The following is a 272,857-nucleotide window of genomic DNA, read 5'->3' as shown; positions in this document are numbered from 1 at the left end:
CAGGAGGAGGAGAAGGAGACGCAGCAAGATAAGCAGCGGCAGGAGGATGATGAGGAGAAGCTGCATTAGCAGGAGGATGAGTAAGAGGAGGAGAGGCTGCAGGTGGAGGAGAAACAGTGGCAGCAGCAGAATAAGAAGGAGGGGGAGGATAAAGAGAAGCAGCAGCAGGTATAGGCTGAAGAGCAGGAGCACAGGCTGGGAAGGAGCATGGAGGTGGAGGTCGCTTGGTTCCAGCGATCGCAACATACCAGGCGGTGCGAGCTGCGAGGGCCGCACAATGCCACTTGTGGCTTTAATTTTCATTGAATTTTTTTGGATCAAATGATTTTTAAAATATTTTTATACTTTTTTTATTTTTACTTCTGTAACAGTGGAACCACAGCATCTAGAGCTCCTTTTATTTCATTTTACTTTAATTGTGCTATTGCAGCTCTCAGTGTCGTCTTCAATGCCATTCGTATGAACACACAGGCAAGGCAAGGCAAGGTAAATTTATTTGTATAGCACAATTCAGTACAAAGACAATGCAAAGTGCTTTACATGATTAAAATACAGGAAGATAAAACAGAATCAGGTGGAATGCATCAAATTTAGGAGGATAATTTACAATCATTTATTGATTGATTTACTGAAAAAGTAAGAATAATTCACGCGAAGAATACGAAAATGTTGTTGCATGTGGCCCAAAGACACCAAGTTATGGTCAGATTTCTATAGAAAACTTTTCACAATTTTTTTATTTCAATTAAAATTTTTATTGGCTGTAATGACATTTTATATTTGTCTTTTTAACCCGAGGTGAATTTCTGATAAATTTAAAAGTATTTGCATATTATGACATGTTTTACGTCGGGTTCCTATTCTTGATTTATATTTCCATATATTATGGTCTTGTATTTTTTAAGCATTTTTCTAGAATTGTATGAACCTATTTACTTTCATATCTCTTTGCTTTGCTACAGGCACACCTGAATTTCCGCACTGTGGGAAAAGAGGATATTTTTATTCTTGGTAAGCATGCAACTTGCTAAGCTAAAGCAGAAACAAAACTAGCAGCTTCATGTTTGTTTCTTCTTCTCAGAGCATCTGGCATGGCTCGGGTTTTTTGTTTGTGGAAGTGTTCAGACACAATAATCTGACATTGAAAACAAGTGATGGATCAGAACAAAACAGAAACAAACAAATAGAAAAATATTACAGTACTTTATAATACATTGTTCAGAGTAGCTGTAATAAAGTAAAACACTGCTCTAAATTCCACTTTTCTCTTGCAGGAAAGAGAGAACTGCCAAATATGGTGAGTGATAAACTTGCTATAAAACATCTACATTGATTCATACAATGATAGAGAATATAAAAAAAATGTATTTGATATGTTTAGTTTAGATCTGGGGCTTCCAAACAAACATGTGATGTAAAGGTGATTTGGTGTCCCCGAAAAAATAAACGTTTCTTGTTAATATCGATCATTATTACCTGTTTAGCAATAATGTAAAAACACACATATTTCAATGAAGCAAGCTAATTAGTCCCTTCTTTGCAGAAAAGTGATCTGTAAGTCACTGCAGACATAAACCTATTTCACATGTTTAAAATTACATTTAAAAAAAAGCAGCATACAATGTCTTTGCATGTTGACTTTCTTTGTCTGAATTTTTTCTGGGGGTACTTTATTTAGCAAAAAAAGGATGTGGTTTGCTTATGCTTCATTTAGTCTAATTTCAAACTCGAGAGACTCAAACCAGGAAAAGATGCAATTAGAAAGGTTTTATTGACCTGAATGAAATAAGTTCTTTGGTACACAGACCCAGGCAGAAGAATTTGTTATGTAAACTTAATGTAAATCTCTCCAGAGGGGCACTAGGCAGGGACGCCCGCTCTCTTTTTCCATTTTTATTGAGCCTCTAGCAGCAACAATTAGAAAATCTAATGTGGTTAAATGAATAAAATGCATGAAAATAGAGCATAAAATTAGTCTTTATGCAGATGATGCATTACTTTATCTCCAGCACTCAAACACTTGCCTCTCTTAAGTAATTAGATTACTAGAATCTTTCTCAAAAGTTTCAGATCACTCTATAAATTGGCCCAAATCTATAGTACTACCAATGAATTGCTCTCTACAGAATCCCCTAGCTTTACAACTGCAAACAAGAAATATCAAATGTTTGGGAATTACTGTGTCGTCTAAATTAGCTGATTTACTAAAACTTAACCACATCCTGCTTTTAAAAAAGATAGAATAGGACCTACAGTAGAAAGATGGAAATCGCTTGCAATCTCCCTCATGGGTGCCTCGATTAAAATAATGGTCTTACCTAGAATTAACTACTTATTTGAATGATCCCCAATAAACCATTGCTTTCCACATAGCATTTTAATTTAAATCTTTTTGTGAGAAGTCTCGCAACACAAAAAATGACACCATCATTTTCTTTCAGACAAAGTTGAAAAACCAGTTATAATACCATTCTTGATTTATAGTTGAGAGCGACACAAAATGATTCTTGGGGCCAAAAATGACCCTTGGTCCTGTTGAGATGCTCTATGATTTATAATCCCAAACTTTTTCCCTTTTGACCCATAAGAATCGTCTGATGACCCAACTATTAGTATAGTATGTAAACACTTCTACAAAATCAATTCACTCCACGTTACATATTACAACAACAAGCAAATACAGTAGTTGGTTTTGTCCATTTTAATCTAAATGTGTATAATTTTGTTTCATTTCTGTTGTGGATCTGAATAATACATAATACATACTATCTGATCACGGACTCTATGTGGGAATCATTCTGATGAAAACCTAAGAAGACTCATTCACAAATAGAAGACAAATGACACCTTATTTATGCTCTTTTCTTATAGAGTCATCGTTCTCGAGCCTCCAGGACCCGGCAGCATCTCCACTGTGACTCCTGCTACAGTCGGCGCTGCAGAGCTCGAGTGGAGGTTGGTGTGAGCTGTGCTCTCGCTCCCTGCCGTCTCCTCTGTGGAGCAGTATACCACCTGTGCAAAGAAGAGGATCACCTGCTGCTTTGCCCCAATGTCAGGGTGCCCTGCCTCAACGCAGAGTACGGCTGTACGGTCCAGCTTCCCCGCTCCTCACGGGCGGCTCACCTCCAGGTGTGTCCGGCCAGTGTGGTGAGCTGCTCCATGGAGTGGCTGCGCTGGCCAATAGATGAGACTAACCCACATGGCTTTAGTGCCTTGCAGCACAATATAATGAAGGGAGATGACACCCAGGGAAATGCTCTGGATGTTGCCATGGCTTTAGTTGATCAGTCAGACCTATACACACGCCTTCAAATGAAGCCACTTTACCCAGAGCTCACAGAGCCGGAGCAAGAGGAAATAAAGGAAGAGATTAAAGAGGATGCAGCAGTTGGAGGGTTTAGTTTTCTAGACCAAAAGGACAGTGAAGGTTGGTTAAATTAATAAAAATGCTTGAAATCTAAACAAAACATGGGAAACTTATTATATAAATATGCTATGCCTTTTTTCCTTTGCAGACATTCCTGGAAGCAGCATGTGTGAAAGTAATTCTGTGGATGAAACTGCTCAGAGCAATGTCACACAAACCCCAACTATCAACACAGAGAAATACAACCTGTTTGAGATGATGTTCAGCATGGAGAAACGGGCCTGCGCTGTCGCTCAGGAAAATTTAGAAAATCCAAAACAAGACCAAAACCCTGCAGATGAGGGAAGAGGGCAAAGAGGTGCAGATCAGGAGAGGCAGAAAAAAGCAGAGGCGGATAGCTCTGCTGCAGCCAGAAGCTTGCCTCCACCGGACACCAGTAAGACCGGCCTAGCTCCCTGGCAGGAGGGAGTTCTGGAGCGCCTGGGCCAGGAACTCACTCCACAGGAGTACAACATGTACATGGTGCATCAGGGACGCATGCTAATTACATTTCAACAGATAGAGGCGTGCACGCCGAGGGAGAAAGACTTCGTTTATGGCAGCTTGGAGCCAATTCCTGTGCAGACTCTACGATCTTTCAAGGTGATACGCAAAAATACACATAAAGCAATCCTTTTTATTAATGAGATCTTTAATACGTGTAATAACATGATTTAACCATACTACTACTGCTAACTACTGAGCCGTTCAAACTTTTCATGTAGGAATGAGCCTAAAATCCCTGACACCCATTAAGATTTATGCATAGATAAATCTACCATGTTTTTTTTTATTATTTTTTATTTTGTTTAAAATGGATGAAGACATGTCAGACAAGATTTCAGAAAAAATTCTGTTTCTATTCAAAACTGTATGCCATTCCAGATAGCCCAATGCTGTTCTATAGCATTGCTGTGCAATTTTACCATTAGATTAGAAATATATTATTAACTAGATCTGGAAGTTTTAGTTCATTGATATGTCAATTAAATCAATAGTAAAATGATTATAACTGACAATTTGCTCAATTAGCTGGTGTTATCAACTGCTTAGCTTTGTGGCTGGATATATTGGACCAGTTGTTAACGTCCAAGATGTCTTCACTATCAGTAAATGTCAATAACTTGGTTTATAATAGTAGTTATTAATCATTAAACAAAAGGGAAATATTTGTCTCTGTCTATTGAAGTTGTTAAGTCAAAGGAAGTAGGCTCTGATCCCTTTAGGCAACCGGTCACTGCTGTATAAATACTCACAGACTATCATGATTAAAACAAAAGAAGCACTTTATTGAACCTGATAATCCCTATCACAGTATTAATATGTTCAATAAACTATGCAAACACTACAAGCTACTGGAATTAACAGAGCAAACATAAAAGAGTCCAAATGAGTTCATGAGGTAGAGTCTGATAATGTTCAGTCCATTAGCTCAGCTGTTGATGCACTGAGGGGATGTCCATCAGATTATCAGTAGAAATTATATATAACACACAGATGGGTAACAGCAGTCTTTGGTAACATTCAAAAGCAATTAGGGATCAGTTTATCCAATAATGAACAATTACCAACAAAAACAATGCATTTGATGTGACAGCAGTGAGGTTTATATGAAAACGATTTGTGATGTGGAGAACGTAACTTAAGCTTTCTACTCAAATAAAAGTGTAAATGTTCAATTTTTAAAACTGCTTAAAGTATAAAACAAAAAATTATAGATGAAAAAATGTTAAGGACATATGCTTTAAACTTTATACTGGTTACTGTACTATCTACTTATAGGAACATTTTTCTACAATTCAGGATAATTACTTCCTTATACTTTTTTTCTTGGTGTTATAACTAATGGTAACTGTAGATTCCTAAGTAATGAAGCCATAAGCTTCACGCTCTTTTCCCCTCTCTAATCTACTTCAAGGTGAAAAAAACAAACAAAGGGGATCCTTTCCGTTAGGTTCAACCATTTACTTCAAAAATAAAAAAAAACAATATAGATATTACATTTCGATAAGAAATAAAATATTAAACGAAAATTAGGAGAATTGTAAAAGAGGTCAAAAAACTTTCTTCACTCCAATGACCTGACTAACACTGAAGCAGAAGCAACTCCCCTAAACATCCAGAAACAAACCGTGCACATTTGCAAAAGAACCTCTATTAGAAATATTGAATATACTTAAATATGAGAACCTTTAACTTTCTGATATTTACTGTAACTTATTAATGATTTATTTTATCTTAACTTAAACTGAATTTAGGCTCCTACAGTAAAGGTGTCAAATGTAACTTTGCATAATCTTAAAAAAACATTTATTTTGTCATGTGGTTATGATGGAGTCCAACCAAAGCACCAAGACATTTATTTTCTGGATGAAACAATTTATTTAGATGGTTTTAATTTTTTTAATACCAAAAGGCCATAAGGACAATGGGGTTAAATTAAACAAAACTAACAAGTCTTTTTTTATATGTAAGGAGCAGAAAGTTGCAAAAAAAAATATCAGAAGTAGAAGTGAAGTTGTCTAAAAAGGAATTACTCCAGTAAAGTATAGATAGGCAAAATTTCTACTTGAGTAAGGTCAAGTATATGTACTTTGTTACTTGACACTTTTGCTGGTGAGTTAGCAGCAATGCTAAGATGATAACCACAAGGCAGAAGCACTTACAGTGCAGAAGGCAACACCAGATACATGTCTGCCCAGGACAGGAACCGGGTGCTATCTTGGTCGATTGATCGGTGGAGATTTGACAAAAATCATCAATTGTATTGAAACAGGCGTATCACCAAAGCTGCCTTTATCAGCTCAGTGGTATCTCTGAAGAGGGATGCAGTCCTTTTCACCATCAAAAATGGACCATGGTTCCAGAGATTGCACCAAATTTAACATTGTCAAGGTTTTGGTTGAGGTTTGAAAACCCAAATGCAGAGGCAGAGAGGCTGGGGAGATTTCTTGCAGTTTAATGGAGAGAAACAGTAAACAAAGGCAGGTATCCAAAAATCCAACTAATGTAAAGCAAACCAGAACCAAGGGTACATCTGGGGAAACCAAACACGAGGAGCCAGGGAGAGACGAGGAACGCGGACAACAGCATGGCAAGACAGCAAAGACAAGGAACCAACAAAGAGTGACAGCAGAGGGAGAGTATATGTAGCTGACTGAGACATAGGCAGGGTTAACGAGCAGATAAGGAGCAGGTGTGAGAGGAGACAACGAGGAAGCCAAGGGGAAAGGAACACACACAAGAGGGCAAAAGAGGACAACAACAGAAAAACCTGAGAACTAACAAATCTAGAAACTACAACAAAATAGGAATTAAACCAGTAAAACTATAAAACAAGGAGCAAAGTAAAGCACAACAGAACCAAGACCATGGCAAACATGATGTCCAGCTTGAATGCTGCGTCTCTTCTTGCATTGGGCCTCTTCAAAACACAGCCGTAATCATACACCCTCGGTGAAGTTGGTTCTGATTTGTATCAGCATGGACCATCTGGTTATTATAATATACTGGCCCTAAGCAGCTGGCTAACGAGCTATGGTGCATCCTTTGGCCATAGGAAACATAAACAACACCAATAGGACATACCACTGGTGTGGAAGAAGAAGCAGAATAACAGAAGTAGTCAGTGATGAGAGTAGAAAACCAGAGAGCTTATGAGTGAAGAGAAAAGGCATTGCAACCAGGTGGAAATGACAGAAACAGCTGAGAATAATGAAGGCAGCGAGCTGAGAAGGGAAAGCCAAGAGTTAAAGCAGAAAAAAGAAGAAATGCAATCAGAAACAAATATTTTGTTTGGATGTACAGTACAGGGACAAAAATGTTGTTTCTTCACTGGTGTTTCCCAATGGATGACATTTCCACTAGTGTTGCATCGATACCGATACCAGTATTGGACGGGGCCCCGATACTGCCCTAAAATGGTGGTATGGGTATCGGCGAGTACCAACAAATAGGGCACCAATACCATTTTGAGAGCCATAAGTTTATTCAACTATTGTCACCCATTCCTGGTAGGCAATAAGAAGTTCTACTGGATTCACTTTGTATTAGATTTTTTCCTGCTTCACAAAGGTAGGCAGCAGCTTGATAAAAAAGCCATAATGGCAATTATTTTACATTATTATGGTATCGGTATCGGCCGATAATGCACAGCCAGGTATCGGGTATCGGGGCCAAACAATGGCATCGGTGCAACACTAATTTCCCCCAATCTCATCTACAGTATCTATGAAAATATTATGGATTTTTCTTTTCTTACAGGCCCCTGTAAGTTATCGATACAAGCGGAGGGTTCATTATTACGAGACCACTGGACGGGCAAAGACTGAACATCAAAGTGTGGACACATCAGACCTTGGAGCCAATGAAGAAGACTGGTTTTCCGATGAAGCTGCAGCAACCCTCCTTGGCTATGCTGAATTAGCAATTATGGGTCACAAGGTATGAAAACTATTCTCTGGAATTTGAAATCATTGCAACGGGTAAATGATCTTTTTCTTTGTCAGATCAGTGAGACAAATGGAGGAGACGGGTTCTATGTAGATATTGGAACACAGACACATACTTTCCGCAAAGCTCCCTTCAAACAGAAGACGACCCTGGCAGAGGTGATGGTGGACCGGCGGCTAAAGCTTCTCCTGCAGCTTCAGGCGGAGAGCGTAAACAGCAGAAACAACAGAGCGAGCTGTGCGTTCACCTTCCTCTGCGGCCACACCTTCCACCGTAGAGAGTTTGCCACACACTTCAGGTATGCGTTAGACTCACATGCAACTATCTAAATCTTGATTTTATTGAGTGCCTTTTATCTTTCAGGAACGCACACAGTGATATCCAGATGTGTCTGAGTGAATGGTTTGAGCAGCGGTGCCCCCTGGCGTATCTGGGATGCACCTACAGAAAGAGGAGGTTTCATCCGTCCACTCAGAAGGCCACTGTCACCTACAAGTGAGAACAGTTTTTTGTCTGTATTTTTCCATTGAGTTTAATGTCTAGCTTCATTTTGCTAATAAGAAATCAGCTGACCTCTGTAAGGTATCAGAGTTAAAGGTTTGCGTCTCAGATTTGTACTTTTACCCATTCTTCTTGTTTTCTAATGCAAAACTAGACCATTTCTGGTTGTGGTTTAAAGGAAAAGTCCGGTCAGCAAGGAATAATCAGTGGATCATTATCTATACCTAAAGCTAATACGTTTCCTCTGATTTAATACATTTAGCGTTAATCAGTAAAAAAAATTAAAACAATAATTTTCATTGCGATCACTGAGTCCCTGACTGGCCATTTTGCACAAATATAGTAACACGTCACTCCAGTGACGTCACGGTGCGGTAAGCTTAGCGCCATTCTCAATAAAGCAAAATCAATGGGAACTACTAGACACATCTGCAATCAACAACAATTACTTAAGACTTCGACAGGACTTAACCATTGAAATTAGCAAGAGCTATAGTTAAACTGACAATGCCCACATCGGGTAAAGGTGAAATTTTTTGTTGTTATTTCACCTTTCCGATTCATGATCCACCACGGACTGGAGAAGAGGAAGGATTTGCCATCGAACTTCTGGCCAGAGAAAAAAACACGTCATATATAGCAAATATTTAGAAGAAGAATGTTTTCAACATGACTTAGATAATAGCGCATTGTGACAAATACCAGATACAGCACTGGGACTTGATCAACAGCCGATACCGCACCGTGACGTCACAAACCAGTAGGTGGCAGTAGTGTTCATTGACAAACATGGATGTCTCCAGTAAAGCACATTCAAATGAAAATCCCTCGCAATTAAAACACTTATCATTTATTGAACAGTACGTAATAATTTTATATATAAAGTCCTTTCAGAAGTTTGAATTCTGAATATGACCGGACTTTTCTTTGAGGGGTATGAATACTTTCAATATATATTTTGTTTTATATTATTCCATAGGGAATGGCTGGTTAATGATACTAACCAATCTATTATAACGTCTATTGTTTCTCCCAGCCAGCAGCTGCGGTGTTTTAGCTTACGTCCAGATGTGAATAGCTCCTCCAACGGCAAGGCAGACCCCTCCCCTGCTGCAAGAAGAAGTAAAAGTCAAGAAGGAGAAAGGGAGGACTGGCTGAGCCTGTTGCCCTATGAAGTGCTATGCCATGTGGCCAGCTTCCTGGACAGCCTATCCCTGTCCCAGCTGGCCCTGGTGTCCCATCTCATGAGGCAGGTGTGCTCCTCTCTGCTGCAGGACAGAGGGATGGTGACCCTCCGCTGGGAGAGAACAAACCTCTCACACGGACAAGACAAGTGGATTTCCAAACCTGTGAGAAATACAATCCATCAAGAAATCGCCAATCCTGACTTTCCTGTCTTCATGACTCTCCTTCTGTTCCTCTGCAGGTGTGGGAGTTCAGCCATTTGTTCTCTGCAGTGGATAAATGGGAAATGGCAGATTTATCTTCTCTTTCTGCTCACCTGAAAGTCTGTCCTTATTACCAGAAAACTGAACAGAGGGAACGAGTCCCCCTTCCGTTCATTACTGAGATACAGCAAAGGAGTCCAAAGGATCAGAGTCTCCTCAATCATTTTACAGGAAGAAGATGATTAAAGAAAATAAGAGAAAAATATTTTTCTGCTTGGGTTTTACTGAATTGACTATATCTAGTTATAGAGATAAATTAAAGATTTAGTATCAGTGCCTAAAAATCTCAAAACACAGTTAATATCTAAAAAACCCAAAGAACCATTTACCATAAAAACATATAAAACCTCAAAGTCCCGCACACAGAGTAGCCACCATTACACTGCACACAAGTTATGAATATGAACTTTAGGCTCTATAACATTTAAGTTTAATTTACTCATTTAAACTTCAGATTGTGTGAAATTGGCATATACCCATCAGAAATCTGTGGCAAAAATGACTTTGCCAAAGAAATTGTTTTACTTCCTATAGGGGCTTTATTAGAACCAAAGAGATGAACAAGTCTGTCAATAACCCATCTGTTTGTCCCCAAGGTGTCATCGCGTTGAAATAAAACAGACTAAGAAGTGTCTTCTTGCATTTTTTGCTTTCACTGCTCCAAGCCTCAAAACCTTTTGAAGTTCCAGCTTTGTCCAAAGATGTCCTCTTCCAGGAAACCCTTTATTTTTTAATTCAAAACTGGAAGAACCTCAAATTCTATGCAAACTTTTCCATAAGTACTGGTTTGGTCTAGTTATATTGTAAAATAGGAAAATGATCCTTAACAGTTCTCTGTGCCCTTATTGTCTGTTAGTAGTTTCAGCTCAAGCCAGTTTCTTGTAGAAATCATCACATGATCAGCTGAAATACCTTGGATTGTAATGTCTGGTACCAAAACAGAATGGACCCAAGGAAACACAACCCAAGGAAGCAGGTTTTATTACAAAATAATATGTGAATGGCTACGAAAACCGATGGCCTGAACGCCGACTCAGGACTGTAGACGATCTGGCAGGACACTGGCGAAAAGCTGAGAGCTAAATAGGTAACAGAACTGGCTCAAGAACTTGTGGCAGTCAGACAGTGGATAGATGGTGCATTCAAGGTGGGCTGGGTAAAACCAATAACAGATCAAACAGATAGACGATAGAAAATGATATAGAAAACAGATAGAAAACTATAAACTGCACTTTGGCTGATCTAAACATCGGTTAGTTACTTTTCCCCTCTTACAGTGACTGTAAAATTCAGCCTTCAAAAAAAGAAAAATAGAATCAAGCTTTTGTCAACATGACATGTCTTATATTCTTCATTTTTGCTTTAAATAATTAGAATTTCTGGGCTTTTTTCCCATTTAACTTTTGTATGCATTTGTCTCAGTCTCTGCCATACATCTTAACAGCTTTACTTATTTTATCTTTTTACTCTAACCATTGCACATAATAAACTATGCCATTTATACTATAAAGTATAAATGGCATTTATTAAAAATACTGTAATGACACATTTTTAGTATTGAGAAGATTGGAAATGCTCACAATTTAGGGCAGGTTAGATACAGCATTTAACTTGATAGTAATGCAGTTTGCAAGAATATGCATATTTTTCAGGCAAATTTAAGCATGACTTTTGTCTTGGGCTGCACGGTGCAACCGTATGTAGCCCTGTTGTCTTGCACCAAGAAGGTTCTGCGTATGATTCCCTGCTCGGGGTCTATCTGCATGGAGTTTGCATGTACAAAAACACATGACTGATAGGTTAATTGGTATCTCTAAATTGTCCTTATAGGTGTGTGTTACGGTACAACCTGGAAAGGTAGGCACCAGCCCCACTGCGAGCCTGATGGTATAAGCAGAAAAAGATAAATGGATGGACTCCTGCCCCTATAACGGATGGGTAAAGAGAGAAGTGACGTATGCATTTAAGAAGTCTGTATAAAACCGACAGAACAAAACAGAACTGCTTTCGGCACAAGATGCTTTGGGCAAATAAATGCAATGAGGGAAGTTTTGGGAATGTTTAGGGTTTGACCCTTACTGTTCAACATGATTTTACACCAGTGCATGAAGAAAAACATGGAAAATTGGGTTTGATTTGGAAACACTTGACAGGCCTGCAAAAAAAGAAGCCATTGATTGTTGCATCTGTGTCTGACCTCATAAATGCACTGGAAGAACAATCATATATACTTAGACAGTTTATATACAGTATGAGACACACCCCATACATATGTCATGATCTGGCCTGTTTGCTCTCCCTTAATTAGTAATTCCTTTCACCTGCCCTCTTCCCTCCCTGCCTCATTATAATTAATTCCTCTCACCTGTTTCCTCTGGTTTATATTCAGTTCAGCCTGAGCATTCAGTGCCAGATCATTGCTTGTCTTTCTGTCAGTCTTTCTGTTCAGTTTTTATTTGGTTCATGTCCTGGATCCTAGCTGCCAGTGGAAAGAGGGTTTTAGTGTTTGTCTCGTCTCCTGATCGTCCACTGTTCCTCCCCTGCGGAGTCCTCTGGGTTTTTGGCTCATTATGGGGGGAGGTTCAGTTTTTATCTAAGTAAGCCTGACTCCGGGGTGGAGACCAGTTTAAAGTCTGCTTCAAGTTCAGGTTCCACGTCCTGTCTCGGCTACCCTCTTCCACTGAGCCTGCCTGTCTGCACCTGATCCTGTCTGATCCTGTGCGTGACCAACTGGTCATGCTTCTGGTCCCAGTAAGACTCTGAACCCTCCTGGAAGCCTGTGGATGCCTGGAAGTCTGGATCCTGCCACCTGTCTCTGTTCCTGCCTGATCTGGATCCTGCCTGTTTCTGTCTGTTCCTGTCTGTTCTGGATCCCTGACCAGGATCAGCTTCCACCATCACCTCTGGGACTGCAGCACTGGGACACTTGTGGTCTGGACTGTTAAACCAGGTAAGTGACCAACACAGTTAATCTTCTATTGGTTGATCGTGGTCACTTACCTGTGTTTCCTCCCTAGAGTGTCTGAGATTGGGCGGTGCCCCGCCCCCCCTGCCTGCAGTGTCCGCGAGCCACAGCTCCGCTTTTGTTTTGTTTTTATATATATTTTATTTTAATAAACCTTTTGAACTTTCTTACTGACTGTCTCTCCTGAATACTGGGTCCATCTGTCCTCGGTTCATGACAACATGTTGAGGAAAACCCTTGCCTGAAGAGAAAAAGCTGTAACAGCTGCAAAATATTGGGCTAAGATTCATACTGCAGTGTCCTGTGATGCTGCAAGGGCTGTTGGGTAATGTTAGCATGGGGGTGGGAGGGGGGGTATCAGCATGTAATCCTAGCTTTGAAGTAAAAATGGTTGTTGATGTTGGAAGTCTGTTTATACTAGGCTAACATGGTGTTTGTAAGTGCTAAACAATGGACCATAAGGAGAATATTCCACCAGTTGGATGTTGTCAAAAAGGAATCCTTTGTTTTTTGAGACGACAGAATCAATGCATTGCATTTAAATATTTGTTCCAGCAGTTATTGTCTACATGCTGTTAAATTTGGTCAAATATCAAATTCTTTGCAATAAAAATTTAAGTTGTACCACATGCATATAACTGAAAAAATTTACTGAATCGCATTAAGTTTCTTTAATACAATCGTTTTATGTCCTACCCTTCTAACATGAAACAATTGTGTTAAAGCGTAACTAAATATGATTAAGTAAATGCCAAAAATGGGTGCATTATTTTTTTCAGTGTAGGTGTTAAATCTTTTAGTAAGACAGTTTGGCTCCAGTAAAATAATCAGTTTTAAGATGTAATGCTTTGTGTGAAACCTTAAAGAAAAACGCGTGCCCTTCAGATGTGCATACAGTATAATTTCTGAAATTAAAAAGAGGTGCATTGTCCCATTGGCAGCTCCTACAATCAAGCCTCTTCCCCTGATCTGCTTCTCGGGGGCACTAATAACCCCTCATAGCTCGGTGCTTTGTTGTGAGCGCAGCGCAGCGCCGCACTGCACGTACAGCAGAAGGTGAAGAGTAGGTTATATCCACTCAGCCTGATGCTGCAGGATTCATTCATGCTTTGCAGGAGGCGCACCGAGAAACAGCTGCCAAAGCAAACATAACAGCTGGAGAGCGTCATTTAGCGCATTCGGGTTTTTATTTTATTTTGTCCGCATTTTGGCTGCATCGAGGACAGAGACACCGGTCCGGGATCCATGAGACATCCTTTAGACTGGATACCGCTTCAGTATCACGGTAGGCCACAGACACAGATTATTACGCTCCAAACACCGGAAAACGCGCGCATATATTTGACCGAATGCAACTAAAATAAAAGAGAAGATGGATGAGTGATTTACCTGCTATTTCCTTTGATCAATCGGGAAATCATTTCTTATGAATATACTCAATGTTATCAGGTGATGTCACTGATGTCCAGCTGCTGACATCTGTTCAGGTTGCGTGAAGGTGGAGCCATGGACGCCGGGAGGCTGGAGCAGCAGGTGGCCAGCGTGGAAAGGGGGATCTGCTTCCTGAAGCAGGAGCACCTGGCCATGCTGACCGGCCTGCAGCTGGAGATCACACACCTGAAGAGGCGCTGCCAGGGTCAGTCCCAGCTCTGCAGCTTCCAGCACAGGGAATCCTGCCTGCTTTGTCTCCTCCATCTGTACCCTCTCTCCTAATCTGCCTCTTTCTTTGTACAGAGCTGAGCTGTGAGCTGGACTCCAAGTTTCCAGACAGAAACACTTCAGGTAAGAAATTAGATTTAGGGATTAATTAGCCTAATTGATTAATTATAACTGAAACTAGAATAAAAATAGGCATTGGGTTCCCTGAGCAAGTGCTGATGCAGCTGTTTTATAGATAAACAAACAAACAAGCAAATAATTACATTGATATATATATATATATATATATATATATATATATATATATATATATATATATACAGAGAGATAGGGAGATTGAAGAGGAGGGAACAGGAGAAATGGTTAATGGTTTACAGATAATATACATTTATATTTAGCCCCTTTGCTCTCAATACTATGAACTGCCAAATGTAAAAATTTACTTTTACTATGTTTCTTCATATTTGTTGGTTTTATCTAATATTTAGCAGCAAATAAATCTACTTTAACATCCTATCTTAATGTTATATTTGTATCGTATGCCAAAACAGTAAAAAAAAACAATCCACTGGACTTTGTTTCCAATGTTCAAGACGTTTCGCCTCCTATCCAGGACCAGTATTGGGCATTGCAGGCTAACAAAGAACCCAAATGACTCCCCATTCCTAAGGGGAGGACCTGTTCTTCTGCTACAATTTACATGTTTTTTTTTAAAGCCAAAACAAGGCTTTGTTTTGGTCCACTCTATAAAGCCTCGAACTCATGGCTAATTCTGACATTTTTAATTGAAAAAGCATCCTGGATGGGAAGCGAAACGTCTTCAAACTTGGAAACAAAGTCCAGTAGATTGTTTTTTAACATGTATTTGTATCCTAAATTTATATATATCTTTTGCAAATCTTAATCTTAAATCATAAATCTCTATCTTACGTCTAAATCTTAAATGCAAATATACATCTTAAATCTTACATTTAAATATGCACCTTAAATCTAAATCTTAAATCTAAATATGTATCTTCAATCTTAATTTTTTTATCTAAGTATTATAACTATTATATATATGTTTAGGCAAAATGTAAGACTTTATCTTAAATGTATATTTTTATATCTAAATCTTCAGAAGATATGCTAATTAACCAGGCTGTTTAACAGCTGAACATCTGGTCAAACCTGCAGCACATGGGAGCACCAACAGGAAGAGGCATCGTCACTACCTGATCCGCACTGGTAGCGTAGTCTATAGCACCAGCATTACATGAAAATAGACCAATATTACTTATTTCTGTCACCTATTATTGAAAGCACACTAAAGTACATTCTCTAAAAGGTTAATAACCACTTACATCCTTTTTCGCTTAGTCACTGATCTTTACCAGATCTGTCTCAGAAATGTTACCCCTGTCCTACTTCCTGCAGCATATTACTCTTCTTTATATTTGTAAATAATTCCAGTCATTTTTGATTTTATTTCATTGTACCTGTGTGGTAAATAGTGCAAAATCTAAAAAACAACATTGTTGTTCTTTAGATTATGCACATTGTTCCATTGTAATTCACTGGACTGCTCTGAACATGTCTAATAAGGATGATAGAGAAAGAAGCAATTTAATGTAAATAATGATGAAACAACTTCCCAAATAACTTATTCATTTTCTGAGCAACATTGCTTTAATGATTTAAAGATAGAAATAAGAACTTATGTTCCCTTAATTAAATTATTTAATGGTGACCTGGTTGAATATCTGGTTGATGGTCCGGATCAGTTAGTGACAGGCATCTTTTAAAGGTCCGAACATACTAGTGAAAATGGTGACCAGGCTGGGGGCGTGGCCACACGTTGATCTGTTAAAGGGGACTTGGTAAATAGCACATTTTCTAAATATTATAGTCAGAGATTAAGATGTTACATAAGGATTTAGATTTGACATTTACGTCAAAAATATATATTTAGATTTAACATTTTGATCTAAGATACACTTTTATTTAAGATATTTATTTAGGTTTAGATTTAATATATATTTTAAAAATGAAGATTTAAGATTATATTTAGATTTAGGATTTAGATATAAGAAATAGCTTTAGATAGAGATTCATGATTTACGGAGAAAATGTTCAATGTTGATGTTTCTGCTTGCCGTAAATGTAACTTTGAAGGCGAAAACAAACAAAACAAAATAGAGCCCAGGTCTGATAATCTCCATCCTGGGGGACCAAGGCTAAGTTCACACTGCAGGTCTAAATGCTCATTTACATGTCACCATCTTAATTTGTGTCCCTGAAGCCGCATGCACAAAAAAAAAAAAGAGGTGTCAGAACTCAGTGTCTGTAGCCCCATTTACGCAACCTTTTTGAAGCCTAGAGTGGTCTGAGCACGGTAAATCAGATAACTATTGAGTGTAAATGGAACCCAAAACTGATCCGGACCGTCCCAGACACAACCAAACCGTGCTAACATGGTACTAGTGCATCAGTAGGGCTCAGGTTGAGGTTGAGGTTCAGTTGAGGCTCAGTTTTCAGATAACAAAGAGCAAAGACTGTGTCATCTCCTTATACTCAGCCTCCGTAATCATGTAATTTCAGACATTCATAAAAATACTAGCTTGATTGATGATTCTGCTTAGCAGTGTAATGAGCCTCATTGTCTGTCGTTGTTTCCTGTGTCTGTAAGCCCTGATCAGACTATTGTTTGTCGTATCCACTTCCTAAAAGCCGACTCTGTCAAGTAAATTCACCAAAGGCTGCCTTCTTCGCCCAACTCTTTACAAACAATGAAATAGCACAATCAAAACAAAACATAACTTCCTGAATGTTACGGGTGCCGCCATGTTGATTTGCTTGTTTGCCTCTAGAGAGCAGTAGTGACGTAGACCGTCACTAGGAGGCGAGGAATCGTGATATTGTGATGTGTAAACAGTCGTAAGGAACCAAGCTCAGCACGGTTAACTGATCCAAGCTCGGTCTGAACTCGGCACGGATCGGTTTTCAGAGGGTGATGTAAATGGGGCTTATGGGTGGACTTAAAGCTGTTAAGCAGTGAAAGTAGCCGGATGATGCAGCAGACGATGCAGACAAGGAGACAGAGGAAGAAGAGTTCTGAAGTATTAATTACGGCTTTTGGAGGAGTAATGGCAGCCACATCTCAGAGGAGAAGTATGGATGCAGCCTCGTAGTCAACTCACTTATTACTGTATGACCCTTCAAGTTTCTTTTGGGTTAATTTTGTTGTCCCTCCACTCTACACCTCCAGCTATGCTGTCCTCCATGTTTGCTGTAATTATTTTTGTTCCCCTCTGTAACTTAAGAGTGACATAATCGTCATACTAATTCCAATATGGCTTATTTGTTTGTTCAAACGGCCACATTACAAAAAATATGACCTGTATTGGATTTAAAACCACATACTAATGTGGCTCAGATGGGATTTGAAACATTCTGCATCCACATGATCTGGGCTGTTCACACAGTCGTCAACTAATGTTTCCTGAGTTTAAAAAAAATCTGATTTGGGCCACGTTTGTCTGCAGTGTGAACGTAGCCTGAGGAATGACTTACATCAAAGCACATTCCTGTGCAAAAAAAAAAATAAATGTAAGTTGAGGTAAATCAAACAATAATCTGTGGCACTAAATTAGCTTTTAGATTTTTTTTTACCATGCAATCAGATAAATTGGATGGAATCTGGTTTGTAGGGACATATTTCAATATAACATCACTAAGTGGAGCACATTAAAAGAGAAAGCTGCAATTTTTTTCTATTAGGATTTGTAAAAAGAAATGTCAAAACTTTCTTCTCCTTCTGCTTCATATCAAAGCTACATTCTGTGTTGGCCTTCCATATAGAATCTCAGTAAAATACATTGTAATGTGACAATAGCTACGTTTCCATTAACCATAACATTGCGCTCATTGTAATAATGAAAATAGATTTGCTAAATGGAAGCACTGCAATGAAAAAAAACCTCACATTTATTGATAAAAAGTTTTTACGCTTTGATGAGGTCGTTTTTCAGTCGTATCAAAACTCTTATATTTTGTAAAACTCCAATGGAAACTCTTTTTTCACATCACACCAGTCACATGATCTGCAGCTGCACCTTACTGACTTGTAAAAAGATGAAACTAAAGACCAGAAATAGTTGGAGGATGATGGCGCCCTCTAGAGCCATGGCTGAAATCTGGATCTTGTGCGTTTTCATGCCATATTGTTTTCAGAGTTATCCTATGAACAAATGTATTCAATTTTAATTATATTAGTTATTTAATGGAAATGCAGCAATTATAAAACTTTGCATTTTCAAAATTACTAGTGTATGGTTGCATTTTTGAACACTTTTGTAATGGAAACGCAGCTATAGGCATACTTTGAGCTGTATTTATGGTGGGCCATGTATTAATACTGTTGTTCCTCAGAGGAAGAAGCAGAGCTCGCAGCTCGCTGTGAGGCTGCAGAGCGCCTTCTGGAGCGCCAGCAGTGCATGATGGTGACTGCGCGTGGAGAGCTGCGAGCAGGCCGGGCACGAGCAGTGGCACTCGGAAGAAGCCTGAGGGAGGAGGAGCGGCGTTTCCTGGAGGAACTGAAGCGTCGCAGTCACAAGATCACGCTGCTGAACCGAGAACTTCAACGACAAAATGTAATGACCTCAACTCTACACCATGAGCTTCACAGTGATCGGTTAAAACTTTTCCAGCAGCGGCAGAGGGCGGAATCTGCTGCAAACAGAGAGCAGGGAGATGTCAGACAGGAGGAGGAAGATCAGGAAGAGCAGGAGGAAGGAGGCTCAGAATGGCCCCTGTCTCCACATACAGGTGCCTCCTCCATCCAACCAGAGGGGAGATTCAGGAGGAACATCAGTGTGAGGGAGGAGAGGGTCAGAGCCTGTATCCCACGGGAGAGGGTGACATCACCACAGAGTCCACAACCAATGCCAGACCCCGCCCTTTTCTTGGTGCCACTCAGATACCGCCTCCTCCCTTGGAGCCAGCCAATGAGACTTCAGCATGGCGAGGAGGGGGAGGACGAATGGGAAGACATAGAGGACAGCAGGGTGCACAGAAGGGTGGACATGGGTGCAGGCGAAGGAGAAACGGCTCTGTGACTAAGATGTTTGCCTGCGTCTGCATCTGATAAACCTTTGAGAGGCTTCAGACGAGGCTGGGATCTTCTGTAAAAATCTTTAAAAAAAAGATTTTTGAATTAAGCTTCTCACAAAAAGGTTTCATCTAAACTAGACGTTGGTATATTATTAATAGATTTACTAAATTAAGAATGCAAATGTTTATTTGTAAAGTTAAGTGGGAGGTTTTTCAATTTCAGACACATATTTAGCAGCATTGCCTAAGTCAACACTTTCATATGTTGTTGCAGTTAAGTTTGTCTCTTGAAAAGGATTTTTTTTATTACCTGCACTTTATTAAACTCATACAACTTGCCTAGTTATGAAAAACCATAACCCCTGGTTTCCTGTTGTCTGTTTTTAAAACATATTGGAAGATATGAGAGAGACTTCCTCGCCCTTGAGGTAGCTTATTAAGTTCAAAAAATGAGACAGGATAGTAAAAACATCTCCTCTCAAAAGATCCTCCAAAGAAAATGTAAAATTAAATTGAGCACTGGGTAATATGGCTTGAAATTTTTCATGTTTTACCTTTTTTCTACCAAATCCAATTATTTAATGTATTCTCTTCCTTAAAGATATAGAGGATAATCTTTTATTTCTGGGTGGATCATCTAAATAAGTGGTCCACCTAATTGTCAATCATTCTGGTGATATGTTTACGTAAGCTCGTCTAGTTAGCTATCTTTTTCTGCACATGCGCACTTTCAGGCAAATATCTGGTGAGCTATGGTTTCAGATAGTCATTAAGGCTCACCTTTCTCACTGCAGTTCTTTAAAAATGGTCAAGGTTTGTAAGAGAAAAAGTGTATGAGAAGAAAAGAAGGGCCTTAGATATATCACAGAGCTCTCCTCAGAAAGCATTATTGGATTTGCTGTCACAGTAGCCCACTGTCGCTATAAGCTGGTGCTACCTGACAGTGGAGACTAATAACAAAGATGGCGCAGGCACCACGCAGGAGACCAACGGGGAAGTGATCATCTGTCAAAACGGTAAGTTGATTGAGTTCACTATAAAGTCCACTATATAGTCCCCTCTCTATATAGTGATTGAGGGATTTAAGGGTTAGGGCAGACATTCGGACATAGTAAGCTTTATGAGTTATGAGAACAGCAACTTTTAGGCAGAGAGTGCACAATGAGAAATGGGCTCATGCATGCTCTCGCATGTGCTTTTTTTTTAAAGTGGAGAGGGCGGGTCTTCTAAAAAATTCGAGAAAATCCTCCACAATACCTTTAAGGGTTAGAATAAAATTGACAATTGACATGCATTACTTAAAAAAAAAAAAAAGCTTTTATTCAAATTATTCCCTCAGTAAGGTGTCTTTAAATTGAAGTTAAACAAAATTTAAGCAGTTTAACATTTTTATAAAATAAGCATAAGTCAAATTATTACTATTTTTTTCAGCTTGTGGTATCACACTATGCTAGTTTATCAATTATGAGTATACATCTAAAAAAAAAGTGACGAACTAATGTCTTACGGGAGCCCAAGGAGTGGATTGTTTTAAAAAAAAAAAAAAAAACAACTACAGCTGCTAGGCTTCAGGTACTTAGAGATTCACTTCCAAACAGAAACCCCACATTCATATCTTCAGGTAACACAGAGTACATGTCAGACTTAATAATAATACTTTAGCGATAGTTTCAAGGTGTTTGCTTTATTGTATATCTCGTACCGTGTCTTTTGGTTGTGCTGTTCTTTTTTTTCATCTCGTTACAGGTGATGAAGCAGACTGAAGATGTTTTGTCGTTGTCTCCTTCCTATCTCCTCTTTCTTTCATCTTTTGTCCTTTTTTTTTCTTTTTCCTTTTTCTTCTTCTGTTCTTCTGCTCTGCTTGCATTGCGGTGTCCGTATGAACTGTAAAACTCCCTGCATAATTATAATAAAGCAATTTATATGCATGAAACAAGTGGAGCAGTATGGCAATTGCCATACCGCTACACTTGTGAAAGTAAAATCTGTTGGGCTCCTTTTGGCATCAAGACAATTATTCTTATTGCCACCTTGCCAGAACAACAAACATTTCCATTATTTAATCAGATCCTTTTGGGGGTTCAGTGCAGGCTCGGAGAAATGAACTCGAACTGAATTCTCTGGGAGACCATTCCCCCACACAGTGATCTTCACACCTTCTGATTACTTTTCAGATGTCGGCCCCGAACCCCCATCTACGCTTCCATTCCTTCCTCCCTCATCCCCTCATCCCTTGATCCCTCATTGCTTCATACTATCATCCTCAATTCAGTCAATAAACCTTTAAACTCATATAAAGTTTTTGTGTGGTCCTTGCCAGTGAATGTTCAAATGTATTTTGTTATATTTAATGGCCTCCAACCCAAAAAAGGTAAGTAGGCCTAATTTTTTACAGTATAAACTGCATTTTAAAACATGGTTAGAAGATGATGCTGTACTCATCTTCAAACCCCAGTCTTTAAATTTCTTGTTATGCTCAGATTCCCATAAGAAATCTTATGGTTGTAACTACTATTCCCAAACCAGAATATTGTAAGTTTTCAAAGTAAAAGATGAAACCATCTTTTTTTTAATTATCCATCATCTTTCCCAGCTGTCAGTGAATGCACCATGCACACACTGTAGATGGCTAAATAATCCATCAAATATGTTTATAGATGTCTCACTAGCTCTGTGAGTAGACTGCAATGAATGGAGGTTCTAAAAAGGAATATAATAAATACCTAATAGCAAACTAATGAAACGGCAAGTAATAGCAGCTAGAGTTTCCCTAACTGTTGTCTTACTGTTGGTGTGATCCGAATACTAATACCCAGGCCTCCTGTGGTAAGAAGACCTTCTTTTCAGCTGATGCCAAATAAATCTTTGTAGAAGCAGGAGGGGAATCCTGAGCGGTTTGATTTTTGGTGTTTTGTGGAGGTGGGGTCTTATTTCCAGAAGTCTCTAATAAAGTTCCTTTTTCTAACAAGTCAGACAAACTTTTCTCAATGTTCTGGTTCCCTTTTGATTTATACATTTTCATTCTGTAAATGGTAAAATATATTAGGGCCAGCCTACTTTTCTGCTTGATTAAACATTCTGCACCTAAACTAGTTATTTTGCTTAGTTGGATATCATGTATATATATGAATATATATTCTTGAAAATATGCAGTATGCACAGTGAGAAAGTAATATTTAAAACTGTATTACACTGTTGTTTTATTATGACAATTTGTAGAAGTTTTATATCTGAACTAACATATAAGCATAGAACCTTTCCTGACGTAATGTCTGTGATGTCTACAAAATACCGCAGTAAAGTGCAACACAAATAAACAAAAAAAATTTCAGAGAAAATGTAGAAATAATTTCATTATCTCTTGAAATCCAAGCCAATACCCAATGATACTCATTAACCACAGATTGTGTATATTTCAAACCCATGCCTTACGTACAAAGTGTGTGTATGCACAAAAAAATTGCCGGCACAATATTTGAAGCACAACTCAGCATGTTTATTGCATAAGTAAAATAAAGCCTTCTTTCCACCCAAAAACACTGACATTCGACTTGGTTCAGTTTATTAAACTGAAAGAGCATCACACCATTTGTAAAAGTTTAATCTTACCCTGATATCTTAGCCTCAAACGATAATGTAAAGTCTCCAAAAATAATGGAAATAACTTCATTTGGATGTAAACTGTAAATATTCCTCTATTCTGGTCTGTAAATGTGCATCAGTCTGTAAAATTTACATATAATATATTCTCAAATGGGCACCACAAAATGGTGGGGGGGTCAGCAGTTAAATCGTTAGAAGTCAGAAGACATTGCTGAAGTGGAAAGCTGGAAAGGTTTGAGTAGTTGTGTAAGGATGGCAGCCTTGACACTGGTGGAGGACAGCTTTGGTGTCAGGATTAAAACAAAAGGGAGCCACATATGTAGCGTATATTATTCTCCACAGGAGCATTGGGTCATCTATTTTCATTCACTATTTAAATCTAAATGAGCGTATTTTACTCTGCACGTGCACATTGACTGTCCCACATGCACAATTCAGTGAGCACCGAAGCTGAAACTCCACCCATGTGAATAGTTAGTGCTTAGTTAGGGCAGGTTTTTGCAGTTGAAATGATAAGCTGTGCTTCTTTAGCTTTGCAGATATTAAATATTATCTTTTAGTTCATCTAAAGGTCACTATTTCTCCATTAAGCTCCTTATTGAACCAAAGCTACATTTCTAACGCTTCTCTAGTCCTGATTTGCAGAGTTGTGCTCCTTTTGTTTTCAAGATATAATCATTTTTATTTTCAGCCAATGACATCACCATCTGACCAGACATTCGTGCTGTGCTCATTTCCAAAAATAAAGTTTGGCCTTTATACAGACACTTGGAAACTTGGGAGTTATCTTTGACAAAGGTATGTCATTAGTGCAGGACCGTAAGCAGCTAACAAGAAACTGCTTATTTCAACTAAGGAAAATCTCTAAACTCAGGAATATTGTCTCAAAGAATGATCTGGTTATAATAATTCATGCTTTTGTGTCTCCGCGTTTAGACTCTTGTAATAGTTTCTTTTCATGTCTGAACAAGAAGGAGCTCTTTCAGCTGCAACCAGTGCAAAACTGACCCATACAAATAGAAGGACATATTCCCGATTCTAAAAGCACTTCATTGGCTGCCAGTGTCTTATAGAATCATGTTTAAAATTCTAGTTTATTCTTTCAGAGCTTTACATGGTCAGGCTCCTTCTTACACCAGTGATCTGATCCAGCCTTACATCCCTGCCTGAGCTCTGAGGTCTGTGGATCAGAATCTGCCGAAGGTTCCACTCACTCGTTATCACACCAGAGGGGACCATTCCTTTCAGGCTGTTGCTCCCAGGCTATTGCTACCAGAAATTGGAATGATCTTCTGCTCATATTGCATACTATTGACTCTGTTGTCACCTTCAAGAGCTTACTTAAGACCCATTAATTTGTACAAGCTTTTAATTAACTATCTTTTGGGCTGCTATGATCTCTTATTATATTGGCCTTTTATTTTGGCTTTTTTTCTGATGTTTTTAAATTGTGCTGTGAAGCACTTTGTGCCTTTGGTCTGTGAAAGATGCCATCTAATAAAGCCTACTTACTTACTTAAAACAAAAAATCTGAAAATATATTATTTATTAGTGAGACTGACGTTATTCAAGTCTTTAGTTGGATGCAACAAATATCCCTGATGGGTGTTGAGGTCTATGTGACTGTTTGATTGAACTAAAATATTGTAGGTATCTTACAAGAATAAATGTCCAAAAATGCATTTGTATTTTAAGGCCGGGAATAGGTCTGGAGAAAATTCCACCTGCAGTTACATCCATGTTGAGATTTATAAAGAATCTATAAAGAATTTATAAAGGATTGGACAGAGACACATGTATGCACAGGGTTTTACATCAGAATTCTTTTTGAAATGCAAAGTTTAGAGTCCCCCCACTGTTGTTTGGAATTTAAAGTTTTGAATATTTATTTAAAAAAAATTATGTCTTATTTGAAAAAGATAAAAAAAAAGTTCAATCAAGCTTCTCAAGGCTTTGCATATTTCAGTGGAAAGACAATTTAAAGTGGTGTAAATAAGAAAATAAAATAAATAGAAAGATGAATTGGAGTAGCATAAAGGCAACACTGTTAAGGAGAATAATAGAGCGCCTTTAAAACAAGATATATATATATATATATAAAAATAAAATAAAATGACTGATGAATGTTAGACAAGATAAAATGTTTAAGAAAATAGAAACAGTTAAAAGTTAAACTTGAAACATAATGAATAATGATAAGATAGCAAAGAATATAAATTCCTTAGACCACTCTGCAATCAGGTTCAGATGAGTGGAGAAAAGAACTGATGATTATTCTGACAACAGATTAAATTGTCTGTTTTGTTATAACTACTTGACTTTGTTAAAGTTCTTGGTCTCAAAATTATAGAGACAGATTTTGCATTTTATATATTCACTGGCATGAGATTAAATAGGGCAATATATAAATGCATGTCACACTTTGCCAGTTATTTTGGTCAGTCATAAAAAAAGAAACAATAAAATACTGTAAAACCAACTCTTGTTACATCACACCTTTGCAAGGCAGTGAAAAGATGACCAAATTTGTTTTTGTTTTTTACCAGTAGATGGCAGTAATAACAGTCATGCTACCACCTTCATGCCTCAATCTGAATCATACAGGAAGTTACATCATGTGTAGCAGAAAGGGGGCCCTCTGCTGGCCTTGTATAGGTACTGCCTATACAGGGTGAGGGCCCACAGACTCTGTGACAGCTCCCCTTCCTCTCCCCTCTCATGAAGGACACAGTTTGTGTAATGTGGTCACACAGCAAGGACAGGAGAGCCTCCTGCACACTGAGGGAAAGCCTGGGAGACGCTGCTTTGAGTTTTATTCAAGATGGAAATCAGAAGATATGAGACAAGATGACAGAGAGTGAATAAGTTCTTCTTTCTTCACTGGATGGTAGGTCTCACATATCTGTTGTTATATTTTTGTTGTGATCATGCAAATTTACCCCACAACAGTTTATGTTCTCATGAGTTTTAGTTAAAAGTTTAATTTAAGAAAAGATCTTATTAGGATTGTATCAGTGGCGGCTGGTGAAAAATATTTTTGGTGGGGCTGATATAGCCTAGTGTATGTCTCCAACTAATCCGGAATAAGAATTCAAATAAACAATTGGACAATACATACAATTTAACAGTAATGATTTAATTTACTATATAATAACAGTAACAGTGATGATTTGGGTCACTGTGACGGGGTTCTTTGGCCTCCAAGAATCCAGGCTCAGTCGGGTTACCGATGTTGCTGATTTATTGAGCTCAAAAACTCAAAACAGGGTGCAAAAGAAACTAAACATATACAAGATCCTCTGGGCCTCAGCCTCCCTCCAGTTACCAGCAATGTAACAAAGAAATAGAAAACAAAAATTGCTGCTTTTCTTCCCACAGCCCTCATTAAATAGTTTAAGCCCCTCACCTCTGGCTCTCTTATTTCTGATTTCTTCTCATTAATCAGTTTTGTCCATATATTACCTCCACAAACAATTGATGTACAAAAACAAATCATTTTTACAACTTCATTCTTTTACACAGATTCATTGACTTATTCAATTACACTAAACTGGGTTTGAACCCAGCAAAGACGCAGCCAGACTGAAGATGACAAGTCCCCATAGCATAAACACGTACACACACACACACACACCCACACCCCCCACACACCCACACACACACACACACACGGCTAACCCCACTGAAATATTAAGTGTGCACCCTCAATACGCCAGCAGGTAACCAGGAACAGCTTGTGTGTTTTAAGTTCATGGAGCTACTTGGCTCAGCGCGAGTGTATTGGTCCTCACAAACACAGTATAACAGGAATGTGTGTGTGGCGCGCAAAGTTAGAGGTTGTTTTAAGCGACGAGGTGGATTCGTCACAGTCACAATAACCATAACATGAAATGTTCATATCCTACAACAGGGATGTTCTTCTGGCAAACGGGTAGATAAATAAGGATCTCACCGAATTTGGTGGAAGCTGCATCTCGCTCGTTACATTCGCCATCTTCCCTCTAACTGTCTGCACCTGCGCTTGGGTTCAGAAGCCTGTTAAAGCGCAGTATTTTCAGCGCCCCAAGACCATAAAGTTCCGAGACGCTGATTGGCCATTAAATTCACCTAGCAATAGTACATGATTGACAGATTCTCTGCATATGTGGGGCTGTCTGATAGGCGCCCCCAGAACAGAGACGGTAGGAGTCTTTCTGTGGAAATCCACAAATTAATGACAGTAGATAGGGAAATTTAGTTTATATAATTTGTTTTGCTTATAGATACACAGTCTAGAGAGTAAAACTGACATTTATGAGTTAATTTCTAAAAATATATTTTACGTTTCTCTCTTCTTATCAGGGAGGGCGGTGCCCCAGCGCCCCCTATGGGCCGGCCGCCACTGGATTGTATATATATTTCTGAATGATTTTTAATCTCTTAATCTGTCCTCAGTTCACTTTTTAAACTTTTCTTCCAGGATTTCCTACATGCTTGGTGTCATTGGTATGGTTGGATTTACAATCTGAGGTTGTCCAGTTCATGTAGGGTGACACCATTGCAGGACATCTTTCTAATCACACTGTCATCAGCTGCTGTTTAAGGCTCTAAGCTGCTTGCATTTCCACTCAGACACTCATGGAGAGGGTGCACCCTTGTGGAGTCTTTGCTGTTCACTTTGATGTATTCTTTTATATGAGTTTTTAATCAATTTTATATTTATTTTTTGTTTTATTCATGTTTTGTCCCTTATAATCTGATCAGACTAAACTTTTTTTTCTGTTTTAGGTCCATTAGGATGTAGAAGTGTATTTTTTTTTGTGTCAGTGCCAAAATTTCTTCTAATATTGATCTTTATATAGTATGCCTTAGAATGTGTTAGAATTTAGTTGAAGTTGCAGAATTTAAGCCAGATGTTTTAGGCTTCCTTCCACAAGGTTTTTAAGTGATTTGCTTAGATCCATTCCTCCTGAATAAATTAATACAGAGAGATCCAGAGCAAATAAGTATAACTGAGTAAAGCTAAAAGAAATTATACAAATAAATACAAAAATAGAGAGAAGTGCAACAAAATTCCCCCAAAGAATATACAGCGGGTAAAATAATTAATGAATACGCCACCATTTTTCTCAGAAAAATATATTTCTAGAGGTGCTATTGACATGACATTTTTATCGGATGTCGGTAACGGTCCATGCAATCCACATATACAAAGAAATCCAACCAAAGATGTCCAGAAATTAAGTTATTTGTAATAATGACACTCGGTTAGTGCCATTAAAGTATTAAAATTATTAAACACGTGAAGAAAGTGAGGTGCAACAAGGCATGGAAAGCCAAAACACCAGCAGAGCAAATTGATATCGGATTGTTCAGTCTTAAATCATGGCCTATAAAAAGGTGTCTCTGGTATCACACAAGAAACATCTCATGCTGGGTAAAAGTAAATAAATTTCTCAAGACCTTTGCGACCTTATTGTTCCAAATAATAATGATGGTACTGGTTGTAGAAGGATTTCTAAACTTCTGAATGTTCCAGTGAGCACTGTTGGAGCCATAATCCGAAAGTGGAAATAACATAATTTCACCATAAACCGACCACGGCCAGGTGCTCCTCACAAGATTTCTGACAGAGGAGTGAAAAGACTGATCAGAAGAGTTGTCCAAGAGCCAAAGTCCACTAAAGGAGAGCTTCAGACAGACCTGGAATTAGCAGGTACATTTGTTTCAAAGAAAATAACAGGTAATGGACTCAACCGCCATGGCCTATAAGCATGCTCACCATGCAAGACTCCATTGCTGAAGAAAAACCACGTTGAAGCTTGTTTAAAGTTTGCTGCACAACATTTAGACAAGCCTGTGAAATAATGGGAGAATATAGTCTGGTCAGATGAGACCAAAATTTAACTCTTTGGATACATGATACAAATCATGTGTGGAGGTCAAATGGCACTGCATGTCAGCCCAAAAACACCATAGCAACAGTGAAGCTTGGAGATGGGAACATCATGGCGTGGGGCGGTTTTTCACCATATGGCACTGCCAAGCTTTAAATAATTGAAGGAAGAGTGAAGAGAAAAATGTAATGAGACATTCTTGATAATAAAAAAAAAAATCTGCTGCCATATACCAGGATGATGAAGATGAAATGTGGGGGGACATTTCAGCAAGACAATAACCCCAAACACACAGCCAATAAAACTCAATTGGTTTCAGAGAAAGGGGGGGGGGCTGCTTAAATGGCCCAGTCAATCACCTGACTTCATTCCAATAGAAAATGGAAAGAACTAAAGATCAGAGTTATTAGAAAAGGCCCATGAAACCTTCAAGATTTAAAGACTGTTTGGGTGGAAGAATGGGCCAAAATCACACCTGAACAATACATACGACTTATTTCTCCATACAGGAGGCATCTTGAAGCTGTCGTTGCCAACAAAGGCTTTGGTACAAAGTATTAAATATATTTCAATAAGTGCATTCAATACTTTTTCCTAGTGCCATTCAATATTATTACACATAACTTAATTACTGGACATCTATGGTTTCCTGGGCTTGGCATCTTTTTACTCAAGGGTCTATGATATTTTTGAGTAATGATGATTATTATGACAGCTGTTCTCCAAATATCAGTTGGCTATGGCAGCTTTAGAAATATGTCATTTAGTTGGAGCCCTTCAGCTGATACTTGTGCTCAATCAAGAGCTATAATTTGCTTTAGTCCAACTTTAATGCTTTTTTAGGAATAATTTTTAACAAGTTGTCATGTTTGGTTGATGAAAATCAAAGAAGTTGGTGGTATCCTATTATTTATTCATCTGCTATACAATTAATATTAAACAGTAATGTGGGTAAGTGTACACATTTGGTTGTAATTTTTGTCAAACACTGGAATTTTTCCTTCTTCAGTTGGAGAGATTTCTGCACAAAGCAACCATGGGAAACATCTTTCAGTGTTGCCACACCCTGCTTGCCTTCTTCAAGTGTCAGGATGCACCATCTCAGGGGGGGGCTGAGCAATCCCCTCTTCTATCAAGCGATGAAAGCGATTGTGACTCCTGGAGCTCTCAGCACAACTTAGAGGACAATATATTAAACCCGTCTACTGGTATAACAAACACAGCACTTGAGCCGGAACATTTTCTGTTTCCTGACATCATACTAAGCAGCAACCCTGGAGGCGAAGTGACACCGGTGGAGCCCATGGTATGTCTACTGGTTTCTGAGGAGGATGAGGAGCAGGGATTTATAGCAGGTCAACCTGAAGATGAACGAAAAATATGGGGCAACGGCAACGGAAGAGGCAGAGCTTTCTCTGAAGTTGAGACACAGACTGAGGAGGAGACTTCGATTGGTACAGAGGTGCAAGCTCAGATAAACTCAGAGGCAGAAATGCAGACAAATCCTGGGTACATTGATGAGACTCTGGAGACAGCGAAGATAGAAATCTGGGACGAAAAACCTCAGCAGGTAGATTTGATTTTAGACACACAAACATCACAAATAAATAATTTAAAACTCAACAATTTACAAATAGTAGAAGCACAAAGCATAAACACAGAAGATTCATGGTTAACAGAAAGGGAAGAAAGGAAAAATAAATCACAGAAGTCTAAACAACAAGCTGAAGAAGGACTGGAACAGAGGGTGGAATATTCCCCTGGTATTGTTTGGACTAAACAGAACCCTGCACTGATGCATCACAGTGAAAGCAGTAAAGATCAAAACGTTGACAAGACTCTGCAAAGAACAGGTAGATTTGATGACAGTATTGATGCAGACAAAAAAACTAACAACACAATCAATGATATCAGCTCTGCTGGAAGTCATGAGGATCTCCAAGTAAGATGTGAACACAGTGAAGCAGATCCAGTAGGTAAATCTGTGATGTTGGCTCATAAAGTACGAAAAGAAAATGATCCATTAAGTATTAACGCAGATGATTTAGCAGAGCGATTCATTTCTACAAAGGATCCAATGTATGATGATAAGAAAAACATAAAGCCAGCCAAGAGAGGACTGGAAGAGCATGATGAGCAGGAAGGAGCAGAGAGACAGGAGGAGAAAAGCCTGTTTTTAATGGACAGACTGTTTCTGGGAGCTCCGCTTATGAAAGGTTGGTGATTGGCATCCATCTTTGTTTATCTTTATGGATTCACTTTTTTTTGCTTAAGTCTTAAAATGGAGAGAAATCTTCTATATAGGAATTTTTCTTCACTCTGTTGTCTTCTCTGCCATTTCTGCATGGGTTTAGGAATCACTGAGGATCTCCAGCTCTCTCCTGAGAGAAGTACGTTGCCAGGCCTTGGAGATGTAACCGATCTTCATGAGGACGATTTTACCGTCAGAATTCAGCCGCCTGGAACAGACAGTTTTGAGCTTCAGGTAATACTCGCTTCTGTTGTCCTAGAAGAGCTTGACTGAACCTTTACCTCCCTCCAGTATTTTACTCTGTCTTTCCTTCCCTCTCAGGTGTCAGGACAGATGATGGTATCTGAGCTCCACCAGGTGCTTATGGATCATGAGATCACCTGCCACCGTACCTGCTTCTCCCTGCAGCTAGGACAAACGGTCCTCGACAGCCTGACCAAGCTCGGCTCCATCGAGGGCATTCGGGGGGGTGTATTGATCAGGGTGGTGGAGGGTAACTGACTCTTCCTTTCTCCCATCATCCTTTCAACTTCTGTATTTTCTCAACAATCAAGTGTAAAGTTGAGGCAGTGTGTTTGGACTACCAGAAGCAATTTATTTGTAATATTTTAGACATTTTCTAAACTTTTTTTTTGCTCTTTTTTAATCGTTTTTTTACAGATATATTAGCAAACATGTATTTGGAAAAAGCTATAGACTGGGTAGGGGGTAGTAACTAGTTACATTTACCCAGTTACATTTACTAGAGCAACACACACACAAAAACGTGTTTTTAGGAGTAGTTTTAATGTACATTACTTACTTTTACTTGAGTAATATTCTAGTGATGCATTATTAATCCTACTTGAATAAATTATCTGGCTACTCTGTTGGTTGTGAGTTAATTGAGCTATTCAGAGAGATCCGTGGAACGAACACTTAACAGTAGATATTTTCCAATCCAATTGAAACACCTATGGTAGAAGAAGAGACTGGAATCATCCATCACCCAGTTTGAAGTCACCGAGGTGGTCAGTATCAAGGCTTCGGGGATGGATGAGAGCCACCCTGAGTGCCTTTGAGCTCTGGATGTTGTTAGGTTATTGTGCCTGACACACCTCTTCAACATTGCATAAAGGTCGGGGACAGTGCTCCTGGATTGGCAGACAAGGATGGTATTTTCCCTGCATAAGAAAAGGGACCGGAGGGTGTCTTGCAACTATAGTGGGGTCACACTTCTCAGCCTCCCTGGAAGGCCTGTGCCGGGTTGCTGGAGCAGAGAGTCGGCTGATTGTCGAACCTCAGCTTCAGGAAGAGCAGTGTGGCTTTTGTCTCAGCTGTGGAAAAGGGGACCAGCTCTATGCAATCTGCAGTGTGGGCAAGGATGATTGGGAGTTTACCCAACTTTTGGACAGAATTTCTAGGCGCAGCAAAGGTCCAGAGTGGTGTTTTGTTTGGGCACCAGCAGATCACATCCCTGCTTTTTGGAGATGACAAGGTTCTGCTGGATCTCTCCTGCTAAGAACCACAGCATGCACTGGTGTGGATCGCAGCCGAGTGTGAAGCAGCCGGGATGAGAATCAGCTCCTCTGAGTCAGAGACTTCGGTTCTTGACTGGAGAAAGGTGCATGTCCCCTTCAGGTTGGAGGAGAGTTCCTGCCTCATGTGGAGTTCAAGTATCTGTATAGGAGTAAGGGGAGAAGGTAGCAGGACATGGATAGATGGATCAGTGCAGCTGCTGCTATAATGCAGATGCTGCACCTGTCTGTGGTGGTAAAGAGAGAGCTGAGTGAGCTCTCCTTTTACCTGTTGGTCTACGGTCCACTAGGAGCACATCAGGCTTCCCCCTGCAGAGCTGGAGGAAGTGTCTGCAGAGAGGGAACTCTAGGATTCTCTACTGACTGCTGCCTCTGTGATCTGGTCCCTAGATGTAGCTGGAGATGACAAGTATGGGTAACCCATAACCCTGCCGAGTTTCTCTTCATGTTTTTTACTGAATCGCATGATTTCAAAATTCTATCATTTGTTCCTATTTATGCTGTGGATTTGGAAATGCAAATACCGGTAGTTTGAACTAATTTTACTTTCTGGACCTGCATTACCCATCCTAAATAGTTTAGCAAAATATTTTGGAAGAAGATGGTCTCTGTGGCCCAGCAGAACTGAGAGTTTAGGGCGATGCATGCCCCCGCGACAGGAGAGGTAACTCTCGGCAGGCAGGTAATTCTCGGCATAACACAGGAAGAAAGTAAAAACAAAAGTAAGTAAAAACAAAAAATAGACACCAACATAATTAAATACAATTACCAAAGCCTTGGGTCTCAAGGGAAACTGCATTTCGTTTAAAAAGAAAAACATTTAAAGGTTTTAAGATCACACTTACCCCAGTCAGGGTCAAAGTTCATGACTCAACACCAAGAAAGACTAGCCAGTATGACCTATAAAAGGTTTCTAAGGCTAAAGCCACCGCTAGTCAAAAAACACACAGGCCTCTCTCATATTTACCCAAAACATCTTACAGTCTATTTATTGTCATTTATATCTGTATTACCAAACATATATATGGTTGAGATATCACTGCAATGACTCAGGAAAGGAGCAGAAACAAAACAGCAGCATCATTCTTATGTAAAATCAACAATTTTCTAACAACCTAGCCCTAAACATTTCGAAAAGATTTTCTAAAGGTCTACATTACCTGACATACAGTTAAATTTAACCTGCGCCAATGAGACAAAACTGTAACTTTTTGGAAGTGATATACTAGATATACACGGTTATATCTAGTATAAAGCCTAGCAGTGTTTGTGAAAGAAAAGATTACAAAACCCAACAGTTAAACAAGGTAGTGGCAGTGTGATGGTCTGGGCGGCTTTGCTGGATCTGGACCTGAACAACTTGTCTTTACTCATGGAAGCAGGATGATCACTAGCAGAACATCCTACAATGTCTGGGTCATTTCCAAACCTGAGTATACAGCTCTATAGCTGTGATTTTATTTAAATGCTTTTTTTTAATCAAAAACAGCAAATAACATCTGTTGTTTGTCTTTCAATAATTAAGTTTTTCGTTTGTTAAGAATTGTGTAATCGCTGAAATGATTTTAGACCAACATTTATGCTAAATTGCTGTTAGAACTCTCTCCTCAGGTATTTCTATGGTACATAAACATTAAATATTTAACATTTAAATTGTTTTTAAGGCTTTACTGCAGAAAAAATCAACTTGATGCACAGGTCCAATATTTTTCACTCTGTTATTACGGGTAGTTTCTGGACGTTACCAGAAATTTTCCAGATATTTGCAAAGTTATCAACAGGTGATAACTTTTAAAGGGTGGCTTCTCTTCTTTCAGATCCCTACTCAGTGCGTGATGCTCGTGTTCATCTCAGACACATTCGCAGTTTGCTGAGGAGCCTCGACCCTGCAGATGCATACAACGGTGTGAACGGCCGTTCTCTATCCTATCTGTCCTTATACACCAAGGCAGAGCAAAGTAATGCCTCTCCCTCATGCTACATTATGCCAATCTTTTTGAACATCTATGGGGGGAAAAAATTCATATTTTGATCATTTCTTCAGATGCTGAAAATGAGAAAAAGATGCATGTTTCTGAGAAGGGTTCCATAGACTGCAGCCCTCCAGCTTACATCATGCCTGGATGTAAGGAAAGACTTTTAACTCCATTGCAGCCCATCAGAGATGACTGGAAGGTGAGAGCTCTGTCTGGATTAGTAAAAACATAGCTCAGACATTGTGATAAACTAAATAAGGGCTTATGTGCAGCCTTTGCAGTGCCTGCGAGTCCTGACTACAAGCAGCTGGAACCCTCCGCCAGGAAACAGGAAAATGCACGGAGACCTGATGTATGTCAGCATCTTAACTTTGGAAGACCGAGAGCTCAGCATCACTTGCTCCACGCGGGGTTTCTATCTCAACCAGTGAGTCTCAACAATCTACAGGTTTAAGAAAGTATCTGAAATATAAACATTTTTATTTTGACATGGAAATTTGAACAGATTTTCCACGTTTTTGTTGTTCAAGTCACTATTTTTGGTCATTTGGATATAAACACCACTTTGCAGTAAACAGGGACAAACATGAGGTCAAATGTGGTCCGCAGGGTCTGCAAGATTCACCTCCATCTGTAGGCTGAGAGTAATTGCTTCATAGATTACAACCAGTAAGCTAATGTTGCCTGTGTGTGATATGTTACCTACTGTAAATTAGGCAAAAGAAAAGGGTTATAAATAAAATAAAAAACTTACTAAGCTAAGCAAAAAAGTTAAACAGAGAATGTAGGAAGTTAAAAAGCTCATTTAAAAAGCTAAGTTAAAAAGTTTCTGTTTCAGCATTAATGTTCTGAATGGTTATGTTGTAACACAAAGATATTTTTTCTTTCTGCAATTGTTGTTCACCAATTTCTTATAAAAGCACTCTTTTTTTTTTTGTTTTTTTTTTTACAATTTTAGAGCAAAGGACTTTTTTTTGGTTATTACAAGCTTGATTTTCTTCATGAAAATACCTGTAACACTCCTGACATTAAATTACGAATTTCAGAGTACTTCACTGAGTGCCATAATTTTTTGAGATTCAGAATGCCGTGACAGATGGTTTTTGGTCCCAATAAATATTTGGCTGTAAAAAAACAAAAACAAAACACACACACACAAAAAATCTTGTTGGTTCTTTATGATAATCCCACAATGGTGGGATTATCACCACCATATTAAGTTTTTGGTATTACAAATAAGTCTTCTAAATGGTATTTAAAGTTGTCCACTCCTTAGTGGATATTTATGAAGTTTATGTTTTAAACAATCTTAATTATATCATGATGATTTGGCATTTTACACACTTCACATTTTTGTGGGGTTTAAATTTCCGATTACTATTCTTACATGAAGTCTGGAAATTGGGTTGTAGAGCCTGCAAATTGAGACGCAGTTATTGCCTTCTTAAGCAGAAACCCTGATTAAAACATTAGACAGGCAGTGGCATTAGATACCAGTTTATTCAAGACTATTTGTCCAATGTATTGTCTGAGCTCAAAACTCTCAAACAGTAATATAAATGAAGCCTTGAAGCCACGCATCCTTGGTTATACCCGCTTATCCTTGCATCTGCTGGGGTTAGTTTATTCTCTGCTGATTGTTGGGTAAGGGGTGAGTTACAACCTGATAAAGGTGCTATCCATCATCAGAAAACACAGATACTCTCCTCTTTTGACGTTTTTTGTTTGCAGTCATGGTCTTTGTTTTGATGCTGAAAGAAAGGCAGAAAAGGTTTCTATAGGAATCAAACCTGGTATGTTAAAGCTATAGTGGAGGATGTTCTTTTTCTGGGTGGATCATCAAAATAAGTGGTCCTCCTAATTGTCAATCATTCTGGTGATATATTTATGTAAGGCCGTCCTACGTGCTCATCCCCATTTTCGCTTACCGGTCGTGAGTCTGACATAGTGGAAAAATTGCAAATCTTCTTTTGGAAAGTAAGTTTGTATGAACGATGCAAACAGCAACTTTAAAACAGAACGAGAACACAGAGGAGAAATGGGGGACTGCGTGCTCTTTTATGCGTTTAATAGGTGGTCCCTTTTGGGAGCGGGCACACGGTTGTGCATGTGCGTTTTTTTTTAAGTGGAGAGGGCGGGTCTTTTAAAAAATTTGCAAAGATCCTCCACTATATCTTTATGGTACTGAGGCCTGTTTTACCCTTGTACAAACAAAGACTCAGAGAACCAGTTTCACAAAGAACCAACTTCAGTTTTTACCATTCTAAACATTGTAGATTCAAAGCAAGAGTTGATCAATGTTTTAGAGATTGACCAAACAAACCTCAAACTTAGATCCATAATAACCGTCAAGCCCCCTTTCCCTCACCAAGTGTTTTTCTGTTCCAGGTCTACTGCTTTTAACTTCAATCCTAAACCTGCTGCTCCTAAAATCATCTGCCACTCTCTGATTGAGCTTCTGAACCAACTGAGTCCAGCATTCAAGAAAAACTTCACAGCCCTTCAGAAGAGGAGGTGAACACACTTGGTTTGCTGATAATAGAAATTGGTGTCACAGTAACTGACCATGGTAGAATAACAAAAACTTCAAGCAACCTAAGAATGTTTCTGTCGTGATCCAGAGTTTATCAGCACCCCTATGAGCTTATTCCAGCTCCGTTCCAGGTCTATACCTGGGCAGCACCTCTTGGAGATCACACCCTGGACTGCATCAGCTCAGAGGAGACATACACCAGTGTTATGGGGTTGGATGAGCAGACAGCTGGACAGGTTGTAAATAACAAAGCATATCGAGTGAAAACCTTCTAGTAGATGGCACTGATGCTTGGCTGTGTGTTGTGAGTTCAGACTCGAGACTGGAATGAGGAGCTGCAGAGATCCAGGGAGCTTCCTAGAGCTTCCCTACAGGAGCGACTGCACAGAGACAGGTGCATCTTCAAGGTGAGCAACAGCTTCACCAAAATCACATTTTAACCATCACTAGTATAAAGCAAAACACATGTTTTACCCTAGACCTGTTTCATCTTCTGCCTGCAATCATAAATTTTTTGTCCTCCTCTGAGAACGTTTTTTTTTTTTCTCTTCATGCAGATCAACAGTTATTTTGTTGCAGCTGCAGCTCAAGGTGCGGTGTCCATCATGGAGGGCAGCGTTATGCCGTTAAACCCGGGGGAGCAGTCTCATTTCCAGATATTCGTGTGGAATAACCTCTTCTTCAGCCAGGCATTTGACATATCAGAGCACTACAAGCCAATAGGCGGCGATGCTGCTGCTCATGCTGCTGCTATGCACGACCTGAGAGGAGTTCAGGTGAAATGTATTTAAACCATATTGATCGTCGTCTTGATCATTCTCTCATTTTGCCAATTCACAGCCTTAAATTTTACTCACTATATTTTATTTAGACCTCTAGATGAGAACTTGTATCTATTCTATCAGCTAAGAGTTTAAATAACTAACAAAGGGAGCAAGAATATTGACAAGTGTAAAGAAAATATTTTTTAAAGTAAATTATGGTATATTTCAGTCTTTCAAAACCTTTTTCTGGGCAGAAAAGTGCTTTAGTCGAGGTGCTTTAATGAACATCTACGATCTGATGAGCCTCCAAAATGTCTTGCTATTCTGAGGATCAACATAGAATTCTTCTATTTCTAGGCATATTCAACTGCTGACATTGAAGGTCTTCACACTCTTGGGACGGCTGTGATCGACTATCATGGTGTCCGTGTCGTTGCTCAAACCATCATTCCTGGATTATTGGAAAAAAACCATGAGCAGATAGTTTACGGCTCTAATGACAATGGGAAAACAGTCTATACCCACCCACGGTGACAAACACTCTCACGAGTTATTACATTCTAGATGCATCCATGTTAATGTAGTAAAACTTACATCAAGTTATTCATTTTTATTTTTCTGGGGGGGGATAGGTTTTTAGAGCTTCTGGACAAGAGCCTTACCTCGCTCAGAATCCAGCGTCACCAGGTCCTTGACCACAACAACAGCCCAGTGGAGCTCTGCTCAGCCGTCTCCACAGTTGGCATATTTGGAAATGATGGGCGGCCCTATATTTTGGACCTTCCGCGGACTTTCCCGCAAGATCTGAACTTCCAGTTCAGCTCAGCTGACAATGAGGAGGAGGTACCCAAAGAGTGTCAGAGCTTTGGTTACCCACAGCTGCATCCTCACGGCCTGGCCAGCCTCAGACCAGAGCTGATAGAGGCCTACGTCCAGCACAGGTGAGGAGATGGTGAATGCTGACATTATAGTGCCATGGTTCCAGAGATGGGAAGTAGCGAAGTACAAATACTTCATTACTGTACTCAAGTAGATTTTTCTGATGTTTTTACTTTACTTTACTACTTATTTTTATGGCGACTTTTTACTTCTACTCCTTACATTTTTACACAAATATCTGTACTTTCTACTCCTTACATTTAAAAAAAATGGCTCGTAACTTTAGTTTTGAATCATTTCAATGGAGTTACCGTTATTATTTTTCACGTCATCAATACCAAATTCAATCTAATTGGATGGGAATCTACGTTGCATTTGACGCACCACTACAAGATGAATCGACAGATTCGGCGGTATTCATTCGCTGCAAATCATTGCAGCTTGGTGGCGGTGGCGTTAGCATAGTAGTATGGATGACGAGATGATTGAAAATGAACACAACGAAGATCTAGTCCTATTGGCAGACATCCATTTAAAATGTAGGCAACGACATGAAAAAAGTGGTTTCTACTTTTACTTTTATACTTAAAGTAAATTTACAAGCCTGTACTTTGTTACTTTTACTTGAGTAAAGAAGTTTAATCAGTACTTCCACTTTTACCAGAGTATTTTTTAACACAAGTATCTGTACTTTTACTCAAGTACGGAAAGTGAGTACTTTTGCCATCTCTGCATGGTTCCTAATTAGGCTAGAACATCTACTAGGTCTAAATAACTACAAGCACAAAAAGTCTGAAAGGGTACTTTGTATTTCTAGGCTGTTCTATCTTCACTCTTTCAATGCTGTGAACTCATTTCCTTCCTTCCTTCCTTCCTTCCTTCCTTCCTTCCTTCCTTCCTTCCTTCCTTCCTTCCTTCCTTCCTTCCTTCCTTCCTTCCTTCCTTCCTTCCTTCCTTCCTTCCTTCAGTAACTCAAACTTTTCTCTCCTGTTGATCATACTTCTGTCTTTATATCCTACCTCTTATCTGTCTTCTTGTGTTTTCTTATATCTCACATAATAGACTGACTGTAGTTCATTTATTACCTTACATTCTTGTTGTGGAATACTTGTATATTCAATGCCCACCCTAGTATGATTGCCAAATATTGCCAAATAATATTCAGACTTTCATATATTGTTCTGTAAATAGACATCTAACTGGCTGCATATTAGTTCAAATTAAAGGGCGAATTGAGCTCAAATAATCGTCAACATCAAACTCTTCTAGTTATATGAATTAAATACATCACAACTTTCATTCAACATATAAAAGTAACAAAAATCTTTCAAACAGTAGTTCAGTAGGGATTTTATATTTGTAAACCAAACTTTTTTTTAAGAATTTGGAATGAGATTTAAGTAACTTTTAACTACTTTAGAGCAGTTTGAATGTGTACAAACCAGCTCACAATGAAACGCAGCAATAGTAATTACTGTTCAGAATATCATGTATTTCCCAGGTGTGAGCTATATGGGAAGATGGCATCTGAGGACCTAAGCCAACAGTCCTCTGCAGAGAAGATGGAGCCTCAGAGAACTGGGGATAGAACTGCAGGTAAAAATGAAATATTCACATATATAGTTAACATGTGATTAGGTCTAAATGATAAATAAGATTCTGACTGTTTTACTTACAAATAACTTATTTTTTAGATAGAACAAAACAGAGGAAATATCTTCTATGTATATTTCTTTACAGATGTTAGATCAGTGAGCAACTCTTGCTTCTACTTCAATCCTGATGCCTGCTCCCCAGGTACTGCACACTTTTGACCCAACAGATCCTTTTGCTTTCGATAAAAAAAGTTATTAAACCAGAAAAAGATTTGAAACGATAAAAAAAAAAAAAAAATGAGCCAGTTAATCCTTGTGTCTTTGCATTTTTTCAGGAGTACGTTTCCCCTCCGAGTGTCTCCCAGAGCTACAGAGGCATAGACAGCTTTTGTGGGATGCAGCTGCTTTTCTGCTCTCAAATCAGATCCCTGCAGTGGTAAGTCAGGTCTGGGAGTAATAACGTTCACTTCTACTGAAATCTCTGTGTGAAGCAGAAAAAACTAAAAGGTATTTTAGATAAAGCACCACAGATAACATGGCAAAGAGTGAAGACAAAAATAAACCGAGATGGGTTTATAATTAATTTTCACCTCAAAAACAAAGGGATTCACTAAACAGCTATCAGGTCTCAACGTAAAGCTTTGTTGCCTATGAAGCGAAAACACATAAGATATTTTTGTAGATCAAACAATAATCCTGATGGTACCGTAGAATATTGTTCCTTGGCCTATTTTGGGAGATAAAATGTTTTGAGTGTGCCTGTTTGAATGGGAGTAATGATAGAGAAATCCTGACCATTCACTATGCTGTACTGTTTAGTGGGACAGAAAGCAGATGCCTCCTTACTCTAGACAAGGATGAAGGGAAGGTAATGAGAATTCACACAGCCTCCTTTATGCCGTGGCTAAAATCTATGTCTTTGATTAACTGAAGTGTTTTTCTTGGTAATAACCAGATGTTCAACTGTGGGAGAGATCTTTGTGCAGGGGGTGGGTTTAGTTTCATGGGAGAGACAGAGTGTTGAATTGTTTTGGTATAAATGTATGTGTTAAGGATGATTAAGTCAGAGAGAGCTCTATCTCCCTCTCCGTCCAAAAGGACAATAAATAAAATTCATATACTGTATGTATCTTGCAAGAAAAATGCTTTCGACTCAGACTCCTAACTTCACAGTACCATGCCTCAAATTAATTGCAAGTGAACTGCAGTTCTGAAAATCAACCAAAATGAAAAATACTCACCTTTATTATATACATACAGTAACGCAGACTTAAGAATGAAACGGGGGCATACGGAAAAAGTGGGTTATTCTTAACAGAGAGCTCTTTCACTGTGCATTCGAGCAAATGTACACAAAGCAGCTGACCTTTTTATTCTAATTTCTTTGGATGCAGCTTAGACTTTATATGTTAGAATGTTGACACAAACCAGCATTTAGGGAGAACATCAATCAAAACCAGCTCAAGGTTTCACAGCAGTAAAACACCTCTAGAGTGTTGGAAATGACAGGTACATCGCAAATAAGCAAGACAGCCGTCTTTCCTATGACTCATATGGAAGTAAATATGTGCCATCAGAATTTGAATAAAAAATACCTCTGAAATTTGAATGTTGTATATTAGTGCTTACTTTTTCAGTATTAAAATAAATTCAGAGTATATTTTTAACCTAAAAAAAATTCAATGTCATTATTTGTACATAAAAAAAAAATTCAGTATAATTTTTTTTTACATGGTTGCAATTTTCAGTTATTAAAAAAATTCACATTCCTATTTCAAAGTGATAAAATTTTCAATATACATATTTTTCACAGTTTAAATTTTCAGTGTTAAAAAATTCAGCATATAAAAAATTCAACTTTTCAAAATTCAAATGCAATATTTTCGTTGTCCTCCAATTCAACTTGCTCAAATTCACTGTCTCAAATTCAGCGTCTAAAAATTCGCTGTAAAAATGGCCAAGGTTACTTCAGGTCACAGACATTAGCAATGGATGTCCGATTCCAACATCACCTAATCACGTGATACAACCGTTATATTGAAGAAGTACCAGTATCACCCAGGCTGGCGACCATGGAGGCGAACTCAAACCCAATGGTGAGTTTAATGCTTTCATATTTCTGTAGTATATTTTATTTTGCGCATGAAGTTTGATACATTATCTTAAAGCCTGATTTAAAACACTGGTTTGGGCCGTTGTTAATCTTACACCGTGTAGTGCCGGCATATTACTTCTCGCTACCTCCGAGCACCCCCCCCCCCCTACCCAATTTCCCCCGTTTTATTATAAATACCACTTGCGCCAAGTCTAGAATCTTTAAAGAGAACTGATGGGTGGTGACTTTCTGCGTTGTTTGTATGTTGTCTTAGGTGAGACTGAGACAGGCAGTCGATGCCTACTGTGCTCTTCTCCCATTAAAATTGTAGAAACTATATCAAGCACAAATAAATCTACAATTTGGTAGGTAACTGGTATTTTGAATGATGTTGTAATGACAATAAATTTCTTAATTAATTCATAAATGAAGTCACCTAACAATACAGTAGCTGATCAGAGTGGAGTCGGAACTGTTTACAGCCCCTCTTTGAAGCACACAAGGCAGCCATATTAGCTTACTACATTAGCGGTAGCATCTCCTGAAAAATTACAACTTTACTAAGACTGCCTGGAGAAGTGGTATTTCTTTTTGAAACAAAACGGGGGAAATTGGGTGGGGGGGGGGGGGGTGCTCGGAGGAAGCGAGAAGTAATATGCCGGCACTACACGGTGTAAGAATAACAACGGCCCAAACCAGTGTTTTAAATCAGGCTTTAAGATAATGTATCAAACTACATGCGCAAAATAAAATATACTACAGAAATATGAAAGCATTAAACTCACCATTGGGTTTGAGTTCGCCTCCATGGTCGCCAGCCTGGGTGATACTGGTACTTCTTCAATATCACGGTTGTGTCACGTGATTAGGTGGATGTTGGAATCGGACATCCATTGCTAATGTCTGTGACCTGAAGTAACCTTGGCCATTTTTACAGCGAATTTTTAGACGCTGAATTTGAGACAGTGAATTTGAGCAAGTTGAATTGGAGTACAACGAAAATATTGCATTTGAATTTTGAAAAGTTGAATTTTCTATATGCTGAATTTTTTAACACTGAAAATTTAAACTGTGAAAAATATGTATATTGAAAATTTTATCACTTTTAAATAGGAATGTGAATTTTTTTAATAACTGAAAATTGCAACCATGTAAAAAAAAATTACACTGAATTTTTTTTTTTAATGTACAAATATTGACATTGAATATTTTTTAGGTTAAAAATATATTCTGAATTTATTTTAATACTGAAAAAGTAAGCACTAATATACAACATTCAAATTTCAGAGGTATTTTTATTCAAATTCTGATGGCACATATTTACTTCCATACCAAATTGCTTTAATGATGTCAACAGTTCATGAATCTTCATGTGAACACGTCACCACCTACTGGTGGAGTTTAGAACTACAGTTAGTAATATACTCTGGGATTTTTTTTGCAATTGCCATTTATTAGTCATTCAGGTCATAGTAATTCCAAAAAAAAGTTAGAAACAATCCACTGGACTTTGTTTCCAAGTTTGAAGACGTTTTGCTTCCCATCCAGGAAGCTTCTTCAATTTTTTATTCAAAATTATTTTTTTATTATTGAAAAAGCTTCCCGGATGGGAGTGAATTGACTTTTTTGTAATAGTTTTTCTTGTTTTTTTTTTTTTTACCCATTTAAGTTCCTTTGAAATTGTTAATGAATGGTCTGTGTAATAAAATGTTTTTGTAAGTTTTTCACGTGTAAAATGTTAGAAGAAAAAAATTATGCACTTTTTTTTATCCATTTTAGTTAAATAAATTCAAGCAGACAGTGAAAGGTTTTTGTGCAACTTGGGCAATGATGAGCAAAATGAAAGGTGTTAGTCATTTTATTCAAACATAATAGTTTTTGCACAGTTTTTAGTGTTAATCGGGTTGGAAGTTTATGTGTTCAATCAATCTTTTGGTTAAAACAACCAATCTAATTTGGTTATGTTTTTACCCAATCTATATTTGTACTAGGGCAAACCTATACAAATTAGTCACATTAGCCTAAATACTTGTTCTGTTTTATGGTATCAACCTCAGGAGTCGAAGTGCATCTCTGACAGCTGACACCACTAGCAAGGTGAATATTCTCCAGAAAGCAATACTACTTAAAACCCATTACATCTAGTGGTTTCCTCAGTTTTTCATAATTACATTGTTTAATCTAACAAAACTAGTTTTAACCAACTAGATTGGTTTTTCCAGCCAATCTGTTCTTATAATATAACAAAAACTATCCAAATCTCCTACAAGCTCCCAAATCTTGATTGAACACAGAGGCTGTTTAAATGCCTGCTGAAGTTCCAGGCGAGCTAAACACTTCCCGAAGCGGTCACATGGTATGGCTCCCTCCAGTACTTGACACGCCTCGAAGCCTCGGCTCATCTCATAGCATCACTACTTTCTGTTGCTTTTTTTCCTGTTGCCTCTGTTCTTTGTTTCCACTTTCATGCATCCCTTCTTCTCCAGTTTGCTTCTGTTACCTTCTTTCTGTTGGTGCTCTTCCAGCTCCAGCTCTTCCTGCAGCCTCTCCTCTGTTCCTCTTCTTCCCTCCTTTGTTTGGCATCCTACTGTTTTTTTTGGTGCTCATGATCTCAGGTTTGCCACTCCCTTTTTCGCCAGCCACAGCTCAATCCTGATAGTTGGTTTAGTCTGCAGGTGTAGGTCCAACTGGTAGACCAAATGCATAAAATAATAATTCAAAGGACAATAAAAGCATGCTTAAAATAAAAGTAGGATTTATTTTCCATCCTTTGACGTGTGTTTTTTATATGTTAGGTGAGGGACTGTCTCAACCATTCAGCCGTCCCAATGGATGGAGTGACTCTGACCTCAGCGATCCATCGGCGAGGTGTGAATATGCGATATCTGGGCGCCATACTGATGGAGCTGGACAAGGTGGAGGAGAAGGAGAGACTCAACCATGTAAAGGTAACTAATGGAACAATAAAGCTGTCTAAAGGTCATAACACAACATCTCAAAGCTTAAAGGTTGTTTCTATTTTTATGTGATTTATGTGATTGGTGGATTGTGGATTTACTGACCACCTATAAACAATGCAATGAAAAAGCTTTTTTTTCTGTTCTGTGTTTCCAAACAGAGATGTAGCCAATCACAGTTAAAATCAAGTTCAGGTTAAACGCTTTCCTTTAGGTTTAACTGAGAAACTATGGTCAAAATCACCGTTTGCTTGTTTTCATGTAAAAAAAAAAAGGTGAAAATGTAACTAAGTGCTTGAATACTTTAATCTATTATTTAGGTTTTTATTAAAACAAAAATATATTCCTGAAGATATCAAAAAGAGTCATTGTGTGCGTTTCTTGAACATCCTCAGTGATTGCTGTGTGCAACTGCACTTGTTTTATTTGCAGTTTAAAAATGACAAATGCAAGAAAAAAAAATTATTTTAAGGCTAGAACAAGACAACATTTAGGTTTAAATTTAAGGATTACATTTACTGAAATGAAAAAGCCACAGTTGATTGGATGTACAAATAACCAGTCATATCTTCCAACAGAGAATTTCCATCAGTGAAGTCATCATCAGAAGTGCAAAGCACATCTTCAGGACCTACCTCAAGGTAAACAGTGAAACAATTCCAAAACAAAAGTAGAAATCTTTAGTCTATGGTTTATTCATTTATGTTATTCTGTCAGGGTGGGGAGCCTGCAGCTTTTTCTGTAGCTGTCAGTCACTTCCTAAACTGCCTCCTGAGTTCGTCCTCTTCTGCACCTGAGTCCTCCACAGAAGAGCTCCCATCCCGTCGCAGGAGTCGCCGGCGGAGAAGCCAGAGCAACAGAGCCAACTTTTCAGCAAAGACCATGTGGGCAAGACTGACCTCTGATGAGTTATGGAGCAGAATCAAGAACGAGGCGCAAGATTATTACCACTACACTTTTAAAAGGTGCATGTGAGTCTGTGCATGTGTGTCAGAGTGCATTTTTGGCAGGACTTTACACTCTCTCAATCTTCTCAATCAGTGAAAGTTTAGACGAAGTAATAGAAAAACACAACCTTCAGAGAATCTCACTTTTGAGAGAGATGGCCATCAAGACTGGCATTCAGGTAAGAATATTTTTCTTTTACCTTCTCCATATAGATTGTTTTAATTTTCAGGTATTTTAGACTGAATAACCTTTTTTAGATTCTAAGATCAATATAGAAATATATTCCATCATTACAGGGATCTCTGTATATGGTTCAAGGACTGCCTGGTAGTTTCTCCATTATTAGTATAAGTGAAAACTTATTTGGGCTGAACTATTCATTAAAAAAGTTAATTGGAATTGTTCTCATCGATATTGCAAGTTTAACTTCAGTTTCTGATTTTTTCAAATTAACTTTGAGTGGAATATTGTGCAGTTATATTTTAAAAACATGACAGAAATTGCCTTATCAAAACATTAAAAGTTAATACTTTTGATAAAATAGGAAAACTAAAGGTAAGATTGAGCCCACTTGTAAATACATTTAATAAATGGAACACTGCAAAAAATTTAAATCTCAATAAGTCATTTTTTTTTCTTAAAATAAGTGCATTTTTTATTCAATTAGGGAGGTAAGTGAGTGATTTTGCCAGTCGAACTAGACAATTTACATTTAAAATAAGAAAAAACAACTGCATCTTACTTTAAGATTAAAAATACTAATTCCATTGGCAAATCCTCTTATTTACCTGCTCTAATTAAGCGTAAATACACTTAAATTAAGACATTTTTACTAATTTTTAAATCATTTTTGCAGTGAATGCATGGTATTCATTAGAATTTCCTCTGTCCCTGTTAAACCCCTCTTGAGTCCTTTTTTATTCAGATAATATGCATGTTGTCCTACACACTTGAATTTCCCTCTGAATGAATAAAATTACCTGTATCAATCTACCTATCTTTTTACTTTTATTACCACAACTGCAATAACTGTAAAAATCCAGCATAAAGAGACTTTTCAGGGCCATTTACTATATTCCTTATCCCAAAGCACAGAATACCTAAACAAATTTCTTTAATAATTCCTAAATATAAAGATAGTAATCTGTAAAACATACAAACCAGGTAATTTATCATGTAATCATATGTGTTGACTGTATTGAAATGTAATTAAGTTGTGCTTATTAAATGTATATTTATCTCTCTGTCATAAGATGAAGAAAACGCTCACATATCATAAAGGATCAGATGGTTTTTCCACTGATCGTTGTACCAGGTCCGCAAGAAAAGCAGCAGCAATCACTTTCTTCTGGACCTATGATTTAACTGTGTGACCTTAGCTAATGTCTTGAATAACAAGTACAGAGTTTTTATGTGCTTCTCCTGTTCGTCCAGTTCAATTAGCCAGTTCAGCTTTTTATTTCTCTTTTCTCACTAAGATCCATGTAAATACAGATCTCATATTCGCAGCACAAAGCACAACTTTATAGGTTGAAAGAAGAATGTTTGGAACCCCCTGGAGGTTTTATTCCCCTGAAATGATGTTACAGGGCCAACAATAAACAGTTTGAATCTAGCGATTCATTGGAAATCCATCTAGAAATCCGATGACACAGGTAGAGTTCTGATTGCCATGCTTGGTTGGCTGGTAGATGGCATGTAGTGAGGGTAAAATATTGCAAAACCTTAAGCTTTGATGATCATGTGGTTATTTGGTATGAAATGGCAGTTTGCTTATGATTATGCAGGGAATATTACCGATTATATGGACAATGCAATGTAAATACAACAGGAAAGGAAAAACAGGAAAAAGGACAAAAGATGAAAGAAAGATGAGATAAAAGGGAGACAATGATAAAACATCTTCAGTCTGCTTAATCACCTGCAAAGAGATGTAAAAAGAACAGCACTACCAACGGATATATTATAAGAGATAAAATCAAGTAGCACCTTGATACTATCGCTGAAGTAAAAGTAGTATTATTTGATCTGACATGTATTTTGTGGTAGTTGAAGATAAGAATATGGGCTTCTGTATAGAAGTGGATCTCTAAGTACCTGGAAACAAGCACCTGTAGTTGTTTGTATGAGTGCACTTGTGCATGTAAAGTTTATCCAAAGGAAAAATGCTCAATAGTGGTTGTGAAGAGCCAAAGACGCGCCCCCTCAGAGCACCGAGGCAAGCGCCGGAGGACCCAAAACCCCAGACGCCCACAATGCCGAAGCCCCCATGAGCCACGGGGATGAACACGTGGGCTTCACCGGCAGCCTGCCACCCCGAAGTGGAACCGGCCATGGGCCTCGGAGACCCCAGGCCAAAAAAGGGCAGTTTTCATCAGAAAACAATAAGTCGTTCAACCCTTATATCCTTACTATCTATGTACATTCCAAAAGAGTTTCCAAGTTTGAAGACGTTTCACTTCCCATCCAGGAAGATTTTTCATTTCAAAATGTCAGAATTATTGTTGAGTTCCAAGCTTTATAGAGCTTAGAAAACATGCACATTGAACAGGAAGAACAGCTCCGCCTGTTAGGCTGCAATACCCAATACTGGTCTATGCCTCTGAAAGGGAAGTTGTTAAGGGCATGTTGGCCTGGCTGACCAGGCAAGATGTCCTGGTCCCATGCATGGCCATGAGGCTTATGATAGCAGGAAAGAGTTGACTCTATCACTGTTTTGTGGGTTTTTGAGAGCTGAAACCTGAGTCCATCCCCTCTGTTTAAGGTTGGTTTTTCTCTCTTAACATTAAACCCCTTTCAAACCACCAGGTGTCGACGGACAGCCGAGTCTTGTCTGGAGGAGGTAGCTCTCCTGTGTCTGTGGAGAGGTTGTTTGGTTTCTCCACTATAAATTTCAGAGCATTTCTCACTGCACTGAACTTGTTGCAGTCTTGGTTCTGTTATGTTTTACTTTGCTCCTCGTTTTCTAGTTTTATTGTTTTAATTCCTATTTTGTTATGTTTTCTGGTTGTATTTCAGTTCTTAGGTTTTTGTTTGTTGCCCTCTTGTGTTGGTCTTCCTTTCCCTAGCTTCTTCCCAGAATGCTCTGTTCACACCTTCTCCCAATCTGCTCGTTAGTCCTCTCTTTGTTAAGTCTCCAATAAATACACTCCTTGTGCAGTTCCTCAGTGCTGGTCTTATTTCGTCTTTCCTGGTCTTACCCTGGCTCCTCATGATTGGTTTCCCCTGATGTCTCCATGGTTCTGGTTTGTTTTACATTTTTGAAGTTGGATTTTTTTTGGATTCCTGCCTCTGTTACCTGTGTTAATTTATTAAAGACACTGCAAGCACTCGCCCCTGCCTTTCAGCCTCTGCATTTGGGTCCAAAACCACAACCAAACCCTGACAGGACTGCATACAACCACTCTGCTCATCTTAGGTCTCTGGGTTTTTTCTTTATGATGCAAAGATGCATATCAACGCACACATCTTTGAAGAAAGCCAGTGGTTACATGAGGACACCAAAACATCAATGTTAGTAATAAATGTAGTATAACAGCTTGAAAAAGCAAGGCTATGAAAAAAAGAAAACCAAGAAAGAATCCTTGAGGAACCCCTAAGGTGATCTTTGTTTTCTAGGATTTAGAAATACCAAATTGCTAAATAATTGGAAAACAAGTTGGATTTCCTGAAATACAGTGTTTTTTTTTTTTTTTTTTTTTTTTTTTTAGCATATCAAAGGTATATTATGTAGGTACTCTAAGTCTTCACAAAGTTGCAATGCATATGAAATATTTCTGTAGTTTATACACAGAAAGAAGGCGCGCACATTCAGTGATTTTTGATGCTTGAAATTAAAACATGGTTTCAACTTCACCAAACAGTTGATCTTTTTTATTCTTCTTTCTACAGATGCAGCTTAGAGATTATGTGTTTGAGTGTCGACACAAACCAGCATTTAGTGAGGAGGATATTGTGAACATGTTTCCTGTGATCAAACACCTCAAATCTTCTTCAGCTCATGCTGCAGAACTTCTACAGCGAGCACAGCTGGCAGTACAGCAGGGTAAGGGGCATGGTACCAATGCCATTGCAATGTTTGCTGTGTTTATATTGCACCTTGTTTGCTAAGGTAATCCTACAGACTGCTTAAATGAGCAGCTCTAATGTCGCAATTAGCTTGACATTCTGTAATTTGCAGGCTTGAAGGAAAACATCATCAGGACTAGACGAGGGTAAAACAAAGGCACAAGATGAAATTTTGCAGTTTTCATCTTGATTTTAATTGGAAAAAGTTTAACAAACACCTTTAACATGCAGCAGAATAATACTTGCCTAACAACAGATTTTATTTTATTTCTTTTTGCTGCAAATAAATGTTTCAGACCATCAAACAAATTTTAATTCTTGTAAAAGAAAATCTGAGTGAGTGCCCAAGGAAGTTTTAATGATTTGATTTAATAAGGTACAAAAAAGTTTTCCAAACCAACTTGAAGTGAAAATCTAACCTCCCCACATTTTTTAATTATGATTAAACTGTAATCACTAATATTTCTAAACAGCTGTATCCAACCTAATTAGCCATGTCCAGGCCAGATTACTCCCAGATGGGTACAATCAAGGTTTCACTTCAATACAACAGACCCAATCTAAAGAAATTCAGAAACACATGGAAAAACATGATCCATCTGTTAAAAAAAAATACATTTCTTAAGGTCGCCGCTGAACCCCGTGGACCTTAAGTGGGGGTAATAATTCAGAATGTATAAAATTCCGCTGGTAAAATGTTTACCAGTAGGTGGAGCCATTGCGCGCAGCTCCAAGCTGACATCAAAAACTCAAAACCCCACAGCTCTGGAGCTGTTATAGCTAGAGGTCTAAAATGTTCTGCACTTATGGTTGACATGATGTAGAACAAATATAATACAATGAAACCTGCTTTTTCTGAAGAATGTCTTTATTACTGCCGCTCAAAAAAGACCTATCATTTCCGAGAATAATGAAAAACAACTTTTAGTCATGTTTGAACTGATGCAGGTTGGTCTGTCTTCTAGTCACCCAACTTATATATTCAGAAACTAGAGGGTGTTAGCTCAAATAATGTATTCTACATGTAATTTGGGATTACAGTTCCTAAGTTATTTGCTGTTCCATTTGGGTATGCAAAATAGGCGAGAATTACCCAAAATGAGGTGGTTGTTAAGCGGTTAAGATTAAAAAATAAAATATAAATCAAGCAAAAAGAAAATTTATTTAAATAAACCTAACTACTGAACCAAAACCTAAAAGGCCAGTCTCATATTTGTCGATAAACATAGTAATTATCCTGAAGACTATTGGAAAAACATTCTGTAGACTAACCAGACAGAGATTCAAATCACATTTCACAACAAGTCTAAATTTTACACAGCATTTTAGAACACAAACCTGATTCAGGACTAGGGGTGTAAATCACATCCATCATGGCGATTCGATTCAGTATCGATTTCCTGACCCAACGATTCGATTATTTTCGATACTCAAGAATACACCACGATATGATTCGATTAATTGCTTCTTTTTTTTTTTTTTACACCTTACAGACTAGACAATGTTTCAAATTTGAAATAAATCAATTAAAGCTGTAATATCGTTATGCATTTTTTTTTTTGAGAAACAACAGCAAATAACAGAAGCAGAAAAGTTTTACTCCACCTATTCCTATTAAAACCTCATTTACTAAAAAAATAATAATGCCCCTGCGTTATAGATTCTGAAAGGCCTTGCATCAAAAAATACTGCACAAAATCAGTGCAATGAATGCAATTCCACAGACGCTCCGCTGCACCTCTCCCAAATTGTAGCTGACAGCAAACAGTGCCACAGACAGGAGGCCGGCTGCTTTTGTTTTTATGACAGAAATTGCAGAAAAACAACTCGTGAAGTTTGACCTGCTAGAAGAGCGTGGTGAGCGAGAACGCTGGGACCCTTTTTCCACTTGGATCTCTTTTTGGCCCTCATGTCCCTCCGTCGTCGGACTAAACTCGCCCCCACTTCCTCTCCGCCTAGGCCGTATCTAGACCCACAGGGTGTAGCACAGACCACGCTTTAATATTGAGCATAAATCAAAAATGTCTGCGTCAAGCTCACTGCAACACACTGCTGTAAGAGTATAACCAGGAAGCGAGGTAGGAGGGCCAAATAGGTCTAGCGCCACCGGAGCACGGGAGGGAGAATTATGTCCAGGAGCAAATGGATAAAAATAGACCGGAGGAAAAAAAAAACCATTAATCAATACTCTTGCGGACGTATGGATGAATCGGATCGTCGGCTGTTGGTTCGATGCATTGATACAAAACTATTTACAGTCCTATTCAGGACCCCAAAAATTTATAAAACCATCAATTTGTCACCTTAATAGAAAGCCTGGAAGGAGATGTCCAATAAACTGCTTCGTTTTAAACTGAAGGACACTTTGGCGGTGCAACTAGAAGTTAATTAAAGTAAATTAGGAAGTTTACCCTTGTGTGGCTAAAAAAAAAGACTAAATGGTTGTGGAGTGGTCAAAGTTTGGGTCTAATTGTGGGTGAGAAAAATGATTAGGACATTAAACAGGCCATTTATGATAGAAAGGTTGCTGTGGACCAAACAATTGTGATAAAAAATTTGGGTTGAGGACTTCAGATGGATCATGTCAAAGACATTTATTGTTATTACAAACCAGGTAGAAGCTTTTCTTTTTTTACGCAGGGCCATGATTTTTTTTTCTTTTATATATATATATATATTGTACTTAAATAAAGTAAATCCTTATTAAAAGCTGCATTTGGTAACTCGGGTCATCTTAAACTGATGATCAGTAATATTTTCCAAAAAAAAGTAAAAAAACAAGCAATTTGCAAGCAGGGCAGACATATTCTAATCATTAATGATGATTATATCGTTTCCAACCTCTCCTGCCTTACTTTTAACATTATGTTGAGGAAATACATAATATATAACTTTGACCTTATTCTTAGTGATGCAGAGCAAAATCCGCTGTTCTTTCTCTAATAAATGCTCCTTTAGTGGTAGGACTGAAATAACTGTCCCAGCAGCTTTTTAGGTGACATATTTGCATGGAATGTAAACGGAAAATGCTCTAATTTACTATAAGTTATCTCTTTTAGATTTAAAGCAATTTTATTTGTATCAGTTTAGGTTGATCTCAGAAGCTAGTTTTCCTATTTTAATGCCTTCTGCTTAATTCTCTTCTAAAAGTCTAGATTTGTGCATTCACCCAACCTAAGCTGGGGATCTCTCCAGCTCATCCAGAGTTTTAATATAACACTGCTGTGTTATATCACTTGTCTGATCTGTAGATGGACGCCCGTGATTTACGATTTATGTTTTTTATTACTTCCCAGGGCGTCTCAGAGCAGGTCTAGACTTGACCAGTGAGGCCCTGACTCTTTTCAGCAGTGTTTGTGGGGTCCTGCACGAGGACGTTTCCATTTGTCTGCGCCTCCTAGGACGGCTCAGCTACATCTTAGGAGAGAATGATGAAGTAAATATCGAATTCAGTTCCTTTCTTCCACAACGCGTTGCCTTATTATATCCAGCAATTCATGTTTTGTGTTTTGCCATGTATCGTTTCAGGCTCTCAACCTTCAGGAAAAAGCTGCTTTGAGTTCTGAGAGAATACACGGGATAGACCATCCACAGACCATACAAGACTATGTGTGTTCCTTTCTTTTCTCACTAATCTACTGTTTATGGTTCTATTGTTCAATAATAAAAAAAAAATCTAATTTCACAATCATTCGATTGTGCCACATATTAAATTTGCATCGTTCCTGTGGTTTAGACTCACCTGGCCCTGTACTACTTTGCCGGAGGACGCCTCTCAACATCCCTTCAGTTGCTCTATCGTTCTCGATACCTCACCCTGCTTGTAATTGGAGAAGATCATCCACAAAATGCGCTTTTGAATGTAAGGAAAATAAATCATCTGTTCAAGTGGGACAGGGAGCATATTTTTATTGATCCATTTAGTGGGGACTTTGTTTGCTTTTACCAATATTTGAGCATGTTTGATATTTTTATGACAAAATAAACACCCTAATGTTAAATATTCATATTCAAAATTAGATTTTAAACAACAATGAGTTTTTAAATTCACTAGAAATGTACCTTATTGTTCTGTTGTTTAACTCCATGCTGGTAATATGTTACTGGTGTAGCTTTTGTTTATTCATCTCTTTTTGCCAACAACTTTGGATGAGAAATAAGCCCCATTTACACTACCCTTTTAAAACCGTGCCGAGATTGGTCCGAGCACGCTAACCAAGATAACTGTTGAGTATAAATGGTACGCAGAACTGAACCGAACACGGCTAACATAGTACAAGCTCATCAGTAGGCTTCGGTGCGGTTCAGTTGTGGCTCGGTTCTCAGATAACAAAGAGCGCATGAGCAGAACGCATAATTTCTGTCATGATTTTACTTAAAGTTCAGACCCACATGCTGAAGACCAACAGGGGGACCAGGAGAAAAAGTTTAACAGGTTTTCATTGAAGAGATAATGCAGAGAGAAGTGTTGCTATGAACACTGCTCAAACGGAACAGAAAAGTGAGGGGAAGACACAGAGATTAGTTCAGGCTCAGTGGGAAATTTGATCTGGTTGCTGACTCACATTTCCAGAGAAGTTGTTGAATCTTTGACTCCAGTCGGTATGCTGTTGTTCCCGTGTTTGTCTGATTCTGTGGAGGGCGGAACAGGGTTTACCCAGAATGCGGTTGTTTGTACGTGAACGGAGAAGCTGACTGCCACTCAGATTTCCTGCGGTACTTGAACGGGTCGTAGTGGAGACAAATCCCTTTCTCAGTGTGAAGCTCAAACTATTTCTTAGGGAAAGTCGATCCAAACCTCCTGTTTGTAACCCCAGCTCAGCTTGAAGCTCTGTTGATCCTTCTAGGGAGAGAAGGTCAGAAAAATCCAGTTTGCAGGATGACTTCCTGCCGAGAAGCAAGGACAAAAACAATTTTGAAACTCAGGTTGACAAGAACCCAGTTTGACTCAGCGAAACTCAGCTTGGCTAGAGTACCCAAAAGTGGCAAACACTCTGGCGTCGAGGTAGTGGCAGTCAGCAGCTTAAGAACACTCCATTAACGAGGAAACCATCAGCAGGTGTGTGAGGAGGCGGACCAGAACCAGGCGCCTCCTGGTGGAGGAAGGGAGACAAACACAGAAACACAAACACACAGACAGGAGTCCTGACAATCTCTTTACATTCAACCTCCGTAATCATGAAATTTCAGACATTCATAAAAATACTAGCTTCCCTACTGTCCCACACGATTTCCAGTGATGATTCTGCATAGCAGTGTGATGGACCTCAACGTCTGTTTAGACTATTATTTGTTGTGTCCACTTTCTAAAAGCTGACTCTTTCAAGGAAATTCACCAAAGGCTGCCTTTTACGCCTGACTCTCTGCAAACAACGTCAAAATTATAACCAAACATCCTGAATGTTACAGGTAGTGTAAATGGGCCTAATGGTTTAGTTTGGGAAATATATACTAACTTCCTTCTTGGTTATCAATGCCTATTCATTCTTACGTTATATAATATTCTATATGACAGAGTATGCTGGGTTTAGTCCTCTATGGCCTGATGGAGTATGAGCTTTCGTTGAACTTCCTAAAAGCAGCCTTGACTTTAACCTCTAAATACTACGGTGCAACATCCCTGAACCACGCACACAGGTATTTATGCCCTATCTGTCAGTTTTCTTTCGGATCATCGTCAATGATTTGTCTTCCGTCACATTCTTTTGCAGTCGTCATGTTCTTGCTCTTGTCTATGAGAGCAAAGGGGAGTTCAGGCTGGCTCTGCAACATGAACAAGAGGCTTATTTAATATTTAAAAAACAGGTGAGCGTTTAAAAATAAGTTTCTTTTTATTTTTGCTGCTATGATTGTAGTCCGGAGTTTCTGTCAGCATTAATCTCTAATACACAGGTTGGTGAAGACAGTGAGAGAACTAAGGAAAGCTCAGAATACCTGAAGAGGCTCACTCAGCAGGCCGTAACCCTTCAGAAAGCCATCAATCATATCACTTCTGGAAAACAGAGTGCCTGTGTCTTAACTCCAAGGGTGTGTACATGTCTACAAATATGCAAAGAAGGAAAGCAAGGCTCACTTTGGTAAACCTGTGCTGTTTTACCTGCAGTTTCCAATGCCAAGTCATCCTGTGATCCTGCGGCAGCTCAACCTGATATGTGGAATTACATTTATGCCTCTCAGGTGAAAACACTAAGTCCATCTCACTGGATCTAGAAGTAAAAACTGTATGTTTTAAGTTATATTTCTGTTAGCCTTTTCAAAATTATCTTTAGATGTATTTTAATCTTCATCTGTCTGTATTTTCCTTCTTTCTAGTGAAAAAGAGCTCAAGGATCTAAGAGCAGAAATGCCTTAAAGGCTCGATGACCCCCAACGACAAACAACTGCTCTGAGCCATAGACCAAAAGGGACGCTACCTCGACCCACCTGCATTACATGAGAAAATCGTGCTATTGAAGGGAGAGAATAGAAAATATTTTACCTATTTTAAAATCACTAACAAAATGTACTTGTACCGCTTACAATTTCTGTAAATAAATTAAACTGAATACTGCTTTAAATCTACAATTTCTTTTTATAATTTGAGTGTGTATCAACGTTTAGTTGGTGGCATTGATTGTCTAGAAAGAATAAATTGACAGGCCATTTTCTTAGCCACTCAAACCATTGCCATTCAAACAAAGTAGATTTACATCTTATGTCAGGAAATGGTAGGTTATTTCCTTAACTTGATTCAATATACAGACAGATGAAATAAATGAATAGTTTAAAACAAGTGGATGTTTGACAAAGGCTGCTGAACAAAGACTAGTTTATAATAAGTCCACACAAAGAGAGATGGGCTGAAGTTATCAAGTTTCCATCAGGGTAAAGTTCTTTTTTGGGTTTTTGTGCACATTTTTACCAATGTGCAAACAACTGTGACAGTCTTTGAAATACTTGAAAATGTTAGATTTTCAGACCTCTGGTGCACTATTTCTGTAAAAACAAAAAAACAAAAATGGACGAATGACTAATATGGAGAGAGCCACACTCGATCCAAAAGTTGCTGATGGCTGATGTAATGGCTGAAGGCCTCCAGGATAACTGCTGCTTCCAAAGGTGAACTCTTGATCCAACAGAAAATGGACTGGAATACATCTGATGCCCGTTTTTATTCCCACTAAAATGTGTAAATAAGCTAAAAACAAGAGCAAAAGCTCTTATAAACAAAGTTCAGAGTAGCACACTAGAAAAAAGGAATACAATGTTACATCAAAAAGTAAAATCTTGAAAATGCAACGAAGAGTAAAGCTTACTTTTACAGTATATCAATAACCATGTAATGATATGGTAATAACATAGCAAGTTACACTATATTATTAGGTAGCAAGGAAAACTTTATTTGGTAATTACCCCAAAATTAATGTATATAATTTAAAATTAATTACCTGCATGTAATTATTACAATTGCAGGTCATTACGTAACATGGAGACTTTTGGTGGGTAATTACCATCAGGTTACCAGATAATAGTTTTTATTATTGGCCACCACCTACCAAAAGATTAAAAAGTAAATTGTAACTTCTAATCAGGTAAGTGCTGTGGTTCAAATTTTAGGCAGACAAGGTAAAGGTTACCCATATTTATTTCACACACAGCAATAATGTTTTAATTATCCAGTAAAATGCAGTTAATTGCTTGACATATAACAGAAAAACCAAACCTAGAAGACAGCAAGTGAATCTTCTTAACTAAACTTATTCATTGGTAAGTTGAGTTCAGTTTTATAATGATTTAGTTACCTGTTTCTAGATTACTAGTGTAAATTAGCACATTTTACCAGGTGAAATTGATTTGATTAGAATAGATTAGATAAGATTAGATTAGATTAAACTTTATCGTCATTACACAGGTACAGGTACAAGGCAACGAAATGCAGTTTAGGTCTAACCAGAAGTGCAATAGCGGCAAGTGCAGGATAAATAATGGTTCCATAAATACAGGACATGGGTTTCTACTGAATAAGTATAGAGATGAATACCATTATAAACAGACTCTTACTAATGGATTTGTCCTATGAATATAATATATTGATAACTAGTGTTATGAACTAAATTTACAGCTGGAACTAAATTTACAGCTGGCATAAACTGAGTAAATTGAAAACCATGGAGTAAATCAAGCCATTCTTTCTTTCTTTATTCAGTTATATTGGTTAGAATGATGTTGTTTGGACTGCTGAAATGTCTGTGTCGTGTTATATGTGCCTCTCTTGTGCTGAGGTTTTTTTGATATCTCAAACTGATCCTAATCCTGTCAAAGATAAAGTGTGAAATATGCTCCCCCCCCTCCTTCCCCCATGTGGATCCTATCTTTCCAAAGAGATAAAGGCAGCGCTATAGGGTATGGCCTCATGGTGGGGACCTGGGAAGAATAAATAACGTGCCAAAGGCAGCGTTCTGCAGCACGCATGGCCTCAGTAAAACCGTTCCCCCTCTCACCCCCACCCCAATGTATGTGACGTACGCGATGAAGGGTTTGTACTGAAACTGAAATCTCGATTGCAATGTAAATTGTAGTTGACAATAAAGTTGACTGATTGATTTATTGATTGACTAAAAAACTAATAGAACTAATAAGCAATATTACCAAGTAAAACACATTTAATTAATTGGTTAGTATTTCAAATCGGTACTGGAAAAGAAAGCCACCCATGTTTCTCAGAAATTGTGCAATTATTACCAAGTAAACTATTTGGTTTGTGCTATTTTAGTTATTGTAGTTACCACATAAATGTTACGTAAGCTTAGATTTTTAAAGATTAACCAGAAAAGCAGGGGGAACACAGGAGGAGACATTTGCACATAGTGGTTAAAGATTGTGCAGAAAACAGTTTCACAAGCTGCTGAACCCAGAGCTCACCTCAAGTAAATTTCTCCTTTTATGCAATGCTACAGGTAGGATAGGTCAGGTGTCATTTAAACCATCTTGAACTTATTTTAACATTATTTATATCCCCTGTTAGCATGCTAAAATGAATAAAATAATTGACTGTTGAAATGCAAATGTAAGTGGTCAGCAAGTGTTATCAGTGTCTCATAGAAGGACGTCAGGAATGTGTGTGTGTGGGTGGGCACACTGTTGAGACGTTTCTACTTTTGACTAAATTTGATGACATTTCCCATAAACTTGTGTGGTTTTAAACAGTATCTTCTACCAATGGTAGAAACGGTTATATATCAGAACTGGAACAACATTTGTTGCAGAAAAAACCCACCTAAGAAACACAATACAACAACATACATGGGAGGACATGTACCTGCAGCCATTTGAAGGCGCTGTGTTTCAGCTCAAAAGATAATTGGAAACATAGGGCATAGATGAAAACAAAAACATTAAATCTCCCACTTTGTTTTTGCAGGGCTTAATGTGCGATTGCAAAAAAAAAAAAAAAAAAATGGGAATGGGATAGGTTTGGAGGGAAGGGGTAATAAAAAGGAAAATACATTTTACCAAATTCATTACAGTAAATTTAGGGATGCATTTTGCTTCTGCTTTGTATGTTGTTAATTCAAATTTATTTATGAGATGCAATAGTGCTAGGCAATGGTGTCATTTAGCTGTATGTTTAAATCTATATAATGTATCATTTTTATCACTTTACCCAATGATTTGGTGCAGTTTTATTAACCCTCAATAGTAAATGTAAGGGAGGCATTTTTCTTCTGGTATCGAATATGTCTATCTCAAAAAAGGGATGTTTGTGGGTATTGTGTAACAAATAGGGGTGCTTGTGCAGACATCAGTTTAAACTCAGCTAAGGCTTTTGTAGCTTTAGGCCATGAAGAGATTAATCCCATTGATAGAAGTCACATCTTTTAGCTTTGACATATAAACTGTTTCTGGGGTGCTTGAGAGCTTTTTGGACCTATTTCTTGTTGTCACTGATGATCTTAGAAGAAATCTGAATTTCACCTAGTTATACCAACAAAAAGACGTGAATGAATCATGGAGGACATTGGTTACTGGGGCTTGAAAGAAGACTGGAGTGTGTTAATCAGTCTGAAATTCAGACACTAAATATTCAGTTTCCCAGGGGTCTGAAAGACAGTTTCTTTTAGCAGATCTAGACAAGGAGATAGGTGTTGCAGAGGCCCAGCTTAGTATAATGCTACATTCAGACCGCATGCGATAGAAGCAGCAAAAAAGCGCCTGCTGCTTCATTGTTGATGGTTGTACACATTAAGGTCCGACACACCTCAAGTGCATCTTTGGCACTCCTGAAGCGCATCCAGTAAAGGCTTTACAGATGCATCCGATGCTTCTGCTGCTCCTGTGTTCAATTGCAGAGAGCAACTTTGCTATATTTGTTGTTATAAGTGGGTAAAAAGTAGTTTTAATATGTTTTTAAGTGATAAATTCCACCTCAAAACATCATCTCTACAATCAGTTAATCAAGATTACGACCCCGGCGGTGCACTGTCACTGGAAATCCCCTTCAACAGCAGTCTCTGCCCCTGTCACATATTGGGGGTTTTCCGCTACTATTCGTGGCGGGCTAGAAGGAGATTTAATGGTTTTCATGTACGTAATCCAAACTGCAAGCACCAGAATAATAAAAGCTAACATATTTTGCTGGCAGGTTTTGACATTTTAAGTTAATTTAAATTAATAAACTATTTCAGGGAAGTGAAAATAGTGATCTGCATTGGTAGCGCTGTGTCTTTCTCCCTGCTAGCTCCCAGATCAGCTTCTCTGATTGGTTGATGTGGCGTGTCAAGAAGCAAAAAATGTAATTTACAAAAATGTAGGTTCACACTTTAATTTTGAAAGCTGGGAAAAATATCACAATATATAGTGATATTGCAATATGGTGATAATATTGTATTGTGAGCCAAGTATCGTGACGCGTATTGTACCGCAACACCCATACCATTACTCACCCCTACCTTAAGAGTAGCAAAAAAATGAAAAATTATGATAACAGAAGCGGCTGCTCATTGGCGCAGTGGGGAGCACTGCTGCCTTGCAGCAAGAAGGCTCCCGGGTTCTGTTCCTGGCCCATGTTGTTTATGCATGAAGTTTGCATGTTCTCCTTGTGCATGTGTGGGTTCTCTCCGTGTACTTCAGAGAGAGGTAGATGCTGGGAACCAAAGGTCTTCCTAGTGACAATCTACGGCACTACTGCTCTCTAGAGGTAAACAAGCAAACCAACATGGAGCCGCCTGTAACATTCAGGAAGTTTGCAAAGAGTCAGGCGAAGAAGGCAGACTTTGGTGAATTTACTTGACAGAGTCGGCTTTTTGTAAGTGTATACGACAAACGGTTGATTAACCTCTTACACCCTAAGGGGGTATAAATAAATTTCTGCCTGACAAAAACACACAAAAGTAAATAACTTATAGCCTCAAAGCTATTAGATTTAAGAAGAAACTTTTGGTACCTCTGTAAAGGTAAGATGTCATAGAATGGTTTTCTGGTGTCAGCACCATTGTAGCTTTGACCCTGCCTGAAATATTAGGGACAAAATACAAAATATTTAGCATTTTTTGAACCTCGCCAAAATTTTCTTTGAAATAAACATTGCAAAACACTACCAAAATATTATTTATAGCACAAAAAAGTAGTACAGACTTTCAAATCTAAATGTTGTGTAAAAATATACAAAATGTGGACTCAATCAGATGAATCATATTTATTTTAGAATGGTATTAGTGAGAAATTTCTTAGGCGGAGAGGCCATTTTGGCACATTTATCCATAAATGTCACCAAACTGTGCCAAATATGTTTTTTACATCAATACTGGGGGTTTGGTAAAACTACGAGGTCACGTAGCAGCTGGACCCACCGGTGGGTCCGTAGGGTTCAAGGGGCTAATTAGGGCTTACAGACGCAGGAAAAACGAAAGGAGTTGAGGGTGATCACAATACTAAGCAGAATCATCACTGGAAATTGTGTGGCACTGTAGGGAAGCTAGCATATTTATGAATGTCTGAAATTTCATGATTATGGAGGCTGAGTGTAAGGAGATGCCATGGTCTACTCATGCGCTCTTTGTTATCGAAGAACAGAGAACTGAACCGCACGAAGCCCTACCGATGAATTAGTACCAGTTTAGGTTCGGTTGTGTCTGGCGCAGTCTGGTTCAGTTGTGCTTGCCTTTTTCACTCAATAGTTATCTCGGTTACCAAGTTCAGACTAATCTCTGCAGTTTCAAAAGGGAAGTGTAAATGGGGCTTTGGACTTGGACTAAGGCTAAAGCCTAAGTCTAAAGCCCCATTTGCATCGTTAAATCGTTCCCAGTCCGAGCCTGTCACCACAGCATGGTTTTCAAGAGAAATACCCGTTAAATCAAAAGGAGGAAACAGGAGACATCCAAGCCCATGGTGGTTAAAGATCATGCAGCAGCCACAGTTTCACAACACACAGCACAGCTTATATTTCTCCTTTCATACAATAACAGGCTGGGTGCAACCTGGACAGGGCACCAGTCTGTTGCAGGGCAACACAGAGACCCATAGAGGCATACAACCATGCACAGAGTGCTACAGTAGTTGGTTCCACAGGAGAGGAGCCTGATAACTAAAAGATCTGCCTCCCTTTAAAAAATTCTAGGAACCACTAGTAAACCCGCAGATCGAGAGTCAAATGCTTCGTCAGGAACATAACGAACAATCATATCTCTGATATAAGATAGAGCTTCGCCATTTAAGGCTTTATATGTGAGAAGAAGGATTTTAAATTCTGTTCTGGATTTAACAGGAAGCCAATAAAGAGAAGCTAGGATAGGAGAGATATGATCTCTCTTTTTAATTTTCTTCAGAAATCTGGCTGCAGCATTTTGGAGCTACAGTTTATGGACTTCCTGATAGTAAAGAATTACAATAGTCCATCCTTGAAGTAACAAATGCATGGACTAGTTTCTCAGTATCACCCCTGGACAGGATATTTCTCATTTTTGGAATATCCCAGAAATTCTAGAAACCTCTTTTATATGGGATCTAAATGACAGGTCCTGATAAAAAAAAAAAATAACACCAAGATTTTTAACTGCATTACCTGAGATCAATTTAACTTTAAATTAACGACATTTCTGATAATCTGGTGTATTTTTGTGGTTGTTAAACAACTTCTTTTACCGTCATAAGTACACCCTTGATTTGATAACTATACAGATTCCTCTATTGATAAGACCACATATGTATCCTGTTTAAGTACTCATGTCTGTGGCAAGAAAATAAAAAATTTATGTGGCTAAATTCATAACAAGTACATTAGTGGAACAATTTACCTTTATTTTATTTGTGAGCTTAACATGTTCAGTTTAGGCAACTGGACATTAATTTTTTCTAGAACAGAGGAAGACACTGGGAGGAAAAGCGAAAAGTCCTCCAGAAAACTTGATGTCCAGTTGCCTAAAGAGAAATTTTCAAGCTCTATCTTTATTTTGTTGTTTTTTTAAGTTCTGTTTACAATAATAATTTGACAGTGTCAAGTTGTCATAACACTGAACTGCATGTTTAAATATAATAACTTTACCCAATTTACAGGTGCAGTTTTACATAAAATACTTTTTTTTGTTTTATTACTTGTTTGAACCTAGTGGCCATCTCATCAATTCTTTATTAAATATAAATAATATGAGGCATGAGCATCCTTAAAAGTCTAAAGTTTTTCTTAGAGAAGTAAGAGATCTAAAACACATATAGAGAAATTAAAAGGCACATTAGGAGGAACATTGAAGCACCTAAAGCTGCTAAAAAATATCCTTTAAAGGTACTGTGGAGGATTTTCACAAATTTTTTAAAAGACCCGCCCTCTGCACTTAAAAAAAAAATGCACATGCACAACCCTGTATCGGCTTCAGAGAGGGAACGCCTATTAAACACGTGTGAAAGCATTCACGAGCCCATTTCTCCTCGTGCAAGCTCGGTTTAAAAGTTGCTGTTTGCTCATACAAGCTTACTGTGCCTGAACGCCCGCCCTAACCCCTAAAACCATGTGGTGCATACGCTATCTGCCATAATCCTGGTGCTGATGGTTGGCTTTTTCCATCTGCTCCTGCCTAATTGGCCCTGCAGCTGATTACTGCCAAATCTGCCAAAACTGCAGGTATGTTTTCCACCGCCAGTTCAACCAGAGAAGCAGAAAGGAGATATGCAGAGAGCCTGGATCATTGAAACCAGTGAATTAAGCATGATCAGTAGGGCCATAGGTCTTATTGGATTGACCAGTACCTGGCTCTGGTTCCCTATCTTTTGGTAATCAGGTAAATATTGTCAGTAGAGAGTATCAGATTTAGTATTCCTGGATCCAGAGAGATAGAAGAAAAATGACCAGTGGGGCCGATAGAACTTTGATCTCTTGTCTGACTATAGGTATGACAGATTCTTTTGATCTTTTCCAGACCAGAATGGGGTGTTTGGAGCCCTCCAGCCTGTGATGTCACTCCTCCTGGGACAACTTAATGGCCAGGAGCTCCTGAGTGTCACTCAATGAGAGTGAGTCTATGGCAGAAGAGTGCGATGGCTATAGCTTTTCATCAGATTTTTGAGAGAGGATAGCCCCAACTCCAATGTCTCTTGTGTCGACCTCCACAACAAACTGCCAAAAAGGATCTCGGTCAATGAGAATTGGAGCGTGAGATAACCTCCCCTTAAGGGCATGGAAGGTAGTGTTGGCCTCATATGTGCATTTAAACATTTTGCTTGACATCAGAGCGGTGAGAGGAGCAGCTAGCAAAATGTGTCTTAATGAATTGGTTGTAGAGGTTTGTTAACCCTAGAAATCGCTGTAGTTGCTTTAGTTATTATTTTCTAGGAGTCTCTGGAGAACTCTGTTGGTCACTAGGTGTGGGCGACGGTCTGTGAGATTTGTTGAGTAGATTAAGTGTTCTGTCCGTTTTTTAGTGATTGCTCTAACCCACATAGGAACACATAGAACACTCATAGGAGGCAGATACGATTTTAAAGGTTTATTGGAGAAGCAATGAGTAAGTGAACTGGAAATTGATAACTGGGTTATGACATCTACTGTATCCAGGGAGAGAAACAGAACTGTTAGTGGTGGTGGCTTCAGAAGATGGATAAGAAATAATTGTGTGTTGTCTTACTGTTGGAGATGAGGTGAACAGCCAGAAGGGAAACAATGGGGTGCAGGAGCATTGAGGTTTAGTTAAGATGGAGCACAAAGTGTAGGAAAACCCCAGTGGTGTCATGATCTTGGTTCTGACAGCTGGCTTAATTATTCATTCCATTCACCTGTCTAACTCTTCCCAGTTGCTCTTCACAACTCATCTGATCCACCTTCTTCTGCCACTATTTAATGTCCTTGCATCCAGCTATCAGGGCCAGATTATCTTGGTGTTGCAGACCAGTGGAGAGAGTGGTTTTTAGCTTATCTTAGTGTTCTTTGATTTCGTTACCCTGGCCTGATCTGCCTCTAATCCACTGATCGTGCCTGTTCCTGTCTGATCTTAGTGGAGAGAGTGATTTTTAGTATCCCTTAGTGTTTAGAATTTCCTCATGCTAACCTTTTCTGCCTCTCAACCACTGGGCCTGCCTGTTCCCATCTGACTTGTCTGCCTGAACTGTCTGTGGACTCCTGGGATGCTGAACAAGCCTGTTCTTGTTCTGATCTGTTTCCTTGGCTAGGATTTGTAACCCTAGACCTCTGAGCCTTCCTTTTTTGATTAGTTTCCCTGACCTGGCTAGGACTCCTGCTTGTCCTCTGGGGCTGCAGCATCTAGGACACTCAGGGCAGTTCCAACCGCATTTTGTTGTCAGCTCACCACCTCATTCTCTAGAGATAGACTAAAGTGTTAAACCAGGTTAGTGACTCACATGGATAATCATCCCCCATCAGATTATCATGGTCACTAACCTGTGTTTTTCTCCAACAGAGTTTCCAGTGATAGACACTTTAGCCGCTGATACTGCAGGTCCACAGCCTGCTCTATTTAAATAAACACTTTGAATTATCCCACGGTCTGTCTTGCTTTGAATACTGGGTCCAATGGCGTAAATATCAGTAAGCAGAGACAACAATTGCCTCTTAAGGGCTCCCATCTCTGATACCTGGTGGGCCCTCTATGCAGTTGTAGACTACAACATATCTTTGTAGATGTAATGGTGTGAAAAATTCCTCTTAAACCCACGTGATGCTGAAGTGACTGACTGCACCAGACCATATTTATACCGCAACACATGCCAGATTTCAACATGATGGTGAGCTGTTTAAACACGACACCAATAGAAAAGCAGACAATGTTACTTTTAAATATTATGTTAATAACTTTGTATAGTTCATTAGACGGTTGGTAAAAAATGTGGTTTGATAAGCATCTCTCTGGAATGAGTTTTTGAAACTAGGGATGTCTGTAACATGCGGTGGTGTGGTGTCACCAACGGTTCCATTCACCACACACTATTTTTCAGTGTGTGATGTGTGATCATATACTACTGAGAATTGCATAATTGTTTCTTCTTTGGCCTATTTATGGAACTGTCACCCTATCCTGGGCCTATTGTTGTGTCATTACACCATTGACTAGGTCCTTCTTTCCTCTGTCTTGATGGAATAATCTGACCAAATGAGGGCCCATTGGCAGTTTTTCTCTTTTTTTTGTGTGTTTTTTTTTTATATTATCTGCATTTTCAGGCTACTTCTGTGTCTGCGTCACCGGCCATCAGGAACCACGTCTGTTTCCCATTGAATTTTGTTTTTTCTGCCCTCTGGATTATCCTGCCTTCCTTCGTTTGCTTGGCTCTGATCTCTGGCCTGTCCTCCAACCACCAATATATCACTCTCTGTGTCATGTTGGGTCTAAGGAGCTCAACCCAAATGCAGAACACCACGGAGACAGAATAAAAGTTAACAACTGTTTATTGAAAGTTAACACAATAAAGTTATTTGCACTGATACTGGAACGGGTCCAGGACTGGAATCACAGGGCTCTCTGCAGAGAGGGACAGTTTAATTAGCCAAGTAGCAGAGGAGTCTTGACAGAGCTTGTAATTGATCTGTACCTGATGGTAGTTCAGACTGAGAATTGGAGAGAGGGAACCAGAAGGGTCCAGAGATTGAGGGTTCAGCAGAGGGTTTAGCAGCGGCAGGGCTTGACTTCAGATTTGAGAGGTTCAGACCTTCAGTTGATCTCCTAGTTCTCTCCTGAGAACTAGCTTGCAGATTAAGACTGTTGATCTTCAGGTTTGGCTTCACAGAGCAGGCAGGCAGGTCTTTGAATGTGAGCTCCTCCAGAGCTCCTGTGTCAATAAGGTCTTCCTAGGAAGGCAGAGAGGACAAAGGCAGGTTAGAATCAGATTGGCTTTCAGAGCAGTCAGAGATTCAGGCAACAGGTTTGGCTCAGGCTTGCTAACCATAACTGTTTAACACTCTGGCACTGAAGGGAAGTTCAGCCGCTGCTTATAAAGCTCCTGATGAGATGATCAGCCGCAGGTGTGCTGGTGGCTTCTGCTCAGGAGACCCAGGGACGCCCTGTGCTGGAGAGAGGTGGCAGATCTCCAGATCCCAACACTCTGGGCGGTGCCTGCTGCATCGTGTTGGCATCAGACCGGCTGGAACCTTCCTCACCCTCTGGTCTTGGTCTAAACTATAAGGCCAGGTTACTAACTTACATGTTCATTATCATCCACTATCAGAAATATGTGGCCACTAACCTGTTGTCTCATCCTACAGAGGCTCCTGCCTTAGATGCTCACACTGCTCTCTTCTGTTCTGTTTCTAATAAATGTTATGAGAAATCTGTTTGTCTGCCTTGAATACTGGATCCTATTGTTCTGAGCTTGACAAGTGCATACCTATAGTTAGTTTTGATTGTGAGATGAAGCATCAATAGTCATTTAACCGTTTTGGCAAATTGCTTCAACGAACCACACTTTTAATGAAGCTTCACGTCAACATGTCACCATCTACTTGCGCAGTGCATAATTATAGGTAACAATATAATCTGTGATGTTTGCAATTGTTTTTCTTGTTTTTTATTTAAGTTAATTTAAAGTTCTTCATGATGGTGTGTATAATATATTTTGTACGTTTGTTTATGTGTAAAATTTCTTAGAAAATCACAATCTGTTAAGGTACCACTGTTTTTCTATAATTTTAGTGACATTATCTCAAGCACAGGGAAAATGCTTAGTCAGTGATGAGCAAACAGAACGGTGTTAGCCATTTTTATTCAAAAAATAATAGTTCTTCCACAGATTTTGGTTTTAATCTGGTTGGAAGTTATATTTCCAACCTATCTTTTGGTCAAAACAACCAGTCTAATTTGGTAGTGTTTTTACCTATTCTATTTTGGCAAAGGCCACGCCAATACAAATTGTCCACTTTGACCAAAATACTGGTTAAGTAGTATAGCAAGTTTCACAGCAAAGGGAGGGTCTCAAACCAACAACCCTTTGTTTGAAAGGCACACTCCTACTGCAAACGCTGCTGTGGCTTAGTCAGTTTGTAATCATTATGTTGTTTCATTTAACCAAAATTGTTTTGACCAACTAGATTGGTTGGAAAAACCAATTGGCGTTGGCGAGACTTTGGACCTCATTGATTTTGACTCCTCCCCTACATGAAGCAAGCCTAAATATATCCATCCATTTGGGCCAGCTCCTCTGGGGGAATGTCTGTTATGGGAGGAGAAAACTGATCTGATTCAGTTTTCACTTAAATTTTTTTTTAGTTGGGTTTTTTTAGTTGGGTTATGTAAGTCTGTTTTTACTGTGAAGAGTTTTATCTTTTTTGAATTACTTCTTAGTCTTACTGTTCCTGTTTGGTTTTACAGTTATCCCATATTCAGCATTCTTTAGTCTTTGCTCCAGTTTAATTTTACCATTCATTGTTTACAATTATTTTTAGGTGATATTACCCAGTTACTCTCCATTGCCCCCTACTGTCACCTTCCTTCTCATTGGTTTTCTTCTATTTTTTTCCCTGCACACCTGTTCCCACTCAGAACATCACTCCTACCTTTGTCATGTTAGTCTGTTCCCCATTATATATATATACCTCCTGAACATGACAGACTCAGTGTGGGAGCACTTTGGATTTCAACCGAATGACAAAGCTATCGTTTATCACAATAATTTCCGGGAACAATTTATCGTCAAGCAAAATCTGTTATTGCAACAGGCTATTTTTTTTATGATGCTGCTGTTATTATATATATATATATATATATATATATTTGGTACTACCAAGGTACGGGTGAGTATTGGCATGGATGTTGCTGTACAATACGTGCCACGATACTTAGGTCACAATACGATATCATCACGATGTTGCAATATCACTATATATTGTGATATTTTTCCCAGCTTTCAAAATTAAATGTATAAACAAAAAAAGCAAGTGCTGTATATGTTCATCAGAAGATATTGATCAGTTATTTTGGTATTCGTTTTGTTTGCAGTTTGAATCAGTGCATGTCTTCCACTGTGACGGCCTCAACTGCAGATATTGCGTCCTGCTGCACAGCGCTATCTGCCCAAGTGGTGATGTAGAGGCAGCCCAAGTTTCCCTCATTGTTTTAGGTAAAAAGGTTTTAGTTTTTTAAAATCGATATTAGGAACTGAAAGATCAATAATATACCAGGCAGCCGAAAATCACAATATATCGCCAAATTCATTTTTTTCCCTCAAACCTCTATACCAAGGTTTGTTACTCCTATTTTAATAAACTAGAAAAACTTTTGGTTTGGCATACACTTTATTTTTTATTTTTTCTCCCTCTGCAGAGGTATGCCCAAGGACTGCAACCAATTGGGGATCACTCTTCTGGTCTTGAAGCAATTGAATAGTTTTAAAAATGTCACGGAGCATTAAAAAGTGATTATCCTTAAAAACATAGGAGTTCCCACAAAAGGTAAAGTATTCCAAACATAGGATGCTTTAGGAGTACTAAGCTTTGACAAGTAGTCTGGGTTCAGTCTTCTCTGTCAGTCTGCAAAAAGCTTCATGATAAATGGTCAAAATGTGAAGCTTAAATGAGGTTGCAGTCCCTCAATGACAACTCAGATGACACATCTGCTATGTAATGAAAGCCACAAAGCACTCAGGAAGTGGATCAATGTTATTTCCTTTACATATACAGCAAGAAGAAATTAGTTTTACTAATGGTAAGTATAACTAACTTAGTATAAAAAAACAGAAATTGACTCAACCAACCAGATGATGAAAGAGGAGTGGTATTATGCCTTGGTCTTTTAAAAGAGGGGACAGAGGAGGAGGCTGAAGATTTGCTCGTTGACCACATTATATCTTAGTGAAAATCTTAGAAGAGTCTCATTCTCATGTAAGTTTTTGAGACTTTTATTCTCTACTCAGAAGGAACGTTATACTGACATAAGATCTCTGAAGCTGCAAAAAATTCAGGTCCTAAAGCTGTGAAAGATGGAACAAAATCAAACGTAAGTACCTCCAAAAAACATGTCTTATGTTTTCCTTTTTTTGTGAGTGGGTCCTTTTTTGCTAATACAGCTCTGGAAATAGATACCCCAGATCTATGACCCAACAGATTTGCTTTCACAAGCAGACTGTTATGACTGTGGCCATAAGGTTCCACTTGGTACTTGTATTTAAAACTTTATTGAAAATGATTCTAGGAGTTGACGGAAATGGAAACGGAGGTGAGAAAGAAATAGGGTATGAGAGCTAAGGCGAGTAAGAAAGATAGACGTGAAAGGGAGAAAATTACACAAAAACAGAAAATACACAAGATATACAGTAACAAGTCTGCTTCCACACTTGTATGAGATAAGTTGGACAGAGAAGCAATATAACAATAGCAAAAAGAAGACAACAGAAAACCATAGTAAATATCAAAAAAGAGCTTCCATATTAGAAATATTCCTTAGATATTGATGTGTGTGGAAGGCAAAACCTATAATGATTATACAATATTATTCAGGGAGGTTTTCCAGTGGTAGCCTGCAAGTTTGATCCGGAGCCGCTGTTCAGTCAGATGAGCATATTTGGTCAGACCAGAATACCCATAGTCAATACCCATTTATCCCTTTAGTTTAACCCTTTAGTTTTGTTGAAAAAATACTCTTTAAACTACCTCAACGGGCATGTATCCCTTTAGTCATGTACAAAAAAGCTATTTAATTACTTACTTTTTTGTGTTGTTGAGGGTTTTTATCCGGTAGCAGCAGATTTAATCTACGTGACAAAGATGAGCGGAGCGGAGTTTCACAATTTTCTTCTTTTATTAATATCACGGAGTTGAACTTAAACATGGCATCTCTCTATTATCGCCTGAGCCGAACTGCACGTCTTGCGTGCTTACATCACACGTCTTATCAAATACAAGTGATTGATTGGCTGAACCTACACAACATTCCCTTTCAAAATAAGAGCGTCACATATTAACATTTAACACCCCCACTCGCTCTTATTCCATTACATAACATAGAAAACAAAATTACATAGAAAACAACTCATTAGATCTGAAAATAGAACTCATTACATGCCATTACCAAACATGTGTGTTGCAAAGTTTCTCAACTTCAGCTTAGTAACTGGCTTGGTCATAACATCAGCAATCATTTGCTCTGTAGGACAATACTCCAAAATAAACCTTCCATTGTTTACATTTTCCCTGATGAAGTGGTACTTAATGTCAATATGCTTACTTCTCTGTCTATTCACTGGATTCTTGGCCAATGCTATGGCACCTTGGTTATCTTCGTACACCTTTGTCTGTGCATATTGATGATTGTCAACACCACTTAACAGTTGCTCTAAGTAAAGGCCTTCCTGTATGGCTGATGCTAAGGCCATATACTCTGCCTCACACGATGATAAAGCCACTGTTGGTTGTTTTCTTGTTTTCCATGAAATCAGAGCGCTTCCCTCATTTAAACTAGTACAATACCCTGATGTACTTCGCCAATCGACCGAATCTGATGCCCAGTCAGCATCGCTGTAGACTCTTAGGCCTAGTTTTTCTGCCTCACTTCTCCTGAAGTACAATTTCTTCTCTTTTGTACCTTTGAGGTATCTGAACACGTGTTTAACTGTGTTCCAGTGCTCCAGAGTGGGTTCAGTAAAGTGCTGGGAGAGTTTACTAACCACAAAGCTAATGTCAGGCCTAGTGCATGTGGATAGGTAAATCAAACTTCCTACGGCCTCCCTGTACTTTCTCGGTTCTTGCATTTTCTCTGCATCCTCTGTATATTCTAGTTTGGGTTCACATGGTGTTTCTCTGGGCTTGCAGTCCTGCATGCCAAATCTGTCTAAAACTTTATTCACAAACTTCTCCTGTGACATTGTTACTACGCCATCTGCCTGTTCAAAATCTATCCCCAGGAAATGTTTCAGTTCACCCATATCTTTCATTTTGAACCTTTCAGTGAGCATCCGTTTCACCTTTTTCACCACATTCTCATTGTTTGCAGCAATGATGAGATCATCAACCCAAGCTATAATGATCACCTTCTCGTTGTTTCTCTCTAATGTGTAAACACATGTATCTGCAGCATTTTGGACGAAACCATTTTCAACTAGGCATGTGTGTAGCATTGCATTCCAATTTCTTCCCGATTGTTTTAACCCGTAAATGGATTTCTGTAGCTTGCACACTAACTTCTCACCCCTGTCTGATTTCTTCTCAAACCCCTCAGGTTGCTCCATGTAGATCTCGCAATCAATTGGTGCATGTAAATAAGCTGTCTTGACATCCATCTGATGTAAGACTAAATTTTCCTGCACTGCTTTTTGCATCACAACCCTTACACTAGTCACGTCAGCAGTGGGTGAGAAGGTTTCGTCGTAATCTGTACCTGGTTTCTGATTATAGCCTTTTGCTACGTACCTTGCTTTGTACTTTTCAGACCCATCAATTTCGTTTTTCAACGCATAGACCCATCTACCCCCCACTGTCTGTTTGCCCGGTGGCAGCTGGGTCAGGGTGAACGCTTTGTTCTCCTCGAGAGATTGCATCTCTTCTTTCATTGCAGCTTTCCACTGCCTTGCTTTAGATGAGGTAATGGCGTCCTGGTAAGTATGAGGTATATCACACACTGCCCTGTAACAACAGTCCATGCAAGTGTTAAGATTGTCCTCTGTGTCACCTGTGTCATAGTCCTGCAGATGAGCCGGCCTCCTCTTAGCTCTTGGTGGGTTCTTTCTGTGAACAGTCTGTGGGACTTCACCTGGCTGGGTACATTCAGTCTTTTCAGGTGAACCACGAACACCACCACTTTCAACACGCTGACCTGCATTTTTAGGTTTCTCATCAACCCTCTCATCATCAGTGTTGTCAACCATGGTATGTATGTCCCCATAACCTGTATGTGACTGCTCTGTTTGTATACCTTTTTCGTTTGTCGTCCTAGTTGTGAATTTCACCAACCTATGTTTCTGCACCCTCTCTGTGTCTGGGTAGTATACTAGATATGCCGGGCTGTTTTTGTCATAGCCTAGGAAAACGCCTTCATCACAGCGTGATTCTATTTTGCCCTTCTCTTGCTTGTAAGCAAAACATGCAGATCCAAACTTTTGCAATTTGGACAGGTTAGGTACATTGCCTGTGAACAGCTCATATGCTGTCTTCTTTGTGCGCCTATTGTAACACCTGTTCCTTACATAAGCTGAGGTCTGAACAGCATAGTTCCATAGGTTATCAGGTAACCCGCTTTCGATCAGTAGGCATCTGCTCATCTCATAGAGTGTCCTCCAACCTCTTTCTGCAGTGCCGTTTTGGTGGGGCGAGTAAGGCGCAGACGTCTCGCGTCTAATCCTGTTTCTCCTTAACAGTGTCTGGAACTCATGACCTGTAAATTCAGTACCGTTATCTGAACGGATACACTTGACCTGCCCGTAGGGGGCTATGTCCGCCAAGAATTTTTCTGTGGCCGTAACTGTGTCACTCTTAGACTTGAGAAAATACACAAACATAATGCCTGAATAATCATCTGTAAATGACTGCACGTATCGATGTTCTTCTATGCTCGGAGTACGCATGGGGCCTGCCAAATCAGTGTGTACTAGCTCTAGGGGCCTTTTTGCTTTTCTATCTGGTTCCCTGTTTCTTGTCTGTGTAAATTTTCCCTGTGTGCACACCTCACATGACACATCCACCCCAGAAGAACCTCCCTTAATCTCCATGCCTTTCACCACACCTTGTAAATTTTTCACATCTTCATAATTACAGTGACCCAGTATCTGATGCCAGGTTTGCACATCATGACACACTTTTAGCTGGTCAGCATCATTTTCAACAGTAGGTAAGTAATACAGGTTACCGTTCTCACGTATGTCGAAACTTTTACCGTCACTGCCGATTATTCGACTGTCCCCCTTTTCGAAGACCACCGTCGCACCTCCGTTGACTGATCTCGACACCGAAAAGATGTCTTGTGGATATGTTGGCATGTAGAGCGCATCCCGTAGCTGCGCTCTGCTTTGCTGTCCTCTGCTGTCCAGCAGATGGATCACCGCGGTTCCTCTGCGTTGCGCCATCCCGTTGCACTTGCTTCCATCCGCCAATTCCACCGAATGGGTGCTCGGCTGGAATGAATGGTCGAAGCTCTCGAACTTGCTGATATCGTTGATGATGTGGGAAGTCGCCCCCGCGTCTACCATGATCCCCTTCCTGTTCACGTTACCCGGTGGTCTCTCTCGCTGAACGTTGTTGGCCATGAAGAGGGAATCGTCAGCTCCATCTTGCTTCTCCGTGAATTTTCTGGCGCCATCTCGTTCCTGCTTCTTCTTGCAGATGGACTCCGCGTGCGTAGCGTTTCTGCAATGGCCGCACCAGACTCGCTTGTAGCATTTTCGCGCTCTGTGTCCCTTTATTCCACACTTGTAGCACGTCATGTCTCCATCGTCACTTTTTCTGTTATTTTCTGCTCTGCTTTGCCCTTTGCCCGATCTCGCATGGGTCTTCATCACGTTGTCTGTATTTTGTTCTGTCATTTTCATTTTCTCAGACTCTACGTAAACGCGCAGCCTTCGCTTGAAGTCGGCGAACGTGACATTGTCCTCATTCTGTGTCACATGCACCGCTAACGGCTTGAACGTCTCTGGTAGCCCGCCTAGCACCATGGCCACGATCAGTCCATCACTGAGAGTTTCTCCTGCTTCTCTTAACGATGTGATAATGCTCTCTGCCCTTATCAGATAATCAGTAACAGTCTCTTTTTCATTCATTTGCAGTCTTGTCAACGACGTATACATGTTAATAATTCTAGGCTTGCTTTTACCGGCGTAATGTTCCCGCAGTATCTTCAGTGCCTTTCTGCCATCATCAGCCGCCTCATGCCTGATTAGCGACAGGCTCTTGTCGTCGATTAGCCTTACCAGCTCGGCGTAGCAGTCGACATTCTTCCGACGGTCGTCGTCGCTCGGTTGTTCCGGTTCATCTCCTAAAATTGTCCCTTTTAGCTTCAGGATGTGAAGGCAGCTCAAAAACCTTGTTTCCCACAGGTCGTATTTTTCTTCTGACCCGTCGAACAGCAACTGTGGTGCTGGAGCTCCAGTGGCTCGGCTGGCCATTGTCACCACGAGTCCGCCAAAACTTTTCCTCAGCTCCAAAAACTGAACGTTACCGCGTAATACGTCGCGTTTAACTAAGACTACTCACGCCCGCTGTCTTCGGCCCTGGGCCCATAACCTATTGAGGGTTTTTATCCGGTAGCAGCAGATTTAATCTACGTGACAAAGATGAGCGGAGCGGAGTTTCACAATTTTCTTCTTTTATTAATATCACGGAGTTGAACTTAAACATGGCATCTCTCTATTATCGCCTGAGCCGAACTGCACGTCTTGCGTGCTTACATCACACATCTTATCACATACAAGTGATTGATTGGCTGAACCTACACAACATTCCCTTTCAAAATAAGAGCGTCACATATTAACATTTAACAAGTGTTTTTTGAAGCGTATGGCGATCAGACCTTAAATTAAGGCAGCTTGGCTGGAAACAACCCAGTTTTGGTAATTTTAATGTGGACCCCAGAAAGACTAGCTGTTTGCCATGGAAACTTAATACAAATTACAAATTACAGGTGGTTTCGGGGGCAGTCTACTTTTACTTTTTAACTAATTTCAACGTAATACTTTTGACTTTATCAAAGAAGACGAGTAGGTCCCCTTGGCAGGTTCTTTGGGCAGGTTCTTTGTAGAACATGCTGTAAGAGCTGCTTAGTTTTGTTACTCATGCTCACATCATAACATCATTTTAAGATGGGGACAACTGGAGGACTCAACATGGTGTCCTTTACTACAATCTCAAACCAAAATTCTTCTCTATCTGGGCTTACATTATCTTCATCCCTGAAAGAGTGACCAGTGATCCACAGATGTGTTTAAGCTGCAAAATTTTCCTGTCCTTGTTGTTCTTTTGTGGTTAGCCAACCTCCTGGTCTGTGGCCACATTTTGTACACAAATGTAACATCCAGAGCCATTGCAACAGAAAATATAGAGTTTGCTTACAACAGTATTTCATTACAAACTTAGAAACTATAACATTTTTCTGGAGTGGGGCTCACACAAGCTACACTGAAATTTATCCAAGATCTAGGTGACATCTCAGACTTTCTCCTCAAGATCAGTCAGTTTAAAGATAAGAATCACAATACTTTCTTTTTTGTAGATTTGGATGACGCTGCTAAGTAGAGCAACCATTACTGTTATTTCATTAACACCCATATAGACACCAGAAGTAGGTAGAATACCGATCTCTGGTGACTATGTGGGTGACTTGAATCCCATATTGTATAATTATAGTGTAATTTAATTTAATCTTTGGAAGATAGATGGAGTAAAATCCAAGACAACCATGGAAGAAAACACTCTGGGGATGAAAAAGACCTGATGCTGGGGCTAGGAGTTCAACTTCCAGCATGACAGCCACCCTAAACATAAAGCCAGATATACAATGGGAGGGTTTACATCAAATGAGATTCAAATGTCAGAATGGCCTAGTCAAAGTCCAAATGTTAATCTAACTAATATTCTGACTATATTCCATCCATCCACCTATCCATCTATGTAATTTTTCTGACTGACTTATGTTGTGCTACTTATGAAAACCCTGCAGAAACATGGTTGCCAACAAATCATGTGAAATACAGGAAAAACCATCCCACCCATATCTAACGAGCTTCTACATAATAATTTTTCTGGTAGGTATGTTTTCAGTCCTATTAAAAAGAAAAAAATCTTTTAATGTTTTGGTCTCATAAGGCACTAATACAAAAACTTTCTCTGCAGGTGGGTTTGATCCTCAACAGCTTCACTTTATGGTTTCATTGCCATCAAAGTCATGTGCAAAGTTCAAAGAGCTGGATGATCTACCTGAAACATCTGACAGTTGCTGACTTTTTGATCTGCCTGAGCCTCCCACTGCGAATAGTCTACTACTCTGACAAGTCGTCCTTTCAGCTGTACTGCATTGTTATACGTCCGCTAATGTTTCTCAACATAAGTGCCAGCATCCTGTTCATGGGCTATATTGCAGCCAGCAGGTAATCAACTTTAATTACCAGTCACGAAAATGAAAAATAATTCGCACTAGGTTTAAGTATATATATGTATATATATATATATATATATATATATATATATATATATATATATATATATATATATATATATATATATATATATATATATATATATATATATATATATATATATATATATATATATATATATATATATATATATATATATATAATATATATATATATATACATATATATATTGTATATATACAAAAAAAAACTGCTTTCTCACCCCTCGTGGGGTGGTATGTGTCATCCTCAAGCTCCTTCTACCAGAGGCCTGGGAGTTTGAGGGTTTTGCGCAGTATCTTAGCTGTTCCTAGGACTGCGCTCTTCTGGACAGAGACCTCTGATGTTTTACCTGCAATCTGCTGTAGCCAATCTCCCAGTTTGGGGGTCACAGCCCCCAGTGCTCCAATTACCACTGGCACCACTGCTGCTCTTACTTTCCACATCTTTTCTAGCTCCTCCTTCAGCCCTTGGTATTTCTCAAGCTTCTCGTGTTCTTTCTTCTTGATGTTGCTGTCGCTTGGGATTGCCACATCTATCACTACTGCCTTCTTCTGCTGTTTGTCGATCAACACGATGTCTGGTTGGTTAGCCATTACCTGTTTGTCCGTCTGGATCTTGAAGTCCCATAGGATCTTAGCTCGGTCATTCTCAACTACCTTAGGAGGTGTCTTCCATTTTGACCTTGGGACTTCCAGCCCATACTCATGGCAGATGTTCCTGTACACTATGACAGCTACCTGGTTGTGGCGTTCCATGTATGCACTTCCTGCCTGCATTTTACACCCTGCTGTTATGTGCTGTATTGTTTCAGAGGCATCTTTGCACAGTCTGCACTGGGGTCCTGCCTGGCGTGGTGGACCCCGGCCTCTAGTGATCTTGTACTGAGTGCCTGTTCTTGTGCTGCCATGATTAGTGCCTCTGTGCTGTCCTTCAGTCCAGCCTTTTCCAGCCATATATAAATATATATATATATATATATATATACGCACTTACTTGCAAACACATTTCGAAATACGAAGGGGATAAGAATGACCAATCACAGCCAAGGGGCCGAGCAGGTCAGCAGACAGAGCGTGCTCCAAATCAGCCCCATTACCCCACCAGACCGAGCCACAGGCCATCCACCTCTAGTAGGAAAGGTAGCCGATGATAGGTGTCCAGAGAGATTGATTTAGTGATAAGGCATCTCTAGCTTGATAAAATCTAACAGAATGTCTCTGTACTGGTTAATATTTAGACTGTTTATTTATTTATTTTTTTATGCTCGTTTGTTTATTTTTCCTGTTCAGGCGGATGGTTTTTCTTTGCGATACATAAGGCACTAAAGATGAAATAGAGGGAAATTGTCTAAAGAGACAGCATCTAGGTTACCCAGTAAGCATACTTAGAGGGAGGGTGAAATATTAAATCCCAGACACTTTGGCAGATACCACACACCAGAGCTTTTGTACAGGACTGCATGACAATAGCGCATGTATATAGTTATGTGGTGCATTACTTGAGCTTTGCAAGCTATCAGAAGATATCAGAGTGTAAAACCCCTCTTAACCCTGTAATGCCAAATGTATCATATTTGATACATACGGTTTCTGAAATGTTTTGACACCTTTTGCATAATTTAATGGTAAAAACTTTGCCCAAAATCCTTTTGTACACAATCAGATATACCTGATAACAGAGGGCAGAAGACTACACAAAAAATAATCTTGACTTATCGCATAGTAATAAATGATTAATATCAAAAATGTATTTTTTTTTTCTTTTTACATATTTTGTTAAAAGGCCAAATAAGGACTTCAAACCAAAAAAAAGTAATTTTCTGTTTTGTTTTATTCTATGATGGTCTTCTGTAGACCATCATTTTTATTGAAGCAATCCTTCCATTGAGTGAAATGGGAAGGGATTTCCATCTAGCAAGAGAGAGAGAGAGAGAGAGATTTGACAGCTAGCTAAAGAGTAATACATAATCTGCTAAAGACAGCTTTCGTGTTCTATGGTACTGCATTTAAAAATAATGATATCATTGGTTTACCTGATTGCTGGAGCTAGTGGTTCAATAAAGATAGCAAACAATAAGGGAGACAGCGGGCGTCCTTGCCTAGTGCCCTGCTACAGTTTAAAGCAAGCAAAAGTTTGATCATTTGTTCTAATACATGCTGTTGGATGGCTATATAGTGTTTTTAACCAAATTATGAAACCGTTACCAAAGCAAAATTTACTTAGAGATGCAAACAAATATTTCCAATTAACTCTATGAATGGTTTTAACATTTTCTAAACTATTTTTGAATATTGAATATACCAGTTTTACCAGTCCGTGAGGCAGACACCCTGCCTTCTTTTAAGGGTAGGATTAAAACTTTCCTTTTTGATAAAGCTTATAGTAAGAGGGGCTCAGGTTATGCTGAGCTATCTCTATAGTTATGCTGCTATAGGCTTAGACTTCTGGAGGACATAGGGACCCCTTTTTCATCATTCTGCTTAATTATATCTCTATTCTCCCACTATGCAGAATCTGTGAGTTCAATCTCCAATGTTATTCTCTCTCTGCTTTTTCTCATAGTAGCTTCACCTCTTCCATCCCTGTTTGGCTGTGACTCCATCCTGGAGAGAAATATCAGCTCTGCTGCTGCCATCAACACCTTTGTTTATAGATGTTGGAGATCGGCCTCTTTTTCAGTGTACCCCTGTTTCTCTGACTGTGACTGGCTGGATGTTCTCTCTTCATCCTCTGACATGGAAGCTGGCTCAGAGCTCGTCTGCCTGGCCGTGTGTTTCCTGGTCGGGGCCGCCTTTTACAGCTGCTTTTTGTATCTCCACTTCTGTCTCCTTGAACCCCAGTCAGCCTTGGCAGATGGCCGCTCACACTGAGCCTGGTTCTGCTGGTGGTTTCTTCCTGTTAAAAGGGGGTTTTTCCTCTCCACTACAAGGATTCTTAGTGTGAGGGATTGCCTTTGAGTTAATGAGTTGATGCAATCAACTCGTTTTCCTTAGATGCAAAACTCTTAATCAATTTGACGGTATGATCTGGTGAACTGTAAAGTGCCTTGAGATGACATGTGATGACATCCATTATCTAAATAAAGTGAATTGAATTGAATTGAATTAAAATGATTATGATTACTAATGCTAAAGATAAGACTGTACTTGCTAACTGAATAAATCTTAATAATATTTCTGGGCAAACATTTAGTCCTTCCTTGAGGTATACATATCTAAAATTTATTTACCAGATTCAATTCAATTCAGTGTATTTAAATAGCAACAAAGCATGACACATGTCATCTTAAGATTCTTTACAAAGATTCTTCAACCCGATCATACATTAAAACCGATTAAAAGTTTTCTGTCAAAGGAAAGCCAGTTGATTGCATCGACAACGTTTTAACCGACCATCAGATGTCATTAAAAATTACACGCTGCAGCTTTAATCTGTTTAATTTGTAGAACTTTACAGTTAAAAAGTCCTGAAATAATTTTGTACTTCACAGGTACATGAAGATCTTTTATTCTTCAAGAACTCCCTTCCTGATGACAGCCAAAGCCAGCCACATCATCTCGATGACCACCTGGTGTTTTCTTCTGATCGTGTTCATACCAAACTTCACCAAGAAGATGGTCAACTATAAAAGTTCTAATTACACCACCTGTAATGAAATGCGAAAAAATCATCTAGAAATCAGTATTAGGTTGATTTTAGCTTCTGCATCTACTTTTATCTTTCTGTTGGTGTTCTTCCCTCTGATGTTCTTCTACTACAGCACCTGCAGCAAGGTGCAGCAGATCCAACAAAGCCATTTACGCAACTCAGAGAAGCTTGTGAACTCTCGCAGGAAAATGTTGGTGTTGGTCAGCGTGTTCTGCATTTGCTTTGTTCCTTATCATGTGCTTCGTCTTCCATACATCATATTTGAAGGACATTGTATAACCATTTTTTATAAGGTGAAGGAGATCACTGTTTTACTAACAACATTCAATTTGTGTCTGGATCCAATTATTTATGTTTTTCTTTGTAAGAACTTCAGGGCTCAGCTCAATCTGAAACGAATATTTGGCACTAATGGCAACAGCAATACCTACACGTTAGATGCAAGGCACAGTGGGGAGCTGCTGAACACCCACAGCTCCCGGGTCCTAGAGGGGAGAGTAACCACTAGTTAAGTTTGTCTCTGATTAAACACCAAGACTTTCTGTTTATTGTATTTAAACCAGCAACTATTTTCCCTGAGCTCCCTGAGCTCAGCCACTGCTGGATGAAAATATTCCCTTTCTGACATACGCAGGTGAAGATTCTCAGTCATCCAGGTCATAGTCATTCAAAAAAGCTAAAAAAAACAACAATACACTGGAATTTGTTTCCAACTTTAGTGACCTTTTACCTCCCATCCTGGAAGCTTTTTCGATGCAAACATGTTCCAAAAGTGTCCTTCCCCCCCAAATTACCCAGAGTCAAATAAGTACATGTAGGAGAATGCATATTGTATTTTCTGCATTAATTTTAATTCACATTTAGAATAAGTTCTGGAGTAAATACATGCATATCCTGGGTTTCAGTTTCAAAAAAATAGATAGATGTTATGCTGATTTAAGTTACAACTGCGAGGTTCCCTGTGAACCATATTTGTTGGTAAAACGATTTACTGAACTTATAACCAGTCTCTTGTACATTGGACATGTGGAAAACATTAGATGTAAGGTCCTTATCTGAAGGACTCAGTAGTTATTGGAGAGTAAATACATGCAATTAGATCTAATTTTATTTATAAATTCATATGTATAAGCCTATGTTTAGGCTTATACAAAAACTTTGTGCTGCATTTTGTGTGTAATCTAACAATCAGAGATGTTATTGTAGAGTAATAAGTGTCTCAATCTGTAATGCAGAATAATCGGACACAACAGGGATTGGGATGTAATCATCTTCTTTCTTTTTTTTTTCATGTCACTAGGCACAGATAGCTTAGGTTTTGCTGAATTATGTATTAAAGGAATAGTACACCCAAAACATGATTAGCCTTCATTTTCTACTCGGCCCCATGCTGAACAACACTCTGGAGTACTTTTTTGATATCTCAAATGCATCTGGAGATCTGGGAGGCTTCTTGCTGTCTGCTGACATTCAAATAATGGAGGTCTATGGTGCCCGAGACAGAAAGGTCCATAAAAGTCCACAAAAAACGTGTCAATATTCCTCCATACTGCTCGTCCAATGTATTCCAAGTGTCCTGAGTGGGTAGCGTCCAGAATTTACTCCAAACAAAGTCATTTAGAATGTTTTTAGAGCATAAACAGTAGTGTATAGGATTTCCTGAAAGCGCGCCTGCGAGTTCACAACGCTACGGAAACCGCGGCAGACCAAACCAGATGAAAGTGCGCACAGGATATTAACCTCCGCTTGAAATAATTTAAGTAAGGCTTTTTGATAACCCTGACTTATGTTAAAAGACTGGTTTCATTTAACATAATTTGTTTTAGGTCTTTTTTGTAACTATAAAGCAATAAAACATTGCGTAACACCTGCCTTACCTCACCTACCTGATTTGTTCTTACATGTTTTAGTTTGATATATCTTTATATGCGTTAATTGACGTGTGAACATATCATTGCTTTTTGCTTTAAAAAAAACTAAATGTCCTCATTGTGGGATAATTAAATATACATTATTGGATTCTGTTTTGAATTCAAAATACTTAATTAATAGAAATGTAGTTACACACAGTGGGATATGTATAAAACATTACCTTAGCTGTTAGTGAAATGCTTTAATCAATTTAGAGATCTGGATACTTGTTTGTTTCACTGTGATCTTTTTATAAGCAGCTGAGCACACAGTATGACATAACACATTTAAGAGACATTACATTTTATCCTGACATCTAAAACATGTCTCTTACTTTGTTTTAACCTTTGAACTATGCAAAACTGTTCAAGCAAGTTCTGCTACAAAAAACTATTATTCCTCACCTAACCTTGTTTTAATCATAAGACGTAGCCTAGCTGTTCTACGTAAAATTAGAATTTTGTCACAAATCATTGAATTATTCCATAATTTCAAACTTACCCAGTAAATTTACTTCCTTAGTGTTTGGTACTCTTTATCACTTCTGCACCTGCAGAAGTCCAAACAAACTTCTCCTCAGCAGAGGAGGGAGGGAGGACTGTGTGTGTGTCAGTGGACAGCAGCGCTGTAAACACGGGGAGACACTGCAGCACAGCCTTCTCTGTTGCTTCCACCAGACATGATGTGTGTGGAAGAAGAAAAATGGGCTTTCCATCTGATTTTAAGAACGATGTTTCCAAGGCGAAGCAAAATCAATGAACCAGAAACAAGAGTTCCGTGATGTGTAGAAACACCGAACCAGGGGTGCAAGAAGCTGAACCATCAACAAACAACGACCCTGATTTTCCCAAACGCACATTTGACAGTCAGGCCTAGGGGTTCAAACTTCATCCAGAAGTTTCAATCTCTATAACATAACGCCTCCCTCAAGTGATTCAGACCCCCCCCCCCCCCCCCCCCCAATTGACATTTATGCACTATTTTTGCACGCCATGCATCACTTTACTTGGATTTATTACTTTTCTTGGATTTTCACTTTATTTGGATTTAGTTTTTACATAAGCATAGATATACGTACAGATATATATACAGAAGAGCTATATGTGTATATATTTTATCTCTTTTTCTTCTTCTTTTTTTTATCTTTATTATACTGTATAGTTGGATGTGTGTATATATTATTATGGAAGCCCGTTTCCGCCACTCTGTAAAAAAAAAAAAAAAAAAAAAAAATATCTCAATATAATGAGATAGTATCTCATTATAATGAGATAGTATCTCAATATAATGAGATAGTATCTCAATATAATGAGATAGTAACTCAATATAATGAGATAGTAACTCAATATAATGAGATAGTAACTCAATATATTGAGATAGTTTTTTTTTATTTTTTACCAATTTTTTAAGTTAAAATTGAGTATTTTTGGTCAATAGCTCCCAGGTCATGTGACCTATTGATGCAAAATCAGTGTGAAATTGTTCTACTAGTCTCTGTAGATGGGGCACACTCATTTATTTTTCATTTTAACTCTTTTTTTATTTTTTACCAATTTTTTAAGTTAAAATTTAGTATTTTTGGTCAATAGCTCCCAGGTCATGTGACCTATTGACCCAAAATCAGTGTGAATTGTTGGGTACCCCCTTACATGGGCCCACCACCCGTGAGAGGGGCCATAAGGGTCGTATGCAATGTGTGTTGGCCGGGGGAGGGGACCCTGGTGGTCCGATCCTCGGCTGCAGAAGCTGGCTCTTGGGATGTGGAATGTCACCTCGCTGGTGGGAAGGGACTGGAGCTAGTGTGTGAGGCTGAGAGGTTCCGGCTAGAAATAGTCTGTCTCACCTCGACGTATGGTTCTGGTTCTGGAACCAGTGTCCTTGAGAGGGGCTGGACATACTTCCACTCTGGAGTTGCCCACAGTGAGAGGCGCTGGGCAGGATTGGGCATACTTGTTGCCCCCCATCTCGGCGCCTGTACGTTGGGGTTCATCCCGGTGAACGAGAGGGCTCCGCCTAAGGGTGGGGGGACGGGTTCTGACTGTTGTCTGTGCTAACGGGCCGAACAACAGTTCAGATTACCCACCCTTCTTGGAGTCCTTAAAGGGAGAACTGGAGGGTGCTCCTCCTGGGGACTCCTTTGTTCTGCTGGGAGACTTCAACGCTCATGTGGGCAATGACAGTGAGACCTGGAGGGGCATGGTTGGGAGGAATGGTCGCCCCGATCTGAACTCGAGTGGTGTTCTGTTGTTGGACTTCTGTGCTCGTCATGGATTGTCCATAATGAACACCATGTTCAAGCATAAGGGTGTCCATATGTGGTAAAAAATAAAAAAAGAGTTAAAATGCAAAACAAATGAGTGTGCCCCATCTACAGAGACTAGTAGAACAATTTCACACTGATTTTGGGTCAATAGGTCACATGACCTGGGAGCTATTGACCAAAAATACTAAATTTTAACGAAAAAAATTGGTAAAAAAAAAAAAAAAGAGTAAAAATGAAAATCAAATGAGTGTGCCCCATCTACAGAGACTAGTAGAACAATTTCACACTGATTTTGGGTCAATAGGTCACATGACCTGGGAGCTATTGACCAAAAATACTCAATTTTAACTTAAAAAATTGGTAAAAAATAAAAAAAGAGTTAAAATGAAAAACAAATGAGTGTGCCCCATCTACAGAGACTAGTAGAACAATTTCAAACTGATTTTGGGTCAATAGGTCACATGACCTGGGAGCTATTGACCAAAAATACTCAATTTTAACTTAAAAAATTGGTAAAAAAAAAAAAAAAACTATCTCAATATAATGAGATACTATCTCGTTATATTGAGTTACTATCTCATTATAATGAGATAGTAACTCAATATAATGAGATAGTATCTCATTATATTGAGTTACTATCTCATTATAATGAGATAGTAACTCAATATAATGAGATAGTATCTCATTATATTGAGTTACTATCTCATTATAATGAGATACTATCTCATTATATTGAGATACTATCTCATTATAATGAGATACTATCTCATTATATTGAGTTACTATCTCATTATATTGAGATAGTTTTTTTTTTTTTTTTACAGAGTGGCGGAAACGGGCTTCCATATATTATTTAAAACTGTAAGCGTGTAAGAAAAGTAATTTCCCTCTGGGATTATTAAAGTATTTCTTATGGAAGCCCGTTTCCGCCACTCTGTAAAAAAAAAAAAAAAAAAAAAAACTATCTCAATATAATGAGATACTATCTCATTAAAATGAGATAGTATCTCAATATAATGAGATACTATCTCATTATAATGAGATAGTAACTCAATATAATGAGATAGTAACTCAATATAATGAGATAGTAACTCAATATAATGAGATACTATCTCATTATAATGAGATAGTAACTCAATATAATGAGATACTATCTAATTATAATGAGATAGTATCTCAATATAATGAGATACTATCTCATTATAATGAGATAGTAACTCAATATAATGAGATAGTAACTCAATATAATGAGATAGTATCTCAATATAATGAGATACTATCTCATTATAATGAGATAGTAACTCAATATAATGAGATAGTATCTCAATATAATGAGATATTATCTCATTATAATGAGATAGTAACTCAATATAATGAGATAGTAACTCAATATAATGAGATAGTATCTCAATATAATGAGATACTATCTCATTATAATGAGATAGTAACTCAATATAATGAGATAGTAACTCAATATAATGAGATAGTATCTCAATATAATGAGATACTATCTCATTATAATGAGATAGTATCTCAATAGCTCCCAGGTCATGTGACCTATTGACCCAAAATCAGTGTGAAATGGTTCTACTAGTCTCTGTAGATGGGGCACACTTATTTGTTTTTCATTTTAACTCTTTTTTTTTTTTTTTTACCAATTTTTTAAGTTAAAATTGAGTATTTTTGGTCAATAGCTCCCAGGTCATGTGACCTATTGATGCAAAATCAGTGTGAAATTGTTTTACTAGTCTCTGTAGATGGGGCACACTCATTTGTTTTTCATTTTAACTCTTTTTTTATTTTTTAGCAATTTTTTAAGTTAAAATTGAGTATTTTTGGTCAATAGCTCCCAGATCATGTGACCTATTGATGCAAAATCAGTTTGAAATTGTTCTACTAGTCTCTGTAGATGGGGCACACTCATTTGATTTTCATTTTAATTCTTTTTTTTATTTTTTAGCAATTTTTTTAGTTAAAATTTAGTATTTTTGGTCAATAGCTCCCAGGTCATGTTACCTATTGACCCAAAATCAGAGTGAAATTGTTCTACTAGTCTCTGTAGATGGGGTACACTCATTTGTTTTTCATTTTAATTCTTTTTTTTTATTTTTTTTAACCAATTTTTTAAGTTAAAATTGAGTATTTTTGGTCAATAGCTCCCAGGTCATGTGACCTATTGACCCAAAATCAGTGTGAAATTGTTCTACTAGTCTCTGTAGATGGGGCACACTCATTTGTTTTGCATTTTAACTCTTTTTTTATTTTTTACCACATATGGACACCCTTATGCTTGAACATGGTGTTCGTTATGGACAATCCATGACGAGCACAGAAGTCCAACAACAGAACACCACTCGAGTTCAGATCGGGGCGACCATTCCTCCCAACCATGCCCCTCCAGGTCTCACTGTCATTGCCCACGTGAGCGTTGAAGTCTCCCAGCAGAACAAGGGAGTCCCCAGGAGGAGCACCCTCCAGTTCTCCCTCTAAGGACTCCAAGAAGGGTGGGTAATCTGAACTGTTGTTTGGCCCGTTAGCACAGACAACAGTCAGAACCCGTCCCCCCACCCTTAGGCGGAGCCCTCTCGTTCACCGGGATTAACCCCAACGTACAGGCACCGAGATGGGGGGCAACAAGTATGCCCACTCCTGCCAAGCGCCTGTCACTGTGGGCAACTCCAGAGTGGAAGTATGTCCAGCCCCTCTATAGGAGACTGGTTCCAGAACCAGAACCATACGTCGAGGTGAGACAGACTATTTCTAGCCGGAACCTCTCAGCCTCACACACTAGCTCCGGTCCCTTCCCACCAGCGAGATGACATTCCACATCCCAAGAGCCAGCTTCTGCAGCCAAAGATCGGACCACCAGGGTCCCCTCCCCCGGCCAACACACATTGCATACGACCCTTATGGCCCCTCTCACGGGTGGTGGGCCCATGTAAGGGGGGACCCAACAATTCACACTGATTTTGGGTCAATAGGTCACATGACCTGGGAGCTATTGACCAAAAATACTCAATTTTAACTTAAAAAATTGGTAAAAAAATAAAAAAAGAGTTAAAATGAAAGACAAATGAGTGTGCCCCATCTACAGAGACTAGTAGAACAATTTTACACTGATTTTGGGTCAATAGGTCACATGACCTGGGAGCTATTGAAGAAAAATACTAAATTTTAACTTAAAAAATTGCTAAAAAATAAAAAAAGAGTTAAAATGAAAAACAAATAAGTGTGCCCCATCTACAGAGACTAGTAGAACCATTTCACACTGATTTTGGGTCAATAGGTCACATGACATGGGAGCTATTGACCAAAAATACTCAATTTTAACTTAAAAAATTGGTAAAAAAATAAAAAAAGAGTTAAAATGAAACATAAATGAGTGTGTCCCATCTACAGAGACTAGTAGAACCATTTCACACTGATTTTGGGTCAATAGGTCACATGACCTGGGAGCTATTGACGAAAAATACTCAATTTTAACTAAAAAAATTGGTAAAAAAAATAAAAAAGAGTTAAAATGCAAAACAAATGAGTGTGCCCCATCTACAGAGACTAGTAGAACAATTTCACACTGATTTTGCATCAATAGGTCGCATGACCTGGGAGCTATTGACCAAAAATACTCAATTTTAACTTAAAAATTGGTAAAAAATAAAAAAAAAACTATCTCAATATAATGAGATAGTAACTCAATATAATGAGATAGTATCTCATTATAATGAGATAGTAACTCAATATAATGAGATAGTAACTCAATATAATGAGATAGTATCTCATTATAATGAGATAGTAACTCAATATAATGAGATAGTAACTCAATATAATGAGATACTATCTCATTATATTGAGTTACTATCTCATTATAATGAGATACTATCTCATTATATTGAGTTACTATCTCATTATATTGAGATAGTTTTTTTTTTTTTTTTACAGAGTGGCGGAAACGGGCTTCCATAATTTCTGATTCTGAGAAGTCTAGCAGTTGTTTCTGTCCTCTGCTGCTAATAATTACTTTAATAGATAATTTTCCTTTATAAGGCCATTTTATTCCCTTATTTATTTACTTTATTGGTTTAGTCATAAATTAGTATTTTATTTAGGTTGTTTATTTTTTCTGCTCTCAATTACCAACCCAAGTTCTACATGAATAACATTTCACAGATGGAATAATAAACAGAATCTATATGGAACCTTATGAGTTTAGGATTGCTGTTTTTCTCTTGTTTTATATTCTTTTACTGCTTTTTTTTCTTCATCAGAACAAATAACATATGTCCTCTTGAAGGAACCCCCCCCCCCCAAGAATTTCAGTCAATTTAACCTCCAGATATATCTGAGCTTTGGATTCATTAAGAATTGGTCATTTAAAGCCTCCACTATTCATCTTAATGTAGGAATTAAATCCTCTTATCTATATCCTCTGTCACTTTAATCATTATTATAATTTGTTATCATTATTATTCTTATTATTAAATAATATTATTATTTCCAATTGAGTCATTGAAATGCCGTATAATTATTAACAATTACTTATGTTAAATAAATTTGCATATTTATTCCAGATCAGCCTAAGATACATTTACTTCTTCATGAATTGTCAATAATTTAAAAGCAAATTCAATCAGCGTAATTTATTTTTAAGTTATTTTGCTCTACACATAAAGATTTATTTACCCTTGTAAAGTTAAATCCAAACTTTAAAGAATTAAGGTTAACAAATTAAACTTTAGCATTTAAATAATGACACCGTTCCTTGCTTATTTGAAGAAATGCCCAATAGGCTCTATGCACAACTCCACTACTTCCTGAATTTAAAGCAGCTCCTTTGTTTCCTGTCTTTCATGATTGGATGCACTGATTAATCCAGGTGTGTATGACCTAAGTAACTGGCCAGACACACCTGGATTAATCAGTTCGTCTAGTAATGAAAGACAGGAAACAAAGGAGCTGCTTTAAATTCAGGAAGTAGTGGAGCTGTGCATAGAGCCCATTATTGTTAAACAAACAAAATCTGTTCATTTTTTTAAATCTTTTTCATTAAACTTTATTTGTTGTGTTATCTGAACCTTATATCAATCCCCTTTATTACCAATTTAAACAGCTGTGCATTAACTCTAACACATTTAACTCCTGCTTTGTTTTGAAAACAGGTCAGGGGGGAGAATGAGCCACGGAAACTAGAAATATAAGGCCTAACCCTAACCCATAATATAAGGCCATTTTCTCTCACTTGGGTGTGGGGGGCTACTGTACCTTCTGGTGGAACCTACAACCTTCCTCTCAGTGCTTAGAGAGATCCTCACGTTCGTTCCTATGCGAGGGTCTTTTGGGCCACAGGTGGAAAGAAAACCTGAATTGATTTCTTCTCCCCAAAAAAGAAAGTTATCTTTTATTTTGTATTTATATTCTTTAGTATTATACTAACTTTAATGCTTTTGAAATGATTTACCTATTAATCTTTAATTTATTTATTTATTTTTTTGTTAGATTAAATTTATTCATTTGATTATTTTTAGGGAGAAGAAGAGGAGGAGAGGACTTTGTTCGAGCTAATTTTCCAGTATTTGATTTCTAATAATCTTAAGTTAACAACCTCTTGTTTTGTAATTTAATTTAAACTGTGCCGACAAAAGATTAATCTCACTAAAGAAATGAAAAGTTTTTCAAATAAATTTTTTTTGTAAGAAAAAGCTATCTAATTTCACCTGGTTTTGTGGAAAATAACATAATCACTCAATCAACCTAATAACAAGTTGTGCCAGCTGTGTCATCCATGGGCCAAAAGCTGCCATTAAGAATTTGTGTCTTCAAGAAGAGAAATATCTTGAAAAACTTTCCTGCATGGAAGTGAAATGTCTTCAAACTTGGAAACAAAGTTCAGTGGATTGTTTTTAACTTTTTTGGAATGACTACCAGAAAGGACATTAACGGTGGACAGCACAAGGAAAACTAGACACAAATAAAGTCTATACCAACTAATAAATCATGTTAGACCAACAAGTTTTCACCTGAAAAATAAAGTATTTAAGAGAGGTTCAAACCCAAAGTCAATAAGAGGACTTGATTTTTCAATTTCTGATCTTGCAATCCCTTGTATGTCCACAAGGTTACACACTCGTGCCATTTTTATTTATGTACATGAACGTTAAAAATTGATGTTCTTTAGTCATCACTCAGAATAATCAATTTTAGCTGGCAAATGGGAATTTGTCGCCATTTGTCTGCAAATGCAGAGTTGATGAAAAAATGCAAGTCAACGTTTACTGTCTGAAATTATCTCTGTTTATTGCCTTGAGATGACACGTGTTGTGAATGGGTGCTATATAAATAAACCTGAATTAAATTTAACTGAACTTTTACACCAGAAGATTATATCAGCAAATCCGTTTACCTTATCCAATTATATTTTAAGTAACTCTGTAGCTAATAAATAAATGAATAACTATAAATAATCATGTTTGGGTGACTTCATGTATCAAATTATTGTAGTAGTCCAACAACTCCCCTTGTCCATCTTCTTGCTTTCCTCTCCTTGGCTCTGAAACACATGTAAGATGCAATGATAATTACTTTATATAACATTAAATATAAATTAATGAATAAGACTGGTATAGAGATTGCCAAAGTCTAAATGTTGCTGAAGGTTGGTGTTAAAGTGGATAAAGGCTACAAGGTAAACAGATGCTATGAATAAGGGGAAACTCGTAAACCTAAGAGAGGAAACTAAAACAGATAAAACCATCCCCACTGAAATATGCTAATATGCTAAAAAAATAAAATAAATAAGAGGAACAAGACAAGGTCTTAAAAATTAAAGCTTGGGTAGGTCATTAAAAATCAAAGGAGATACTGATTTTTATTTTTATTTCATAAAACCTTCACCTAAACAGTATTTAAAAAAACCTAATCGAAACATTGCTATAAATAAGTATTTGTGAATTGTCTAATCCATATAAAGTCATAGGAAAGTCTTATTTAAATGTCAAATCATTCTGGCTTAATCGTGTATAAATGTACTCTTTATCAGACCATATTGTCCCAAACGTAAGGAAATTTCTATATTTAAAAAATCCTGACTTAACATTTATTTTTAAAAAGATTTAATGATTTCCATATGCTTTTTATTGCCAACCCATCCATGCATCTTATAACATACTCAGCCCCATGGGAAATTTTTATTTTCTCACATCTTATAAATTCAAATAACAATATCTAAAAAATAAATAAAAAACATTAAATATAAATATAAAACATTTGAGAGATAGTATTGCTGGGCATAGAAAAGGCTATCTTCATACAAACTATTTTGTTAATTTCAATACATTTATTTAACTGTGCAGCCCTTCTGGTGAAAAAAGCCTAAGAAGCTTTCCTTCAAAACCTACAGAAGATGCTTAGGGCCACTGAAAAAAAAAAGTTAACTGATTTTTTAAATATTATTTTTGTTTAATATGGGGAAAAATTTAGATTTCTGAATTTTTTTCTCAGAATTCTGACTTTAATCTCAGAATTCTTACTTTTTTCTCAGAATTCTGGCTTTAATCTCAGAATTCTTACTTTTTTCTCAGAATTTTGGCTTTAATCACAGAATTCTGACATTTTTCTCAGAATTCTGTCTTTTGCTCAGAATTCTGACTTTTTTACTCAGAATTCTGACTTTAATCTCAGAATTAGGTGACTTTTTACGTGCCCAAGGGGTCCCTGGTGATGCTATTTCATGAATGGAAGATCGGAAGGTGAATAAAACAAGGGAGCTAGTCTCTAAAACAGACATTGCTACGGCTTGATGCCAATATGTTTAATTCTGAGATTAAAGTCAGAATTCTGAGATTAAAGTTAGAATTCTGAGAAGACAAGTCGGAATTCTGAGAAAAAAGTAAATATTCGGGGGAAAAAAGTCAGAATTCTGAGATTAAAGTCAGAATTCTGAGACAAAAATCAGAATTCTGAGATTGGAGTCAGAATTCTGACTTTTTTGTCATATTATGGTGAAATAATAAAATTTGAAAATCAGTTAACCTTTTTTATTTTTTCAGTGGCCCTAATCCTCTTCCTTCAAAACCAGAGCATTTTTTTTTTAATAAACTTTATTATTGACAATACACAACAATACAAAACTGCATTGTGTACATATCACAAAACAACAAAAACATTTGCCAGGGGGAGCATTAACAGAAAACAATAAAAGTATAATAAGAAATGACAAAATAAAGAAAAACAGTTTAAAGAAAAACAGTACCAAAGGTGACAAAAATACCAGATGCCACAGTTAATCAACACAATAAATTATCTAAAATTCCAATTTGATCAAAACCAGAGCCATGGCTCTGTTCAAAACCATGAGGGTGACGTAGGTAGCCGTTATGCGCCCCCGCCCACTACGTGCGCGCTCCCGACGTCGAATCGCGTCAGTTAGCCGGGACCCAACTGACTGACTGCTGTGGTGGTGGTAGTGGGAGAGAGGGGAAAATCTGACCGTCCTTACCCGGCTGATGTGTGAAGTCACGATACCGCAGTGAAACCATACAACGCCCCAGGACATGCACAGATCTGCTAAGGAAAATATGAAGTTCTTAACGTATAGAATGGTAAGTTAGACGTTTCTACACGCGCCCCTTCGTTTGTTTTGACTCTTGGTTAGACTTGTTTTGCTTTTTGGACGACGGCTCGCCTGCAGTGTCTGCGCTTTCCCGTTCCTACCTCAAAATGGCGGAGAGGCCGAAAGCTAAGCTAACCGAGGCTAAGTAGAGAAGCAAAGTTGTATCTATTTAAGGTAAAACGTTAAATAATGTGGGACTATATTACTTTTCCTGCCTGTATAAAATATCTTTATTTAAAAGAAAATGTGAAGTTCCTCATTAGTTCGTGGTTGCATCAAAGCTGCAGTTTTGGAACCGAGGTGGCTAACGTTAGCTACGCCTTTTTTATGGAAGTTCTGATGTGATGAGTTAACAAGGCTTCTTACGATTAATAACAGTTTGGTTTTACAACTTAAATGTATTTATATTGTTGATCTTACTGGTTGTGTTCAGATCTAATCATATGTGTCCTTGACTGAGCATTTCATCCAATATGCCAACAGCGTTATTCATGTTGGAGATGCATGTATTCCCTGATGACATTTAATGCATAGATAATTTTTTAATACGCTGCTTTGATTATCTTCTATTTGACATAAAATATCCCGTTAGTGTTTTAGACTCTGGTGGTATGAGTCCGCTGCTCTTATTGACAGCTTAGCTGAGTGTTTAGTGTGCTAGGCTAGGCTAATCTTAGCTGGAAAGGGCGTTGCTGATGAGCCAATGCTGCAACGTTGCCCTTGCGCCTCTAGAAGCTTTGAGAGACCCATCCTCTCTCCTGTTTTTAACAACAAACAAAAAAAAAAAAAAATCGAAATAAGGTTCGGATCTTTTTTTATTCGGTCGGGGTGGCGATAAATGCAAGAAAACTGTTCATCTTTATGGAACGGGTTTAATCAGTAAGTGGAATTGAATTATAGCATCTGAATTTTACTGTTGAATCTTGTTGCTCTGCATGATCTGTGGTGGCTTATGCATGTCCAATTATCCGAGAAACGTATAAATTAAAGTGCTCTTATCTCAAATATGAGAAAAATATTGATTCCTGCCATTATACTTATACATTATGACAACCTATGCATAGATAGGAGTGGTAAGCCTGCAATATTTTAGCAGATGCATTTAAACACACTAAGAAGTCTTTGTTTTTGTTTAGATATACGTTTTATTGATTAGCAAAACATGATCCAACAGTGGATTCTATTGAAGCAAAGGAAGAGGAACTAATTGTTGGGCTTCTTTCCTCCCATTTTGTTCATTTTGTTGACAGTGCAGCTGAAAATGAGTTTAACTTCTTATTGTTGTGTATTAAGTGTGGTTTAGAGTTTACGCCAGACAACTATTTGAAATAAATAAATTCAGTTTTATTGATCTCTGAGCGGGCTGCCACGGTACAGTGCCAGGGGAGCAGTCGGGGGTTAAAGGGCAGATTAGACTTCTGCAACCACACACATCAAATGTCGCTTTGGTCTAGTTGTGAACCAGTTTTGCTGGTATGCTTCTGCACCGTCCGTGGAATTTCTAGTGACGCACAGCAGTTTCCCGACAAAGCGCAAGGGGGAACCTATTCTAGAACTCGCGAGAACTTTGGCGGATGGTCATGAGAACTTTGCCGGCTGTGGAGGGAGTGTTTATCTTCCAAAACAAGGTCACTGAGATGGATCTAGGGTTGCTAGACATAGAAGAGGAACAGGTTCTGTTCGATAAACCTTTCGTTGTGTTGTCCATTATAGTCGTTCCTCTGTTTTTAAAAATGGCACGCCCGGGCACCGAATTGAGAAGGACGACCACACAGACAGCTGGAAAGGCATACCAAGGACCAATCACAGCTGCTTTTTGTCTGAGCACTTCCGCTTGAGGTCTGGGCCAGTTTGCGACCGCCCAATGTATAGCCAGAAAGAAACCGGGGGAGGGGGATGGGTGTTGCGGTCGCGCACAGAGGCAGATGGTTGCCGAGGGAATACGACAGAAGCATAAGTTGGCCCTAAGGGTCTTGCTCAGAGAGCCAAAGTGGCAGTGTGTGAGTGGGTTTCGAACTCACAACCTCGGGATTCCAATCCCTATGCCCTGAGCACTAGGCCTCCACTCCCCCACTCTTACTTGATGTTTTATTTTCAGTGGCTCCATATAAGTTTAATTCAATTCAATTGATAACACAGGAAAATCAAATGCTGCATTAATGCATTTTTTATACCAGTTGTTGTAGGCTGTTAATAGCTCTGTAGACACAGGGATCTTCTGTAGCCCTATTTCTCACACCGGATCGGGGGAAGCCTGTTACCAAAGACACTATAGTTGTGTAACAATTTAGACTTATGATAAAGTCCTCCAATACTGTTACTGGGTTAATATTCAATGGTGGCATTCTTCCCTTTAAAGGAACGTATTTGTTATCCTTCCACACAAATATACCATATTAAGGATTTGTATTACATTCCATTTTCATTGATTCAATTTGGGGTGCATATTTGGGCCCCTCATATGGATATGATAAATTATGGATTTTTGGAGTCAATCACAAAATCAGTATCTAGGTATTCCTGATCACAGCTTCAAATCCGTAAAGTCTTTTACTGCTGTCTCATGTACATTGACTTATATTATTGGTTGTCAAATTTGTAGGAGATGAGAATGTATTGTGAACTTGCCACGTTTTTAGTACGGATAGAATAACTTGTTTTCTTGGTCTAAAATCTAAGTGAAACACATTTTTTAAAGGAGAAGTTCGGTTTTTAACACTTTTAGCCCATTTTCTGTAGTGTCCAGGATGAAATCGAATGATCGACACCAAAATTTTGACAATTGGTCCTGTCTCTGCTTTTTGGCTCATTTAGAATCCCCCCTGGCTGCTTTAGAATGGCTTCCATAGAGCATGTCCGATAATGTCCTTAAAACAACCTTAAACGTTCTTTTTTTTTAAATATGCTACTCACCGGGTCGTCAGCGCTGTTCAATGACGTTCTAAAAAAAGTTTCGTAAAGAAAAAACGTTCCTGTAGTGTTTTATTTAGCATTTTGTAAATCCCATTGAGTTCTGTTGGAATAGTCAATATTCCCCTGCCACCGGAAACCGAAATGGGGCCTGTTTACACAGTTGTAGTCTTTTCGCTTCACTCTGTGTACTCCGACGTCGAGAATCAAGAATCCACCTTTCGTATTCCATTTTCAGAGTTTTTTAAAGTGTTTAACAGAGACGTTAGCACCTCGACGTCGGAGTACACAGAGTGAAGCGAAAAGACTACAACTGTGTAAACAGGCCCCATTTCCGTTTCCGGTGGCAGGGGGATATTGACTATTCCAACAGAACTCAATGGGATTTACAAAATGCTAAATAAAACACTACAGGAACGTTTTTTCTTCGCGAAACTTTTTTCGGAACGTCATTGAACAGCGCTGACGACCCGGTGAGTAGCATATTTAAAAAAAAAAGAACGTTTAAGGTTGTTTTAAGGACATTATCAGACATGCTCTATGGAAGCCATTCTAAAGCAGCCAGGGGTGGATTCTAAATGAGCCAAAAAGCAGAGACAGGACCAATTGTCAAAATTTTGGTGTTGATCATTCGATTTCATCCTGGACACTACAGAAAATGGGCTAAAAGTGTTAAAAACCGAACTTCTCCTTTAAGATGTTCTATAGATGTGAAATAAGGAAAATGTGTAACTATGTGGACTGATCCCCGCAAAAAACATGGCAGGCGAGCAGCAGCTCCTGCTGGCCAGGGTTCACATATGTAAACATCAACTCACATTGCATGATTTAGCTCATGAATATCACCACTATCAACATATTCTGGAAAAACTCTGGGAAAGAGATGACTGTCGCTCTCAACTTTCACGAAGAGGCTTTGATAAAGTTGTAAATGGCCATATTTTCTACTTCTTTCAGCGTGCAATATCTGTGTGTCAACATAATGAGCCCTTAATGCAGGACAATGCTAGATCTGGTGTGGTAAAACGGAACAGATGCAATCAATTTATCGCTTGCTATCGATCAATGAAACCGTAGGGCCTCCTTGTACACAAACCATTCCCTGGATGTCCGATCTCAGACTCAATTGAAACAACTCATGCCACCACAGGTGTGCTGATGACTATATTATATATATTATATTGCACTGCCCATGCAATTGGAAGAAAGGCTACTCTTTTTTTTTTTTTTTAATGGACAATACAACAAGTTAAAATAGTTTTCCTTTTTTTTTTATGGTTTTATTTATGGGCACTAACAAATAAGAGTATTTTGCATGTGCACTTTATTGAAAGAAATTTTATGAGACTCTAAATTGCAACATCATTCACTAAAACTACATTTATTTTACTCTAACTTAGTTTGCATTTAACAATTTTGTTCTGGTCAGTAAAAATATGCTGGGCTGGTAAATAATTGTATCTTCTGGTCCACTTGGCCAATGAGTCAAAAAGTAACTTTTCCTGAAGTTTAAACTCCATCCAGCTTTCCTTATGTTGTTAAAAGCTTACTGGTGAATAATTGAGTGCTATTAAATCAAGTTAATGACTCATAATGATAAGGTTATTATCAAAGTACATTTGAAGTCTTGCTGCAGAAGATTAACGGATATCTGAACGCTTGCCAAAAAAAAGTGTTTATTTTGCAGATATCCATTTGAATATCTTTTGCAGCAACCTAAAATCAGTCTATGGGTTAATGTTTATCCTAGTAATGCAATGCAACAAGTAGTTCCGGGAGATAACTGTAGTTAGGTTTTCTCTTTTCTCTTGGCTGGTTTGCGTTACCCCCTATAACTCTTTAATTTGGAAAATTAAATGAGACTGTAGCTTATGTCCTATTATAAAGCTTTTGCATTATACGATTATTACCTGAACAGCAGCTTTTCAGTTCAGTTTTAATTCACTTTCTTTCTATAGCGCTAATTAACAACAAATGTCATCTAAAGGCACTTTACAGTTCACCAGATCATACAGTCAAATTGATTCAAAGTTTTCATATTAAGGAAAACCAGTTGATGTCATTGACTCGAAGGCAATTCCTTTTGTTCAGTGTTACAATGTTCAAACATTATTAAATGGATGATTGCAATAGAATTTTCTCTGTCAGTTTCATTAACAAACTTGATGTTTGAATTGTAAACATAAACTGCTAAGCCTGGCTCCTCAGGGACATGTTTAGCTGAATGGTCACACTGGTTGCACACGTTTGATGCAGTTGAATTATTATGTTGACAAGATTTGTCGTCATGCTGTTTTGTTTTGTTTTTTTTCTCCACTAAATCCAATTAAATCAAACTCTGTATCGTGTAACAATCCTCTTCCCACTTAGTGTGTTGTTGAGTCATTGTTCACTTAATATAATTGAAATGTTTGCAACTGATCAAAACAAAATGTTAAGATGTACATAAAATTCTCTAAAGAGGTTAATAATATTGAAGAGACTCAGAATGTGTTGATTAGTGGTTATTTTACTGAACTTAGCCCACTGTAGAAATTCTAATTGGGACACATTGTGTTTGAGATAAAGTGATAAAGATAAATAAATAATAAATAAATAAATAATAATAAAGATAAACACTATAGAAGGAAGAAAGAAAGATACCCCAAAGTTTTCTCTTTTGTTTTGCTTTCAAGGACAATTCCAATTGTATCTACAAATAAATGTTTGCATAAATTACTGGAATTCATCAACAGTTATCAACTCACTTGTTTATAATTCCAATTATGAGGAATTTTGGAAATGTTGACATTTTTGTTTCAGATTTTTATTGAGCTTTGATTATTAAAGTCCTTATTAATGTATTTTTTTATATCGGTTTTAACTTGTTTTTCTTAAGAGCCAGCCTCGTATGTTATGCTGCGTTCACACGGAACGCAGTATGGGCATCAAAATGCACAAACGCAGAAATCTGCAGCTGAAGCAAACTGAGGTCAAGTTTGACGCTTCAACACTCTGGTTGTTTATCTGCTCTGTTCTGTTGCTTCAAGCTAGAGAGCAGCTTGGCTTTATTTACTTTAATGAATTGGAAAAATAAGTTTTAGCACCTTTTTTAAATAAGAAAGTCGACCTCCGAGCATCCTCTGTGCAGTCAGTTTATCAGGATTATGAACTGAACATGTTGTAGCGCAGCAACGATCATCAGCTAGTGTTCCTGCAACAAAACAATTGGTATGTTTACATGGACGCAAGTATTTGGTGCGGTTGCACCATTGCAATATTGTGACCAGATTAGCAGATATGCATCGATCTGATACTCTGATATCTATTCTGATATTGACTAATTAGCTGTATTTGAAAAATTATGCTGATTCAGCTTTTCATGCCATTAATATCGATTTTTATTAATATCATTCACTGCAAAACTGTTACAGTGATCTAGTTACCTCAATCCTATTGTTTCAAAGCTGATAAATCATGGCACAAAGCAGAACAGCAGCAATTAATGATTTAAATCTTTGTTCCTTTGTTTCCTTTTTTTTTTAACAATGTTTATGTTATGCATCCCTTTACTCACTTGGAAAGGTACACGCACGGTCAATTCATTCAACAGTAGTATCGGATCGGTATTAGATATCAGCCGATGTGCTCAGCTGATGTATCGACATATGATTGGATTGGGGAAAAATGGATCAGTCCATCTATACAGATTAAACGGCTCTCAGAACCTGGCCGGGGCAGCTCTTAGTTCTCTGTCAGAGTGCTTTTATTCCTAATAAAGCCTTTTACAAGTAAACATACACGTTCATGAATGAATTTACGATTTTAAGACCATAAACTTCTTATTTATGTAATTTTGGGATTTTTGTTTTGCTTGCTTGTCATTCTAATCAAGGAACTTTGCCCGTGCAAACTCAGCGAGGGGCATTTTTCATGCTGAAGATTCAGTAAACACTGTCTCATTTTTAAACAAATACATTTTACATAAAAGCATTGCTGCAGTTCAGATGCTGCTGTTCTCATTTCTTACTAAGTGCCGTCATCATTTTCAGAATTGGACTGTATTTTAGACAATTACACATCTTTGCTCCTGTTGTTTTGATAAACTGATAAATAAACAGGACCTTGTACTTTTTTATAACTCTGATCCTTTTCTTGGTGTCTAGATTTTGAAACTTCAGCATTTGTGCAGTGCTTTGGTTCTGTTAGGGTAAGGGAAACAAGACCCAGGCTCGATTCCTTCCTTGTTTCTATAGAACAGGCCCTGAGAGACACTTTGAGTGCAGTTTCTAAGATTCAGGTATCTAAGCAGACGCAGAAGCCAGTGTCTGTTTTGCTTATGTAATAGTTTGGAGCCTGGCCTGTTTGGTCAACTGGCTATTTTTGAACCACCGTGACAGACTCTCAGCTGAAATCACTGCTCTCTCCTGTCACTCCTGTTATATTTCACGTTTCCTGCTTCCAAGGTTGAGTTCTTGGGATCTTGTTGAGACACAGCAGTGGGTTAAATGCATTAGTTGCGAACATTATACAAAATTTTGAATAGATTTTTGTTCTGCATATTTTCATAAAACAGCACAGTGTATTAAAAACAATTTAAAAATACATTAAATATCTCCAATAGGATTGCACCATGTTATTGGGAAGGGTACCAATATAACTTTCTAGAACTGTTTCTGATTCTTAAGATAATTGTTATACATTTTTTATCCATTACCTGAATTACATGGCTGTGCAGTTTTCTGCTATTTGATGATAGATTGACCATTGATGATAGATTCAGTCATTCACCATTGAATGGTACACTCAAACTCCTCCCAGCTGAAGCGTTTTTTCCCCCCTGCCTGTTGCAAATTCGATTTTAATGCTACAAAAACAAAAGAAAACAGCCAAAATCAAAGCTTTCCAAAGGAAAACATTTTCAATCTGTTCTATTTTGCACATTCAGATAGACGAATATATAACGATCAGAAAACTAACATAGTCAGAACAACTGGTAAAGAGGAAACTATTCCCACTGGACCAAACTTTACTACATTTGACAAGAAAACAAGCATGTTAACATTATTGGATTTTAGCAGTGTTTGCAGGCGGTTAACAATATTACCAGCGGTGCAGAAGACGCCCTCTGGAGGTTAGCTAGTCTTTGGTCACAAAGTCACCTGCACATATATATCGTCCATCACCATTTGTTGGAATGTCGAATATTGACTGGAACATTTGTACATATTGCACAACTTTAATACTAGTATTATGCTACCATTTAACAGGAAGTGAATACAATAATGGTAGTTAATGTTATCTGTAAGGACAGAGGGAAAAGCATTTAAAAACATTTTTTTGCTTATGGTTTGATGTTCAGGAATTTATATGGGAATCAGTAAAGAATAGGAAAATGAAACACATCCCTACCATTGCAATGGTGATATCAGTTATCATTAAACCACACATTTCTCTCTTCTTAATTAACATTTCTTCATTAAAATGTGCCTAACGTCACCAACTTTGTTTATAAAGTGTGTATCTGATATGGGCTCTGTGCCAAATGTTTTATAGACACACAGACATTTGGCTGAAACAAATTTACAGGACTATATTCTAATAAACATTGCTTCATTTTCTTCATGTCTGATATTTCAATTGTAGTTTTAGAGTTTAGCTGGTCTAGTATATTGCAAAGAAGAAGACTAATTAGACTTTATGCTGACAGTTAAGGTCCTCAGTCAGTGTTTGGTAGTAATCCTGTTAGCTACCGTTCCATCTCACCTTTATGTTGCACCGTCGGATGTATGGAGGACTAGAGGGCTCTCGTTTAAACCCACGCATGCACACACAGACGTTGTGTTGTCTGGTCGAGCTGCTAAGCGGATTAGTGCTTTTTCAGCACCAACCTTCAGTAGAGATCAAGAATTGAATCCTATCATAACCTGTCAGTAACTGAATGACATTTTCAATTTTGTGAAAACAAGTGACTTGTGTTGGTGTGTTTGATTTGTTATTTAAATCAAAAATAAAAGCAGAAATTCATATGACTCCACCTCAGAATGAACTACCCCTTTTTTTTAGAGCCTAAGTTTTCACAGTCACACAGAGAAGACCTGCAGAAAAAAAAAACTGGGTAATTTAATTCCCTTTATAAATCAGACATAAAAAGATTACATTCTGGACACCTTAGCAGTAAATGTCAGTATCCTGGCAGGAAGTGGTACAGAGAGGTAAATGAATTAATCACTCAGCAATAAAAAAAAAACAAAAGACCAGAATATCCGACATGAGGAACTAGAAAAGTGTGAATCTATTAACAGCTCTGTAACCGTGATGATCCGCTTGCAGCATATTTCTTTCATAAACAATGTTGCATTGTTTATTTAATTTAACAAGGCTCAGACTTCATGTGGCCAAAATTTACACTGATCATCAGATCTTAATGAAAACCAGGAATCTGGACGGTCTGCAGGCAGTTCATGCACCTTCCCGGAGTTCTAGGGCAAAACTCGTCGTCCGTCCTCATAAATAGATCCTATTTTCTTGTGTTTCTGTTTTGCTTTTTTTGTTTTCACTTGTGGGTTGACTTTTTTATTCTGAAATTTACCTCAGATTTTTACCAAATGTGCACATTGATTTTGATGATGCAAGTTCCTCACAGCGCTCATGCTACTGCTGCACAGCAGTATTACCACGTTCAGTATGAGCCTGGTGTTATATCTGTGCTTTATCTCTATTGCAAACAAAGAATTATGGCTTTTGTTACTTTTTATTCTGGCAGCTTGTAGCCTATAAACTTCCCTTGTCATCAGTGAAAAGTTTCCCTTATAAATGCTAAGTCACACTGTTTTTCTCTCTTCATGAGGTGATGGACGTGATAAATCACTGAGTGCTAGGTGACATCGTAAACCTTCCTTGAGCTTCACATCTGTCTACCAGAAGCCTCCCCAGATCTCTGTCATCCGAGTGGCTCCATCTTTGCCACCTGCGATCCTCCGTGGGATTCCCCCTCCCTCCTGCCAGACTTTTCAACTTCACCTCATCCTCACCTCCCCGGGAGGGAGAGAGCAGCAGCCACCATGGTGCTGTCACAGAGACAAAGAGATGAACTGTGAGTGCTATAGAAGTAGGATTACATGTTCATGACACGTGTGAACAGGAATAGACATGTTCACTGAGGCTCATTACAACAAGCTGCAGTAGTTGGGCTAGAAGCACCAAGGGGTCACATGTATTTTCCTTTTATGTCTGAAGATGGTGGGATTATTCAAGCTCTCCTGAAGGAGTTGTTCAATAGACATCCTTTTTGTCTGTGAAATTGAATCTTCCACAACAATGTGAAATCAGATGTGAGCTCTGGGTGCTTCTTCACTTGATAGCTGCTTGGTGAATTTTTTATAACCTGCATGACAGCAGAGAAGGAGTGAGGGGGGGATTGGTAACAGAGAGGAACTTAACCAAGTGATGGCTGGTTAATGTGGGCAGATTACTGTTGGTTTTTAGTTAGTTTAGTTAGTTTGTATTTGTTCAAATACAGGAGTCATCGGCGATAATATCATGGGGGAAATGGGGTTTATTTAGGATGGAAAATCTGTTTAAAGTCTGAACTCTGCAGCAGTTCATTCACTGAAGTTTTAGTCTAAATTTAGCACTTTCCTCATCAAATAATCACCTTCAGTCTTAAAAGGACCATTTTCACAAATATACAAGTTTTTCTCCATCTGTTTGTGGTGTCCATCTCTACTTGTGAGTTTAGTCTAGCTCTAGCTTCTGACGAGGTGATGGTTTCTATAGCAACAACAGCACTTTGCTAGAACTTCTTTTCCTTTTCTTTTTTTTTTCTTGGGTTGTATTTTGTTTATCTGTTTGTTTAGACAGAAATATAGGGTTAAATTAGTAAATATGACACCTGTGACATCCATCTGTTTTCAGTATTTTAAGGTGAAATAAGTCTCTGTTAAGGAGGAGCTGGTGTTCATCAACAACCTGTTATTCTTTCCCCAGAAACCGAGCTATAGCTGACTATCTTCGTTCCAATGGATACGAGGATGCCTATTCTACCTTCAAGAAGGAAGCAGAATTAGATATTGTAAGCAGTGGCAAATACTCAAATTAATACATTTAGGGGGGAAAGGTGATTTTATAATGGATGAGTTTCTCTTTTTGAGAATCTGTTTTGTTCTGTTGTAGAATGAAGAGGTAGATAAGAAGTATGCGGGGCTTTTGGAAAAGAAATGGACATCTGTTATTAGATTACAAAAGAAGGTAAGAAACACATTTACATACTATTTTTTAATCAAATAAGTGAAGCTTTTGCTGTCATGTTCCGAAATGCGTTGCTTTCTGCCCTAGGTGATGGAGTTGGAGTCGAAGCTGAACGAGGTGAAGGAGGACATGACGTATGGGGGACCTGTCGGTCAGAAGAGAGATCCGAAGGAGTGGATCCCTCGCCCCCCAGAGCGATACGCTCTGAGTGGGCACCGTGCTCCAGTCACCAGGGTCATATTTCACCCGGTGTTTTCCGTCATGGTGACGGCCTCTGAAGATGCTACCATCAAGGTGTGTCTGGCATTTGATTAGCTGCTCTGAAATAAACCGTCCGTTGTCATGAATTATAACCATGAAATGTCAACTTCATTATAGACGCTCTGTTGCAGCTCAAAGCTAACCTTAGTTTCACAGGACAAATTGGTCCTTTGATTTTGCTTTCTGCTGCTTTATAACAACCGTTTCATCTGCTCCTCTGATTCAATAGCTTATTGGTGTTCAGCTTGGTTTTTAGGCCATAAATATGCTTCTTAACAAAAGTTGTCACACCAGTTTCCTTTTCATGCTTTGGGATCTCCTAACTACAAATTTCAGTGTATTTTATTGGCTGACGTTTTATGGTTGGACTTTGAGCCATTCTAGCACAGTAGTAGACTTTGATATATGTCCTCTGTTGGCTGAATGTTTATGGTCATTGTCATGAAGGAACAACCTGCTCTCTGTCAAAAGCAGTGATTTGGACCGTTGGTGTTGCCCCCTTAGTGTTTATCATATGATCCAAAAAGTTTAAGTTTAATTGCATCTCCTTATAGATGGCTTGCAATGTTTTTGTAAAAGCAGAGTTTGTGGATTGCAGAGCTTATCAGCAGCTTCTCCTACCTGAGTTATCTATGTCTGCGGCAGGCAGGTCTTGGTTAAAAGGGCATCAGAGTAAAATAGTCTGACAAATTAAATAAATGTAGTATTTTTTTTTTCCCAGGAAAATGCAGAGAAGGGTAGAATTTTGACCAAAAGTAGATCAATAAAACATGCAGCAGTTTATTGCAGGATTCCTCAATATCACTAACAGTATGTAGGGCCGGTGTCTTGCACCTTTTCAGGTGTGCTCTGCTTCCAAACACATGAATCAAATGGCTGAATCGCCTTCTCAGCATAAAGGCGAGTTCTTCAGAATCCTGCTGATGATCTGAGCTGTGTTGAAGCAGAGAAGCATCTAAAAGTTGCAGGACAACGGAATTCAAGGACGGGAACTGAGGAACCCTGGTTTAAAAGCTAAATTAGCAGCACATCACAGCAGCTCTGACCCTCGAGTTCAAAGCTGTACTGTAGGTTTAAGGCTGCTTTCCTTTTTATACTCTGATCCTCCTTATTAACCTGTAGTCATCTACCTCCTCCTCTCACTTTCTGCTGTGTCTGCTTTTTGCCATTCCTCATCTCTCTTTTGTCCTTTTTGTGACTTTCCTTGAACTGCATTTTGCTTTGGTTTTGTTTTTCTTTTTCTAAAATATGTAAGAATTAATTTTTTTAATGGAGTTTCTGTTAATATTATTTTGGATATTTCAATCAGTCTGTAAATTATTTCCCAAACATCCTATGGGGCTGCTGAATGAAATTGTCTCGCTTCCATTCAAAATGGCCCTTCCCAGTCAAAAGCGAGCCGAATGACAGCAAAATCCGATCCAACTTCCAGCCACTCTCATGGGTGTGCATACTCTTTTACTCTGACTCCACCCTTTCACTGAATTACAGAGTATGACCAAATAATAATAATAATTAGGGCTGCAACTAACGATTATTTTAAAAATCGATGAATCGGCCGATTATTTTTTCGATTAATCGATGAATCGGACAAAAAATATTTTTTTATATTAACCTCGTTATTCCAAAATAAAATTTTTAGACAGAACAAACAAGCACACAAGTACAGGTTGCTCATTAACTGTACTGGTGCAATATGAAAAATAAATGTTTGTGTTAAAACTACGCAAACTTACATGAGAAATGTAGCTGTACATCCACAAAATATAGGCTACTTTGTTTCATAAAGCACAAAAAAAGACATTTTTGTTTTTAAAAGCCCCCAAGGGGTTCAAACAACAGGCCCCCCCATTTCAACAAATGAGTTTTTTAGACTAGAAGAGTTCTGCCTTTTAAGACAGGAAAGTATAGCAGTTAAAGTTGCTTCTTGAGAAAATACTTAACCATAGAGATAAAAATAGCCCTGTGATTCAAATTATAAATTGTATTTGGAATAAAAATGAGAGAACTAGGGGTGCTAAAAAACAAATCCTCCAAAGACAGATATTTACATGGGAATGTGGCAGATAATTAATTGACATATTACTGATCTTGCTGGATTTTATTCTGCTTTACTTCCATAAATTGCAGGATCTTTACTTTATCTTTGCCAGAAGATTTAAACTTTAAAAGCCTTGCCCTCATAATTTGCAAGTTACTTTATTTATAAAGACAATATAAACGCTGCTTAAGCTAATTCAAATGAAATTAAAAGTAAAATAAGTAGCCAACCTTATCACTGTCTGTAACCTACTAACACGGTAAGGAAAGCATCAGAGGAGCTACCTGAGAAACTAACGTAACGTTTCCACTTTAAAATGAAACAAACATGGCCACTCACCCTGCTGATCAGCTCTCTTCACTGTCATCGAAGGCTCCAACCTGTTTCCTTTTCAGGTGCTGCGTCATAAGAGTGGTGCTTCCGTGTTATGTTAATTTGTTTTTACAAAAGTTGCCTGTTACGACTTTTTCCGCTTTACAAAGCGCAGGCTATTTTAATTATTTTGATCAATTTGCGCCGTCAATCCTGGCGCATGCGCGCTTCATTTGCAGTCTGGACGCTGAGGATAAACATCCTGCTGCTCTGACTGCAGCGCAGAGAGGGACTCCTGCGGGAGCGTGAGAAACTGGGTTGGGATGGGGGAGGCGCCCCACGGCGGCGGATGACGCATTAATCGCGCAACACAACTAATCGATGATGAAATTCGTTGCCAACGCTTTTAAAAGTCGATTTTTATCGATTCGTTGTTGCAGCCCTAATAATAATAATATTTTAGTGCAAATAGTAATGTTTAAGAAAGGAATATTAGGGGACCAGCCAAGTGCCCATCAAGGAAAGTGGAGATATTTTGAATTTGAGTTTGCTAGTATTTGACTTTTAGCCAATTCCTGCCTCTCTTCAGGGTGAGAACAGAAGATGTTTAGTTCCATCTATATATTATACAAGAAAAAACACACAAATTACAGATTTTGAATTGGCTTTAGCCTTTTAATTAGCATCTAGTTTAGCTGTCTTGTTGTTCAATAACTAAAGACTGCACTGCCTTCATCTTAAATTGTTAGTTTTAAATCATCCATAGAGGTCTTTTCTCTTATATGAAGCATTTTAACTACTTATTCCATCCCTGATTTGTTTGATTTTCATTTTTAAAACTTGTGCTGAACATAACTAATTCATTTTCCCTCCCTAACACCATCATGGCTGTACATGTTGCGTTCACTGATCAGAGAGGCTGGGGTTTTTAGTCACCAAAATGTGGAGCCACCAGTCATTTTAGCCCATTTGTCTATGCAGCTCTAGATTTAGGATTTTTTATTTGAGTTTAAGGTTATTTCTTTGTTGTATTTTCAGGTGTGGGATTATGAGGCAGGGGATTTTGAACGGACCCTCAAAGGACACACAGACTCTGTGCAGGACATCTCCTTTGACCAGACGGGAAAGCTGCTGGCTTCATGTTCAGCTGACATGAGCATCAAGCTTTGGGACTTCCAAGGGTTTGAGTGCATCCGAACAATGCACGGTGAGAGACTTTACAGATCTAATACCCGTAACAGAACTGTAACTGAATCGCCTCCAAATGTCATTCTTTCTTGTTTTTTTATACAACTGACATATTGGATTATTTTTTAATCCAAATATAATAGGGGGGTGGAAAGACTGCTTATTTTGAAATTGAATACATTTCTATGTTTAAACCTAACTTAATGTGCATTATTGTAACAACCTACATGGCTTGAAAATGAAAGCGGGTCGTTGTTGAGCTTGGTGGAGACATGCTAGGATCTAAGTAGAAATGGTGATGAACACAAATCTATTTCAAACGGTTCACTAGAATGAACGGTATGAGGCTGAACAATGATCACTGACAGAACTGTGTCTCTTTCAGGCCACGACCACAACGTGTCGTCCGTAGCAATTATGCCAAATGGTGACCACATAGTTTCTGCCTCCAGAGATAAGACCATCAAGATGTGGGAGGTGGCTACAGGGTAAGTGGATACTTTCCTTTTGTACTTCAGTTTATTTCTAAAGAAGTTTTTTTTTCTTCAACTTATTCTTTAGAATAAGTTTAATGGTTAAATGGCTTGTGTAAGTTGAGCTGTGTGCTTCTGCAGGTACTGTGTGAAGACATTTACAGGCCATAGGGAGTGGGTGAGGATGGTTCGTCCAAATCAGGACGGCTCGTTGATCGCCAGCTGCTCCAACGACCAGACCGTGCGTGTCTGGGTGGTGTCTTCAAAGGAGTGCAAAGCTGAGCTGCGGGAGCATGAACATGTAGTAGAGTGCATCGCCTGGGGCCCTGACAGTGCTCACCCAACCATCCTGGAAGCTACAGGCTCGGAGGTATTCTTTAGCAGGGCTTATTCTGACTTATATCTGCTAGCGGCTTTTATTGGTGTCAAGATTGATCCATAGATCAAATGGATGCCTGGAAAGAATTGTTTTGTTGTTTCATTTTTAGTCTGATCAATCAAACTTAAACAATATTTGGTGCCCCAGCGTATTAAGGTGTGAAAGATGACTTTGTGAAGTTTGTTAAAAAAGACAGCTTTTGTTATAAAATGGAATGAGCAGCGAAGTAAAACTGTATTGCATTGTTGGATCTGAGGTTTTTAGCTCTGTAAATAATGCTCTATAACAGCAATCAGAAGACGGTTACAGGGCCAGAAAAACAGATGAATCAAAAAGAAATGAGGGAACCTAAAGGAAGATTGCATTCATTGTAAAATATGGTGAGGCTTATTAACAAAGACATTTGAAACGGGTTGGATCTGAAACAACCCAGCTTGCTCCTGCTAACTTAACATTCTATATTAACTGTTTTGAAATGTTTGCATTTCTTTTGCACAAATATTCCAGTTAATGTGATTTAACTCTGCTTACAGTGCGCGCTAATTCACATTTTGAAAAGATGAGTGATCGTTGTGAACATAAGCTTTTATCATCAAAGGGAATTAAGCTTCAGAACATCTAGACAAAGCCTGGACGCTGGTTAGGAACCTGGAAATATTTGATGACTAAGATTATTATCTCATTAAGTTGATGTGTGGTCCATATTGAAGGCTACCGCCACAGTAAGCCATTTGTCATGAATGCTGGGAATAAACATGGATGCATTCTTGTCTCAGGCATCTGACTGACGACACTCTGTGGTTAATGTCACAAAGCGAACCCTAGCTAACACGTCTAACACTTGATCTGACACAGAAGGCTGAGGAGTCCTTCACAGTAATGGCAACTAGCTTAGCTCTTTTTTTGTTTTTGTTTTTTTATGTTATCGGGGAATGTATTTTTTTTTTTATAAAACTTTATTTGTTTCTGCAAAGAACAATACAGAGCAACCATATTGCACTATAGGTATTCACAACCATTTTTTACAGACATTTTCAACAAGTGTAAATTTACATTTTTACCAGTCAAGTAAATGACCTCGTTTTGTGCAAAACAAGAAACCGTAACACTAGCTTAGCTCTTCACATGACATTGCATTGTGATGTGACATCACAACCCTGTTCCCTTTTGGCTGCAGGTTTATAATATGAAGACAACTTTATCTAGCTTGTTTTATTACATTTATAAATAGTTTTCAGGCATGTTGAAAATTATACGTCTGTAATTAAATTGAAAACTAACAGTTTTGTTTGTCACGTAGCTTGAATTTTAAATCTTGACCGTAGGTCGTTTTGATGAATATTAATTATAGGTAGGCCAGTCTAAGTGGTCAGAAATCAGACCAGGTCAGGTTAGCCGCTAGGTTGGTTTCTTTTTCAAAAAATCCTAATCTGCATGTTGAAATAACTTCTTTTTATCATAGCAGCCGAGGTTCTCCTTTAAGCTGATGGCAGCTCCACCTGCCTCTTTGATGTCCACTCGTTTATCATCCCTCCTCTCTCTGTCCTGCAGAGTAAAAAGAGTGGTAAGCCTGGCCCCTTCCTTCTCTCCGGTTCCAGAGATAAAACGATTAAAATGTGGGATGTCAGCATTGGGATATGCCTTATGACTCTGGTGAGTGGTGCAAAGGATACTCTAAGATGTTTTTTTTCTGCGTTGCTGATTTACGGTTAATAATCTTGTCTTTTATATTCAGGTGGGACACGACAACTGGGTACGTGGGATAATGTTTCATCCTGGAGGACGGTTCATCGTGAGCTGTGCTGACGACAAAACAATCAGGATCTGGGACTACAAGAACAAACGCTGCATGAAGACGCTGTCTGCTCACGAACACTTTGTTACCTCTTTGGGTGAGGAGGATTTCATTTATCAGTCTGCATTAGATGAATGTAACAAGTAATTACTGGTTTCAATACAATTATTAGTATCTGATGTAATCAAAACACAAAATATAACCACCATATCATATGACGTCCACCAATTCAAGATATTTTACTCTTATTATCTTTCCTTCTTAATTAAACTGCGTAGAAAAAAAAATAGCATTTGAAGAAAAATTAAAAAATGTTTGAATTAAATGTACAAATGTGATTTAAACTAGCTTACCGTTATAGCCCCTAATTTACAGATTAAAATGCATGGTTCTTATGACTGACATTATTAACATTTAGTAGCAGTCCAGCCAGCAGAAGCATGCAAATATGCTAATTATTACAATGGATTTGATTGGAGCAATGCGAATAAAGTATTTTCCATTAATTATATTAATAAAATAAGAATTTTATTTAATTTTTTTAAATCACATGTCAATTAAAGCAGCAAAATGTACTTTTTAAGATGTGTACCAATGTGTATCAATGGCTCATTTACAATCAGAAACGGATTATTTGAATTAATTTTAAATCTGTACCTCCTAGAAATTAGAGTAGTATTAGAGTAACTGCATTCATTTATAGATATAACTAAATAGTTAGCATGTTAAAGTTTTTACAGAATCTGCTGTTCCATTTTGCAGACTTTGCACATTTCAGGTTTATGTTTTGAGAAAATCGCTGCTTGTTCTACCTTTTGTCATAGAAGTGGAAAAGTACCGACATTGATTAGGGAGTTATTTACCAATCTGCTGCGAGTTTCTTTGTTTTTATCACCTTGAAACTGGTTACTGCAGAGGACTTTGCTGTTTTTTTTATGTCACACATGACTGAATAAAACCTTCTCAGTGAATGATAATTTTTTAAACCATATTATACCTTTTGGAGGTTGCCCTGCTGTGACTCCAGTGTTTATTTGCATGGCTTCAATGACCTATTAAAGATTTATCTTCATTGCACCCTAGATACCCAAAAGAGAAGAAGGAATCCTACTGGCTCTTCTTTGTTCATAGGTTTACATCTATCGCTGCACACTAGAGACTTACATTTTTTCGGGAATCCCACGGGTCACGGGATTCCCGTGGGATGGGAGTCAGTATTAGTAACGATCACGGGATTGGGACGGTACAGGATTAAATATTAACGGGAGCAGACGGGACTTCCGCTCTGAGTTTTTCACCCGCGCTCAAAAACAACAAGAATGGGAGTGGTGCGGGAGCGGGAGTCATTCTGAATGGGAGCGGGATGGGAGTGGGAGTAATTTCACCAGGAGTGGGACGGGACAGGATTTAGATTTCTACTCTGGCCCGGGATCGGGACGGGACACCATTTTTTTCTGTGGCAGTGGGACGGGACAGGAGTGAAAATCCACTCCCGTGTCAGTCTCTACTGCACACATGCAAAACAAAACTGAACAAATTGTTTTCCTCTTTGCAGATTTCCACAAGACGGCTCCGTACGTGGTAACAGGCAGTGTTGATCAGACAGTCAAAGTCTGGGAGTGCCGCTGATTCTGCCACCGTGTCTCATCCTGTCCTGCTTCCCCTTGTTCCCAGGATGAAAACAAGCTCCACCCCAGCTTACGCTCCTCAGCTCTTTCTTCCCTTCTGCCCTAACGTCCGACCCCTCACCTCTCGCACTCCAAATCATTGACCAATGCGCTTTACCTTTTCCTCGCTCCCCTTCTTCCCTACGCCGGTCCAGCCCCATAAAGATGACTATTGTCCTTTTTGTGTAAATTATTCTGGATGTAGGGTACGCTTAATAAATGTCACGCAATCTCTGACAATAAACACTCTCAAAATGATAAGTATCTTTGCATGGTGACTCAAACAAATAAAAAAGAAAAGAATTCAATACTGTTAGATTTACAAATTTCCATACTGTTGTCATGACTTCCCATTGGGTCAAAGGGTAAATGTCTGTGTGTTGGTGCAGGTGGGTCCTGGTTAACTGACAGTGCACTCAAACCAATGGGTAAGGTTATGTTTAGTGTTTGTTTCATTTTCCTGTTTCTGCGTTTTTGTAGAAAAACAGGGAAAGTGTAAGGAAGAAAAAAAAAAAGTCAAGCCAGATTCAGCGTCCTGAATAATTGCATTAGGTTCTGGTTAGGGCTGGGCGATAAACCAGATTTTACCGTTGCAATGATTCACTAAGATACCCGGCACAAATTTTCTAATTTTGGTAAATACGTCGATGAATAATTTTGTTGCCTGTTTGCGCTGGTGGCTGGTTTTTCCTTCCCCTTTAAGGCACGGCAGCTTGTGTGTAATCACGCGACTCCACCGATCTGGTCAGGGTTGTAAACAAAGAAAATGGAAGTGAAGAAGGGACTAAAAAAGCTGTAAAGAAATTACATCAGTAAATTCTGTGGAGCCGAGCGAGAGCAGAGATGAAGCTGAGCGCGAAGAGAAGTCAATAGTATGTTTCCAGAGTTGAGCGCGTGGCAGACCGGTTTTAAGCCAGGCTGTGGGAGTTTAAACTATTAACAATGGTCTCACTGCACAATCAGTTTGGTGGCATCAAACTTACACCATAGATGTTGAGCAAGAGAACACGAAATGCAAAATTTGTTTGAAAATGGTCAGGACTTCCCAAAGTAACGCATCCAACCTCAACCACCTATGGCGCAGCCACGCTGTTGAGTAAAAAAATGTGCAAAAGGCTCCACTACATTTGTGCAAAAATGTTTGCTAGACAGGTAAAATGTTTCTCCTCTTCAATGAGACATTATTGAATGTTTAAACCTGAATGGGAACAATTGATATTTAATTAGAAGTAATATCGAATGTGATTTATTCAATAAATAGATTATAAATAGATCCTGCACATGCCTTTATTTCTGGTGGAGGAGCTGGAGCATCTGGCTCGTCAGGTTAGGAGCATTTATCGTTATCGAGGTAAAACGGCCCAATTTATGGTGATATTCTAGGTGTTGTCGCCCAGCCCTAGTTCTGGTCATGCGAGTGTGTCTGTATGTTTTGACAGAAGAATCTTTTCCACCACATCTACTGAAATGGAGAGATGAGGGCAGGCAAAGGTTCTCGCCTCTTTTATTCTTGTTTTTAAACCAATTATCTTTCAAGTCGACACTCAACAGATCGTGATAACTTGCTGTGAGAGCACAGGCATGAGGCCCGAACACTGAAGTGTTTTATAGAAGAAAAAAGTCGATGCAGCTGTTTTAGGGACCTGTGTGTCCCTCCAGAGAATCGCCCGGTGCCCTCTTGCTATCTCTGCCTTGATAACCCTCTCTGGGCTCCGTCACACAGGGTTTTCATCCAGCTTTCTGTGGTCTCACTGCTCTTTACACACGCATACACTCACTAACGCACGTACACGCACAGTAAGAAGTTGTGTATCAATATATCTGGATGTCATTGTTTGCAGCATAATGAAATAAAATTCTGTAAATACAGCTCCTCTGTTTATTGTGCTTTATGTTAAAGATGTGAAGTGTGACTGAAAGGAAAAACCTCCAACCAACAAACCTGGATCTAATGAGCAGCTCATTGCCAGGCCTCTGCTAAGCAGAACTTCATTTGTTTTAGAGATTCATAAAAAAGTTGGAGCTTCAGGAGCCCAAGAATTTAAATTGTTCCCTAAAATTCAATTCAGTTTATTTATATAGCACCAATTTACAACACGTCGCCTCCAGGCACTTTACAGTTCACCAGATCTTACAGTCAATTTGATTAAAAGTTTTCGAAGGAAAACCAGTTGATTACATCGATTAGAAGGCAATCCCTCACACTAAGCATGCTTGTAGCGACAGTGGAGAGGAAAAACTCCCATTTAACAGGAAGAAACCAGGCTCAGTGGGAGCGGCCATCTGCCAAGGCCGACGGATTCAAGGAGACAGAAGCAGAGATACAGACCTCAACATGCTGTTATGAGCTAGATTTCATCTTTCACCAGAAATAACACTGTTCATCAGGGATCCCCAAAGTCCTGCAGGTTTCAGAGGTTTTCTTGCTCCAGCACAGCTGATTTTAAATGAAAGCTGATTAACAGGCTTTTGCTCAACTGTAATAATCATAATCAGCTGAGCTAAAGCATCTCCTAACACCTACTCCAGTCTAGCTGGTCTAAAGAGCTGTTCTGTGATCTAAACGGCTGACCATTGCATACCTGAATTATGCAGTTCCTTTCTTTTCTAAGTAAAACATTTTCCTAGACACCTTAAATTAATAAATACATATTCACCTTTTAATTTGAACAATGTGTTGGATTTTTTTATACCTCTTGTCCTATTTCTCTTTTGAAATGATGGACTACATTTTTGGAAAGGAATGGTTGCTTTTAAAGTCTTTACTAACATATTTTCCCTTTGGCACCAAAATACCCCTGCCTTTAACCCTTTAAAGCCCGATCCAAGAATAAAACCAAACAGAAAATTACTTTTTTTTGGTTTGAAGTCAGAAATACATTTTTGATATTAATAATTTATTACTATGCGATAAGTCAAGATTATTTTTTGTGTAGTCTTCTGCCCTCTGTTATCAGGTATATCTGATTGTGTACAATAGGATTTTGAGCAAAGTTTTTACCATTAAATTATGCAAAAGGTGTCAGACGCAAAACATTTCAGAAACCATATGTATCAAATATGATACATTTGGCATTACAGGGTTAAAGAATTGGATAAACTTTATGACATCAAATGAACCTATTTGCAGCTTTCCTTCTAAATCAAGTGACAGAAGGAAGAGTGTTTAATTTTCACTTACGTTTTAAACTGCCAGTGTGTCTTGAAATGTTTGTCCTTAGCTTCAGGTCACCAAGTTGGAGGTTTTTAAAGGAAAGTAGGTCACTAGACACAAACTTTTTCTTCTAGACAGCTATTATTATTTATGTATAAGTGTCTGGTTCAGTCTCACCAGTTTTGTTTAATGCTATATTATAACATCTGCACTACTAGACATTATATAAGCAGTTATACGCACCTGTATAAATACATAGATTTGTTTTATGGAGATAAAACTACTTGGTTATCTGATATTTACTCATCAGCAACAACGCAGATTCACAGTCAGGCTTGTGGAGAGGCAAGACCTAGTGAGACATTTCAGGATTGCTCATGAATTATGCACACCAGCCGAGCTTTCTGCATTCACGCATACTCAGCCATCCTTGGAGCCTCTATTAATTTGGAGTGCTCAGTGGTATCCAGGCTGCAGTTGCCAGAGTGTGTGTGTGTTTTTTTTTTTCTTTTAAGAAAAGCACTCCAGAACTCTCCTATACTGAAAAACACGTCAGTATAGAAACTGAAAGTTATAGTCAAAATCTCTGGGATCCAAACAGGAAAAACATGCAGTGCAGTAAAAAAGTATTTGCCCCCATATAAATATATTCTGGTACTTTTTTTCATAAGTGTAGAAAGTATTGGGTACCTGGAAATCAGTCACATAACTGTATGGTAATTTTCCTTTATTTATTTTTTGTTTTAGCCACATTTGAAGATTTCTGACCATGAATGACCTGATTGATTGTTTTGCAGCAGCTTTGTTGAGTTTAAAAACATACAAACAAACAAAAACAACAAAACAAAAGTTTTTTGAGCAACTTTGATGTCTCACTATATCCTTTAAATCTATGTCTTGCTGCATAAATCAAATGCAATTAAAGTCAAAGATGGATTATTGGACATTCTTCCATAGGATTTTTTTTTTTTACCAGATGTGGAATTTTTCCATTGTGAATGGAAAAGTTCTTTTTCACTGCAAGCTGCTGATCATTCACTGTCGGAAAGCTTTATAAACTAAAAAAAAAAGAAAAAAAAGACTAATTTCCCCTGGGTTCTGAAAAAGCAAAAAAGCCTCATACTGCCGCCACCATGTTAGACTGTTTCAAATTCAAAAAAATAAATAGTTGCAGGGTGGTGCAGCTTGTAGCAAGAAGGTCCTGGATATGATCCCCATGCTAGGGTCATTCTCCATGGAGTCTCCTCTTGCATGCTTGAGTCTTCTCCGGGTACTCTGGTCTCCTCCTCCTCCTCCCGCTGCCTAGAAACATAACTGTTAAGTTATTTTTTTTTCATAAATTGCCTTTAAGTATGTTTTTGTTATCCTGAGATAGACTGGTGACCTGTCAAGGATATACAGATTGCTGGAGATGGGCATCAGCCCCAGGTGACCCTGAAGGAGAAGCAGTAGAAGATGGAAAGATTTTTTTTGTTTTGTCTTTTTAACTAAAAGCCTTTGTTTACTTTTTGATTATCAGTCTATTAGGCCTTGGAAGTCCCCTCTGCAGCCCTGTCTGCCCTGTGCTCTTTCTTTTTGAATCAAAAACTCAGACCTTAACTGAGGTTCTATCATTACCTCCTGGATGAATTTCACATGTGCTCCTGGAGTAATTTTGGTTGGCTGTTCTGGGAAATGTTTGCCTCTGTTCCATGTTTTCCTCTTTTGTGCGCTATGTCTTTCACTGTTTCCCTAAAAGCTTAGGAATCACTTCAAAGCTCCATGACATGGCACCACATGAAACTGAAAATAAACAATAACAAATATACACCAAATACACCATCCATTTTCTGTTATTTTTTTGTTATATTTTTTTAGTGTTGCACCGATACCAGTATAGGGCAGGGCCCCAATCCAGCACTAAAATGGTATCGGTATCGGCGAGTACCAACTAAAACGTTTATTCAACTATTGTCACCCATTCCAGGTATTAGTCTTTTTCCTGCTTCCAAAGGTAAGCAGCAGCTTGACAAAGCCATGATGGCAATTATTTTACATCCAAGTAGTATGCAGTTCTTCATATATACACTAGGGTTGTCAAAAGTATCAATACTTTTTTGAGTATCGATACTTTTGACAACCCTGAAACGTATCCGGATACAATACTCATTTTCAATAGAATCGATACAGCCATCTAAAGTGCAGAATAGTGGAAAATGCACTTTCTGAACACTGTGTGATTGAATAATTCTGTGCATTTTTCAGTTTAACTTTTTTTGTAATAGGTGCAGCTGCTGAGAATTATTTTTGTTTTTTAACTGGTTTGGCTAGTGTCATTGTTATGTCTGCAAAACATAGTCAAGGAAGGAACACTTAAGTTTAATTTTGTAAGTTTTTTTTTATCAAGCTTGCTTAATGTTGTGCACAGCATACAACCTCAAAATATTATTCTTATTGTTTTTTTTATTTATTTCTTGTATCTTTTTAGTAATGAAAATATTTCTGTAGAATTTTAGAGTCTTTGTTTTTATTCTTGTGGTATCGAAAAGGGTATCGAGTGTCGAATATTTTACTTAGTATTGGTATCGAGCTGAAAAGTTTAGTATCGTGACAACCCTAATATACACCCACACATGAATTTCAAACAAATGGTATCGGTATCGGCCAATGATGCACAGCCGGGTATCGGTATCGGGGCCAAAAACTGGCATCGGCGCAACATGTATATTTATCCTACTTTGTGTCGTTATTGGGGTTCTGTTTAAAGGAGTTCTTGGTTCTACCGGTCTGACAGTAATTGGGTTTTGCTTTTGCTTTTCTGTTAAACATACAAAGTAGATAACTTTTATAAATTACAATTTAAAATGAGAACATTAAATTCAGATTTGACACTGGGTCAGGGTTGATTACAACTATATTTCATTTAACCAATAAAATCCTGGTGTGGCGAACTTTTCACACAGTTTACATCTAATTCATAAACTATGGCTCTAGGAGCTTGGTGAGGTGGAGTGGTACTAGTAAGACAGACAGATGAAATACATTTCTCACTAGAGGCACTGGAGTAGAAACATTGGCCTACCTCCATCTACTCTCCTTAGATTCTGAGCAGTCATTCTCCCTCATGCAAGACAAAAACAACTGGAAAAAAGAAAAAGAAGAGTTGAAAAGAAATCTAATTTTCTCATTTTGTGTTTTGGGTCACCTATTTTTCCTCTTCCTCTGATGAGACTAGATTTCTACTTCATAGCAGAGAGCTAGAGAAGCTGCATGGAGATATAAGCCGGTTCTGATCCAAACAAGCTGGCATGTCATGGATCTGTTGAGAGGTTTCAAGGTGAGTGTTTAAAACAGACAGGTCCTGCAGAACTGATCCTCTCTAAGTGCAGAGAGTGTTTTCAAAGAGCTTCCTGCCTTTCAGCTGATATGTGCAGTTGTGTATCAGTCCCTGAGGTGCAGACTGTGGCTGATATCTGCATCTGTGCTCACATGAGGGCTTTTCATGTCATCAGATACAGGTACAGTTTGCATCAATCTCACTGTAGTTGACGTGACTTGTATTGTAATCCCTGAAAAGCCTTAGGAGAGGGAGGGGAAGTAAAAAGCATACAGCGCCCTCTAGTGGTTCAGTCAGGTAAGAGTTTTGTTGTTCTATATTACACCTGTGTACATTTAAGAGCCTTGTAAAAACATTTATATGCCATTAGTTTTGCATTTATTACTGGAAAAAACCTGTGATTTCTATTCATATTTAATCTTATATGCCAACAAAAAGCAGCACATAATTATAAAGCACATGTAAATTTAAAGTGTGGTGGTGCATGTGTGCAGCTGCATTTACTTCAAGACAAATAGATAATTTACTGTTCTATCCATCGATAGATTGATCTATTGCTGCATATCGCATTTGACCATCAGAATATGATCTGAATATTGACGAAAGCACAAATGCAAAAAAAAAAAAAAAGGTTAGATCATGGTGTCTGCTGAATTGCAAATCACTTTGCATCTTCTTTGAAGATCCGCTCTGGTCATACAAACGTGTTTGCACCTTTTTTAAGACGAAGACCCTCTACAGATCAGGCTCTATGTGAGTCTACCAAGTAAAATATAAAGAAAACATACAGAGTTATATGTCTAGAAAACCTTTTTAAAGCTGTAATAATAATTTATTTGATGATTTAGATTTTTTTTTTTGAGAAAAGGAACTGTAAAAAGAAAAAAAAGTCCTGGTGTTGGTCAAAAAGAAATGAAAAGGCAATGGATTTGGCTGAAACAGAGGAATCAATATTTTTCATTGATGCTATAAAATAAGCAATCAGATATCATGTTTATATTATGTCAGATATTCTGTCAGATAGTATGGTCTCATGCTGACACTGGATCCATTTTAAAAACAGGTTTACAGCTAAAATAGTTGATTAATTTAGTCTCCATTTCGATCATCAGTGAAAGAAGCTTTGAAAACCCATTTTATCAAAATTGATCTAATTTAAATATGTTTTTTTGCTTAGCTAAACTATTTTTTCTACAACATTTAAAAAGTAAGGGATGTTGTATCTCTTCCTCTGCAGCTGAAGCCATCTTGGCTTTTCTTCTCCTTTTGACTCGACACAGTTAATTGTATCTCTATAAAATTGGTGCATTTCTTCATCTTTGTTCTGTAGATCTACAAGTGATGCAGCGTTTCTAACTGGGTCACCCCATCCCTTCCTTACCCCCCCCCCGGTGTCTATCCAAGTCACTCCTCTTTTTCTGCTCCTCCTCTACCTACTTACACCTCAGTTTTTTCACGCCGAGTTTTTTCCCCCTTCTGCTTTGCATGCAGCTCATGTGTTTACCATGTGCTGCATCTTTTGCATCCACATTTACTCAATCCTCTCTCACAGGCTGCCACGCTTTTCATTTTCATGCAAAATACCTCCTCCCCCATGCAGTTCTTTTTCTTTATTGAGTAAATATCTATGTGAACACATCAGCAATCTTTGTTTTTCACCTCAGATTAAAACACTTTTTTTTTTTTTATGTGGAATTGGTGACAACAGCTCGAAAGTACTCCTGTGCAGCTGTTGTGATTGGCTGATGTGGTCAGTCCTCTGATGTGTTGGAGCATATACATGAACTCAGTGGTGTCCAATCAAGGACTGTTACCATGGAGCCACATGGATAACCTACACGTGTCTCCACGTTGCCTGAACATAAAACATTAATAAAAACACTTTCTAATTCCCTTTACCCTGAAAGAGACCAGTTGCATATATTTTTTTACATCAGTGTGAGATTCATGTCATGCTGTCTGATATCTGAAACAGACATAATCTATTTGCACCATGCAAAAGGAAAAATTTTCAACAAATTAGCTTTGCAATACAGCAAGATTTTTATAGAGCGTGGGAATAAAGAAAAAAAGAAGCCAATCACGTTCTACTGATGTTGATCTAAACAAGGTTTCTGTTTTAGCTCTAACCACATGTTAAGTATTTTCGCTATACTGGAGGGCAAACATGCCTGCTTCAAAGAAAATTGCTTTCTTCTTGCCACTCTTTCATGAAGATCTGATTTATTGGGTGCATAATCTAGATATGGGTGCATAATGTAGTTTTCACATCAAAAGATGCTCCTACCAGCTGTAGATGCCTGTAGTCTGAAATTAAATATTTCAAAATATCTGCAACCCGTTCCATAACATTGAAATCTATGTCAGAAGTGTAGGTCATTTACAATCGATATATTTATATATAAAATGAAAACAGAAGCATTTATCCAATTACAAAAACAATGCGACTGAAAACAGCCTAGAAATAATAGTTTGGATTCAGCAGGTTTTCAATTAAAATACAATTTATCTAAAGAGAGCATTTAATACAAAAGACTGTAAATTATTAAGCATACACTTCAGGTATACTATGGGTTTGTACTTTAACAGGTCAAAAGTTATCCCAACAACAGACAGGAAATTATAAGTCACCATGGTTACATTTGAGGTGCAGCAGGGGTTGAATTTGGGCCCCAGACTGTTCAAATAGTTCATTGGTTAATTAAGCTCTCGCGAATGACAAAAATATGTGCCATTACAAATAATACCCATATTTTTTACCACTGGGGGGGATTCGCTAAGACGTCCATATACGGTTAAAACAAAAATAAATCTATATTATTGTTTGGCAAAAACATTATCTTTTAATGCAGTTAAAACTAATATGAAATCACTCAGGAAGTATGATTTGGAATCTCTTTTATGTTATTCTCTATGACAGATGTCTTCAACAGTCTAATCAATGAAATTTTCAGTAGATTAGACTTTTTTTTTTATATTCCCCCCTGCAATGTTTTGCCTCTAATTGAAATGTCTTTTAATACACATTAACATAAATTAAACACACTGTAGTAAACAGATAAATGGAGGCATAAATGGAGGCCATCAGTTTGGGGGTTCTTGGCCTGGAAAACACTGAAGACCCCAGCTCTATGACAATAAAATAAACCTAACAATAAAAGAATAATTAGTCCAAGGCTTTGTTACAGGGGCCAGGACCAGTTCTAAAGGGGCACTGGCCCCTAAGGCCCAGTCTTACAACCAATCATGGATATAAAAAAGAAAAAAAGTAAAGTACTCTTTTTTTTTGTAAAGAAATTTTCTTTTTTATTAATCATTTAATGCAATGTAAAATATCACAGCATCATTCCTGTTCATAATAAGACAGGATGATTATAAATTGTTCTTTTATGTCCGTGTTTACTGTGGTAAAATGACAGTACAGACTGCAGTCAGCTGCTCATTCAGATAGGGCCCACTTCCACGCTGTACAGCGGACCACGCCCCTGTTCGTTTGAATGACAGCACTGATCTGGAGACAGCAGGGTGGCCAGTCACGCTCTCGCCATGCAAATAAGCTCCTCGTCGAGCCGGGCGGGTGCCCATGTGGACCAGCACCATGCCTTGTTGTTCTGAGCGCTGATTGGCTGACTGGCTTCTGATCGCTCTGCACGCGCTGCGGGTTAACGGCTGGAGCAAAAGCGCGGAGGATCACCGACGTCATCGGATAACGTTTGTGTGCAAAGCGATGCCACACGTCGATTTGAGTTACTTCTAGATATTTAATCTAAATATTTGTTTTAGTTGTAGGATAAATGTAATAGTTTGACCGCTTAGTTATTGTGAAAAACGTCGGAGAGGTGGCGGTAGGCGTGAAGTGGTCGCCGGGTTTTAGGGGTGGCTGTAGTAGAAGGGCGGGGCAGGAATCCGGGAGGGGCGGAGCTTACCGAGAACACGACTCGCCTTGTTGTGTGTGTATTCTCGCGCTCGCTTCGCCATCTTGTTGCAATCTTTTTTTTCCTTTCCTTTTTTTAAAATACGTAATTGGTGGGGGATCTACTTTCTGTTTGGCTGGATTGGGGAAAAAAAGCTAGCCGCCTGTTTGCTGGAGAACCACACAAGGAGGTTCACACGGGTGTAAGCCCGTGCACGCAACGCTTTATACCGGGGCACTACTTTCATTTACCCTCCCCTCTTTTTTCCTTCCCGGACCACCGGGTTCCCTCCCCCCCTATCCCCCGCCCCTGCCGTCAAGGTTTACGCGAAATGAGTATCGACACACTTTTGGAGGCAGCCAGGTACCTGGAATGGCAAGCCGAGCAACAACAAACCAGACTCGGTGAGTTGAGCAGTAAACTTAGCGGAGCGGAGGGACATTTTGGGAGAGCTGCGGCTGTAGTGTTAAACCTGCCTGTCTGTCTGCTGCTGGGCGGGATCTGAAAGGCTTTCTGCCGCCGATTAAATACCACTTTCACCGGTCAGACTTGTTGGATCATGCATTGATCATTGAACCTGAAGGCGGAAATGGCCAGGAATGTTTTTCTAAACTACCTCTCTGCGCGCCCCTGTATGTATGTGTGTGTGTTTGTGTGTGTGTGTGTCAGCACCCTTGTGACTCACCGTACGCGCGCGCGTCTGCGTGCAAAGGGAAGCATAGCAGAGGATTTCCTTTCAGTACAAATGATCCTTTTAAAAATAATCTGTCTTGGAATCCGAAAGTTAAACCTACTATTTTTTCTTTTATTATTTTAATTATGCGGTGTTAACAATCCATTCTCTCAAGTATTTTATAAAAGCTCATAAATCAACGTTGATCGTACCAGATTGAATATAATGTGATACAACTAATTTAAGTGGATTCGTTTTTATTATGCTGTTTCGGTGGGCACCGGCAGGGCGGTGTCGAGCAGAGAGGCTTGCTCTTTACATAATAGTCTGACATTGCTCAGATATCTTATGACACACACACACGGGCTTCAGGGCGGGGCTCACCCCCCCCTCACGCGCTCCTCTCATTTCTGTTTCTGTTGCGAGGGAACCATTAACAGGGAACGGTCGTTCCTCATTTTGTTTGGAATGGAACCTGATAAGTGGGGCGCAATGTGTGGTGATTAGGTCAAAGGGGGGGTGCTTTGTGTGTCTTGATCCCGCTGATGACGTGTCAGACACCCCTTCCTTTGCTTCATGCCGCGTGCTAAGATCCACCCACACCGACCACGTGCACTACACCCCATCCCCATGACTCCCACAAATACACGCTCTGCGCATGCGCAAACTCGCACATCCATGCTCTTGTGGGCCCCGCCCGTCCCATTCTGTAGGGCTCACATAGTGGAGGGTCAGAGGGAGTCAGTAAGTAGGGCAACTCCCTGTTTATCTCCAGGTATAAACCAGATGAGGATAAGTTTATCAGCTGATAACAAGTCCTGATGAACTGTGCTGTATTTACTCTTTAAGGACCATGTTAGTTGTTTAAAACCCAAGAGCTGATGCTTAGAAATCGGGAGGGACAATACTTTATTTCATATTTTAGTTTTATTCTCTTAAAGAAATAAATTCTGCTTGCTGATAACATCATAAATTGTCCATAATGTAATGTTTTTTTTAAACAATTGACAGTATATGGAAATAAAAATGCTATAACTGTGTAACACATGTGTCACGTGATCATAATTCTCTTTTTAAATTGTTGCAGAAACCCCTAAAGTTGATTTTACTATGAAGTGGAATATTGATTCATACGTGAATTATCTGATTAGAAGACCTTTTGCTTCCCATTCAGGAAGCTTTTTCAATTCAAAATGTCAGGAATAGTTTTAAACTGTATAAAACCTTGAAGTCAACACTATTATCTAAGCAGTTCATGAGGCTATTTAAGAAAAAAAAAACATTTCACATCCTGATCAGTGCATTATACATGCATATTAGTTAAAGGTAATGGCCGCCATTTTTGATTAGGTTATTGGTGCTAGGGTTGTCACATCACAAAAGAGTGTAAAGTCTATTTGAATACCCAGAGAAATATTCAATATTTGATACCAAATTTGATAGCATGGAGATAAATGATTTAAGGAATCATTTCATTCCTTGATCATTTTGAAGTACGAAATGATTTAAGGAATCATTTTGTAGTTCAAGGACTTACATAATGTTTGATATGTTTATCATGAAAAATGTGCCCTCTATTCACCTCAATGTGGAGCATTCTTTCTCAACAGAATCAAGGATACTAATTACATCATTGTGGAAATGAATGCAAAATAAATAACCCAAATAAAACCCAAACTGACAATTTTTTAATGTTGTCTGAGGTATTATTATATCTGCAGATATTCCAGATGTCTAAATTTAACAATCGCATAAATAAGCAAAAGTTGATTTTAGTATCCTTAGCATGCCAAATGACTATGTATCCAGATACAGCGTTTATGAATATTGATTCACTGAAAAGTATTAATTTTTTTTACCCTATTGGGGAAATATAAGCCCTAAAGCACCTAAATCTCACATATAATGTATTTATTTGAATTATGTTTCTGAAGCATTTCATAATTAAACTCAGATTCAGGCAAGTTGACTCTTTTTTATTTTGCACAGACTGTTGGCCTTTATCAATCTGAAGTGACTATGAAAGACCTTCTTAAGATGGATATTATTTCCTATAGTCGCAAAACAGTCCATTCTTTGTGTAACATAGAAACTTACTTTAAATCAATGGTTATTTTTTTTTTTTTTTTTAGTATTCATTAGTGTAATTTACAGCTCACATTTCAGTTGTACATGATATGAGATAAATGCTCTATGCTAATGTTTAACATGCATCACAATACTCTACATTTGTAAGTCAAATTAAATAGTCAATAGTAAAATAATGAGTCAATTTAATGTCTGGGTTTACAGCTACAATCTCTCATCTAAACACTAAATGATGATAAACAGAGCAAATTGAGCAGAAAGGTGAACTTTTATTATTTTTGGCATGTCATCGTGACGACGGTATCCAGTGGTGCAGGTTCTCTTAGGAGTGAACGGTTTTCCCAGCTGAAAGGAAATTGCACCATCAGGGCTTTGCCGAGTCATGCAGAACTGAAACCAAAGTGTTTCCTGATATTCGACCAGGCCTTTTGATTGTTTGGTGCAGTTCTTTTATAAAGTGTTGGAACTGTTTGGGAGGCACAGACAGATTTGAGAAATCCCTGGGATCCTCTGATTTTTTTATTTTTATGTAACCGTTTCCATGGTAACACACACATCCCTCTGAGCCTGGTGCTGCAGTGTTCACTGGCTGCTCACTTCGCATCGCTGTGCAGGCGTGTGTTGTGGGAAGCTTCTGTGTGCATGTTTAATTTCTTCAATGCTTTAGATTCCTGCTCACTTTCAGGACGCGGCAGTGCGAGTGGTTTTCCACCCCCACTGAGTGTCTCCTTGTTGATCAGTGTCCTGAAGTCGCCCAGGGCTGGAGCCGTGTTCAGTGCTGGAGTCGTCCAATCACAGAGCTGATCTCTGGTCAAACACAGCTTCTCTTGTTTTTCTACCCACTCCCTTTCCCCTATGATGTCATTCCTTGTTTGTGTTTGTTTGCACAAAGTGTTGTAAAGTTGACTTTACAGACCGGATGACATTGCTAGGGTTAGCCAGGGTTTGCTTAGGTCATTTAATGGCCATTATTTAACTAGCTGTAATCTTCAGTGTTTTCTAATGTTTTCTCCCAGTTCCTAAGAAGAATTTGCATTCATTAAACATCACTGTGTTTCCTCAGACATTAAGATAACTACAATAATTTAACTTTATTGATGTCACAATGGAGAAATTTACCTATGCTTTTAACCCAGCCCCTTGGAGAGGGGCTGCCATTGTGTGGCGCCCGGGGAGCAGTTTGCTCAGGAACTCAGAGTGGCAGCTGTGGCGATCGCACAGGGTTCTTTGAGCCCTCTCGGAGCGCAAGCACACTGTTCTAACTCTCCTTAGATTTACCCATGACAGCGCCGTACATGATTGTAATGTGGACAGACATTATGCCTGCTTACCGAAAGTGTGTAAAGTAATAATCCAAACAGGTTACGATTGTGCTGGTGTTCTTTCAGATCAGCATAACCCGTCACAGCATACCCATAGTCAGTACGCATGCCCAAGACCTCAGATTTGTGTTTATCCCTTTAGTTATGTACGAAAAACAGACTTTAAACTATGTCAATGGGCATGTATCCCTTTAGTCATGTACAAAAAAAAAAAACATTTAAGGTTAGGTCGCCATACGCTTCAAAAACAAAAAAAAAACTAAGTAATTAAATTGTTTTTTTGTACATTGCTAAAGGGAAATATTCGCTTTGAGGTATTTTTCCAACAAAACTGAAGGTATAAATGGGTATTGACTATGGGTATGTTGGTCTAACCAGGTATGCTCATCTGGATTTTTTTTATTATCCACAGTTTGCCAAATAGCTCAGTCAGATCAGGAGGAAAGTGTGTAAATGTGACTTTTCTTGCCTCATATTAGCAGGCTTTAATCTTAGGATGTTTGAACAAATAAATGTATTCTCATATACACCTGTTTATTTGTTGGTGTCTGTTCTGCTGGAAGATGAACCTCCATTCTGTCCATAGAAGGGCTGCACAATTTTTGTTAAATAACTGAGTTGCAATTGCAATTTTTAGGGATGCACGATATAATCGGCCCCCTATCGGTATCGGCCTGTATTGGCCTTAAAACTGAATATCGGACATCGGCCACCCCACCGATACTTAACCCGATATTTGATCAGCAGTTTCTAAAGTCTTAAAAAAAAAAAAAATACTACTGCTTCTTCTTCCTCAAAAACTTCTTTTTTACAGACTTAAAAACTTCTAAAGACGAAGGGAAAAAATATTGATACATTAAAATATCACACTGTCTTCATATGCTGATATATTGCCATTTAAAAACACCATATCAATCTCTTTTACTAATGAAATATTACTATATGTCATCATTATGCTACGAAATCCCCCGAAAATTCACGAAATGTTGCCATATTTTTATATGTTGATATATTGACGCGGTATCGATCTATTTTACTAACAAAATCTCAGAAGAATTTGCAAAATATCACGAGAGTTTGTAACAGAACAATTAAATTTCACGAGATTTTGAAAGTAAAATAGATCGATACCGCGTTTTTAAAAATCAATTTGATATCAGCATATAAAAATATATTTGAGTATATTATTTATAAGTGTCAGAAATGGATAACAAAACTGCTATTTTCAATGACTACTTATTTTTGTCCAGCTTTAACATCAGTATCGATATCGGTTATCGGCTACATGAGTTTTAAAATATCGGCATATCGGATATCGGCCAAAATCCCAATATCGTGCATCCCTAGCAATTTTATTTAAATTTTCCTCTGCAGTTAGCAGCACATTCAACTTAAAGAATTGGTGTCTTTGTCTCGTTAAATACAACCTTACCTAAAAACAGGAACCTCTGGGAATTGGAAATTGCCTTTAAAAAAAATTCAGTCATATTGCAAATGTAGCCGTTTTCTGAAGACTTATGCGGCTTCAGACTGGTTGTTTTGATTTTTAAAGATAGATTTTTAGCTCCATTGATCTTCCCATTACCTCCAACTTAGTCTTGCTGATAAAAAGCACCACCATATCGCTATACCGTCATATTTAATCAAATTGTGTTTAAAGTACAGGGTTAGTTTTTCAGTGCATTGACTTTTACATGCTTGATTTGAACTCTTAAAGGAATAGTACACCCAAAACATGATTAGCCTTCATTTTCTACTCACCCCCATGCTGAACAACACTCTGGAGTACTTTTTTGATATCTCAAATGCATCTGGAGATCTGGGAGGCTTCTTGCTGTCTGCTGACATTCAAATAATGGAGGTCTATTGCGCCCGAGACAGAAAGGTCCATAAAAGTCCACAAAAAACGTGTCAATATTCCTCCATACTGCTCGTCCAATGTATTCCAAGTGTCCTGAGTGGGTAGCATCCAGAATTTACTCGAAACGAAATCATTTAGAATGTTTTTAGAGCATAAACAGTAGTGTATAGGATTTCCTAAAAGCGCGCTCACGACGCTACGGAAACCGCGGCAGACCAAACCAGATGAAAGTGCGCATTCAGCTCGGCAAAGAACTCATGCTCTTCCTCAAAACTGAAGTCCTCAGACATTTTTCTTTCGTTGTTTCTTTCTTTGCACAGGTAAACAGCACATTTCTTCTTCTACGCTTGCATTATCGGCAGAGCAGACGCTGAATGCGCACTTTCATCTGGTTTGGTCTGCCGCGGTTTCTGTAGCGTCGTGAACGCGCACGCACGCGCTTTCAGGAAATCCTATACACTACTGTTTATGCTCTAAAAACATTCTAAATGACTTCGTTTCGAGTAAATTATGGACGCTACCCACTCAGGACACTTGGAATACATTGGACGAGCAGTATGGAGGAATATTGACACGTTTTTTGTGGACTTTTATGGACCTTTCTGCCTCGGGCGCCATAGACCTCCATTATTTGAAAGTCAGCAGACAGCAAGAAGCCTCCCAGATCTCCAGATGCATTTGAGATATCAAAAAAGTACTCCAGAGTGTTGTTCAGCATGGGGGTGAGTAGAAAATTCAATTCAATTCAGTTTATTTATATAGCGCCAAATTCACAACACATGTCATCTCAAGGCACTTTACAGTTCAACCAGATCATACAGTCAAATTGATACAAAGTTTTCTATCTAAGGAAAACCAGTTGATTGCATTGACTCATTGACTCAAATACAATCCCCCACACTAAGCATGCTTGTAGCGACAGTGGAGAGGAAAAACTCCCTTTTAACAGGAAGAAACCTCCAGCAGAACCAGGCTCAGTGTGAGCGGCCATCTGCCGAGGCCGACTGGGGTTCAAGGAGACAGAAGCAGAGATACAAAAAGCAGCTGTAAAAGGCGGCCCCGTCCAGGAAACACACAGCCAGGCAGACGAGCTCCAAGGCAGCTCCCATGCCAGAGGACGAAGAGAGCACATCCACTCAGTCACAGTCAGAGAAACAGGACCACACTGGAAAACAGGCCGATCTCCAACATCTATAAACAAGGGTGTTGATGGAAGCAGCACAGCTGATGTTTCTTTCCAGGATGACGTCACAGCCAAACAGGAAGAGACGAGGCAAAGCTACTCTGAGGAAAAGCAGAGAGAGCAGAAGGTTAGAGATTGAACTGACAGATTCTGTAGAATAGGAGAACAGAGAGAGAATGAAGCAGAATGATGAAATGGGGGTCCCTATGTCCTCCAAAAGTCTAAGCCTATAGCAGCATAACTATAGAGATTGCTCAGGATAACCTGAGCCACCCTAACTATAAGCTTTATCAAAAAGGAAAGTTTTAAGCCTAGCCTTAAAAGTAGACAGGGTGTCTGCCTCACGGACTAACACTGGTAGTTGGTTCCACAGGAGAGGAGCCTGATAACTAAAAGATCTGCCTCCAATTCTACTTTTAGAAATTCTAGGAACCACTAGTAAACTTGCAGATTGAGAGCGAAGTGCTCTGTTAGGAACATAAGGAACAATCAGATCTCTGATATAAGATGGAGCTTGGCCATTTAAGGCTTTATATGTGAGAAGGAGGATTTTAAATTCTATTCTTGATTTAACAGGAAGCCAATGAAGAGAAGCCAGGATAGGCGAGATATGATCTCTCTTTTTAATTTTCATTAGAACTCTGGCTGCAGCATTTTGGATCAGCTGAAGGCTTTTAACTACAGTTTGTGGACTTCCTGATAGTAAAGAATTACAATAGTCCAGCCTTGAAGTAACAAATGCATGGACTAGTTTCTCAGCATCACCCCTGGACAGGATATTTCTAATTTTTGCAATGTTCCTCAGATGAAAGAAGGAAATTCTAGAAACCTCTTTGATATGGGATTTAAATGACAGGTCCTGATCAAAAATAACACCAAGATTTTTTACTTTATTATCTGAAATCAGTTTAATCCCATCCAAATGAAGTGACTGGCTAATCAGTTTCTTTTTCAGAGACTCTGGTCCAAAGACTATAACTTCTGTTTTGTCTGCATTCAGAAGCAGAAAGTTAAGAGTCATCCAGGTTTTTATGTCTTCAAGACATGCCTGTAATCTATGTAATGGGTTAGCTTCATCTGGATTTATAGACAGATATAGCTGGGTATCATCAGCATAACAGTGGAAATTAATCCCATGCTGTCTAATAATTCTACCAATTGGGAGCATGTATAAAGTAAAGAGAATTGGTCCTAGCACTGATCCCTGTGGGACTCCACAGGTAACCTTTGAGCGTGTTGAAGATCTATCATTAACATGAACAAACTGAATTCGATCAGATAGATAAGATTTAAACCAGTCTAGTGCTGTTCCTTTAATTCCAACAAAATATTCAAGTCTTTCTAAAAGAATATTATGGTCAACTGTATCAAATGCAGCACTAAGATCCAACAGGACGAGCACAGATACAAGTCCATTATCTGAGGCCATGAGAATATCATTAGTGACTTTCACCAGAGCTGTTTCAGTGCTATGATGAGCTCTAAAGCCAGACTGAAACTCTTCAAAAAGTTCATTATGGTGGAAGTGATCGCAAACTTGTTTGGCAACTACTTTCTCAAGAATTTTGGATAAGAAAGGAAGATTGGATATAGGTCTATAATTGACCAAGTCATCTGGGTCAAGAGACGGTTTCTTAAGCAGAGGTTTAATTACAGCAACCTTAAAAGCTTTACACTGTAAAAAAAAATCCGTTGTTTTTACGGTAAAAAACTGGCAGCTGTGGTTGCCAGAATAATCCCGTAGAAAATACAACAAAACTGTTAACAACATTACGGAACAACTTGTACATTTTACTGGGATTTAATGTACAATAAATTATGACAAAATGTACATTTTGCAGTTATTCAATGTACAATAAGCAGTTTTAGGACGTGAAATTTACAAGTTGTTTTGTAATGTTGTTTACATTTGTACTGTATTTTTAACGGGGTTATTCTGGCAACCACAGCTGCCAGTTTTTTTCCGTAAAAACAACATTTCTTTTTAAAGATGTTTACATTTGTACTGTATTTTTAACAAAATCATTCTGGAAAAACAACAGGATATATATATATATTACAGTCTTACTATCTACATTGCTTCAAATTACTTCTAAATGAAAAGTCAGGCTGTAACAAACCACTCGTCAGACAATATACAATTCACAATAATGCAAATTTATTGTTGAAAAAATAATGAGAAAGAGATCATTAGTGTGTGTGTGTGTGTGTGTGGTCGCACTTGTGTTTGTGAGAGAGAGGGATTGTGAGTGAATAAATGTGAACCTTGTTAATATAGAGCCACGAAAAAAGGTGATATAGGTGTTCATCGGCTCCATCACTTTGAAGGAACACCTAGGGGAATAGAGAAGAGAAACAAACAATAATCTCCACTAGTTTCATTAGCAAAGTCAGCAATAATCAAAGATAACAGTAGCACTAGCACACACACCTTTTTAAACAGCTCGCCATTCATGGAGAGCTTGAGAATCACGGTAAAGGCTTGATTAACATGCAACTGCATTGCTTCTAGAAGAACATCTAGAGAAACATATGGGTGTTCACTGTCGCGGTGACTTGAACAACTAATGGAATAGAGAAGAGAAAGAAATACATAATCTCCATTAGTTTCATTAGTAAAGTCAGTCAATAATCAAGGACAACATTAGCATTAGCACACGTACACTGAACACGTGGGAATTATGTTCAATGCATCCAGAAAGTATTCACACCCCTCTCAATGTTTCACAATTTGTTGCATTGCAGTCATCTCCTTCAGTCAAATAAGTTTATTTTTTTCTCCTTGATCTAGACTCAGTGATCCATAATGACAGCTAGGGTGTGAATACTTATGCCCATGTGGATATTTCAGTTTTTTTAACGATTTGCCAAAACTTCAACAATTCTGTATTTTGCTGTCATTATGGGGCACGGATCCTAGATCAGGGAGAAAAAATAAACTTATTTGACTGAAGGACATGACTGCAATGCAACAAATGCTGAAACATTGAGAGGGGTGTGAATACTCTCTGGATGCATTGAACATAATTCCCACGTGTTCATTCATAGTTTTGATGCCTTCAACGAGAATCTACAATGGAAATAGACATGGTAATAAAGGAAACATTGATTGAGAAGGTGTGTCCAAACTTTTGGCCTGTACTGTACCTTTTCAAACAGCTCGCCATTCATGGTTGAAAAGGTCATGAACCAAGTTACAGAAGCTTAGATTAACATGCAACTGCATTGCTTCTAGAAGAACATCTAGAGAAACATATGGGTGTTCACTGTTGCAGTCACTTGAAGGAACAACTAATGGAATAGAGAAGAGAAAGAAATACATAATCTCCATTAGTTTCATTAGTAAAGTCAGTCAATAATCAAGGACAGCAGTAGCATTAGCACTAGCACACATACCTTTTTAAATAGCTTGCCATTCATGGTCTGAGAAGTCCTGAATCAAAGTAAGGACTCTTGGATTCACATGGAGCCATTTTGTTTTTGTTTGTTCCACTTTCGTCCCCTTCTCCGGATTAATAGAGAAGAAACATCTAGGTTAACAGAAGAGAGAAGAAACACATATACCACTATAAATGATACAACCATCTCAACCAGTCAAATCAGTACAAAGGAAAAGACAAAAAAGGTGAGAATATGGGTTACAGTTTTCCATTAATTAAAGTTTAACTGGTAGGCGGGGAGCTAAGGGGCCAACCGTGTACCCCCCACATAATGCAACTTTAAAAATATATATATATTATTAAAGGTCTCATCATGCTTAACATGAATCAGAATGTTTACATTGAAAATTTTGCACTACATGTTTCAGGTAGTCAGTGTATTTCCAAACATTGCAAATTGCATTGCATCTTCCCCTAGTTCATGGAGAGTCATGTTCCTGTAATACGTTTCCATTGCATTTTCAATGTACGGAAATACATTGACTACCTGAAACATGTAGTGCAACCCAAAATGTTCAGTGTTAACATTCTGATTCATGCTCAGCATGGTCAGACTTTGGTCACCAATTTAGGTAACATTTTAACATGTCAGTAACCCCAGGCTCACACCGACTCCGGTCTTACCGTTGCGGTGCGGTGGGTGCGGCGCCGCAGTGATTCCAAGTCATTAAAAAGACGTAAACCTCTCTCACCGGCTGCTGAGCTGTCCGGCTGCGGTTACCGAGACACTCCGGCGCTGCAGAAAATTCCGCAAGAAAGCTATCCTTGCGGCGTGCCGGAGCCCTCCGCAACAAGCTCTCGCAAAAATCCTTTATTTGGGCCGTGTTATCGCGTGAAGTTACGTGAACTCAAGTGAACTTCTGTTAAATCTCCGGACCTGTTGCCGGAGCCGCAGAGCCGCACCGCACCGTAGTCAAAAGGGCGGTGTGAGAGGGGGTGTGCGGGAGTTGCGGTCTCCGTCGGCTCGGTAACTGCACCGGAGCCAGTGTGAGCAAGGGGTGACTCGTAGCTCAAGTGTAAAAACAAGTGTGTGTACTATATGTATGCAAATGAAAAAAAAACATCTGAAAAAAACTGAAACAATTAAGAGATAGAGGTCAGTGTGTGAATGAGAGAGCATGTGTTCAGTCTTTGGAAGGCAGGTGTGTGTGTGTGTGTGTGAGAGTGTTCATGTGAATGTGTGAGTGAGTGTGTGAGAGAATGAGTGGGGGTATTTGAAATTAACAGCTGAGACAAAAACAATTACAGATGATGCATGAACATAATTTAAATTAGAAATGAAGAAATTTGGGATATATTTGTGAGTGAGGGTAACTTACCACATACAACAATGGTGGGAGTCAAGGGCACTCTGTTCATGTCCACTTCTCTAGCCAGGCAAGTATCCTCCACATAATGGAACATCACAACCCTACAATGCAACACAGAACCTTTTAACGTGTGCAATGTTCTCCCGCAAAAATGACAATGAATCATGTCGTGGGGAGCTTGAAACAGGCTAAATAGCTATTAGCTGCTAGCAGCCAGTAGCAACGTGAAGTTCGCCTATCAGCCAGTGAAATCAATAAAAACGCGCCGTTTTGTTTCACAAAATTGTCTTTTGATTTAACCTGATGCTAGAACCAGAGACATTACTTACTGAATCATGGCGTGGGGAGCTTGAAACAGGCTAAATAGCTATTAGCTGCTAGCAGCCAGTAGCAATGTGAAGTTCGCCTATCAGCCATTGAAATCTATAAAAACGCGCTGTTTTGTTTCACAAAATTGTCTTTTGACTTAACCTGATGCTAGAACCAGAGACATTACTTACTCAAACTTGGTGTCTGTTAAGTGCCACTGCCACAGAGCCGAACACGCACGTGTTACCAACCTAGCTAGTAGCCACTGCGTGGGACGCTGACGCTGATGCGCAAATACAGCCTGTGAATGGGCGGAGCTAACATTGAACCAAAATAATTTGATATTCTCCTGCAAAGAACAAAGTATTTGTAAAATAAACTAACCTACATAGCAGGAATAAACAGAAAATAGAATTGTTTACTTACCAATGATTGGTTCCATGAAAAATTCCAATATATGTAGAGCAGCGAATCAATTCAATAAGTCCTCTTCCAGATGGCCATGGTTTGATTCAGCTGTGTTTTCCATTCAAATATCATGGATAGGCATCCCGTGTTAACTAGACCTACATAAAGCTTCCCTTTCCTAATTTATTCAAAAAAAAAAGTATTGTCTTTTCAACACATTAACAGTTTTATTTGGTTTAGAGTTTTACGAAATGGTAAACAAAATTAGGTTAGGGATCAGTCGAAGCGCAGCCCAAAGACCCCTTATGATGAGTACCATTAATGGACTCAGTGCTCTCTGACTGTGGGATTCCAGAGGTAGCTGATTGGTAACGGCAGTCCAAGCGACAAGCGGCTCGGGCGGTTGCCGAGGCAACAACTCGTTTTATGAAATGTGCCAAAGGGCCTAGGCCACTGACTTTTATTTAACAGGGCAATGATGTAATTTTAACTGTATGACTTTTTTTTGGCATTACAGTTAATTTGTGTTTAAATTACATTAATTTGCTAATTATACAAAAAATTCTGATCTATTCAACATATTCTTACTGTAAAATGAACAGTTTTATTTGGTTAGGAGTTTTACAGTTTATCATTGTAAATTACACAATGCTTCATTGTTTTTGCATCTAAAGTTTTTTTATGTCATGATTTTACAGGAATTTACTGTTAATTCTACGGATATTATTTACAGTGTAGGTACATATCCCTGTAACAGAGATAGATTAATCACATCTAAAATGGAGGAGGAGATCAAAGGGAATACCTCCTTAAATAACCTGGTTGGAACTGGATCTAACATACAAGTTGAAGGCTTAGATGAAGACAATAATTTTGCTAATTCAGAGAGTTCAACTGGATCAAAGCAGTCTAAACCCGGTTCAGATTCCATGACTACCTCAGGTACAATCGCGGATAGAGGAGTGCTTATGATCTTATTTTTAATAAGATCAATCTTATTTATAAAGAATCCCATAAAATCATTGCTGCTAAGAGCAGGTGGAATGGACGGTTCAACAGAGCTATGGCTCTGGGTGAGTTTGGCAACTGTATTAAAAAGAAATCTAGGATTATTCTTATTCTCTTCTATTAATGAGGAGAAGTATGCTGCTCTTGCTTTACAAAGGGTCCTCTTATACAGCAGTAAATCATTTTTCCAGACTAGGAAGGACTCTCGCAGGCCTGTGGAGCGATATTTTCTCTCCAGTTTCCTAGCATTTTGCTTCAAAGTATGCAGCTCTGCATTAAACCAAGGAGCAAGCTTTCTATTTTTAATGGTTTTCATTTTCAAAGGAGCTGCGTTGTCTAAGGCAATAAGCAGAGAACTAGCAACCCCATCAACAAAATCATCAACCTGTGAAGGGGAATAAGCTAAGCTTTTGCACTCTGCAGCACTGCTCAGTGACACAGAGGAGAGAGAAAGTGAAGCAGATTCTTTAAAATTTATAACTGCACTATCTGATAAAGATCTACTAAAATTGAACCTTCTTTTGGGGGAGGAGAACTCTGTTAAAGTAATCCTGAAGGTTATTAGAAAGTGGTCAGAGAGGACAGGGTTGTGAGGAAATACTGTTATTTCTTCACATTCTATGCCGTATGTCAGCACAAGATCCAAAGTATGAAGATGAGAATGCGTGGGACTATTCACATTTTGAACAAAGCCAATAGTGTCTAAGATAGCATTAAAGGCTGCTCTTAAGCTATCGCCTTCAATGTCAGCATGGATGTTAAAATCTCCCACTATGATGACCCTGTCAGTATTTAATACCAAATCAGAAAGGAACTCTGAAAACTCATCTAAAAATTCAGAGTAAGGACCTGGTGGACGATACAAAGTTACAAAAAGAAGAGGTTTTCTTGCCTTGAAATTTGGATCAGGGAAATTAAGGGTTAAATGTTCAAAAGAGTTGTAGGTATTAATTGTTTTGGGAGTAATCAGTAAGTCAGACTGGAAGATTGTTGCTACTCCTCCTCCTCGCCCAGAACTTCTGGGGATGTGAAAATTTAAATAGCTTGAAGGAGTTGCCTCATTTATGCTCACATAATCCTCTTGCTGCAGCCAGGTTTCTGTAAGGCAAAACAAGTCAATGTGATTATCACAAATCAAGTCATTAACTAGTAGACTTTTAGAGGAAAGCGATCTTATGTTAAACAGACCGCATTTAATTGTTTTAACTTTTTCCCCAATTGGAGTTATTTTGATTTTAATTAGATTATCATGATTTACTCCTTTGGGAATCTTTGCTAATTTATTAGATTTTGGTCGTGGGCAAGACACTGTCTGGATGGAGTAAAGAGTGGGTAACAGTAGAGAAGCTGCAGAGATGTGTGTTAAACTACAACTCTGCTTCCTGGTCTGCACCCTGGGTGGTCAGGGTTTTGGAGGACTAATAAATGTGGCCAGATTCCTAGAAAGAAGAGCTGCACCATCCAAAGTGGGATGGATGCCGTCTCTCCGAATCAGACCAGGCTTTCCCCAAAAGGATTGCCAATTATTAATGTAGCCCACGTTGTTTTCAGGGCACCACCTAGACAACCAGCGGTTGAATGACGACATGCGGCTAAACATGTCATCACTGGTCAGATCAGGGAGGGGACCAGAGAAAATTACGGAGTCCGACATTTTTTTGGCAAACTTACACACCGAAGCAACACTAATTTTAGTGACCTCCGATCGGCGTAACCGGGTGTCATTACCACCAGCTTGAATAACAATCTTACTGTATTTAACCTTATCCTTAGCCAGTAGTTTCAGGTAGGATTTGATGTCGCCCGTTCTGGCCCCCGGCAAACATTTGACTATGGTCCCTGGTGTCTCTAATGCCACGTTTCTGACTATGGAGCTGCCAATCACCAGAGTGGGCTTCTCAGTGGGTGTGTCACTGAGTGGGGAAAACCGGTTAGAAACGTGAACGGGTTGGTGGTGACCAGTGGGCAGAGATCCACGACTACGCTTTCTGCGTACAGTTACCCAATCGCCTGGCTGCTCAGGCACTTTTGGAGGACAGCTACGTGGGGGGCCTACTTTAACTCCTGGATGTTCAACAGCCTGAAGCCTGGATTCTAACTCTGACACCCTCGCCTCCAAAGCTACAAAAATACTACACTTATTACACATCCCATTATCACTAAAGGAGGCAGAGGAATAACTGAACATCTGACACAGAGAGCAGGAGAGAGGAGAGGAAGAAGGAAGAGTTGGAAAAGAGTCAAGGGAGGGAGAGAGAGAAGCCATAGCAATGCTAAGCTAGCGCTAGCCTAGGCTAGCTACTCCTTGCTATCAGAAATAAAACCGTGTGAAACTGACAAGTGCTCAGTAGAAAAGTGCAGCAGAAGGTGCTATGTTTTAAAGTAGTCAGTTAGAGTTACTTAGATACAGAGATATCACAGAGAAAATAACTTAACTTCAGATGGAGATCCTCTGAACAGCTGCACACTCAGTTAATCCAAACAGGAAGTGAACAGGTCCAAAACAAATGAAGAAAATGAAGGCTAATCATGCTTTGGGTGTACTATTCCTTTAAGGACACGTGACAAAGTTTAAAATTAACCTTTTTCAACTTTCTCTCAGTTTAATGGCTGTCCTGATATTTACTTTAATCTGAGCTGATTCCTCCAGGGCTTCTATAGGCCTCTTGGTGATGATTGCTCTCTCTGTCAGTCCTATCAGTTCAGAGTCATAATCTTGATAGATATGCAGCTGAGAGCTCATGATGTTGTTTTGTGCAGAAATGACCTCTGAGATCTTCCCTGACAGAGTTGTCTTTTGTTCTCCTGCAGAGGACGAGCCGTGTAAAGAGAAGGAGGCCGTCAGCACACAGGCCAAGTCTAAACATGTGGAACTTGTGGCGTCTCCTCTGCCTGTCAGAGCCAACCACAATGCTTGGGCCGACGACGCTCAGCGCCAGCAGCCGCATCTCCCTCCTGCCCCGCCGCCCCATGCCCTCCCACCTTCACAAGTTCCCATTGCGGTCATCCCAATGGTCCCAGTCGTCAATGCGACGCCATCTGTCCCCCCCCTTCCACTTATGACGCCGATTGCAGCGGCTGCAACGTCGCTCAGCAGCCCCCTGCCTGTCAAGCAGGAGAGCATCTCCCCCTCTCCGGAGCAAAAGCCGCCGCCAGCCTCTCATCAACTGTTGTGCTCCTCCCAGATCAAAATGGAATCCGTCCAGCAGCAAATGGACATAAAGCCCACTCTGTCACAGCCTCAGGTACAGATTCAATACCCAGCCTCTCATCACCTGTTGTGCTCCTCCCAAATCAAAATGGAACCCGTCCAGGAGCAAATGGACATAAAGCCCACTCTGTCACAGCCTCAGGTACAGATTCAATACCCAGCCTCTGTTAATACCAACGGCTCTGGCTCCCATCATGCACTGGTTCCCCATCACGCTCTACCCACGCCTCAGCCCCGCCCTAACGGAGTGACGATAGAGGATATGAGTGGGATGGAGGTGAAGAGGAGACCTGGAGGGTGAGTTTATGTCTCCGAACGCTGTAACTTGTTTAACTTCTGGAGTCGGTTCATGTTTAGATTTCATCATTTACATTTTTTGCAGAGCGGGAACCAGAGAAGTGCATAATAAGCTGGAGAAGAACAGGTGAGTCTAGATATAGATTTCTGCTGCAGCTGGTTTGAAATCTTCAAGAGTTAAGCTTGACTATTGCATCCAGGTATATAGAATGGTGTCTGTGAAAATTACAAACTTTACTGGGGCTGACCACTTATCTCTATTTATTCAGTGAATTACTGATTGCCCGTTGATAGTACGGGGTTGAAGTCAAGCCACCGGCCGCCATATTGGTGCTCCCTAGTTAGCCCGATCCCAATATAAACAATGCGTGCGCTACAGCAGCCAACAAAGATGATGTTTTCATATTCAGGGAAACGTAATACTTTTAAAATAAAGATAAATTCATCACTTTGACACACACAGGTGTTTCATAGCATCAGTAGATTACTTTAACTTACCGTATTTTCACGACTATAAGGCGCACTTAAACGTCTTTTTTTTCCCTCAAAATGTGCAGTGCGCCCTATGGTGCGGTGCGCCCTATGTGTGTTGTAACTGCGACTTTTGAGACCACCTCATTGAGGAGATGATGAAAGAGTGGCTGAATGTAAGGAGACCAGGTGTTTTTTTTCCATATCATCACCATCGCTGTTAATATGTGACTCCATGCGTGCCCATCTCACAGCTGATGTGAAAAACATGGGGAAACAAATTAACCCTGTGCTCGCTGTTCAACCGCTGGACATCGGTGTGAACCGGACCCAGCAGGTGCAGCAGAAGCAGCGAGTTTACATGCAAAGTCAATGGTTGACGCGCGTATAGGCGCAGCAAAAGGTCCTGCAGCGCGTTTTGAGCAGCAGGTGCAGCGTCGGGAGCGTTTAAGCATCTGACGCACCGCCAACGCGCTGCTGCTGCTCGAGATGGAAAAATTGAAGTTTTGCTGCTGGACGCGCAGCATCAACCAATCAGAGAAGCTGATCTGGGAGCTGACAGCGAGACAGACACAGCGCTCTGATGACATATTATATTAAATGAAAAAGGCTGGATGGATGAGGAAATGATGAAAGTGTGGCTGAGGCAGGTGTATGTGAGGAGACCAGGTGGTTTTTTCCACGCATCACCATCGCTGCGTGCCCATCTCACAGCCGATGTGAAAAAAAGGTGAATCAAATGAACGCTGTGCTCGCCGTTATCCCGGGGGGTCTGACAAAGGAACTTCAACCGCTCGACATCAGTGTGAAGCGGCCGTTCAAAGTAAGGCTGCGAGCGGCGTGGGAGGGATGGATGACAGACGGAGACCACAGTTTCACGATAAGTGGAAGGCAGCGCCGGGCGAGTTACGCCACCGTTTGCGGATGGATTGTAGATGCTTGGACTAACGTGTCTGCTGGCTCTATTGTTCAAGCTTTTGCAAAAGCCGGCATTATTTCTGAGGAGCCGCGCTGCACGGAAAGTGACTCTGACAGCGAAGAAGGGGAAATTGGCATGTCTGATTTAGTGCAGCTGTTTTATTCAGAAACAGAGGATGATGACTTTGATGGGGTTGATTAATACTTTGTAATAAATACATGAATAAAGCACAAACATACTCAGTTTTGCTCCCGCTCTATTTTTCTACCTGAAAACTTAATTCAACAGCAGCCTCTGGGCGGGTCTCCTCCTCTTCACCGCGGTGGCTGGCAGGTGTTTTTTCATCTAAATAATCTAAATCTTGCAGCTATATTTGCTGTGATCAGTGGGAATAAAGTAGTTTTAATATGTTTTTAAGTGAGAAAGTCCACCTGAAAACTTAATAATTGCAGTCAGTTCATCCAGATTATCTATTTCTGTCGGAGGCGCTCAGACCCCCACATACCAGCGGTGCACCGACAGTAGAAATCCCTTCACCAGCAGCCTCTAGGCCGGGCAGCCTCCGGGTTCACCACGGTGGCTGGCAGGTGTTTTTCATCTAAATAATTTAAACTGCAGGCACCAGGATACCGGTAATAAAAGCGAACATATTCCGTCGGCAGGTTTCAGGATTTTAAGTTAATTTAGGAGTGATCGCAGCGCTGTGTCATCTGCGATGTGTCTGTCTCACAGCCAGCTCCCAGGTTTGATTAATACTTTGTAATAAATACATGAATAAAGCACAGTCATACTCAGTTTTGCCCCCGCTGTATTTTTAAATATGCAGTAGAGGTATTTAAAGGTAGTAGAGGACATGTACCTGTATATAAAAAACGCGCCCTATAGTCCAGTGCGCCTTATGTGTGTGTTAAATACAGAAATGGCACACATAACTGAGAGTGCGCCTTTTAGTACGGTGCGCCTTATGGTCGTGAAAATACGGTAGGCATTTTTACTACGCATCTCTGTGGGAGTGGGGAGTACCAACATGCCGGCCGGTGGATTCACTTTTTTCTGGCAATCCAGGGAATAAATAGAGATAAGTGGGGCTGACAGGTGCAGCAAAAGGTGAAGCGAGCTGCAAAAAGTCTGATATGATTTGTTCTTTGTTTTACTCCCTCTAGTGGTCTGGAGCACTTTTATGTGTAACAATTTGCTCCTCCTTTTTTCACTATATGCATAATTTTCCTTGTGCGGTTGCAGGATTTTTTGTTTTTTTCGATTGTAGGTTTTTGCTTCTGTTTGTAGTGATTGCAGCATCTTTTGTTTGCACCATTTTTCTACTGCATTTTTTATTTTTTTTTGCAGCTCATTTCTTAATTTACTGTGCGTTGGCACATCCATAGTTTTTGGCCTTTGAACGTCATAAAATGCAGTACAGACCAATTTAAAATCACAAGCTGTCTTTCAAGAGTAACATCCATTACTGTTACTGTGAATACTTCCATTTTGCTTAACTAACCTATGATTTATCTTCCAAACAATGCAGGAGAGCACACCTGAAGGAATGTTTCGAGACGCTAAAGAAGAACGTCCCTAACGTGGATGAAAAGAAAACCTCTAACCTCAGTGTTCTGCGCAGTGCACTCCGCTACATACAGGTCAGTAGGTTCAATGTTTTGGGAAAAAAAGGCTGTTTTGTTCCTTTTTGTGAACCTGAATCCCTTGGTTTTCACTCTAGGAGAAACTTTGGGATATTGCTTGTGCAATTTGTACACAACTGATGTTTTGTTAACAGTTTACTGAAAGCTGGATGTAATGTATAGTCTAATACCGTCCAGTAAATTCCATGTCATAAGATTGAGGAACAATGCTACGGCTTGGTACGCTTATTTTTTTTATAAACATGAGTCTAAATGGGCCGCTGCACAGAAACCGATATCTTTATAGTTATAGAACTGGATGGAGTTATAAGTCGAAAGAGTAAAGCAATCATCATTAAAGTTTAATTTATTTGGGCGAAGAATTATAGCTGGAAGGGATTGCATGGTGTTTATGTTGGGTAAAATGTTTAGAAACCCTGTAGATGGAGGACAGCCACAGTGAGTGCTGCAGTGTCTTTTTTTTTTTTTTTTTTCTGCGATGAATTCATTGACATTTGAAGTCCAGTATGCTGCGCAATGGAAAGTTAGTGAGAGGAGCTAAAATAGGCAAAGAGATTTGGGAATTAGTTCATAACACGACCAGCAGAGAAATCACAGGGAACAGGAATCCCCTGGGAAAGCAACACAAAGGGATTAGAGGACCTATTTAGGGTGATGTTCTTAAGAAGTCTTTACCATTTAGCTAAGAAATAAACAAATAAACTCTTTAAAAAAACGGAAACTGAAATAGTAGTAGTTCTTGGGCATGGTAGTGGTTCTCCTGACTAGAAAATCGTCTTAAACAGCAGTTTTATCTTTTTTTTTCCTTCCTTAAGCAAGTTGATCTACACTGTGCATCAACAGGTGGGGGAGGGGCAACACCATATTATTTAATGCTACATGCAGTCGATGAGACCTTTGATTCTTTCAAGTATTCTAATAATTGCTAATAAATAATTAGGAAATCATTGGAGTTTATGAGTTTGAGCTTTTTAAACCTTGACAGCAGTGAGCGGCTCTTCTCAGTCTATGGCCTTTACTGGGATCTCACCCTTTATTATTCATGCATTTTTGGATTTCACCTTATTTCCTTGTCATTGAAATATCTAAACCACAGTATATTAGCATTATCTGGCTATGTGATTGTTGTTGAAAGCATATTAAACATTCTGTCTTATCCATGATCAAAACATCTTTGCTGAATTCCAGGTAGGTTTTCTTTGAAAGGGATTTAGATCATCTTGCTGCTTTTTAGATGTTCAACAGCTAGAGCCCCAAACCCTTTGTTTTTCTTTTCTTCTGCCACCCGTGCTCATAGAAACCAGTTCATGCAGTCTCCCTCTCCTTCTCTCTTAGAGCCATGTGACATCTGAGCACATGGCTACAGCAGACCCAGTGACGTCAGCGTCTCTCACCACCTCTGATCTGAGACTGCAGAGAGAGAGGGAGACAAAGACAGGTGTTAACGATGTAGCTGTGTTTCCATGGTGATAACAGGGGAATAGGTAGAGATTGGCTATAGCTATGTCAGCTTTTTTTTCCTTCTTCATCTCTGCAGACTTGTTTTAAAAGGATGGAGCCACATGGAGAACCTCTGTCTTTTTAGCTGTCACTATGACATTAAGCCTGATAGAGCAGATATTTCTCTGCCGTAGATTCAGAGCAACAATCTTTTAAAAGGAAAGAATAAAAGAGCCACAGATGATGTGTGGGGGGATGGGTGTTTTGGGGTTGAGGAATAATGGGGATCCAAAGCACTCAGCTGGCTGACGTCCAGTCACATCATTCCTTGTCTGCGGCCAAGTCTTTACCCTTTTTTTTTAAACTACAGTCTGCTTCTCAAGCAGCCAGATCCCACGTATAAGGTTGCCAAGGAAACGGCTATGGGTGGCTGCAGTTTCCTTGGTGTTTTACCACAGGACTAATTGTGGCCGAGTTTACGTGGGAATGTCTTTGATTGATGCTTATGGGTGGACATGTGCACTCTGGAACCTATAGAAGCTCAGCCTGAGAGTCTATTTATTTACTCATTCATTCATTCATTCATTCATTCATTCATTCATTCATTCAAAGTTTTCAAAAGTATTCATTACCCCTGAAGTTTTCTACATTTTGTCACTTTAGAACCAGAAACCTCACAACAGTTGTGATAAATGTTGTTCTGCTGTCAGGCGAACCTGAAGTCTTGTTCAGCCTCTGAGGCATTTCCATCCATATTTATGTTTTAGCTCCATCAAACTTTTTTCATCTGCTCTGAGCAATATCTCTTTCTCACAGAACAATAGGACTACCACTATGACTAAATGCATGCTGGACTTGCATTTCTTTCTTTAAGAAATATCACTCTTTCATAAAAGTGAGATTATTAGAACACACAACCAACTACCGTCTTTTCACGACCATAAGGCGCACCGTACTAAAAGGCGCAGTCTCAGTTATGTGTACATGTACATGTCCTCTACTACGTTTAAATACCTCTACTGCGTATTTAGAAATAGAGCGGGAGCAAAACTGAGTATGATTGTGCTTTATTCATGTATTTATTACAAAGTATTAATCAAACCCATCGAAGTCATCATCCTCTGTTTCTGCGCCAAATCAGACACGCCAATTTCCCCTTCTTCGCTGTCAGAGTCACTTTCCGTGCCGTGCTGCTCCTCGGAAATGATGCCGGCTTTTGGGAAAGCTCGAACAACAGAGCCAGCAGACACGTTAGCCCAAGCATCAAAAATCCATCCGCAAACGGTGGCGTAACTTGCCCGGCGCTGCCTTCCACTTTTCATGAAACTGTGGTCTCCGTCTGTCATCCATCGCTCCCACGCCGCTCGCAGCCTTACTTTGAACGGCCGGTTCACACCGATGTCAAGCGGTTGAAGTTCCTTTGTCAGACCTCCGGGATAACGGCGAGCACAGCGTTCATTTGTTCCACCTTGTTTTTCACATCGGCTGTGAGATGGGCACGCATGGAGTCACAGATTAACAGCGATGGTGATGCGTGGAAAAAAACCACCTGGTCTCCTTACATACACCTCCCTCAGCCACGCTTTCATCATCTCCTCATCCATCCAGCCCTTTTCATTTGCCTTTATAACGACTCCAGCTGGAAAAGTCTCTTTAGGCAAAATCTTTCGCTTAAAAATCACCATAAGTGGCAGTTTCTGTCCATTTGCGTGGCAGCCAATCCACGCCCACACTTCCCCCTTTAACGTTCTCATGGTGGTCTCAACAACGTCCGCAGTAACAACACACATAGGGCGCGCCGCACATTTTGAGGGAAAAAAAGACGTTTATATGCGCCCTAGAGTCGCGAAAATACGGCACAAAAAGTTATCCCACCTGAGGTGGAGCCAAACATCTCATTTTTCCTACCTTAATAATTACTTTATCTCTGAACCAGAGCTGGGTTTTATACTTTCCTATTAAAAACAAGGACTCAACAGAACAGCTTTATTACTTCCTAAGGCACTGTATTGTATTTAGGTCCTGAATGGAAATGGAAAAAATATCAAAATGTGTAGGGGTTAAGATTCCCTTATAATGCGCCTGTGTGTAAATATAAAGGCATGAAAATCTCTTGGAAGAATGTTGCCTTTTTCTAATTTAAGCTTGATTTAAGGCGAACTGTTGGTTAAAGTCAAAGAGCCCCACTATGTTGGAATGTTGTTTTCTTTGTTTGGTTTTTATCACCATCATTAAATCTGCCCTTGAGAGATTTCTGTGAGCAACAGTGAAACGTAGGATTAGAGTTGCTGAGCGGTTCAGAGATGGGGTGCTCCTGCGTGCCCAAATGGATGGTAGCAAGAGGGGAGGGGTGAATGGAGCAGAGAGGAATGTGGGCTCACGTTAAAGGCTATTACATAAACTGCTTTTCTCCTGTTGTATAAATAAAATGTACCCATCTTTTTCTTTTTTTTTCTTTTTTTTTTACATGCTCTCATTTTTCTTCATTATGTCTTTTGACACAGTTCAGAAAATGTTTCAGATGTTATACGATGAAAAGGAGCGGACATAAACATAAATCCCCTCCTTAACCTCCCCATTACCCCTCTCTCCATCTCTTGGTCCTCACTTGTAATCTAAGTTAATGTCCTTAGCTTGTCACGCTATTTTTGGTTTTACGTCATTTGAAACGTGCAGAAACTGGGTCACACAGACGGAGTATTTGGGGCTGGAAAGCTTTTCTTTTCATTTTCCTCACCCCTCCCCAAAAAGTAAACTGGAACATTTTTGGCCAGAAGTCTTTCTAATGACAAAGTGATCTGCATATTTACTTTTCTCAGGGAAAATAGTTGTTCAACAATTTAAAATAAACCATGAGAAATTGGATGTTTGAACAGCAAAGGAACAAGCAACAGTATGTATTTGAGTTTTTTACTTAAAGGACCTGTTTAACCTCTTGTTTATATTTTTAATAAATATTACCCTGATGACGAATGATGGAGCTCTGAAGATAACTGCACTACAGTTCTGTCCAGCAGGTGGCAGAAATAAGAGAAATGCCAAAGAATGAAAGCCCAAACAGGAAGTTAATTTTATTTTAAAAACGCAAGAGTCATTTACAGCAGCTACACTGGAAAAAAATCAAAATGTAGATAGTAATTTTTTTCTTAAAATAAGTGCATTTGTTCTTATATTGAGGAGGTAAAAGAGACATTTTGCCAATAGAACAAGATAATTTACATTTAAAATAAGAAAACACATTTGCATTGTCTTATTTCAAGTGCATATTATCTAAATACCTTATTTTAAGAGTAAAAATACTAATTCCATTTGCAAATAATCCAATTTACCTGATCAAATTATGGGTAGATACACTTAATTTAAGACATTTTTTACTTATTTCTATATCATTTTTTCCAGTGTAATAAACACTGATTAACTAACTAATGTCTATTTTTATTGTTATTGTGAGCTAAAACCAGTTCAAGAGTCTAAACCACAAACTAGGCTAAATGTTTTGTAAAAATCTAATTAAAATTACACAAAACCAAAACATAGTGACAAAATCTTTATATAATGAAAGTAAACAGTGTGAGGAGATAAAGGTGAGGAAGAGTTGCATCCAAACCGGGGACTGCTGTCCCTCTATCTACTCAACAGTTTTTTTTTCTAATTGTGGAATTAAGCTGATTTGTAAAAAGCAAGTAGAGTCCTTTCAGCAAGCTGACCAGCTGGGTGCAGCAAAAATGCTGATGACAAGGAATGCTCTATTACTCTATGTTTAATAATGCTACAGAAAACCCAAGCTACATTTTTTAAATTAAAACCACAATAGAACTAAAACATTTCTGTTTAAAGTGTAACTTTTCTGGTGTATCTTCTAATTATCCCACAGTTTTTCATGGCTTTTAAAAACTATGGATCCTCCAGAAACAGTAGATTTAGTTCTAAAACCTCAGAAATTAAGCTTTAGCTTTTTCTTTTTTTTACTTTAGCTAATTAGGATTTGAGAGAAACAAAAATGTTCTCCCATGCAACATTAAATAACAATTTAATATTAACAATAATAAGTGTCACATCACTATGACAACCATTTGTTTACCTGATTATGGTGGCTCAAAGGGGACAACAGAGATGTGTTTAGCTCTAATGATGTACAGTAGATCCTCCCTCCTGTTTCCTCTGACTCAGGGTTGGGATCTAAAGCTCTGTTTTTTTGCACATCCACACTAAAATAAGGTGCCATAGTTACCTTTTAAAATACATTTTTCTTTTCTGTGTAGCTTTAATTTCCTTTTAGAAAGAAAAGGCTAGCACTACTTATTGCCACTTTATATTTACCTAGTAAAAAAACAATATTTCCATTAATTAGATGTTAAGCTTTTTCCGCACTAATCAATAACATTTTGGCTTTTTGTAAGTGATGCTTCAATGTTGACCTGATCTAAACAGCTTCAGTTATTTTTTAGTTATTTTAGTGCAGGTCTGATTTTATAACGTTTTTAAAAATAATTTTATTTTACATGCCCTTTTTCGTGTGTTTCTCCCCTAACAGACCCTGAAACGTAAGGAGAAGGAGTTTGAACACGAGATGGAGCGTTTGGCCAGAGAGAAGATCGCCACGCAGCAGCGGCTGGCCGAGCTGAAGAACGAGCTCAGCCAGAGCATGAATGTCATGGAGATCGACAGAGTCCTCAGACAGACCATCCAGCCAGAGGACGACCAGGCCTCCACCTCTACCGCTTCAGGTCAGTGTTGCCAGGTGTAGTCCACTAGATCAGTCAGCACGACTGACACGGCAGGTCAGTCTCGAAATGAGCGGATGGAACCAATGACAGGAACCGGATTTAAACTAAATGGATTTGATGCAGAAAACACATTTTTGTAAGAAAAAAAAAAATCTCTTTCAGGACATAATTCATTGAAACACGCTCCGTTTCAGCTGCCATCTTGACTCTTAAAGTGACAGAGACGCTCATTTGCATTATTGGCATTTCTCCTGTGCTTCTGATTGGTCCAGCCTCTTTTAGACTGGAGAATCTTTAGCCTTACCAGACTGACTTTAAGGCCTGTGTAAGTCAGACTGGCTGACCAGGCTAGTAGTCCTTTACTTTTGCGAAGGATAAATTACATTTAATTTTGTTTCTGTTTGTTTTTTTCCGTTAGAGCTGTGCTGTCTGTGTTGACTGCTTCACAAAAATGTTTATTAAAAAAGCAGCAATGCAGTTTAATACAGCTATTCGTTAAAAGGTTTGTTATAGTGCATTAGTACTAAAGATTTTTCTCTAAAACTTGAATGAAATACAATATTTGGAGAAGAGTGAACAGCGGATCCACCACAGCAATGGTAAAACATGGTGGTGGAAGCATCATGCCATGGGGATGCTTTTCTTCCAACAGATGTAATTACTTGCTATATTGACTTTTAGATCCTGAGTACCATGAAGTGTCTCACCTTTAAAAACCATGCAGTTTCCATATTGTTTTGATCAATTAATTACATAGAATCCTGTTCAAAGACGGCGAAGTGTAAAGATCTGATGTGGAAAAACGAAAGGTGTGAAAACTTTTCAAGGAACACTAACTGCTCCTGATTCTGTAGCTGTGCAACGTTTCACTTCATGATAGCTAACAGTGTTGTGTCTGACCTTCAGAGGGCGAAGACAACTACGACCAGGACACAGATGAGGAGGCCGCCGCCCGTCCTGCTGTCCCAGCCCTCCCTAAACCAGCACCCCACATCTTACAGGCACAGCCGCTCCTGGCTTCGCACCTGTCCATCCAGCACGCCGCTCTACCTCTCTCTGGAGTCCTCACCACGCCCGCTCCCTCTGGACCTCCTCCCCCTCAAGCCATTGCCCCTGCTCCCCCCGCTGGCCCCCCTCCTCACCCACAGCTTCCCCTTCAACCTCCCACCGTTCAGGTCCAGCCAACCGTCATCGCTCACGCCGCAGTCTCACACCCGTCAGTCATCCACTCTGTCAGTCACACCCTTCCTGCCAATCACAAACATTTAACCCACATAGCCCCCTCTCCTCGTCCTGCCTCCTCCACCCCTCAGCCCATCGCAGCGGCGGCGGCGGCACCAGTCACCGCTACTCACCAGCATATAGCTCAGCCCATAGGACACATCACTGTCCACCCTGTGGCTCACCTGGGGGCTCCCCTCACATCCCACCTCCCGACTCTCTACCCCCAGGGGGTTCCCGTCAGCCATCCCACGGTGGTGGGCCACATCACCCACACCTTCACCCACCACGCCCTGCCCCACGTCCAGGCCGGCCCTCAAGCTAACACTAACGGGGCGCAGGTGAACAGCACAGCCGTGGTGAGCCAGGGGAGCCAATCGCTGGGGAAACCCACGGCGGTGCTGGCCCCGCACCCTCAGCTGGTCGGGCAGGCTGCTGTCCTTAACCCCGTTACCATGGTTACAGTCCCATCCTTCCCCGTCAGCACGCTCAAACTGGCCTAGAAAAGGAAAACGGACCAAACGGAGAGGGGAGATTGATTCAGACATTCTTTTTTTTAAATCTGGATTCAGATCATTTCTGACAGCAGTTGGTTTTTGGACGTGTAGTGATGAGAAACGCTGTGATTTTTTTCTTTTTTTTTATATATTAACAGCCCTGCTGACAGAAACATCACTGCAGACTCCCTGGGTTCAGAAAACAAGGCTGTGACATTTGCTTTTGTTGCAAAGCTAGGAATTTAGTTTGACCTTTCCGCTTCCTTCCTTCCTTCCTTCCTTCCTTCCTTCCTTCCTTCCTTCCTTCCTTCCTTCCTTCCTTCCTTCCTTCCTTCCTTCCTTCCTTCCTTCCTTCCTTCCTTCCTTCCTTCCTTCCTTCCTTCCTTCCTTCCTTCCTTCCTTCCTTCCTTCTTTCCTTCCTTAGCAACCAGAAGCACTAACACAATACTCCCAGCTCACACTCAGGCATCTGACTCTTCGTATCCCCATTCATCCTGTCATTCAGTCAACGGTAAAGCCGTCATGCGCTGTTATACTAGCCTCCGTACTAATGAGGAGGAGAAACTTGATCAATTTTTTTAAAATCCTGTCATGATTTTTTTCCCCTCATGTCCTCCAGCTTCACCCAAATCTGAAGTTCCTGAACTAAAACATCAGAAAGGAAACATGCTTGATCAGATAAAATATTTCCTTCTCCTATACAGCAGCCAGGAAAAGCCTCTGTCCCTATTTAACACATTCCCTCTGATCTCATCCCCCAACCTGTTTGAGTTGCTGGCTGTTAGAACAGCGCCCCCTGCTGCATTACTGAAGAGCTTGCATTGACAGCCATGAGTGCCACAATTTAATGAAGTTATTAAGGAATAAAGGATTTTTTTTTGTTACTGTTTCATTTTTTAGATTGAATTTGAGGCACTTTTGGAGCTCCATAGCCTTGGAGCGTGACGCACTCCTTTCAGCTCTGATAATTGGGCTCAAATATCAGTGGAAACTGAACCTTTTCAAGAGTCCCAAATATTTTTTTCCCCCATCAATCAGCTGTTCAATTGAAGATTACAGAAAATATCCATCAGTCAGTTTTTAAAACTAAATCAGTTTGTGTTTCTTTAAATCACAATTAATTTTAAATTTAGCATAATTATGAAGTTGCGATTCCCATACGTGATTAAATTAATGCACGTTTTGCCTTGAAGGTTTTTTGTGCACAAACACTTCCAGCCTAAACGCATCAGTCTCTCATTAATGTTATTCTCTCCCTGCATTACGACTGTAAATGTGACTATATGTTTTATATATTCTCTGCTATGATTAATCCTACTGTACCTGTAGCATGGCTGTTTGTTGGTTGTGCCGTTTGCCCCATGCATGATGTGTGTATGTGTGTGTGTGTAGCTGTTAGCAGGTTATTTTTTTACACAGATCTATGAGATGCGCCTGTTTGAATGGTATCGTGCGTGCCTATACTCAGTTTCCCTGAACACTGTGACAACTCTGGCTAAACGCGTATTTGAGTGAACGGAGGATTTATGTCTTTTTCCGACAATTCTTTATTTTATTTTTGATTTTTTTGATTTGGACTGTGATGCTGAGTGGAAAAATAAAAAAAAGGAGGAAAAAATCCTGTTAATCTTTTCTGGATAAAATAATAATGTCTAATAATGAAATGGAGTTTTTTTAATATTTGTATGTATGGAAGTTTTGTAGCCTTGTGATCGTACGCATGTTTCAGCATATGAGTGTATGTCTCCTAAACGCTTGATTTCTTTTGTTTTGCATGTAGGTTGCAGTTCAGTTCCTTATCTTTTAAAAGAAAAATACCTTTTAATGTTTTGTTTTTCTCGGGACCATGTACAATACTGTATAACGTGGGCAGAATCTTGGACCTCATGCTACATTGATATATATGAAATATAAAAAAAAATATGTTTTCCCTATGGAGAAAGTTAAAGTTATATTGCCTGTACACTTTGGGCTGCCTTTTAGATCTCACTGTCCACTGTTGAAAATATACTATAATGAAAATGAATAAAAAACATATTAATAATGAAGAATTATGCTGATGGAAAATTAAAAAAAGATTCTTAATAAATCTTATTACATTTACAACACATTTGTCTGTTGATTTTTGTTTCAGAAAAAACAAGAAGGTTTTGTAATTGAATTTTTTAATGATCATATAAAACAATAAACAACATAGAAAATGGAAGTTTCACTAATAAAAATAGTTCAAATAAGAAAATTCTACATGCTGACCACTAGATGGGAGTATTGTGTCATTCTAACAAACAAGCAATGCAGTGATTGTAGTTTAAAGGAATAGTACACCCAAAACATGATTAGCCTTCATTTTCTACTCACCTCCATGCTGAACAACACTCTGGAGTACTTTTTTGATATCTCAAATGCATCTGGAGATCTGGGAGACTTCTTGCTGTCTGCTGACATTCAAATAATGGAGGTCTATGGCGCCCGAGACAGAAAGGTCCACAAAAGTCCACAAAAACTTGTCAATATTCCTCCATACTGCTCGTCCAATGTAATCCAAGTGTCCTGAGTGGGTAGCATCCAGAATTTACTCGAAACGAAGTCATTTAGAACGTTTTAGAGCCTAAACAGTAGTGTATAGGATTTCCTAATAGCGCCCCCATGCGCGCTCACGATTCTACGGAAGCCGGCAGACCAAACCAGCGCATTCAGCTCGGCAAAGAACTCATGCTCTTCCTCAACACTGAAGTCCTCAGACATTTTTCTTTCGTTGTTTCTTTCTTTGCACAGGTAAACAGCACATTTCTTCTTCTACGCTTGCATTATCGGCAGACCAGACGCTGAATGCGCACTTCCTTCCGGTTTGGTCTGCCGGCTTCCGTAGAATCGTGAGCGCGCATGGGGGCGCTATTAGGAAATCCTATACACTACTGTTTATGCTCTAAAAACATTCTAAATTACTTCGTTTCGAGTAAATTCTGGATGCTACCCACTCAGGACACTTGGATTACATTGGACGAGCAGTATGGAGGAATATTGACACGTTTTTGTGGACTTTTATGGACCTTTCTGTCTCGGGCGCCATGGACCTCCATTATTTGAATGTCAGCAGACAGCAAGAAGCCTCCCAGATCTCCAGATGCATTTGAGATATCAAAAAAGTACTCCAGAGTGTTGTTCAGCATGGAGGTGAGTAGAAAATGAAGGCTAATCATGTTTTGGGTGTACTATTCCTTTAAGACAACAGCATGCAGAAGAAGTAAGCAACATAAGAGTTGTACAACAAAGCCCATTAACAGCTTAGAAGGCTATGTTTAACCTAAAGCCACATCTCTGCTGCACAAATACGTGGCTCCATTTGATCACCATGGTAACAAACATTGCTGGAGTACGGTGGCGGAGCGAGACTTTTCATTGGCTAGACAGTGATTAATAAGGACTCAATGTATAAAGAATGATACAAAATCTGTATTTTCAGACAGGCTAGATTCTCCCAAAGCCCTTGCTTATAAATAAATATATATGCATGGTGTGTAAATTAAAGGGGAAGTGGCCGACCTTTTTGGCTCTGAGATCCAAGGAAATCTTCGAATTCAATGGATTTCCAACATGCCAACCTTAGAAACATGATCACCCAAAGCTGATTTCAGGTAGCTTCGGTTTAATTGAAACTCAACTGTTTTAATGTATTTTTAAAAAGTGTCTGAGAATTGGAATCAAACCTAGTGAGAAGAAGGTGAAGGCCGCCAAAGAAATACGACCAGAGTGTATCTGGGAGATTCTTTTAGCCGTAGCAGAAGAGCAGGTAGGATGGTCTTGATCATGGAGGAAATTTTGATTTCACAAGTGGGGAAGCAAGTATTTTTTAATATAACCAACTTGAGATGAAAGTTGGTGGGGACTGATGGACCTTCAGTTACTCGACACAGACGCTTTCAAAAGGGTTTGTATTTTCCAAAAATTAGCTCAAACATATATTTATTGAATGCTTTCCTATGGTTCTCCTTTCTATATGTATAGGTACTTAGACATTAATGTATATTTATATAAAAAAAAAGATGAATAACAGCCATATCCAATGCCAACAGCAATATATCATGCCTTCCTAGTCTGCACACAATTTCAGTTTAATTCCATCCATCAATCCATCCAGAAAAATGTGGATGGATTAATGGATGTTTTCCCTTTTCAGCTACATGTGAATATCCTCCTTTAAATGCAGCAAAATCAAATTTAGAAATTTGTCCCACATATTGCCAAAGTCTTTGTATTGATATAATTAGAGGGGACTGTCCCCACATGTCCACAACAGTCCTTCAGAAAGTTATGCCTGTGCTTGATTCAGTGAGAATCTCAGGAGTGACAGTGGTGACAGGCAATCACACAAGAAAAGACGGACGGCCAATAAGAAGCTTGTGGGGGGTCTAAACTAGGGGTGTAAATAATAATCGTTTTGTATTGATGGATCGATCCAACGGCCGACGATCCAATGCATCGAAATGTCCGCAAGAGTATCGATTCTTTTTTTTCCCCCTTTGGTTTATTTTTATCCATTTGCTCCTGGACTTAATTTTTCACTCCCGTGCTGCGGTGGCGCTAATCCTATTTTTCCCTCCTACCTCGCTACTGCTACCATCTTTCTTGCACACACACAGCTGCATAAACAGTAGGCAAGACAGACATGGCGGAGGAAAAAGATGACTTACACACCCCTTGCAGGTTCAAGTCATTTGTGTGGCAGTATTTCATGGTGTATTCTTGAGTATCGAAAATAACTGAATCGTTGGGTCAGGAAATCGATACTGAATCCAATCGCCATGATGGATGTGATTTACATCCCTAGTCTAAACTCAGGGAAATGGGCTTCAGCTTGAGTTTTCCGCCTGGTCCTAGTGCTCGACGAATGTCTGTGTACTGTAGCGTAACATTGTTTTTGGACAATAAAACGTGCAGGGGACCAAAACGGACATTTGAAAAAGTATAGTTTTGCTCAACATTATTATATAAGTATGTATATATATATATATATATATATATATATATATGTATATACATTAAATAATATTAATTTATTTGTTATATACTGACACAGGAGACTCCTAGGTGACTTGCAGAAACACTTTCCCTATGAAACACAAATTTGTTCCAAAAAGAGCATGATTGATGTATTTGTCATCCCTGATTTTAGTTAATCGATGTGAGAAATCAACAATTTTTTTCCCCCTTAGGTTGTGTTTATCATACTAACAATTACTTTGTTAATTTAACTAGGACGTTCCACCTGAGTGCATCACTGCTGCCACCCTCTGGTTTAAAAAAGGAACTGCTTGTTCTGGAAGCTGTGAATTACATCCTGAAATCACCTGTCTGACCCCTCCTCATGCTTTGCACCTGCTGGAGTAAAGCAGATCAGAAAGTAGTGCTTATTTCTAATACTGCAATACATTTTGAATGCACATTGTATCAAAGTATAAAATCGCTGACTACAAATATTTAGTTCCGAATCTTATTTATGCCAAAAAGTTTTACTTTGAGGTAAAGAACAGCTTTTTCTCGTAGTAGCTTCATCTGGTCTGTTCCTGTTTGGCTGAGACTCCATCCTGGAGAGAAATATCAGCTGTTCTGCTGCCATCAACTCCTTTGTTTATAGATGTTGGAGATCGGCCTGTTTTTTTTCAGCGTAGTCCTGTTTCTCTGACTGTGACTGGCTGGATGTGCTCTCTTCATCCTTTGATGTGGGAGCTGGCTCAGAGCTCGTCTGCCTCGCTGTGTGCTTCCTGGACAGGGCCACCTGTGGAGCTGGTTTACAGTTGCCTTTTGTATCTATGTTTCTGTCTCCTTGAACCCCAGTCAGCCTCAGCAGATGGCCGTTCACACTGAGCCTGGTTCTGCTGGAGGTTTCTTCCTGTTAAAAGGGAGTTTTTCCTCTCCACTGTCACTGCAAGTAGTGCTTATAGTGTGAGGGATTGCCTTTGAGTCAATGAGTCGATGCAATAAACTGGTTTTCCTTAGATAGGAAAATCTATTTGACTGTATAATCTGGTTGAATTGTAACATGCACTGAGAAGACGTGTTGTGAATTGGTGCTATAGATTCAATTCAATTGAACTACAGACTTTTCGTATGTGTTTGGAAAATAGCTTTTCTGCACCCATCATATCTTAACTGTAGCCTCTAGCCACTAAATATCTTTACATTTCTGATTCAAAGATCTACATTCATACTAACAGGTATTAGTAAGGCACTTAAGTGATCTATCGCCACTTCAACAAGCAGTTCCCCTCTTTGCCATATGGTGGCAGCAGGTATACCCATAAATTCAATGTCCCAATTAAATTGACATTTTGATTGTTAGTATAAACCCTATACTGACTATAAAATACAATCATTTTTCACATCGATATAATTATATTGGAGATGAAAAACAGTTAATTTATGTTCTATTCAGAGGTAGGTTTTGGGGTTTAAATGAGAAAAGAGGGAAAGTTTTCTATGGTTTACTATGGAATTAGAGAACAACTGTTCAACACATTTAATGTGTCTATTATGCAGAGTTACAAATTATTATTTTTGGAAAGCATATAGATGATGTAATAATGTGTGTGTAGAGTTATTTTTAGAACAGATTTTTAAAAATCTGGTCCGTCCTCAGTGATTTGATTGGAAAATATGGCTGCTGTGCTCGTGTTGATTTACCTGCTGTAGTTAGTTAGAGGGAATATTAGCAGGTTTTGGTGCCTATTAGTTTCAGGTAGCCTTCAGTGTAGATTGGTCGCTGGCTTAACCTTATGAAAATGCCCTGGCTCCACCACTTTTTTAAATCCTGAAGATAAAACCAGATAAAATGATGACTACTGTTTTTTTTTTACCTGTTATCTTTTTGGTGGAGTTTTAGGTTTGGTCAAGGAGTAAACATATCTGTGTTGAACTTACTTTGTAGTGCAGCCCTTTTAATCTGCAAATCAATTAACCTCTTGCTCATTTTATCCTGCTGCATCAGTTTTTTCTCGTTTTTTTGACAAAATTATAAATCAGAGCATGTACTTTCTCCAGATAACACATATAAAGACATTAATACAGTTAAAAAACAAACAAACACTGGAACAAACCATCACTTAACATGAACACAAGCCAAGGTTTGAGCTGACATGCAGTTGTGCATATTCCACAGATAGGTCCACTGAAATGTTTTAGCTCCATTTATGTGAGCCTCTAACTGTGAGGTCAGTTTGCAGAGCATTTAGTCTCTGTTTGCTCCTCTGTTCCCTGATGTTAGTCTAAAGGAATCAGCAGCTGTCCCTCTGGCTCTGCTGCATCTGCTCCTGAATCCTCTCCAGCACCTCCTGCATCTTCCTCAGCTGCAGAGCAGAAGAGAAAAAAGTGGCAGGATGATTACAGAACCCCTGGATTCAGAGGACAGATGGATGAATGATAGATAGATACACACTTCTTCATCCTTCTCAAAAATCTGTCTCTCCATCTCTGTCTCAGCTGCTGCGAGCGGCAGAGGGAAGTCCACCTCACTTCCTTCTCGATACTTCTCACGCAAACTAAAATAGACATGCTGGTAAGGACAAAATATGCAATGAATTTCTCCATCCTAGTGTCGATCCTGGCTCCACCTACTTGCGTTTCCTCTCCTGTACCATCAAGCGGGTCATGCTCTCGATGCATTGCGCCCTGTAGTTTTCATAGTGGATTTCCCGTGTCACGTCCTTTAGATCCTGCATATGCGTCCTGACCAGCATGTTCCTCAGCAGCAGGAAGTCTGAGTGGTCCGGGTTCTCAACTGCCACGAACATAAACACATGCATAAGAACATGCATTCAATTAAGGATATAGAAATAAAAAAAATTATAAATATGAATATTAATGGACATACAGATCCTTGAAGAATTTTTGTCACATCTCTTAGCCTGACAACCAAACACACTGGAAAAAATCGAAGTCATTTTTTCTTTAAATAAGTGCATTTGCTCTTGGATTGAGGAGATAAAAGAGACACTTTGCCAATGTAACAGGACAATTTACACTTAAAATAAGAAAACACAATTGCATTGTCTTATTTCACATGCATATGATCTAATTATCTTATTTTAAGAGTAAAAATATTAATTCCATTCGCAATCTATCTCATTTACCTACTCAAATTAAGGCTAAATACACTTAATTTAAGACATTTTTACTTTTTTCTAGATCGTTTTTCCAGTGCATTTCTCTGTATCTACAGCAAAAATTATTTGCCCTTAATTTAAGCAGGTAGATAAGATGATCTGCTATAGGAATGAATATTGTTGCCCTTCAAATAAGATTATTAGAGTCATTAGTCAGTCAGTTAAAATAACAGAGAAGCCATTTCCTTATTTTAACAGTTAATCATCTTTTTCCGTTGGTAAATTCTCCAACTAATCTGCCTAAATTAAGGGAAGTTACACTTCTTCAGTGGTATTTCTTGTAATAAACCAACAGAAAGCTGTGCAGTTTTGTGAAGCTGAAGTAAAATGATAAATCTATGAATTTAACACATCTGTCTTTGCATAACAAATAAAAAAAAAGGTTAAACTCATACAGTTTCATCACACTAACAAAAAGGCTTAGAAAAAACATATAAACAGTTATAAGAGATGAAAAGGGAAACATAGGACATAATAAAGGTACAGAGTAAAAAATGGCTGTTAAACTAGGGGGTAAAAAGTCCCTCATGTAGGCTGCTTGCATGACTGTTCAGTGTTTTATTAGCAAATAACAAGACAGAACCTCCCAGAAGGCCAGAGTCAAAAAATTGCACCTTCAGGGCAGAGATGGGGGATCTGGAGTCAACAAGTCATTTCTATGTCATGTTTTTGTTCTACCCAGCCACTGAACCAGGTGATTCCAATCTGGTTTATCTATGTAAATTGAACTCACCAGGTTCAGTGGCTTGGTAGAACAAAAACATGAGATAGAAATGACTTGTTGACTCCAGATCCCCCATCTCTGCTTCAGGGTCCCTGTGTCCCTAACACATTTTAACAGTTTCTTCTGTTTGTGTCAAGATTTTTATGATGTTCCGATTTGCAGGACCACTCTGGGACTGTTGCACTGCTGCTGCAGAGAATTGAGGCCCCATGTCAAAAAACTGAAGAGGCAGCCGGTAAGAAATCTGAATTTTATAGGATCTTACTGCTACTGTTCTCATTTATGCTCCTTGATTTGAAAATGTCTTCAGTGGTGTAAATATTTTGGGAAAAGTGTATCCATGTTGTGATTTATCAGGTTGTGTTGTATGGTATTTAAGGTTAAATGTCTGGGTAAGGTGCAATATTGTGGTACATTTTGTAAAACTGTCATGTGCATATGAAAATTAGATTGTTTCAAGTATTTTGATTTCATGTATAGTTTGTGTGTCCTCAATAGTATATGTTCACTAACAAGCATAACTGTCTTTCTGTCTGAAGGTTTTTACCTGACTGCTGTTAAGACTGACTACAAAATGGGGAAATAAAAAGAATGGAAAAAGTCTCAATTGGGGTAAAAGGTCTGGTTCAGAGACCAATAGTGGCAGTCTGTGGGAATGAGTGGGACTTGAACTGAGGATCACCGGGACCCGAGCGCAATGCTCTAATCACTAGGCCACATCTACTGATATTTAGCCGTACCAACAGTTTTTTTTTTTGTGGTTTGCAGGGGAAATGTTCTTATTCAGCTGCAGAAAGTTGGACAAATACACAGGTTACTGTATGTTTTTTTTACGTCGTGATGTTTGGGAAGATTGTGCTAAAGGCTGAGCTTTAATAAATGAAAAAAACATTCAGATGATGAGTGTTTTTTTGCAGGAAAAGAAAGAAAGATGTGACACACAAGGTATGAAAGCATAACAGAATCTCAATAAAATACAATAAATTCATATTTGAAATTTTAAAAAGGCGTAATTACTCTTTTATTTGTTCAGTACCTTCTACTATGCCCCATGGATAAGAGCGGCCTCTGAACTTTCTGCCTTTGCTCTCCACCTGCATGTTGCTCCCGATCACAGCAAATGGGATGCTGTTCTAAAAAAAGATAAGAAAAAAACACCAAACTATCAACTCTGCAAACGACATTTACATCTTACATCAGATCGAACCTTGAGGATCTGCTCCTGTCTCTTAAAGTCCTCATCCTCATCAGAGTCACACTCTGGAAACTGGTAGATATTAATCCCAAACTGCTTGATCTCCTCCTTGATCTGAAACACAAGAAAACTAAATTAGTTAAGTGGAAGTTAAGCATAAAAAAGACGAGCGATAATAGAGGAATATTTTACAGACATCAGTCTGTGCTGATCGTGTGATACAGGGTAAATGTTGGGTGCTTGTTAATTTTTGTACCTTCAGTTTTTTGCGGTTGACCTCTGCTTGTGTCAGGCTATCAGCTTTGGCCAGTAGAGGAATGATGTTTACTTTTTCATGCATAGCTTTCATGCACTCCACGTCAATAGGTCTGAGACTGGCAGCATAAGACACAAGGCCTAATTAGACTTAGACTTAGACTCAACTTTATTTATCCCTTGGGATTACTCCTTCTGTATGGAGAACCAACTCTGCCATATTTAGAAATAAATAGAGAAATAAATAAATGCTCAATGAATAAATAAGCATACAATTAATTGCCACCAAAAATACAATAAACAAATAAATGTAAGTAGAAATTAAATTAATTAAATTAAATGTAAAAAAGGGCAGGCAGAAATAAATAGTGGCGAAGAAATAAGTAGGGTAAAAAATACAAAGGAAGAATAAAACAGACAAAAATATTATAACATGCACATAAATAAATACTTAAAAATATAAGTAATTAAAAAATAAAGTTGATGATTATAAAGGACAAAAAAATAAATAAGGTAAATATTACAAAGGCAAATAAATAAAGAAGCTAATTAAAAGAGTTATATACATTTATGTCTCACTGTATAATTTAATTTCTACTTACATTTATTTGTTGATGGTATTTTTGGTGGCAACTACTTGTATGCTTATTTATTTATTGAGCATTTATTTATTTATGTATTTTTAAATATGGCAGAGTTGGTCCTCCATACTTCTGGGAATTTCTGGTTCCAGTAGCTTATATAGAGTACAAAGAGTTAAAGCAAGATGCCATTAAAGATAGAAATACAACAGACAATATAAAAAGAGTATATAGTACAAATAGGCATAACAAAAAAAAAAGCTTTAATGTCCTGGAATATGTTTCCCTTAGATATAAAAATATCTGCACAGTAGAGCTCTAAGGGAAGACTACATAGTAGTTAACTTGCAATTAATTAAACTCTGAACATATTGCTGTAAAAACATCTATTGATACAGAAGTATGGGCTGTGGTGGGTTATACCCGTGACCAAACGGAGAGATGAAGTAGAGCAGGCAGTGGACTCTGTTGTCCTGGATGTTCTTTCTGTTCAGCCCGCTCTCGTCTCTGAAATACTGCTCAAACTGCTGGTCGACGTAGTCCTCAACATGCTTCCAGCTGATAAAAACACATATAATTCTTGTGATTAAAGCAGCCACACAGGAGGAGATGTTTGATATGCGAGCTGTTTCTCAGAATGTGTCACTTCATAGACTTTCTGTGAGGCTCTGATGGAGATTTTAACCAAACAAACCAGTCAGGATTCAGCTTAAGTTACTGATTTGATTTGGACGTAATTCTGATGGTATAGGACTAAGCATGATGTCTATTTAGGGTGAAAAAGTAAAATAAAAACTTTAAAAAGATAAAATAAAAAAAACATACAACATATGAATGAAGAAATGATCAAATTAAATTACCAGGAGTACCAAAACCATTTTTAAATTTACAAATGTTTTTAACAGATAATTTTTTTTATAGTTTTTGGTCACTTTATTGGCAAGAAAATGTCAAATATTTGTGCATTTAATGTAGATTTTATCAGGAAAGGTTTTGCATATTGAGAAGCCTGATTTGTGTGCTCAGGCTGCTGCAGGACCGTGCTGTTTATAACCACTTGATGGGCCCCACCTTTCTGTGTTGTTGACTGCATCTCCAAACCCAGGAGTGTCTATGATAGAGAGCCTCAGTTTGATTCCTTTCTCCTCGATGCCGATGGTGTGCTTGACGATGTCGACTGTTTGACTGATCCGTTCTGCAGACATGTGCAGTCATGAGGTAGCAGTGGATACAAAGTTAGAGACACTCTGAGAAGAACTGAACCCGTGAGGAGAAAAAAAAAGGAAAAAAAACACTTTTATGGTTTGGAGCTAAGGTAAATGATAAGAGGGAGCTTACCCTCAGCGTTGGGAACTTTTCTGTCTCTGTAGAGGTCGGTGAGGAACAAGCTGTTGATTAACATGGATTTGCCGAGTCCAGTCTCACCTACAGAATGCAAATATGAAATGTTTTATTAATCAAGAACATTTTTAGTCTCTCTAATCAACTCAGATCATAGAACATCACATCTTCACCAATATGGTGATTTGCTTCAACCTTCTCCAATGGTATGTGAAGGATTAACCCCCGTCACTAATAGGTGTTGTAAACTGGCCTTTACTGTCTTTGAAAAAAATGTAGTAATTGGGGGAAGGTTTAAGTCTTTGTATTTATTGATGTAACTTTAATATTTTTTTTTTTTTTGTTCTCACCACTCTCTTTTTCTTTGAGGTGTTGCCATAGCAGCACGCCCATGAGCAGTGCTGACAAGGACCTAATGTTTCCAATCAGCCTCATAAGGGAAATCCAAACAAACTGACTGAGTGGGAGGGGAGATGTTTCAGGTTTTGTTTGGATTTGGAGTACTGTTTGGCTTCAATTTGTTTAATTTAATTGTAAATGTTGTCTTTTTGTTTTATTATTTTTTTTCCTCTAGAGGTAGCTGAAGTCTGTAAGTTTTTAAAAATCACTTTTTTGTCATATTGGCTAAAACTGTCCCTATGCCCAGACAGCAGTACATGTGATATGTAACCTGTGAAAAAAACTGCTTCAATTGGTACCGCCTACTGCCTGTATGTCAATCTGGAAAGAATAATTCGGGACGAGTCAAAACAACCAATCACAGCCAGAGGAGCGTCTGATGGAGTGTCAATCACAGCTCACACACGCTGAATCCCGCCCCCCCCCCTTCTGTTCGCATGCGGTAGCCGCGCAGATGCTGTGAGAGGGGTGGAGCTTGGAGGTGGGGCATGAGTAGGGTGGCCAGATGTCCGGCTTTATGGCGGACAGTCCGGATTTTCATTGCACTGTCCGGCGTCCGGCGCCGCATCCAGCCGGACGTGTATTTGCCCTCCTTTACCCCCAGATTCCACATACTCCGTCAGTGCTCCGCTCCGCTCAAGTACGTCGTGCGGAGTACTTGTCTGTCATGTAAATCAATGAGAGCTGTTCCACATCCTCCACTACTCCTCCGCACGTCTCTGTCCACGTACGTCTTCTCCGTCCTTCACCGTCAAAATACGGAACTGAGCTCTTTTTGGCTCCGCTCCCGTCAGTCCAGATCAAGACCCGCAATTGCAATCGCACCAAACAGGATAAAGAATGTAGAGAAGACCCGGTTTGTCAAATTAAATTATAGTAAAAACAGGTCGGTTACTAGAAATTAGAGCATAGTTCGTATATATTCCCAAAATTAAGAGCAATTAATTAAATAACTGGATGCAGACTATTGGTGCTTCAACAGACCAAAAAATTCTTATTGCAGGAATAGATGAAGAGATGATGAGTTTGGAAGCGGAGAACAAACATAGTTCATACAAACTATGGATGATCCTGTTTATTCCTGTTACAAAAATCCACAACAGAAAGAAAATATTTGGGCAGAAACTGAACATCTGCTGGATGATGATGGGGATTTTTTTTAATATGTCATATTAAATTAAACGTTCACAGGGTTTATACCGGAATGAGGAACTCTAATTTAATGCTATTTTAATGCTATTATAAATAATTTTAATTTCATCAACAAGTATCATGTACACAAGTTATTAGTATACATGAAATAAGGAGCTGTAAGCACAGTTCCATGACTCAAGTTTGTGTAAATATATCTATATATATCTATATATATATATAGATATATATAGATAGATAGATAGATAACATGGTGAAATCATCTTTACTCTCGACAGGCTGCAGCCATGTCACGAATTCCTCTTTTCCAGCCACTTTTTGACATTTGTATTGTCCTATTCTCTAGCTCTCTCTCCGCCTCAAGCTTATTTTCCAAACAACTGCTTTATGATCAATTGCAGCAGTTCTGCTCAAATTAATCGTGTCAAAAAATAGTCACTTTTTAAACACCACAATGTATTAAATAAATACAAATGCTGGGAACCAATTCTTTTTTTACATCTCTTTAATATTTTGTTCTATTCAACTACACAAGCATCATCTTTAAACTACTAAGAATTGTACTATAAATGTGACTTTACCCGATTCTTATGTACACCGTAGTAATTTATTGATATGCCGCACAATGTCCTCCTTTTTGGTGCTATAGAAATGGCCACCCTAGGCATGAGTGAACCAGAGAGGGTGGGGGAGTGGCGTGAAACCTGTTTTTCTTCAAATTTTCAGTCGAAGTCTGCTCTCTCCTCAATGTTACAGACTGCAGCTTTAATTTAATTTATTTTTTTCCCAGATAGAAAATGTAAATGTTATCAAAGTTTCCATCCCTTTTATTAGAGATGGTGCAGGCTGATGCTTTAGAAAGCTGGATTGTTTAAATGTGGGTGTGTCTTTTTTAATTTTTTTATTTGGTGCTTCTGCTGTGGTTGAAGACAGTGGAACCTCTGCTGCTCTGTTTTAAATTCCACAAGGTTTCTACTTCTGTTTGCAAACCTTACAAGGTATCAATGGTTATTATGTCCAAATAGTTGAATATATGTTTCATAAGTCTAGTGCAGGGGTCTGCAACCTGTGGCTCTGGAGCCGCTGGTGGATCTTTGGACCCTCTATGGCTCTCACTAGTGGCTGAAAATGATGAAGAACCAACAAATAGTTTTGAATGTAATACAAAAACAATTACCAGGCATAGAAACCTTGCGAGTTTGGAATATGTTTAACAGAATCATGGCTTTAAAAGTACCAGTAATGTCTTTGTGGGTCTAATTTTCTTGTTCCTAGCTTTGAAATTACATTTTATTTTCTTTTTACATCAAATAACATTTTATTGAGGAAAGCCCATGTTTTCTCTTTCTCGTGAAGCATTTTCAGTTTCCACTTATTTTAAAAGCTAAAGATACAAATAAGCTGCTTGTTGTTTAAAATTGCCACAACTTTCCCATAGAGCATATTTACAAAATAATAATTTGTGTTTTAATAAAAGCTTATGTAATATTTGTGTCTCTAAGCCATTTAAACTGTACTCTGGGCTTTTTTTGCTCTGAATGCATCTGAAAACAGGATTTAACCTTACAGCTAAAATAAGTCTAACTAGAGTACAATAACAAACCAAAATGAATGAGAAAATTCTAAATAAAACAATAAAAATACAAAGCCAATGTCCTATGGATTGCCAAAAAAACAACAAAGGGCTCCGCAATTGGCTGATATCTGCTTCTGTGCATATGCACCTTCTCTTCTTTCAGATATGCAGATATATTGAAAGCAGACAAAGAAATGGTCTAGAGGGAGGAGCCCTCCAAACTCATCATTTTAAACTTGAATCAACAGTTTGTACATTTAAACTTTGACACAACCAGGAGATCAGAAGAGAATGATCTCAAACCCACATCAGCACTAGTTCTGGTGTGGATGCTAAAACGCTAAAACACTTCCTGTTACTCTGTCCACTTCAAGCCAATCTCAGTTACGCTTTTCTATACGTCCCACTCAGCAGAGATAAGGAAAGGACTCACCTGCCACCATGAGCGTAAATGTAAATCCCTTCTTTACCGTCTTTCTGTGAACTTGGTTCGGCAACGTAGCAAAACCTATATACTCTTTGTCCTGATCCTGCAGAAAGAAGGCAGAAACATGTTAATCAGAGCATTGGGCACATTTCATGGAGCAGTCAACAGGATAAACCAAATGCATCTATGGTGCTTCATCACACTGAATAAATGAAAGTTAGGGACATACCCTGAGAGACATGACCACAGAAACAACCTTCGATATAAAGGTCTACTTTAACTGACCACACCTTAGGTCTGACCTACTCACAGCAAGTGATTATGGTAAAATAGGAGGAAAACAATCTGTTTTATACAAAATAGTAAGAAGGAGGTGGAAACACATCTGCATCTTATAGGTGATGTTGGCTTGACAGCAGTTATTGAAGTATTTGTATAAAGAATAAAAAGCCAGTTTAATAGAACTCACCTCTGGAGAGTCGTAGGGGTCAAAGCTCCCCCAGGGGCTCCGTGGTCGCGAGGCCGGGCTCAGCGGAGAGTCCAGAGATACCAGAGAGACAAGCTGCCTCTTCAAAGGCAGAATCTGTGAGGAGCCCCTTCCTGAGTGGGTCGGTCTGGGGGGTACTGTGGGAGAACCAGTAGGGGGGCAGGGGACGGGACGGGGTGCAGGGGGAGCTCCTGGGCAGCTGGGCAACCTCCCGTTGGCAGTGACCACAGTTTCCTCTCTCTCATGCTCTGGATTCTGTGTCTTTACAGCTGAATAAGTGACGGGAGGTAGATCCCTCATGGCGAAGGGAAACTGTATGTCTGCCTGGTCTTCGATGGAAAGGCTCGACAGCTGGGACAAAATGTGACAAAGTTTCCTTTTTTTTTTAGCTATTTATCCTACTTCTACTAGAGACTGAAAAGGGAATAACTATTACAGGTTTATTACTAAACAGTTTAACTACAGCTGCACACTTTAGGAAAACAAACCATTTCAAAAAAACATCAGAGAATGATGGCTTTAGGTATTCCAGCTGCCATAAAATCCTGATGTGTGCAGAACGGGCATCGGAACTGCTTTATTGTGGTTTCTTTTATCATTTTCTTGAACTATAAAATATTTCATTTTGTGATAAACAAAAAACTCTCACCGCATATTTAAAAGAATTGAGAGCGAGAATATGTAAAGCTTAAATAATTAGTCATTAGCAATTAGTCATTCAAGCAGTTGATTATGATGAAAATTTTAAATTCTGTCAATAGATTTTTTTTATATACTATGAAGGCCTAATTCACACTCCCTGGCCCTTTTTTTCACAAATTCCGTTGGTTAAAAAAAAGGAAACCATCTGTTTTTTATTGGGGTTTTTTGTGATAGACCAACATAGAATGATGCATATTTGACAATTCAATTGAACATCTTTTTATTTTACAAATCAAACCACTGTTTCAACTTTAAATTTAAACCAATTCACTGTGATGATAGTGCTAAATGAAAACCCAATGCAAGTACTGTATTTTCGTGACTACAAGGCGCATATAAATGTCTCTTTTTCCCCTCAAAATGTGTGGCGTGCCCTGTGTGTGTTGTTACTGCGGACGTTGTTGAGACCACTATGAGAACGATAAGTGTGGGCGTGGATTGTGTATAAAAGAACAGGTATGTGCTTTATGCACAACTCCTTATCTCCTCATTGAGGAGATGAAAGAGTGGCTGAGGGAGGTGTATGTAAGTAGACCAGGTGGTTTTTTTCCATGCATCACCATCGCTGTTAATCTGTGGCTCCATGCGTGCTCATCTCACAGCCGATGTGAAAAACATGGTGAAACAAATGAACGCTGTGCTTGCTGTTATTCCGGAAGGTCCGACAAAGGAACTTCAACCGCTTGACATCGGTGTGAACTGGCCGTTCAAAGTAATGCTACGTTCCCACCGGACGCAGTAAGAGCAGCAAAATCGCGTCTGCTGCTTCATTTTTGCTGCTTCTACCAGTTTAGTTCTGACGCACAGCTGAAGCAGCTTTGCTGCTCTGGCTGCGTGGTGCAAAAGTGTGTCTGACGCGCGTTGGACGGAGCTACTCTATCCTTTCTTTGCCTTGCAGCTATATCTGCTGTGATCAGTGGGAAAAAAGTAGTTTTAATATGTTTTTAAGTGAGAAAGTCCACCTGAAAACTTAATCATTGCAGTCAGTTCATCCAGATTACAATCCTCTCTTCCAATATTATTTCTGTCGGAGCCTCTCAGACCCCCACATACCAGCGGTGCGCTGTCAGTAGGAATCCCATTCAACAGCAGCCTCTGGCCGGGTTGCCTCCTCGCGGTTCACCGCGGCGGCTGGTAGGTGTTTTTCATCTAAATAATCTAAACTGCAGGCACCAGGATAATAAAAGCGAACATATTCTGCCGGCAGATTTCTGCATTTAAAGTTAATTTATGCGTCAATAAACTGTTTCAGAGGAGTGATCATAGCGCTCTGTGTCATCAGCGATGTGTCTGTCTCACGGCCAGCTCCCAGGTTTGATTACTACTCTGTAATAAATACATGAATAAAACAAAAACATACTCAGTTTTGCTCCCGCTCTATATTTTAATACGCAGTAGAGGTATTTAAAAGTAGTAGAGGATATGTACCGGTATATAAAACCCGCGCCCTATAATCTGGTGCACCTTATGTGTGTGTTTAATACAGTAATGGCACACATAACTGAGACTGCGCCTTTTAGTGCGGTGCGCCTTATGGTCTTGAAAATACGGTAACCTCATTTTCTAATACAGTATCTGTGAGGTGGACATTTTTAATAAAAGCTGTATGAACTATTACCCCCACATAGTCTTTCTTTGAGGGGTTTAACCTTGGCATACATATGGCTGTTTTAGGAAGATATCAGAGGAAAACAGCAGTCAGGTCAGAGTTATTGAGATATGGCGTCTCAGCTCACTTTGAGCCTTCTTCTGCTGCAAGTTTCTTAATTAAAATAGACCTTTTCCTCTCCACTGTCACTGCATGCATGCTTAGTATGAAGGATCCCTGCAGAATCAACGACGCAATGCAGGCAAATATCCTCTGTTGCAACTTGATCACCCAGGAAGAGTGAGTTTTGGCAGGTTAATGACAAGACTCATCCGTCTTGTTAATTGGTGCCACATAAATAAGGGGAAGTTATTCTTTATTTGATGCAAGGTTAGATTATAGAAAATATCCCTAAGCTTTGCCATGAATGCAGGATGGCGACAAACCTGCTAAGGCATGGGCATCCTTCTGAACTGGGCAAAATGAACATTAATCAGTCAAAGAGCCATTCATCGTAACTTCTGAAGAGCTGCACAGGTAATGTGAATCAGTAAACCTGGAAAGCAGGACTGTTATTAGGCAAAGACTCCACAAATAATACATTTCCTTAAAGATGAAAGAGTCAAAAGTTTGATTTGTAGTTTGCCAAAAGCCATGGAGGAGAATGAAACTGCTTGGCTTTAAATGGGGGAACACTGAAACATGGAGTTCAGCATCATGCTGTGGTGATGCTCATTTACAGTAGGGAAAAAAAATATGATTTACTGTGCTTCCATGAGCCAGCAATAGAATATTTCATGTTGGTATTTCCTATTAAAGCCTGATCAGATATATTAGACTTTGTGGCAAAAGTAGGTCAAAATGTGAAAAAACTCCAGAAGTGTAAAAACCCTTTGAAGGGATTGTGTCCCATGAACTCGGATGATTTGCAAGATTATCTGTAAATAATCTGAAAAAAAAAGTAGCTGAAAATGCATTTTATTCTACTATTATTAGAATTTTTCACCTGAACTGTTTTGTTCACTGATTTGATCTGACCAGTGATGTCATTATAACTTTTAAAATAAACTCATCCATCTGTCATGGTTGGAGGAGAAAAGACTGAAGTTGAGGCTTTGTTCCGTCAAACTATGTCATGTTAAGTGACACATCTTTGCAAGATTCATCAGAGATTTTTGTTATTACATCACCCCACACCTGATTGTATACCCGACTCTAAATTACTTACTTTTCACAAACAGAAGAGAAGCAGAAATCAGAGCAATTGCTAAAGGTATCCAGCCTACTGCCCCACTGGCTTGATCTAATGACAAAGAAGTGCTGCAGACCTGATTAGGTTTCCTCTGGCCTCTCTCTACCTGTCACCTCTAATTACCCACAAAGCTTGGCAGCAGCAGGCTTAACCCAGCTTCTAATGCTCTAACAGGGTGGGGGGTTGGAGATTTACCTCCCAAACACACAAACACCAACTCTAACAAACACTACAGCTACAGTATTTTATAGAGTCCTACCTGCTTTTCCGTAAAAGCTGAAGTGTCTTTGAACAAAAGCAGCAGCGTGTTTAAATGTTAGGGGAAAGGAGACAATCTGGCTATAAGGAATATATTTACAATAAATGTCTGTGGGTATTTTCTATTAGCATAAACATTAAAATGAATAATATAAATAAGTAGTTTAGCTTGGGGGGGGGTGAATTCTTCAAGGTCCTCTGCAGGAATATTAGAGCCTAATTGGTGGCCAGCTTCAATAAATTATTCTTTCCCCTTAAACTGCTGGAGATTTAATAAAACACAAAGTTATGATAGAAAAGTGTAAATATTATGGACCAACCTTTTTTATTGCTCCGAAATCTGACCGGAGAAGACATGCGCTCCATGGTTTGATGTAAATCCAAACTGACCCCAGATCAGCAGTAGTAGGTGACACGCAGGTCCCTGCTGTCGGTATGGCAACCTGTTTGATTATCTATTCAACATCCTGGAGTGTGGGACATATAGTATGGCAAGCAACTTGAAGATATATTCAGTTTTCTCTGGCTTAATATGGGGGGGACGGGGCATGTTGCGCCAGTTCTCTGTCTGTTGGAGGAGTTTTAGGTTAAGCGAGAGTTAAAGTCCTATGGAAGTCATATTTAAATGTCAAATCTATCCGGCTTAAACATGTACAGTATATAAATGCACTCTTTATCAATAAATTCCTATTTAAAAGAAAAATCTTGTCTTAAAATCTGTGTTTTTTTTTTCGTTATCTTATGCAGGCCAGTTAGTTATACGTCAGCCTGAACATCTAAATTCTAAATTCGGTAAATCAACGGTAATAGCATCTTCATTCATATGTCGCAGCTAATATACACAACGGTTGAAATAAGAATAATTTCCTTTCCCATTGAGTTCCGTCCCAGTGTTCACGGGGGGTGGACGTCTGTGTCTTCAGCAGGCGTAGAACTAACAGAACTGGCAGCGTTGCGAGGCAAGGGCTCAAACATGTACGGCTGGAAGCCTTCTACACCAAACCAGGCTTCTGCCGCCCTGGCGTCCTCTTCCACAAGTTCGTCCCAACTTTTCTCTTCTATCAAAAAATGTATGACAGAGGCGACTCATCCACGACCTCCGACACAAAACTCTCCTCCTCTCGCATTTTTCCGCTGTCCATAGCGTTCCTTTATAGTGTTGTTTCTAAGTCATCAATTTAGTGCTACTTGGTCCCAATGGAATTTCCCATTGGGATTTTTAGTAAACGCTTTTGCCACTGTCTGTCTTGCCTTGAATACTGGGTCCTCTGTTCGTAGCCAGGACGTTTTTCAAATCTTTTGCTCCATGCTAACAATCAACGTATGCTCTTTGTGGCCCCTTTTCTGTTATCCTTAAAAAAATAAAATAAAAATAGCAACAACATAAAAACTGCCCCTGTAGGTCTTTTTATATGCTATCCTTATCGATGCTTTGATTTTCGCACTCAGTGACTCTAACTTTTGTGTTGAGAGGCCCTGAGCTTTTAATCGATAGCGACGTCTCAGGACAGGACAGAACTTAAAAACTCTATATCGTTTTTTTGTAAATCCAAGTGACATGTGGACAGATACACTGAAAACAAAGGGTCCAAGATTAAGGGCTGCTGTCTTTCAGTTGTACTCTGTCTAAATAAAGGGACTCAGGCTGAAAAATAAAAAAACATATCTCTTTGTCGTTTATCGACAATTTAATAGCATTCATAGCTCAGTGTATGGCACAGGGTTTAACGTTTCCTAAGAAAAAATAATCTAATAAATAATTCAACAAAGCATAAAAAAATAGAATAAGTTTCACAGCTTTTGATGTGATAGTTGAAACTAAAGCCTTGAGATGGACAGTTTCAGCTTATGACAAACATGATTTTCCTCATTAAACAGATGCAGCAATGCAGAATGTTAAATGAAACCTTGGAGGTCATTTCTAAACAGTGGTGTTATTACATAGTCTATCCACTAGGGATAATTTGTGCAATAAAAAAAGGCAATTTTTCTTAATATGTCTTTTGTTGCAAAAATACTGAGTTTAAAATATTTCAATAAATGAGGAAACGTCCAGACATTAAATATGTTTCCATTGAGCTGGGCTTCAGCTACACCTACTGAAATACTGATTTATGTGCAAAATAGTGAATATCAAGTTACATATCACTTCCAAAACATTCTTTGATTGTACGTTTTGGGACTTGGCTGATTTTGAACCTCTCTATTTCTTGTTAAGGTACCAATGTCCTTAAAAAAAAAAAAGGGCTCTTCCACAGCATTGGCCTTGGTGATATTAACGGACATTCAGAGAACAGAGCTGTCCTCTGTAGATCGTTCCCACAGCACACGACACGTTCTTCTAGTCCTGTTTGAGCGTCCCGCCGCTGAGAGTTCATGCTGGGATTTCGTTTGTCCTTTAATGATGCATTCCTCATGAGACTCAGACTCCCTTTTCCCTGAGTCTGAGTCGACAGACTCACAGCAGGGCGGATTTGTGTCTTGTGATGTAGTCCTCACACCATTGCCGTTTGCACGCTGCTCTCCATTCACAACTTTGTCAGCTTTGCTATCTTGGGAGTGATGTTGAGGAAACTCATTTGGCTCTGTGCGGCTGTTTGCTTTGTCCGAACAAAGTTCAGGCCTCAGATTTTCTTCAAGTGTTTCTAAAACGTTTTGTTCACAGGTTGCAGGAGTTTCATCCTGGTTTTGCTGACTCTGATTCTTCCAGAAGGATGCAGAGATCTGCTCCAGCTCAGAGAGCAAAGGCAGGCTGATGTCCAGGTTCATAAGAAGGTTGTCCAGCCACTCCTCCAGCTTTGAAAACGAGGGTCTGAAAGGAAAACATCTTCATTTTTTACACCTGTCTTTCTTTTTTTCAATTACCAATTTTCATAAACCTCCAACCTTTATAATGATATAAAACTAAATGCCTTATTGAAATGTAATGCATGTTCTTTTAAATCTTTCTATTTTTTTTTATTATTTTAATTTTACAGAAGTAAGCCTCTATTTAATGGAAATGTGTTTGAATCATAAATAGATTAATTATAATTTATCTTAATGACTATTACATTAGAAGAATAGCATTTCTTCGTCTGAAAAACCTTTAGAAACTAAGAATGACGTTATATCATGACATTGAAAATAAGTCAACATTTCAAAAGTGTATTTGCCCTTCATTTGAGGATGTAAATAAAACGATCAGCCAAAGGAATGAGCGGTTTCCCCTTAAAATAAGATAAGAAGATATAATGCACTTGAAATAAAATGAAAGTTTGTATTTTCTAATTGTAAACATAAATCATCTTGCTCCATTGGCTTACCTCCTCAATTTAAATGGAAATAAAATGTATTTCTAGAAAAAAAAGACTAACTTATGCTTCATTTTATATCTGCTCTTCCTCTGACAACATATAAAACAAAATATTGCACCATCCTACCGTTTATCAGCATCCATGTCACAGCAGAGGACAGCCAATGGCAGGAAGGCAGATGGGCACATTGGAGGGTAATACTGCTGCATGAAACCCTCCACATTGAGTCCAAAGTCGTTTGTTCGGGGAAGGTAGTCAGGATCAGCGCTCACTCTGCCAATAATCTGATGACAAAACAGAAATCCATAAGCAGATGCTATACTATTATACATACCTATCTTATGCAATAAGACTGGTAAAGTCCATTTAATTCATGCTCAAAGAGGGTAGTTGTAAGACACACTAATACTTTAGCCTCTTATTTTTTTGTTTCTATTTTTATTTCAAACAGTTTAGGATATGAAAATGCAAAATGTTGTTAGAAAATCAGAGAACTGCACATTACCATTGCAAATATATCTATAGAAATATAGAAGAGTTTAGATTCAGGGGTGACTAACAAATTCTGCAGTTTTTACATCAAGCCCCTACAGAAGCAACAGGGTTTTGTGTTACCCTGCCGGTATTTGCAGCCTCCAATACTTCTTGATTATATATTTTTTTAATTCAATTTAATTTATTTTATTTATATAGCGCCAACTCACATAATACCTCAAGTCACTTTACAGAGACAATTCAAACAGATCATAGAGTCAGATTTGTTAAAGTTTTCTGTCTAAGGAAAACAGCTGATTACCCTTATTGACTTAACAGTAATCCCTTGCGCATGTATGTAGCAACAGTGGAGAGGAAATCTCCCTTTGAACAGGAAGAAACCTCCAGAACCAGGCTCAGTGTAAGAGGCCATCTGCTGAGGCAGACTGGGGTTCAAGGAGACAGAAGCAGACATAGAAAACAAGCATAGAAGTACCTTATCAATAAAAACGTTCTATGTTAGAAAAGGCAATAGTGAACTAGCTCCACAGGGGACTCATTCTGGGGAGGAAACAGTTCAGCAGATGAAATCCAAGCCAGTTGTCATGTTAAAGGGATTTTAATTTATATGCATGACATCGACTGTGTCCTGGACAACTGTAAGGTCCTCATTGTTTTCCATGACTGTGTGAGAGATAACATTTATGCATCACTAAAAAGTTTATTAGTTTTATATGATATCATTTTCTGGGTAACATTATGCTTGTTTTAATTATCTTTTTAATGAACAAAAATGAACAAAATTGTAGGGTAGCAATAAATAATTTTTGAGTATTTCTCCCCCTACAGAACCTTTTGAAAATAGCATCACTGTAATCACTGGACACCCTCCACGAGCTGAGCATCTCAAAGCTAAAGCGCCATAGTGAGCCTTTTAGGGCTCAGTTTCTGGTTTTGGGAGAAAACCTATCAGATCTCAGGTTTCACATAAAAAGTTTACAGGTAATTCAATTCAATTCAATTCAGTTTATTTATATAGCGCCAAAATTCACAACACATGTCATCTCAAGGCACTTTACAGTTCAACCAGATCATACAGTCAAATTGATACAAAGTTTTCTATCTAAGGAAAACCAGTTGATTGCATTGACTCAAATACAATCCCTCACACTAAGCATGCTTGTAGCGACAGTGGAGAGGAAAAACTCCCTTTTAACAGGAAGAAACCTCCAGCAGAACCAGGCTCAGTGTGAGCGGCCATCTGCCGAGGCCGACTGGGGTTCAAGGAGACAGAAGCAGAGATACAAAAAGCAGCTGTAAAAGGCGGCCCCGTCCAGGAAACACACAGCCAGGCAGACAAGCTCCAAGGCAGCTCCCATGCCAGGTAAGAGAAAAAGAATCCAAGAAAAAATCTATTCTCAGGTCCTGAGGATAAGACCTGCAATTCGTAAAACTCAGTCTAAAAAAGAAAAGTGACAGGATTCAAATTTCTATTTACATATGTTTTTTTTTTTTTTTCTACTTACAAAACATGCTATTCGGTCATAAAAAAAAAAAAAAAAAAAACTGGAACAAAACTAACTCTATATACTCTAAAAACATTTTTATTCCTAAAAAGATAATGGCCTTTTCACAATATGGCCACGGTCCTCTGCCGCTGAGTTCAAAGCTTGACTAATCCCTTTTGATCTACGCTGTATATTGGAAAATAAAGGGATGCTGCATGTTTTTATGACAGAATGTAGATTTTTTTAAACTCAAATATTTGTTTGGTTCATCAAGATTTCACTGAATTGTAAAAAAATAGCTAATATGTCACTTCCTAAGAACTGAGAGCTGATAACTTATATTGTAAGACCTTAGTTCTATATCCTAAAATGTACACCGTCAATCTCTAAGCAGCTGGAAGATGCTCATCAAAACCAAATATGTGAAGAGGTTGGTAGAATTGTAAATTATCTAATGTAAACTAGTGTAAAGCTAGCTATCTTTTCGCTGTAAACTGTTATAAAGTTTTTCTTTTTAATGTCTTCCTAAGGGGATTTATCCTCTCTATGTTAGTAATAAGAATATTCCTTGCTTTATACATATTGTATAAGGGTTTAACATGTTTTATTAAACCTTTTTGTCATATTTTCAACAGCATCTAGGTATAATATTTTATTACCACAAGGGGAAGCTAATGTAACAATTAATTTGATGAGTGACTTGGAGTTGGAGTCTAAGGCTGTGTTTACGAAGAGATTAAAAAAGCATCATAAAAAAAAAAAACTCTAATTGTTTTTGGTTTTCCAAAACACCATATCTGTTTAGAAACAGCTCGTAAAAGACAAAAAAAATCGCATTTCGTCCCAGTGAAGAAAGGCTCAAGATCCCTTTTATGTAAATTTTTTGTTACATTTTGAATTTCAGTTACTGGTAAACATCTATTAACAATTTCTAGACAGTACTTATAATATTTTTAAAGTAAAAAAAACATTATCCATCACATTTTTTTTTAGTAATACCATGTATTTTGGGTAATAAATTATATGTTTGGGCTTTAAATGAAGGTCTTACCTCACAGGTCATTATCCCAAAGGAGAATATGTCCACACGTTCATCATAGGTTTTCCCTAGAGGTCAAATAGGGAAAAATAAGAGTTTTTTTTATTCATTTTTTTCTATTTATACCATGAAATTTCATCATTCATTGGTTTCTATCTTCTACATCCTACTGCACTCACCATGGATCATCTCAGGGGCCATCCAGTAGGGGTTTCCTACCACTGTATACCGTTTTCTGCGGTCAGGTTTGACTGACAGAGGCCCCTTTACGCTGCGTTCAAGAGATGAAGTTTTGCTGCTATTTCTTTTATCCATCACCAGCCTGGCAAGACCAAAATCTGCCACAACTACATTTTGGTTCTAAAGAGAAGTGAAATTAAGAGCTTTAGGATGTTAACTAAAAGAAGTGGCTATGTTTTTTGTGTTATTTAAAAGACTTAATAAAAAAAAAGGAAAAACGTGAATATTTTTATAGCTTTTGTGTTTTAATAATATTATACTTTAGCTCTATATTTTATTTAATATCCAACATATTTGCATTTTATATTTAATGCATTTATTGAGGCTTATTGCTCACCTCTCTGACCAGACAGTTGTATGAGTTTAGGTCTCTGTGGATCACATTCATAGAGTGGAGGTATGCCTAAAGGAGAAAGTATTAAATTAGTCATAACTTTTAATGCCTTTGAAACACCTTTACAGGAGTGTAAACATTTACAATGCCTCGAAATAGCGATTATATTTTTACATTAAAGCCACAATTCCAGGAATGTTATGCCATGCACAGAAACAAAAAGGATGTGTGATTGGGAAGTGGACAAAGATATGTATTTTTTAACGTTTTTCATCGATCAAAAACTGTGAAGGTTCTTTGAAGAAGACCTCATTACTTTCATTTTTTGTCCTACAGGCGTATGAACAAATTTTTCTTATAAGTTGTCATTAATTTATCCCTGAATCATTCTTTGTTTCTTAAACATGTTGCTTGATCTCTAATGTTTAAACCTCTGAAGCCTTGAGAGATCAGAATATATATGGTATATATTAAAAAAAGGGATTGATAACACATGTATACCACACTTTTCAGAATTTCAACTGTTAGAGATAAAAACTAGATATTTCCTTTCCATGTTACAGTGATTTGCTATTTTATTTTTACAATAATAACAATTTGGACGGTATGAAAACATTGACTAGGCACTGTGACACTCACCATCCCTGCTGCTATGTCTTTGGCAAATCCCACTCTTACATTCCAGGGAAAATCTTCATCCTAAAAAAAAAAAAAAAAGTTTAAGTCCTCTGTGTTTGCAGGGATAACATGAGATGGATTTTAAATTAGCTTGAAACTCACCATTTTCGCGATAGTTTCTCTGAGAGTTCCTCCTTGGATATATTCAGAGATAAAATGTATCCGTTTGTCTTTGTAAAACAATCCAATGAACTTGAGAACATTGGGATGGTCAAGACAGCGCATCACCTTTACCTGTGTAGATGGTAAAAAGTTGCAACGCAGATAAATGATAATAGATTCAAATATTATTTTTTTTCTGCTGCTATGTGACCTCTCCTATTGTATAGCTACTTACTTCCTTTAAAAATGTCTTCTGGGTCTCTTCATCAAAGCGTATTAGCTCTTTCATCACCATCACCTCCCCCGTTTCTTGATGTGTTACCTTAATGTAAAGATTTTAAATTATTCTTAGTAGAAAAGTCTTGAAATGAAAGGTTGGAAGCAATTGGCTGCAGTAAAAGCACCTTCACAGCTTGACCGAAGCAGCCCTTGCCTAGCACCTCTCCATGGATGAGGTCTGATGGCCTGAAGATACGGTGTGTCCGTTCCCCTGGGTCCACCCGAAGAGACTCTGAGCGAACCATGTCTCTCTTTTGGGAAAGTAAAGACAAGGCTCCTGGAGACAGGGGACACTTATCTATGCTGTAGCTTCGCCTGGAAAACAAAAGGAAACTAAGACAAAAGAAATAAAAGAGTGACTGAAAGACAGAGCTCATCACTTACAGAACATTCCTGCTTCGTAACCATGTGTTTCCTTGATGCTGAGGTGGGGAGAGTGGCTCTTGTGGTTCCTCCGGTGTACTCGTCTCTTCTTCTAGACTTGGGAGATTACTAACTGAAGGGAGTTTGTCGTGGACACTAGAGTCGGGACTTCTGCTGTTATTTGGGGGATGATCTGGTTGGAGAGGGTCATGAGGAGACTGTGGATTGTGTTCAATGATGAGCTGGAGGGGTCTGCTTGTATCTTGGATCACACGCTTTATCTAGAGGAAATAAAGAAGCTTTTGTCTTTTGGCAAAAGACACGTTATCAAACAGAGGTAATATTATGATTGATATGAACCAGGTACCTCATCTGGGGATATGTTGCGGGCCGGGATGCCATTAACCTCCAAAACTTGATCTCCTCTTTGGACGGATGACAGCAGATCAGGGCTGAGGATAGCTGGGTCTAAACTGAAGCAGAGTTATAACCATTGACTGTGTCAATAAGAATATTTAATTAAATAAACAGTATTTATTGAAATTGTTATTAGTCACTTATGAAACATGAATGGGAAACTTTTTCTGGATTTTTATATAAAACCCAAATTAATTTTGGACATTATAAGTTTATACAGAAACGTCGAATGCCTCAGCTTTAGAGACTCACTCTTTAACAGTGACGAGAAGCTTTTTTTCCAGGTTGTAATCAGCAGAAATTGTTAGGCCTCGTTGTCCAGTCGCAGTGGGAGGGAGAAACACTAGCGCCACCATGTGGGGTCTCTGTGTAAGAGACGTTGATCTGGCAGCTGGAACAACACCCTGACAAAAACACTGGCCGCTAAAGAGATGAAAGACAGTAAAAAATCTGTGTCAGCTGACTTCTTTTTATGTTTATAAATTGTTCATTTCTTCTTACTCACCAGTAAAGTCTAGACCGTTCAATTAGCATGTAAGTGTCTCCATCTCCGATAACCATTTCACAGCTCATGCATGTGAAGCACTCAGGATGGTACTTTTGTTCTCCTGCAACCTGAAAAGATGACAAAACCATTTTGTTTTTATATATCCTTAAAAGGTAATAGGTAAACGTGATTTTAGGTGATAAAACAGCAAAAATATTGTGTGGTTTTTTCAGTTGAAGGAAAAGGAACATCTTTTTTTTTATATTTTCTTTTTTAACAAATAAAAATGTGAAAATGTACCATGCATTTGTCTTCAGCCCTATTTACTCTGATAAGACAAAATAAATAGCCTCTTAATTAGCTTTATGAGTCTCATTTTTTATTAGAGTCCAACTGTGAATGATTTCCTCCTCTTGTGTGTGTTTTGCCAATATAGCTTTGGAAATCGATGACCAGGATGGTTTGCTTTCATAAGCAGACCATTATTGTTGCCATAGATCCCACTTGGTAATCGTATATAAAAATGCTAACTTTATTGGTTAGCATTTAGGGAGAAATATCTTCTAAATTTACACAAAGATGGGAATGTAAGTGAGAAAGGAGAGTGGATATGACCTGAGGGAGATAAAAAGAGCGCATGAGCTATCTCTATAGTTATGCTGCTATAGGCTTAGACTTCTGGAGGACATAGGGACCCCTTTTTCATCATTCTGCCACATTCAATCGCTTTTCTTCCACTCTGCTGAATTTGTTAGTTCAATCTCTAAAGTTCTGCTCTCTCTGCTTTTTCTCATAGAAGCTTTGTCTGGTCTGTTCCTGTTTGGCTGTGACACCATAATTGAGAGAAATATCAGCTGTACTGCTGCCATCAACACCTTTGTTTAGTGATGTTGGAGATCGGCCTGTTTTTCAGTGTACTTCTGTTTCTCTGACTGGGACTGGCTGGATGTGCTCTTTTCATCCTCTGACATGGGAGCTGGCTCAGAGCTCGTCTGCCTGGCTGTGTGTTTCCTGGACGGGGACACCTTCTACAGCTGCTTTTTGTATCTCTGCTTCTGTCTCATTGAACCCCAGTTGGCCTCGGCAGAGGGCCGCTCACACTGAACCTGGTTCTGCTGGATGTTTCTTCCTGTTAAAAGGGAGTTTTTCCTCTCCATTGTCGCTACAAGCATGCTTAGTATGAGGGACTGCATTCGAGTCAATGAGTCGATGCAATCAACTGGTTTTCCTTAGATTGAAAACTTTGAATCAATTTGACTGGATGATCTGGTGAACTGTATAGTGCCTTCAAATGACATGTGTTATGAATTGGCAATGTAGAAATACTGAATAACTGAATTGAATTAAATAGAGAGAAAATAAAACAAAACAGCAAAAACAGACAACAACTCAAAATTTTAAGTAAATCTTATATCCCTGTAATATTTGCTGTTATGAAGTAATTAAGTAGATATTAATTATTTTCTTGTGCTTCACATATTGATTTACTTTGTTGCATTATGTTAAATTACTCACTAATATTAGGTAATCATTGCCAGTTTTCTTTTGATAAATGTAACCAAATAAGTTGAACCAACAGTCTATAAATTTAATATATATTGAACAGCATATTTTAAACAGTTTAGAAAAGAAGTAAATACTCAATTTTGTTAAACTGCCCAATCTTTAATGGGTTGGCCAGAAATTTGACAGTCTAACTGGAATCCATCTTCTCTCACGCTTATCCCAGTTGGTGTCATGGGGGAGGAGGTGCCTATCTCCAACTTTCAATGGGCGAGAGGTGGGGTCCACCCTGGAGAGGTCACTAGTCTATCGCAGGGCAACACAGACAAACAACCATTCACACACACACAGGCCAATATTAACCTAACAGTCATGTTTTTAGATTATGGAAGAAAGCCAGAGTACATGAAGAGAAACCATGCATGCAAAGTGAGAACATGCACACTCCATGCAGAAAGGCCAGGAATAAAACCCAGTACCTTCTAGCTGCAAAGCAGCAGTGCTACCCACTGAGCTACTGGGCAGCCCTCTAACTTCACCGTACTTTTCAAATATAGAATAACAAATTTACAACCCTCTGAAACTGAGTTTCAATATTCATTACAGAAATATACTCGTATGTAAGGTCAAGAATATTTAACTTACACAAACATGCCCAAAACAACTTCTGGGTGAGGGTCAGAACAGAAACAGCCACTTAAACTCTGAGCCACAAAAAAAGAAAGTTATTCAAATGTACTGAACAGCAGAAGCTCTCGGTTATACATGCAAACTCCATGCAAAGAATGTTTTACAATTGTGGTGTTAAAATAGGGGGATAAGTGTCCTGAAGAAAGCAACTTAGAAAAGGTTATAAGAGTTAGATAAGCATGACGACTGTTCAAGCTGCAGCCCCTTTGGACCACTGTCACCCAGTGGTAAAGTGCAGCCTAGTGGGTAAGGCACTGTGCTTGGAATCCAGAGGTTCTGAGTTCAAGCCCCGCTCCCGCAGACTGACACTCTGGCTCCCTGAGCAAAGACCCTCAACCCCACACTGCACCCTGGGTGCTGCACAATGGCAGCCCAAGGTGATGGGTTAAACACACAGAGTTAATTTCATTGCTCTGTACTTTTGACAGTGTTATGAAAATAAAAGCTGGAAAAAATTATTTCAGTAAAACAGTTTTTTTTTTATATTAGCAGAGCACTAATAATGCTGAGAGTTAATTAGAGATAGTATATTCATTCGGTACTGTTAAGTATACCATTCATAATCTGGAAGGGTCATTATATTTTATATAAAACTGGTTTTGTGCTTACTTTTAGAATGAAAAATATTTTATTTAAAAGGAGCATAAACATTAAAAAAGAAAGAAATTATTTTTTATAATATCTATTCTCCCTCCTAGAGATATTAGTAAGAGACAGGCCAGGTCTTTAGACTACTCAAGAGTGGGGGGAAATTTGACTCATAAAGAGCTTTAAATAAATCAAAACTATCTGCGTCACACCTGCGACAAGCTCACTGCCACACACTGCTTTATACCTCTCAGGTCTCAACTGTTTTATTTTATGAACACCTATTTTAATTGGAAGAGACAAAGAGAAGAGACTAAGATAAAGAGGGAAAACTTACATTTGTTTGCATATTTAATTCATATGCAGAAATCCTTGTATATAAATTAAACACATCCAGCACTATAACAGTATGTCATCAGCATATAATAAGACTTTATTTTTAATATCACTTCTTACTGTTAATTTTATATTAGCATTATTACAAAGGACTTTGGCCAGGGATTATATTCAATTGTTTGAGACACACAAGCTACAAGTAACAAATAGAGGATTTCAATCCAATGAATACATTTCTATTTCAAAGAAAAAAACTGTATAAAAAACTGTAAACTGTATAAAAGGTAATTACACACCGCCTGGTCAAAAGTTTTTTTTTTTTTTTTTTTTTTTTTTTTTTTTTTTAGCATTAAATGCAATCTTTGGAATAATAAATATCTAAATGTCTGAGTGATTTTGAAGGTAACTGACAGTTTTTAATAAATCAAGTCTGATCTTCTCAGATTAACATAGGTATTGTGTTAAGAAAGCATTTTTGCAAGGATTTTACTGTCCACTGCAAAAAATAGAAATCTCAATAAGTTATTTTTTCTTAAAATAAGTGTGTTTTTCCTTGATTTGAGGAGGTAAGTAAGACACTTTGCCAATGGAACAAGACAATTTCCTTTTAAAATAAGAAAAAACTATTTAATCGTCTTATTTCAAGTAAATATTATCTAACTATCTTATTTTAAGAGTAAAAATACTCATTCCATTGGCAAATCATCTTATTTACCTGCTCAAATTAAGGCTAAATATACTTAATTTAAGCCATTTTTTTACTTATTTCTGGATTGTTTTTGCAGTGAGAGCCTTTTATTTATAGATCACAGCTGTGCCTCAAAGTTTGTGTCCTAGGTTCCACCACAGGCTTCACCATCTGCATGTCAGCATTTAACCACAAATGGTCCATGCAGAGCAATGCATGAATCTCATTTAGCATTTAAATTAGCCGACTGATCAGTTATTCAATGTTACCAATGGCAAACAAGAGAGTGGAGAAAAGAAGTGCAGTTAAAATAAAGTGTTGGTGAGTGAGGTTAAGAGTCTGATAAATATGGCTGGTAGCCACAGTAAATAAAACGAAATGTTATTAATGACACCTTCAGAGTCTGATATATGGACTGATCAAGCAGCAGCGTGGAGCTTTTTGCTGAGCGTGATTTCTCAGATTTATAAATTTACTGAATTATTTTGTTCCTAAAAGCTGCTTTGGACACTCGATCCATTCTATGAGATGTAATATGGCTAAAAGTAGTCCTGTTTTGCCTATATTAGCTCATTCTATTCAGGTGTTGCCTAAATAGAATGAGGCGTTCAGGTGTAATACACTAACTGCGACATGAAGCCTCATCCATTTTCCACAAATATTAAATATGAAAATGAATTGTGCTTATCACTTATAAATAGCTATATTCTATGTACATGGATTCTATATGTATAACAGATTGGATATTTAATTTTTTTTTAAAGTTTCCTGATAACCTTTCCTTTTTTTCTACATCAGACTTCTGCACACTGACCTCCTTATGCTTATTGCCTATGATGAACATGTAGTTTCCCTTCCACCAAGTCCATGTCGGACATGTCTTTCAGAGCGAAATTACTGACAGATTCAGTCTTAAGAGCGTGGATCTCTCTTTTTAGTTTCTTAAACCTGAGTTACTCTCAAATATCTCCTCTTATGGAAGAAAAAAAATCTCTGCTTTTCTATATTCCATTGTCTCTTTCTTTTTCGGTTAGTAGACAGTTTTGATCCAGTCTTAGCATTAGGCCTGAGTTTTGCTGAAAGTTTTGTAGGTTGGTCAAAAAAAAAGCTAAGTTAAAAAAAAAATAAATAAAAATTGTGGAGCATCAAGTTCTCACCTTTTAGGGGTGTTTTAAGCACCATGAAAGTCAAAGAGACTAAGTTTAAAGTGTGCAGAGTTGGGAAACATTTCCTGTGGATGCTGTGTCTGCAACCTACGGGTGTGCACAACCAGAGCATCATAGGCTGTAGTTGTGCAAACACAAGTAAGACTGCAAAACTGCTATTACAATAAGAGAACTCCTATATCAGATAGTTATGGTCTTATTCTAATAGCTTATAGTTTGATGTCAGTATTACACAGTGTCATTTTAACTGTACTGTGTCCCCTTTTACTGTACACCACTAGACCTCCAAAAACGCAGCCAATCCATTCCCTTGTTTCTAACCACCATCAACTTCCTGTCCAAATCAGATAAAAATTTTACAGCAAGACTCTAAAAGCCAGAATGCATTGCATAGGACTGGCCTTTGGGGCCCAGAGTGCTTCTGCAAGAAAGTTCTTATAATATTCTGTGAAATATGAGCTCATGTTAAATTCTAGATGCATGCTGGGTTGGTGGACCAAGGGAAGACTTGCTGAGTTGGTGTTAGAACCTTTAATGACTTGCAGGTCTTGTTTCCTTTTTTTGTTTCCTTTTTGCAGTTATGTCATATATTGTGTTCGTCTATCAAATTAGCACCCAGAGAAAATACAAACTCTGTACTTGACTTGTGACTTAAAGTACAAGGCAACACAGTATTGTTTAAGATAGAAAATATATCGTTTTTTTCCCAAGAAAAGCTTTTAGGATGTTTTCTTTGTTACTCTAGGGGGATAAAGGATGTTTTTGTACCTGTTTCCTCTAAATTATCGTGGAGGAAAATTTTTCACATATCTAAAGGAAACCAACAGGACAGGAAGCGTATGAAGGTATTAATAGTTGAAAGCATTCTAACATGTGGTGCTCTTCATTGTGGTCACACAGTTGTCTATCAGTCGCACAACATGAAATTGATTTTCAGGAGCATTTATTCATCTGAACATTTGTTGCTTTAAGAAAATCAATAAACTGAATATTTTAGTATAACTCCACAGATATTGGTCAGTTATTTCCCACAGTATCCTGTAATGTAAAACAGTTGATTTGAACCATTGTGGGTAAAATTAACATTTTTGATTAACAAATTAATTCAAAAGCCTTGAACTTAAAAATCAAATATGTCTTTTATCCTACATTGCCCAGAGGTCTAGTTACATTTGTAGTGTAAAGTCTGGAGCAGTCTGTTGGAATTAAAGGTACGCTCATAGAATGGTTTAGGACTGTGTGCCTTTTATGCATCTCAGATGATGGGATGGTTCCTTTATTCAGTCAATTTCCAATAAACAGATCAGTTTAGTAATCCAGTTTTTATCATCTCAGCCTTACTGTATGTAAAAAAGAAAAAAATAAGGATAATTTTTCCTAATTTTACCAATGAGAGTGTTATTGGTGCTTTTATTAATTCTGGAACAGGCCACTACAACTCCCTAGCATAAGGGTCACCAAGGGTCACCACCCGTTACCAGTCACTTCAAGTCCTCAGCTGTGTTGTTTGTGTGTTTCTCTCCACCACCAGGTGGTGCCCTCTCCACCGCACACCTGCGGTTCGTTGGTTCATTACTGGAGGAGTATTTGAGCTGTGGGCTGTCACTACCTCAACGCCAGAGTGTTTGCCAGTTTTGGGTACTCTAGCAAAGCTGAGATTAGCTGAGTCTAACCTGAGCCTTGTTTCTCTGAGTCTAATGTTGTTTTTGTCTTTGCTCTTCGGCAGGAAGTCTTCCTGTGTAACTGGATACCTGGACCTTCTCCCCCTGGAAGGATTAACTGAGTTCACACTGAGCAGGGGGAAACCTCCACATGATCTGTTCAAGTTTCATGATCCGTTCAAGTTTCCATCGGAAATCCAAGTGACAGTCCGCTCCATTACTCCTCCGAGTCCAACGTATGTCTACCTGTCCGCCACAAAGACTGGATTCAATGATTGACAAGAGCCCCCTCAAACGTGAGTCCCATTCCAGCATTATTCAAGCTGCAGTCTCATTTCCCACGGTCCCTGAACTGATCTCTGTGATCTCCCCTTCAGACTTTCCAGCTCCGGTTCACCAGTTCTCTGAGTCCCAGATCCAACCTCCGTTCACATTGCTACAAATAAACCTGTTAAACTTTTCTCCGTGTTCTGAGTGGTTTCTCTTCATGTGGGTCAGATTCCTTAAACCGATCATGAAACAGATTTAGATTTTATTTTTTAAGCACCCAAATGGTCTGGCATCTATTTACCTTAATGAGCTTTCACATTCACACATCCCCTTTAGAACATGAACAAAGCTCCTAGTTATTCCCACGGTTTGGCTTGTGACCCGGATGAGATGGAGTTTTTTTTCAGCCACTGCTTCTAAACCATATTCTGTAAGGCCTGCCAAAGATTTGAATTATTTATTTGCCACATTTATCCTTTTAAAATAGCTTCTTATTCAATAAAGCATCACCATAAGACTGGTATTTGTTTTTCTATACTTTTTATTTCTTGTTTTATAGCTTTTACTTTTATATTTAATTTAATTCTTTTTTATGAATTTAATATAATTTTGATCCTATTTTATTTACCTTTTAGTTTTTAAAGCCCTTCTTTAATAAACAGAATAAAAATAATAAAACAATAAAAAAAGTTTGCCACTTGAACTGAATGTTTTTATTAGAAGCTAATAGTTATAATTCCCATTATCCTTGTTTGTTGGTTTTTGTATCACTTAATCAGGAAAATTAGCAAACATGACCACATTACCATAACAAGTCCTGTTGAAACATTCTCCCTGCAGCCGTGGCAGTGCTCTCCAAAGCGAGACCAGTAGTGCTTCTTACAGTAGAGATCTCCCTCTTTTTCATAGTACCAGCGGGACAGGATGCAGTCACAATCACGACACCTTTATCAATTAGGAAAACAAAAAGAAAAGAGAACCTTTAGGAATGGTGTATTAGAAAATGTTGTTTTATTATGAGATTGATGAGGAGATTAACATTTAGATAATCAGTCTACATGGCCTGGAAACAGATCCACAAAAACTAGAGTGTATTTTCCATTAAATCATACTAGATTATTTTATTTTACTATTTTAATCTCTCAGGTTTGGCTTTATTGTGCCATTTCCGGACAAAAAGTGGAATCAGAAACATTTGGAACAAACCAAAAAAGAAAACATGTTGAAAGGCTTTGCTTTAAAACTGAAACTCATCCTGGAATCCAGGCTTCAACAGAATGACAGAAAAAAGCTGCTTCCTTATCTCGTCAACGTTACAACCAGGGTGGGAGGCGACTTCCTGTACCGAGCAGTAATCCATGTTTCCGTTCTCCCAACTTTAACAGTAAATGGCATCACAATAGGGAGCTGGGGGCGGGGGGGTATCAGGTCTCCTCCCCGCCACCCCCCACCCCCATTGTGTACAATGTACATAATGAAGTAAATGCCCATTTACAGATTTCTGTTGTTTTGCTTTCTTCTGACCTTTATGTCTGCTGTCATAATAGAAAATTGAATGTCAGGCAGTAGTTTTCTGAGGATGTTATCCATTACCATGGAGAACCAGCTACGTAAAGTTCCAAAAAAGTAAAAAAAAAAAAAAGAATAAAAAGCTACCTAAAGCAACATGGATCATTGTGGCAATATGGATTAGCTGCGACTGACTACATTTGTTACGTCTCAGTTTCCCTTGTTACTGTCAGGGATGTAGAATCAAACTAAACCTGTCTGCCAGCATCATACAGGCTAAAATATCTGACAAAATTGTCGTTATGCCCAGATTTCAAAATATGACAGCAGATCAGAAACAAAGCGAAGCTTTTGAGACTTTCTTTTGCACAAGTGTAGAAAAATTACAATATGCCTTTTCCAGGAGGGGAGCCAACATGTCAACAATTCATCCAGGAGGACACAATACAACCTTAAACAATGTTTAAAACATTGCTGATCTCACTTGCCTCAATGAAAAATAGTGTCATAATTCAATGAAGAACACACTGGGTCAAAATGATACTCGTTATAGAAAAAAATCGGATTTTGGAAAAAGTGTAACTACTGTAAACAGGATGATGGTTTGCTTTGTTGCTCTATGACCCGACTGATTAATCATGATTAATGGAACCATGTGTTGTTCTCAGGACTGCAATGATTCTGACAATGATCTAAAAAACAACAGTAAAGCCTCAAGCAGAACAAAATGAAGGTTTTGCAGTGTTTTAGGTGAAGCCGAAACTTAAAGTCAATTGAGATAAAGTTGCACAAACTGAACTTAAGAGACGTCCAAGTTTTGTCTTTGAGCGCTACTTTCCTGCAACTTTTAGATGCATCCATGTTGTGGTGAGGTAATTTAGCCATTTGATTGTAATGTATCTCAAGATCTGCAGGAGCATAGAGCTCAAGTGGTGGACCTGGTCATCCCTGATCTAGCCACTTCCTTCAAGCTTAATTTAAGCTTATTTAAACTTAAGTTTTCAGAATGGCTGAAGAAAACAGTCTGCACAAAATGTCCAAAATTATTCCACAAAAATTAAAAAACCCATTGCCAATTAGCGGAAAATCTGGCTGGCAGCAGCTGGGATATTAGGTTTTAACAAAGTCAGGATTTCTTATAGATAAGCATATTCAATGAAAAAATAAGATGAATATTGCTTTTTATATTTACTCGATATGTTTTTATGTCATGATAACATTAATCAGATAATTCCAAAGCAGTTCATAAGACAAAAGAAAAGAAAGAGTAGAAATCTATGAGGACTAATAACTTGAAAACTTCACACTGAAACTTCTGGTAATCATTAAAACTCATGAGTCACTGTTGTGGATTGTGTTGCAACTACACTGTCCTGCATTTCACTTTGCTCCTGAAAATATATTGTTGAAACTGTTGATACTTTGAGAAATATTTATCTAAAAAATCAAGTATCTAAATGAATAAAATGAAGCAGCTGTTTATTAGATCTGCCTCTCAGTCGTCACTAAGGAAATAATGAGGTAATAAAAGCTTGACAAAGCTGCATATTTGCCGTTATTGTTAAGTTTGTAAGAGATTGGAAACCTTCCAGCTGCACATCTGCACCTCTTGAACATCTGGCTGGGGGAGAACCCTGCAGTCACCCCTGAGAGATCTTTAAAGACTTCATCCTCTTCATCTTTTGCCTTTACTTCTAAAGTTTCACATTTACCACCGAGTGTCTTACAAGCTTAGATTTTAACCCACATCTTGAGCCTTCGTCTTTTCTCCCAATCACTGTGTCAATATGGGAAATCTAGACTTTAAATCCATTCTGTAATTTTGAGAAAATTAACAGTGGTCAGATGTTAAGAGTTTAGGTGACATACTCTCCTGCTTAGCTTCCTCTTTGTTTTTGTCTGTGGAGACCCACTTCACTTCCTTAAACATTTTTTATATGTGTATATATATATGTATAATAAATACATCGTAATGTTTTCTGGTGTTGGTGGTTGGGGGGATTTCAACATAAGGCATAGTGAATGTTCAATAAATTGAACCCTGCCTATTTGTGGATTGCTTATCTGACTTTTCTCAAGAAGAATGCTTGGAGGATGTAAAATAATCAGAATCAGCTGCCGGATCGCACAGAAAGAAGCATAAACTCCCAAAGCATCCTTTTTTTAAATTGTTATAGCCAACTACTCACATGTAAGGTTGATATGAAAGCACACGCAATATTTAAGCATGCTTTACTTGTGCATCTGTTGGCCGTCACAGTTCAGTAAGAGGAAGTATACATGCAGAAGTTAAACAGCACATCAACTTTTCCTCTCATTCTTTTTTCTCTTCTTTTTTATTTGCATTTTAATCTCTCATAAATAAATAAAATATGAAGTGCTTACCGTCCTTTAATTCCTCTCCGAAACCTTTGGTCTCGCCGAGACATTCTGCTCTCACAATTGACTGAAACCCAGCAGTCATGCACAATCCACCCAGTTGAGCAAGGTCCTTCTTCAAAGCCAATGTTTGTGAGCGAATCAGACACTCACTCTGCTGTGACAGTAGCAGGCGTCGCCCTTTATCTTTCTGCTGCCTTTCTCCATGTGTTTAAAGGCTTCCTGTGCATATGTTCCTTTCTGTGTGAGTTGTTTGTTGTTAGTGTGAGAAAAAAGCCTGACCCTCTGACATCAGCTGGCTGCTGGAAAAAAGGCCTTTCCTAGTTATAGAAGCTTCTCTCCGCCCTCCCTTTCCTGTTCCTTCCAGTATGTAGACCTCAGCAGGGTACGGTTACACTTATCTGCAGGCACATCCAAAAGCAGTAAAGCTAAATTCAGTCTAAAATCTGATCCCTAGATGAGTGTTAATGCATTGAGGTATGGTTTTGTTTTTTTTCACACGTGTTGTGTGAGAGCTTGTGAGTCTTAGTTTTGAAATCAGGCTTGTTCCCATTAGCAAAGGCATAATCTCTTTATAAATGCTCCAATTACTGCACTGTCAAGATCCCAGAGTAAAGCACCCTATTCAACACACAACAAACAAAGAGAGGGAATTAGACAAAGAACAAGAACACAGAGCAGCTCAGGGAAAAAAGAACTGTCCATTGATTATGTTTGGTCTAAAATTGATGTATGTATTGTTAAATGTGACGAAAGAATCTAATAATAAGGGAACAATGATATATACTGGAAGGCGTGCAAGCTCTCCAATATGTTTTTTAAGTCTTAGGCTACAAAGTTATGGATTTAAATTTGAGCAGAGCCTAAAATGATAATCATTTAAAGACATTTGAAGACATTCATTTAAGATTTAAACATTTAAGATTTAACATATTGATACTTTTCAGGGTAGTCCTGTTTCTCTGACTGTGACTGGCTGGATGTGCTGTCTTCATCCTCTGACATGGGAGCTGGCTCAGAGCTCGTATGCTTGGCTGTCTTTCCTGGAACAGGGCCGACTGGAGCTGGTTTACAGTTGCCTCTTGTTTCTATGCTTCTTCCTGTATCTCTGCTTCTGTCTCCTTGAACTCCAGTTGGCCTCGGCAGATGGCCGCTCACACTGAGCCTGGTTCTGCTGGAGGTTTCTTCCTGTTAAAAGGGAGCTTTTCCTCTTCACTGTCAATACAAGCATGCTTAGTGTGAGGGATTGCCCTCAAATCGATGCAATCAACTGGTTTTCTTTAGATAGAAAACTTTGAATCAATTTGACTGGGTGACCTGATGAACTGTAAAGTGCCTTTAGATGACGTGTTGTAAATTGTCGCTATAGAAATAAACTGAACTGAATTGAAACTTGCAGAAAAGGAGAGACAGCTTTAATGACCTGGTCATTAACATCTCAAGGGCCAAAGTTCTTAAACTCTCTATCACTATGGATATTTGTTTTACCTTAGTAATACTCAGAGAAAACATTACAACAAAAATGTGTGAAGGTTTCAATTCAGGCTGGGTTCCACTTTTGCCTGTTTTGAGCTAATCTAGTCAAAATGTCAACGTCAAATTTATTTATATAGCACAGGTATAAAACTGCACCAAAGTGCTTTACAGGAAAGACAACAACATCAATTAACGAAACAGAATGTGAAACACTGCTTCAATTAAAAGCAGAAGAATAAAAATAATTTTTAAGAAGCGATTTAAAATGATCCAGGCTGTGGGCGGATTAAATTTGAAGAGGTAAATGGTTCCACAGAATTTAAGCAACAACAGAGAAGGCGCAATCTCCTCTCCTCTTAAGTCGAGTCTGAGGAACTGTCAGTAATAGTTGATTATTAGAGCGTAGACTTCTTGACACAGACTGGAACTTTAAAAGGTCTCTAAGATAAGGAGGAGCTAATCCATTTAAGACTTTATAAGTTAATAAGAGAATCTTAAAATCTATTCGGTAAAAGACAGGCAGCCAATGTAAAGAGGCCAGTATAGGCCTTCTATGGTCATGCTTCCTGATTCCAGTAAAAAGCCGAGCCGCTGCGTTCTGGATCAATTGAAGTCGCTGCATCTGTGATTTATCCATGCCTCTATATAATGAATTGCAGTAATCAAAGATGGATCCTTAAAAGAAACTAAATATTTCCCTTTGCAGTTTAGAGCATCAATGATATCTGCTAGTTCCAAGTCAAAGCTGAGCTTTGAATAAGTGAATTAATTTACTTTTCCTCTGAGTATTACATACTAGAGAACAGGACAGGGAGTGTAAGTTAGTTAAATAATTTTGTTAATTTGACTTCCCTGTTGTTTATCTAACTTCAAATTCTGAACTTTAATCTTTGGTAAATATAGACTAAAATCAACTCCAAGCAATGGAGTTGGAGGTTATACTAACCCCTAGAACCCTACGGACCCACCGGTGGGTCCAGCTGCTACGTGACCTCGTAATTTTAACAAACCCCCAGTATTGATGTAAAAAACACATTTGGCACAGTTTGGTGACATTTTTGGATAAATGTGCCAGAATGGCCTCTCCGCCTAAGAAATTTCTCACTAATACCATTCTAAAATAAATATGATTCATCTGATTGAGTCCAAATTTGGTATATTTTTACACAACATTTAGATTTAAAAGTCTGTACTACTTTTTTGTGCTATAAATAATATTTTGGTAGTGTTTTGCAATGTTTATTTCAAAGAAAATTTTGGCGAGGTTAAAAAAATGCAAAATATTTTGTATTTTGTCCCTAATATTTCAGGCAGGGTCAAAGCTACAATGGTGCTGACACCAGAAAACCATTCTATGACATCTTACCTTTACAGAGGTACCAAAAGTTTCTTCTTAAATCTAATAGCTGTGAGGCTATAAGTGATTTACTTTTGTGTGTTTTTGTCAGGCAGAAATTTATTTACACCCCCTGAGGGTGTAAGAGGCTAATAATACCATAAAGATCAAAATAAGGATCAATATTATTTTAAGTGCACTTTATATATAAGTATCTTAAAGTTCCACAAACAAAAGTGAATGAATTTTAAAAGCTAGAAATTAAGGTAATGACTAGGGATGCACGATATTGGGATTTTGGCCGATATCAGATATGCCGATATTTTAAAACTCATGTAGCCGATAAAACCGATATCGATACCGATGTTAAAGCTGGATAAAAATAAGTAGTCATTGAAAATAGCAGTTTTGTTATCCATTTCTGACACTTTGAAAAATAATATACTCAAATATATTTTCATATGCTGATATCAAATAGATTTTTAAAAACGCGGTATCAATCTGTTTAACTTTCAAAATCTCGTGAAATTTCATCGCTCTGTTACAAACTCGTGATGTTTTGCAAATTCTTGTGAGATTTTGTTAGTAAAATAGATCGATACCGCGTCAATATATCAACATATAAAAATATGGCAGCATTTCGTGAATTTTCGGGGGATTTCGTAGCATAACGATGACATATAGCAATATTTCATTAGTAAAAGAGATTGATATGGTGTTTTTAAATGGCAATATATCAGCATATGAAGATATTGTGATATTTTAATGTATCAATATTTTTTCCCTCGTCTTTAGAAGTTTTTAAGTCTGTAAAAAAGAAGTTTTTGAGGAAGAAGAAGAAGTAGTATATTTTTTTTTTTAGACTTTAGAAACTCAGAAGCTGATCAAATATCGGGTTAAATATCGGTGGGGTGGTCGATGTCCGATATTCAGTTTTAAGGCCGATACAGGCCGATACTGATAGGGGGCAGATTATATCGTGCATCCCTAGTAATGACTGACTTTAACAGCCAGCTACAACAACTGTAGAAATTTTTGCATCCAAAGATGCACCTGCATTTCAAGCATGCGCATGCAATCAGTTTCACGCTTGATAAATTGTTTGTGAGTAGTAAGGAGTTATATTTGCATATACTGCTCCAATAATTATGGGATTTAGTTAAAAGCACACAGACAAAGCCTTTCTACAGATTTTACACATTCATTGTCTATTACAACCTGGTCTGTTGTTCAGTTTTGCATGTACTATAAAGTTACAATTTTATTTATGCTTGCAAAATATATATTTTTTTAAATTAGGCTCATATGGAAGATGGGAACAAACCATTAAAAGACCTGCATCGAGAATGTTTTAAACTTCTCATGCTATCTTGCAGAAAGATTTTTCTTTTCCGCCTGGGATAACCTCGCTTCTATTTGCAACGCACTCTTAAATAACATGTTCATCCATTTCAGTTCATCCACTTCATGTAATGAGTTCACTTGAAAAAAAATAAAATAAAAAACACCTAACTTTTCTGGTGCACATATAGATCAAGAAAAAGCTGCTTCTGTATTCTTTTTTAGGCCCTTGGTTGAAAAAAATAAAATAAAAATACCACCGCTGATAAAAAAAAATATGAACTGAAACATTACTTTCTTAATATATAACTTTCTCTTCTTCACCTTAGCTGTTTTGTCATTTTACAGATGAATGTCTAATAAATTCCTATAGCTGGAATGAAAACATAAGGAAGCAGAGTAGGGCCACTGAAAAAAACAAAAAAAAGTTAAGTGATTTTTAGATATTATTTCAGGTTAAAATGTTAAAACAAGTCGTAATTCTGACTTTTCTCTCAGAATTTTGACTTTTTTCTCAAAATTCTGACTTTTTTCCCATATTAAACTGAAATCAAATTAAAAATCTGCTTTTTTTTTTTCAGTGGCCCTAATCCTCTTCTGTAAAAACAAAATAAAAAACACGGTATTTAATCAAGTTTTATTGTTCTTCTCTTTAGTTTAGAAAAACAAATGCATTACATTTCCCCAGAAGCAATGCAAACAAAAACAAATGATAGAAAGACAATTAGAGGGTTAGAAAGACAATTGCAAGCTTATTTACATTACCATGATTCTTGTCACATCAAAGGGCAATGTAGAAAAAACAAATAACTATTCTAATTAAGCTATCAGGCATGTTTGAAGCCCTTCAAAACACCCATTAATAATATTTTAAAAAACGAAACACATAAAACAGAAGACTAAATAAGTGTTTTGCTATAATTTAAAAGCTCTAGCAAAGATGAGCATTTCCTTTTTTTCAACAGTGATTGTAAAGCTACAAAACATTATTAAAAAAGCAATCAAAACATTTTACATTATATTTCATATTGGTTAGACGATAGCAATTTCAACCTGGAAAAAACTCAACACTGTACTCACAAAACAACATCCTTACAGCACAGATAAAAATACATTAACTAGAATTTTACAGTAAAAATTCTTTGTTATTTGGCTTTAAGCTGCAGATCCTGAGGTCTGAGTACAGTGACATGAACAAAAGCTCTTCAAGGATTATAAGATTAGGCTAAACAAACAACCATTAAAGCTGTCGTCCAACCTTAAGAAAAATATATAAAATAATAGCTGTCTGACTTTCAATGAAAAAGCTAAAAAAAATGTGACTGCATGTAAAAATGTGAAACCACAGATAAATTCAGGGTAAATGTATTTAGGCAATTTTATTGAAAAGCATCTTTTAACAGTGAGTCAGCATGCAGACAGGTCTGAAGGAGCTACCCTGAGGGACTCCTTGGCATCAGTCTCAGCCCAGAAGATTCGTTATGATTCTCGCAAAGTATTGCAGGTAATATTCAACACAGCATCCAGGAAAACATTGTAAAAAAGCAACAGCTCAGCCCTCTTTGGGATTTTCAACTTGTTTGTTTTAATCCACTGAGAGGTTTTTAGGAAAGTGTTTTATAAAATACTCAGGATAACAATTACTGTTTTCATTGCACTGGTTTAAATGTTTAGACACTTGACATTCCTCTGTTCTCCCGCTGCTGTTCTATTTTTGTAGAATTATAATTATCCAATCAAACTAAAATTATTTCATTGCTAAATAATAATAAAAAAAACTAATCTAGTGCATTTTTAAAAATTTACAATAGAAGTATTTTCTTTTCTTTTATATTGTGGTCCCATGAGATCGGGAACTACTTCTAAAAATGAAATGCAATGAAAAACATAGTTTTAGGAATGTATTAAGGCCTTAGGTTTTAAGTTAGGAAGACATTCACAAGCTGTAATCTTGCTGTAGCACCACTGTTGTTTCAATGAGGTCACTTCCTTTCTTTCGGTGTTTCACTTCCTCCTTCGACCACAGTAGTCACCCTGACAGCCTCCACCTAGTTTCAGGAACAAAGACAGTTACTCTCTAGCTGACATTCAAACACAGCACCTATATAGTAAGAGGGAATAAACACAGTCATCCTGGGCATTTTAGTGTTTATCATTATAGAAGCTACATATTACGTTTGCTTATTTTCATAGGAAACAAATTTTAAAATATTTTTTTCTTTTAGTTTTTTTTTTTTTTAGCTGATTAATACATTTTAAAATATCTACCTACATTGCTGGGACTTTTAATTCAACTGTATTTAATTGGGTTTAACAGTTTGATGTTCACTTTCTGGCCACTTCATTAGTTTCATCTGTTCTATTAATTATAACAGAAGAGAAATCAACTGATAACAATGTAGATATTAAATGCATTTAAAACTCTTGATTTGGTAAAGGTGACCTGTTAAAGGTGGAGCCGAGTCTCGTAATAGATTAGTAGTGGGGTGGTTGATATCAGTCGAGTTTTTAGTTTTTGGAAACTATGGATTTGCTTTGATTTTAACACACAACCAATTATAAAAGATATTCAGCAATCTGTAGTTGTGTAGCTGAAAACGTCTCGTTTATGTCAGATTTCAGAGGAGACCCCTAAAGAGAGTTAGTTTCAGCAGGGGCATGTACTATAACTCTTAAATTGAACTCCAGATGTTCACTTCACTGAGAGTGAAGGAGCGGCCATGTTTCAATTGTTGTATGGACCTAAATCTGTAAGCCAGGGGTCTTCAACATTTTCCAGGCCAAGGACCCCCAAACTGATGGCGAAATGGAGCTGGGACCCCCTAATTATATATAGTATGAAATTGTGTTATATCAAACTGGTCCTATAGTCACTCTATTACAGATGCAGTAATGTAACAAAAGTAATTTCGCCCTGGGATTATTAAAGTATTTCTGATTCGTATTCCTGGTTGATGGGACAGGTGTTGTGAATGAAACGGTGCCCAGCTGGAAAGAGCTCCTGTGTGTCACTGAATGTGTGCATTTATCTGTTTACTACAGTGTGTGCAGTTAATATTTAACTGTGTGTTGAATTCATGTTAATGTGTATTTAAAGACATTTCAACTAGTGGAAAAAATTGCAGGGGGGAATATAAAAAAAAATAAAATCAACCAAAACTTTTGCAACCCCCATGCAGTACCTCTGTAGAGCCCCTAGGGTTTGCGGACCCCCTGTGGAAGACATCCGCTCTAAGGGACGTTTCCATAACCTTGCGGAAGCCGTTATGCAAATATAGGGCATTTCTAAAGGGGCTAAAAGGAGGTCCAACCAGTTGTAAAACGGTGTATCTAACAGAGTGGCAAGAAAGTGAATGAAGCAATGTTATTAAAAGGTTAAATAATTTGTCTGATTGTGGTTACCTCTGTAGCCTCCAGCTCCAAGGAAGGCCTGCATGGCAGCATATTTGGCTGCTTTCTGTGCTTTAGCTGAAAAATGAAAAATGTAAACAATGTTTAGTTTTTTTCAAATGAGCTCTGATGGTTTTGTTTTCCAGTCACTGTTAATGTTACATTTTAAAGATTAATTGTCTATAATTGTTTGAATTAAAGATGTTGTATTGCAGAGATGGCAAAAGTACTCACTTTCCGTACTTGAGTAAAAGTACAGATACTTATGTTAAAAAATACTCTGGTAAAAGTGGAAGTACTGATTAAAATTCTTTACTCAAGTAAAAGTAACAAAGTACAGGCTTGTAAATTTACTTAAAGTATAAAAGTAAAAGTAGAAACCACTTTTTTCATGCCGTTGCCTACATTTTAAATGGATGTCTGCCAATAGGACTAGATCTCCGTTGTGTTCATTTTCAATCATCTCGTCGTCCATGCTACTATGCTAACGCCACCGCCACCAAGCTGCAATGATTTGCCGCCAATGAATACCGCCGAATCTGTCGATTCATCTTGTAGTGGTGCGTCAAATGCAACGTAGATTCCCATCCAATTAGACTGAATTTGGTGTTGATGACGTGAAAAATAATAATGGTAACTCCATTGAAATGATTCAAAACTAAAGTAACGAGCCAATTTTTTAAAATGTAAGGAGTAGAAAGTACAGATATTTGTGTAAAAATGTAAGGAGTAGAAGTAAAAAGTCGCCATAAAAATAAGTAGTAAAGTAAAGTAAAAATATCAGAAAAATCTACTTGAGTACAGTAACAAAGTACAATCTCTGTTGTATTGTATTATATGTTATACAGATGTGTTTCTGTTAATGGTGATTTGCACTTTATAGTAGTGAAGCCAAAAATTGAGTTTTTCTTACATTTTTGTCCAGTCCTTGCATATCCTAGGGAACAAGAGTGGGATAATTAAGTCAAGATAGGCACTGCTAACATCAGTGACATCATGGTTAACATTACACAAACAGCAGCTTTAACATTGAAACAATCGGCATATTTCTTCTTACTAATGCATGTAACATGGTTAAGGTTATTTTACCTGGGTAGCCACCTCCTGCCCCAGCACCATATCCAGGCCCAGTGCCCCCTCCTGGTATAACACATACATTGAAAATGAAGACACATTTTTCCTTAACTTGGACAGTATTTTTCTCATTCACCATGATCGGACTCCAAATGTGTTATTAATGCCTGTTAATACAATATGAATAAAAACTAATTGTGTGTTCTTTAAAAAAAAAAATGTCTGAAGGACCAGCACACTGTTAGATTATACTGCACTTGTAAAGGGCCTTAATACTGTGCATCTAGACTCCAAACCAAAGCACTAAATTTTCTGGAGCAATTTCAGTGATTAAATGTCAACATTTACAAGGTTGATTTGACTTAATATTTTAAGGGGCATAGCTCATGGTATATGAATTTTCAAAAGTTTCACTAACAGCTGACTCTGCATGCAAAGATTTTTCTGAAACATTATTAGGCTGTGCTAGCGTTTAATTTGTTATTATTTAATATTACATAGAAAATAACACAGACAAATAGATGGACAGACAAAGACATTTTTGTCACAGTTGTCACACTACTCCAATGTACTCGAAATCTGATTTATATTACGGTTCATCAACAATTCATTTACATTAGAAATAGCATTTTAATGCATTGAATTTGCATTAATTTCAATGAAAAGGTTTTAGCCTTTGTGTCTTTTTTTATTTAATGAACCTATATGCTTTATACCTGTTTTTGTCCCTGAGTGTGGCATGAACTGTCATTTTCCTTTTCTTTAAAGCCGTAGGGAATTGCCCAGTTGGTGCTCAACTTTATACGAGTGAATAAGTGAATGTGATTGGGTTATGAAGAGGGCGGGGTTGTTGTGGTGGAAGGTTCACAAGCAAGTTTGATTGAGGCCAGTTTTTTCCAAGCATCTTGCTAACAATTTAGTTAGCAATTTAGTGCTAGTATTGCCAATGGGAAATTACATTGGGACCAAGCAGCAGTAAAATGGTGACTTATACATTTTTATTTAGAAGAAGAAAGTGGGGACAAAGATATTGTGGAAGAGGAAGCCAGGGCGGCAGAAGCTTGGTTTGGTGTAGAAGGCTTACAGCCGTACATGTTTGAGCCCTTGCCTCGCAACGCTGCCAGTTCTGTTAGCTCTACGCCTGCTGAAGACACAGACGTCCATCCCCGTGAACACTGGGAAGGAACTCAATGGTTAAGTAAATTATTCTTATTTCTTATTTCAACCGTTGCGTATATTAGCTGCGACATATGAATCAAGATGCTATGACCGAAATAATTTGATTAACAGATGACCGTTGATATATGATTGGCCGAATTTAGGTGTACAGACTGAAGTATAACTAACCAGCCTTCATAAGATAACGGAAAAAAAACACAGATTTTAAGACAGGATTTCTTTTTAAATAGAAAATTTTCAAATTTTGGAACTATATAGTCTAATAAAGAGAACATTTATTTACATGTTTAAGCCAGAATGATTTGACATTTAAATATGACTTCGATATGACTTTAATGCTCTGATGGGACGCTCTGGGGACGATTCACTAGAACTTAGCATTGCTGTAGATCTTTTTTACTTTTATTTTTATGAATATTGCTTAGTTTTCTATAACACTGCGTTGTCTTTTACCACAAGACATTTCAGAGTAGGTTGGCTCTATTATATTACTGTGTTAAATGTCAGCTTCTTTCGGATAGTTCCCACAAAAGGCCCACTTGTCTGTTTACACCAATTTGTTGCATCTGGAATTGTACTGGAATTCTATTTAGGCTCAAAAAGTTCCATCTAAACACAAGCGGGACAGGAGGTTGATGTATTTAACCTTATTTCATCCCGATTAGTTTGTTTTTGGTCTTTTTGTATACTGTAGACATATAACATGAATATGCACCTTTATAGCACATGTTAAAGAGTATATGTAAACAATGTTTAGACTTGACTTTCTGTACTCTCTGTTAGAGATTTGTACTATGACCTTCTTATATAGTAATATAATTAATGAATAGTACACTGCATGTATTAGGTCAAGATCAACATCATTTGAAAAAAATATCTAAACCTTTTTAATTTTCTGTTGTTCTTTTTTAATGAAAGACATTATAGACTTTTACCCTGTCCATATCCAGTTCCACCCAAATAGGAACCATACGCAGATTTAGGTGGCTTTCTTGATCCAAGTGATTGCCCACCAGGTTGGAAACCTCCTGTCACGCTTCCAGCCCCTCCAGGCCCAAAACCACCAGCACCAGTTCCTCCAGGACCAAAACCACCAGTTCCGGTGCCTCCTGGAACAAAGCTTCCAGTTCCAGTTCCTCCTGGACCAAAGCCAGTAGATCCAGCACCTCCAGTGGCTACAGAAGGGCCTGTCCCAGTTCCGCCAGGGCCAAATCCTCCAGGACCAGCTCCTCCTGTACCTCCTGTGATGACAAAGACTGCTTTAGAGATATAAATATAGATATGAGCAACTTATTATGGATTAAAATAAATTAGATTACCTGCTCCATAACCAGCTCCTCCGTAACCTAGACATGTAAAGATGAAAGGTATTTTGTCAATTTTTGACAGTATTCTATGACCAATTATGTTGTTATGCAGCTCATTGTCAGCTGCATTAGAATACCTGGCCATGATCCCTACATACCTGATTTAGAAGGTTTCCTTTTTCCAAATCCTTGTCCACCTGGTCCAAACCCAGTTGCAGTCCCAACACCACCTGGTCTGAAACCTCCGGGTCCTGTTCCAGCTCCACCTGGTCCGAAACCTCCAGTTCCAGTTCCAGTGCCACCTGGTCTGAAACCTCCAGGTCCTGTTCCTGCTCCACCTGGTATGAATCCTCCAGTTCCTGTGCCCGCGCCTCCTGGTCCAAAGCCTCCAGTTCCAGTGCCAGCGCCTCCTGGTCCAAAGCCTCCAGCTCCTGTGCCAGCGCCTCCTGGTCCAAAGCCTCCAGTTCCTGTGCCAGCGCCTCCTGGTCCAAAGCCTCCAGTTCCTGTGCCAGCGCCTCCTGGTCCAAAGCCTCCAGTTCCTGTGCCAGCGCCTCCTGGTCCAAAGCCTCCAGTTCCTGTGCCAGCGCCTCCTGGTCCAAAGCCTCCAGGTCCTGTTCCAGTTCCACCTGGTAAGAAACCTCCAGGCCCTGTTCCAGCTCCAGCTGGTCCGAAACCTCCAGTTCCAGTACCAGTGCCACCTGGTCTGAAACCTCCAGTTCCAAGGCCAACACCACCTGGTCCAAAGCCCCCAGTTCCTATGCCAGCTCCAGATTTAGAAGGCTTTCTTTTCCCTAAACTCTGGCTCCCTGGTCCCACACCTCCAGGTCCTGTGCCAGCACCTCCTGGTCCAAAGCCTCCAGTTCCCTGGCCAGCACCCCCTGGTCCAAAGCCTCCAGTTCCTGTGCCGGCACCTCCTGGTCCAAAGCCTCCAGTTCCCTGGCCAGCACCTCCTGGTCCAAAGCCTCCAGTTCCTGTTCCAGCTCCACCTGGTCCAAAACCTCCGGGTCCTGTGCCAGCTCCTCCAGGTCCAAAGCTTCCAGGTCCTGTTCCAGCACCTCCAGGTCCAAAACCTCCAGTACCAGTGCCACCTGGTCTGAATCCTCCAGTTCCAAGGCCAACACCACCTGGTCTAAAGCCTCCAGTTCCTATGCCAGCTCCAGATTTATAAGGCTTCCTTTTGCCTAAACTTTGGCTCCCTGGTCCCACGCCTCCAGTTCCTGTGCCAGCACCTCCTGGTCCAAAGCCTCCAGTTCCCTGGCCAGCACCTCCTGGTCCAAAGCCTCCGATTCCTGTGCCAGCACCTCCTGGTCCAAAGCCTCCAGTTCCTGTGCCAGCACCTCCTGGTCCAAAGCCTCCAGTTCCCTGGCCAGCACCTCCTGGTCCAAAGCCTCCGGTTCCTGTGCCAGCACCTCCTGGTCCAAAGCCTCCAGTTCCCTGGCCAGCACCTCCTGGTCCAAAGCCTCCAGTTCCTGTGCCAGCACCTCCTGGTCCAAAGCCTCCAGTTCCCTGGCCAGCACCTCCTGGTCCAAAGCCTCCAGTTCCTGTGCCAGCACCTCCTGGTCCAAAGCCGCCAGTTCCTGTGCCAGTGCCTCCTGGTCCAAAGCCTCCAGTTCCTGTACCAGCACCTCCTGGTCCAAAGCCTCTACTTCCTGTGCCAGCACCACCTGGTCCAAAGCCTCCAGGTCCTGTGCCAGCTCCAGATTTAAAGGGCTTTCTTTTTCCCAAAGTCTGGCTTCCTGGTCCAATGCCTCCAGTTCCTGTGCCAGTACCACCTGGTCCAAAACCTCTCGTTCCAGTCCCAGCACCACCTGGTCCAAAACCTCCGGTTGCAGCACCACCTGGTCCAAAGCCTCCTGTTCCTGTGCCGGCTCCACCTGGTCCGAAGCCTCCAGTTCCAGTGCCACCAGGTCCGAAGCCTCCAGTTCCAGTGCCACCTGGTCCAAAGCCTCCGGTTCCTGTGCCGGCTCCACCTGGTGAGACTCCTCCAGGCCCAACAACACCAGGTCCGTATCTGCCAGGTCCAGTACCTGTAGTAACATAGTTGAATAGATTAATATGCACAGAAGCCAAAGACACAATGACACAGGTCCAGAGCAGTTTTCATTATTATTAATATTAGTATTCATTTAGTGTTACCTTTTGTTTTCTTTTTATATCTTTTAAAGGTTATTTATTTTGTTGGAAAGAAATCTTTAGACATATGTATTTATGAAATTCTTAGAACACTTATTACACTAAGAGAAGCAAGGTGACACCATATGCAACCGGCACATTTACCAAAATATAAATTAGTAGGCAATGCGAGTGAAGTGTTTTGCCCAAAGGCACAACAACTCGGATGGAAGTAGAATTTTAACTGGCAACCCTCCAGCTGCAGGGCAAATTTTTGCCCCCTACTCCTACATCTCCCCAAAACTATCTCCGTTATTGATGTTGTTAGCACATTTGTTGGTGAAATCTACTTAGACCTCCCAAATTTCAGAACTAGTCCGACCTTTAGCGGCTCCCCCTAGAGAGAAAACTTGAGCTTAAAACTTTGTCTCAACAATGGCTCTCTACTTAAAAGCTTACCTTGCTTTTTAGAAGTCCCACACAGCTCTGTTCTTGGATAGTCTTATTTGCTCCTTACATTCATTTTCTACATTAAATTATATTACATCACTCACACCAGATGTTAAATGATTATTTATATACATGCAAAAATGTCTAAGAAGTATCTTTTATCCTTACATCTGCTTTGAATTCAACTAAGTGTATGCTTTTTAAATGTTGTCTGTTGAAAACAGAGAAAAACTAAATATGTTGTTTTTCAGAACAAAACTTGGACTTGATCTCATACTTATTTAATATACCGGTATAAGATTATATTGAATAGTTCGTTTTGCTTGGTTTTATCACTATGATACATTTCCTGTGTTTGGGAAATTATCTATATATATGTATGTATTTATTTTGGCCTGTGGTGGTTTTGCCTCAGATCTCTTCCTTCTTTTAACTGGAATATGATGGTGCTGGTAGAATTAGGGTTTAGCCAAACCCTTTATGTTACCTTGGTCTGACCATAGCTCTGTTGAGTGACTCTTTAAAAGTTTATAATATTATATAGAGAATCTTTATTATAATGTGACCCCAGCTGACATTTAGCTTATTTTATGTCTTCTTTTTTGTATGGCTTTAATTGTTTGTTTGTTTCTTTTTTTTTTTTATTATTGATACTGTAACTTTCTGCTTGAACTGTCTTCAAGTGTATAAAAGCCTGTAAGTTTTGTTTGTGAAAAAAATATAATAGAAAAAAAAATAGAAAAAAATCAATCATGCTTCCGATATAAACTGGGTAATGACAAGACCAAACAAAGCTCTGCAAGAGGGAACACTCACTTGATTGGTCATCATTAATGGAGTACTTCAGTCTGCAAAGCAGATACACTCTGCCAATCCTAACTAGCACAACCCATTAGATAAAAATCTGCCCCCTCATTTATATATAAGAACTTGAAATAGAAGGAGCTTAAAATGACAAAATAAAAGTCACCAAATAGGTGAAGTAGCTTTAAAGAATAAAAGTGTCACACAATAATACTCTATTATGAACAAAATAAATGGATAAATTATGCAGTTAATAAATCTTTGAATAAATGAATACATTAAAATATAATAAAAATATATTAACATATTTATTTTGTTTTATTTCATTGGGATATTTATGCATTTAACGTAATATTTATCACAATTTAACAATATCAGTATTTATTTATTTAATTTTGAATGAAACTGCTTCCCATAGTAAATGGAGCTCTAAAAATTTCTATGAAAAAAAGATACACACACAAAAAAACTTTTCAATGTATTATAATATGGTAAATTAGTAATTTCAAATTTTCTTCATTTCATATGTGCTTGTTTGCCTTGTTTTTAAAACTGAGTGTTGCAAATAGCATCTCAATAAGGGCCAGTACTACAGGTGACTGTGAAATACAAAGAGAGAAACAAAACCTGGACAACCTGCCTTGTTGGTAAATGGTTGTAAATTTTGGGAAGGTTTCTATCTTTATGGCTCAGTCAGAGACAATCTGAAGGTAAATCAGCGCTGTGAACACTTTGGTTTTGGTATATTTCTTTAATTTTTACATCTTTTTTACTCAAGCATTGTTGTTTTTTTTGGCTTCAGTTTTCAATAAAAGCTGGATTTTATTTGCTTTCCCTTTGAAATTGTTGTACCATCAACCAATAAGTTATGTTTATTTTATTGGTTAAATCTGGCACATTTAGTTTTATTACTAAAAAATTGTCATGGTTCCTATTTAACTGAATGAAGAAATGAATAATAAATACCTTGGCCATATCCAGCTCCACCCAGTGATGATCCATAGCCTGTTCAGAGTTGCATGTCATGAAATGCTTCACAGCTAGTTAAATAAATAAGTCTCATTAGCATTAATATATTTATTATTCTACCTGTTTTTGGTGGTTTTCTGGTTCCTAGTCCTTGACCTCCAGCAGAATAAACACCAGGAATAGACCCTGCTCCACCAGGTCCAAAGCTGCCTGGCCCAGTGCCAACACCACCTGGACCAAAAGTGCCTGGTCTGTTTCCAGCCCCTCCTAGTCCTGTGCTGGCAGCGCCTGGTCCAAATCCAGCTTGACCAGTACCACTGGGTCCGTAACCACCTCCAGGGAGCGAGCTTCCAGGTCCAACACCAGGACCATAGCTGCCGGGTCCAACTCCAGCTCCATAACCTAGAAAGAAATACTGTTCAGTTCAAGGTTCCTTCATCTGTGTTTAAACTGCATCTATTTAATGCTGTCATACTTTTAGAGAGTTTGCCAGTTCCAGAACTGGTGCCATATCTAGAACCTGCTTAACACAAATTACAGACAGGTTCTCTGTTTATCTAAACGCACTGAACTTTTATTTTTTATAGCTTTGAATCTACCATCAGGTCCTATGCCGCCACCATATCCTCCCGGTCCAACAGTGACTCTACCTGAGCCTGGTGCTACACCTCCTGGACCAGTTCCAAACCCGCCAGGCCCAGTTCCATAACCTCCTTGACCAGCACCATACCCGCCACTACTGGGGTAGCGTTGACCTGAGTGGGAAATAAGGGATATGTTGTGCAGCAGTTCAAGCTACCTCCTAACTTCAGAGTTTAAGTCTACAAACCTCCACCTGGTAGAACCCCAGCTTGATTGTAGCCTGCAAAAGATAATACATGAGATTAATAAGTTTAATGAAACAGACATAAGCTTTGGGTGAATTAAAAACATTTTCTAGAACTAAAACTTGCTGCTCACTTTTTCCAAGCTTTGCAATGCCTGTTCCTACTCCACTAGAACCAACGGCCCCTGGCACCACCCCAGTGCCTCCAGTTCCACCTCCAACTCCACCTGGTTGAACACCTGCACCTCCTGCTAGAGCCCCGTCTTGGAGAAAAAAAGTTCATTATTTTGTTTGGATTTTTGTCATTTGGAATCTAGTCCAATTGTTTATTTTTCTATATCTGAGTAAATCTGGACCTTTAGGTGGTTTCGCTGTTCCTTCGACTGCACCAGCAGATCTCCCTGGTTGGATTCCAATTCCAGTGGCTGGAGTGTCCCCTCTTGGTACTCCTGTTTCTCTGCCTGAGACATTTCCTGCTCCCTCAGCTGCAGTCGGGCTCCCTCCAACTCTTCCTGGTCTTCCTTCACTGCTTTGCCTACCATCACTCTCCCCATCAGGTCCTCCTTCTCCATCTCCCTCGCCTGGCGTGTCACCCCTAGGAACACCTTTTGGACAAACAAAAACATTACCTAATCTTTGAGGCGAAGACCAAACATATTCCAGCAACATTGTCCTTCAAAAATTATCATACTATTTCTCACTTTGTTTGTAACTTTTAACTAGTGTTTTATGGAAAAGACCAACAGATCGTAGTGCATATTTGTATAGCGTGTTAAGTCTTCCTAAGTCCATACTGTGTTAAGACACATTTTAACAACGAATAGACATAAAAGCAATTTTGGGTATGTTTCTATTAGCTTAAAAACCCCAAGAGATAGACAAAGACTCTAGATGTGCTTGGAATCAGTCTGACTGAATAAAAGCTGGCTTTGAACACCACATTTTGCAATGTTATGGATGAATGTTTAGGATTCAGTTACCCAGATTCAGTTACTCCTTAGCATGTTTACAATACTGCCATTGTGGTGGTAAAAAATTCTATATCCTATTAATTCCCTTTTATGTTTTTTATGTGGGTATACAGATTTATGAGTTCTGAGTTGTATTCATTCAACCTCAGAGATGCAAGGCCATCCCTGAGGCTGAATGAATAAAATACAACAAATACTTATTCCCAAGCAAGATCCTTTCTCAAGGTTTATTCATAACATGCTACTGTTTAACCAAAGTGTCTATAGTTTGCTTTGACTCTGAATACTTTCGATTATTGTAAGGAAGGGAGACAAATGCTGGCCAGATCAGAACAGGGCAGATTACCGAGCAGTAAGGGCGGTATGATGTCTTGTTCTCTCTTTACAAAGATGTTATTTACTATTACTCCATTTACTATTTACTCCAGTTTATTTAACTGGAGTAAATAGTTAAGTAATTTGTTTCCCACAACACCCTGAATTGACCTCGATCGTTTTTTTTTTCTTATTAGCTCTGAAAATATTCCCTGCTCTGTGGAAAAGCTATTCACCAGAGAAAGATATCTCGCCTCAAAGTTTCTGTGTGGTAATGGTGTGCTCAGATTGATATGTAGTATCAGCTTTCTGTCACACATTGCATTTTTCCATATAGGCTAAAAGGGAGAGGTAAAACACGGATTGCAATAAAGGGACCTGAGTGTAAATTTAAGAGTGACTTAAGTGTGTGATTGTTATGTAAGAAAATATGATAAAGTTCAAGGCATACTCTTGCAAGGTAATGTTCTCTTAATTGAAGTGTGGTACTTGGAGTTTCTCATACTATGCTTGTACTTTTTACATTGTATTCTTGAGCTGGAAATGCAATATAAATAAACATATAAATATTATTAACCATGTTTCCAAACTTAATAACAGTAAAACATAATTCAATTCACCTGGAGGTTTGAGAGGTCTGGCTTGTGAGAGCCCTCCACCTGACAGGTCCCCACCTGAACCTGCAAAGATCAAAGTAAAGAAGTCAAATTGAGTTTTAGCTACATGAATGCAATGATCCAGTCTCACCACTAGGGGGGAGTCCTGTTTCAGTTAAATTATAAAGAAATAAAATAGATGGAAAAGTGAAAAACGTTTTCAAACAATTAACACACACACAGATAGATAGATAGATAGATAGATAGATAGATAGATAGATAGATAGATAGATAGATAGATAGATAGATAGATAGATAGATAGATAGATAGATAGATAGATAGATAGATAGATGATAGATAGATAGATAGATAGATAGATAGATAGATAGATAGATAGATGTGTGTGTCAAACAACAAATACTTAGAAAAACAGGACTCTCAATTTATGTGAGCAGTTTATGAAACTATGAAACTATGTACTGCTGCACCACCAACTGTAAAGTCAGAAACACATGTTATTTTTTTGTTTGTTTTTTTTTAAGCACAAAAGGTTTCACTAAATTATAATTTTGCAGTCCTGAAAGTAACTGTTTTTGGTTTGGTTTTTACCAAGCGCCACTATTTTGTGATAAAAGGAGTGGCCACTAACAGCTGCAAAAGCTTTAAGTATATAGAAACTCTGAAAGACTCAGATTTTGTTGGAAGAACAGCAGTATCATGTTGGGACCTTCTTAATACTTTAGTTTACTTTTCTTCTTGAACAATTTTGAAAACAGTATTTCAGTGTATTAATGTCTATACTGTAAGTCTATAAAGATTAAATCTTGATGATCATTATTATTAAAGTTAACTTACCAGAGGGAGCTCCTGTGGAATTTGTCAAACATGAACAAAAAGTTCAGAAATTATGCGCAAATTCTGTACTTGAAAAATACATGTGATTTCTTGTAGATGTAACTTTACAAATTTGAAATAAATTTAATTTTTATCATAAATATAATTGAGATTGAGATTTGTTCTCAATCAATTGTCTATCTATCTATCTATCTATCTATCTATCTATCTATCTATCTATCTATCTATTGTAGAACTGTGGGAAACATTGAACATTTTCAGATTAGTTTTTGCTAATTTTATTTAACATAAACTGTTTAAATAAATAGTGCCATTTTATTTTCATTTGGGGGTGCTGTCTGGGAAGTCTATGAAAACAATGTTCATATAAAGTACACTTATTAGGTTAGGATATGCCAATATGATACTATCAGCAAATACTGAGAGGATAATATCATAATCTGATTTCCATTGGACAAAAATAAATAGTTATACTGGTTTTGAAAGTACATAAAGATTCTCACCTGGAATTGTGGTCCCGTTAAATCCTATTATAGAAAGATGATTAACAACTTTTCTTCCAATTATACAAAAATATATTTGAAATATAACCATGTATATTTCATGTGGATTTTTGTTTTCGAGAGGTCGCCGCCAGAATTACCTGGAATTGATCCAATGATGGGAATACTGCTTCCATTCAAACCATCTCCATGTCCTCCCACTGGCCTCTCACCTACAACTGTCCCTCCTATTTTGGTATGATATATCACAAATTATTATTATAATTATTATAAAAAAAATCACAGCAATGAGATAGAAATCATCTGGTTGTTACAACAGTGTTGTTGTTTTTTTATTGAAAGGACATGTTATTTAAGACATGTTTCTTGACGATGTAAAAGATTGTAAAAAGTTAACAAACCATCTCCTCCAGGAATGCCGGAGCCCTCCAAAACAGTGGCAGTACCGCTCTCAACTGGAAAAGAATTTCAAAAAATAGCCAAAGTCCTTAATTATAAAAGACAGAACATTTAGCTGAGGTTGTATCATGTTTTTGTTTATTTTATTTACGCGTGTACAAAGAAAAATTGAGATACCTTCCGCTGCTGGTGTTGGTGTGCCATCCGGAGCTCCAGGTCTTGTTTCTGATCCAATGCGGTACATGGTTGTCCAAAGGAAATGATCAAATTATTAATTCTAAGTGAGCAATATAACTGTGCTAACTTTTCAACAGACAGGCTCACCACCAGGGCGTGAAGTTGGTCTTGCACCGCTAGTGCTGATCGTTTCATTGCCTCCAACCCTGGTTCCTACTCCTGTCCCGGGTAGAACAGCACCTGAATGGTCAAGAAATGAGGGGAAAAGAGAGATATATCTATTGATGGGCTGCTCAGTGGTGCAGTTTGTACCATTGTTGCATCACAGCAAAAAGATTCCATGTTTGATTCCCTGCCCCGGGTCTTTCTGCATGGAGTTTGCATGTTCTCCCTGTGCATGCGTGGATTCTCTCCAGGTACTCCTGCTTCCTCACAGTCAAAACACATAGGTTAATTGACTTCTTTGAATTGTCCATAGGTGTGTGTGCATGGTGTATGACTTTATGTTTCTGTGTTTCCTTGCAGCAGACTGGCGACCTGTCAAGGGTGTACCCCACCTCTTACCCATAGTGAAGATAAACACTGTGACCCTGATGGCATAAGCGAAAGAAGAGCGATGGATGAAGAAATCTATTGACAAATTTCTTCTAGACGACATTAAATGCACCACTTTCTTCTGTTTGCCAAATGTGGCCGGTTTAACTGTTCCACAATCTGGGGATAAACAATAAAACTGCTTCAATTTCACCAACAGGAAGCAAAACATCCTGCACAGATGAATAATAATGTGTTAGCATCTTCAACCATCATCTCAAACCGTACCTTTTTCCAAAACTGGGATAAATATTTAGAGCCGAATTTTCAAAAAAATAAAACAGTTTTTGTTGACTGAACACTTCCCAGTTAAGTGCATAAGACACTGCCTAATTTGTTAAGGCAATAACGCGTCTTTAGGTGTTGGAACCACTAAGGCTGTTGACTGATCTCCATCCACCCAGTGATCTTATACTGCTTGTCTGTCAGGGTCTATAGATCTATAGCAGTGCATGGGTCGAAGGTGGAGTACACTCTGGACTGCTGGCAGCTCTATCACAGGGCAACACAGAGGCACATGACAGTGGACACTGAGGACAATTTAAAGATGCCAATCAACTTAGCAGTTACGTTTTTGAAGTGCTGGAAGAAAGCAGAGTACCCAGAAACAACCCATGCATGCACAAGGAGAACATGCAAACTCCGTACAGAAAGAACCAAGGCCGGGAATCAAACGTGGGACTTTCTTGCTGCAAGGCATCAGTGCTACAAACTGCTACAAACTGTGCTGATGTAGGCACCCTTTTACTGAACTCTGTAACTGTGCCTCAAAAAATCAGTTTGTTTGCAAGTTTGTCTTTAGAATACTGAAATGTGTTGTTGGGGCGATAGTGACATAAGATACATGAGATCTTCCAGCAGTTGGAGGATTAGCGGTCTGAACCTCTGCTCCATCCGTCTCAGTTTCTGAGTCCTTTAGCAAGACAATTCACCTGCATTGCCTGCTGATGGTGGTCAGAGGTCAGGTGGTGCCTGTGTGGGGCTGCTTCACTTCTGTCAGTGTGCCCCAGGACAGCTGTGGCTACAATGTAGCTTTTCACCATCAATGGCTGAATGTAGTGAAAGGGCTCCCCTGACTTGAAAAGGTGCTAAATAAGTGAATGATTATATGTTACTGCTTTTAGCGAATCTGAACTCATTCAGCATGTTTACCACTGCAATGTGAGTTCAGTTAACAGGCCAAAGATCTTAGCAGCATGTTAAGACTGTGTTGATTACACTTATAAAAAGTGCACAAACAAATGATGTTCCAAATCATTTCAAATATCATAAAAACATGTACAGACTTGATTGTTAAACTGACCATTTATGTTTATTAAGGGATGTTCTGAAGAGTACCCTGAGCCAGTGCAAGACAACTAAAGGTTATGCTAATAAAATGCTCAGGTCTGATCTTTAATAGGATTTAGAGAACCTGTGTCCTTTCGTTGTATAGTGTCATATGAAAAACAAACAAACAAAGAAACTAATGAGACAGGACAGCACCCTAAAAAAGGAGGACTTATTAAAAAAGCAAGTCTTAATAAAGATGGTTTAGGCTTATATAATTTCCCCTTGTGCCCTCATAGACCCAAAATAACAATTTCAACTGTTTGTCTTTTGGCTTCATAGAAGACAATTATTAAGACAAAATAAGTTTATGTTTACATGATTAAAAAAAAAAGTAATACACTTTCATATTAATCCAAAACTATGTTTACAGACAGTATAGGAGGAAAAAATGCCCTGCCACCACAAACACCAACAGAAGAATTAACCACCTTGTCCTGCTCCCCCTCCAAGTACCCCGCCTCCACTGGACCCAACTTGACCTTTACCAAAATAAGCATAAAAATATACATTTCCTGTGATTTTAAAGATTTTAAACACTTAGCAGTTTTTCTGGGTTGCTTTTTTTACGTAAAGATACCATTTTTTTTTTCGTACCGTATTTAGAAGGTTTGGATCCAGGTCGATAACCTGTGTACAAGAGAAGGGACAGACTATACCTTTACATGTTTAAAATAAACTATATATTTAAAGATGAAAATGCCTTCTTTAAACCTGTTCCATATCCAGCTCCTGTGCCTATTCCATAACCTCCTCCTGGAACATAACCCGTTCCAGCTACTGTGCCAACTCCTGGTCCTCTGCTGACATTAGGAACCCCTCCAGTCCCTTGACCCCCAAATTCAGATCCAGGAGCTCCAGCTCCACCTGGGAGCCCTGCCAAGTAGAGGATTTAAAACTAATTTAACACTGATTCTATCTATCTATCTATCTAATATAATAAACATTATCCTAATATAATAAACATTTGTGTTCCCTGTTTAAATGAGTGATATAAATATAAAATCCCACCATATTGGAGAGACTTTGCACCACCAGGATACCCTAGGAAACAGAGCAGGGAAAATATATATAAGAGGGTTTTGCTTTAATATCATCAGTTTATTTGACTTCTATTCTATGCTGAATTAAATGCTGTTGTCTGTCCTCTGGTTGCCCTTTTTAGCTTTACAAACCTTTTTCAAATGCTTTGCTTGGATGAGTGTTTTCCTACTTTGACAACTAATGATTCATTTTAAAAAATGTAACAATGATACTTATTTGTTGTTTTTGGTAACACATAACCTGGTATAAGCTATATGGATACTTTGTAGAATTCAAACTGATCTACATGTATCCATCTGGAAAGCCTTCTGTTGAAAGTGTTTGCAAAAGGGAGGGACATTCAATTCAATTCTTCGGTCTGACTGGGTGAACCAAGTGGCACACAGGGCCAATAACAAAAGCGCTAGCAGTTGTGTCGTATCCCATTCTTTATTTGTTTCACAATGGGCAAAGTCAACTGATAAATCAAACTCTTTCTAAATCTGGTCATGAGGAACACGTAAAGATCTTTCTTATCCAGAAAACAAAAATCACTTCCTTTTGTTTTTCAGAGAGAAATAGAGGGTAGTCGAGGTAAAATCAGTGCAGCCATCATTGCTTTGCTTCAACTTTCCATCTCTGGTTGACGTGTTGACGTCATACTGCATTACATTAGTCAGAAACATTTATTTATCGAGGCTAATGCATCTGTTGTTCTGGTGGAAGGTATTTTCATGAGTTTGTAAATTCGCAAATCTCCCAATAATTGATCCTGCTTGCAAGGTAAGGTAACACATATCCATATGAATAATTTTAATTTGTTCAAAATCAGGGACTAGATCCACAAGCTAAGGGAATATGGTATAATTACCTGCATGTAGAATATAATATGCAGTTAGATTAAAGTCAACCTGCATCTTGGGAATTACACTATATTGCCAAAAGTATTTGCTCACCCATCCAAATTATTGGAATCAGGTGTTCCAATCACTTCCATGGCCACAGGTGTATAAATTCAAGCACCTAGGCATGCAGACTGTTTTTACAAACATTTGTGAAAGAATGGGTCGCTCTCAGGAGCTCAGTGAATTCCAGCGTGGAACTGTGATAGGATGCCACCTGTGCAACAAATCCAGTCGTGAAATTTCCTCGCTCCTAAATATTCCACAGTCAACTGTCAGCTGTATTATAAGAAAATGGAAGTGTTTGGGAACGACAGCAACTCAGCCACGAAGTGGTAGGCCACGTAAACTGACGGAGCGGGGTCAGCGGATGCTGACGCGCATAGTGCGAAGAGGTCGCCAAATTTCTGCAGAGTCAATCACTACAGACCTCCAAACTTCATGTGGCCTTCAGATTAGCTCAAGAACAGTGCGCAGAGAGCTTCATGGAATGGGTTTCCATGGGCGAGCAGCTGCATCCAAGCCATACATCACCAAGTGCAATGCAAAGCGTCGGATGCGGTGGTGTAAAGCACGCCGCCACTGGACTCTAGAGCAGTGGAGACGCGTTCTCTGGAGTGACGAATCGCGCTTCTCCATCTGGCAATCTGATGGACGGGTCTGGGTTTGGCGGTTGCCAGGAGAACGGTACTTGTCTGACTGCATTGTGCCAAGTGTAAAGTTTGGTGGAGGGGGGATTATGGTGTGGGGTTGTTTTTCAGGAGCTGGGCTTGGCCCCTTAGTTCCAGTGAAAGGAACTCTGAATGCTTCAGCATACCAAGACATTTTGGACAATTCCATGCTCCCAACTTTGTGGGAACAGTTTGGAGCTGGCCCCTTCCTCTTCCAACATGACTGTGCACCAGTGCACAAAGCAAGGTCCATAAAGACATGGATGACAGAGTCTGGTGTGGATGAACTTGACTGGCCTGCACAGAGTCCTGACCTCAACCCGATAGAACACCTTTGGGATGAATTAGAGCGGAGACTGAGAGCCAGGCCTTCTCGTCCAACATCAGTGTGCGACCTCACAAATGCGCTTCTGGAAGAATGGTCAAAAATTCCCATAAACACACTCCTAAACCTTGTGGACAGCCTTCCCAGAAGAGTTGAAGCTGTTCTAGCTGCAAAGGGTGGACCGACGTCATATTGAACCCTATGGATTAGGAACGGGATGTCACTTAAGCTCATATGTGAGTCAAGGCAGGTGAGCAAATACTTTTGGCAATATAGTGTATGTCTGTATTTATTGAAAATAATTCACTGTGAAGAAAATGTGCAACCTTTTAAGTAAATAGGTACCACGTATTTTCTTTTTTAAGTACCTAATTGAAATAAGAAGGAAAGAATTGACTAACAGGTAAAAAAAAAAAAAAAGAAAAAAAAAAAAGAAAGAATAATATAATACTAACTGCTCTAGAGCTATTTCAGAACCATGTTTTTACCTCCAGCACTACCTGGTCCAAAGCCACCAGGCCCTCCTCCTGTTCCAATGCCGGTACCAGGTGTCCCTGCTGTCCCAAGTCCTGATCCAGGGCCACCACCAGTTGTCACTCCCCCTCTTCCAGGAATCCCTCCACCTACTCCAAATCCAGACCCGGGCCCAGTTCCAACCCCAACTCCTCCTGTACCCAGTGTACCTCCTACACCTCCAGGGACTCCTGCAAAGACGATTAGTTTGATCACTTCTGCCCTGATGCTGCCTATCAGAAAACAATCATGCCTGGGACACAGCATACAGATCAGGAGGCACACTGGCCTACAGCTAGGCTATGGGAGAACTGAGTGGGAAAAGCACAGGTACAAGGGCCACATCAAGGAGCACATCAATATCAACAGTCCATGAATAGTCAGAAAGACACTGACAGACCCAAGGTGGTGAGGATAAGGAAATTCACATCTTCAAGACTGATTTTCAACACTGGCACACTGCATGGTTGTGTTTTAGCCCTGCTCTCTTAGATATTTACACATAAAGTTACTGGGCCTTCGCCTTTACTCAGATCTTTTCTAGACTGAGAACACCTCTCTTGGAAAGAAGTCCCAACGATGGATCTTCTTTGTCTGCAAGTTAAAACAGTTTCTCATTAACTATTTTAGGGTCATGATTAAAAAGATCCCGTACCTTGGTGTAAAAGTGGGGTATGGGAGCTGCGTGGCACAGGAAAAGAAGGGTCCTAGGTAGTTAGTACATCAGGGGGCTTGTGAAATATTATCTACCCATGAATAAGCTCATATCTATGCTGGACGAGTCTAGAAAATAGCCAGATGCATTGCTGCAATCACCCAGCACTTGCACTTGGATCAAAATCAAAATTATTCAGCACAAATTAACCTAAAAATGGTTTATTTCCTAAAGCAACAGAAGCACCCCCTTCCTCAAGTCTGAAAATGCAATCTACAATCAAATATATAGCCGTCCAATTGATTAACTGTATATGTTTATCGCAATATTCCAAAACACAGTAAATGTATTTAAAACTTGTCTCACCATATTTGCGTGCTTTGGCTCCTGCATATCCTGCAAATACACCATAATTACATTAAGAATCTTAACAACCAAATGTGTCTTTATGATCTGTGTTTTTATTTTAGAATTCTAGTATATGCTTGCTCTGCATTTTACCTCCTGCTCCATATCCAGTGCCAACTCCACCTGGTCCAGCACCTCCTGGTCCATATCCAGTACCAACCCCACCTGGTCCAACACCTCCTGGTCCATACCCAGTACCAACCCCACCTGGTCCAGCACCTCCTGGTCCATATCCAGTACCAACCCCACCTGGTCCAACACCTCCTGGTCCATACCCAGTACCAACCCCACCTGGTCCAGCACCTCCTGGTCCATATCCAGTACCAACCCCACCTGGTCCAACTCCTCCTGGTCCATATCCAGTACCAACCCCACCTGGTCCAACTCCTCCTGGTCCATATCCAGTGCCAACCCCACCTGGTCCAACTCCTCCTGGTCCATATCCAGTACCAACCCCACCTGGTCCAACTCCTCCTGGTCCATATCTAGTGCCAACTCCCCCTTGACCAGCACCTCCTGGTCCATATCCAGGGCCAACTCCACTTTGTCCAACACCTGAAGGTCCTCCAAGTGCTCCACTTAACATACCTACAAACAAACAGAAACATCACGTTTTTTTTTTTATGTTAGGAAACAGTTCCTTAAATGTGCTGTGGTTTTTTATTTTTATTTTTTACCATATTTGCGAGCTTTGGCACTGGCATCATATCCTAGGATAAGAAAAAAAGGTGCTTCCTAAATCAGTAAGTTAGAGTTATTGCACCGTGCTCTGTTCGTTGATAGTAAAAAAGTGAAAAATTAATAAGGAATAAACAAAAATATGAAATTATTGTTTAAGTGGCTAATAGCATTAAAAAAGTAAAGTTATCTAAATTTTCCATAAAAGTATTTGCTGATTACCCCCCGGTCCAGTTCCGACTCCACCTGGTCCCACACCTCCAGGTCCATATCCAGTACCAACACTCCCTGGTCCAACTCCACCTGGTCCATATCCAGTGCCAGCACCACCTGGCACAACTCCACCTGGTCCAACTCCGCCTGGTCCATATCCAGTGCCTACACCACCTGGTCCAACTCCGCCTGGTCCATATCCAGTGCCGACACCGCCTGGTCCAACTCCGCCTGGTCCATATCCAGTGCCGACACCGCCTGGTCCAACTCCGCCTGGTCCATATCCAGTGCCAGCACCACCTGGCACAACTCCACCTGGTCCAACTCCGCCTGGTCCATATCCAGTGCCGACACCGCCTGGTCCAACTCCGCCTGGTCCATATCCAGTGCCTACACCACCTGGTCCAACTCCGCCTGGTCCATATCCAGTGCCGACACCGCCTGGTCCAACTCCGCCTGGTCCATATCCAGTGCCGACACCGCCTGGTCCAACTCCACCTGGTCCATATCCAGTGCCAGCACCACCTGGTCCAAAACCAAGTCCTGAACCAGGTCCCAACCCTGTGCCTCGGCCAAGCCCTCCTAGTGCCCCCCCTCCTGTTGTTGAACCAACTCCAGTTGCACCAGGACCTACATTACCTGTAAATGTTGAATACATTTTATGGAGTAAAAAAAGATACATCTATGGACCTAATGATTTAGTTATTTGAAGGTATGCCTCACCATATTTGCGTGCTTTGGCTGAGCCAGGGCCATAACCTGTGTGGAGCACAAACATCAACTTACATTAATTAAAACAGATACTTTAAAATGAAATATACTTTTAAATAACATTTTATCGTCATTACTGATTAAATCAAACAGTAGGAAAATATCTTTAATCTTTAAACATTTCAACTTTTTCCCCTCAGAGAGCAGGGAAGAGTTATCTCCTTCAGATTTACCTAACCCAGGTGTGTTACTGCCTACTCCTGTTCCAGCTCCTCCTCCAAATCCTGGTCCAACTCCTGTCCCTGCTCCAGTCCCAGCACCTGTTGCTACTCCAGGTCTAACTCCTGGTCCAACTCCTCCACCAAATCCAGGTCCAACTCCTGTTCCCACTCCAGGTCCACCACTGGTCCCAAAGCCATCCCCAACTCTAGGTCCGACTCCTGTTCCGCTTGCTGTTCCAGGGATGACTCCTACTCCACCTCCAGGAAGTCTTCCAGTGCCTAAGGTGCTTCCCTGACCAAGAGAACCGCCTCCAGCTTCAGCAATAAAGAGAGGTGTACAGAAAAACAAAAAAAAAAAACAAAAAAACAGCACTATTGATTTCGCCCAATAGATTGAAATAACACCTTAAGTTATCCTCACTCAGTTATAGATTTCACAAGTAGTTTGCGTTACCATATTTGGCTGCAGCTTTTCCAGGTTTCTTTGATTTTCCTGTCCCTAAATTTAAACAACACAGTTAAAATTGCCTGATTTCAATATGTATTTTGGATGTATAACAGTTTCTATGTAACAATCAGGTACAATTTACAGCCCTTACAGTAAGTTCCAGTGTACCTGATTTTGGTGATATTAGAGGGTAACCATGAAAAACTCCAGATAACTGTTGTCCACGTTGACCACCTAACACGATATTAAAGTTACACATGGTCGTGTAAAATAGTGGAAACAAAATGTGACTTTCTTTTCAAGACTAACAGGTATTCATTTTGAAATCAAAGTTATTTATGTGTTTTAAATGATAGTGTTCTGACTGTGAGATACTGACTGCCTGCTTGTCCTGTTCCACCTTGACCAAGTACCCCAGTCCCTGCAAAAAAAAAAGTTTAATTTGAGTTTTTGGACTTGTATGCTAAAATCAGCTTTCCCATCATTGATGAACAAGGTTTATATACCAGTTTGAGGCCCAATACCAGACCCTGTGGCTACTCCAGGGAGAACCCCACGGCCTCCGAAACCTTATCAGAGGACACAGAAAGACTAAGAAGTTTTCATCTATATAGGATATTATACATTACATACACTTTTACATTTGTAACACACCTTGACCTGGTACAAATCCACCTTGATAAAGTCCAGGTACTCCGACTCCTGTGTAAACCATATGCTATTAATTGTATGTCAATAATAAAACCAGTCATTGTAGATTAAGATAATACTTTATAAAGACAGGCCCTTTTGCCAAACAGTGTTGGGACAGATTGGCTGAGATCATATGAGGTTTACCTGGAACTTGTTTGGATGCTTTAGCACTTGTCTTTCCTCCAAGTCCTACACCAGTCTGAGGCAATACTGGAGCTGCAGAGAATATTTGTCAGGCAAAAAATAATTTATGTAGAACTTTTACACCTTTCTGATGAATTACTTCTTTGATTAAACATAAAGGTTCATGACAAAACAACTTTATAAAAAAAAACCTTCAGGATTTTCAATAGAAATCAGACCTACAGCCTTGTCTTTTTAACTGAGTAATTTTTCAAAGAAATGTAGAAGATTGCTATGGTGTTTAATGCACTCAGGAGTACAAGGTTTGGCCTAAAAAATATATAACTCTTAATTTGTTTCTGGATTTGTCATGTTATAACTATAACATTAACATAATGGATGGACATTTTATGGTTTAGACTAACTCAACTGGTATCAATAAATAATAATGATTTACCTTTTTGCACAGCTAAACTGGGTGTCTTGCATTTTTGTCATATCCAAAATGTACAAAAGCTTTATAATGTATACCTAGAAACAACATTTTTGGCCCATTGCTCTTTCCAAAATAGATATCCCCCTTAGATTTGATGCAGGTTATCTGAAAGCATCATTTTTCAAACCATAGATTTTAAATCAGATTTAGTTCTACACAATGGGAGGCCAATTTTAACACGGACAGCTCCCTTGTATCTCTGACAGTATGTTAAAGGCTGTCATTCTGCTGGATGATGAACCGGGTGTTGGTTGATTCCATCTACACTACCGTTCAAAAGTTTGGGGTCACATTGAACACAGCACAAACAGGCTACTGCGGGTACTATTTAATGAAGATGCCAGTTGGGGACCTGTGAGGCGTCTGTTTCTCAAACTAGAGACTCTAATGTACTTATCTTCTTGCCCGGTTGTGCAACGCGGCCTCACACTTCTTTTTCTACTCTGGTTAGAGCCTGTTTGGGCTGTCCTCTGAAAGGAGTAGGAAATTTTCAATTTCTTAGCAATTTCTCGCATGGAATAGCCTTCATTTCTAAGAACAAAAATAGGCTGTCGAGTTTCAGATGAAAGTTCTCTTTTTCTGGCCATTTTGAGCATTTAATTGACCCCACAAATGTGATGCTCCAGAAATTCAATCTGCTCAAAGGAAGGTCAGTTTTGTAGCTTCTGTAATGAGCTAAACTGTTTTCAGATGTGTGAACATGATTGCACAAGGGTTTTATAATTATCAATTAGCCTTCTGAGCCAATGAGCAAACACATTGTACCATTAGAATACTGGAGAGATAGTTGCTGGAAATGGGCCTCTATACACCTATGTAGATATTGCACCAAAAACCAGACATTTGCAGCTAGAATAGTCATTTACCACATTAGCAATGTATAGAGTGTATTTCTTTAAAGTTAAGACTAGTTTAATGTTATCTTCATTGAAAAGTACAGTGCTTTTCCTTCAAAAATAAGGACATTTTAATGTGACCCCAAACTTTTGAACGGTAGTGTAATATCAATCTGGCTAGATTTCTCTGTCACTGTTAAACATCCGTTCATAGTGATGTGTGCCTAAACAGGTTTTCAGCAAACTCTCCAATTTGGGCATATTCTTTCTTATTTATTTCAGTTGATGGGTAGACCAAAAGATGTTGAAAGTTCGTGGTTTTTATAACCTAACACTTCTTTGAAATTTCATGAAGCAGATATCTGCTCTGTCTGTCTTAATGATGCTGTTTTGGTAATTGATTGGCCTGGAATTTAATGATGAGCATAAATACAAACACAGCAGAGTTTTTAAATATTTATGTAGAAACACATAAAAAAAAACATGAATTGATTTCAATTTAAAAATATTTACTCCTAATTGATGGCCTATTAAATAAAATTTGAATTAAATAGATATGCACAAAGTTTGAAGGGTGTGAGCATTTTAGCTAGAGACCATACGTATATACATTTACATATTGCTCAATTTATTAGAATCTATTTACCACCTCCGCCTGGAACTGCTCCACCGGCACCGGTTCCTGTTCCTCCAGTTCCAACTCCAGTTCCACCAGGAGCGATTCCTGCACCACCTGGACCAATCCCAGCCCCTCCAGTACCACTCCCAGTTCCACCAGGTCCAAAACCTGTACTCCCAGGAACTTGCCCAGTTCCACCAGGTCCAAACCCCGTACCTCCAGGACCAAATCCGGTTCCCCCAGGAACTTGCCCGGTTCCACCAGGTCCAAACCCAGTACCCCCAGGAACTTGCCCGGTTCCACCAGGTCCAAACCCCGTACCTCCAGGACCAAATCCTGTTCCCCCAGGAACTTGTCCAGTTCCACCAGGTCCAAACCCAGTACCCCCAGGAACTTGCCCGGTTCCACCAGGTCCAAACCCAGTACCTCCAGGACCAAATCCTGTTCCCCCAGGAACTTGCCCGGTTCCACCAGGTCCAAACCCAGTACCTCCAGGACCAAATCCTGTTCCCCCAGGAACCTGCCCAGTTCCTCCAGGCCCAACACCTGTACCACCTCCAGGTCTAAACCCAGTTCCACCTGCTCCAACCCCTGTTCCCGCACCACCTATGGTAACAAAAACATACATCAATCACATTTTACTAACTACTGATGATTTAAAAAAAAAGCTTAATAAAACACCAACCTGTTTTAGGAGGTTTGGGTCCATAACCACCACCATATCCCCCATAACCACCTAAAGAGATTATAGGACTTCTTAGACAGTTATTTATGACAATTAATGCTCATTAATTGTTTTCATAAGAAATGTCAAATGTTTGAGTCACATTATATCACATTATCATTTAAAGTGGATTTTCTGACTCCAACAGCCATGACAGATGTGTTTACAAGACACCCAACAGCTGTGACAATTAATTAACTCACCTCCAGGTCTGTAGCCTGTACCTGCTCCCTGACCTGTAACCACACCACTGCCTCCTCCGGGACCACCTGCACCAAGGCCTCCATACCCTGGTAAAGAGAAAGAGAAGAAGCAATCATCTTTTTTTTTTTTTTTTTTTTGTGGAAATGCTGTAAGCTACCATAAAACTGTGACATGTAGTCTCAATTGCATCTATTTCTGTATGATTCTCCTATCTTGGAATCCTGTTAATTTTTCTTAAACCTTGAAAAATCTATCATCATTTTGATTGTTTTGTTTATTTTCTAGATTTATATGCTTCTGCTTTATTGTATTAATTTGCACAGATTTACCACAGAGTAGCTTTGTACTATCCAAGCAGTTCTCTGATTGTTTGATTGAGTTAACCAGAACATTTGAGCATTAAAGGGTACATATGCTTTTAAATCCTTGGATCATGTGTTTACCAAGACAAAAATGACAATCAAATAAATTGCCGAATTGTTTATGTAGTATTGCTATTCAAAAAACAGTCCTTAAGGAGCTAGAATCATACTTACAGTGAAAAAAAAATCAGAAGACATTAGGATGGGCTATCAAAACAACAACCTAGACAGAAGGAACTGACCCCTCAGACAGTGAAGTGGAAGGGCATCAACTGCTGCCATGATAAATAAATGCCATGTGGTTTGTTAAAGTGATAAAGTGGCTGGTAATAGTGGTATGGATGTAGGAGATTCCCCTTCAAAGAGGTTCTGATACTATTGGGGGGGTTCAGTCAATTGCATCCAACAACCGAATATTTGAATTTATCCACTTTTGCTTCACATCCTTCAACTTGAACTACAAAAACAGTGCAAGAAACAAACATGGTGGATTCACTGGAAATCCATGATCTTGTTTAGCAGAAAAATGGCAAATATTGTCAGGCAAAAGTTAACAAACCATAGTAGAAAATCGAGATCACTGAACTGACTTTAAAAAGTAGACATTTGTAGAATCCAAGTACAGAACATGTATTTAAGAGCTAAGTGGATTTTGCATGATCATGCTCTTAATTATATTACACTTTTATGCGGCTTTTTGTTAACTGCAAACACGACATACAAACATGTTTCCTATGCTTTTACTGACCTATTTTCTACCCACCAGCACAATGGGTGGAATTTAAAAAGCTTTGCCAAAACCAAGGCTTATCCCATATGAACTGTTTTCATAGTATCATTAAAAATGTTCCATCCAGGACAAGCAGCTCACATATACGTGGAATGAAAAACAAGGAGGCCTCCAATTTCAAAGCAAATCCCTGTGACTAACATAATGACTTCCATTCTTTATCGAGGGACTCCCATGCCTAACACATTTTACCCTTTATCACTATATGCATTTGTGGGTGTTGTCAGAACAAAAGCCTATGATGTTGATTTGGCAGCATATGAAATAATGCTACCGTATATTTACGAAGTATTTATCCTTCATTTGTTTGTTGATTTGAAAGAAATGACCATTATTCTTTTACTAATATTACAGCAGAAAATGGAGATGGTTTAAACTTCTAAATAAGTTTGCTGATATGACTTTCACTATATTAGATAACTAGTCCACAGATAGGTTCAAACTATTATTTAGCCTGTGCTTTTTCCCCTCTTATTATTTGTTGCAAGAAATTTCTTTAACATATTAACATACCATCTCTTCAAAAATATTCCTAAACCTTGACGTTTCTAAGTTTTTTTTTTTTATGTTACAACCACAAACCCAAAAGATTTGTTTTGATGCAAATTCATTTGATGGGTCACAAAGTAATGCAGAATTCTGAAGTTGAAAGGAACATATACAAAAATGTCCAACTTTTATTTCCAGTTCTTTCCAGATCTGCTCAGTCAAAACTCTATAGAAGCAATTTTTTTTTTTTTTTTTTGCTGCAGTTACAATTACAGCTCTACAGAATTGCGTAATAAATTGGTATTCACTCTATAAATGTACACGGATAAAGTACTGATTTCTCTTCACAAATTGGATAAAGCTAAGTCTGATTGAACGTAGACCATCTGGGAAATTTGCCACTAACTTCCATTTAGCTGTAGACAGCTGCAGCCTCAAACCTCCATGGCTTTAAACTTTTTCCTTGACACATCTAGTTTGTTTATTGGTCTTTGTGAAGCTGTTTGTTTCCCCAAATCCTAAGATATTCCCAGAAAAGCTAGATTTGTGTTGAAATTTATTTACCCGTAGAAGATAACCTGCAGTGATCTTTCCACCAAAAACTGCAGTAATTGAATGTGGAAAATGTCAAAAGTAAGATGTCTGTATTAATCACACCTTGTTGATCTATTATCTGTATCTAACACACCTGTCCACTGCCTCAAACAGTCAGACTCCAAACTCAATTGTGGCTAGGACCAAAGATGTGTAGAAGGACACTAGGATGAAAATATAGACCTGTGCCAGTCTGGGATGAGTGAATCTACAATAGGCAAGCAGGTTGGTATGAATAAAACAGGCTAATCTAAGGCTAATGATAATATCTGTTTCATGTGAGCCAAGTGGAAGATCTTATCCAGTGAGGTCAAAGTGATCATGAGAACAGTGCAAAAAAAAAACAGAACTACACAGAGGAATGATGATGAATGACCTGCAGAGAGCTGGGACCAAAGAAACAGAGGCTAACATCAGTAAAACACTATGCTTACAGGGAGTTAAATCCTGCCGTGCCAGGCATGAACCCCTGCTTAATCCAGTAAATGTCCAGACCCATCTAAAGTTTTGAAGAGAACTCATGTATGATCCAGAAGAGGATTGGAAAATATCAATTAACTCTTTGAGCTTAAAGGAAAAAGAATGCTGAGTTATATCCCAAGAACTCCACCAGACTGGTGTTATCAGGCCTGTACACCCCTGGTCTATTTTGGTCAGACTGACACAGTAATTGGAGGCAAACACATCAGTTTAATAGAAGGAGGGACACAGTGGTAAAGTGAAAAACAAGGCTTTTGAAGAAAAAAAAGTAGAATCTCTGAATCCACCCAGGTTTGCTCTGCTTGCAAACACAGGGTGCATAAATAAATCCCAGGTCTTAAAAAGCACATGCTTTAAATGTACTGGTCTATTACATTAACTTCCTCATAAACAACTTAAGGTTTATGGTTGTAATGTGACAGGTCACTTAGAGCTAAGACGCATTTTTGTATAGATTTTTCAAAAGGTAATTTACCGTAATCAGTTGATTTTATATTAGATTTAAGGCATTCAACTAGGCATAAGACCATTTGAATGTTGTCATTCATTAAGTATTGGAAATACTTGTTTTAAAAACCAAAAGTTCATAAATAATCAGGTAAAGAAATTTATCTGTACCTTGGCCAGCTGTACCAGCTCCTACTTGGCCAAATCCACCTGGGCCAACTCCACCAGGACCAGTTCCAAAGCCTCCAGGGCCACCTCCACCTGGTCCAAAACCAGTACCAACTCCTCCTGGTCTCAGTCCTCCTCCTGCACTTCCTTGTCCTGTTCCAAGCCCACCATATCCACCTCCTAAAGAAAAGTAGAATGCTGTATTTGTTTTGTTGTTTTTTTATGCTGATGCAGCAACCATTTTTAGTCCAGCCAATGCGTCCCACCTGTTTTAGGAGGTTTTCCACCTGGAATAAGGTGGGGGAAAAAAATGACAGTTTACAGATAAAAACACAGAAGAATATAAAATTGGTAGAAAAATGTGCAAAACTTTTCTTACCAGCCCCAGGAATTACCCCTAGTCCACCACTTCCTGGACCAAAAGTGCCTGGTCTAAAACCCCCGGTTCCAACTCCACCAGGTCCAGCTCCGCCTGGACCAAATCCTCCTGGGCCAACTCCACCCGGTCCAACTCCTCCTGGTCCAACTCCTCCTGGGCCAACTCCACCTGGTCCAACTCCTCCTGGACCAAATCCTCCTGGGCCAACTCCACCCGGTCCAACTCCTCCTGGACCAAATCCTCCTGGACCAACTCCACCTGGTCCAACTCCTCCTGGACCAAATCCTCCTGGGCCAACTCCACCTGGTCCAACTCCGCCTGGACCAAATCCTCCTGGGCCAACTCCACCTGGTCCAACTCCTCCTTGACCAACCCCTCCTGGGCCAACTCCACCCGGTCTGACACCTCCTTGACCAACTCCTCCTGGGCCAGCTCCACCTGGTCCTACTCCTCCTTGACCAACTCCTCCTGGTCCTACTCCTCCTTGACCAAATCCTCCTTGGCCAACTCCGCCTGGTCCAAAACCAGTGCCCACTCCACCTGGTCTCAGTCCTCCTCCTACACCGACACCTCCTTGTCCTGTTCCAAGCCCACTGTAGCCACCTCCTACAAAAAGAGTAGGATGGTGTTTTTTTGTTGTTGTTTTAAAGCTGATTTAGAAACTATTTTTGGTCTAGCTAACCTATCCTACCTGTTTTAGGAGGTTTCACACCTGGAATAAGAAATAAAAGATGATAGTTTACAGTTTATAAAAACAGAAGAATATGGGAAAAATAGAAATGCATAAACAAGCTTAACAGAACCAGGTACTACTCCTACTTCACCACGGCCTGGACCAAAAGTACCTGGCCTAAAGACCCCAGGTCCAACTCCTCCTGGGCCAACTCCTCCCGGGCCAAAACCACCTGGTACGACTCCTCCTGGGCCAACTCCTCCTGGACCAACTCCTCCTGGACCAAAGCCACCTGGTCCAACTCCTCCTGGGCCAACTCCTCCTGGGCCGACTCCTCCTGGGCCGACTCCTCCCGGACCAAAACCACCTGGTCCAACTCCTCCTGGGCCAACTCCTCCTGGGCCAACTCCTCCGGGACCAAAACCACCTGGTCCAACTCCTCCCGGACCAACTCCTCCTGGACCAAAACCACCAGGTCTAACACTTCCTGGTCCTATGCCTCCAGGACCAAATCCTCCGGGTCCTTGTCCACCATATCCTGAGGAATAAGGGGCAAATGAGTTGAAATAAGATTATTATAAAATGTATCAGTCTCCCTTTAATCTCCTCTTTCTTTCAACTTTTCTCCTTTTTCTTGTTTTTCCTTTCCTGTTCTACTTTCCCATTGCAGGGTCCATATAATCTTTAATACCCGCTGCATGAATCATAATAAAGCTATTACATATATAAATCAAGCAGAACAATATGGAGCAAGCCAAGCTGATCCACTTGTGAAAGTTAAATCTGTTGGGCTCTTGTTGGCATCAAGACAATTATTCTTATTGCTACAGACAGGACACTGAGAAAAAAAAATAAAAAGAAATAAGATTATTATTCACGATGCCTTTCTAAGTCATTGTTTAACAAGGAAAATTTAAATGACATACTGTAATACATATGTAAAATAGCCTGGATGAAATTAGTAATACAAGTCCATATTAAGTGTACCTGATGCAACCAATATTCTATTGGTCACATAAGGTGCAATAAATTTTTTTGCAAACCCCAAACCATTTAGAATATTGCCGACATAATGTGCAGTAAGTGATAAACAGTTTTAGGTGTAACTTTATAGACGTGAAGCTTTTGCAAGATACAGTGAAGAGATCATTGGTGACTTTTATTGGAGCAGTTTGACGAATCCATATTACTTATTTTACTTTTAAAAGAGGATACATTCTTCAATGTTGGTTTGGATCTTTAAAGCCTTTGAGACATATACTGTTGATAAGGTCAGATTTCTAATTTACAAGATGAGGTCAATAATTGATTGAACATAATTTCACTTGGTATAGGATACAAATTATATATTGATTTGAGGGATGCCATGATAATTGAAAAAGAAGCAAATCAAAGAGTTACAGCTGAATTTTTCTATCTCAACTTGAATCAGCATAAGGAATTTATTGTTATTAAGATCCAAAAACACTAACCTTTAGTAAATGCTATTTAAATGTCCCATTTTATGAGCTCACGTGTTGGAAACAACAGTTAAAATCCCTTGAAGTGATGAAGGTCCATTATTTTCTTCCCAACGGGTCAACATGAACCACTTAAATGGTCTATTTAAAAGGTAAATGTCAAGGAATGCAGTGAGAATCAATAAAACACAAGAAAAAAACAAACCACCTAGACCAGCACCAAGTCCACCACCCCCACCAGACTGGAAATCTGGACTACCTCCTCCTGCACCAAAGCCTGGTCCAGTTCCAGTACCGCCGGCTCCTGTTCCAGCTCCTGTGCCGGTTCCAGCTCCTCCAGAGGTTGGAACATATACACCTGGTTAAAAACATCAGATGGGGTGAAAAAGTCATTTGTTTCTTTGGCAAACCTACAGCTGTTTCATAGTGTTTTAAAAAATGGTAGATCTTGGCGCATTGATAATAAATAACGCTATTATCTATCCTCTTGTAGAAAGAAGAAACATAATATTTCAGATATTGAGACTTCTTAAAGCAGTTTTTTTTTTTTACATTTCGTTCATGTTTGTTTTTGTAAATGCTGATTTATCTCCAGCTGATAACTAAGGCTGCCTAACCAAAAAGGCATGCATTCTCATAATTCTGCACTCATAATTCTCACAATTTTCTGCACCTATGTTTTATATTTCATCATTCTCTGTTACCAAAAATAGAAACACACAGAGGCAACAGCTATAAAAGGAAAAGTTTGTCAAGAACTCACAGTCCAGATGTAAAAAGAAGTCTGCAGGGATTCTTGAAGAATGTGAGTTAGTGATGTCACAGTAATGCCATGTACATGAACAACACTAAATAACTCTACTGCTCACCAACACCAACTGTGTCTGCAGACTTATCTTAAGTCTGTAGTTACATATGAACACACTCTGGTACAAAGGAAGTATAACATTTTACACCTGTCTGTTTTTTTTTTTTTTGTTTTTTTTTTTCTTATTGGGAATATGGTGTCTCTGGATTCATTTTGAAATCTCATCAATTCAACAGGTAAATTTAGCTTTACTAAACCCTGTTTATAAAATATAACAGTTATGCTCATTATTTAAGCCCGTTTTGTATAGTACACTATTTCTAGTTTTATGTAATGTGCTTTAGACACATTTTTCCGGCCAGTCAATTTCAGGTTTGGATTTTTTTTAAAGGGAACGTCAGAGATGGTTTATTGCAAAAAAAAAAAAATATTTACACTTTTAAATCTTTATACATGGTCACTGAATTTAAACCAGGTGCCATCCAAATGCAGGGATAATATGCAAATCTCTTTATTAACTAAATCCTATGATGTGGCCCTCATTAATCTGACACTCCAAATTAAAATCCAGCTCATCCAGCTGCCATCAGAAGTTATTTCATATATGGGATTTCATTTCCATATAAATGCAGTTGTTTCTTGAAGATCTTGGAGATTTGTCTTGTATGCCCAACCACTTACCAAGAGAAGTGCTGTCTACTCTATGTTTATAGCTTTTATTTGACAGAGGATGTGTTTTTTCACTCTTGCATAAAGGCTAGATTTGTAAAGTAGAAATCTAACGGTTGATGTATCCAGGCCAGCAAAGCTCAGGATCTCTGCAGTTCATGTAGAGTTACTATGGGTCTTCTAAATGCTTCTTTGATAAACACTGACATGTCCAAAGCCTACCAGCTTTGACATGTCATGTCATCATAGAATGAACTCCCTTAGGGCAACTGGCAACACTATACTGTCACAGAATTAAACAGTCTCCTTCAGTCTTTTGGAATCTGAAAAAGGTCACATTCACCTCTCCAGATTAAACCCTACATCAGAGAACTAAATAATTCTCTCATAAGGAAAGTGTTATATCTGTTTTGTTTGCTACAACAAGTCTTAGCTTTGTTAGCTCTCATGTTTAAGGCAAATAAAGCAATGCTCCGGGTCACATAACTCATTCAGTGATGGATCCAACACTAAAATTATCTAGGCGGGTTTTTGAGAATGGCAACTCAATACTTGCCAAGTTCTGTATGTTGATCTGAGAAATCATTTAATATTTATCGAATTAAGCCAATTCAGGGGGTTAAAACATCTAGAGTGCTGCTTTCATTTCATTATTTTAATTATTAGGTGCATCAGGGTAAAGGGGAAATGAAACCTAATGCCAGGCACACGTTCAGATGGGAATCAGTAATCACTTTGTGTTTGTTTATCTTATGAAAGGCAATAATATGTACAAGAGATTTGTATTTAAAAGATGTGATGATGTAAATCAGGTTCTGGGTAGGATTCCTTCTCTAAGGACTTGTGCAGACTGTTTCAGTCTAAGTAAGTAAATTAATCAAATAAATGACTGCAGTTATTCTTAACTAGCAGAAGTTCTCCTCTATGAGATAAGATTGTCTTTATTGATCTCACTGAGGAGAAATTCACTTGTCACATTGACTCAATACACAAAATAAGGTGCCAAAAGGAGGAAAAGGTGCATGGGGTATATACAGTGCTTCCAGTCTCTTATTTAACAGGATTATTGCACAGGTTATTGGAAAAGGTATTAAATAGTTATTGCACATTAGTTATTGCACAAGTTGTTGCAGTTATAGGACCGCATTGTAAAGTCTGATGGCAGCAGGGATGAATAACCTGGAATAATTGCAAACGAATCTGCAAAGTCTTAAGCTCTTAATTGACTAATTGCTAAGGATGTCACACGCATAAGACATTGAAATAGATTAGTGCAATTAAAGGTTTATTTGAACGATACCCTTCTTAAACCTCAGACAGAAAATGCACTGTGTATTTTTAGAATTAAAAACATGCATACAATGTCTTATTCTGTCTTATTTTATTTTGTTTTGACATCCAAAAAAAAGTAAGATTTGAAAATCTTTATTTTTTTAATCACTAAACACTTGGCAGCAAGTTTTTTTTTAATTCTCAACTTATTGTCAAACACTACTTTTTAAAATAAAAAGTTAATAAACCTTAAGCTGAGCCCAACAAAAGTCTGATCCTTGTTTTCACCTGCAAGCTTCTCAAAGACTAGATCATTTAGATAAAGACTCCAATAGTAGTTTTGGTTATTTTCATATTTAATGTAAGTTCTTTAGTCAAAAAATAACTAGTGTTTAGAGTATTTCATAACATATTTAAAGTCTAGAGGATCTCCAATTGAATAAAACAATCTCCTAAACTCTCAGTAAACATGCATCTTATCTACTGACTCTGTTACACAAACTTTCTATGACACCTGACCCACAGATGCTGATCTGCACTTCTCTGCACACATGCATTGAAGGGAGACTCACCTCCTTGCAGCGAGGGTTTCCACAGAGCCAGGAGAAGAACTCCATGCAGGTATGTGGCAGCCGTCCCTCTCGCCATCTCGCTCCAAAATGTCACTCACCTCCCACACGCCCCAGGTTTTATTCCCACTAAGCCTATCACGGCTCACGGCCTTTAGGAAGAAGGAGGGGAAATACAGAGAAAAAAGGCAAAATTATGCAAAGCAGGAGACTGTGTCAATTGGGTACGAAGGAATGAGGAGTGAGATAGAAGGGGAGAAAAGGAGAGAGAGAAAAAGAAATAACACTGCATCACCTTGTTAAACCAAATGGGCTGCTTTAGCCCTCAAATGACTTTACTTTATGAGGTTATGCTGCCAGCAAGAGAGAGAATGCCAGATAAAAAAGCGCTGGAAATGAGAAAACAAGGGAAACAGTGAAAAGAGAATCCATTAATTTGAAAGCAGCTTATTTTGGTTGTTGTTATTTTTCCCTGAATTCCCCAACAAACCAAAAAAAAAAAAACACATTTTCTGTGCTGTTAAAGATTTGGAAATGTTGCTGTGGTGTCAGACAAAAAAAGAACATACAGTAAAAATGAAAAAGTTTGGTTACTCAGCTGAAATGTGTAGCACTCTTATGCTTTGAGAATAACTTATGAAAAGGGATGAGTGGTTCAGCCTGGCAGGCGTCCAAACACCAGACCTTGAAAAAAAACACATCAAAGGTACAGTAATGAAATAATTCAAAGAACTGAAAAAAGTCCCTCTCATGAGCCCTCAGTCTGTCTCTTCCCAATGGGATGCCTTTAAAAGATGATTACCTTATCTTACTTAAGCTACCCTTGTCTGGGATCTTGTTCTATCACTCTTGCTCAATAGATGGTGTAAATCAAGAACTTAACTTTCTGGCTCAGATGCGGACAGAGCCAAAGTCTATGCACTTCCTGCACCCACTCCATCCTATCATCACTGTTAACAGGACACCAAACTGATGTCATTAATCTGCTTGAAGCAGAGACTGACCCAGTTTTCATATAGGACCAATAAATCATGTTTTGATTTAGAGCCATGATCTCAGCCTCAGTGGACCTCCCTCTCATCCTGGTCACTTCCTGCAAACTAATAACCCTCAAGATTACGGCTCAGAAATACCAACAGGATCAACATCATCTTCACAATGTAAGGAGGAGACCCTGAAGTTTCGATCCTTGACAGTTTTCACTCCTCAATTACACCTTTATTAGCAATAGAGAAGAGGATTAATGTTAAGCAGCCCCGGGGTGAGAATGCAGACACAGCTTTTGGTACTTAAGGACCAGATAGCCCAGGCATTCCCAAAGTCGGTCCTCGAGGGCCGCTCTTCTGCAGGTTTTAGAGGTTTCCCTGCTCCAGCTCTGATTTACATTGATAGTTGATTAACGGGCTTTTGCTGAACTGCAATCATTAGAATCAGCTGTGCTAAAGTAGAGAAACCTCTAAAACCTGCAGGACAGCAGGCCTCAAGGACCAACTTTGGGGATGCCTGGGATAGCCCATAAGAACAACCAAATTAACCTATGCTCCTTCAGAACCACCTACTAAATATTTAAAAGACTTGGTTGAAAGACATCCCTCAACCTAGATGAACGCATCTATGGATAGATGGAACAGACAACCAAACTATATTAAATCCCCTGGAAATTACACAAGGGTAAGGAGCTCCAGCATTTTTCCAAGACCAAATCAATAACCACAAGATTTTATAAATCAGAGATTTTGCAATTTTTCAGGGTCTCCTTTCAAAAACCCCTAGGGTAAGCCGCTGAGATCTCTGATCCTTGAAAAGTTTGAGCAGAGATTTTGGACTAATTGGTTCCCACTCCATGCTGGATTTCCCTCAGTCGCCTTCAGCCACCAGTCCGCACCATAATTAACTTCAGCTGCAGCCACTATATCCACCCATTTTCTCGTGATTAGTCCTTGTCACGGTCGCGGTGGGGCTGGTGCCTATCTCTAAAAATGTCCAGAGGACTTTGCCATTGAAATTCACCAGAGCTACAGTATAGTTAAACTGACAATGCCCATGTGCATGGCAGTGGGATGTTGTAATACATTGGGTAAAAGTAAAAAGAAAAGTTTTTTCAGCTTTCCGAGTCATGGTCCTCCACGGACGGGTTTGTCATTGAATTGAAGGGGGAGGATTTGCCATTGAACTTCTGGCTAGAGAAAAAACATGTCACTAATCGGTTACTCTCTGCTTCGCACAGCGCACTGGTCGTCTCCACCATGGATAATAGCGCATTGTGACAAACACCAGATACAGCACTGGGACTTGCTCAACAGTCGATACCGCACCGTGATGTCACAAATCAGTAGGTGGCACTAGTGTTCTTAGACAAACATGGATGCCTCCAGTAAAACACATTCTAATGAAATTACTGTTAATTAAAAACACTGCCGCCGCGGCCTGGCCCCAGATAAGCAAAAGAAAATGGATGGATGGATAAAAACAGTTATCATTTATTGAACAGTATGTAATAATTTCATACTTAAAGTACTTTCAGAAGTTTGTATTCTGAAAGTGAGCGGACTCTTCATTTAATGCCTGCATAGTTCCGGTTGATCTGAACCACTTAATAAAGTAGACACATGGTATGGCGGGTTAGCGAGGCTTCGGACATCATCGATTTTGGCCCTCCCCTAAATGAAGCAAGCCTCAATACACGCTTCGCAGAAACGCCCCCTCCACTACTCGACACACGCCTTGAAGCCTTGACTCATAACATCACTACATGTCTAATTCTCTATGCAGCTTCAAGCTAGGTCAGATCTCCATTGCAGCTTTAGTCCATGTCTTATGCTCTCTGTCATCTATAAATCAAGCCAGGTGCTGCATCTTATACCAGATGAAATCTGGTTCAGACAGCTACTCTGTTTCTATTCTGCTTCTACATGAACTGCCTGATTCAATCCCATCCATCTCCTGCTTTGCCTGCCTGCCCCAGTCTGCTACTATCTCACCCATGACAATACAACTTATGTTTCACTCTATCGGCTTAACATACTGGGGTCTCAGTGGCCGAATCATAACACCAAGTTGTCCTTTCTTGATAATTCGTACCCAGCCTGTAACAGTAATAAACAGTAACAGTAATAGTTGGGTTAGCCACAACAACCTAACCTTGTCCGGAGCATCAAAAATCTCTGTAAATTTCATATTCCTATGGCACTCAGTCTGCATTTCATTATAATAGACTATAAGCTTCTCCTGAGTCCTCAAAGTCTGCCTCTACCACAAAGGACATGTTGACAGAATTTAATAGACCATGTGCTCCTTCCGCTGCTCGACAGCAGCTTCAGTTTGGGTTTGCCCCATCCCCACACACAGGGAGAGATTTTTCCTGCTTTCTTTAGTGAGTTGTATAACAGTTCAGAGTTTCTTCAAGCCAGCTGATAGTTCTTTTGTTCTCAGGAGTTTCATCTTCCAGATGTTTGCCTTTGCAAAATGTATAACTGTCCACGGTTACCCAAAAGACAAGCAAGCTTTAAATTCTTTCTCCTTAGCTTCATGGTTAGTTTGACTCCCAAAGCAAATTAGTCATTTAATTTCCACCTTGAAATGACCTTCATGAAAATCCAAACAAATGAAATATTAGCAAACTGAATTTGAGATCAGCTATGCAGTATTTATACCTCGGTAACCTCCAAACAAGAGAACTCTGATTCACAGATTTCAGTGTTCTATGAAGTGCCGTATGTGTCCAGAAGTCACGGTTGCCATTTAGGATCCCTGGAAACAATCAGTGTTTTTATTAACCAGTGGTTATTGTTAGGGGGTTTTCTCCATGTTTGGGCTGGTCTTGGGTTCTCAGTGCATGAGTCTGGCAGGATCACAGAAACATTTTCTTTTTCTGGAGGTAATGGGCCTGAAAACGGATGAGGTGAATGAGCTAATGACACCTCAACATTTAGAGAAATGGAAGAAGAGATGAACACCTAAATCCTCCTACAGATTCTTTGTGCCTAAATATTCTTTAAGCAGAGCTGGAATGATTTCTTGAGGGTTGTAAAGGATATCTTATTAAAGAAATAAACCCATCAACACCTCGGTAAAACTATTCAATTTCAATACATTCTAAGATTTATGCAAAAATTATGAAACGTGTTCCAGTTTCACTCTGAAAGGTAGAAAATTCAGTTTTTCTCTTTGAAAACTTTGACTCTCCATTCTGTGCTCAGCAGCTTCACTAATTGGTGACTGCGCTGTGTGTTTGTAATTCTGCAAAAGAGTTTATTATAAACAGAAAAAAGTAGGAGCAGTGCTACCTGAGTACCCATAATTGGTCCTAAAGTGTAGTTTTATTGCTACTTCTTCAGACCTGGTACACTTTGTCTTTAGCTTTGATGGAGCTATATAGTTATAAAGTGAACTAATGCTGTAAAAATAATCCAAAATGAAGGGAAAAGAAACATACATGCTAAAATAAAAGCCATATGCATGCTTTATTGGTTACCAGGATACAATTGAGGTCATGACTAAATATAGAATCTATATAAATATAACAAAAAACACAATTTTTATTCAAGTTTACAATGTTAGGCATATTCCTTTTAACTATTGGATATTAAAATGTATATATTTGAGTCCATATTCATAACATTGCATTAATTAAATTTTCTATTTGTGGTTCACTACTAACCTTTATACCTTTTTAATGGGATTCTGAAGTCATCTACTTTGGTCTGAAACCTGAGACTCAGTGAAATGGAAAGCAATGTATGTTCTTCAAACGGGGAAACGCATTAAAGAGGTTGGTTTGTTTCTACACAGAGACTAAACAGGTCTGTTTATACCTTCTCAGTGCAACTTTCCACAACAGTCAGTTCCTAGCGGTGATGTAATGACACTCATACATGCATACAGACAGTAACATTATTCAGAAAGACTTGGAGCTCTGTTTTTGTTTTTCCTGAACAGAACTACACCTCTGTTTGCGTGAGATTTTATCAAATACCAGAGGACTATTTGGTCTAGTGAGATGAAACTTAGCTGTAATTCTGAGTTTAAGGGTCATGTGATGGATGGGGTGTTATCGTACACTGCTGCAAATAGCCTACTCACCAGGGTTAAAAAAAAAGAAAACAGGAATATGGGAGTATTTTGACATTTTAAAGTTGTTCTTGATTTGAACATAACATGTTATAGGGCTGGATCTTACAAAGAAAATGCGTTTTGACTAGTGCTCTTTGCAGAATCTGTATAGTTTGCAGAGTCTTGGGTACTCTCTATTAATTTTCTACATGATTGTAAGACTGAGAACAAGGCTGACAATTAAAGAGGTTAATGAAGTGTCTAGTGGACTATTTCCCCGCTGCTTTTAACAAATTTCTGTCATATTTTGGATCATTATCCCACTGAAATACACACAAATGTCCCATTTTTAATTTACAAGATGACTCTTATTAGTATTTTATTTACCAATAACATGATACCATTACCTCTTACATCTTTCACTGTCCAGTGATTCTGAAGGATAATAGTCCAATGGTATCTTAATTTCCCCTAACTTACAATGCAAAATCAACCTTTTTAGTAAGTAAAATTCATTTGTTTAGCACTTTTCACAGAAAAATCACAACGTGCTTCACAGTAAAAATGTAATACAATAAAACAATGTAGATTACAATGTATATCAACATTTGAAAAACAAATGGAAACATACAAACAGAGCCATAAAAACCACACGTCCAATTCAAAGCCTGCTTAAATAGCAGTGTCTTCAGTTGCTTTTTAAAAGAATCAACAGAATTCATGCAGGAGGCAAAGCATTTCGCAGCCTCGGAGCCACTGCCTGAAACGAACAATGCCCTCTGGTTTTAAAACGAGTGAGTGGAAGCACTAACTAATGTTTGGCCCGTTGACCTCAGATTATGGGGTGGAGTGTAGAACTCTAACAGCCTAGAGATGTAGGGAGGAATTTTACCGTGCAGGGCTCTAAAAGTAAGAAAAAGGATTCTAAATTGGATTCTATACTGGACTGGTAACCACTGCAGAGCTGCTAATACTGGTATAATGTGTTCTCTTTTGTTAATGTGAGTTAAAAGCCTTGCAGCAGAGTTCTGGACAACCTGGAGACGTTAAAGCTCCTTTTTACTCAAACAAGTAAAACGACTGTTGCAATAGTCTAACCGTGAGGAAATAAAAACATAAACAATCATTTTTCAACTCACCCTTTGACACCAGTGGTCTTAATTTGGAAATATTCCCTAGTTAGAAGTAATAGTTCCAAACTAATTATTTAGACTGGTTCTTCAAGGACGCTGAATCGAAGACGACACCTATGCTCCTGAGGCTGGGCTGAACACACTTTATGTTGCTTTATCTGAGGGATTTTACTTTCGATAATTAGTGCGATAATTTGTGTTTCAGGTTTCTCAGAGTTCACAAATAGGAAATTGTTACATAACCACTGTTTAATGCTGGTCAGGCAGTTAGTTTAGGAAGAAAATTTATTAAATTCAGTGTCCTTGAAAGAGTAATATAGTTGAATATCGTCCGCATACAGGTGGTAAGAAATGTCCCTGAGTTGACTGATTATTTGACCTAGAGGACTTATGTACAAAAGGAACAGGATTTTTGATCTTTGAAATATATTGTCATGTTATTCCTATATCCAAACCAGAAAAAAATTGTATTTTGCTTGATTCACCAGTGCTCCATAACCCTCATGAATTCTGCCATCTGAACAACAGCTGTTCTGGAAAAAGAAATGCCCATCACAGTCCTACATTGAACAACAATTACCTGCCCCCTCCAAGAATCACCTACCTTGTCTGTCGTGCACCTGCCAAGCAAAGAACATATCCATTTTCTCCAATCAGCAAGTGATTATGTAAGGTAGAGCACAAGGATTTCTGCTCAAAGTTGAGACGAAGTTGTTATGATCTACACGGGGACTGCAGCTGTTCTTTTCTTAGCTAGTGTTTAGGTCCTAAGTATTTGTTTTTCAGCTATTGAGGTCTCTAACTTTGTTCACCCTCCTTAAGAGAAGGCTAATTGCCAGAAGTGGAGTGATACAGCAACGTCATAAAATGGGCATTGACAGACGGAGACGGCTTCACTCCTGGAGAGTCTTTTTACCAGGTCGGAGGAAAACAACCAGTATTTCATAACAAATAAATAATCTGTGATGCCAAAGACAACATTTCATCATGTGCTTGATATAGTTGACTTTGGAAGGCTTAACAGTGGACCTGAGGTGTTTTTTCCAAATGTTCCTCCTTTGTTTTGAACCAGACTCACGTGGAATGTTTAGTACCAAAAACTTCAGTCTTAACCTCATCAAAGGACATGGTGCAAGTAAAATTGCCAATTAAGCTGGTGATAACATGCTTTTATGTGTGTTCAAAAATCTACCTGACATCACAGAGCCAGCAAAGAGTAGAGGCTAAGTGTAGAGGACTATGTAGAAAAGATGTATCTGAAATTTGAAGAGCTTTAAACACATCAGTGTAGTGAGAGGCCTTGTATGTTGTCTTGTACTGTTAAGTACCACCCATGGCTGAGGTTCAGGGATCTTTTTTCTTTTGTCAAGTTAACCTCTCCAGTGTGCATTTAAAAGCAGGACACGATGTGCTTTGCACTCTGTTCTGCTGCAGATCAGGAAGTTTTTTCACCATTATTCCTTCAAAGAGCTGGTCACATAGACTTGGATAACACTGCTTAAACCGCATTGCAAGTTAGCCCTTGCAAAAATGGGAATGAGGCTTCGAAGTTCGACATCTTGGAGACATAAGAACAAAGGAGGTTAACTTCTTTACAAAATAATTAAACATATGATAACAATCTCTCTATTTCCCTGCTTATATGCTGTGATATTTTCAGTATGAAGATTTGTGACAAAATTGAACCATTGTGCTGCTATTGTTAGACTAGTAAGCTTTGGAAAAACGTATATGCCTTCTTTCTCTGAAAGATGAACTTGATCTCTGTCCAGCTTTTTTTATCGCAATCCCAATAGTTTTACCTTTCCATTGTTACTCTGATCCTTGAATTTAACAAGTTGAGGTCATCAGTCTGAAAATCTTCTATCAACATTCTGTCCTCTTGTCTTGCCAATTTTGAAGTGTGGCAAAAAATAGGCCAATCTGGCTACTTTTCCGTTGTTGATTGCAGCTTTCCAGGGTTTTAGTCCTATTACTCTTCCTCTACTCTGTACTAAATCAGGTTAGATTTCCATATCTCCACTAAAAGCTACAACTGTGGCCATCAGTGTTGAATGTTGATCCACTGATGACATTACCATGTGACATTAAAGAACATGGTTACATTAAATGAGCTTATGTGAAACTCTTTAAAAATGACATCATAACTAAGTAAATAGCAATTAAAAAAAACATGAATAGTTTTCTTTTGCTGCATATGCAAGAATGTCCACTTGCCTTAATATCTAGATCACACACCCACTCAAACTAATAAAGTCAGGAACAGACTTATGACTGGGATCAGTCAGGGCAGACTGCAGTGTCTCATCCGGTCCATCTCTCCAGGATCTGTACACCTCCAGGACTCTGAGGCGTGCAGGGAAGTTTGCATTAATGCATAGCCTACTGTGTATATAGTACATGGGTATACTATATATTGCATATAACTACAGATCCTGTATTCTGTATATATATCCAATTTGTCTGCACCATCAACACCAAGTCAAATTCTTTGTAAGTGCAAACCTACTTGGCAGTAAACTTGATTCTTATTTTGATTTATTTATCTATTTTTTGTTTGATATTGGATATTAATCTCTAAGTAGGTATGAAAGAACCCTAAATGGCACAAAAACAGTAATGGAAATGCTTTGATTCTCTCCTGCTGCATAGAAATGTGGAGCTGCAACAGAAATATTATATGCAGGGCAATACAGTCAATCATCGGACTATATGCTCAAGTTATTCCGCTTTGCTTCTGTTTTGTGGTTGTTCTTCTTCTCCAGTGGATTGATATGTCCCTGCATCCCACCACCTAGTTTTACTACTGCGTTCTGTACAGCCCACTGCTGATGACGAAGGACTTATCATCAGCAGTAACGACTGCTGGTTGAAACAGCTGCAGCTGGGAACTAAGCACCCACATTCTGTGGTACGGGCTTCGAACTGGTTAAACAACAAAGATTCTGCTATTGAAAAAGGGGCAAATGTAGAGTGCAGCCATAGTAGAGCATAAAGAGAATGGGCATTTGTCAAATTACACAAGGGGATCAGGACGTCACATATAAAATAAGCAAAGAAAAAAGAAAACTTCTTGCAGAATAAATGTATTTTTGTCTAAATACTTTTATTTAAAATTAAGCCGCAGTAATAAATCAACATTTTATTATAATACATCTTTATTTTGCAGGTGTAATAGTAAGTGTGGAGGGAGTGACGATTCTGAACTACAAAATCCTGCTGCAAACCATATAAGGTTTGCCTGTCTCTCAACATTATCAGTCTTCTTATGGTTTCTGTTAAATTATATTGTACTGCAGTTAAGCTGAAACCCTGTAGACATTACATCATGTTGTCTCAATTTGGTCAGTTGTCCTGCTGTAATAAGAAGAAATTACCACTTTAAAAACTGGGCAGAGTATCAGCATCCACTGCCAGAAAGCTTTTCAAAAAGTTCACGTTGTTATTCTTGACATGAATCTAGCATCAGAGTGGTAATGTGTGTAAACATAGTGATTCATGCAACCCGTGACAGCCATCATCACTAAAAGCACACGCGCACTCTACCTCATCTACCTGCTGTCCACGCCCCACATCCTTCCACTCAACCCGCGGGGTCCTCACTCATGCCAACTCAAAGAAGTGTATCAGTGTTACAAATAAAGCAGCTGACTGAGTAGCTCCTATTTTGAGTTTACCTAATGTCTACCTTACGTTTACCTAATGTCTGCTGTCTATATATGGGCATCTGTGCAGTGAGGGACTGCACACCCCCTTAGAGCTGCTAATTTGCCCCTCTTGGAGGCAGAGAGAATGAGTGATAGAGGAAAGAGCGGGTCTAAAAAGCACAGACAGATATGGCCTCCAACATCCAACATCACTCACCCAAACTGAGATTTGCTAATAAGCCCACACAGGCATGAATCCTTTAAAATGTGTCATCATGGAAGTATTTTATTTCTCTCTTCACATAGGGATGCAGCCAGGTACATGAGGCATCCACCTGGGAATTTTGTCTCCTTATAAAACTCAGCATCATTAATTGTTAAACTTCTGAGCATGTGTGGGCGCAGCATGGATCTGCAGTGAAGCTGTCTAACTTGTTTGTTGAAAGGTTGGCAATGTAAGCCTGAGCTTGTAGGAATATAAAGAATATTGTTTCAATAAATTCACCCAAAACTCTTTGTAAGTGCAGTTCAAAAAAGTTGGGCCAAATGTGCTTGTAATGTTATAAATATGTCATGAGTAATACTTTGCAGGCATAGGGAAATGTAATTAGAAAAATCATTGTAAACCACCTTGTTGGTGCAAAACTCTTTGGGCATTTTAACGTTTTCCATACCCATAATTGTTGAGGAGGTAACAAAAGCAATAGAATTTTGGTTTGTTTTTGAGACAGACTTTCGTCTTCAATATATTGTGAATTTTGTGAGAAACTGTATGACAACTGTCTTTGTTAATGTGTTATATTAACTTACACTGACTACTTTATTTGTTTAAAATCAAATAGGAATTCAAAAAACAAAATTAAGTGGGTCTTTTTAGACTTTCTATCATGTAAAAATATTCAATTATGATCCAAAACTCTCCCTAGATTCAGGGTTCCTATGTCATAAAAAAAGGGAATCTAAATATTTTTCAGGATCGGGTATGGAAGACCAATTTTTCAGACATCTTCCTCTGTTCCATTCTCTCTATTTTCTTCAGAAAGCAAATTTAGTACCTCTTGGTCATGTGCAACAACAACAAAAAAAGGTTTCTAAAAGAGATATTTTCAAAAAACATTTCGTTATTTCAATTAAGTCTTATCTGATTCTGTCAGCAAAGCCTTGAATGATTTGCCGGAAAGACCTGTCAAAATGACTCCGGTAACAACTATTGTAGACTGGAAGAAGTCACCAGTTTTTATTCAAGATCCTTATTAGTGTTTTTAACTTGTGACGTTTCAATTTCTCCACATAATAAATCTATCGAAGCTAGCTAAATTATGTTAAATTCATTGTCGTCCCTGACTTTATCTCTTGTCAGGCTCTACAGTTCTTCAGGCAGAATATGCAACAGACATGCATTCAATTCAATCTGTTTAATGATAAAGGGCAGTGGTCAATCACCAGTATGTGATATTAGTGATAATCCATAGATTGTTTAACAATTAATACCCTGAGGACTTAGACAGGGAGACAAAATACTTACAAGTAACATGACGTTTGGTGTGGGGTTTATCTGTAGTGCTAGGTTGTTCCTGACACAGTCTTGCCAATCTATGTTCTCGAATGTACGCAACTGTGTTTGGAAATTAGGGAAAATCTGGAACATGGCGACTTCTATTGTGCGGTCTTTCTATCACCGTGGTGGTCCTTAAGAAGGCTCTGGGCGTGCTGGTTCTGACCAACTGAATGGTTCCAGTGAGAGCATTCATTGAGTAAACACATTGTCACTTGCAACTTGTCAAATATTGACCCTTGGTCAAGTATTCCTCTTGTCATTTGTTAATGTGCATGGGTTAAAGTGCAAACTTGTGAAAATTTTCTATGAACTGCGAAGTGAAATATAACTCAATCCTGACCCCTAAAGCTTAAAAAGAAAAATTGGAATACATGATACCAGAAGCTCCTTAAATAAAAACAGAATTGTATCAGTTACATGGTTCAGTGTCTATAACCTGTCAAGTAAACTGGGTGTCAATCTTTGCCATGAGGGGTAGCCTGTTGTGTCAGTATGTGATTGGCAGGAAGCTTAGACCGAAAGTGTGAATATGTCAGTTGGGAGTGAGAATGTGTTGGTGGAATTTTAGGCAAATCCATGAAGACACTGTTGCAGCAATCGATTCTACTATAGATAAATATACAAATGCGTTTTCTAGACTTTAGTTTAGTATATAAGCTTGTGTTGAATGAAAATAGTTAACCCCATTGTGCCCGTGAAGAAAAATATAACCTTTTGTTACCCTTTTGTTCATAATCCTGACACCATATCCCTCTTATTAAAACCCAGGAACCTACTTTGCCTCCCAACTCACAATCCTCTGGTGCCGCTGCTGGAGATATGTCCTTGGATGTTCATTGGGTCTTTGTCCATGAACACCTTGTTGCCTGGTTTGTTTCTTGGGACTGAATCTGCCCCAAAGTTTGCAAACAAAAACTGTTGTTGCAGTTATTATTTGCAACCTTTGAAGCGCCTGGATTTTCCTGGCTTGGTGGTTTGGCAACTATTCAAATAGAGACAAGAGAAGAGAAACTGTTTCAAGAGAAACTGTCAGGACTCCTGTTTTGTGTCTGTGTTTTCTGTGTTTGTCTCCCTTCATCCACCAGAAGGCGCCTGGTTCTGGTCCGCCTCCTCACACACCTGCGGATGGTTTCCTCGTTAAACGGAGTGTTCTTAAGCTGCTAACTGCCACTACTTCAACGCCATAGTGTTCGCCAGTTTAGGCTACTCTAGCCAAGCTGAGTTTGCTGAGTCAAGCTGAGTTTTTGTCAACCTGATTTTAACCTTGTTTTGTCTTTGCCTCTTGGCAGGAAGTTGTCCTGCTAACTGGATCTCTTGGACCTTCACACCCTGGAAGGATAAACTGAGCTTCAAACTGAGCTGGGATTCAAACAGGAGGTTTGGATCCACTTTCCCCAAGAGATCGTTTGAGCTTTCACTGAGAAAGGGATTATTCTCCACAACGACCCGTTCAAGTCCCGCAGGAAATCTGAAAGGCAGTCAGTATCTCCGTTTTCCAACTATCAACCACATTCTGGGTAAAACCTGTTCCGCGCTCCACCGAATCAGACAGATACTGGAACCACGGCACACAGACAGGAGTCAAGGACTCAACAACTTCACTGGAAATGTGAGTCGGCAACCAAAACCTCTTCTCCAAGTTTCACAAGTCAAATTCCCCACTGAGCTTTAACTATCCGCTGTGTCTTCCCCTCACTTTGCAGTTCCGGTTGGGCAATGTTCAGAGCAACACTTCTCCCCCTGTTTACTTCTTCAATAAAACCCGTAAAAACCTACCTGGACTCTCTGTTAGGTTTTCTGCATTTTTGGGTCAGAACATCAACATCATGACAGAAACATGAATAAAATCAAAAGAATGCAGGTCATCGGTATGCAAAACTAGTTAAGATCTGTTTGTTTGTTAGTATTAAAAGTATTGAGGCAGAAATGCTTAATGTTACCCCCAAAAAGTGCTTTCTAATTTAAATAGACACACGGGCAAAAAGAGTCATTTTTTGTGTGAGTACAAACTACAATGGTTTGAAATCACACATGTTTTCTATATTTTAAAGCTTGACTCAGAAATGTTTTCATTATTTGGCCCCTTCTTATGACTCATGGTGACCCCCTGCACAATGGGGAGCAGCTTTGCCTCCCTGGAAGGTTGAAACAACACGAAATTAAGAGCGGTGCTCTACATAAACACTGCTGGGCTGTCATATATGGTTGGGCCATGCATCAGTGTGCAGTAAGAAGAAAAAAAGAGACTGAAACCATGGAGATTGCAGGAACAAGCAGGATAAAGAGGGAGAAGTCTAAGGGGTTAGATCACTTTGTTTGAGTGAGGGAGGTCAGCAATGTTAGTTTTCCATCCACTGTGATAATGTCATCCTTTTGATTGTGTAGGAACGTCAAAGTAACACATGCTCTGCAGCGAGGCTGTAAGCTTAACATAAATCATAAGCTCACTTCTCTGTGATGTCAGAGATTGGATTTCAGATACAGGAAAGTGAAACCAGACTGCCTTTGTTTCCTGAAAAGCTTCCTTGCTTCACAGTGTCATTCTTTAATCAGATGTTTTAAATGTTGTTAGATGGACTAATAAAACCCAAGAATGAGGTCTGTGTTTTACCTCCTGTTGAGTCTACACTCACTTAGCACGCATATACAGACACACCAAAACTGCTTCATCAATGATTGCATAAATGAATAAATAAATCCTGAGTACATTTTACAGTCAGTTATGTTAATGTTATATCCTTTAAGTTTGTTCTTTCAGATATGGGGAGTTTTAAATTATAAACTTCAATCACAGTTCTGTAATCATTCCCACAGGCATTACCTCTAGCTTTCAGATTTTCTAAGCATGTGTCTGATTTTCCCGGTAAGTTTTTCCAATGAACAGCTTCTGGAACTAAACAGCTAAAAGCAGTTTTTCAAAGAGAAAAAATGTTTTTTGAATTGTGGTCTTAAAAGGAAATGTGTTTTAACAAACATGTTCTGCACAAGAAAATTAAGTTAATTCTGGTGCAACCTTGTTTCAATACAATTTTGAAGGTTGTTTACTTGGTTATAGGATAAAAAAATCGTTTGATAAAATTCCAAAATAAGAATATTTTCTTAATTTAAGAGTAAGGCTACTTAAACAGCAGCTTGTTTGTTTCTTTTTAAAGAGGGTGATGAGTGCCACTAAGCTGTTCCTGTCACTACAGCAACAAATTACAACGTGCTCACAGATTTGGCAAGGTTTGATGCCTTTCATGACACAAGTCAGAGTGAATAATTTATAAGAATAAACAATTGTTCGTGCACAAAATGGGCAAATAACAGAAACATTTAGATGTTCACTTCCGCCTTTGTTTAGGTACACTCTCATTGATTCTGTGGCTCTGCACTATTCTCTCTTCTCTCCATCTGAATTCAAGTTTTGCTGAACATCGGCCCACATTGCAGCTCCTCAGCCAATAAGCACCTCTCTTTAGTTAATTGAGATGCAGTAACACACTGCTTTAGATAGCAAGTAACGTAACAACGTTATCAATATGTGAAAAGCGTAGATGACTTAATCAATGAAAAACTAACGCAGTTTCTAATGCCATTATAATGTAATGCCATTACTCCCAACTCTGGTCAGCCATAGATAGCATTGCGGTGACGTCACACATCCGAGTGTGAGCCTAGCGATGATTGCAGTTATCTTAGGAGGGGAAGCATGTTCTTAGCAACCAAGGAGGTAGACAGGACCCAGTATATTTTACACCTGATTTGAGTCATAATGTTTTATGGATACATATAAAACCTTCTACCAAAAGATAAGGGCGGATATGATAAAAAATATCAGCTATGATCTAAAAAAAAAAAAAAAAAAACAGTGAAACGTAGGGGAGAGAGAAAGAGAAGGCAGCAGCTGCCTGGTTTCCAGGAGGTAGGACCACGAAACAGTCATTCTAGGGCTGTATAAAACACTTTTTTTAAAAGCCACCCACAAACTTCTCCTCTCCTTATTTTTAAAATAAATAATACAATGTCAATACTGTATGTACTACATAGGTATGTCCACTTTGGCTTTGGACTCTTTTGTCATGTTCACCCAGTCTTTGTAAAGCTTGCCCCCATGCCGATCTTTTTGGTCCTTTATCTGTTGGAAAAAGACAAAAAGATGTTTTATTTACCTCACAAGCATGGCTTCAGCATCCATAGGTTACAGTAGGCCTATATAGGCTATATACAGTCAGAAGTAGTTGTTACTACGCAGTTGTCAACCCCTCCTGTAATGGTGGTGGATGGTCATCAGGTGTGATATCCGAAGTATATGATGATGTTGATGCTATGCTAGTCTTTGCAGCTCCTCTTTTAGTGAATCCTGTAATGTGACAGTAATGTGTGAGAAAAAAGTATTTGGAAACTATCACATTTAGATGCCAACTAGATATATTTATATACATTCTGGAAAATAGGTTCATAACATGTTTTTCCAGAATTTTATTTTTTCATTACACTGTCACAAGTACAGAGCAACGAAATTAACTCTCTGCATTTAACCCATCCCCTTCGGGAGAAGTGGGCTGCCATTTTGCGGTGCCTGGGGACCAGTGAGGGAGCGCTAAGGGTCTTGATCACATACCCAGAGTAGCAGTTTGTGGGAGTAGGAATTGAACTCAGAACCTCATGATTCCAAATGTAATGCCCTAACCACTGGGCTGCCACTTCCCAAAGCAGGCATCAGTGTGAAGGGTCTTGCCTAAGGACCCACACTGGCAGCTCATTCCCCCCAGCTGGGATACAAACCCAGGCTTCCTGCTTGCAGGAAAGGTGACTTACCACTTGGGCCTTCAGTTGTTAAACACCCTAGTAATTAAACAAAATACACACGCATTTTTTTGGTAAAGCAATTTTCAAAACTTTATCTCTCCTAAATCTTCAAAATAATGACAACCAAACAACCAAAAAAAAACAAAAAAAAAAAAACTAATCTAAACAGTCAGATTAATTTTTTCTTAACAAAAGGCCATTTAACATAGTCTGAGGTCATTCATCTTTTTGTTTGAGTTACAATAACCCCCCTGAGAAGATATAGATGAGTACGTCTGTCAACAAAACTATATCAGAACCAGATGGAGACAATTATGAGGCAGAAATTATCTAATCTATCACCCAAAGTCATGATTTGGCTCCGATTAGAGAACAGCCTCGTCTATCATCTGGCCTCTTCATATATCATTTTACAACTCGCTGTTAATACAAACACAAGACTTTAAACAAAGGCAGAGGTTCACCTTCCAGTAGGACAGAAACCATAAACATACAAACGAAGCAACGATTGATTAATTTTGATCAAAAGTGGTTCATGTATCAGAATGAACCGCTCAAAGTCAGACCTAAGTACCTCTGAAAACCTTAAGTAAGGCTTAATCCAGGAGGTCCACAAGCAGTCTCCTTTCAAGCTGACAGAGCCTATTTTTTTTTTAAGGAGAAAGGGCAAAGGTTTATTTCTATGGCCGTTCTAAAAAAAACCCAAAAAGATTATAATTCAAACATCTGGAAAACTGAAGCCCTTCCACTACACAATTATGTAACACTTTGTCATGCCTTTCAGATAAAAAAGGGATTTGTTTAGATGAGTTGTAGTTGGGGATAATCAAGATGTTTATTCTAGAAAATAAATTAAGCTTTGGCAAAAAATAAAAAAAGATTAAACCAAACAAATTAAAAAATTGTATACAGGATTGGAACCTTTACAAATACAAAATAAATACAGCATACATAAAAGGACAGTGAGAAGAAGAGGCTAGATGGGTGCTGTCAAAGGAGAACTGGGGGAATATACGTGGGAAACTGTGGAAAAAATGTTGTCCTGAGTGGAAGAATAATGTAAGGTATTCTATTACAACAGTGCAAGCAAATATCAAGATACAAGATTTTGAATAAAATGTGCAGAAGATAGAGCCAGTCATTTTCACATTGGAAAAAATCAAAATCTAGATAAGTTATTTTTTGTAGAAATAAGTGCATTTGTTCTTGGATTGAGGAGGTAAAAGATACATTTTGCCAATGGAACAAGATAATCAACACTTAAAATAGGAAAACATAATTGTGTTGTGTTCTTTCAAGTGTATATTATCTAATTATCTTATTTTAAGAGTAAAAATACTCAATCCACTGCACCTTTGTGCATCCCGAACTGTGTGAAGAAAGATTTTAAGACTCCATTTGTATTTAACATCTCAACATGGGAAGAGAGATGAAAACATTAACAAGTTCAGCCAACAAATGTATAAATAGGATCATGTTAGTTGGCTAGGAAAAATGCCATTACTTATAAATGGCTGAAGGCAGAGGCTCCTCAACAGGAGGCAATGCAAAACAATTATATGATACGAATAATTACTTTTTCTATCAGTTTAGAAACTGGCAAAGTCGGAAAATATTGAAGAAAATGGGCAGAGTTACATCAGTGAATTCAAGTTTTGTTGAATAACCATGTGTGGTTGAGGAAACCCAAAAGTAATGTAAAAAGCTTGTGCACGGGTATTTCTTTGGTGAGAAGAGTGAGAAAATATGACAAGAAAATTATGAAGAAAAGACAGAAATACCTGGTTTTTGCTTTTTTTTTTCATATCGAGGAATTGAAATTTGTGTGCAGCTTTTTCTCATTTATTCTCTGCAACACATCGGAAAGAGTGTAATTTCTGGATGGCACACTAATATGAACATCAATTAAAAAATTAGCTACCAAAATAAAAAAGGGTATTTCAGCCAATCAAGAAAGCCTATATGTGATGTATATAAAAAAAATAAAGTTTTGAGAAAGAGTGCAATGTGAAATAAGAAACTCTTACATCTTTTCCCTTTTTTGAGTGCATTAATGAGGTTAACACATAAAAGTGTCTACAATACTTTTAAAGCTACAGTGTGTAATAATTACAGGGATATACAGTCAGAAATGTAATATATTATACATAACTATGTTATCTATCATCATCTACGAGCTCAGCCTCTTAACCTTAATATTTGCGTTGCCTTAGAATTCGTTATTTATAATTACATAGGAGCGGGTCTCGCATCCATGGAGGCAGACATCTTTGCGCTACGGCAGCGCAGAGCCAACAAACTAGCGATTGCGAGATCGCCCATTACGCTCGAAAGTAACTACGGCAAGTTGAGAGAGATAAACTGAGACGGTACTGAAATCTATACCCTGCACAGACTAATGAAATACTATCTGTAAAATTATCTATGTAAACAAACCTCATCACTTGAGAAGGTAGGTGATGCGGACGTCGTGGAAGACATTTTGTCCCGTAACGCTCGCCGTACTGTTGGGGGGGAGAAGCGGTGGGGGGGAGATGTTCATTTTGCCGCGGTCTGCAGTCTGGACGTTAGATGTCGCTGAAAATTACACACTGTAGCTTTAAGGGAAAGATAATTTAACTAATTATGCATCATTTTAGGCAAAAACGACTGTTGAATATGGATAAATGCAGTACAGCTAATTTGTGATTGATTTGTAGATAAAATTGATAAAATGAAAAATACAGAAGGAAAGTCTAGAATGTCTCCAATTATTCTTTAAAATTCAGTAAAATGTGTTTTTCCAAGACAACATAAAGACTTAATGTGACTAATGAAACCAATACCTTAAAGGAATAGTACACCCAAAACATGATTAGCCTTCATTTTCTACTCACCCCCATGCTGAACAACACTCTGGAGTACTTTTTTGATATCTCAAATGCATCTGGAGATCTGGGAGGCTTCTTGCTGTCTGCTGACATTCAAATAATGGAGGTCCATGGCGCCCGAGACAGAAAGGTCCATAAAAGTCCACAAAAACGTGTCAATATTCCTCCATACTGCTCGTCCAATGTAATCCAAGTGTCCTGAGTGGGTAGCATCCAGAATTTACTCGAAACGAAGTCATTTAGAATGTTTTTAGAGCATAAACAGTAGTGTATAGGATTTCCTAATAGCGCCCCCATGCGCGCTCACGATTCTACGGAAGCCGGCAGACCAAACCGGAAGGAAGTGCGCATTCAGCGTCTGGTCTGCCGATAATGCAAGCGTAGAAGAAGAAATGTGCTGTTTACCTGTGCAAAGAAAGAAACAACGAAAGAAAAATGTCTGAGGACTTCAGTGTTGAGGAAGAGCATGAGTTCTTTGCCGAGCTGAATGCGCTGGTTTGGTCTGCCGGCTTCCGTAGAATCGTGAGCGCGCATGGGGGCGCTATTAGGAAATCCTATACACTACTGTTTAGGCTCTAAAACGTTCTAAATGACTTCGTTTCGAGTAAATTCTGGATGCTACCCACTCAGGACACTTGGATTACATTGGACGAGCAGTATGGAGGAATATTGACAAGTTTTTGTGGACTTTTGTGGACCTTTCTGTCTCGGGCGCCATAGACCTCCATTATTTGAATGTCAGCAGACAGCAAGAAGTCTCCCAGATCTCCAGATGCATTTGAGATATCAAAAAAGTACTCCAGAGTGTTGTTCAGCATGGAGGTGAGTAGAAAATGAAGGCTAATCATGTTTTGGGTGTACTATTCCTTTAATGCTGCAATTACTCTTATCTCTATCCACACCCTGATTTCAATTTACAAAATGTAAAAACATGGTTAAACTCACTTTTCCTCAGAAAGAATGCATGCACGGCCCTGAACCAGGCCTCTCCAATACACGTGTGTTGCCATTGCATGCCAGAGTCATGACTGTTAAGAGCTTGAATCGCATCCAAAAAGCAACAGGAGAATTTAATCAGTTTCCGAAGGACAGAGAAAACAAAAGACAGGAGAACAGCGTTGGGAAAGACATGAGGCAATTAGGGCGAGCTGCCACTCACACTCTGGCAGCTGAGTTTATAAGCTCTACTTTCTGTGAATGCCTGCAATGAGTCCTGTCTTCAAGACCATACATAGAATCAGACACAAACGGGCAGCTCTGATATAAGCAAAGAGATGTTTTGGCAACTGGAACTGTGACCTAAATGCTAAAACTATGAATAGTCCGATTTCTTAGCCACAAGAGAGAAAAAAAAAACATAATAAAATTACTGTAATCTTTTTTATAAACTATCGTCTGCTGAGCTGCATCATCAATCTTACATGATTAGAATAGAATGCCTTCAGCTAGTCAAGTGTTTTTGGTTTAAACTCATTAGAAACATATCCAGTGTTTTTGGAGAGATAATTCACCATTCATGTTTTTATTTAATGATTTTTCTCATTCTAATTTATTTGATCTGTTGAAAAATAGATAATTATTTGTACAATAACCCCTAGCTGAGTTGAATTGTGCCCGATAAACCATCTAATCAAACCCAGATGTTGGACATCGATTAAACATAAGCGTCCTGCAGTCTGTCTTTGTAAACCTGCTCCAAGTAGACAAACAGACAAGTCACTGAAGGCTGGACATTTTTGGTTTTTGTCTTCATAGATAAAGCTTCATTATCTCCAGAGGTCTCAGCAGACTTCAGGCCAAAAACCATGAGCTCACTGCTCTGTGGGAAATGTCCATGTGTACCACCTCCATCACTGCCTAATCGAATCATGTTATTCTTGTTCTGGTGTCATTTAAAGATTCATGAGGAGTTTGCTGGGATTCCCACTGATTCTTAAAGGAACACTAACTTTAAATCTAAAGTGTGTGGAGAATATAACTGTGACATCTTTGAGGTTATCAACCAGGCAGATAACAGACTAGAGGTTGTCTTTCAAGTCTGGCAGGATTCAGCCTTTTCTTTGGTGACATTATATCCACAATGTTGGTAACTGAAAATCATCTTAATGCCAAAGTAAAATTCATCACCGAAGGTTATGCGACACACCTTCCCTTTTCTAGTCCTGTTCTCCCACTTGCAGCACCATTCCAAATATAGCCATCACTGATTAGCAGCCCTGAAGAAAAGCAGCTGTAGGCCAGCTGAAACCAGCTGTTGGGGTATAGGGTGCAGAAGGACTGAATTGTAAAGATTCTAACAATAGTATTTTGGGAGGCCGGTGCTGATGTTTCAAAGCCTCTTACTGCTTGCTCATCCCATGTTTTTCATCCCATAGTGTGCTTTCTAACAGACAACCAGACTGAAAGATGTGGGCTCCCTCACATTGAAAACAGAGCAGAAAAATTATATGGAAATAGGTTCTTTACAGGAAAATTCAGAATACAAAACTATGAAAGTACTTTAAGTATGAAATTATTACGTACTTTTCAATAAATGATAAGTGTTTTTAATTAAGAGCAATTTTTATTTTAATGTGCTTTAATGGATGTTTGTGAAAGAAGCACCTGCCGGTTGGTGACGTCACGGTGCGGTATCGGCTGTTGATCAAGTCCCAGTGCTGTATCTGCTGTTTGTCACAACGCGCTATTATCCGAGTCATCTTAAAAACATTCTTCTTCCAAATGTTGGCTACGTATTACGTGTTTTTTCTCTGGCCATAGTTCGATGGTCAATCCTTCCTCTTCAAGTTCGCAATCCAACGACGAACCTGTCCGTGGAGGATCAGGAATCGGAAAGGTGAAACTATATATTTTTTTCACTTTTACCCAATGTTTTACAGCATCCACCTGCGATGCACTGGCATTGTCACTTTCACTATAGCTCTGGTGAATTTCAATGGTGAAGTCCTCTGGAAATCTTCAATAATTGTTGTTGATTGCAGATGTGTCTAGTAGTTCCCATTGATTTTGCTTGTAAAGCGCGGAGAATGGCGCTAGGCTTACCGCACCGTGACGTCACTGCTGGAAGATGGCAGGAGGGAGGGGTTACTATATTTGGGCGAAAATGCCCGTTCCCGGACTCAGTGATCACAACGAAAAATATCGTTTTTATTTTTTTTCTAATTAACGCTAAATTCATTAACTCACAGCAAACATATTAGTTTTAGGTATAAATAATGATCCATTGATTATTCATTGCTGACCAGACTTTTCCTTTAATCTGCCCTTTAAGACCTAAGCAACCAAACAGTCTGAACACCTATCAAACATTCAAATCTTTGCTATGCTGTCCAGGCAGATCATCTTCTTGCCCAATACTGTCCTACACTTTTACTACTCTTTATCCAAGTAGAACTATTCCTCTAGTTGTTGTTTTGTTTTTATATTCTAAGGACATTATCTTTAACCCATTATAGAGCAAGATACTGTTTTGATTACATGCATAACCTTACAAACATAATCCCCCACATCCCTCATATTCAGCCATTCAGCAAAGATACTGCTACATGGCTTTACATGTTGTTTTGGCGTTTGATCATTAGATGAGCCCTTAAATGGTATATTGTCTACTGTAAATTAAGTTGAAAACTTAAAAAGTCAAAAAAAAAAAGGTACAAAGCAAATCTAAAAAGTTTAAAAGCTGATTGAAAAGTTAAAAAGTAAAGTTAAAAAGTTAAATCAATGAGTAAAATATGTAAGTGCCTGTATCAGCATTAATACTCTAAGGTCATTTTGCTAAAAAATGCAAAAAACACTCTGTTTTTCATGAATTTCTTAAAGAAGCACTTTTGTTTTTGTTGATATATTAAGGCAAGTGGCTATTGTTATTACATTAACTTTATCAAAATATATTGATAATATTTATAATATATTTTTTAAATGTTCCAAAAGTAATAAGGTCTTGTCCTGTCCTCCATTAAAACTATTGGCTTAAAATTTTGATTTTCAAAGTATTTAAATGAGTGCCCAATAAAGGGTTAACATAATCAAAAGCATTTTTTGAAATAAATACAACTTTCCAGTAATTATTACTAATCCTTAAACCCAGTTTTACAAAATGCAGTGAATGAGATCCGTTTGAAAACTACATTTAATGTTTCAGTTCAACTTTATCTGATATATAACAGAAAAACACAAGAAATACGTAGTAGGGGAACTTTGTTTTTAATAAAGCTGTTTTTTTTTCATTTGCTCTAAAAACTAATTAAATTTAGTTCGGAAAAAAGAATGTATTAAATCTGATCTAACATTATCTGTTCTGTTTTTGACTGTGAAACAAAGAGACTGAAGAAATAAACAGTTGACCCAGATTTTTGTAAGAAAGTATTTTATGATTCCAATTAAACTACTCAGCCATGAGTCTTTACATGAAAATATGAACCAGACTTGGGCTGAAATCCCAGTGCAGAGGTGTTTACGATAACATCCTCTCCACACACGTTATGCCTGCCTTGTTAGCAAAACACATCTCAGGGAGCGCCCGACGCGCTGCTTCAGCTGCTCAAAACGCGCCGCGGGACCTTTTGCTGCGCCTTGACGCGCGTCAACCATTGACTTTGCATGTAAACTCGCTGCTTCTGTCGCGCCAGCTGCACCCGGTGTGATCGCAGCATAAGGATTTCACCAACATCGAGAGTCCCATTTCAGAGGCTGATGCAGAGGTTTGACCCACGCTGCAGAGGGACAGCTGTTTGACCATTTGCTCTCAGGACTATTCAGTTATATCATCAACTACACAAGGTTGGAGGTCAGCAGTAAGGTGGTATGGGATGATGTCATGGACGAGGGGAACATCTCTTAGTCTGCAGACGTTTGATTTGCAGCCTATTAACCAAAGTGAGACCACATTTTCACCTATGACCTGTTATGTTGTTTAAACGCTGAAGTTGTAAAGCCAATGTTTGGCACTTAGCATGAGCTGAATGACAAAGATCAGCTTTCTTCCATCCTGCTTCAGGTTTTCTTTAGGTTTTCTTCAGTTGCATGAACCCTGCGGTTTTAAGCATTAAAACATACTTTTTCTGTCTTTACCAGCTGCCTTAAAAAAATATTCATACCACTTGCAACACATTTTCATTCTTTGTCACATTAAAACTGAAAAATTTCATGGATGGGGGTATGGAAGAGCTACAGAGAACCATAACTAAGGTGGGAAACTGTCAACATGACATCAATCACTTGAGGCCGGTACCATGAAGCGAGCTCAACCCATCAGGAATTACTCCCAGCCTATCCACTTTAACTAATCCACAACAATGGCAATCAGGATCAGTGCTACCAAAAGGCTGGTTATTGGTTCAGTAACTTAAACCAAGCTTGAAACGATCATGAACCTGTGAACGTGCACGTATAAAAGGGCAGGTTCAAGGTAGCAGACCAGTCACAATCGGAGAGCGTGAAGAAGAATGGAGAATTCATCTTTATTGTCATTACATTGTCACATTATCTCTGCATTGAACCAATCCCTTCGTAGTGAGCAGTGGGCTGTCATTGTGCGGCACCCGGGGTTAAGGGTCTTGCCCAGGGAAACAGAGTGGCAGTCCATGGGAGTCTGATGGTCCTGCATTTGGGGAGGAGCAATCTCCCAAGGATCAGGCTCCGTGGTGAAGACAGTGTGCAGAGGCTGGCTGGCATTGTCCATAATCTCCAGCAGTTTGTTAAGAGTCCTTGTCTCTACCAACGTCCCCTGAGAGTCCAGCTTCTTGCGCATCACAGAGCCCGTTATGCCTCACCAGTTTGTTCAGTCTGAAGGTGTCCTTCATGGATGTGCTGCTCCCCCAGCACACCTTGATGTAAAAGAGGACATTAGCAACCACAGACTGGTGGGACATCTCATCAATGTCCTTGTCAAGTGGTTCACACTTTTTTGTTTGGTATTTAAACTGCAGGTTTCCCCCACTTGAAAAGGCAGCTTGCTTCCAGAGATTTCACAGGATTTCACTCAGAACACCAAAGTTGATTCTTTCCTTTTTTCTCTTTTATTTGAAAGTTCAATCAACAATAGTAGTAGCAGTAGTAGTAGTACAGTAGGTGAAAAACCTTTAAACATAAACAGAAAACACAATGATTAACATCCTTTAAATAACAAAATTGTTCCTGAAACAAAATATAAGATTTAAACCCAAAATCAAACATATTCAAAGAATTATTTAGTGATACATTTTAACATTCTAGTGTTAATTTACTTTCTCAAATACATTTTAAATGATTCCCCTTTTTTTTTCTTTTTACTTTTCTTAATAATTTAACATTTCAATCTACATATTCAAATACACCGAAAAGTTGTTAATATTGGCCAAAAATATCAGCTGGCTGATGCATCAATCTACATTTTATTTTACATTTAAAAGTAAAGATGGAGAAAGATACGGAAGAGGATTAGGGCCAGTGGAAAAAAAAAAAGTTAACTGATTTTTTTAAATTTATTTCAGTTTAGTATGGGAAAAAATCAGAATTCTGACTTTTTTCTCAGAAGGTGAAAAACCCAAAATCAAACATATTCAAAGAATTATTCAGTGATACATTTTAACATTTTAAATGATTCCTCTTTTTTTTTTTCCTTTTTACTTTTCTCAATAATTTAACATTTCAATCTAAATATTCAAATACACCAAAAAGTTGCTAATATTGGCCAAAAATATCAGCTGGCTGATGCATCAATCTATCTTTACAACACTTTTACAACAACATTTTATTTTACATTTAAAGGTAAAGATGGAGAAAGATACTGAAGAGGATTAGGGCCAGTGGAAAAAAAAAGAAGTTAACTGATTTTTTTATTTTATTTCAGTTTAGTATGGGAAAAAAGTCAGAATTCTGACTTTTTTCTCAGAATTCTGACTTTAATCTCAGAATTCTGACTTTTTTCTCAGAATTCTGACTTTAATCTCAGAATTCAGACTGTTTTTTTTGGCACAATTCAGTCAGAATTCTGAGCAAAAAGTCAGAATTCTGAGCAAAAAGTCAGAATTCTGACTTTTTTCCCATGTTAAACTGAAATAAAATCTAAAAATCAGTTAACTTTTTTTTTTCAGTGGCCCTAATCCTCTTCCATAGAAAGAAGAAGACAGCAGGAGTCTGTAATTTATTTCTCAGCACTCACTTAATATTATTCTGGTTTCCTCTCTCTGAGAACCTTGGACTTCATATGGTTCAAATTCACTGCAGTCCTTCTACAAGCTGAGGTCTCCCCACTCTAACATAACAATGATTCAGTCACAAGTCAAATAAGGTATAAATGTCACCATATATTATAATTAACCATTACAGCAAGTGTTTTTAGAGGCCAGGAAATTCAAACATGATTTAAGTGCACTTTGTTCAGCTTTGTATAAGAGACTGAGGTATAGAGGAAAAGACCAGATGTCATCTGTTGTGCTGTCAGGTTTAGTTTACTGAGAACTGGCTGGTAATATTTATGTGTGATCTTTACACACAGAACCAATGTAGCAAGGGGCATGACTCATGTAAAAATGTTTTTTTTCTTTTCATATGTATGCAACATATAGGGAGGACCAGCTCTACCATATTTAAAGATAAATACAGAAATAAATAAATAAGCATACAATTAATTGCCACCAAAAATACAATAAACAAATAAATGTAGGTAGAAATGAAATTATACAGTGAGACATAAATGTATATATCTCTTAATTAGCTTCTTTATTTATTCAACTTTGTAATAATTACCTTATTTATTTATGTGCATGTTATAATATTTCTGTCTGTTTTATTCCTCCTCTGTATTTTTTTACCCTATTTATTTCCTCAATGCAACTACCAGTTTTGGTCCGTGAGGCAGACCCTCCCCGTCTACTTTTAAGACTAGGCTTAAAACTTTCTGTTTTAACTTTCTCTGTAAAACTTTTTGTTTAAGCTTATAGTTAGAGTGGCTCAGGTTATCCTGAGCTATCTCTATAGTTATGCTGCTATAGGTTTAGACTTCTGGAGGACATAGGGATCCCCATTTCATCATTCTGCTTCATTCTCTCTCTATTCTCCCTCTCTGCAGAATCTGTTAGTTTAATCTCTAACGTTCTGCTCTCTCTGCTTTTTCTCGGAGTAGCTTTGCCTCGTCTGTTCCTGTTTGGCTGTGACTCCATCCTGGAGAGAAACATCAGCTGTGCTGCTTCCATCAACGCCCTTGTTTATAGATGCTGGAAATCGGCCTGTTTTCCAGTGTAGTCCTGTTTCTCTGACCGTGACTGGCTGGATGTTCTCTCTTCATCCTCTGGCATGGGAGCTGGCTCGGAGCTCGTCTGCCTGGCTGTGTGCTTCCTGGTCGGGGTCGCCTTTTACAGCTGATTTTTTGTGTCTCTGCTTCTGTCTCCTTGAACCCCAGTCAGCCTCAGCAGATGTCCGCTCACACTGAGCCTGGTTCTACTGGAGGCTTATTCCTGTTAAAAGGGAGTTTTTCCTCTCCACTGTCGCTACAAGCATGCTTAGTGTGAGGGATTGTAATTAAGTCAATGAGTCGATGCAATCAACTGGTTTTCCTTAGATAGAAAACTATGAATCAATTTGACTGTATGATCTGGTTGAACTGTAAAGTGCCTTGAGATGACATGTGTTGTGAATTGGTGCTATATAAATAAACTTAATTGAATTGAATGTTATTTATTTCTGCCTGTCGTATTTACATTTCTGTATGCATTTCTGCATCATTATGCAAATGAGGAAGGGGTGTGTCTAAAAGGGTCCCCTTCTGCCCATTGGTTGGTCAGCATTTTACTGCATCGGTTAAATCTACACGCCACTGGCCACAATCACAACAAAGAGGGCTACCTACGATGAAGTGGTCAGTGAGCTGAGGCATTTAGTAATTGTTTTTGAAAACAAAGAAAGAAAAAAAAGGGGGAAAAAAACACATTTGTATATATAACACATTCTAAAAAATTATAAAAACATGAAATCTGCTTAACCCCTAGAACCCTACGGACCCACCGGTGGGTCCAGCTGCTACGTGACCTCGTAATTTTAACAAACCCCCAGTATTGATGTAAAAAACACATTTGGCACAGTTTGGTGACATTTATGGATAAATGTGCCAAAATGGCCTCTCCGCCTAAGAAATTTCTCACTAATACCATTCTAAAATAAATATGATTCATCTGATTGAGTCCCAATTTGGTATATTTTTACACAACATTTAGATTTAAAAGTCTGTACTACTTTTTTGTGCTATAAATAATATTTTGGTAGTGTTTTGCAATGTTTATTTCAAAGAAAATTTTGGCGAGGTTCAAAAAATGCAAACTATTTTGCATTTTGTCCCTAATATTTCAGGCAGGGTCAAAGCTACAATGGTGCTGACACCAGACAACCATTCTACAACATCTTACCTTTACAGAGGTACCAAAATTTCCTTCTTAGATCTAATAGCTGTGAGGCTATAAGTGATTTACTTTTGTGTGTTTTTGTCAGGCAGAAATTTATTTATACCCCCTGAGGGTGTAAGAGGGTAAAGGACGTGACTATTCTCAGCATCAGGTTTCTTCTTTAACTGATACCATTAAAATTGATGGTACTGTTGATGAAGTACCTTTCATTTCAAAAGAAGGGAGGAAAAAAGGAATAATGCCACTAAAAATATGACAGTCCACATTTGTTTTGCAGAATTAGGTTGAAAGATGCCACTGAAAATGAAGAGAGGACAAACCAGACCCATACACGACATAAAGCTTTGAAAACACATTACTGCAGCTAAATATTTTTAAGGTCTCTGCCTAAAAGACAAGTTAACCTGTCGCAAAGCACCGCTAAACCTTTTTATCACAGATCTTCAGCAGCAGATACTAAACAAAAGGTTTAACAGTGGAAACAGTGGAGAGATAAAATTGATATATGGGCAGCCATCTGCCTGTTCATCAGCAGAGCTCCTCAAATTTTGGACGCAGCCCAAACAGGAACTCTTACAACAGCCCCACACTCCATCAACTATAAAAAAAAATGCTGTGACTCATTGGTGTTTCACACAAAGGGTCCCCCTTTTTTTTCCCCCCAACACTCCTCTTCCTTCCTCACACTGGAAAGACAATCTAGAAATAAGTAAAAAGTTCCTTAAATTAACTATATATACCCTTAATTTGAGTAGGTAAATGAGATAGTTTGCCAATGGAATTAGTATTTTTTTCTCTTAAAATAAGATAGTTAGATAATATGAACTTTAAATAAGACAACGCAATTGTGTTTTCTAATTTTAGGTGTAAATTGTCTTGTTCCATTGGCAAAATTTCACTTTTACCTCCTCTATCAAGGAACAAATGCACTTCATTTCAGAAACAATTACTCATCTAGATTTAGATTTTTTTTTCCAGTGCAGTTTCTATAAATTATTATATAACAGAGGCTACTTTTTATTGCTTTATTTGAATAGCAAGTCCAATTGAGATCAGAGATCTCCTTTACAAGGGAAAACAGTTCAAGACTGCAGCTACACAAATGACTCCCAACAAATAAAATAAATAACCCAGATAAACCCCAAATATATTCCTACTTTAAAGTGTTTTTTTTTTTATTCGCTTAAAATCTTTGATGACTGTAAGAGGTATTTTGGTTCTAGGTACATTTTGCATTCATTCCAAGGCATTGGTGCATTAGAAAAAGCATTAAGAGAACTTAATAAAGCTGACAGAAGGTAGTTCAGTCAAGTGTAGTGGGGAGTTACCACAAGGAGCTTTGCTTAAAATATAAATGGTAAAGTATATACACAGATTCAGGGCTGCTTAAAGAGGAGGAGACTGCATGTATGTATTTCAACGTGACCAAATATAGACAGAGAAGTGATTTCAACCTTTTCTCCTTGAAAGGAAAGTAAAGCAAGTTTTTTTTATTTTCATATTAACCAATTAAAATAATGCTTTGCATTTGTCTTTTAATTTAATCTTTGATTTAAACAGCAATATTTATATTGGCATTTTGTGACAAAGGGATTCAGTTTGTGTTATTCTTATTTCTGATTCATAATGCTTAAATTTAAACATTAGTTTGCAACTTTGCTTCACTTACAACTTTGCTTCACTTACTATCCCGGTTTTTTTTGTGTTAGCATTATCTGGCAGTTTCCATCTATATGTTTAGGTTAAAGCTACTACTTCTGGATCATTGGTTGAAATGTTTTATTTTGTTTCAAAGTATATTCATCGTATTTGTTTTCTTTTTCACTCACCATTGTTTGTTCCAGTATTTCCTGCTAAATTGGCTAGATGATGTCATTGATTACCTTGCTGGGTTCTACCATTTAGAGGGTTTCCTTTGGAATAATGCTTTGTTTGTTTTTCTTTAAAGTAACGTTTTGTGTTATCTTGTATTACATTGTTTATTTTGCAGACTTTTTCATTGTGTAGATGAGTTTGTAAATTAGATTAATAATTTTATTCTTGTTTCTCTGTTCAGACTTTTTATTTTTCTACCTGTTTAATTGTGGCTTAGTCCACTCAAGAGCAACTGTTTTGCCAATTGGTTACACAAGCACTGAGCTCTTGGAAGCTCAGGAATGGGTTGTCGGAGAGAAAAGTGCAGAATAAAAAGACATTAGGCAAGGCAAGGCAAGGCAAATTTATTTGTATAGCACAATTCAGTACAAAGACAATGCAAAGTGCTTTACATGATTAAAATACAGGAAGATAAAACAGAATCAACATTTCAACATTCAACAGCTTAAAAAAAATGTAAATAAAAAATAAATAAAATGAAATAAAAAATGCAGAAACAAAAAAAGAATATTAAAAACAGTTGGAAGTTTTTGTTAGATTACATTTATTTATTTGATTTTTTTTTTTTTAATGGAGAAGAAGAGGACTTTGTTTGAGCTAATTTTCCATTATTTGATTTCTAATTATCTTTAAAGCTGTTAGCATTTGATCAAAAATTTCTTCTTGGGCAGTTGACAATTCCCCAGAACCTTGCCTTTTGTTCTACTACCATAGAACTGAAAAACCTTGCCCATTATCTACAGGTAATTTAACTCTGCCCGATATGCAATTTAACTCTGCCTGATACACACCAATCCTATGGTTCCAACCTGGATAACTGGGGGGGATCCCACTCTAGATTATCGACGTCTCAGTAAAATTAAATACCTTAAAGAAATCTGGAACCGGTGGCTGAAGCCGTTTCTCTTTTTGCTCATCTTGCTGATCCTGGACCAAACTACTTCACACGTTTAACTCCAAATTGTAGATTATTAGCCCGTATAAAGATGTGTAGAAGTCAATAGTCAAGGATTGCAATTTCTTTTAGTTAATTTGAACCTTTTAAAATCAGATTTCGGTTAAATTACCAGGGATTTGCCTTCACTCTGCTCTCAAGACTTTTTAGTGCAAATATAGAATAAAGGTATATATTATAATATATTTGCTGTAAATATGTATATATACATTGTAGGAGAAAAGATGACAAACAAACAGTTTGTACAGGATATTAGCTGCCTTTTTTATCCCAGTTCCTCCAAATTAAATCCTTCAGCTCTGATCCACCGCCAGTGTCCTGACACAACTGGTGTGCCTCAGGGCTCCGTTCTAGGATCCCCACTTTTTAACCACCTACTTTCTCCCCCTTGGTATCGTCCCTCACGCTTTGCTGAAATTAAAGCCTGGTTCACATCTAACATAGTTCCCCCTTGTAGAAACCAAATCAGTTTTATCAAATCTTGACATTTCCTCCATCTCTCCCTCTCCTGAGATTAATAGTCTGGTGTCATCCTTTAGAGCATTCACCCCCCACAATAACATTACCTGTTCTGCCTATTTTTGTCAATTGATACTTTACCTCTGTTTAAATTAAGGCTAAACTCTCACCTGTTTAAGACTGCCTACCTCCAATGATTGCACAGGGGGTGTTTGATCATTTTCTCCACTGCCTTTAGCGCTCCCAGCTCCAGGTGCTTATGACAGCACTAATGTAGCAGCAACTCTACTATTAATCCACTGTTCAGCTGTAGAACAATCCCGATATTTTTTAGGTAGGAGCAGAACAACACCTCAAAGAGATGCTGATAAAAATTTTGTAAAAAGAAGTTTTAACATCTGGGCACACGCCTAACACTCTTGTCTCTACATCCAGCTAACGTTCATGGTCTTTCAGGAATAATTCAGACATCAGATTCATCAAGCACTCCCACCAAATAGTCATATCTGCTTTTAAATATATTGAGCCAGAAGATTAATAACTTGCACAGCAGAAAGCAAGCCAATATCACTCCTTTATGCTATTCTGAGAGCCTGCTGCTAACGAGGTCAGTGAGTTATCACAGAAAACATTCATGTATTCCCTCTCAGGCCTCTGTGTTGTATCACAGCAGCAGGACTTTCACATGATTCACAGCTGATAACGAACTCTGTCCGTCAGCTTGTATATATCAAACGCTGAGACATTTGCATTAAGATATGAATACACTTATCCTTGAGTAAATATTATACCATAATGATATGGTATGATGCGAGACAATGAATGTAAGAGCACAGGTTTTTCAACTGAAAGGTATTTGATGCAGCGTCCGCTCAGTCTTTCTTTCTCTGACAAGTTTAACAGAAGGCGGTTTGTACATAGAGAGCATTATATGAATTGTCTCAGTGTTCTTGTATGAAGGAAACTAAAGTTGGGCAATGCTGTAATTCTGGCAGAAGTAACCCAAAGCTGCACTGCCTTAAATGGAAAACAGAGATGGGAGACCTGTGCTTTACTACAACATGGTTCTGATTAAGACCAGACTGATCTGCTTGCTCTTGGTGCTAAGCCATAGCCAGTTCCTACACAGGGACGAAGCTGTTAACATCACGGTGTGAGAGCATCTATGTTGATCTGTCAACCTGTCAGACATTTGTATCACAGCTTTCCGCCACATCAGAGATCCCTGGGGGCTCATAAACACTCAAACCCCAGCTGCACAAAAGGAACAGGTTACTTCTATTGTAAAGAATGTATCAAACTCACACTGGGTAATACACCCAAAAATGTCGATCTTTCAGGGAGGAAAGGTATTAAAGGAAAAGGCCGGTCAGCAAGAAATAATCAATTTCATCATTATCTATACCTAAAACTAATACGTTCGTGGTGATTTAATGAATTTAGCATTAATCAGTAACTTTTGCCCAAATATAGTAACACCTCACTCCTGCCGTCTTCAGGCAGTGACATCACAGTGCGGTAAGCCTAGCGCCATTCTCCCCACTTTACAAGCAAAATCAATGATCAAGATTTCCAGAGGACTTCACCATTGAAATTCACCAGAGCTATAGTGAAACGGACAATGCCCACGTGCATGGCAGGTGGATGTTGGAATACACCGGGTAAGAGTAAAAAAATAGTTATTTCACCTTTCCAGAGAAGAAAAACGTCATTCATCCGTAACTCTCTGCTTCACGCAGTGCACTGGTCATCACCATCATGGATAATAGCGCGTGATGTCACAAACCGGTTTATGATCATCCACGGACGGGTTCGTCGTTGGATTGCCAGATTGAAGCGGATTTGCTATTGAAAAATCTGGCCAGAGAAAGAAAACACGTAATATGTAGCCAACATTTGGAAGAAGAATGTTTTCAAGATGACTTGGATAATAGCCTGTTGTGACAAACACCAGATACAGCACTGGGACTTGCTTAACAGCCAATAACACACTGTGACGTCACAAACCAGTAGGTGGCAGTAGTGTTCTTTGACAAACAAGGATGCCTCCAGTAAAGCACATTCAAATGATAATTACTCTTAATTAAAAACACTTATCATTTATTGAAAAGTATGTATTCATTTCATATTTGAACATGACCGGACTTTTCCTTTAAACCAACACAAAATGATGCTTTATTGTGAAGTGGATAGAAGATGATAAATAGTAAAACTTTTATTAATTCTTCTCTGATACCCACAATTAAAACTACCCTCACTAATTACCTCTTTGATAAGCAGCCTGTGTTCTATGAACAGCTCAGAGGTTTGTTAGGGAACGCTTGTGAACAAATAGTGTCAGAAAGTAAACATGTAGCAGTTACCCTCCAAAACGAGTCCAGCTTGGGATGTGCCGTAAATTATTCATGACAAACAGCAATTAAGCACTTGTTCATTCAGTATTTTTTTTTTTTTTGCAGTTACATTGCCCGATATAAATAAATAAAACCATACATATAGAGTGTACCAAGATATGGCAGCCTGCATCATCTTACTGTCTGGGCAAAGAAAGACACAGCAAAGAGCTTCATGAAAACTCTGGAGGAGCCACAGAGATCCACAGTTCAGATGGGTGGTGAAAAACCAACCCTATGCCTTAGCCTAAGCACAACCTCCAGTGGTGACACTTGATGTTGACCTTAAAGGAATAGTACACCCAAAACATGATTAGCCTTCATTTTCTACTCACCCCCATGCTGAACAACACTCTGGAGTACTTTTTTGATATCTCAAATGCATCTGGAGATCTGGGAGGCTTCTTGCTGTCTGCTGACATTCAAATAATGGAGGTGCCCAGCGCCCGAGGCAGAAAGGTCCATAAAAGTCCACAAAAAACGTGTCAATATTCCTCCATACTGCTCGTCCAATGTATTCCAAGTGTCCTGAGTGGGTAGCATCCAGAATTTACTCGAAACGAAGTCATTTAAAATGATTTTAGAGCATAAACAGTAGTGTATAGGATTTCCTGAAAGCGCGCACATGCGCGATCACGACGCTACGGAAACCGGCAGACCAAACCAGATGAAAGTGCGCATTCAGCGTCTGCTCTTCCAATAATGCAAGCGTAGAAGAAGAAATGTGCTGTTTACCTGTGCAAAGAAAGAAACAACGAAAGAAAAATGTCTGAGGACTTCAGTGTTGAGGAAGAGCATGAGTTCTTTGCCGAGCTGAATGCGCTGGTTTGGTCTGCCGGCTTCCGTAGCGTCGTGATCGCGCACGTGCGCGCTTTCAGGAAATCCTATACACTACTGTTTATGCTCTAAAAACATTCTAAATGACTTCGTTTCGAGTAAATTCTGGATGCTACCCACTCAGGACACTTGGAATACATTGGACGAGCAGTATGGAGGAATATTGACACGTTTTTTGTGGACTTTTATGGACCTTTCTGTCTCGGGCGCCATAGACCTCCATTATTTGAATGTCAGCAGACAGCAAGAAGCCTCCCAGATCTCCAGATGCATTTGAGATATCAGAAAAGTACTCCAGAGTTTTGTTCAGCATGGGGGTGAGTAGAAAATGAAGGCTAATCATGTTTTGGGTGTACTATGCCTTTAAAATAACGCTGGGGTAAATGAAAGAAAGTCTTAAAAAATTAATGAATATAAATACAAACAATTTAACTATGATATTTTTCAAACAAGAGAACAAACCTAATGTTTTACTGTTTGAATTGTGTAATCTAACTGTTTTGTTTTTTTTGCTTTACTTACCACCATTACCAGGTCAAATTTCCATTTTGTTCACCACTTGTCTTCTTTTGCCAAGTTTGCTTGCCCAGCTAAACTCTGGGCTGAGTAAAGGAGGTTAGTCTGCACCTCTTTAAACAAAGAGCCCCGATAAAGACAGATGTTTTTCCTCTTAAACCATGATCATGGTTGTCTTGTACTTGGGAACTTGTTAGCTTGAAGCATTTGACTCATGAAACCTCTGGGCTGAAATGTGTCTTCTGCTCTGATCAGTGCCTTTTAGCTTCTCTTAGAATTCGTTTGAAAATACTACAGTAGGCCTATGTAGTTTTTTTTAGATGAGAAGGTTGATTTATAAGAAGTAATTAAATGTCTAATTAAAAAGGTATTCATTCATTAATGAAAGGAGCTCATCTGTGAAGCTGGAAGCAAAACAAATTAATCATATATTTGAAAGAGATTACAGTTAGATTATATCTAAGAAAAGAAATGAGGAAGTCAGGAAAGGCTGGATGTTATCTCTGCTGCCATCTTGTGGAAAGGCTTAACTCTGATTTTTCTGCCCAGAAAACCTATAAGCAATGAGAAAATTATATTAATAATAATGTGACAGACTGCAGCTTAGAAAAGGTGGATTATGTAAATGAAATAAATTTGAGTTTAATAAATAACTCATTGCTCTGAAAAATATAGGATAAATAAGTTCTGGAGGATGAGAAAGGAAGAAGATTATATAGTGTTCAAAAATCTGTAATTGTTATCAATTATGGAGAAAGAAGCAGAAGGGAAGAGATTATTTATACTAGATTAAGAACTGGACATACCTACTTGAATGAGTTTTTTGTTTGTACTAGGAAAGAGAAATAATGATATATGTGAGGATTGTGAAAGGGTAGAAAAGGTTGATCATGTTTTGATGGATAGCATTAAATATGTAAATGAAAGAGAGGTTGAGGAAAAAGGGAGATTTTGACTTTGACAGATTTATTTGTCATTTTGTTTCCACAAGTGTAAAACAAAAAGAAATTTCCTTTGGAACAGCTCTCTGGACAATTTCATTTTTTTTAAAGTGCCGCCTTGAAAAATAGTAAGATATATATATAAAAACAGTAATATAAACATATGAATCTGTTGGACCTGCATCCAATGCTTCGAAGCCTCTTCCCAGAGGAAGAGAGAAAGGACTATGAAAGGAATTTTAGTGACAGATGGAGATAGGGAGGAAATGTGGATATTAATAAAGTTGTTTTTATTTTTACAAAAACACAAACATAAAAAAATAGAGATGGAACTATAGAGCTACACACTCATGTACAGTAGGTGGCGGTATGCACCTATAAATTGTTTGCAATCCGCCAATCTAACAAAGAAGAAGAAGTCGCCCTCCCTTCCTGCAGGCGGCGCTAGTGCATAAAGACGTGCTTTATGAAGCCAGAGGAAGTTTAGTGACAGGAGCATGGAGACTGCTAACCGCTGAGCGGTTCTTGACCTTTCATTCTTATATATTTGCCTTGGTTTCAGTAAGTTCATTTCTACACATTTTATACTTATATGGAATCCGTATTTTATATCAACGTCTTTCTCATAATGTTTTTTTTTTTAATAGCGCGGTCTCGATGTTTAAGCTAGTATAGATCCTCCTCCCTCCTACAGTCGATTATGCGACACATTTTCATAAATAAGGTCATATAGAACCAGTAATGTTTATAAAGATGTTCTGGTTATTTGGGAAAACAGAAAAAAAAACATCGATTTTCTAAAAATCATATTCTTTCTGTTCTTACGTCCTTCATGTTTAGATAGTTTGTTTACACAGAATATGGAGGATTTTATTCAGTTGTGGGGATTTAACAACATTTTCTGTGTCAGATGAAGGACAACTACAGTTCAACAAGCTCCTCATTTAAGGAGTTTTAGCTGTTTTTACATTAATGGTGTTTTTTAACTGACACTTGTTTTACGTCAATTTATTATATGTTTTGAATTGTGTAAATAAAGTGTTGGTAAAAGTAATGTTTGTTAATATTTTTCTTTTTCTCTCTCAGGATTCAGTGACAGAGAGTAGAATGTCAGCTAAAAAGGCTTCAGTCCATGCTAAATGGATCATCGGTAAAGTAATTGGGACCAAGATGGAGAAAACTGCCAAAGTGAGAGTAACTAGACTGGTGCTAGACCCCTACCTGCTAAAGGTAAAACTATAAATAGTAGTTTGAGCTGAAACCTGTGCAAAAAACAAAACAGATGGAGTCAAAAAGATAATCTTTGGTTTCGCAGTGAGGAAATTCAAGACTATCTGCAAACAACAAGGGAATGAGTTTTACAACAGAAGAAAAAATACTGTTATTTAAAATTGCACATGTAGATCAAATGTTATGTGCATTTAGGGAAATTTTAAAGTGTACAAAATCTGCATGTATAAATGCATAAAACAAAAAGGTTTAACAAAAAAAATGGAAATCTATAAGTAGCAGCCTATATGTAAACATCATATTTAGTTTGTTGGAGGCAGCGACCTTAACAGCTGCTATGAGGAAAGATCTGCGTCTTTCAACTGGAGGAGCTCTTCAGCTCTGTAACGTCATAGATGGGTTGAGGACGTTGGTATTTTCCAGTGTCCCTCTGATCACATCCCTGAGCAGAACTGGCCTCACTGATGAGCTTGTTTAATGTAAGTCATCAGCAACCCAAAAGAAGCTTTCAGCTTAAGATTTTCACATAAAAGAATCATGGTGTTTATTTATTGTTTGCCTCAAGACTGTATTGTTACATACTTTTAAAAAATGCTGCATAATGATCTTACATTTTCATTCATTACAATTTTGAGGCAACCATCAGTTAACTATATAGAAAATAAAAACGCTTGTTTACTTACCCTGTATTTTGCATTTGTCCACTTTGTATGGATCAATATTAATTACAGCTGCCTTTACTTTGTATCCTTTTAATGAATGAAAGTTAATGCCACTCTTAGTCCTTTACCTATGTACCGCATTCTATAAGTATCCTACATCTCATATTTTTGAAGTCCCTTGCTACCTGTCTGGTCTTTTGGGAGCAATCTGTTCCTCTTAGTGTCGATGAGCAGCTGTGCCAACAAACTACAGCATAGAGGATGACTGATGCCACCAGAGTCGGACTCTTGTAAAAAAAAAAAAAAAACAACATTGAAGGAAACATTAATGGAGTCAGTATTATTACCTTTAGCTGTTGTTTTTATATAGTTATTTATATTTCCATTAGCATTTATTAAATGTTAAGAGCACATTTTGTTTTTCTTTTAAACAATAAACTTAATCTGCATCCTATAAAATTTGACAGAAGCGTTTTATTTCAGAGCAGTACTAATCAGGCTTTTTCTGATGCCTCCCCAATTGTAGTTGTTGTTTTGTTCTTTTTAGATCTGACTTGAAATTGTAATTCTGACCTTAAATGCTTTTCAAATAAATAAACTGAAAAAGGTTATCAAAATTCATGATGTTTGC

General features: G+C 38.6%; 10 protein-coding genes and 2 long non-coding RNA genes across 13 annotated transcripts in view; 8 read left to right on the top strand and 4 right to left on the bottom strand.

The window, feature by feature from the left end:
• The first annotated feature begins 966 nt into the window (after window positions 1-966).
• On the top strand, window positions 967-10,439 carry LOC119793995 (F-box only protein 40-like). The gene is made up of 9 exons (XM_038301330.1): window positions 967-1,011; window positions 1,275-1,297; window positions 2,872-3,427; window positions 3,516-4,009; window positions 7,670-7,849; window positions 7,915-8,156; window positions 8,222-8,353; window positions 9,396-9,708; window positions 9,786-10,439. Exons 2-9 carry the CDS (start codon window positions 1,295-1,297, stop codon window positions 9,987-9,989), a joined length of 2,124 nt encoding a protein of 707 aa, XP_038157258.1. The 5' UTR covers window positions 967-1,011; window positions 1,275-1,294; the 3' UTR covers window positions 9,990-10,439.
• Window positions 10,440-13,696: 3,257 nt separating this feature from the next.
• LOC119794000 (coiled-coil domain-containing protein 92-like) lies at window positions 13,697-19,881 on the top strand. Its single transcript, XM_038301334.1, has 4 exons — window positions 13,697-14,057; window positions 14,260-14,408; window positions 14,507-14,554; window positions 18,842-19,881. Exons 2-4 carry the CDS (start codon window positions 14,279-14,281, stop codon window positions 19,525-19,527), a joined length of 864 nt encoding a protein of 287 aa, XP_038157262.1. The 5' UTR covers window positions 13,697-14,057; window positions 14,260-14,278; the 3' UTR covers window positions 19,528-19,881.
• A 5,886-nt stretch (window positions 19,882-25,767) lies between these two features.
• Window positions 25,768-56,915, top strand: LOC119793998 (clustered mitochondria protein homolog). Its single transcript, XM_038301332.1, has 29 exons — window positions 25,768-26,012; window positions 30,011-31,217; window positions 31,356-31,486; window positions 31,574-31,745; window positions 34,587-34,727; window positions 34,814-34,944; window positions 35,018-35,172; window positions 37,134-37,259; window positions 37,367-37,514; window positions 37,593-37,685; window positions 37,836-38,054; window positions 38,400-38,572; window positions 38,675-38,983; window positions 40,423-40,517; window positions 40,662-40,718; window positions 40,852-40,952; window positions 45,407-45,559; window positions 46,147-46,209; window positions 46,286-46,539; window positions 46,610-46,694; window positions 50,408-50,561; window positions 53,881-54,020; window positions 54,113-54,193; window positions 54,321-54,446; window positions 56,100-56,221; window positions 56,296-56,389; window positions 56,477-56,611; window positions 56,688-56,805; window positions 56,897-56,915. The coding sequence occupies exons 1-28, from the start codon at window positions 26,010-26,012 to the stop codon at window positions 56,763-56,765; spliced, it is 4,746 nt and encodes a 1,581-aa protein (XP_038157260.1). The 5' UTR covers window positions 25,768-26,009; the 3' UTR covers window positions 56,766-56,805; window positions 56,897-56,915.
• Window positions 56,916-70,787: 13,872 nt separating this feature from the next.
• On the top strand, window positions 70,788-82,889 carry LOC119794003 (P2Y purinoceptor 14-like). Its single transcript, XM_038301337.1, has 4 exons — window positions 70,788-70,986; window positions 77,629-77,713; window positions 77,802-78,055; window positions 81,597-82,889. The coding sequence occupies exons 1-4, from the start codon at window positions 70,970-70,972 to the stop codon at window positions 82,264-82,266; spliced, it is 1,026 nt and encodes a 341-aa protein (XP_038157265.1). The 5' UTR covers window positions 70,788-70,969; the 3' UTR covers window positions 82,267-82,889.
• Window positions 82,890-94,342: 11,453 nt separating this feature from the next.
• On the top strand, window positions 94,343-115,657 carry LOC119794010 (lissencephaly-1 homolog B-like). Its single transcript, XM_038301343.1, has 11 exons — window positions 94,343-94,522; window positions 104,273-104,518; window positions 105,412-105,496; window positions 105,598-105,672; window positions 105,760-105,966; window positions 109,325-109,493; window positions 109,860-109,962; window positions 110,089-110,317; window positions 111,878-111,979; window positions 112,062-112,218; window positions 113,677-115,657. The coding sequence occupies exons 2-11, from the start codon at window positions 104,487-104,489 to the stop codon at window positions 113,748-113,750; spliced, it is 1,233 nt and encodes a 410-aa protein (XP_038157271.1). The 5' UTR covers window positions 94,343-94,522; window positions 104,273-104,486; the 3' UTR covers window positions 113,751-115,657.
• An 8,575-nt stretch (window positions 115,658-124,232) lies between these two features.
• LOC119794008 (max-binding protein MNT-like) lies at window positions 124,233-152,489 on the top strand. 2 transcript variants are annotated; one of them, XM_038301341.1, is made up of 6 exons: window positions 124,236-124,576; window positions 140,586-141,282; window positions 141,368-141,409; window positions 144,201-144,312; window positions 150,290-150,482; window positions 151,389-152,489. In XM_038301341.1, exons 1-6 carry the CDS (start codon window positions 124,504-124,506, stop codon window positions 152,204-152,206), a joined length of 1,935 nt encoding a protein of 644 aa, XP_038157269.1. In that variant the 5' UTR covers window positions 124,236-124,503; the 3' UTR covers window positions 152,207-152,489. The 2 variants fall into 2 exon arrangements, with proteins under 2 accessions (XP_038157270.1, XP_038157269.1); XM_038301342.1 differs by lacking the exon at window positions 141,368-141,409 and having other exon boundaries at window positions 124,233-124,576.
• On the bottom strand, window positions 133,473-136,122 carry LOC119794009. Its single transcript, XR_005282170.1, has 5 exons — window positions 136,059-136,122; window positions 134,696-134,829; window positions 134,447-134,590; window positions 133,731-133,863; window positions 133,473-133,633 (listed from the first exon to the last, which is right to left on the bottom strand). It is a non-coding gene; the product is annotated as an uncharacterized LOC119794009 (long non-coding RNA).
• Window positions 152,490-159,284: 6,795 nt separating the features above from the next.
• On the bottom strand, window positions 159,285-172,769 carry LOC119794017 (septin-5-like). The gene is made up of 13 exons (XM_038301350.1): window positions 172,617-172,769; window positions 172,298-172,323; window positions 168,479-168,847; window positions 168,016-168,112; window positions 164,453-164,539; window positions 164,186-164,309; window positions 163,538-163,672; window positions 162,535-162,652; window positions 162,291-162,392; window positions 162,120-162,216; window positions 159,812-159,974; window positions 159,633-159,735; window positions 159,285-159,543 (listed from the first exon to the last, which is right to left on the bottom strand). The coding sequence occupies exons 1-13, from the start codon at window positions 172,660-172,662 to the stop codon at window positions 159,472-159,474; spliced, it is 1,539 nt and encodes a 512-aa protein (XP_038157278.1). The 5' UTR covers window positions 172,663-172,769; the 3' UTR covers window positions 159,285-159,471.
• Window positions 172,770-173,969: 1,200 nt separating this feature from the next.
• Window positions 173,970-192,630, bottom strand: LOC119794016 (LIM domain kinase 1-like). The gene is made up of 15 exons (XM_038301349.1): window positions 192,310-192,630; window positions 189,222-189,360; window positions 181,532-181,641; window positions 181,279-181,449; window positions 180,977-181,082; window positions 180,631-180,890; window positions 180,372-180,561; window positions 180,203-180,289; window positions 179,968-180,099; window positions 179,827-179,886; window positions 179,191-179,256; window positions 178,793-178,973; window positions 178,626-178,681; window positions 175,719-175,876; window positions 173,970-175,108 (listed from the first exon to the last, which is right to left on the bottom strand). Exons 1-15 carry the CDS (start codon window positions 192,351-192,353, stop codon window positions 174,583-174,585), a joined length of 2,286 nt encoding a protein of 761 aa, XP_038157277.1. The 5' UTR covers window positions 192,354-192,630; the 3' UTR covers window positions 173,970-174,582.
• Window positions 188,334-188,605, top strand: LOC119794018. The gene is made up of 2 exons (XR_005282171.1): window positions 188,334-188,441; window positions 188,523-188,605. It is a non-coding gene; the product is annotated as an uncharacterized LOC119794018 (long non-coding RNA).
• A 5,830-nt stretch (window positions 192,631-198,460) lies between the features above and the next one.
• LOC119794001 (fibroin heavy chain-like) lies at window positions 198,461-234,089 on the bottom strand. The gene is made up of 48 exons (XM_038301335.1): window positions 233,934-234,089; window positions 230,818-230,970; window positions 229,325-229,690; window positions 229,171-229,191; window positions 228,693-229,085; window positions 228,480-228,617; window positions 228,367-228,387; window positions 228,104-228,280; window positions 224,770-224,856; window positions 224,528-224,578; window positions 224,227-224,448; window positions 223,870-224,184; window positions 221,913-221,984; window positions 221,730-221,777; window positions 221,582-221,644; window positions 221,455-221,496; window positions 221,244-221,309; window positions 221,082-221,126; window positions 220,640-220,942; window positions 220,419-220,454; window positions 219,705-220,334; window positions 219,482-219,514; window positions 218,898-219,392; window positions 218,763-218,792; window positions 217,717-217,932; window positions 215,319-215,351; window positions 215,022-215,183; window positions 214,905-214,937; window positions 214,739-214,789; window positions 212,532-212,624; window positions 212,385-212,432; window positions 212,210-212,263; window positions 211,949-212,035; window positions 211,809-211,832; window positions 211,306-211,326; window positions 210,474-210,533; window positions 208,924-209,172; window positions 208,702-208,830; window positions 208,571-208,603; window positions 208,392-208,496; window positions 207,862-208,143; window positions 207,739-207,777; window positions 203,565-205,433; window positions 203,419-203,445; window positions 203,035-203,340; window positions 200,936-200,986; window positions 199,859-199,924; window positions 198,461-198,504 (listed from the first exon to the last, which is right to left on the bottom strand). The coding sequence occupies exons 1-48, from the start codon at window positions 234,007-234,009 to the stop codon at window positions 198,461-198,463; spliced, it is 7,965 nt and encodes a 2,654-aa protein (XP_038157263.1). The 5' UTR covers window positions 234,010-234,089.
• A 36,665-nt stretch (window positions 234,090-270,754) lies between these two features.
• Window positions 270,755-272,857, top strand: part of mrps17 (mitochondrial ribosomal protein S17) — a 2,831-nt gene continuing 728 nt past the window's right edge. The window contains exons 1-2 of the mRNA XM_038301345.1: window positions 270,755-270,895; window positions 271,421-271,564. Coding sequence (XP_038157273.1) covers window positions 271,442-271,564 — 123 coding nt within the window. The 5' untranslated portion in view covers window positions 270,755-270,895; window positions 271,421-271,441. The remainder of the gene's footprint in view (window positions 270,896-271,420; window positions 271,565-272,857) is intronic.

This window comes from Cyprinodon tularosa, unplaced genomic scaffold, assembly GCF_016077235.1.
Source record: "Cyprinodon tularosa strain WSP-4 unplaced genomic scaffold, ASM1607723v1 ctg466, whole genome shotgun sequence".
Classification (NCBI taxonomy): Eukaryota; Metazoa; Chordata; class Actinopteri; order Cyprinodontiformes; family Cyprinodontidae; genus Cyprinodon; species Cyprinodon tularosa.
This window is presented reverse-complemented; position numbering and strand designations above follow the sequence as displayed.

Bases quoted from the DNA above. Each gene is read 5' to 3' on its own strand.
- LOC119793995 (XM_038301330.1), top strand. The intron at 7,850-7,914 runs GTATGAAAACTA...TTTCTTTGTCAG, and splicing joins TAGCAATTATGGGTCACAAG to ATCAGTGAGACAAATGGAGG. The intron at 8,157-8,221 runs GTATGCGTTAGA...TTTATCTTTCAG, and splicing joins GAGTTTGCCACACACTTCAG to GAACGCACACAGTGATATCC.
- LOC119794000 (XM_038301334.1), top strand. From the start codon at position 14,279: ATGGACGCCGGGAGGCTGGAGCAGCAGGTGGCCAGCGTGGAAAGGGGG. The intron at 14,409-14,506 runs GTCAGTCCCAGC...TTCTTTGTACAG, and splicing joins CCTGAAGAGGCGCTGCCAGG to AGCTGAGCTGTGAGCTGGAC. The intron at 14,555-18,841 runs GTAAGAAATTAG...GTTGTTCCTCAG, and splicing joins TCCAGACAGAAACACTTCAG to AGGAAGAAGCAGAGCTCGCA.
- LOC119793998 (XM_038301332.1), top strand. The intron at 35,173-37,133 runs GTGAGTCTCAAC...TTTCTGTTCCAG, and splicing joins CGGGGTTTCTATCTCAACCA to GTCTACTGCTTTTAACTTCA. The intron at 40,719-40,851 runs GTACTGCACACT...GCATTTTTTCAG, and splicing joins TCCTGATGCCTGCTCCCCAG to GAGTACGTTTCCCCTCCGAG.
- LOC119794003 (XM_038301337.1), top strand. The intron at 77,714-77,801 runs GTAGGTATGTTT...CTTTCTCTGCAG, and splicing joins TCTACATAATAATTTTTCTG to GTGGGTTTGATCCTCAACAG. The intron at 78,056-81,596 runs GTAATCAACTTT...TGTACTTCACAG, and splicing joins GGCTATATTGCAGCCAGCAG to GTACATGAAGATCTTTTATT.
- LOC119794010 (XM_038301343.1), top strand. From the start codon at position 104,487: ATGGTGCTGTCACAGAGACAAAGAGATGAACT. The intron at 104,519-105,411 runs GTGAGTGCTATA...TTCTTTCCCCAG, and splicing joins CAGAGACAAAGAGATGAACT to AAACCGAGCTATAGCTGACT. The intron at 111,980-112,061 runs GTGAGTGGTGCA...TTTTATATTCAG, and splicing joins GGATATGCCTTATGACTCTG to GTGGGACACGACAACTGGGT.
- LOC119794008 (XM_038301341.1), top strand. From the start codon at position 124,504: ATGAGTATCGACACACTTTTGGAGGCAGCCAGGTACCTGGAATGGCAA. The intron at 141,283-141,367 runs GTGAGTTTATGT...CATTTTTTGCAG, and splicing joins GTGAAGAGGAGACCTGGAGG to AGCGGGAACCAGAGAAGTGC. The intron at 144,313-150,289 runs GTCAGTAGGTTC...CTCCCCTAACAG, and splicing joins GTGCACTCCGCTACATACAG to ACCCTGAAACGTAAGGAGAA.
- LOC119794017 (XM_038301350.1), bottom strand. From the start codon at position 172,662: ATGGAGCGCATGTCTTCTCCGGTCAGATTTCGGAGCAATAAAAAAG. The intron at 164,540-168,015 runs GTGAGTCCTTTC...TGCATTCTGTAG, and splicing joins ATTTACGCTCATGGTGGCAG to GTGAGACTGGACTCGGCAAA. The intron at 159,544-159,632 runs GTGTGTATCTAT...TCTGCTCTGCAG, and splicing joins TTTTTGAGAAGGATGAAGAA to CTGAGGAAGATGCAGGAGGT.
- LOC119794016 (XM_038301349.1), bottom strand. From the start codon at position 192,353: ATGTCTCGGCGAGACCAAAGGTTTCGGAGAGGAATTAAAGGACG. The intron at 180,290-180,371 runs GTGCTTTTACTG...CTTTACATTAAG, and splicing joins GCTTCGGTCAAGCTGTGAAG to GTAACACATCAAGAAACGGG. The intron at 175,877-178,625 runs GTAAGACCTTCA...TTTTGTCATCAG, and splicing joins TTGGGATAATGACCTGTGAG to ATTATTGGCAGAGTGAGCGC.
- LOC119794001 (XM_038301335.1), bottom strand. From the start codon at position 234,009: ATGGCGAGAGGGACGGCTGCCACATACCTGCATGGAGTTCTTCTCCTG. The intron at 208,604-208,701 runs GTGAGCAGCAAG...TATCTTTTGCAG, and splicing joins CATTGCAAAGCTTGGAAAAA to GCTACAATCAAGCTGGGGTT. The intron at 203,446-203,564 runs GTATGTAGGGAT...TTACATGTCTAG, and splicing joins AAGGAAACCTTCTAAATCAG to GTTACGGAGGAGCTGGTTAT.